At 40.1% G+C, this 277,618-nt stretch overlaps 14 protein-coding genes and 1 long non-coding RNA gene across 34 annotated transcripts; 2 read left to right on the top strand and 13 right to left on the bottom strand.

Moving 5' to 3' along the window:
* The first annotated feature begins 3,562 nt into the window (after positions 1-3,562).
* cabp2a (calcium binding protein 2a) lies at positions 3,563-31,757 on the top strand. 4 transcript variants are annotated; one of them, XM_026169905.1, is made up of 7 exons: positions 3,563-5,568; positions 5,899-6,081; positions 27,080-27,110; positions 28,303-28,437; positions 29,471-29,580; positions 30,475-30,622; positions 30,827-31,757. In XM_026169905.1, exons 1-7 carry the CDS (start codon positions 5,509-5,511, stop codon positions 30,850-30,852), a joined length of 693 nt encoding a protein of 230 aa, XP_026025690.1. In that variant the 5' UTR covers positions 3,563-5,508; the 3' UTR covers positions 30,853-31,757. The 4 variants fall into 4 exon arrangements, with proteins under 4 accessions (XP_026025690.1, XP_026025691.1, XP_026025689.1 ...); XM_026169904.1 differs by lacking the exons at positions 3,563-5,568; positions 5,899-6,081 and adding exons at positions 22,182-23,151; positions 23,382-23,603; XM_026169906.1 differs by lacking the exons at positions 3,563-5,568; positions 5,899-6,081 and adding an exon at positions 16,890-17,243.
* LOC113023663 (uncharacterized) lies at positions 7,752-8,684 on the bottom strand. The gene is made up of 2 exons (XR_003272601.1): positions 8,241-8,684; positions 7,752-8,137 (listed from the first exon to the last, which is right to left on the bottom strand). It is a non-coding gene; the product is annotated as an uncharacterized LOC113023663 (long non-coding RNA).
* On the bottom strand, positions 31,526-45,876 carry LOC113023660 (up-regulator of cell proliferation-like). Of its 6 annotated transcripts, none has more exons than XM_026169897.1 (18): positions 45,803-45,876; positions 45,132-45,189; positions 43,473-43,585; positions 43,279-43,362; positions 41,705-41,788; positions 41,527-41,619; positions 40,967-41,050; positions 40,768-40,860; positions 40,383-40,457; positions 39,956-40,018; positions 39,729-39,851; positions 39,301-39,366; positions 38,865-38,990; positions 38,488-38,779; positions 38,365-38,410; positions 37,345-37,614; positions 36,991-37,257; positions 31,526-34,249 (listed from the first exon to the last, which is right to left on the bottom strand). In XM_026169897.1, the coding sequence occupies exons 3-18, from the start codon at positions 43,499-43,501 to the stop codon at positions 31,779-31,781; spliced, it is 4,266 nt and encodes a 1,421-aa protein (XP_026025682.1). In that variant the 5' UTR covers positions 43,502-43,585; positions 45,132-45,189; positions 45,803-45,876; the 3' UTR covers positions 31,526-31,778. The 6 variants fall into 6 exon arrangements, with proteins under 6 accessions (XP_026025682.1, XP_026025684.1, XP_026025687.1 ...); XM_026169899.1 differs by lacking the exon at positions 45,803-45,876 and adding an exon at positions 45,388-45,580; XM_026169902.1 differs by lacking the exon at positions 38,865-38,990.
* Positions 45,877-51,802: 5,926 nt separating this feature from the next.
* Positions 51,803-56,082, bottom strand: LOC113023205 (C-type lectin domain family 4 member M-like). Its single transcript, XM_026169230.1, has 7 exons — positions 56,019-56,082; positions 55,710-55,838; positions 54,975-55,073; positions 54,077-54,871; positions 53,848-53,990; positions 52,612-52,721; positions 51,803-52,508 (listed from the first exon to the last, which is right to left on the bottom strand). The coding sequence occupies exons 2-7, from the start codon at positions 55,804-55,806 to the stop codon at positions 52,370-52,372; spliced, it is 1,383 nt and encodes a 460-aa protein (XP_026025015.1). The 5' UTR covers positions 55,807-55,838; positions 56,019-56,082; the 3' UTR covers positions 51,803-52,369.
* Positions 56,083-58,796: 2,714 nt separating this feature from the next.
* On the bottom strand, positions 58,797-61,982 carry LOC113023389 (N-acetylaspartate synthetase-like). Its single transcript, XM_026169395.1, is given in 5 exon segments — positions 58,797-58,823; positions 58,825-59,195; positions 61,133-61,297; positions 61,620-61,812; positions 61,971-61,982. Coding segments are annotated over 5 exon segments (768 nt in total).
* A 19,608-nt stretch (positions 61,983-81,590) lies between these two features.
* On the bottom strand, positions 81,591-85,196 carry rtn4rl2a (reticulon 4 receptor-like 2 a). The gene is given in 5 exon segments (XM_026169893.1): positions 81,591-83,581; positions 83,759-83,992; positions 84,116-84,342; positions 84,931-85,038; positions 85,041-85,196. Coding segments are annotated over 5 exon segments (1,578 nt in total). The 5' UTR covers positions 85,189-85,196; the 3' UTR covers positions 81,591-82,720.
* cryba1l2 (crystallin, beta A1, like 2) lies at positions 84,367-146,872 on the top strand. 3 transcript variants are annotated; one of them, XR_003272600.1, is made up of 7 exons: positions 138,205-138,325; positions 138,556-138,632; positions 138,724-138,842; positions 143,492-143,633; positions 143,855-143,997; positions 146,223-146,425; positions 146,580-146,872. XR_003272600.1 is itself a non-coding variant. In XM_026169896.1 (6 exons), exons 2-6 carry the CDS (start codon positions 138,558-138,560, stop codon positions 146,368-146,370), a joined length of 627 nt encoding a protein of 208 aa, XP_026025681.1. In that variant the 5' UTR covers positions 84,367-84,444; positions 138,556-138,557; the 3' UTR covers positions 146,371-146,872. The 3 variants fall into 3 exon arrangements, 2 of the variants coding, with proteins under 2 accessions (XP_026025681.1, XP_026025680.1); XM_026169896.1 differs by lacking the exon at positions 138,205-138,325 and adding an exon at positions 84,367-84,444 and having other exon boundaries at positions 146,223-146,872; XM_026169895.1 differs by having other exon boundaries at positions 146,223-146,872.
* crybb1l2 (crystallin, beta B1, like 2) lies at positions 128,925-133,335 on the bottom strand. The gene is made up of 6 exons (XM_026169894.1): positions 133,161-133,335; positions 132,285-132,385; positions 131,756-131,874; positions 131,145-131,277; positions 130,892-131,034; positions 128,925-129,693 (listed from the first exon to the last, which is right to left on the bottom strand). The coding sequence occupies exons 1-6, from the start codon at positions 133,333-133,335 to the stop codon at positions 129,522-129,524; spliced, it is 843 nt and encodes a 280-aa protein (XP_026025679.1). The 3' UTR covers positions 128,925-129,521.
* Positions 146,873-148,017: 1,145 nt separating the features above from the next.
* Positions 148,018-162,385, bottom strand: unc93b1 (unc-93 homolog B1, TLR signaling regulator). The gene is made up of 13 exons (XM_026169892.1): positions 162,192-162,385; positions 159,697-159,813; positions 159,400-159,541; positions 159,139-159,292; positions 158,894-159,055; positions 157,308-157,437; positions 157,117-157,213; positions 155,402-155,526; positions 153,966-154,148; positions 153,523-153,796; positions 153,321-153,442; positions 153,110-153,232; positions 148,018-150,418 (listed from the first exon to the last, which is right to left on the bottom strand). Exons 2-13 carry the CDS (start codon positions 159,811-159,813, stop codon positions 150,173-150,175), a joined length of 1,875 nt encoding a protein of 624 aa, XP_026025677.1. The 5' UTR covers positions 162,192-162,385; the 3' UTR covers positions 148,018-150,172.
* Positions 162,386-163,854: 1,469 nt separating this feature from the next.
* On the bottom strand, positions 163,855-167,575 carry timm10 (translocase of inner mitochondrial membrane 10 homolog (yeast)). Its single transcript, XM_026169228.1, has 2 exons — positions 167,336-167,575; positions 163,855-164,966 (listed from the first exon to the last, which is right to left on the bottom strand). Exons 1-2 carry the CDS (start codon positions 167,404-167,406, stop codon positions 164,771-164,773), a joined length of 267 nt encoding a protein of 88 aa, XP_026025013.1. The 5' UTR covers positions 167,407-167,575; the 3' UTR covers positions 163,855-164,770.
* A 954-nt stretch (positions 167,576-168,529) lies between these two features.
* Positions 168,530-185,023, bottom strand: LOC113023654 (uncharacterized). Of its 3 annotated transcripts, XM_026169891.1 has the most exons (9): positions 184,837-185,023; positions 184,371-184,589; positions 180,892-181,010; positions 179,862-180,793; positions 179,587-179,679; positions 173,708-174,173; positions 170,774-172,552; positions 169,358-169,435; positions 169,210-169,276 (listed from the first exon to the last, which is right to left on the bottom strand). In XM_026169891.1, the coding sequence occupies exons 2-8, from the start codon at positions 184,412-184,414 to the stop codon at positions 169,398-169,400; spliced, it is 3,471 nt and encodes a 1,156-aa protein (XP_026025676.1). In that variant the 5' UTR covers positions 184,415-184,589; positions 184,837-185,023; the 3' UTR covers positions 169,210-169,276; positions 169,358-169,397. The 3 variants fall into 3 exon arrangements, with proteins under 3 accessions (XP_026025674.1, XP_026025675.1, XP_026025676.1); XM_026169889.1 differs by lacking the exon at positions 169,358-169,435 and having other exon boundaries at positions 168,530-169,276; XM_026169890.1 differs by lacking the exons at positions 169,358-169,435; positions 184,837-185,023 and adding an exon at positions 183,945-184,118 and having other exon boundaries at positions 168,530-169,276; positions 184,371-184,413.
* Positions 185,024-185,260: 237 nt separating this feature from the next.
* On the bottom strand, positions 185,261-218,656 carry ctnnd1 (catenin (cadherin-associated protein), delta 1). 6 transcript variants are annotated; one of them, XM_026169882.1, is made up of 23 exons: positions 218,544-218,656; positions 209,591-209,738; positions 204,859-204,933; positions 204,642-204,767; positions 204,129-204,418; positions 203,926-204,016; positions 203,454-203,644; positions 203,124-203,376; positions 202,298-202,369; positions 200,153-200,303; positions 198,328-198,529; positions 195,132-195,249; positions 194,834-194,990; positions 194,046-194,063; positions 193,661-193,726; positions 192,126-192,253; positions 190,453-190,603; positions 190,116-190,311; positions 189,797-189,981; positions 188,987-189,034; positions 188,596-188,678; positions 187,779-187,833; positions 185,261-187,323 (listed from the first exon to the last, which is right to left on the bottom strand). In XM_026169882.1, exons 2-23 carry the CDS (start codon positions 209,729-209,731, stop codon positions 187,265-187,267), a joined length of 2,856 nt encoding a protein of 951 aa, XP_026025667.1. In that variant the 5' UTR covers positions 209,732-209,738; positions 218,544-218,656; the 3' UTR covers positions 185,261-187,264. The 6 variants fall into 6 exon arrangements, with proteins under 6 accessions (XP_026025667.1, XP_026025668.1, XP_026025671.1 ...); XM_026169883.1 differs by lacking the exon at positions 194,046-194,063; XM_026169886.1 differs by lacking the exon at positions 209,591-209,738.
* Positions 218,657-235,756: 17,100 nt separating this feature from the next.
* Positions 235,757-236,880, bottom strand: LOC113023387 (uncharacterized). Its single transcript, XM_026169394.1, has 4 exons — positions 236,827-236,880; positions 236,475-236,640; positions 236,030-236,377; positions 235,757-235,919 (listed from the first exon to the last, which is right to left on the bottom strand). The coding sequence occupies exons 1-4, from the start codon at positions 236,878-236,880 to the stop codon at positions 235,777-235,779; spliced, it is 711 nt and encodes a 236-aa protein (XP_026025179.1). The 3' UTR covers positions 235,757-235,776.
* Positions 236,881-238,939: 2,059 nt separating this feature from the next.
* On the bottom strand, positions 238,940-253,926 carry card14 (caspase recruitment domain family, member 14). 3 transcript variants are annotated; one of them, XM_026169880.1, is made up of 20 exons: positions 252,764-253,926; positions 252,363-252,500; positions 251,952-252,277; positions 249,626-249,781; positions 249,407-249,526; positions 248,988-249,113; positions 246,676-246,825; positions 246,469-246,588; positions 245,406-245,506; positions 244,893-244,948; positions 244,414-244,474; positions 243,750-243,966; positions 243,551-243,677; positions 241,883-242,123; positions 241,708-241,771; positions 241,415-241,601; positions 241,158-241,322; positions 240,604-240,722; positions 240,215-240,330; positions 238,940-239,584 (listed from the first exon to the last, which is right to left on the bottom strand). In XM_026169880.1, the coding sequence occupies exons 1-20, from the start codon at positions 252,975-252,977 to the stop codon at positions 239,377-239,379; spliced, it is 3,012 nt and encodes a 1,003-aa protein (XP_026025665.1). In that variant the 5' UTR covers positions 252,978-253,926; the 3' UTR covers positions 238,940-239,376. The 3 variants fall into 3 exon arrangements, with proteins under 3 accessions (XP_026025665.1, XP_026025666.1, XP_026025664.1); XM_026169881.1 differs by having other exon boundaries at positions 241,481-241,601; XM_026169879.1 differs by having other exon boundaries at positions 241,481-241,601; positions 243,551-243,966.
* Positions 253,927-260,666: 6,740 nt separating this feature from the next.
* On the bottom strand, positions 260,667-276,466 carry ccdc40 (coiled-coil domain 40 molecular ruler complex subunit). The gene is made up of 19 exons (XM_026169878.1): positions 276,403-276,466; positions 274,681-274,820; positions 274,190-274,283; positions 273,958-274,073; positions 273,697-273,780; positions 272,734-272,953; positions 271,952-272,109; positions 271,718-271,840; positions 269,618-269,739; positions 269,109-269,352; positions 268,825-269,007; positions 267,981-268,226; positions 265,637-265,850; positions 265,365-265,534; positions 265,189-265,280; positions 264,621-264,735; positions 261,913-262,101; positions 261,672-261,830; positions 260,667-261,275 (listed from the first exon to the last, which is right to left on the bottom strand). The coding sequence occupies exons 2-19, from the start codon at positions 274,807-274,809 to the stop codon at positions 261,036-261,038; spliced, it is 2,898 nt and encodes a 965-aa protein (XP_026025663.1). The 5' UTR covers positions 274,810-274,820; positions 276,403-276,466; the 3' UTR covers positions 260,667-261,035.
* Positions 276,467-277,618: the final 1,152 nt, after the last annotated feature.

Genomic DNA, 277,618 nt, shown 5'->3' with positions numbered 1-277,618 from the left:
GCTGAACTGATCGATTCTGGCTCCATTCTGTTTTTTCTTGTATTCTGCTGGAATCAATGTGCATGATTCACAGTTTATACAGCTTCTCGATTCATTCTTTCTCTTAATCGAGCTGTTTTAGCAGCACCCCCTTTAAGCCTCTGTAACGCGTGGTTGAGCAGTGAAGGCAGAAATGAAGGACCTTTAAAAGAGTTCAGCAGTTCAAGCGTCTTTTTAACTGTCCCTTTCCCATTACAACAGTGGATTAGTGCAGCAGATTAACAGTGCAGGTCAATTTGGCCAAAACTAAGAAAATGACTTAAAGTAGATTGGAAAAAAAATGTAATTGGGAATCTCTAGCAATGAAGATGAAAGTCTCACAAATATATTAACTAAGAAAACAGATTTGTATCATGCATCAATTCAGTTGTGCCTTTGGCAGTACAGTCGCTGTGGCTTGCTTAAAACAGTTTCCTGAAATAAATGGATTCTTAAGAAAAGATGTCGATAGGAAGGAGATCCTCCCATAGGAAGAAATAACATTTTTTTCCACTATCCCAAGTGAATTATGTAACTAATCGAAAACCTGATTTCAAATGTAGCCCTGGCTATATAAGTAGCTCATTATTTCAATTTGTTCATTAATATTGATAGTTAATTGCAAATGTTTAATGTGTTCAAGAATGTATACCTGCAAAGTATGTGATGTGTGTCAGTTAAATGCACAACCTTTTTATTTGTATTTTGAGGTTTATGTCATTATTTTTGATATGGTATTGATATGTACTACAGCTCCAGTGAACCCTGAAGTAGTCTCAGGTAGAGGGGTGGGAGTAAGTGGGGAGCCGTGTGCACTCTGCAGGAAGCGAGAGAGACGAGAGCTGAACAGTGTCGAGTGAACGCAGAGTTCTTAGAAGGGCGACAGACGCATTTTCGGGTTGACGGATAGTTAACTGGAGTCGAGAACTGTTGTACCCTTCTGTGAGGTAAATGTGGATTTTGTCTGACACTTGTATCCAATGTTATTGTGTAAAACGGATTAGCGCTAACACAGCCGCTAGCACAACTGCTAACATAGTTGCTAGCGTAGCCTAGCATATTCGCTAAGCTCTTGTTCTGCTCTGTTTTTATTTATTAAGCTAATGCTAAGATTGAATGTTATCACATGTGAACTGGCATTTAGTGGAGTTGTGTGATTCAGTAGGAGGAGACGGACGTCTTGCTGGTGTGTCAGAGAGGTCCCTTCTGCTGGTGTGCTGAAGTTATGTGTTCACGTGGGAGCACGTGGAAAGGACGACTGTGAGTGCTGCTGCCGCGGCCTGCTGGTAGCCGTGACCCAGTTTCCCCGCTATCCCCTTGAACTGCCTGGAGGTGTGAGTACTGTTGTTTGCACGTGCTTTTTATTTGTACTGCTTGGCAACAAGTGAAGCGACCATATTGTTTTAGGTCCCAACGCACCCTAGCCACGACTCAGGCCTGCAACGAGGGGTTTGCTAGCAGAAAGACTGTAGCACTTGAGGTGTGTGTGTGTGTTTGGTGAGAGTGCGTGTGGGCCCACAATATTATTTGATTATTTTGTTTCTGTTGAGGTAGATACCTTATCATTGTTTAACAAACTTTATTGATTTTACTTATTTTCTTTGTGTTGTTAATTCAGCATTCACTAAAGTGGAGTTAACTTTATAATTGACCTGCTTGTGTGTGATTTATTTCCATATAGTGTAGTTTTATTGCATATTTAATACCATAAGCATTAAAAAGGGAGTATCAATAGGAAAGTAACAACAGGAACCCAGGGCCCCTCTCAATAGAACGTGGGACGGGTGTTACACAAATATTTTGAAAACTCCCCGTCCTTCATGTCAATTTTGGCTGATTACACAGGAATCCATGGGTGACCAGAAAAGGAATTCAAAATGTTGCACAATGGTTTAGTTGTTCATGAGTCAAACCAAAGGAAGTCAGCAAAAGTAGTTATTTAGAGTGGCGTGGAGCCTGAGCTTATGGCTTACAGGGATAATACATATTTATGACAACTTCATTATTGCAAACTCTCATGTTTAGCATGAGAATTCAGCAGTGAAACAGTAAATGCCACTAAACAAAAACACAAGGAAGGAATTACATGAAGACATAATTTGCGGTGCATTCAGAAATATACTCTGTTGTGGCTTCTGCTATCTTTTATCTTTTATGGTGTGGTCTGCTGGGGCGGCAGCATCTCTGCTGGGGACAGGAAGAGACTGAACAGGGTGATCCGAAGGGCCAGCTCTGTTCTAGGATGCCCTCTGGACCCAGTGGAGGTGGTGAGTGACAGGAGAACGGCGGCTAAGCTGTCATCCCTGTTGGACAACATCTCCCACCCCATGCAGCAGACTGTGACAGCACTGAGCAGCTCCTTCAGTGGGAGACTGCGGCACCCACGGTGTGGGACGGAGAGATTTCGCAGGTCTTTCCTCCCCACTGCTGTCAGACTCCATAATAAAGACTTTAACTGATCAAGCACACACATCCATACATATGCAATAATACTAAGTGCAATAATCCTTTCTGTCATCGTTGTATTTTTACTCAGTTGTATATAGTATTTGTATTTGTATTCTATTTTTATCTTATTGTATATTTATTTTATTTTATTCTACTGTATATAGTATTTTATTCTATTCTGTACAGTTGTGTACTGTATTTATTCTTATTGTATTCTAATTTTTGCCTCATAACTTTTGCACTGTCCACTTCCTGCTGTGACAAAACAAATTTCCCACGTGTGGGACTAATAAAGGTTATCTTATCTTATCTTATTCAGAAAGCACACATCAAAGTCACAAATATCTTATTTCTTTGTTCCCCAGTGCTCAGGACTTTCTATTTTATAGATATTTTAACAATACCACTGCTTAAAATTTAAAAGACCCAGGTACATCAAAGTGCTTCACAGATGAGCTACATTTGCAGGGTTACAATAATAAAGGAGCAAAGAAAATACAGTTATCATTACAGATGGTGGCGTGGCACAAGCGCAAACCGGGGAAAAGTTAAAATCTAATTTGTTTAGAAGGCTGGAAATGGATTCTGGGATATTGCATTTCATCATTTCGAGCTGATTGAAGACCAAAACAGCCAATCAGATTTTTTTGCATCCAAGTCTGGGATTGGTTGGTTTTGTTTCACAATTATAACGGTGTACAGAAAGAGTTGAATGCGCACGGGCAGAAATGTTGAGAGCGCAAGCAACACGTTGCAAGCAAGCGCAAATGTAAAAACTGAGCGAGAGGGGCTGCTATTGTGTGTGTGTATGGATAATAGCAAACACTGAAATACATCTTTTGCACGCAGCAAATAATTTTGTTCACTCAAATTTAGCTTTTCTTCGCTCAAAATAAATTTCTCCTCAAAATACAACACTTGCACCTGCAGATTTTTTTTTACGTGCACTCAGAATAGTGGCACAAAAATAACGCCATAGAATTTAAGCGTGCACATGACTCATAATAATAATAATGGGTTGCATTTATATAGTGCGTTTTTGGGACTGCTTTACAATACCACTATTCATTCACTCTCACATTCATACACTGGTGAAGGCAAGCTACAGTTGTAGCCACAGCTGCCCTGGGGCAGACTGACTCAACAGTTAAGTTATCAGTTTGCAATTCTCCCAGGCACAGAGACAAGAGGAGTTAGGCTACACGGTAAATCACAAACTTAACTAAAAATGCCCCACAAGTAGCAACATGAAACTAATTTTTGTTTCACTTTTTCTACATATGTGAAGCCCAATTCCAATTTGATTAATGTGAGCAAAAGGGCCACATGCTTTGGTATATGTCTAACAGCATTATGGTCACAGATATTTTTATAAAATATTACATTTAGTCTGTTTAATCCATGTGCAGTTATTTTGATAGTACCAAAAACGTTCAGCCAAATGGAGCATATGCCACACAACTAACATAACTTTATTTTACCAATTTCAGTGTAAGTTCTCTCCCATTGTGTCCATCATTGTTAATATGTGTTTTGCAAATGTTTCGTCCTTGCTCCATTTCAAAAACAACACCAAATATTGAAACAGATGAATGGAATTCAGCCTCAATGAACATTTTCCAACTGTTTCTAAAAATGTCTTCTCGAAAACAACTTTATATTTTAAACCACATAATGGTTTAAATGATAAATTACTGTAATTATGCAGAATGAAACATGTTGATAGTAGTTTGGCTTGGACGGAGACGGAAGTAGAGTGTTCTTCATAGATCCTTACAGTAACTGTGCTTCATCTTAATTTCTTCTAACCGCACCAGTTGGATTTTTCTCCTTTCCCACCCCGCTTTGTCATCTTTTTGGCTTCTCTTATGGGAAAACTGTAATTGCAGTTTCTAAATCATTTACTATTATCATTCCTGCCCCAACAAAGCTAGTAATTTGCTTTTTTATACACCCAGTAAGTGAAACATGGAAACATTATTTACAGAGATGTATTGCAGCATTAATCTGATAAATGTCTTAACCTTTTTAAAATAAGACAGACAGACAGACAGATAGATAGATAGATCCCCCTACTGTAAATCTATACTGTACAGAGATATAGATGGGTTGCAGGATATGAAAGAAAACAACCTTCTTCTTCTTTTTTAATCAGCATTTTTCGTGTCTACATGTTGGGTCTTTTTCTGTTGATCCCTCCTCTGTTTTTCTTTGAAATCCTTTTGGATTCTCTTGTGGAATCATGTCGTTTTCTTTCCCTGAAACTATTCCTGCCCCACCTATTTTAGGAATGGTTCAGTTCTAAGGGAGTCCTTCCCTCTAGATCTATGTCTGCATCTTCACATTTTGGTCTCAGAGCCAAAATTTTAAGAGACTTCTTACTATCATTCTGTACACTGTTTTGCGAGATACATTTCTATATTGGGAATATAGTAAACAATGGGAAGCAGTATTAGGTCCAGAGGATTGAGGACAAGCCTACATCAACATCGGAAGAGACGAGATCAGAGTGAGAGTGAGCAAATAAATACGGGATTACTGGAGATGTCACAAACACAGACAGGAAATGGTGTCAGGCTCAAAAAAGATCTATGTTAACCACTGTCATTGACACACTTATAAACATCTCAATATTTTGATACCTGCTTGTTAATTGGTCAGTTTCTACATAAACTGGAAAGAGACATTTAAAAATATATTTATTTACATTTTGGGAAGACTTCTGCTTATAATAATCTGTGCCTTGATGGGCTTTTCTGGAGAATTTAGCACATGTGTGACACAGAAGTATTTACAGGGGAACAACTACGAGCAAAGGATAGTAGAAACACACCGATTGAAAAGTGAGTGAGGGATGTAGATACTGTACAGGAGGAGTGAAAGATAGAGAGAGTAAAACTGAGGGATGAGAGAAGGAGGAGCGATAGCAGCAGGAGATATGCCTCAGATTATCAACCGGTGTCAGATGCTCTGGGGACAGATAAAGAGGAGGAGCGTGACACAGAGAGAAAGAGGACGTCTCTTTGAAGCAGGACTGTAAAAATGACTGATGTGAAAAATTCATCATCTGTGGAGTTGCCAGAGGGGAAGTTAATGAAGAAGGTCAGTGCATGTAGATGCAAAAATATGCAAACTCCTGTCAATGATGCTCTTAAACATCCCACGTGGTTTAACTTCTGAGGTCTGGCTGGTACTAATTTATTTTTTAAGTTAATGCCACAATGCTTAACGCTCATAATGTTACAAACCAAATGGAGTTTTATGCACTTAAACACAACATTATCACAGAAGACGCTTATATTTGTCAGAAACTAAACCATCAATGATCAACAGCTACATTTTTATTAATTTTGTGAGAGCCAACTTTTCTGAGTTGGTACATCATAAACTGTGTATTGAACGCTTATGATTTGTTTGTGCTCTCTTCTCCAGGGTTCAATCAAGAAGAAAATTGAATCATTCAGGAGATGGAGTTCAGCTAGCATCAAGAGACCACCAAAGCCCAAGGCCAAGACTTTGAGTCTGTCCTCCCCAGTGGGAGACCCAGATGACATCTGGCTGGAAGAAGGTGACAAGAGGAAGCTACGCCCTATTGTTGACTCTGTCTTTGGACAGGTAGGTGACTGAACTGGGAACTATGTAAAGCCAAGATATATAATTAGACTGTCATTTTTAAGGGTTCTTTTTTTTTTAAGGGTGTGTCTTTCCTTATAAGGCATGGGATGTTACAATATCATATTGCTATATGTATAAATCATATATAGCAGCACCCTTTTTGAAAAATGGCTCACAAATATAGTGTTAAAACGTTATATATCCATATCTCTTTAACTATTTAGATTACGTTTAGATCTGTTGTGCAGTAGCGTGAGGTGTTTGTTTGCAGTAGTGAAAATTGTGCGCATAACATTTTTGCAACAGAGTATATTTTGACTGGTTACACATTAGTAAGAACCAGCCTGTATTATTAAAGAAGGATTATTTAAATTTAGATCAGCAGAACACTTGGAGGAAACACACATTCCTTGAGGATTGGAAGGGTAATAAACCTGCCAGGGCAAGCTTTAATTCAGACATAGTGTGAAACAGATGAAAAAGATAAAAATGTACCTAAAAAGTGTGTATTTGTTAGTGGCAGCCTTGTGAACTTGTTTTGCAGTCTTTAATAAGTAGTCAGCGTAGTTAGTAATCTGTCCCATAGTAAAAATTTCTGTGTGTATAAGCCAAGACTTCAGTTTCATGTATAATTTCTTGCCATGTACTTTTTTTCTGTTCTCACTGGTTTGATCCAGATATTTTTGGTGTATTTTAATGTGTTGCAATAGCAAATCTTCCACATTGTTTTTGGCAGTTATGGCTTCCAGTTTCATCCACTTCCTGTTTATGTTTGTGGTGTTACTGAAGAAAAGACAAAAGCTTGTTATTTATATTCTCATATATATAAAATATTTCTTTTGCCTGTGTAGCTTCTTTTAGACACCAAAACTATTTGGCAGAAACAGCTGGAACCAGTGCATATGGAGCCAGTTTTCCCATCAATAATAATAATAATAGTAATAATAATAATAATAATAATAATAGTAGTAGTAATAATAATAATAATAATACACTTCCTGGGAAGGTTTCAAAAAACCTCCACGGATTATAATGGAAAGATTAGAGTTGACCTTGTTTAGAGGTGTCCTGACAACAGGTTTGCTTTTTTGTTGTATATGGGAGAAATGTAAAAGCATCACAGGAATTTCTTTTACCTTAAAAAATAAATCCCTGATGATGACTAACTGTACCCTTGTGTACCCTGTACCCTTTTAACATGAAAGGCAAACACTGCCTTACGGTAGTTCAAGCAATCAAATGTGTTTAAATTTAAACAAAATAACAGTTCTGAGGCACAAATGATAATCCTGCTTTGTGCCTTCCTTTGTTAAATAGCAAACCTTTTAGGTTTATTAGTTATTGGGGATGTTGAGTGGCATTTTAATTAGAAAAAGAGAATGGCAGAAATAGCTATACCAATTGCAACACAGTTTTGATCAGTGGTCAAAAGGTCACCTGGGATTAGAGTCATAAACTAACAATCATTAAATGTTCTTTAAAGCCATCTGAAAAGAAAACTAGGCTGTGTTTTGACATGTTTTTATATTTCCCCTTTTTTTCTTAGTTTCATCTCCAGTTCTCATTATTCAGATGAGTCATCCATATGTAGCCGCTAAACTGGTGGAACTAAATCTTCACCACCACGCCCACGAGTGAGTGGGTCAGCGCTCAGAGCACAGAAATTTAGCTGGCTTCAAACACACCATTTATTTTCAGGATAAAACACAGTCAGAACCCCAAATACAAGCTAAAATCCCCGTATACAATAAAAATAGTGTTTACAACCCGCTAAAAACCCTGCCGGCAGGAATGATTAAACGCTAAAAACACAAAGCTAAATGAATGTTTTTCCCTATACTAAAAACTCCCCCCCAGGGTCCTAATTCTCCCAGTCCAGCAACACACGGGCAAATTCTCCTGAGCTGAGAGAGACAGGAGAGGAACTCCTCTTCCGGGATGTGGACTCTCGCCAGCAGAAGACCAGGGAGGAGGCTCCTATCTCCACCTGACTGTGCGCAATCGTGCAGTCCAGCTACTCTCCACCTCCGCGCACGGCCTCCCTCGTAGCTCCGCCCTGAAACAACAGACACGGGCCAGCAACGTTGTCAGCGCAGCCGCTGTTACCCTTCCCCGGCAAAGCTACTCCTAGCGCCCAACAGTGGGAAAGCGATACTCACAGATGCAGGCAGAGGCGTACCCCTGCCCTACTGTGGATTTCACGCGTCGCCTCCCACGGTCGCTATTCTGTCCGTCGGGACTGGATCGCCGGATTGTGCTGGCCGATCGCCGAATGTCTCGTGGCGCCCCACAGTCAGGCCAGAGGTCCTTCTTCTCATATGCTGGCTTGCACACGTTTTGTTTTCCAGCTCTCCACTTTTCGTGTGTCTCTCTCTTTTTTGTCTTTGCGCTCACTATCTCCCTTAAGTCAGTTTGGTGGCTGATAGGCCACCTCGGGGAACGCCCCCACCTCACAGGTGCCTACAATTGTCCGCTTAATCCACAGTGGAATAATAAAAAACATATTGTTCAATCAACACTTTAAATATGGAGATAAAATCATGCAATAGGAATATCAATAAACAAACATGCAATATCACTATTACAATAAAATCATGCAAATAAAATCGACACCCTGTACCAACACAGTCTGATCCAAAACAAGATATAAAAACACAATTTTCCACTGTGTGACATCCCCCCACATTTTACCTGTGACAGTCCCTGTCACCCTAGTCAAGTGACCTGTAACGGGCGGGTGGCTGACCAAAATTAGGCCTTGTCGAGCGGCGCACCTCTGACAACTCTCCCGGCTGCTGGGCTGGGGCGCTGGGCACAAAACCATAAAATGGAGGCTCAACTAGCACCTCTCCCTCAACGCTGACTTCCTGCCCCTCTGAGTGGTAGTCTGCTGCAGGGGTAACGCACAACTTTAGTGCATTCCGATGGAGGACCTTCTCCCCCCCCCCTTTCTCCAGATGCACCCTATATACTACACCTGTCTTGCCAACTTCTTCCACTACCACATACGGCTCTGAGCTCCAACCTGGGTGCAACTTGCCTCGTCCCTGCCTATTCCTGTCCCTTATCCAAACTCTCTCGCCTGGCACCAACGGCAGGGCCCGCGCACTTCGGTCATAAGCCCTCTTGTTTTGGGTGGCTGCTGCCCTCATCTTCTTCTTAGCCATCTCATAGGCAAAGGATAGTTTCTGGTGATGGTCCTTAACCCACCCTCCCAGGTTGTGGCATGGAGAATCCCGCTCAACACCTAGGTTCAAATCCACTGGCTGCCTCAAATGCCGCCCAAACATCAGGTACGACGGCGCATACCCTGTGGCACTATGGACAGTATTATTATATGCTTGTAAGAGCTCTGGGAGATATTCTGGCCACCTCTGTTGTCTCTCTGACTCTAGGGACCGAAGCATGTGCAGCAATGTCTGGTTCATCCTCTCAACCCCACCATTTCCAGCCGGATGGTATGGGGTGGTCTTGCTTTTTGTAATGCCATAGCACTTACACAGCTGGTACATCAGGGCAGACTCAAAACTACCACCTCTATCTGAGTGTAGCCTGGTCGGGCCGTGTGAAAAGATCAGTCATAACCAGAATATTCTGGTACCTGTCTGTGGGCCTCCCCAATGTAAGAAAGTCCAGGGCCACAACCTCAAGGGGATAGGACACAATAACGGGATGCAAAGGGGCTCTAGGCCTATTTCTATCTCGTAGGCCACACGCAGCACACCCTAGCTGGAATTCGCGCACCTCCTCTTCCATGCTGGGCCAATAAAAGAAGCGACGTATCCTGGACAGTGTCTTTTCCACTCCCGCATGTGCCGCTGCCTCGTGATACTTCTCCCACACCTCCCTGTGTCTCTCTGCAGGACATAGGATCTGAAGGTACATTTCGTTAGTGTTAGGGTCCCTTACCTCTCTGCACAGCATATCCTCGCAAACCTGCAGCCTTCTCCATTGCTGTAATAACTTCTGTACAGGGCTAGGTAGGGATCTCCTCGTTGGTGCATCAGGGGGGATTCCCTGTTCCACATACTCCCTCAGGATGCGCAGATCCATGTCCTTTTCTTGAGCCTCTTTCCAGTCATTCACCTGCGGCACCAGCCCCTGTGGATCCCGACGTGGAGCACTCGTGGTGTTTATGTAAGCTGTTTGACAGTCTGTGGGAAACCTAGAGAGAGCATCAGCATTAGCATTCTCTTTTCCAGCCCTGTACTTAACCTCGAAGTCAAAGGATGCCAGCTGTGCCACCCAGCGTTGCTCTGTTGCCCCAAGTCTAGCATTCTGTAAGTGGGCCACAGGATTGTTGTCGGTATACACGACAAACTTGGCACCTGTCAAGTAATCCTTGAACTTCTCAGTAATGGCCCATTTTAGAGCTAAAAGTTCCAGTTTGAAGGAACTATAGTTTTTGTCATTTTGTTCGGTGGGGTGTAGGCTCCTGCTGGCATATGCAATCACCCGTTCCTTGCCATCTTGCACCTGAGCTAACACAGCACCTAAGCCTTGATTGCTGGCATCAGTATAAAGTGCAAAGGGCTCCAGGAAATCTGCATAAGCCAAAATAGGGGGCTCGGTCAGAGCACATTTCAAGCTGTCAAAGGCTTCCTGACATTCAGCAGACCACTGGACCGGCATGCTTGACCTGCTAGAAATTCCCACGAGCAGAGCATTTAAAGGTCTAGCCAACCTAGCAAACCCTGGGACAAATCGCCTGTAATAACCTGCCAGGCCAAGGAAAGCTCTGACCTGACGGGTGGTCGAGGGAACAGGCCAGTTCTGGACAGCTTGGATTTTCTCAGGGTCCGGTCTTACCCCTTGTTGGTCGACAAGATGCCCCAGGAACTTCACCTGACGGTGGAACAGCTTACATTTGTCCAGCCTCAGCTTCAGACCATGTTGCCACAGCTTCTGCAGGACATTCTCCAATTGCTGTAGATGAGTAGAGAAGTCAGGTGAGTAGATTATTATATCATCCAGATATACCAAAACAGATTCAGAAAGGTGACTACTTAGGCACTGCTGCATCAGGCGCTGGAAGGTGGCAGGGGCATTACAGAGTCCAAAAGGCATGCGATCAAACTCAAACAAACCCAGAGGAGTGGTAAATGCAGTTTTCTCCCGATCCTTAGGATCCATTTCCACTTGCCAGTATCCACTGGCAAGATCCAGTGTGGAAAACCACTCAGCTCTGGTCAGACATGTTAAAGTCTCTTCAATTCGGGGGAGCGGGAATGCATCTTTATGAGTTACTGCGTTTAATTTTCTGTAGTCTACACAAAATCGCCAACTGCCGTCCTTTTTCCTCACCAACACAATGGGGGCTGCCCAGGGACTGCTACTCTCCCGAATGACACCTTTTTTCAGCATACCTGCTAAAAGTATCTTAATCTCTTTGTACATCAGTGGTGGTAAAGTGCGATGTTTTTGTTTAATGGGTGGTGTATCACCTGTGTGGATCTGGTGTTGGACCAAATCAGTTCTTCCGTAATCCTCCTCGTTCACAGCAAACACCTTTCGCCACTTCTGCAGCAGGGTCTGGAGCTCGGCCTTCTGCTGGGGGGTCAAGTCTATGCGGTTAAGCAGTTGACTCACCTCCTCTTCAGGGATCGCAGGCTCTTCGGGCCCAGCTGCTTCAACTACGCCCACCTCGATCACACCATCGGATCCCATTGTCAGGCTAAGATCACTGTACATCTCCACGTCCGACTCCTCCACCTGGTACAACTGGCCCATTTTCTGGTAGCGTCCTATAGTCACTTCGTATGGATTAGGGTTACAGACCCGGATAGGGAGCCTCCCTCCTTTGACTACTGACAGGGTTCGGGCTACCCCCCAGGGTCCAGCATCAGGTAAGGCCTCCACTAGTGCCAAGCGTTCTGTCCCACCCTTACCTTTACACGTCCGGCCCCAGACCATCACTTCACAGTTCGGGGGCACCTTGACTCCTCTGCGGCTAGCAGGTCGAACATAGCCTAGAAAGCCATCAGTCTTGGTGGTAGCAGTCTGTTGACAGACGGCAAACGCCTCTTTCCATGCTCTGCTGGACTTCAGCTTTTGAGGATGAAAAGCAGACTTGCCTTCGGCAAAAACATCATCCCAGCATGCACTAATAACATTCATACCAATAATTAAAGGGTGCGTGGAACAGTCATTTCTCACAACCACAACCCCTTTTCCTAGTATCTCCACCCCTTCTACCTCAAAATCCAAGACCGCATAGCCTGAGTATGGTATCTCAAGTCCATTGGCTGCCTTTAAGGCGAACAACAGGGGTGTGTCAGTTTTATTCACTTCAGGGAAATGGAGATCCATTACCTGCTGTTGCACTAGTGTAACCTGAGAGCCTGTGTCTAATAATCCCGTCATCTTAACCCCTCCCATACACACCTCAATGAGTGGACATTCTCCCACAAAAGCTGTACTGGCCCCCTGATTGTTTGAATAGTCCCTTGTCCCCACCGCTTGGGCCTCGGCAGCGGGGTTTATTAGTTTAAAGGTGGTTGTTGGTCTAGTGTGCTCTGACAGAATCTGGCAATATGCCCAACTTGATTACAACGATGGCAAATGGGTTCTCCCTCTCGGGTCCAGTTATTAGCATATCCAGAACGCTTTGGCTTAAACCTTGATTTATTAAAAGCTGAGAGAATCTAGATATGCGAATATTTTCCTAATCTGGTCTCTATCTTTTTCTTCTAACACGCTTACTTGACGCTTTGCCTCACCGCTTAAAGCCCCAATTAAAATTTCTACTTTCCGGGCCTCAGCTATTTCTTGAGCGTTCAATAAACCTTGTATTTGTTCTTTCCAATCTCCATATGAAACATCTGCTTCAGGACCCTTATATTTTGGTACCCAAGGGGCACCCGGATACACCGGCATCATCATCTCTATATCTGCACTCCTGGTGCGGAACACTGCTCCCCAAGCTTGTAACCTGTCAACAAACGCCAAAATTATGTAGCCGCTAAACTGGTGGAACTAAATCTTCACCACCACGTCTATACATACAAGCAGAAAGGGGAGTGAGTGGGTCAGCGCTCAGAGCACAGAAATTTAGCTGGCTTCAAACACACCATTTATTTTCAGGATAAAACACAGTCAGAACCCCAAATACAAGCTAAAATCCCCATATACAATAAAAATAGTGTTTACAACCCGCTAAAAACCCTGCCGGCAGGAATGATTAAACGCTAAAAACACAAAGCTAAATGAATGTTTTTCCCTATACTAAAAACTCCCCCCCAGGGTCCTAATTCTCCCAGTCCAGCAACACACGGGCAAATTCTCCTGAGCTGAAAGAGACAGGAGAGGAACTCCTCTTCCGGGATGTGGACTCTCGCCAGCAGAAGACCAGGGAGGAGGCTCCCATCTCCACCTGACTGTGCGCAATCGTGCAGTCCAGCTACTCTCCACCTCTGCGCACGGCCTCCCTCGTAGCTCCGCCCTGAAATAACAGACACAGGCCAGCAACGTTGTCAGCGCAGCCGCTGTCACCCTTCCCCGGCAAAGCTACTCCTAGCGCCCAACAGTGGGAAAGCGATACTCACAGATGCAGGCAGAGGCGTACCCCTGCCCTACTGTGGATTTCACGCGTCGCCTCCCACGGTCGCTATTCTGTCCGTCGGGACTGGATCGCCGGGTTGTGCTGGCCGATCGCCGAATGTCTCGTGGCGCCCCACAGTCAGGCCAGAGGTCCTTCTTCTCATATGCTGGCTTGCACACGTTTTGTTTTCCAGCTCTCCACTTTTCGTGTGTCTCTCTCTTTTTTGTCTTTGCGCTCACTATCTCCCTTAAGTCAGTTTGGTGGCTGATAGGCCACCTCGGGGAACACCCCCACCTCACAGGTGCCTACAATTGTCCGCTTAATCCACAGTGGAATAATAAAAAACATATTGTTCAATCAACACTTTAAATATGGAGATAAAATCATGCAATAGGAATATCAATAAACAAACATGCAATATCACTATTACAATAAAATCATGCAAATAAAATCGACACCCTGTACCAACACAGTCTGATCCAAAACAAGATATAAAAACACAATTTTCCACTGTGTGACACATACACTGAGCAACAGACTGACTGAATAATGAATTACTGGATGTCTGGGTCTGGGATAAAGGCTTGAGAGTGAATGATAGTTGAATGTAATAAAGGAAGAAAGAAGAGACCTATTGCAACATAAAGCGAGATTAGAGCTAGAAGGAAGGAACTAAACTTTGAGCAGACAGATGTAGTTTAGTCCAACATCAGTGCTAAAAATGTCACGTCTGGCGAAGCAGACGTCATGGCATGAGGAGAGCTACATGTATGTGTTCCAGCTATGTGGGGATGCAGGGGGTGTTGGGCTTGTTCAAGTGGACAAGAAAATGCAGAACTCAACAGTGATTGGCAAAAACAATGTGGACCCAAATGCAGGCACGGTGGCGAGGGCAAATAATAACAAAAGGAGAGCCTTTATTTTGGCGGTGAAAAAAATACAAAGAAACACTAACACGACTGGAGGTACAGAGAAACTAACAAAAAAACGAAACTGGGAAAAGCTAAGAATAACAAATGACCTGAAGATGGCGAGTTAAGGCAAGGAACGAGGCAAGGAAAAAGGGCAAGGATACCTCAGTAGGTAGAGTGGTGGCCCCATGATCGTAAGGTCGGGGGTTTGATTCCCCTGAACAGCTACCCTGAGGTACCCCTGAGCAAGGTATCGTCCCTACACACTGCTCCCTGGGCGCCCAATGGCTGCCCACTGCTTCACTGGGTTAAATGCAGAGAGGAATTTCCCCACACGGATCAATAAAGTATACGTTATTATTGAAATAAAGAGGCGGACAGATCGACCAGGGACCGAAGGAAACACGATATATATACACACAGAAGGTAATGAGGGAATGGGAAACAGGAGGGTAATCAGACGGAGAAAGCAAAGCAGAAAACACTGACATAGGACAAGGACTATCAAAATAAGACAGGAAAACCCAGAACAGGCATGGAAACACAGACCAAGGAGACAGCTGACCAGGAAGACAGATGACTAAACGTATAGACAGAACAAAACCTATACTAGAGACACGACACACTTACACGGAAGGCCAGGGAACAAGCCTAAGAACCAGGAATCACAAAGACACTGACTGAGGAGATACATTGTGCACATATTCAGGGATTATTTATTTACTTCTGTTTATAAATGCGTTTAAAAGTTGGAATGTTTTTTTAACTGTATAAGGTGTACTTAATTACAGAAAAACAGCAAATAATTATAATTATATTGAGAGCTTTATTTGAGTGAGGAATTGAAAGAAGTTAATCAACAACTCATTTCATATGTAGGCAAAATCCAAATATCATGCACATGTCACATACATCCACCACATGAAACCATAGAAAGAAAAAAAATTATTTCAATAAATCCTAAAATTTATCCTCTAACTGAAATGTTAGCAGATGCCAGTGATTAGCTGGCCTTCTTTTTAAACTAATATATTCTAGCAAACAAGATTCCACACCTCACTTGCATGAAGGCATAACTGAACAGCAAGGAAACACTGTATAACAGTACATCCCATTGTTTACCCAGTATGTGTGAATAGCCGTTTTATAGGGTCTAATTTACACCACTCCACACATTTCTGGTAATTAGTATTAGTAACTTAGTATTCAGTGGCTTTGAAAAATATTGTATTATCTCACTTCTGAATGATCAAACACATTGGCTATATTTGAAAGATGAAAGACGAAATGCTACAGCTGCAGCTTTACGTCATAATATCACGAAACAGTAAAAACTACACCTTTATTTCTGATATATGTTAAAAATCACACACAGTTTTCTGAACTGGTCAACATTTTTAACAAAGCAACGAGGACATTGGTATAATAACCAGCACAGCTTTAGAAAAATGCTTTATAAGTGGGTTAACTGTTGTTCTATTTCCACTGGGGCAAAGCAGCAACAGTTGTTCACTGTTCAAAAAACAAAAACAATCCAACAAACACATATTCCGACATTACTGCGACTTTCTGACCCTTATTTTTGTTTGTAAGAGAAGTCTTTGATTTAATTTAACAGGACAGCCACATTTATCTTCTAGGTCACATGAAAATGCAGAAATAATATCTGGACAGGTGCAAAAGGCATTATCCTCCTTTTGGGAGTGGGGAAGTGGGCGAGAATGAGAGCAGAGAATGTGGGACAATCCAGACAGCCATATGTGGTCGCAGCCTGTAAAATGATGTCAGGTTAAATGGGAATCCTTTACTGACTATACCAGCATGTTATATTCCTCCTGTCAGCACAGTGCTGCTGCAATTTTGGACTTAGTTCAGGTTTGATTAGCGTGTCTATCAACCTTTTAAACAGAAAGCATGAGATTTTGATGAATGTGTGCTTAAGCATCACTAAGCCAATTCACCGTACATTCCATAAAAGAGCCAAGCTCACGTGGTGATCATCATTTAGTTATTCCTGGTAACATTGATCCAGCATACTTAATTCTTCAAAGCCACAAAAGGCAAGCCAGAGCCAGTTATAAATAATCTGATCACAGGCTAGTGGAGACATGTACTGAAGCTGTTAATTATAGCAAAAAGAAGGGGGGGGGGGGGGGGGGGAAGGAACGAAGTTCTGTTAAAACTCTTACATGACATCTCAGTTTAAAGTATGTCATGAAAATCAAAGTGAACGACAAAAAAACAAAAGTGGGTAGCAATAAAAAACAGCCAACGTATGTTCTTTTCAGTTGTAGCAACCTGCAGCAATCTCTCTGTTTTACTGTTACTGTTTTTTTGCTCCCAGTTCAATTCAATTCCATTTTATTTATATAGTGCCAGATCCCAACAACACTTGCCTAAGAATGACTTCATACTGTAAAGTATTGTATTGTAAATAATACAATAATGTACCAAATGCATAAAATAACCCAGTACTCAGATGACCCCTATAATCAAGCACTTTCTTACAAGAGAAACTGAGGGGTTAGACTGGATAATGATAATGGCCAGAAACAGGTGAGAACACAGCTGGGATAAATCTAACTAATGAAACAGAGGAAGTAGAATAAAAAAATGCTGCACACAGACAGATGATTAACACAAAAAAACAGGTAAAAGGCATGGAAACTGACAAAGGCTCCATAACTGAAAACACCGGGTCAACAACCCAGGTACTCTGACAACAACCAAAGAAATTATTAGGTCATAAATGTCATTAAAATTCTCTCTCCTTTCAAAGTAAATAAGAATAAAACGCTACTATTATTGCACCACTTTAAGGGTGATAAAGGTGGAATTTGCCCTCTAAGACACAGGCAGCATATCTCAGGTAAAATGAGTTAATTATGATATTTTGTCATATCACAGGTCACACTGTGGTTTCAGTTGTATTCTTATCACACTTTTACCTCCCCATGTGTTTTGCTAATATAAGACATATTAGATAGTATTATTCTATCCTGACTGAATCAGTAATACGAGAGTATACTCTAAAGAAACATGATGATCATGCACTAGTTTCTCCACTTGAATTGTTCTTTGTTTTATCAGTGCACAAGTCGCAACCACTTCCTCCCACAAACATTTTTTTCTGTCATTTAATCTTGTTTAAACAGACAAGACTCAGAGACGATGTAACTTTATGCTCAAGCTGCTGTGATAACTGATCCAAATTCTGGTCTGAAGAACTGACATATTCATATTCGTCTACAGATTGATCTGGCTAAAATGATAAATCACTGTCAGAGGTCAGGCCCATGGAGCCACATGTGTCTCGTTCTACTTTTTTTTTCTCCACTATGTTCCCAAGCTAGTGTCTGCTAGGCGCAGTGTATGTTTTATAGTCAGTTACTGGGTTTGTGACTGACTTTTAGTGGTAAGCAGGAAGTCTAGAGTGAATTATAAGTAAAAATGTGGCTTGTAAAACCAATAAAATAAGATGGAGACAAAAAGGCTCACAATTTGTTGCAGCCACACTTACATTAAAGTACATTGATGCAGTTAGTTAAGTTGACTTCATAAGTATTATTTTGTACCTAGAGAACACGGTTTGGATTCCTTATTGCATAATGGTATTTGTCTCTACAATTACGCTTTGAAATGTAATAGAATGGGAAGTGCTAATACTCAAAACAGAGCGTGAGTTCTTCTAGTTTAATAATTGTCTCCATTGTTGTGTTGTCGCAGATATATATTTTCACGCATTAATATGTTTGCTGTGAGCTATGTTTGTGTTACAGCTCAGTCTTATCTTTGTTCAACAGGGTTAAGCTCAATTTAGCTTAACTTCAGCCACAACTCAAGAGATTATCGCACATTGAAGGTCAAAGGTATGAAAAGAAACAGAAACAGAAAAGAATAGAAAAAACCAAATGAAGAAAGGACTCTTAATGTTTCCATTAAAGATGGGACATCAAACATGCTTAGTGTACTATACATATTCCCAGTCTTTAATTCAGTGAAAAACTTGTAAGAAGTGCAGAATGCTAGAATGGGTTGATGACACCGATGTTGTTCAGGCTGCAGCTTATTTATGTAAGAAAGACTTCAAAACGGTTTTAGCAATTTTTCTTTAGCTTTTTGTTTATTTGTTTGTTTGTTTTGTGATAAACTTGTGTGTCTGCACATTTTAAATTGGAAAGCACCCTTTTTTGCTCATCTGACCTTACTATGAGATCTTTTTTGTGTGTGTGTGTCATTGTGCAAAAAGTGGGCATGCAAATACACATAGACATCCCCCATCTCAAATGGCAAAATGTTTGACCTGACCCACCCTAAAGCTGTTTGCATAGCATGCAAAATCCTGGGTTTTGGAATCTGTCCATCATGCTGTTTACAGCCCAGCACTGGATTTTCAGTTGGCCTGTCTTCCATCCTTGTCTTTCAGGCATCTGGTATGCTTGCAGTTGTCGAGGGATGGCACATGAATTCTCACCCAGCTGCTTTGTTTGGGGTTTTGTGGCTGAAAGGCTTTGTGCTCACACCAAGCTGCTGATGAAGGCATGGTGGAAACGCTTCTTTTTTGTTGTTGTTTGGAGAGCAAAAGAACCTCTGTTCTGTATTCTGGGTGCTTTTCAATACCACTTGAACTCATTGGTCTAGTTCATCTAAAGTAATCTGTGCATGACTACCTAAGAGGCAGCACAAGCACAAAGCTTCAAAGAAATAGCAGGAAAATCTCACCAATTTTTTGGCATGCCAACAAACAAGCTAGCATTTCTGCCTTGTGGCCTTCATCAGAGCATGAAACAAAACTGAAGGTTGTAACATTTACAGTAATCTGACATTGTTTCTGATCTCATGTGACGACCTTCATACATTTTAAAACAGAGCAGAGTGAATACAGCCGGGGTTAAAGTTTTCTATACTATGTCACAACCCGGCTCATAGAAAGTGACAATTAAGAGGGAGACCACACACAGGCTTTTAAAGGCTGTAAGACATATTTAATGAAAATAAGGTAAAGCAACTTAAAGACAATTTAAAGGACATAACAGCTATAACTGAAACTTCCAAATGAACAAGATGGGTGCCAGACGGCGAGAGACAGAGCCAAAGCCAGCCTGCTGGTTCAGTCAAGGTGTCTTTATATACACTGGGACTGGTGTTGCATCACTAATTGGGTCAGCTCCACCTACCTGCAAGAAACGGGTAAAAGAAAAAGCAAAACACAAGGCCAGCCCACTGGCCGTCACAACTATTACATTTCATTTATATACTTATTCAGAGAAGATCTGAGCTAAAATCATTAGTCAGCCCAGCAGGTGTCATTGTGTTTAGTGATGAGATCCAACATCTATTTATTTGATAAAATTCCCTGGCAGAAATAGCAGAAAGAATTACATGTTCAAGTCCAGTGAACAGCAGGAGGAGCAGCAGGAGAGCCATGATTGGCTTCATAGTTGTGTTTGGCTAAGACAGACTCTATGTGCCCAGTTCTGTAACTCTTGTTTGAATATTCTACTTAACATCTAAAGTGTTGTTACACTCACTGCATTTTCCACATCTGAAGTTTCCTTTCGTGTATGTTTTGGTTTGATAGGCTGAAAAGTGTGTTTACAATTATCTCTGATTGTTCAAGCACTTCAAAATCACAGTGATTCCACTTAGTCATCACTCAGATTTTAAGATGTGTCAGTATTAGTAATGTCTCTGAGTTTCTTGTGACAGCAGTTAAATTAAGTGGAGAAAATTATTCTTTCCAGTTGATATTTTAGGTGTAAGCAGTTCAGATTTTAAAACATTATTGTAGGCAGTGCTGATTATTGATCGATGATACGCTATTTCATTAAATCTTGATTTCATCTGATTGCCATGCTTTAGAATATTGGGAGGTAGACTACAGGAATCACTTTGGGAAATATTTGAAAATTGAAATTAAAACAGTTTCATTTGGACTGCAAGCATAAAGACTCTCAGTGTCAGTGTTGGTTTTGTATGATTTTTCAAGCAATTTAGTCCATCTTTGTCTCTTTAAAGAAATGAGGTGTTGATGGTACAATATCTTTTAGAAAAAACTTCAGTAGAGGTTCAGTAATAGATTTTATACCAGAGACAATAGTTCTTGATTAGGAATTGTACTGTTGCACTTTGGGTGTATTGCACTAAGAGGAATTCAATCTCTTGTGTAGCTCGTGAGAGCTACGCTAGCATGCATGAAGAGACTTTTAATTTAACTTTTGATTTCATTCACTGGATTATTTTTTAGCTCTTTATAGCACTCTCTATGCTCACTATCCCACTGCTTCTTTTGATACAATGTAGCTTTTTTTTTTCTTTTACTAATATGATGGATTTGGGTCCTCCATAGTTAGGGATGATACTGGCATCTAGTGGTAGTGCATATGTATTACCGTTAAGCGTGTGTTAATCCCACTATTTTCAACAACCAAGCTTTGCTGCACTCTACTGGCAATACTGAGGCAATGCAGAGTGTTGTCTAGGAATACATTTTACATAATAGGCATATTAAAAATTGCTGAAACTATGTCTTGTAAAAAAAAAAAAAAGCTTTACAAACTGCTTTATAACAAGTAACTGTGGAGTAATTTGTGAACCCAGAAGAGATTACCAGCATCAAAAACATGGGATTTTGAGAAAAAGATAACTAGGTTAAACTCAGGAAACAGATGGAAGAAAATGGGTGGTCTAATGACCAGATACATGGGAAAGTAGATAGACACAAAAAATGTGTTGGTTCTCCTGAACTGACCACAGAGGATTAAGGCTGCAAGCGATGAGCCTTCATCAAACTGCGTAAATCTCTGGCACACATATTACACCCAATACACATGTATATAAAAAATGCAGTATATATAACAACAGTGCTTCACATCTGGGATTTGGTTTCAACAAAGAACAGTAGATGAATTGGACTGGACAAAATAATCAAACAATGATCCTAAGAAAACAAGTACCAGTATTTTTATTTCTAGAGGGAAAGGAATAAGCGTTGATGGTTTTAGAACGTAATTGTAAGGGAAACAATTAAAAAGCTGTGGTGAAGAGAATCATCTTTAAAAGCACAGATATAACAAGATAGTTTCTTAAACATATTCCTCATACCAAAAAAAAAAAAGCTTTTCAATTGTGCCACAAGACTGAAGCGAGACTCCATCAAGATTAATAACACTGGCCCCATCTTTGGTGCCATCTGGTGGCTTTAGAGAACTTTATTTATATAACTTCTACTTAATCAGGGTTGAGATCAAAGTCAAGAATATAAACAGACAAGCAGCAAAATCACAGACACCAATGAGCAGAAGGCAGGTGATGGTGAAGACTTACATTCAGAGACAGATGCTGCAGGTGAGCATCTGCACCACATCAATGCTCCCACCGCTTCACGAGCAACACAGTTATGATTATCAGTATAATCAGCAATTTCATAAAGCTATAATTATTTTTAGTAGCACTAGTAGTAGTTGTTGTGGTAGTGTCTATACTAAGTCAGAAGTTTACATCATACAGTTGCAATCACTGGTTTTATTATACACCCCTGCAATTTTACTTTCTAAAATGTTTTCGCATGCACTGTTATGTGCCTCTCTTTTCACTTTTCTCTTTCCCAGCGTGTCTCCATGTGTTTTAATTTTTTTAATCGCCTTTTTTTTTGTCTCACAGTGACTAGTTGTGTAAAATAAATATTCAACTTCTATTTCTTCTACTTGCAGCCCCATGCTCTCGTAGCCTGTCAGCATAGTTCTTTTCTTCTAATCTGAACTGCTGGGGATTAAACAGACAGCCAACTCTTCATCCATAATTCTACCACCCCCTCCCTCCCTCTCTCTCTATCTCTCTCTCTTTCTGACTTAGAGACATACACACACACACACACAAAGCTTTGCCAGACTAGTCATTTGGAAACCATAAGCATGATGTTTGTTTGAGAGAGAGGGGTAGGTGGGTGGGATGGATTAGATTAAGTTGGTCCAAATTCAAGGGATCACTTGTAGCAAAAGGGGGTTACAGATAAAGGGAAAAACAGAGCGCATGCCCGTGTCTGTGTGTGATAGAGAGAGACAGAGAGGGATAGAAAGGGAGAGAGAAAATGGTCGAGTCATGCAATCAGAGCCAGAGTCTGGCGCAGCGGGTTGTTTCAGCTCAGATATGACCCAACTCTCCCACCCCAACCCGTCAATCTCCATCACTCTGCCCCGATTCCATAATATCACCGTAAACATTTCAAATCTCATCATGGCAGCCGCCAACAACCCATAGGAGTTTAGGACTGAATGTGGCATCATATACACACCACTGGACCAATAGGATCTGGGACTGAAGCACATGCACTGAGAGGAGTCGCTTTTTGTAGTAGAGGTGCAAGTGGAAACATTTGCCCTCCTCCTTCCTGGGCGATAAAAGGCGTTGCCACCTAGGATGCATTGGATCTAGTATGGATTTTGGAGTTTCATGTGACGTTTGAACAGAGAAGGGTGAGAAAGAGGAAAAGAGGAGGATAAACTTTGGAGAAGTGTGAGGACCAGCAAGGAGGGAAGGGAGGGGGGAAGACAGGGAGAAGAGGGCAGGGTGATGGGAAACACCAACCAGACTTCTAAAAAGAACAGTAAAAAGAAGAAGGTAAGGAAACATTTTGTTGTTCTTGGATAACTAAAACTAGGATTTCATAGCAATTTCCTATTTCATCTCTACTTGACACAAGAGACGTTTCAAATTTGCTTTTATTTGAAATATACAAAATAAATAAATCTATTGAAAATATCTGTAACAGTACAAAAAATGGCAAATTTGCCAAAATTTTGATAATAGCTTTATGTGTTTCATAATCCGATTGGTTCCTCTCCTCTAAGGTAATGTCACCCATAGAACAAAGTGGTACCCCGTTGGCTGCTGCCATGCTGGGGGGACTGGGTGATGCAGGGGAGATGGACACAGAGGATGAGGAGGAAGGAGGGAACGAGCGTGAGTTTGATGAACCCCTGTGCGCTCTGGTTAAGAACTGCAACATGCTGCATAACATAGTGGGGCCTGCATGTATCTTCCTCAGACAGGGCTTCGCCCAAAGTCAGCTTGTATGTATTTACCCACACTACAAACACACACCACACAAACATACAGAACTGCCAGAATTGTCATTGCCAAAGTCTCCCATAAATCCTTTCATCCATCCATTTCCAAAGTGCCATCCAAAGGAAGGTTAAGGTGAAGCTGAGGTCATCGTCACGGCTCCTCTGCCCTTCATCTCCACCAACCACGAAATCAAACTGTGACTGCATCCACTTACCCTATATTCACTAACATCATATCTATAGAAATGTTTTAAAATGTTCTGAGGGCCTCTTACTTACAAACTTATATGTATTCTACTATTTTGAGTAAAGTTATTGTACACTGAAATTACTTTTTACACAAATAGCCAAAGTAAATTGAATAAAAACATGTGAGAAAGGACATGTTTTGGTCATTCTCATGTCAGTTGAGCTTAGTGAGATAGACATCTAAACATCAAAGGCTGTGACTACCCATGAAAAAAACCACTTCATATTATAATTAAAAGATGATAATCACTAAGCCTCGAACTAAAACTAACAAAAAACAAAAAATTAGCAAATAATTAAAATGAAATAAGAAATAAAAACTGTTGAAACGTATAAAACTACGTTTTTTTCACAGCTATAAAAGAAGGATAATGATAACGAGACCTGATACGTGACACAAAAATTTGTCCAGATTCAGGTACCTTTATAGTCTTGGAGTCTTCTATGCGCACCTCTTATTACAAATTAATGTCATACATGGGGAAAGTGGAAATGACACAGACAAGGAACTAGTTTAAAAGCGCTCCTAGAACAGTGGTGTATGATCAGAGGTGATACTGGATGCCATTTGAAGTGAAAATGGGCAAGAAGTGTAAAAGTATGAAAAAAGAGTATCCAGAATGTGGTTATGTAAATACTATTTTCTTTGCTGTATTGGTCGTAAGGTGAATGCGAGTTTCTGTGAGAATGCTAAAATCTGTCTCTCTGTGTTAGCCGTATAACAGACCGCGGTGTACCCCTCCTCTCACCCTAAAAAATCTTTTTGGGTGTGTGATTTGAAATAGTCTATTGATATATTTAACTACAGCCTTGCAGAGTCACTGTCTCGTTTATCAACTGATTGACAACCGCAGTTTAAATTTGCAGTTTACATTAGCATGTCTTTCACAGCAAGCAGTATATGATAACAATTGAACAAATGGCTATGTCTAATGTGAAAGTGGTCCCTTGCAGTTCCACACTCAGTCTCTGCAGTTCGCTTAAGATTTATAAGACGTTTTAGCTGATTGCTTTGCTTTTATGACACGCAAGTTGCACCAGCTGCAGTGGACAGCTGTTTCCAGAGGAAATACACTGATAAACCTTCTGTACACCACTTTCACAGCACCAGCAAGGAAGTGCTTAATGAATATAGTGAGGCGTTTAGCAGCTAAAAAGCTAGGTAATTTTCCTCAGGAGTTTGGACTATGTCTTGATCCAGCCTCACTCATTTCATATGCCACATTTTCAGCCACAGCAGGCAACCATCAAGTGCATGTAGTGGAGCATTCAGCAGACAAACAGCTTGATATTTCAGTCAGACACCAAAAAACAAGCTAAAAGAAGAGTGAACATTAGTCTTTCAGAAACATTACTCCATACTGTGTGATTAAAAAAAAAAAGTTTGTTAATACTGAAGTCCATTACAGTCACTGTGTTACACACTTGATCTCTGACCTCTTAAACGCTTTCTGTAGTTCATTTTCTCAATTGCACAGCTACAATTGCAACGTAATGTTCATTTTATACATTTTAGTCCTAATTAAGGTATAATACACAAATAAGCAGGGTGTGTTTTAGGGCAGGCCTACCTTGGGGTTGACAAATCACTAACATAAGAGTGTACAGTGTCTGTGTTTCCATAATCAGATCAATGTCGTTCATCATCTCTGGGTTCAAAAATCCAAAATACAACTTCACAAAACATGACTTCATATTTTGTCTTAATTTTTATATACATTTTTTTTTAGCAGTATTAGCAATGCTATCTGTAAGTTTAACTACCATCATAGTTATATTTCAAAGTGGCCAGGTCAATTCTCTTGCATATGAATGAATGAATGAATAGATAAATATGAAATCTCGTTATTAACTTTAGATAGGGACTGTTGACACTGATAAAACTGAGTTCTATAACATGTGCTTAATCTTGTAAACGGGTTTATTTCAACCCAAACCATAACTTGAACCCCAATCAAGGTTTTTTTTTTTTGTTTGTTTGTTGTTTTGGCTAAACCTAAGCAAACGAGGACTGAAAGCAAAACTTGTCTCACATAAGATTTAAACCTAAATCTCGTGGCATTTTCATCCTGTTGTGTCGTGCTACATGCCTTCCTTCACAAACTTTTATTGTTGCTCAGTTTCTGCAGTCTTCTAAAGTCACGATTTAGCAGTAGTAACTGTTGTAGATTGGTAATGGACCACAAAAAAACAAAGGTAGGAGAAAACCGTTGCCTTTGTCTGTGGATAAATCTGTCGCAAATTTTAGCAAAAGGTACGACAAAAAAAAAAAAAAAAAAAGTGGTACACGTTTTTCTGTTCAGCCTGTGCAGGTGTGTTAATGTTCGTTTAATCAAAAGCCAGCTGGACTGCAGATGCAGATAAGAAAAAAAAATTGCTGGCAGATAGAGAAATGAAAAACCGATAAGCCTTCATGATTTGTAATACAATTTACCGCTGTAATCTCCCTGCCACTGTTCGCTCTCCTGCATCCTCTAATCCAGGGCTGTATTATTCCTGCTGATGATGTCACAATCTCGAAGAACACATCACGTACAAATTTATCCTGGTGTCACCTTGCATTCCTTTAGCCAATTCAACAACAACCGTAAATGGTGTTTTATGTTGAATCAGAATCAGACTATTTTATTAATCACTAAAGAAATTATGCATGTGTTTGTTACTGCATTAATTTTTAGTTTAAGTCATAACTCACTCTTATTTCTATGATTTCATTTTCACTTTATTTTTTAAAGTGGCAATTCAATATTTCACCAGTTTACTCAGCATATGATGTAATTCGTTTTTCTTTCTTTCTTATAACTTTGTGACATGCTGCATGTTTGGAAGGTAGATCTTTTAGGTGGTATGTCATTATGAATCTGCTGTTAGTACATTGTATTTCAAAAGCTTGTTGTGGAGCATATGCACAGCAGACTTTCTCCAACAGAAGGGGCAGAATGAGACTGGACATGAATGCTGCTGGGTAGCAGCAGTTTTCAACTAAAAAGGCTATTAGGGTCAGTCAGATCAAAAACCCAATAATCCTCTAATAGAATCTCTGGCTGAGCAGATGAACATAGAACAAACAAAATGTTTCACAGGATTGAGAGGAGTGGAGGAGTAAAAGCACAAGAAGCAAAAATGTTTCCAGCATTTTGTGTGACTGAAATAGAGCAGATTCAAAGTATAACTTGTCTGACTATTCATTTCTCTTTATGTATGCCCTTTCTTCTTCCACACCACCGCAGGACAGAGATCTACGACCAGAAGAGATGGAAGGTACAGATTCTTAATCCAGATTCTTAATCCTCACCTTGTCTCTCAGTCTATTCATTCCACTCTGTTCTTTTTCATCTACCTTCCTTTCAAACCTTCTGTTTAACTGTGAACATTTTTTTTTTAATTTCCCTGTCTTGCATTGAAATGTGTAAGAACAAAGTGAAGGATTATCTTTCACAGGGAGGAATAATCCTTCACAATTTAACTTCCACTCATACATCGCTTCTATTCCTCAGTAGTGGCTCACAATTTAACAGCGTACATGCACATGAAAATGTCATTTCTATTTTAAATATAGATTCTATGACTTTGGTTTAGTGTAGTAGAAACTTGATATATTTCTTCTGCAATGATTTAATGGTGACAGGGGGATCTGTGTCACCATCTGTTCAGGTTCAGGTTAATTTTATTTGGACAAGTTTGGATATGGACTGCAATCATCCATGTCACACTATTCACAAACAACAGGCAGCAGAGTGCAAAGTACTCAGTGTTATAATGTTGTAAGAAGATTGAAGAAGAAAGAAAAAAGAAAGGCTCCATATAAATAATGAGATGAAAGTTTAAAAGCTCATTCAAAACATTAATGCCTCATAAGAAAGTGATGCAAAAATAAAAAGTTTGCAAATGAAATAGAAAGTCCCAGGAGCAATTTAAAAATATAATTTTTCACAATCCTTGCAGCTTCAGTTTCTGTTTTTACATTTTTATTGATATAATGATGAACGACCATAAGTATTTCATAAGTTTTAAAGAATTTTATTGGGGGCAAAAATATCATATTTATGCAAAAAAAAATATTGAATATTTACAGTGCACGGTGTTGCCAAAAAACTGTGATCATCTTCAAGCACTGATAAGACAGAAATCAGTTATTTGGTCCAAAGATTGTATCCAGCATGTCACAGAAAACAGAGAAGTCCGTGAAACATTATTGAAAAATAATTTTTTTACTATGTCATACTAACAACAAGTCAAAAATAGTTCAAATAAAAACTAAAGCAATTTGGAAGTATTAAAAAAAGCACTCTCAGACAGATACCCCATCCCCATCACAATGTACACTCACTGATCCAGGGCAGCTGAGACTGAAACTGTGTCTTGTTTTCTCAAGAAAGCAAATGTACTCTGTCATACTTTTGCCCAACGGCAAATATTTCGCATAATCTGTATTGATGTGTTCTACTTGCAGAGTTGCGTGAGGCCTTCAGAGAATTTGACAAAGATAAGGACGGCTTCATCAGCTGTAAGGACCTGGGCGAGTGCATGAGGACTATGGGATACATGCCAACAGAGATGGAACTTATCGAACTCAGCCAGCAAATCTGTGAGTCCTGAACACAGACAGATAATTCTGTAATTCCCTAAAATCTTTCACTCGGAAGACCAGTGAAGGAGCACCAGGATAAAGCAGAACTGCAAAGCAGTTGATGTCCAAAATGTCTGTTTATCCTTTCTTCACCTGTAAATCTGTTAAGTCTGATGAACTGCCAAAATTTTCTCCTTACATTAACTAGCAATGATTTAATTAATTTCTTTACAAATAACTTTTTAACTATTGGAGAAAAAAATATTCACTAGTACTGTCATTAAGTACAGCATCTCTGTTAAATGCTGATATGAGTAAACTTCATATCAGCAATGCGTCAATGTGTCTTCTAGACCCTACAAAACTGCTCAAAGACATTTTACCATGAATTAAAACATAAATCTTACATCATTTCACATTTATAACCTTATTTATTTCCAAAATTCCTGAAAGCTGTCAAGTAGTTAAATGAGCTTTTGAAAATGTTTCTTTGAAGAGTTACAGTCAGGATTTAGAGTGCATCATAGCACAGAAATAGTGTAGTGAATTATATGAATGATGAATCATCTTCTTAGGAACTGTCCTGCAGTGGTTTGAATCACTGCAGTATAGTTTGTGCATGTAAATGGCGAGTCTTCCTCACATGCAAATGTTAATCACAGTTCCACAGGGTTCTGTGCTAGGACCATAACTTTTTACATTATAGATGCTTCCCTTACAGTATTATTATAAAACACTCCATTTTCATTCCTATGCAGATGACACGCAGTTTTAATTAACCATAAAGCCAGATGATACAAATAAACTAGTTAAATTATAGACATGTCCTAAACACAGCTAATGGCTGCAGTGGACAGTTTTCATTGCATATTTTCACATCACTGCAAATATGCTCTTATTATGACTTCTGTTTATAACATATTGACGTGGGTCTGCTAAGCTCTGTCTTATATGCATGCACAATTAACTCCGTACCACTGGATCTTCAGTAAATAATCCAATTTGTTATTTACTTGTATATACTATGCATGCATATTTATCTTTCTTCTAGGTGGTGGCAGAGTGGATTTTGAGGATTTTGTGGAACTGATGGGCCCCAAAATGCTTGCAGAGACTGCAGACATGATTGGGGTTAAAGAGTTACGGGACGCCTTCAAAGAGGTCTGCAATTTTATTTTAGCAAAACAGAAAACCATATCCAGGCTTAAACTAGGGTTTAGAAATGAATGCGGTCCAGAATTTTTTCTCCTAATGTATGCTATTTAAGGTGCAACAAATGACTGAGGTCCATACCTCAGTCATGCTAAAGTTGGGCATACACTGTGCGATTTTTTTTTTTCCTTTTAATTATTCTTCAAAAAATTATTTAATCAGCTCCTGCTCAAACTGTACGATTGAATCGCAGGGGTGAGAAGTTTGTAGGTGACGATGCACACTGTGCGTCCATAACATGAAGCTTATAACACAAAATCTGTCTCTCGCTCTCCCTCTCTCTCCCTCTCTCTCTTTAACTGACACAGACACACACACCACCATCAACTTTGTTAAATTGCTAATGAAAAACATCGACTAGCAATGAGCAGAAATGTCCATCCAACTCTTTTCACGGTTGGTCCAGTCATGATAATTTTGTGAGGCCACATCGAAAAGGCTCAGATGAGCTTGCCAAAGTTCTACACGCTGCACTGCCATGCTACTCCGTTTCTGTTTGCGCATGCATAGTGTGAGAGGCTGCGTTGACACCCTCATGAGGGCCGACAGGATTTCAAACAGGTTTGATTTTCTTGCGACTATACGATTGATGATTGGGAGCTGGTCGTGAGGTGTTAATCCCTTCTCGTTACCATGTATACTACACGATGCACGACACAGGAGAAACTCGGGCCGATCCCCAAAACGACTGAAAAATCTGCTCAAAATGGGCCAAAAATCGCACAGTGTATGCCCAGCTTAACCTGAGTAGGCCTTCCCTCAAACTGACACTCCAAAATGTTTTTGTTTTGCTTTTTTTAAATGCTTATTTTCCTTTTAAAGTCCTTCCATTCTGCTTTCTAGTTTGACTCTGATGGCGATGGTCAGATCAGCCTTGGAGAGCTGAGGGAAGCCATGAAGAAGCTAATGGGTGAGCAGCTCAACCACCGCGAGATTGATGAGATCCTGCGAGATGTTGACCTCAACGGGGATGGACAGGTGGACTTTGAAGGTGATACAATTTATCTCTTAGTTAAGATCGGTGGTAGTGGTGTGTTTGTGTGTGTGTGTGTGTGTGTGTGGGGGGGGGGGGGGGGGGGGGCTAATACAATTGGGGATGATATAATCTTTTTAAAGATTTTTAAGATGACTGTGGATGACTGTGGGAGTGCCCTTTTCCCAACAAACAATGCAAATATATTCTCTCTTTCCACAGAGTTTGTGAGAATGATGTCTCGTTGATTCTTCAGTAAACCTCACACTACTGCACTAAACACAACACTGGCCAGACTACAGACTGTTAATGTTTTTCTCACATGTACAAAGACATCTTGGTGTTTTTTCAGTTACGTGCAAAACCTCTTATAAAAATCCCTTAAATGTGTTACTGTTGTATAAATCTAATATGTATCATGTGTGTAACGAGAGATGAGAGTGATATTTCAGCGGGAATAGACCAAACCTATGGTGTCTTTAAAAGTTTATATTCATATGAATTTGCATAAGAATTGCATTTAAAAGCCTGAAAAAATAAGATCCTGTTTGCACTGACTAGATACTGTGAAACTTCAATTATAAGATGTATTTTCTGTTTCTTTATTGTATTTTTAATTTGGGTGAATTGGTCACTAACTATGCAGTTTAGTATCTACAAGTTTGTTGAAACATTAATATGAATGTAAAAATGTATTTTCTGAATTTCAATATTTTAATGCCACTTATAGAATCTTCATCTTAAACTTGAATGTGTTAACTGTGAAATATCTAATACACATAGAAAACATGAATGCTTTGTTATGAGTTACAATATTTATTATACAGAGTAGCATCTGAAACAATATTTTTAATATCTTTTTGATACCTGTTTCAGAACAATTACTAGTAATTTGTGTCTAACACACAGTGAATATCAGTTTCATATCCTTGCACCATTTTTCCTCTTGGTGAAATTTAACTGACAACCTGCCTCATAGTACATGGTTATTTTATGTAAGCATACACAGTATGCATATATACCTCTTTGATGTTTCATTTGTACAGCGTTTAATGACTCAGAAAACACATTGTAAATAACAAAAATGAGTGAACAATATTGAAAATAAATACTTTTTTGTGGTCAGATAGCTTATGGCCATATACTAAGTCCATATCAGTTTCATGTATTTTCTTTACACAGTCTTCCAGAATTGCTCTACCTTCCCGATGAATTGAATTAGATCCCCTCGTTCCGGGCACTTTTGGAGGTCATTTATTAGAACCTTTTTCAAAGTATAGACAGTTGCACTGAAGCCAACATTGACAGGAGCCATTGGTGGAGTCCCATCCCACACTGGAGGAATGTACCAGCTCCAATTGTTTAGATCAAACTTGATCACATCTGAGAGCTTATTGATGTTGGCCTTCTTCATTTTAACATCTTTTCCGAACATTTCATTGAGCTGTTCCATCAGCTCTTTACTTCTCTTCAGCTGCTCCAAAGCAGGCATGTCATACATGTTTGTATGTACAAAATGACAAACTGGCTTCTTCTTGCTAACACCCTTCAGCCTTGCAAAAGCATGACACACCATTTCCCAGAGGTCTTTCTCTCTGGAGCTGTCGTTGGAAATACTGACAACTACAACATCACTGAGTGCCACTGCAAGGCTCGCAACTTCTTTGTCACGTTCATGGCTGTGATCATCACGAACCATCCGATGTGGCTTCAGGCCCTCTGTATCAATGAGCATGATGCAGTCACAGCCCAGCTCTTTCCTTATGTCTTTACTGACACTGATCAGCTGTATGAATGCCCCTCTGGTGCATGTACCCACGTTGACGGCAAACCTGACCCCAAACATGGTGTTGAGCAAAGTTGATTTACCTGAATTTTCAGCTCCAATGACTGTGATGACCTTAAGCTTGCTACTGGAATTCATGATGTTATGCAATTCAGTAAGTACCTGGCTGATCCATTTTATTGGGATGTTTGCTGCATCTCCATCAACAAGCTCAAGAGGGAAACCATCAAGCATCATCTGAGCACACTGTCCAGGAAGTTGTTCGATGTTTTTTCTCTGACGACTGTATTCTGGCAGGCAACTCACATTATTATACAGCTGCCCACACTCTCTGACAAAGTGGACTACTCTTAAAGAGCAAGCTGAAATTTGGTTGTCAGTTTCCACAATTTCTTTTGTTTCCTCGAGAGATTTCTGCCTAAGCTCTTTGTATCGATCCTGGAGAGCTGACAGTTGATGCCTGGACAGGTTATCCAGTTCCATTTCCAGCCATTTGAGAAAATGGTAGCGTTGAACCTCTGAGGTTGTCATCCCATGGTGGAAGCATTCCACTGCAGTTGTCATCTCAAAACTTTGCTGCTTGTTCCTCAGCTCTTTCTCTTTTTCTTTTATGGACTCGCAGTAATTGCCAGGGTTATTGTTTCCAACTTTACGTAGCCTCCAGCACTCAGTTTCCACCCATGAAATTGCTTTCCAGATGTTTCCCTGATAAGGCAGTTGCTTGTCTTTGAATTCAGAGATGTTAGTTACCTTTGCAGTGATTTTACTCGCATTCTCCCAAGCAGTCTGGCATTCATCCCTATCCTCATCAACGAGAATCTGACAACAGTGAGCTGTGTAAGCCAAATCTGCCAATGACACTTTTTTGGTTTGGGGGCTTACTAGCATTTTAGAGACTGATTCCTGGAGTGCCTTTAGTAGTTCTGTATCAGTCTTTTTAATCTGACTAATATCAGTCATCTTTAATCTTGGGTTCACAGTCAGTTGTTTGAGTCTATAGCTTTTTCCCTGTGTGCTGCTTATCAAAAAGATATTTGCTTCCACATGTTTTCCTTCCAGATGCTTGAAGTAATTCGTTTCTGATTCATCACAGTAGATGTAAACAGCTGCAGATGCCTGACAGAGGAATGCAAATTGTCTTTCAGAAGTCTTGATATCTCCTCTCATATTGGTAAAAGCCAATGGTTCTGTGAATTTATCTATCTTCCTGTTCCCACACGGGAGGTACCAGCTGATTTCCACCAGTCCATCTGAAATTCTTCTGGGAACATCACAACATGCCATGATACGGTGACAAAATGTGTGATGAATCTGCTGATTGTTGCACAGCAACTTGTTCAACATCTGAGATTTGGACAAAGATGTTTTTCCCAGCCTGACAAACGATACCAAAGGAATATCAGACAGCACAAGTCTTTCATCAAAGTATGACTTTAGGAACGCCTGCTGAGAGGGTCTGAAAGTTCGGACAATGTCGCGCATAGACCACAGCATCATTGTGATTTCTCTTGTTTCAGAGTTTGGAAGCAAGAGCGGGACAGCAAACTGACAGAGTGACATTTTCAGGACCAAGTCCTGCTGAAGAGCACTGTCTGAACAAAGGAACAGTGCAGTTACCAAGTCCAAAAGATTGATAGCATTGCACTTGTCCCCATCTTGAGACACACATGTGGCACTTCTAGCATTTGTATTCAGCAACATGAGTTGCTTTAAAAAGGCCTCAGGAACTGCCCTTGCAGATTTTGGTTTCCTCTGTGATCGATCATACTGATTAATCTCCAGGACAGTGCTAAGTGTGAGCTTGGTGTCATACTGGTCTTCCAGTCCAATCTTTGACAACACCTGCCTTAGACTTGGCTCTGTGAATTAACAAAAGAAACTAGTAAGTGTACTAGGTCATTTTTACTGATTATGATGCATTTATTCTAGTGCTGTCAGCGCCATAACCGCATTAACATGGCAAATCTCAGTTAGCGAGTTATTGTGGATCACTCCATGCGTGGGGCTTCACGGCGTAAACGTGTTAGCACATTTAGCTTATTAACGCCGCCTTAATGTGGTTATGGCATTAACGCCATTTTAACAAGATTAACGCTGACAGCACTAATTTATTTTTCACAACCGAGCATCAGGATACCCACAGAGGACGCATGATAACATACTAAGATAGTGACTGGATCATGGTAAAGCTTTAGTGTGAAGGGCTGGTAACCAACACAAAACATATATAATTCACAACTGCCTTACATCAACCTCAAGTCAAGCTAAAACCTGGCAATTTAATGGCATTTATTTTAAATTTAAAACAAGTGAAGCAGAATGTCTTAATAACAAAACATGACAGTCTAAGGCCATCTGCCTCCCTCACATATTCTTTCTTCCTTCTGCTAACGTTCATTTTCCTTTCTGAAGTGCATACCTTCACCTCTCCAGGTTCTCTTCACCTGCTCCCTTGTCTCACTACAGACCACACTGTTGTCTGCAAACATTGTAGTCCACAGAGACCCCTGCCTGACCTCATCTGTCAGTCTGTCCATCACCACTGAAAACCCCAATCGCAGCACCACTTTTAACCAATGTTGGGGAGTAATGGAATACATGTACCGGCGTTAACAATTTAAAATACAAAATATGAGTAACTGTATTCCGTTACCGTTTAAAGAGGTGGTATTCAGAATACAGTTACTTTGCTGAAATAAAGGGATTACATGATGGTCTTTTCCTGTTTCATATGTTACGCGGTCCCCTCTCTGTTTCCGGTGGAAACCCAAACAAAACACGCATTAAGAGGCTCTAATGCCTGTGTCTCAATTAGGGCTGCCACAAACGATTATTTTGATAGTCGACTAGTCACCGATTTTTTTTGCGATTAGTCGACTAATCAGATCATCATCCATTGGACTTAAAACGTACAGCTTATTGCACCAGCAGCATCTGGTCTTATATAACTATCATTAGCTTACAGCTTTAAGTGTTTAAGGTATGTGCTAACTAAAAATAAAGACAAGATGATAGTTTGTTAAATTTTAATGAAGTTTGCAGAATGTTTCGGTAAAGTTTAATAAACTCCTTGCTATCTAAAATATAACAGGACACCGGAGTAAATTCTCCAGCATCTCACACTTCTGATAATCAGCTGTCTGCTTGACGTTTATTCAGCTGTGTAAAAACTATAACTTTAATCTCAGCCAAACCGATTTACTCAGGAACAAATAAAATACTGAAAAAAGCCAAACAATAACATTTTTAAGTTATCTACGGTAAGTGACTTATATATCATGTTTAACCTGAGTAGCGAAAGACGGCGGTGGGTTTGAAAACGATTTGCCAGGAGTCCGGTGTTCTCACGGCTCTAGTGAGCCTCGCCCCCGGCTAGCTATCGAGCTAGTGGGTAACAGACGTCTCCGAAAACGTCAGAGCGCTTTTGAAAATATGTGGTGTCCTGATAAACTGAGCAGATATTTGAGGTTTACACAGCTACATTCTCGCCTGAAAATATGTTAAACGTTTATTTTGTGACCCAGAAAGAATAATAAGAGTAACATTAAAACTAACTAGCTGCCACCATTGTTGGAAACTGCGCTGGGCCGCGCTATGAATTCTGGAACACAGCTTCTTCTTCGGGGTTTAACGGCAGCTGGCATCCTTGTACATGCAGTGCTGCCATCTTCTGTTTCAGTCCGTTATTACACTCTTAAATCCTACTACTTATTCCTGCGTCTTTTGTGATCTTACAAAGCTTCAAACGACACGTCGACTATTAAATCAGTCGTCGACGATTTTAATAGTCGACGTAATCGTGACTAGTCGACTAATCGTGGCAGCCCTAGTCTCAATCTCGTGGCCCATGTCGCCTCTACTTGCAGCCTGCATAATGACCTGTTTTATATACGCACGGAAAAGTTTTCTATACGAGATTGCTGCAAAAAGTGCAGCCTTACCTAATGTCCACCTACTGTTACTCATTTTATATTAAGATTTAAAAATCTAGTTGGTGTTGGTATGACAAGTATCCTTCAGTAATAGTAATAAATCACACAGCAATAGTACATTCATGTAGTTGTAAAAAGCTTGTTACAAAATATATTTGGGGGCATGTATTCTGTAATCTGTAGTGGAATACATTTTAAAAGTAACCTTCCTAACACTGCTTTTAACTCATCTCTCACTCTTACCGCACACCTCACCACTGTCTCTGCTGTCCTCATCTCCTGCACCACCCTCACATACACATAGTTCCTCTCTTGACACCCTGTCATATACTTTCTCTAGATCCACAAAGACACAGTGAAGCTCCTTCCAGCCTTCTCTATACTTCTTCATCAACACAAACATAGCATGAAGCCACACTGCCGCTCGCTGATCATCACCTCTCTTCTTAATCTAGCTTTAGCATTTCTTTCCCATAGATTCATGGTATCATTCATCACCTTTATTCTTCTGTAGTAAAATTGTTCTTGAAAATTGGTACCAGTAAAGTATATCTGTACATGTAATGTGAGAAAATAAATGCTAGCAGTTGTAATTCTTCAAATATGTCTATATAGTTGACATTAAAAAAAATAATAATTAAAAAGCAAGTGCTTTAACATCATCTCACCTGTGCGTGTGCAGATAGAAATTGGCTCGCTGCACCTATCATTCACCACTGTTGAGACAGAGATGGTGTACTTTGTGTCTGGTTCTAAATCAGAGACTTTTTTGCAGTAATCATGGGTGTGTATCACCAGAGGCTCTTTTCCTGGACTTTCAACAGCTATGAGAAATTGTTGAGGAATTCCCTCCATTTTTTCTCCATCCATCCATTTCAAGGTCAGAGATGTAGCATCGGAGTGCTCTTTTGTTAAATGTCGAGGGGGTGACACAACTGCAAGAGAGCAGTGATTATGTTTAATCCAATTAAAATATGAACAGTGAAGCAAATCTAAAAATGATGTGGATTTTCAGATTTTACCTGTGAAAACAGTTGCAGTGACCCATTCGCTTAAATTGCCATCTTCATCTTCTGTGGCCACGCTGAAGAAATACTGTTGTCCAAGTTCAAGGTTGCTTATTTCTATTTTATGAAAATTTTTGATGACTAAGCGACCTTCCACCTTCTGCAAAGAGCTCCACATGATCCTGAAGCTTTTGGGTCCTTCTAGTCCCTTTGGGTTTCCCCAGCTGAGGACCACCGAGTTTGGCTTCACTGACGGGAACTGAATCCTACCAGGAGGGGGCACCACTGGAAAATGTAATGTAAAATAAGAAAACATTTTCTTTCCGCTGTACTCATTTACCTAACGATAAAAAAAGATAAATATTTGAATTCATTTGATTCCAACATTATCATGACTTTAAAATTCAACTGATGTAGCAAAACACAATTTTTAAATATGGTTAAAAATAATAATTTCTTGTCTTAAAACCACAGAATGACTCAATAATTTAGTCATTATAAGTTATAATTGATAATGAATCTGTTAATACCTGAAAAACATGTTTTACACTTCAAAGTCTGTCTAATTAATTGGCTTTGGAGAAGCATAAATCTCTGAAGATAGTGCCAACAGCACACTTTTAACTTTGACCTTTTAACTTTGACCATTTTAGATGTTTCTATTTCTTTATTGGTCTGCTGTGGCATGGTAGCAGTGCGCTCAACTTCAAATCTAAGGTAATGACACACACTGGTGATTGTACTTCTGAGTATTTACAGATGGCAATATAAATGCATTTCAGGTATAAGCTGTCAGCAGTCCATCCATATATATTCATCAACGAAGGTCATTACTTTCTGTTTTCTGCTTTGAAACTGAACTTTCCGAACAAAATTTGATAGTCTTTTTCCCTGTATTAATTTCATATAAATTATATGAAAAGAGGAAAGTGTCAAAACTTCATTAAATGGTGAATCTCTCCATTGATTTCTTATTGTAGCCACAGATCATTGTTACTTAGATGCCATAGTGAATCATTATATAGTGTCAGTCACCTTTGTGTGGCATTTCATAGTCCTCGGGTTCTTCATCATCAGACAACTGTAATTAAATAGCGATTGTAAGAAAAATGCAGCACATCAGCGATGATTTCGATATCACCCTTTCACTTGACTCACGGCCTGTTGTGTCCTCCATGCCCTGTGCTCAGTGATGTCATGTCCCCTGTGTTTCCCCTCTGCACAAATGCTGCAAATAGACATCTGATCAGTCCTGCAGAAGAAATCCAGAGACTTTTCATAATGAAGACACCGTTTTCTCTCGACTTCACTGCACACATCTATGAGCTTATGTCTATTCAGGGCATCCACTTTGTAGTGTTGCCGGCCATCCTTCTCACAGAAGGAAACGTTGCAGGTCAGGCAGGTCTTCACAGCAGCAATTTTGCTACAAATGTCACAGATCACCTGTCTGTTTTCAAACAGAAAAGTAAAAGGTTGATTAGTAGTGGCATTGCCTTCTTTATCAATGAACTGAAATTCAGCAGTTATCTTACATATTATCATATATAACAGTCTCAACGTCAGAGTCGAAATCCCCTGATCCACTTGTTTTAGATGATGAGTAACCCGATGTAGATGACTTTGTGGATTCTGCTCTCTCTAGATCATCCTGGTGACGACTGAAAGGCAAAGGGGGGGGGGGGGGGTATTCCAACCATCTCAAAATTTTGTAATATGAGCAGGAAGAATTCAATGGAGGTATGTTGTTTTACTATCTAAAGTCTCTGACTTTAGGTCTGCATGACAATGCAACACTGGATCTACTTTCTACAGTTTATATACTGTGCATGTAGCTAAGCTGGAGACGACAGGGAAGGCGCCCTATTCACATGTGTTCCCTAGTTTGGGGGTATCCCAGACACCAATAAAAAGTCTGTAAGCAGTATCAGCAAATCATATTTAAACTGCTGGGGATAAAGTCTGGCGTACGTTTTGTTGTCCTCAAAAGTTGATTCTGTCTCTTGTTCAAAATAGTCCCAGTGTGGAGTCTCCAATCTGAAAGAATAATGACATCATTTGTTAAGCTACTTCTTATCATGGATTCACAATTATGAACAAGGTAAGCAAGACTTTCAAGCTTAAACACATTGAAGTACCAAGCTTGGTTACCAAGATGGCTTTACTCAACAACTGAGGGTTGGATCTTTTTTATGCTTTCCAATGTCAAAATTAAATTTATGCATGAGCAGATTGAGCTGGATACTCCTAGCTTTAGCAAACATACGTGTCAGTTGTTCTTAATTGGGTGGAATTTTCAGTTAACGTTTTGGTGGCTACTCAAACCTGATTTTAACAACAACCTGCTTTAAAGGGTTCAAAAAGCTTAAAATAAAACTCGCCAGATTTGAGTGTCTTACTGATTTTGGGGTTGGTCATCAATGGAAGTCCTCTTCAGCAAACATGGAGAAAATTTAGCCTCCTCAATGATATTAGATGTCTTCACTGGATATACAGCAGCTGTAGGCCCCATTAAGTTTAACCTGAAAAATCATTGCAAAGAGCAAATGTTATGCATGTATTTAGTTAATTCAACAGACATGCTGTATGGCATACTGTCTACTATATTTCAATGTTTAAAACATACTTGGGAAGACTCTCAACACCACTCATATGTCCACCCCAATATTTTGGCATTCCATATACTTTTCTGAAAGACAACAATAAGACTAGGACGTTCAAGCTTTATTTGGCCATTTTATTAGTAAAAATGCAAGGATAAAAGTTTACATTTCACCCATTCCAGCTAGACACAGTTAACTTTAATAAAATTGTCACTAATGAAGGTTTAACCACGGAAAGAAATTTTATTAAAATCTGGTATATATTACTGTTTTACTGTAAAACTAATTCAACAAGCTTTCTATAGGGCTTCTGTACTGCAAATTAAAAAAATAAATAAAAAAAGAACTAGAATCTTGCAGGTATGGGAACCATAACGTCAGACATTTGAGTCTAAAATCCACCATCAAAGTTAAAAAATAATAGAAGAATCGTGAGTAAATCTGCCTTACTGATCTTTCCTAAAATGGAGAGGTACATCTTTGGAAGAACTCTCTGATGCACAGACAGACCTCGCTGTTTCCTGACTGAGAAAAAAAAAAAAAATTGCATTTCTTTTAAACAGATGACAAAAAAATAAAAATACTCAGCAGATTTTGTCCATTTTAAAAAAAATCCAACAAAACTAACAACATCACTGAGTTTACATTTAAAGTTAGATTAGGTATCCTTTAGAATATCAGGCATACCAGTCTAAAATCCATCACTCATAAATTAATAAATACTACTACTACTATTACTACTAATACTAATCAGCAGCAGCAGCAGAACCATAAAAGAAGAAATAAGAGAGAAAATTCACTATCAAAGATGAAAAAATAATAAAATCTGTCTTACAGATGTTTCTTGAAATGGAGAGGTACATCTTTGGAAGAGCTCACTGACTGACAGTCAGATTGGTGTTGATTTTTAGACCATTGTGTCTTTTTACTGTGTAGAAAAAAGGATTTAATGAGAAACAAAAACAACCTTTAAATTGTGTTTTTTAAAGAATAGGGAGGTTTATCAGGGTAGGGTGCTCAAAGGTAGATCTTACAGATGTTTCTTGAAATGGAGAGGTACGTCTTTGGAGCCACTCTGTGATGCACAGACAGAGTGTGCAGACCCCGGTGTTTTCTCACTGAGAAAAAAAGTAACAATAAATTGTATGTCTTTTAAACAGCTGAGACATCTAAGGGAAGATAATACCATTTTTGAATCTCTAACAAAACTAACAACATCACAGAGCTTACATTAAAAACTACATGAGGCATCCTTTAAAATATCAGGCATGCCAGTATAAATCCACTATCAATGCTAAAAAATCAATATAAATAAAATAATTAAGTCATACTAGTACTACTACTAGTTATAACAGTAATAATAGAGGACGGACGGACGGACGGACGGACGGACGGACGGACGGACAACAATGGAAAATGCACAACATGAGGAAAGACGAGGAGAAAAAAAAGAACTCCCCCCAGACTGAGCTCCAACAGGGAGATCAGTTTGAGAACTGAAAAAAAAACACCTCAGCACATAGCACATGAACCATCACATCTCACAACATAGAAGACACAGACAAAGATGAAAAAATAATAAAATCTGTCTTACAGATGTTTCTTGAAATGGAGAGGTACATCTTTGGAAGAGCTCACTGACTGACAGTCAGATTGGTGTTCATTTTTAGACCATTGTGTCTTTTCACTATGTAGAAAGAAGGATTCAGTGAGAAAAAAAACATCCTTTAAAATGTGCTTGCTACAGTAGGGTGCTCAAAGGTAGATCTTACAGATGTTTCTTGAAATGGAGAGGTACGTCTTTGGAGGAACTCTGTGAGGCACAGACAGAGTGTGCAGAGCCCGGTGTTTTCTCACTGAGAAAACATCACAAAATCCATGAATGTAAAAAATTTAATTAATGATTCCATGATATGATAACACACAAATCTCTCCACACATGGGCTTACTTGATATGTGTATTACATGTAAATGGAAGTTAATGAGTCTTTATCAAAGCTCTCAGTTGAACTGACAAAGCAGAGTACAGTTCCTTAAACTGCATCATACTTAAATGAGATGCTGAGATCTTACCTGAGGAATGCATATTGGTAGGCAGGATGTGTCTACCTACTATTTTGAGTCTTTTTGCTAAGACAAGCTAAATGGCTGTCGCATTTAACATGAGGTTAGCAATCTTTTCGTCTTCCTTAAACTACTTTTTTAATGTGTAAGTGAGCATGTTACTGTTTAATTTTGAAACTCTGTACCAAAACAGTCACAGGACTTTGGCCTTGGTGTCTTCAGTCCGAGTTTATGAAACCTTGGCTTCCTTTTCACAAACTGCAGGTGTTTTGAATATTGTCAGGTTCAGTGTCCTCTAACATTGTTATCAGTGGCAGCAATATTACTGTACTACTGTAGTTGGCCCTTCCTGCACCTTCTGGTTTGCTAAGGGGGCCATAAATCCTGATAACAGCATCATGGAGCATGTTTTGTTTCAAAATACATTTGCAAGGTTTATGCCTGGTGTCCAGTTATTTTCACTGCCTGACTGGGTCTTATCAGTCTCTGCCCATCCCTTGCCACATCTCTATCACATGAATCTTTTCCTGTAAGGAAACGAAGACATTAGTCTTGACTGGAGATTATTATATAACAGATGTAACCTTACTAAAGTCTATGACAGAATTTTTTTCTGGAGTTTTTTCTGGAGTTAATGTCTCTGCTTTATCATGCTGCATGGAGGCATGACTAGTGTGTGTTCCTTCACGGGCGAATTGTATGGATGGAAAACGATTCTGGAAAGAGATCATTTTCATTTTTACATCAAACCATGTCAGTGTGAATGTCACCGGAAAACTGAAATAGCAGAAGAGTACAGATTTGTAAGTTATAGCATAAATCATTTGCTGGACCTTCACCCAGGAGACTTGGCTTCATAATCGAATGTGGACTCGTTTTGTGTTTTTTCATCTTCTTTTTCTTTCTGTTTTGTTTTGGGGGGGTTCTTGCTTTGCATTACATTTCTCAGACAACACCTGTGTTTTCATGCCTGGATGGGTTTATTAAACCACTTTGCCGTTATGCTGGGCTGGAGGACACCTGAAAAGATTTTATGTGCACTCATTCACTACCTTGAGGTGTCAAAATAATCAAATTTTCTATTGACCATTCATCTGAAGCATAATCATCGGAGTAGCAAGCACAGACTTAAGGTATGTAATGGGTTACTAAGGTTTGAAACAGATTGTTAAATACAGCACTAACAACTTGCAGCCTTTTCCAGTAAGTCACCATGTAATTGACATATCTCTATATTTTTTCAGTAGCGCTGTCATTTGAAAGATTTGAAAGATCTTCTCACCTTTTGCTCTTGTCGCTAGAGCCAGACGATATTCCTGTCAATTCTTTATCACAGAATTTAGACACAAGGCTCTTCACTCTGACCCTTAAAAGTATCAAAACAGTATTCTGTAAATCTGCTTCATTATTTGTCCTTGAAGAGCAAATCTTGCTTAGTAGATTTTGAGAACAAAAAGTTCAAAAAAGGATCCATACCTTGCATCATCGTTCTCCAAAGACTCCATATTTTTTTCTGATTTTCTGATTAAACCTTACACCATCCTCCTTTGGACAATACTGCTACTGGGCCATAGACGATGAGTACCAACCTGCAGATGTAATTAAAAACCACATATCAAGTGTCAAATCCTAAAATGATACTGAGTCATCTAATAAACATATGGTTGTGTTCTGATTTCAGTGCATAATGTTAGACACACTGGGGTAAATTTCACAATTTCAGAGGTTATAAGAACTGAAAAAAGTTGTAAACAGCTGTAAATTATGTTGCCCACAATGCCTTTAACTTTAAAGTTTAATGTGATTCCAAAAGGATACAGGAAAATTAAAGCTATTTCTTATATTTTGTAAACTTTGTAATATATAATAACTGTTACTGTTATTTTCTTGGCACAACTGTAACCACATAATTTCCTTAGGGATTAACAAAGTATTCAGATTCTGGTTCTGTTTAATTTATAAGACCTAGTAATTTGTCATTATAATAATAAAGTACTGATTTTAAACAAAAGTTTTACAATGTTTTTTAAAATGTTGATTCTAATAACTACTGTCACTTTCAAATTCAGAGGAAAAATAGGTCATGGTATAAATCTGGACTCACTACTACAAGACAGAAAATATTAACCCTCTGAGGTCCATGTGTCATCAGTAACAGGACCAGCCCTAATCCTAACTGAAGCCCTATAATAATATATCATTTCTGTTTTTATTAACTTGTTCTCTTAAGTCTTAACAATCAGAGAGCAAATAAAATTATTAGTCTAACTGACAGGCATCAAAAACTGTTAACTGTTTTAAACCAGAAAAGTCAGTTTGCCTTTCTTAGAAATATAGCATCATCAAGTATGATTCTCAGCATTTAGAGGGTTAGAAAGAGTTAATCACAATTTTGAAGAAGAAGGGTTTGGTAGGTATGCAAAGAGTGATGAATTAGAGTCAAGGTTAAAAAGAAGAAAAAGCAGGACAAAAGAAACCCCTTGATAATAATTTGTGTGGCCCATGAAGGAAAGACGAACCATTTACAGTTGATGTTAACAGTAAAAATCAGCACATAATTATGACCAAAATTTATTTTTGAAGTCACCATAACAGACCAAACTTTCCTGAACTTAGCAAATATAGATAGTTTCAGTTAATGGTACGTAACTAATTTGACTGTAAACTAGCAAGCGTACCAAAGTGGCAGTTACCAACAAAAAACACCATTCTCTCAATAAAACATTAGAAACATTATACTTGTGTTTGTGCCAGATTCTTAATTAGGCACTTTTTTAATAGCACTTTGAAAATCCTTGCACTCGAGTAAATTTAAACTTCTACTTAGAAAGGCTCACGGAAAATCTATATATCACGAAAGGCAGAAGTGAAATATTACATGATAACATGTGTAGCTACTTGGACAGTCCTTTCAGGTCAGGAAACTATATCAGCCATTGTAGACCTTTTTTGAATGTCGCCTGCACTGTCAGACTATTATTTCAAAACAAGAGCAATTTGATGTAGAATAAAAAGTATATACCTGAAACACATCTGCATTTACATTCATCATCAACTGTCCACTTTGACAATGATAAACCTACTCTAAAGTGTTTTTCACTTATTTGACTTGTATGTGGAATTAAAATGACTTACCTGAGAGAGTCTCCTTGAGATCCAGTTCTTAGACAAACCCAGACTCCACTGTAGTGAGCTGGAGGTGAGAGAGTTAAAAAGGAGGAGTCTGAATTGCACAGTATGACTTACACAATATGACAGTATAAAATGACTGACAAAGTTACTGGACTCTCATTCTCATATATTTAATAATTAACCTGTTCACATGCTAGCATGCTATGTGGTTTGGATTTATGATTAGTTATGACCTTGTGTCAAAAAAACGTATTCATACTTCTGTGAATGTGCCCTCTTGCAAACTGCATTTCAGCAGACTTTGAAGGAAAAAAAATTAAACAGGCTCATAAAAGTTTTATTTTAGTAATCCAACCACAACTAAGTTGTAGGTCTTAAAAACACAGATTACAGCTATGTTCAAGGATTCATTAGGTGAATGATCCTGTACAAGGAGTGTGACAAAGTGGGTGAGAAGACCATTTGTCTACATTCTTAGTTAACATTCTTGTTTTGATTTAACCATATTTCACATGTAATCTGCAATAGGCAAACATCTACTATCCCGGGTTTGTTTATGTTCTGCACTTTTACAGATTATATAATATAACATCTTGGTTTAAATCAATTCATGCAAGTTTGTTAAGTTAACATGTTATTTATTTCAACTGTTAATTTGTATTGTTTGAACTTACCTTTACCTACCTGTCTTCCAGAAGCAAAAGGAGGAAATGTAGTTCTACTTCCTGCTTTATACCTTCTGGGTTCATCTGAGGTCACAGGAAGAGACCAAGGGCAGGAGGGGAAGAATTCTTATAATTTAATAAAGTTGATTTTAAAGGGTTTATAAAGAAATAGATTTAATGTTGTGATATGTATTGATTACACCAGAGTTTATGTTGCCAGTCAAGAGGAGTAGTAGAGGATGAATATAATCATGTTCATCTCACCTACCTACTGAATGGAATAGTCCAGAGGAGAAAGTGTTTGATTAAGGGGACTATTTAAGCAGACGAACTCAGGTGTTTCAGAAGAAGGGTTCAGGTCAGTGTAGCTGTGTGCAGTTTGACCTTAATTTCCGTTGATTTAAGTTCAGTTATGTTTATTTGAATTGAGTTTATTATAGAGTTGAGTTTCTTATTTGTTTCTTTGTAAATATTCTTGGGCCACAGAATGGTGAATAAATCACTTGCTACACTGGACAGCATCAGTCTCCTGCACTTCTTTGACCGCTTAAGTCGAGTCCTACCACTAGTGATGGCCAAATGAAGCTTTCCGAAGCACTGAAGCTTGTATTGAAAAACGGTTCATTACTCGAAGCTTTTCAACACAGTCCTCTCCGGTGACATCTGGTGGTGAAAATTTTGAAGAGCAGCTTGAATCTGCAAAATAAAACGGACTGCTCAATTATCACTGCTCACTCAAGAGTGGAGTTCTCTCTGATATTGGGCCACCGTTCCGTTGCTTTGAACATGTAATTGGTTTTGTTTTCTCGATTGGGGGGCTGAAAAAAATGTAATGCGTATTTGCGTAATACATTTTGATCAATAAACTTTCCCTATTTAAACATGCACTATGGTGGCCTTTCTTTGCTCATAACTCCTTGATGTTGGTAAATACAATAAGTGAGCAATATATACATTATACATATGATAACACACAGCACATTATGGAGTATGCCCCTGCTGTGAAGTCCTGCCTCCATCTACTTGTCGTTTAATCACTGGACAGCTGGACAGGTTCATACAAAATATTAGATTAGGCCAATTGTCCTATACATATTTTTGACCTAGGGGTGGGATTGATTGTGAACTGGAAAGGGAAAATGCTTAGGAAGCTGAGGGCTGCATCGTCACTGATTTGTAGAATCACCTAATGTGAGTAACAGGTTATAGTGAGAATGACGTCATATAACAGTTTTTTGTTGAAAGCAGAAAAAACTAGAGACCAGAAGGAGTCAGAGCTAAAAACTCCTCCCGTTATATTTTCTCATTGAATGCAGAGAGGAGCTTTTTATTGAGATATTTTAATCTACAGCACAGCATGCCGCTCTCTCTCTCTCCTGATATGAGTGAATGAAGCTCACCCACCAATCTCTGTTTCTTTCATCTATGTGACAGTCATTCAATCATTCGAATACTATATTTACATATTATTTATATATCTATATATGATATTCATTTAATTACACTTTTGATTTCAGCGTTTAAATAATTGGATAGTAATAATATAATATCTTATAATGTATTATCATATATAATAATTGGATATTATTCTTCATAATCCACAGTGAAAATAATAATGAGAGCGAGGGCATTCTTTTCTTTTGCACATGCATATGTAATGAATAGATATAGTAGTATCGAAAACATTCATTCAGTAGTTACCCATCCAAATCACTCTCGCTGATAAAAAAATAAATAAATAAATGTGAATCATTGCACCTGGCAATAACTAGAAGCAGCAGATACGCCACCTGCTGAAACTGCAGGAGTCACAACAAAACCTTGTTTAATCATGGTCACGTGACCTGGGTGTTTTGAACAGCGCTGTAGAGCAGCGTTTCGAAACATCGAAACTTCGTTGGAGTACCCAGAGAGAACCCACACAAACACAGGGGGAAAATGCAAAGTCCACAGAGACAGAAAGACCCCGGCCTGATGGTGGAATTGAACTCAGAACAATCTTGCTGTGAGGCAATAGTGCTAACCAAGTGCTTTGCGCCTTTTTTATTTAATTAATGTAAATGGTAAAATGGTAAATGGCCTGTATTTGTATAGCGCTTTTCTTTAATGTACGCATATTTAAACATCAATTTTATTATCTGAGACCACTAATGAATATACTTCCATCCATCCATCCATCCATCTTCATCCGCTTTATCCGGAGCCGGGTCGCGGGGGCAGCAGCCTAAGCAAAGAGGCCCAGACCTCCCTCTCCCCAGCCACCTCCTCCAGCTTATCCGGGGGAATACCAAGGCGTTCCCAGGCCAGCCGAGAGATATAATCTCTCCAGCGTGTCCTGGGTCTGCCCCGGGGCCTCCTCCCGGTGGGACATGCCTGGAACACCTCACCCAGGAGGCGCCCAGGGGGCATCCTTGTCAGATGCCCGAACCACCTCAGCTGGCTCCTTTCGATGTGGAGCAGCAGCTGCTCTACTCTGAGCCCCTCCCGGATGGCCGAACTTCTCACCCTATCTCTAAGGGAGAGGCCAGCCACCCTTCGGAGGAAGCTCATTTCTGCCGCTTGTATCCGCGATCTTGTTCTTTCGGTCACTACCCACAGCTCGTGGCCATAGGTGAGGGTAGGGACGTAGATCGACCGGTAAATTGAGAGCTTCGCTTTTACACTCAGCTCCCTCTTCACCACGACGGACCGGTGCAGCGTCCGCATTACTGCAGCTGCAGCCCCAATCCGTCTGTCGTTCGCGAGTGATGAATATACTTGTGTTATGCAATATGTGTGAAGCACTTAATCACAATTAATAGTACACTCTTAACAATTTTAGTGAAAAGTTTCATTTCTCAAAACTTGTATATGAATTTATGAATGTCTCATTCTCTGTTGTCCCATTTTGTCCCCTATTTAATAACAGCACTGCAGATGTAAGGACTCTGTTTTTTGTAGAACCTGATAACGTATGCTATCCCATCATGACTGAGATCACCAGAAGCTTGTGTGATGGCAGCTATGTTATTCCTTAGTTGTGTGAACATTCTGCTTAGCCTCCCATCATGTCCTTTTAAAAGGGTAGGAAACACTGGGATTAAATTAAATCATGACCATCCACTAACGATGAACTTATAATCAGTCCCACACATGTTCATATGCATAAGACTGATAATAACTGATAAAGACTATTCACAGGGGTGTTGACATTCAAAACAGGTGGTCTGGGGTTCGAGCTATTATTCCAGCTCTTAAATGGTAAACGGCCTGTATTTGTATAGCACTTTACTTGGTCCCTAAGGACCCCAAAGCACTTTACACATTCAGTCATCCACGCATTCACACACACACTGGTGATGGCAAGCTACATTGTATCCACAGCCACCCTGGGGCGCACTGACAGAGGCGAGGCTGACGGACACTGGCGCCACCGGGCCCTCTGACCATCACCAACAGGTGAAGTGTCTCGCCCAGGGACACAACGACCGAGACTGTCGGAGCCGGGGCTCGAACCGGCAACCTTCAACAAGACGAACTGCCAACTCTTGAGCCACGATCACCCTATCGCTCTTATTCCCTATTAAAAACCTTACATTTTGTTTGAATTTTCCTGCCTCCTGCATTATGGGTCCATTAATGCACACTCCACAGAGCTATATTGTGACTGATGTTGCTTTTAGCTCAGTAAGCAAAGCATGATGTGTTGCTCTTCTGAATGCGTGGTCACTTTTGGTCAGTCTGACTGTGCTTTATGTGCACCCTAATTCAGTTTCCACAGATTGTTTAGAGGTCCATGTGCAGCCTTGTTAGTAACCTTTAGCATAGCCATGACTTGACACTGTGAAAGAGCCTCTTGTCTTTGTATAGCATTTTGAGTTTGACACTTTAACTCAGTGTCAGTGTTTCCCACTGTCCCAGTGTTTCATAGTAATCAGTGTTCTGGAAACTTGAAGGGCAGATGTATTTGTAATAGCTGGCTGCAAGATCTTTTATTTGGACAAGCTTCAGATATTATGATCAAATCTACCTGAGTATCACCTGAGTTTTACTAAAGGAACAGAAGTCAAGTAAATCAAACCTATAGTTTGCTGGATGTGAAACACTGCATATCTCCTTTATTCTACATTTGAAAATGTGTCTAAATCCTCAAACTGTTTGATTATTTCCAGGTTTATATACAAACATGACAGGTACTTACACTTAAAAGATATTGCAATGAGGCTTTCCGGGTGTATTACAGAGGTTATAACCCAGAATACCAATGATATTATGTGTTTGATATTGTAAACAAGTGCAGTAAATGAATGTGAGGTGGAGACTTTGTATTGGAGCTCTGGGAGGGTTGGTGTCAGTCTACACAGAGCTGCTCCCACACAGCAGCATGGCCAAACTAAGAACTCACCACCTACTTGTACGAGTAGGTGGAGAAGTAGAGATAGACAGACAGATGGATGAAACAGACACACATAGAGAGACTGTGTGTGTCTCTCACACTTTCACTGTGCATAACAGAAAATCCTAATGGGGTCCTTCAAACCCATGTTGGACAAGCATCCGGACCAACATGGGATATGTCAAGAGAACACTTTTTAGGAAAATAACAACCAAAGAAGTCATGCACATGTCACAATTTTATATAAATTTACATTGTTAAAATTATAACTACACTCTCCAATTTTTTGGTATTTTAACAAATGTCTATAGCACGACATGTATAGATAGATATGCTGTTACACAGACAGCCTGCCTGTCAACCCCAGAATAATTGTCAGAAATTTAGTCACAGAACAGATGGAGCTCAACTGTTGAGGAGCACAGCCACATGTAGGATGTAAAAACACCTGTGAATAAATGCCAACTAACAAGATAGTGGGAAAAGCAACAGTTATGTTGGTGAGGCTGTGTAAGTGTGAGTTTAAGTGTGATTGTTGGGGTTTTCTCCAGGATATTGTTGGGTATTTACCTTGCAGTGTAATGTCCTTTGAGGCAACTGTCGTTGTGATTTGGCCTAAATTGAACTGAACATTTACAGAGACTGTAACTGAACTCAGCTGTAAAACTAGCAGATTCAAAATACACCAAATCAAAGCAGCAGGTTGAGAATTTATTTGGTCAAACTTTAAAATGCTCCTTTAAGAGTTCCAGAAAACTAGGTGTGTAGCACTCTGTGACAAGTAAACTGATCCTGATAAAGATAAGCAGAAGTGAACGGATAGGTGGATAAACCATTAAATCACTTTTAAAAAGTAAAGAGTAAAGATAAGCTATATCTACACTATATAGAACCTGAGAGCAAACTCCTGCCTGGAGTAGCCTGGAGAGAAATGAGTAGGATCTCTTGTGTGGGACTGCAAGGCCAAATGGTAGAAGAAATTCAGGCAGAAATGTAACAGACCCATCCTCTTGTAACAACATTTTATTTCTTAGTGATGTAGAAGCGTATCCTCTGATGGGCTCAAAGAACAAAAACTTTGTGGAGCACATGTATTAGCATTCACTAGTGCCAGAAAGGACTGTTGACATGGGAAAAAAAGAGGGAGAAGGTACTTGAACCAACATGGGCTAATATGGTTGCAAAATTCTACTAAAAGTTTTCAGAATGAAAAATATAATGCAGACAAAGCTGACGGGAATGTGTTGGTTGTACCTCCCTCTAGTGGACTGTTATTGTTAAACACTGAAATAGTCTGAGCTGTCACACCACTGCTTCCCTTTTTTCCCTACTTTAACACATTCATTCCTGAAACTGACTGTTATCCTACCCTAATGTTTATAGCTTTGATTCTGTCAATTCCACTACATTGGTGAAACAGGAAACCACTGTGAGCACAGAGGTTTCAGCACATGTCACCCTTGACTATACTCTTGCTTAAACACAGTGTAACATATGAAACAGGCAGTTGTATGTAAAAACACATGTCAAAAACTACAAGGTCATAACAAGTCTTTGAATATAATTTCTGTAAAAAGTAGTGCAGGCTGTGTTATTTAATTTGCTTGGATTAATATCTAAATGAAAGAGCAAGATAAAAATTTTATTTCTTTTATTTTATTGTAATAATGAGAGTGAAGAACTGAATGGTGGTTAATTAATATATCCATAATTACACAGCATTTAATTTGGTACCATTTTCCTAGTTACAAAAAATCACTGATAAGCAAGTACAGCATAATTAAGTGATAATAACATAACTGATTATAACAGTACAAGGCTTTGTAAAGGCTTTCGTTAATCATTGTACTAAATGGTCATGATAGTAAATTAATTTCATGCAAACTGGCATATGGGTAAGTTACATGTGTCAAATTAATTGTACCTTCAAAAATATCTGTTGGCAAGTGACAGATACTGTGTCACCATCAGAGTCAGGAATAAGATGATAAACAGTATACGCAGATATTTTTGGAGTTACTTTTGGGTCACTCATTCAACAAGCTACATCAATCTGTATTTGCTCCAGCAAATAACATTTGGATAAATTGGTGAGTTGTAAAACATACTATTATAATCCTTAATGTGTTTCTATGCTTACATTACATGATGTTCATTGGTAACAGACAGTATCACCTAACGCATTCCAAAGTTCTGGAAAACTACATCTCACAGATCCAGTTTTGTTCAATATTACAGTTCTCATCATTCCAATCACCGACGCCTGATGCGCGGTGCCAAAACTCCACACAGTCTTGGTTTCTCCCATCATAGCTGTTGGGCTGGCCTTTACCCCAAAACCTACAAGAGATGGGAAATATCAAAGTCAGAATAAAAATGTCCTTGGATAAGCAGAACTTTACAAAAAAAACAAAAAACAAAAGATATATATTAAATTTCCTACGTTAAGGTCACTGGAGTTCCATCCACCCATTTCCACTGCCCCTCTACTCCTTCATCAGTCAGTCCGATCCAGACTTCTTTGTCACTGCTATACAAGCCATTGATGAAGGTCTATTAAGAACGAGACATGCAAGTTACAGAAAATGTTTGTCATACAAAAGGATCAATTTAATTCAATTTTATTTATACAGCACCAAATCAAAACAAACAAGGTGCTTTATATTGTAAGGTATACCCTACAATAATACATACAGAGAAAAACCAAACAATCATATGACCCCCTATGACCCAGCACCCCGGCAACATTGGGAAGGAAAAGCTCCCTTTTAACAGGGAGGGGCAGCTTTCTGCCATGACCGGTTGGGGTGAGGGAAGGAAGATGGGATAAAAGACATGCCGTTGAAGAGAGCCAGACATTAATAACAAGTATGATTCAGTGCAGAGAGGTATATTAACACATAGTGAGTGAGAAAGGTAACTGAAGATTATCTGTATTTGTTTCTAATTTATCTATATTTGTCTCCCTATTGTTTTCTCTTGTTCTTAACCGATTGTGAAGCACTTTGGTCAACTCTGTTGTTTTTAAATCTGCTATACAAATGCATTTTGAATTGAACTGAATTGAAGAAGAAATACTCAATGCATAATGGGAATCCCCCAGCAGCCTACACCTATTGCAGCATAGGGAGGATTCAGGGTCACCTGATCCAGCACTAACTATATGCTTTAGCAAAAAGGAAAGTTTTAAGGCTAATCTTAAAAGTAGAGATAGTGTCTGTCTCCTGAATCAAAACTGGAAGCTGGTTCCATAAATGGGAAGATTGCAGATCAGACAGCACCAATCAGTAGTTTTATACGAAGAATGGATAATAACATCTTCAAAGTTAGTGACCTGTTGGTAATACATAGGAGAGAAAAAACTAATAAGCATTGGTGATGAAAGAGTGAGCTAGTAGACTTTGAATATTGTTATAATATCTGTATTAGCAAAGCTTTCTGTTTTTTAAGGTAACATTTTTACGAGTATGTCATTTATGTCATTATGATTATGTTATTGTGTTAGTTTTATGAAAATAAAAAAATGACTTAATAAAAAAACTTTCAGGAGTTGAAATTCATAGCATGCATTGTCAGTTGATGTACTGGTGAAAATGGGGAGGAAAAAAATGAGTTCAACTTTAAGAAAAGAAAATTACCTCAAATACTATATATGGAGAGAAGACAAATGTAAACAAACCATTTCTTCTTTGCTTTTTATTATTGCCAGGTCTGCTCCTCTGTTCTGGCAGTCAGTTCTGCTCCTTTCCCACGTTTTTTTGCTAACTGATGTGAAGTAGCAGCTGTACTCAAACTTCTTCCAGCCAGTGGGGCATTTCTTCTCTGTAATTTACATTTTTTGTTGATCAATAACCAAACACTGGAGCAAAAGTAAAGAGATGTTTGATAGCTGTTTTCTTTTTGCTTACCTTGCATTGTTGCATTCAGTCTGTTAATTTCCTCCAACAGCTTTACTCTCTCAGCAGTCAGGTTTTCATTATTCACCTTCAGCAGGTCTCTTTCTGATGTTACATTCTGAAAATTGCTTTGAAGAGCGTTTTTTTCCTTAACCAATGAGTCATAATTAGCCCGCAGGACATTTTCTGCTTTTTTGATTACATTGTAGGTAGACTGAAGATGCTCAAGTTGTACAGTCAGATTTTGGTGACCTTTTGCTAACTTGTCCTTCTCAGTTGTAGAGAAGTTGTAGTTATCTTGCAGATTTTCCACTGTCTTAATCAAGTCGTTGTAACGATTCAGCAGCTGCTCTCTTGATCCGGTTACATTGTTGAATTTGTTCTGTAAGTTGTTCCTCTCTTTGGTCACAGAGTTAAAACTGGTCTGCAAGTCATTTCTTTGCTTGAGGACTGAATCATATTGTTTTTGTAGCAAGTCTTTGCCTGTAGTCAAGGCATCATTGTTCAACTGCAGCTGGTTTTTAAGAGTTTCTAGCTTTTCAAAATTTTGGTTCAAAGCAGCGTTACTGTCCTTTAACTGGGCTTGGCTTTGTGTAAGCTGCTGTTTTTCCTCCATCAGTAAATTGTAATTGGTCTGCAACCGTTCTCTGCTTGTAGATAAGGAGTTGTAATTTTCCTGTAAGCGATCATAGCGTATCATCGTATCCTGTTTCTCTTTTTGCACAGCTTTTATGTTTTGCTGCAGGTCCTGATTCTGCATAGTCATGGCTTTTGAGCTATTCTGATAGTCTCGTTCCACATTTTGATCTGTTGGAGAGGAGTCATGACAGAGGTGAGGACAATCAATTTATTTCACCTTGATATAAGGAAATGTTAATACTTAACAGACAGAACAAAAAGGTAGACTCACAGTGGATGCTTTGACCTATGACACCAGCCAAAAGGAGTAAACACAGCAACCCCAGGCACACTGTGGCAAGCTTGAAAGGACTGGTTCTTACTATATAAACTGAATGACGGATGGCAAAGGAGAAGGAGAAACTATAAGTTGGTGAAGCATGTTAAGGAAGTTGTGGTTTTAGAGGGTGGTATTGCAAAATTACACTTTAAAAAACATTCATCTTGCATAAACATGGTTAATTCCTCTTTCAAAATGTACCTAATTCAAATATTTTTAATAAAGCAACTTCAACCATATGTGCTTTATACAATGACTGTTAATGGAATAAATAATATTATGTTCGCTGCAGCCTCAAAAGTGTTCTGTTTGACTTTAAATACAATATATTCACATGAATGCTGTTATTTTGATAAAAGGACATATTTAAGTTAAATATTCATCTAGGTGCATTTTGGTTCCACCAGTTCCTTGTGCAAATAATAAAGAGATGAGACTGCATGGTGATGTTGTGCAGGTACTAGCCAAATGGTTGATTTTTCTATAAAACTACTGCTTAGCACTATCGTTACCAAAAAAAAGCACACCTTCAGCCACAGGAAGGTTACCATTTCCCAATTGCTCCATGTAGATTAAAATTTTCCATCGGAGCCAAGCATAAAAGTTGAGAGCAGAGCAATGTTATGTATTTGTGATTTCCTTTAAAAAAAAAAAAAAGACAGGAAATTTAAAATCAAGGTTCATTACCTGTAGAGTGAAATTTGCTGCCTTCTTCAAAAATCTGCTTGTAGGCAATTTTAGTGTCATCAATGCCATGTGTGGATGCATGGTACTCGACACTCATCCTTGCATCTGCCTTAAAAGCTGGAGTCCAATCTGTGAAATCAAAAATGTTTTATGTGAAATAGTTTTCACTATAATAAATCCCCTCCCTTTCAAACTATTTACACTGAGGTGTTGATTGCTTTTAAAATAATATAAGGTTAATGATAGATAATCAAATATATATATGCCTAAACTTTAATGAATGCAAAATATAATTGAAATAATCCTTACCTCCCCTTGCAGATCAAACAAAACAAAATCAATGGACGAGCTGGAAATAGAATGATGAGCTTTTTCAGTTTGAAGAGTTTAAAATCTAATCTACTTCCTTTTTTTTTTTTTGCTTATAGGGCAAACTTTGGGGGTATTTTAGGAGGTGGAGCAAGAGCATACCTCTTTCCTGAGTGAGTCAGCTAGAAATGATGGGAAATCAAAAGATAATCTAAACATATGTGATGAATTTTAACAGTGCATTGCACAGAACACAAGGCAATTATGATAAACTTAATATTATAGTGTTTCTGATTTAATACCCACCAATAAACTCTCCAAATATTTTCCACCATAGAAAAGTTTTGATCCTGGCTGTCTGAGTAGGAATTTCGCAACATGAACCGCCTGCTCTTATGAATAGATATGCGGAACCGTAGATTTCACAAAAACTTAAAAATGCTGAGATTGAAGTTTCAATGTGAAGATATTATGCAAAAGTCTAAGTCAGATATGTTGTTCAAGTTTTATAATAAGATCTCTTTGTAGAAAAAAAAAATAAGTAGGCTAAATACGTGCCAACTTCTACATTGTCGATTCATTCTCTTAACCACTTTTCTATGTGGGGTTGTGGGGCCACTGGAGGTGATCCCACAAGTTGCAGGTTGAGAGACGAGGTCCAAAATGTGTGTATTTTGACATATGAAAGGAAGGCAGATAGAACACATAGGCTCCACATAACTATGAGGTTCAAACCCAGAACCATGTTGCTCTAAAGCAGCAGGGCTATTTTACCACCATACTGTGTGCTGAATACTGAGTTGTAATATAAAATTGTCAAGAGAAGAAAGGAAAATGCCATAGAGCTGCATTTTACTGCGATAACAGATTAACTGTTAGATACCTGTGTGATGCTATGAATAATACCTACTGCTGAAAAGCTGTGTTGTGTATGATTACTGTTTATCCTTTTCTTAGGTCAGCTCGATTTGCAATACAATGTGAAGCCAAAAATTATACATCTTTCAAAATAAAATTACTGATTTTAATCATTTTATGCTCAGTGGTTCTCTAACTATTGTTTCCATCTTTGACTGTTCATGAAGAAGTGATACTACAGCCTTTGCTTTTAGGTGGACCCTGCAACGAGTTTCTGCCGAGCAAGTGAAGTGATAAAAAAAAAAAAGTGAGAAAAGCAGAAAGAGTGCAGAAAGTGTGGGTTTGACAGATACACCCTTTTATTATCTCATCCAAGCAGATGTTATAAATCAAATACAATGTCAAAAATAGCCACAGAGTATAATAGAACATGGCCAACCCACAGAGTATGCACAAAGAGTGTGGTTTGAATTGGAGTGCTGCGGTACCGTTACATTTACACACATATTGTGATAAATGTACAAATAAAATATAATGAATTTCAAACCAATAAATAACTATAGCCAGATACACATCAAACTATGTTTACTTGTTATCCAGTAGCCAGTATCAAATAAACAAAAAGCTCATTTGGATTCCATCAAACACTCACATTATTACACACCCCTAAACTCTGTCCTTTAACCTCAGTGCCTTCTCAACTGCCTGGCAGCCAAGCAGATGGCTGGAAAATCAGTTCTCAAGTTGCTCATATAACTGAAATTATTTTAAAATTAAAATAACAAGCATACTGTCATTCGGTCTGCACCAGATTATAATAGGTTCTTTTTTTTCTTCATGACAATAAGACCTTTCAGTTTCAGGAAAGCTGTTTTTTGGTGTTACCCTGACAACAGACAAATAAGCAACAACAAAAACATGGGGAGGTAACAGCAGCCATATAGTACTAAGTCAGTAAACACTATGACAATAATAATAATAATTTTTACTGAGTTCTTTACAACAAGGCACAAATTGGTCCATCACAAGATCCAGTACAGTTAAAAAAATAACACAGTTTAACACATGAAGTAGAAAGTAGAGAGAAAAGCAACAAAAGGAGAACCATAAAAATGAAGTGAAATGAGAACGGCTCTCTGATAAAAGTGTGTCTGTTACAGTCTCAGGTTTGTTTATGTTTCTGAGTTTTGGGTTCTTATTATGTTGAATTTTGGTTCCGGTGGTCATTGTTATTCTTTTATAACTTTGAGTTTTTTGTGTTAAGTTTTTTTATTTCGGTTATATCTTTAGTTTTCCTGTCTGTGTTCATTCTGTCTCATTTTGTCTTTATGGATTTTTCTTCATTATTTCTCTTTTTTTTTTTGGAAATTAATTTTCTTTTTATCTCTTTTTACTTTTACTTTTTGGGCCCTGTACTACAAAATTACTTTACAATACTCGGGGTATTGTTCTGTTATCAATCAGGCTAAGTGGTAAGATGAAGCTGGTCATCAACTCATTAATAAAGCCCAGCATTTTTCCAAGCTAGCTACAAGCATATTCACATGAAAGGGGTGGCATTGCCAGCGCCTGACCAGTCACAACTATGAATAAGTTCACTGGCAGCAGAGCAGCTGAATTTCCAAAGTAAAACTATAATATTAGAAAAAAAATATGTAGAGATTAAATATAGACTAAAAACAACACAGCTGCTGTAGACAAATTAGTCAAGTATGTGTGTGGGAGGAAAAACTGTGTTCAGTAGTTTGCTGTGTGAATGTTTGCACTTTACCTTCGTCAATAAGACCAGAAAAGATTTACTATATTATTAAAGTTTAGCCTATTTTAAGGCAGAAAGGAAAGCCGGCAAATATGGTGACTATGCAAGTTAACAGACCTATCAGTCTCAAAAATTCCCTTCATTTTTAGTCACCTGCGCATTCACTGTAGTTGGTGTCCATTTGAGAGAGATGTTTTGCACATCAATTCTATAGTGATGGTGGAGTACTCTGTAGAAAATTTGTTCAAGTAAAGACTATCGTCCTCCTGGTGTGGCATACCCGTTGGTGACCCCCACACAGCAGAAACCCAGGCGCTGGTAAAGGCGGTGTGCTGCCGGTGCATATGCTGTGGTCCCAAGGATAACTGAAGAATATCCATAATGAGCAGCAAACTCCAGAACTTTCCTTACCAGCACAACACCAACCCCACATTTCCGATATCTTTGGTCAACAGACATTCTCTGCAGGACAACAGAACCTCCTGATTCATTTTACTGGCCAACTGCTGCTACAGTGCCCACCACTTTGCCTTCTAGCACTGCTACCGAAAAACAGGAGCCTGGGGCAAGCAGACAATAAACAGAACTCAGCCTATTGCTTCAAATATTGGAAAAAACAAAATTTTGGCATAATATTGAATGCTGACCACATGAAGGTTAAAAGGGCTCTCTCAGAAGTTAAGAGAAAAATAGTTGTGTATACATTAGGTGCACTTGTTCAACTGCATATTAACACAAATATCATAATCAGCCAATTACACAGGAGCAACTCAGTGCAGTGCAAAGCAACATCCTGAAATTTAAAGTGAACATTAAAATGGAGCAGAGAATGCAGTACCAGACAAACTGGTTGTAATACTTCAGAACCTGATTGCACTGCCATCGCTAAGGTTTCAAGGTTTCTAAGATATGAATAAAAAAAAAAAAGAACATTTGAACACTGCTAGCATAATGGACATGGTTTTGACGGCGGTCCCATACAAACAAAAAACAGATGATGAAGGATCACCAAATATGCTTCCAAACCAACTTCATTCTGAGCCAAATACTAGAAAATATGATGAAGCATATCTTGCCTTTGGCTTCACCTGCACAATGGTGGTGCAAAGTAGGTATCCCCAGCAGAGTTTGTTTCCCCTGAGTCGACATGTAAAATAATTACAACATAAAGATGGTTTGTTTTTCTGTTCTTGAAGGCTACGTCCACACGTACATCACATAAATGTAATTTTAAAAAATTACATTTTTTCAAAACCGATGATGATGTTGGCGTCAGGATATGTTTGTGAGAGTGTCTGTGTTGAATGTAGAAGCCACGTCCGAACTTAACTCTGACACATCTGTCTTTCTAAATGGAGGAACAATAACTGCGTGGGTATATGTAAGCGTGTAAAAAACTGCAGCTAGTAAGATTAACAGCAACAGTATTTTGTCTATATCTGCCATTGTAGAAATTCACCTCACATAAACAATAACGTGGTGCACAGCATGAAGTCAAAAAAGGTGCACACCTTTGACATTCCGTGACTAAATCAACTTTTTCCTCATCCACACATAAACGTAAAAACTGACTTTTTGAAAATCTCCACCCTGACAGTTTTTAAAAATCTCTGTTTTCAGTGATCTGAAACGCCATTTCCATGTGGACAAAAGGCACGAACGCATAAAATAATCTGCATTTTCAAAAAAAGAAATACTTGCGTAGGTGTAGACATAGTGTAAAAGAGTTAATAGTTTATTTTATTGCTACCTGTAAATTATTGCAGTTTACCTTTATTTGTGTAATTGTTTACAAAAAGTTTGAGGTGGGAAATAAACTGCAGTGGAGTTTGACATTAAAATATGGGTGTATGTGGTTGGAGGATGTGTTTGTACTGTGCCTTGGAGGGGGGGGGGGGGGGGCGAAGATTTTCTTGTAAAACAAAGGGGGGACTAGTAAAAAAATGGTTGGGAACCACTGATCCAAGTAAAATGAACTGCTTGCACAATCTAAGCATTCTTCCTAATAAGTAATGTTCATTTTGAAAGAAAAGTGATGTTGAAAGTTGCCATAGACAGTGGTTTGTGGTTTTCACTTACCGCATTCAGTAAAGACATTTGGGCAATAGCCTTTTGTGGCTCATTTGAATGAACAGAGTAACCCTTCAGCACTATTTGAATCTGAAAATTTTACAAGCTGATGACTCTGCAGTCATGAGTTTGACATCAAAGTTTTGCAATGCAGAACAGTCAGAAAAAGAAAAAAAGAAAAAAAAACATGGCACCACTGATAAAAGGAAATGATGAGCAACAGCTTTGATATTGTGTTTTCCGGGACAGGAGGTCAACTATGTGGATGTAAGTAACACCAAAATTGTATCTGTAATATTTCTAAATGTGTGTTTCAAACCACTTCAAGCAAGGGACCATGCATTACAAACAGAAACTGCGAAAAGTCTTTTGTATTATGGCAAAACAGAACCTGGCAGTTTCTGGTTTCCGCGTAAATGTTATGTACCTTGTGGCTTCATGTAGAACTTCTCAATGTTCCCCATGTCTGTGTTCATAGCTCGCCTGAGGTAACCATGGATGACACGTCTGCTGCAGAAGTAGCGCAAACACATCACACTTGCTGGGAGGACTCCTATCACCCACCAACATTTGGTGATGACAAGAGATATAACTGCCAGGGGAAAGATATCCCGTGATGCTTAAATGTAAATAAATTATAAAGTTCATAAAGAACAACACAAAAAGCACAAATTTCAATTCATTCAGACATTCGGACATTAAAACTGAGTCTAGTAGAACTAAAAGAACAAAAGGTTTTAGTAGCAGACAAGTAGCTTTTACAGAACAGGTGGTTGGTCTTTGTTCAGGCACGGAGGTTCTTGGTATATCTGGAATTAGAATCTTACACAATGTTCAAATTACAAAAACAGAAAAATAGAGAACAATTTACCTTAAAAGATTGTTTGTTTCAGACATTAGATGGGTGATCTTACCTGTCATAGCAGCATAAAGCCAGAGACTCTCAGGGTGATGTCTTAATCCTCTGAAGGCAGTGTCTGGCACCATCTCCATCAGCCCTTCATAAAAAATTTGCTGCACTACTAGATTGTCATCTGGTTCAAATTTGCATACTAATGGAATGTATTCATTTTGCTCTTTCAGTCCATTGCTTTGTTTTTTGTAACACTTTTTTTAGTGTTTTTTTCTCCATATCACACTTGATGACACCAGCAGAGAATCTGAGTGTGTAAAATAAGAAGCTGAGGGCCAACAGGAAGACCTTTCAGCAACAGTGTTTTCTCATGTGAGCTCCTTAGACCACGATGACCTGAATGACTGAGAACCTTCACAGACATTTCATACTGCACACAATGTTTATTTATTCGTGACTTCTTTTAACTTGACCACTCTCTTTATTTTTTTATCATATTTTTTAAACTCACATTGCTTTTGTTTTTTTATGGTTTTTAGTTCTTTGAATGCATTTTTTCAAATGCTGAGGAATTTGTTTTTGTCTCATCAAACACATTTTGTTTTAATGTTAAAATTTGGCAAACAAAACTTCCCAAAACACTTTCCCCAGTCAGTTATGTCCCCATGTCTGTTTGAAGCATTAAGCTTGCATGTCCTTCTCCTCGTCTCCATATCTGTGTGTTTCCTGTTTTCCTTTGACAGTCCCGCGTCCTGTGTTTAGTGTATTCCCTTTTGCTTCCTCCCGGTCTCATTTTGTCAGATTAGTCGAAGCTGTGTTTCCCTCCTGTGTCTAATTCCCTTGTTATGCTTTCTGTATTTAAGCCCTGTGTTTTCCTTTGCCATTGTCACATCATCCCACATTGTTGTGTTTTGTGTGGTCCTGGTTTCTTGTTTCTAACTTTTGTATTTAGTAATCTTGCTAAAGTGCAGTAAAGCTGCCTCCTTCAGTTTAACCCTTTGTGTTTGGGCCGTCTTCCTGCCTGCCACAGCACCTGTACATGACAATGTCATGAAAATGTTTGTTTGACTGCTGAAGTCTCACTTCAGGTGCCTTTAAATGACTTGGTCATCACTTTGCAACACTGTGTACCACAGCAGTAAGAAAAATACTGCACCCACTCAACCTGGATAGCTACTAGGTGAGCTCACTGTAAAATAGGGGAGCAGTGCATGTGTTTGTGGTAAATAGAAGACTGGAACTATGACAGGTAAAATGGTCAGGTAATGGAAACCAACATGGTTTTAAACCAAACTGTCATTTAAATTCTAAGTTATCTGGCAAAAAATGAATTACCTTTTGTGCACAGTTCCAACAACTGCTTCACTTCCTCACTGTGCATAAAATCTCAAACCCAAAGAGCAAATTGCTCAAAATTACAATGCAAATGATTGCAACAGGATTAAAATTATTTGAGCACAATAAAGAATATACACAATCCCCAACTGTTTATATGTTGGCTTAAGGCTTAAACATGAGCCACAAAATTCCCTGCTTATTCATGAGCACTACAAAGGATGTCGCTAATGTAGTGTAATCACTTTAAGAAATGTTCCGCTGTATTAAAATAGAATACGACAGTGGCAGCAGAAGGCAAGAGGCTGAGAGGAAGCAGGGAAGCTGGTGCGGAGTGACTCACTAGTCCGAGAATTCTGGAAAGATCTGTTGAGATTAAAAAGAATCGTCGTACATCCGAAAGGACCAAACATGCCAAATGTGACATGAGGGTCGGATCAGTTAGATGCTATATTTAACAGTGATGACGTTTTTCAGTTGTGATGCATACAAAATGATACTGATGCAAATCCTGGGGGAAGGCTGGAATGGAAAACCACTACAAGGGCACGAGGGAAGCAAATGGAAGAACTGTGCTTGGATCACAGCGAGAAACTATCCTTCAGATAAGCTCATTGCAGAAAAGTCTGCAGACACTTTCTGTCTCTTTTAGATGCAAATGAGCAGCAATGCTGTCTGCTTGGAAAAAAATGCCTCACCACATCTTTCATACACAGGTGAATGTGACTGCTTCACAGTCTAGGAAGTCTAGGAAGGAGATACACTGAACAAAAAGCTCAGTAATGTCAAATTTCAATTCAGTAAGAACACAGTGAGTGTGGGGGTGTTTTTGTATTTGTAATTCTATGTTACTAAGCTACATTTTTATCCTCTGTGGTTTTTCGGTATACATACTATGAGCACATGTTGCCTCCCACTCTCAAGTACTCACTTTCTTCTGAAATCAATACTATCCTCGTTGTCTAGCTCTATTTAACCCTCTTTATTCTGCAGCACTATTGCATAAATGCAACACATTAAAACGCTGTTGTTATTGTGCTTACTACAGTAAAAAAATATAACTTGTATATTAGCTGTGTTCGATAGCTAAAATTTTCATTCATTGCAGAGTTAAATAAGAGAATTGAAACCATTCTCTTTTCCACGTATAGTGTTGTGGAGTAAATAGGCTGTTAACTTAGCTTAAGCTTAGCTTAAAACTATCATGGTTCCCCAGTCTCCTGTGCGTCTCACATATTTCTATCAGTCTTTTCTTCTGTGTGTGTATGCAATAAACACACCTTCTGTTGCAGGACCGGGCCTTCCCTCTGTTCCCACCTCAGCTGTTGACACACCTGGTCTGATGAACTCACCTGTTGGTAATCTGTGATGGATCAGGCTGCTATGTAAGCTGGAGGTTTCCTTTCATTTGATGCTGGATCACTGAAGTGGAAGGAGTTGCAAGAGTTGCAGAAGGTCTGGCTCTGTTTGAAAGCGTGAAATCACAGTAGGTTGTTTTTGCAGTGGTTTTGAGATGTACTGAGAAGCAAGTTCAACATAATCAGTACACTTTACTAGTGCTGGGTTGGAAACATTTTTGCCTTCAGTACTGCCCTAATTCTTCATGGCATAGATTCAACAAAATGCTGGAAACACTGATTTGATGGTATCACACAACTTCTGCAGATTTATCAGCTGCACATTTATAACATGAATCTCATCCAATTGCAGTTGGAAACCACCAACTGCCATGTCCTATTTCATGTCCTATTTCATGAAAATACTAAATAATTACCTCAGCTGCTGTTTGTAGATCCATTGCATCAGTCCCTTCGATCTTTCCTCCAAATGTTTATGTAGAATAAAATACATTTTCTGATGAAAAACCCCTAACCTCAGTATTTTGTTGTACTTTGAGTTTTAGGACCTCAGAAAGCCAGCTACAAAATCCAGGCTGATACGATGACAAATCTACAAACTAAGCTAAAGATAAACCCTACTTTCCCCCACTTGCTGTAGTTTTGGATTATATAATATGATGACATTCTCCATCGTGTTAACAGCTAAATATTACGTCCTACACATTTAGAAATATTACTGATAAAATTTACTTGATACTTAGTACATGTAGAGAACCACCTGTCCTGGAAAACAATTAATCAAATCCTTTTTAAAGGACTATAACAGAGAAGGGATGAAATCTCCAGTCAAATTCTTCAGATGATTTTCAGTTGCTTTTATCAATCATGGCATGTTTTTCAGACTGTTTAACGTTGTAAAACATTGATTTCAAACTTCTGACTGCAGAGCTTTTGCATGCCACCTTTTTTATACTCTTTCTCTGCCCTGTGTTCAAATTCAGAGGTAATATGCTTTAAAAATAAATAAATAAAAACTGTTAAAATATTCATTCAGTTTTTCTGATGAGGAATCAGACCTCTAGGCATTTTGGCCTGTTTTAGGCCCTTAAACAACTTGAATTTTTTTTTTTTTGTTTAAAGATCACGTTTTCAGTTCAAAACAAAACAAACCACCTTATCACCATAAGCTGGAAGACAAACTTCTCCCATCTGCAGCAGTTACCACAGTTACAATGAGAACTATTTCAGATGTTGATTCAGTCCTGACAGGTTACCTTGTGCATTCAAATGAGCCACCAAAGCAAGTTGCCTAAGCGTCATCATTGTGTACTGTATGACAAGTCAAAGCCACAAGCAATCATCCTAGAGCAGGCAGACATATTTCAGCATTCCTCTTCTCTGCAAATGAACCTCACCTATCATGAAGAACACTCAGTGTGTGCAAGCTGTTGAACTTAATGTATTTTGGTTAGTACTAACTTGCAAACTATCCTCAATTAGGTACACCTTGGTCCTGTCAGTTCTGACCACTTTTTGACTTTAGAACCACCTTAATTCTTTATGGCATATATTTAATAGGGTGCTGGAAATACTCCTCAGATGTTTCAGTATATAATCATGTAGCTGCTTGATGCAATTGCTGCCGATTTGTCTGCTGTGCATCCATGATGTGAATCTCTTGTTCCACCATATCCCAAATCTGCTCTGTTGGATTGAGACCTGGTGACTATGGAAGCCATTTGAGTACAGTGAACTCATTGCCATGTTTGAGAAAGCAGTCTGAGGTGATTTGAGGTTTGTGACATGTCATGTTATCCTGCTAGAAGCAGCCAGTAAAGAATTGGAACACTGTCGGACTGACATGGTCTGTAACAACACGTGGTAAGGCCATGGCATTAAATTAGTACTAAGAGGTTCAAAATGTGCCAAGAAAATGTCCCTCAAACCTTTACAGCCCCACCACCAGCCTAAACAACTAATAGAAAGCAGGATGGAGATTGTCTTTGCTGACAGGCACCCAGTGTGGTCTTAGCTGATGTAGCTCATCTGCCTTAAAGATTCAATGTTTTGTGCTTTTGTACTGAGTGGTTACTTAAGTTCCTGGTACCTTATTAGCTTAAAACCATTCTCTTCTGACTTCAACATCTTCACTCAGAAACCTCCTCCTTTTTGGATATTTTCTCTTTTATTTGGAACATTCAATGTAAAAGCTAGAGATCATCCCATATGGAAAAGAAATAGGAAAAACTTATAAAAGACTTGTATCAACTTTAGTTTGCTTCATATAATGAATCATATAAGGCTTATATGATTTACTCATGAAAGTGGCCACTTTCTCATTACTTTCATATACTGTTTTAGTAAGTATCCAAAACATACAAGTTCCATTTATATAATTTTTCAAGGGATCTTATATCTGTTTTCACTCTTGTATGCTTTTCATGTTTCACACAAGACAGATACAAACCTTATAAGATTTATATATATCTTTTCCATATGGGATTGTAAAGGAGAATCCCAGTAGATTAGCACTTTCTGAAATACTCTGACCAGTCACAACACCTTTATAGTCACCTGCCATCCTGATTGTGAAGTTCCATTTGAATTTGAATAGGTCAACCATGTCTGTTTGTCTAAATAGCCTAAATAGCTAGCGTGGGATTGGATGGATTCTTCCAGATGCATCTTTATAGTGTTTAATGCACATTTAACCTTAATCTTTTTACTCCACCACTGATGGTGTTAAAGGTTCTGTCAGAGAAAGAAAAATCGCTTGCAGCCTGCACAAAAATTTAAGGAGGGGATAAACTCATCAATGTCCAAATTTCCTCATTGTTGCTAATCAAGAAAAAGGCAAATGGTAACCCTGACTGTATGATTACTCCAATTATCAGTCATGTGTCAAAATATCCTTGGGCAGGGTACTGAACCACAAATTGCCCTAGATGCATTCACTAAACTGTGCGTGAATGTTGGAGAAAAGTCCTTGGGTATAGATAAAAGCACTGTACGTATGCACGTGGTTGGGTGAATGAGATTTGTAGTAGAAAGTGATCTGAGTGCTCAAAATTGAGCAGAAAGGTGCTATATTACTACTAGTCCATTTAATAGATGAGGTCATTGTAGCCTTTCTCCTGATGTGTTGTTTCAAGATGCAACCAAAATATTTCAGTCTAAACTTTAGTCGGTTAACAGTTTCTGAAATGACCAGTCACATCACCTTTAGAGTCACTTAAATCACTTTTCGTCTCGATTCTGAAGCTCTGCTGGAAATTGAATATCGTTGTCTTGAGCATTTCTGCTTGTCTAAATGGACTGAACTGGTGGCATGATGGACTGAACTGGTGGCATGTGACTGGCTAATTAGGTATTTGCATAATATAGGATATATAATATATTAAAGGAGAAGTATAGTAGGTGTAACTAATAAAGTGTCTGGTGGATGTGTTCCTGTTTCTGGCTTCACTTACCCTAACATCAAAATAGTCAACGACACAAATGTAAATACAGTTTCTGCAAAAGTATTCGGCCCCCTTGAACTTTCCCACATTTTGTCACATTACAGCCACAAACATGAATCAATTTTATTAATTTCCACGTTAAAGACCAACACAAAGTGGTGTACACGTGAGAAGTGGAACGAAAATCATACATGATTCCAAACATTTTTTACAAATAAATAACTGAAAAGTGGGGTGTGCGTAATTATTCAGCCCCCTTTGGTCTGAGTGCAGTCAGTTGCCCATAGACATTGCCTGATGAGTGTTAATGACTAAATAGAGTGCACCTGTGTGTAATCTAATGTCAGTACAAATACAGCTGCTCTGTGACGGCCTCAGAGGTTGTCTAAGAGAATACTGGGAGCGACAACACCATGAAGTCCAAAGAACACACCAGACAGGTCAGGGATAAAGTTATCGAGAAATTTAAAACAGGCTTAGGCTACAAAAAGATTTCCCAAGCCTTGAACATCCCGCGGAGCACTGTTCAAGCGATCATTCAGAAATGGAAGGAGTATGGCACAACTGTAAACTTACCAAGACAACGCCATCCACCTAAACTCACAGGCCGAACAAGGAGAGCGCTGATCAGAAATGCAACCAAGAGGCCCATGATGACTCTGGACGAGCTGCAGAGATCTATAGCTCAGGTGGGGGAATCTGTCCATAGGACAACTATTAGTCATGCACTGCACAAAGTTGGCCTTTATGGAAGAGTGGCAAGAAGAAAGCCATTGTTAACAGAGAGGGACACAGCAAACATGTGGAAGAAGGTGCTCTGGTCAGATGAGACCAAAATGCAAAACGCCATGTGTGGCGGAAAACTAATACTGCACATCACTCTGAACACACCATCCCCACTGTCAAATATGGTGGTGGCAGCATCATGCTCTGGGGGTGCTTCTCTTCAGCAGGGACAGGAAGCTGGTCAGAGTTGATGGGAAGACAGATGGAGCCAAATACAGGGCAATCTTGGAAGAAAACCTGTTGAAGTCTGCAAAAGACTTGAAACTGGGGCGGAGGTTCACCTTCCAGCAGGACAACGACCCTAAACATAAAGCCAGGGCAACAATGGAATGGCGCCTGTTACAGTTGTCTTAGGGCGAGATGCAGGGTACAATGTGCTTAATTTTACTTTCCCCTGTGGCACCATTATGTTCATCGGTGTCAGTTGTGTATCCAGGAGTTTCCAATTCCATCATTACTTTTGTGTGTATTAAAGTCCTCTGTCACTTACTGTTCTGTGTTGGGTTGTTTGTTTCCAGGTCACATCACGTCATAGTTTTCTCTTCTACTCTTCAGGTTCATGTTCGGTTTATTTCATAGTTTCATTATCGCATGTTCCTGTTCAGTTTTATGTTCTAGTCTATTGTCATTGTTTCCATAGTTAGTCATAGTTGTTTCCCAGTTTAGGTTTCAGTTTAGCTTCACCCTTGTTTCAACTCGCTGTGCTTTTCTGTTTTATTTTGTTTCTCTTCAGCCTAAAAAAACTGCTCACGTTTTGTTACACCGTAGTTAGTTTCTCCCGTGTCTACTTTTGAGTCTATTCCTCAAACACACTGGCTGCTAAGCCGTGACAGCCGGAGTACCTGGAAACACATAAACACGGGGAGAATATTCACGGAAAGACCCCCGGCCTGATGGTGGAATTGAACTCAGGGACTTCTTGCTGTGAGGCAACAGTGCTAGCCACTGTGCTGCCCAAAACAAACTGTGGCCAAACAAACATGGATAAATTTACAAAGCAACTTTTACAAATAAAAAGCAAATTATATTTTATATAGCATAAGAGTCCCATTAGTGTGTGTATGTGCGTGTTTGTCTGTATACATCAGTGTCGTATAGTTAAAAAGTCTTCTCAGTGGTCAGTAAGTCTGAAAAGGAGCTACAGTGCATTTAAAGCCAGTAAGTTAAAGATGGAATTGAGATCCATCAGCATCAGGGCCATCATTACGCCATGTACACACCTGACTAAGGCAATGCAATGTTGCCTATTTATGTATTGCTTGCTAGATGGATTCTTCTAGATTCATTAAAACAAATTTACCATTAATCTTATTGCTCCACCACTGATGGTGTTAAAGGGTCTGAGCAGAAAAAGAAAATTTGCTTGCAGCCTGAAAAACAATTTGAGGGGATAAACTCATCAACGTCCAAAATTCCACCATAATCAGATAAAACCAAATGGTAACACAGACTGTATGATTACTTCAGTTTTCCACATTCAGTGCTTTTATAGTTGGAAACAGGAGCATATCCTATAAATCATTTAAATAGAGGCGGCTAAGGTTCAGACAGTTGGTGGATTTATCCCTGGCTGCTTCAGTCTATAGTGTCATCCTTGGGCAGGGTACTGAACCACAAGTTGCCCTAGATGCATTCACTAAAGTGCGTGTGAATGGTGGAGAAAAGTGCTTATGTATAGATAAAAGCACTGTATGTATGTGCATAATTAGGTGAATGAGATTTGTAGTAGAAAGTGCTCTGAGTGCTCAAAATTGAGCAGAAAGGTGCTATATTAGTACTAGTCCATTTAATAGATGAGGTCATTGCAGCCTTTCTCCTGATGCGCTGGTCCAAGATGCAACCATAATATTTCAGTGTAAACTTTAACTGACATAAGTGCTATGCTATCTGGAATTCAGAGAGTTTCCTGTCAGTTATTCATGCATCATCTTTCGGTGCTTGCCAGAAGAATATTTGCTGCTTTTGATCATCTGTGTCTATTGATTTCTGGGCCAGACTGACTGAAGATTTCTCAGAGCTGAGAGAGTTTCCTGTCAGCTATAATGTCATATAAGCCTATGATTGATTTGCCACACTTTGATCATCCATATCTGGTGATCCCCCGAGACACTTTTTTTTATTTTTTCTTGTTTGTTTATCCTGGTGTTGTGGTGACATATGTGATAGCTCATTTTTAGGAGAATTTAGCTTGTGACTCAGTCAAATCTAAAGACACCCACTGCTAAAGCCGTTATAGGACACACATTTTGTTTATGCTGAAAAATGTTGAACCTTGCCAAATGAGTATATTCTTAAAACCATCCCACAGAGGATGTAAATACTTCCCTAATTTAAATGACTAAGCAAGCCCATACCTGAGGAAGAGCACAGTGAGGAAAGTGTCAAAAAGTGTATAAACTCAAGGGCCAGAAACACCGCTTCTTGAGAAGAGCAGCAGTTTTCTCACTTGAACTCCAGAGAAACAAATGTCCTTGTTATGTTTGTTAGTGAGTGATGCCCTGAGTTAAATCAAGCTGTTCAGTTTGTGCTGTGTGGGCTAAATCTTGGAGGCTTCTGTCCTGGTCCGTCATTTTCTCGTTCCCCCACCATGCCTGCAGTCAGTTTGTGTTCGCTGCTGCTTCTCCTGATTCTTGGAGAGCATTAGTCACCCTCGATCAGTCTACAGAGCAGTGAGAAAAAAGAGATTAAGTGAAATGGTTTCATTTTTTTTTAATTTAGCATGCTGAATTACAGTAAAATAGTACAGTGTCTTCTGTTCCAGGGGCTTCTTTAATGTTGTGCTGTTTGGATCCACAAACAGAGTGACGCTGTGCTGTGACCCAGTAATGGCAAACAGATCTGAATCTTAGGTTTCGAGTGGATATTTGCATTCAAAACCGAATGCAACTCATGTAGGGTGACTTGAATTTGGATGAGATGTACTTAAATTTCATCATCTGATCATTTTTTCTGAACTGTCTCCCCACTAACAGGGCATCTTGAAAAGAGAGCCATCATAGAGTCAGGGGAGATGCCACATTGTTTAAATCCACAGATAACAAAGTGCAATCAGGAGGTTTTCAAAGTCAAATGACGATACAACAAGAACTACTTAAGAGGCATACCAGCTCTCTTAAGCAACGAGCAGGTGGTGTCTTTAGAACATGCTAAGATCCGTGATTTTTATGTATACTATTATATTAACAACTCATATATTTGATTTTATATGACATAACAATGCAGATTTTCTTTTTCTTAAAAATACTTAAGATCAAAGTGAACTGTTAAGGATTCACTGTATCACAGCAAACTGGTTAGATTCATCCTGTTTGCTTTAATTAACTTTAAGTCCTTGACTGATTCCTCTTGTGGAAAAAATCATTAACTGAACACACAATTTTTTCAAAGGTTTGGAGATATTTTGTGCTATTTTCTATTTTATTCTGATTTGTCCAAATATGAAAATTAAAATAGCTGATTGGCTACTCTTTACAAGCTATATTATTTTTCACCGATGTATTTCAATTCAAGTGCCTAGCTACGTTGGCTACTGTACAACAAATAGGTTTAAGTCAGCCAAGAGATCAAAAACGTAAAATGTACATCAGACCATGTTCGCTTAGAAAAACATTTTTTGTACACACTATATTTTTATACTTACACTTAACAATAAATCAAGAATAAAAAAGGATTAAACAATTAACAAAACAATTTAACATTTAGTGTTTTGCTCCTAAGTCACCTCAAAAACTCTGGTAGTTGTTTATCTCTGTGTTTGTCTATCCACAAACACACACTACATACTCTCACCTCAGTCGCCAGTATGCTACTTGTCCCTGTCTATTTTCTGGAGGAGGCTGTAAACCCTGGTGAAAGGATTCTAATGGGGGTCAGCGTGTCAGTGAAGCTTATTTCTGTCCAGTGACAGTGTTGCTGATTTGAGCTGTTGAAGAAATTTTCTGTCAGTAAGCGTGGTTGTTTTGGCCACTGTTGGCTGGCATTATTGCAACTTTCTTTGAAGTCACTCTAACATTGTTGAAAATGTTAGAGTGACTTCAAATGTTACAAAACTCACATTTAATGTAAAAATGTAATGAACCTGTTTTTAGTCTTCCTTCTTTTTTTAAGGGCACTCGAGCCTAATATTAGCTGGCATAATGTTAGCTTATAATCAGTTGTTGTCTAGCCTGCTAGCTGTCAGCTGTCCAAAGACAGTATGGTTACATATCTACTCTTCTGAAACATGTTTGCGCATGTTTTTTGTGAACTTCAGTTCAGGAGATGAGGCTTGAAGTGAGGACTAACACGATGAGTTGGAAATGAAGGAGGAGTGAGAAGGCAGATTAAGATGAGGAGAAGAAAGGCGCAATGAGAAAGAGGTGATGAAAATATACATGTACAAATTTTAAATAGTCATATATGAGATTTGAAAAATAAACTAATAAGGTGTTTTATGTTTGTGGCCAGTCTCTAGTTACATACATAAAACATAATTAGGCAGAATGACAATGTCCATCTCAGCCAATGTATTCAAGATACCGGGACAACATGTCGCCTTCCACAACCCGGCACCTGCTCCTGTGTTTTTAGCATTATATTATGTTGTTGTTGTTGTTGTTGTCTCAATTTTTAAAAAAAAAAAGTTTCCTAAATATACTTAAGTTCAGATCTAGGTGTTGTGTTGTGACATGAAGAAACATTAATACTAAAGACTGACTACAATCATTTTATAATTACTTTGGCTTTAGATCGGTGACATAATTTCAATTCAGTTAAATTCCTTTTATTTGTTTAGCACGAAATCCCGAAAACAGTCACCTCAAGGTACTTTATATTGTATGTTAAAGACTCTACAATAATACAGAGAAACCCCAATAACCATACAACGCCACATTACCAGACGCTTTGGCGACAGTGGGAGGGAAAACTCCAGCAGAGCCATCTGCTGGGCGGGGCGGCCATCTGCTGTGACCGGTTGGGAGACGTGTTGTTGTTTTTTAAAGGTTTGGTAGTTTAGAAAGCTGATAGAGCAGGTCATCTATGAATCAGATGGTTGGTGGTTCCATTTCTGGCTGCTCCAGTCTGTATGCCAAGGTATGCTTGGGCAAGATACTGAACCCAAAGTTGCTCTTCGATGCATCCATCAGGATGTGAATGTGTATGAATGTTCGATAAAAGCACTTAGAGCATGTTTTTATAAATGTGTGTGAATGGAGTGTGCTGTACAAATGACTTTGAGTGTAAAGTAGAATAGAAAAGTGCTATTTAAGATCAATAAAGCACAAGTATGAGCAAATATATGTAAATGAGTGAGACGTTCCTGGTCAAAGATGTGAAGAAGACAGTTTGTTTAAAAGAGCTTCACATGTCCTCTGCAAAGATGAAGTAACCTGCCAGATGGATGACCATCTGAGCTGCACTCGTGAATCAGGCCTTTGTGGCAGAGTAGTAGACTGAAACCACTCTGAGAACAATGCTTATGACAGCCCACTTGGTGGTTTCCAAATTGCATCTAGAGGACTAAGAAATGATTATCTGGTGTATTGAGACAAAAATTTTCTCCTTGGGAAGAACTCCAAGGACTGCAAATGGTTGGCAAATCCAAGCATTGCTCATCGCCTACTAATACGGTCCCAATAGTAAAGCATGATGGCGGCAGCATCATGCTGTGGGGATGCCCCTAAGTGATAGAAACTGAGAAACTGATGGAAGGATGGTGAAAATCAGAAACAAAGTGATCACTGAGAAATGCCTGATTGAGAGCGTACAAAGCCAGAGATATTTGAAGGAGAATTACTGGTCAGTAGTCCACTAAATGTCCTCTAAATCCACCAGTCCTACCAGTAACCTCAAATTAGTGATACATAAGCACAGGCTAAAGAATAAAACAATACAAACTTATTTACAACATGTTACTGTCATGACACCTGGAAGCTGCCCTTCAAGAATTGTATTTAAAGATTTATACATACTGTAATAAACTAACCAGTACTTTCTCTAACTTTTCACAAATTGTGGATACCCTGGATGTTTTCAGTGTTTACTACACAGGTTTTGTAAAGCATTGAACATATTTGCATAATAGAATTCTGTGTGCTGGAAATAACTGGATGACTTCAAGTTGTTAATATTCAGGCTGAAAAATATGTTTACAACCCACTTTCAAGTATGAAGTGTCGTTAAGCACAATTACAGTGCAAGAAAGATGACTACAAATGACTGCTGACTGAGGCAACACCTCAGTGACACAGCAAGTCATCGGCGGTAGAACAGAACAGAACGTACTGGTGGATGACAGAGGAGAAGAAAAGAGGAGGGAGGAGTTGGCAAGAGAAAGAAAAGAGGTGGGAAGATGTTGAAATGAACACAAAGTTTTATTTGGTGCTCCGGGATGCAAACGTGAAGCTCCATGTGAGTCCAGAAAACGTGGACTAGAGGAAAAACACGAAGCAAGGGTTGGTTAAAACATGTGATGTTGTTATTCTGCGACAGTTATAATCGGTGAAGCACAGTGGAGAATTAGGACACGGAGAAGTGGAAACTGTGGGTAGGAGGACTAATTTATTGGTGCTGTATCATGATTCTGTGTGATAGAGAGATCAGACATGGCCACCCCCTACTTTCTGGAAATATTCTCTGAGCCTTTTTGAGCCTGTTTATTAACACTGGCCAAAAGATTTCCCTGTGGGGCAAACCATGGCTATGAAATAGTTGCATATGTGGAGTACAGCTGCAAACCCACTTTTGGAGGAAATGTTGAATCAATTAACCATTTCTAAAGAGGAGTTGTCTCTTATCTCATTTTATAAGCAAGCAGCCTGCTCATCCTTCCCCCAGTACCCTCCTACATTTTGCAAAAATTAAATCTCACATTAGAGACTTTTGTAGTGTTTAAATCTGTGCTCCCCTCTGTGGTTTAAAATGGGGCACAGACATTTAGCATGCATGCTTCAGTCAAGTTTTATCAGCAGCTGAGTGAGTGGTAAATGGACTGCATTAATAAGTCTCTTTCCTGTCTTTTCAACCACTCAAAGCACACTACAATGCAAGCTTCAGTCTCTATTAACACATCAGGGTTACTTTTAGGGCTCAACATTGTGCCCAATGAAACTTCAACATCCAGACTGGAGGAGCTGAGGGTTGACAGCTGACCTCAGCTATGACCCTGAGGTACAATAGAGTCTAAGGTGTAGTATAGGTAATAATGTGACTAATGATATTAAGGCTCATATTCCTTCCATGGAATTGATAAAAAGCTTCTTTATTGGTTAATCATCCTAATCTTTTGTTTTACCACAGATTTCAAAATTATGATATCAACTGTTAGCTTTTGTTGTAATTTCTGCTGTTAGATATTACAAAATGTCATCTTTACAGTTGATTTTAATATTATATTGACATGTTACATGTAGGATGCATTTACTGTTAACACATCGGCAGCGGTACTACTGTAGTTTGCCTGTATTTTATTAATATTTTGCTATAAAAGAGGATTTTTAAACAAATTGTCAAGAAAGAAGCCAAACCAGGATCTTTATACAATATTTCAAAGTTTGTTCTTTTTACAAATAATGTGAAATACACGAGAAATAATGTCATTTACCATATTTGGAAGGAAAAAGCATTCATAAAACTGTAGGCCTCAGGAAAATACTGCTAAAGACAGAATAAGCACTTACAGCAACCTTTAAAGTAACTGTTGTAACTCAAACGTTACGTTTTTTGGCATTCTAGGACACAAAATAGATTCCTGGGTCTATATTCTCTGACATAATCGTGCATGTCTGTTTGTAACAGATGGCATAATTTGATTGAGTCAGAATTTATCACAGTTACCGAGTTCACCAGGTTCAGCATTGGGTGATAATGACAGGGAGAACTTTACAGTGGCAAAGTAAAACAAGTAGAAAAGGTTGGATAAACATGTCAGAGGACATGATGTAGTAAACATATAGCTTCCTTCCTTCTATGCCCCTCATCTCTCCGTGCGTTTGTTTCTCCTGTCATATTCTATTTTCAGTCCATTGTTTTTTCTCTCCCTTTCTTTCCCACCTCCTCGTCTCGCTCTTTCATCTCACTTTAAATGACAAACAGACCGATGATGTTAGAACAATCTGGGACATCTGTATGTGATTTCATCCATCTGTTTCCTGTGTGTTTTAGCTTCTTCATCTTTGCTTATTTGGTATATACTCAGCGCTCTGCATGGACTCTTTTTCAATCTATACATAAACATCTTTGTGAACAGGCAAATTTTAGTTTAAATTCAAAATTTTCAGGGGGATCAAGATGACAGCAGAGATCCTGACGTACTTGTCACCTCAGAAACACCAAAATACACACTGAAATGCAAATGTTTATGCCATGGAAAGATTATTTTGGGGCCACCTGGCTGGGGAAGCAGGGTGAGTCTGCATGTAGGTGTCAGTGTGTAGTATGCATGTGTGTGTGTGGGCATGCATGTGCGTGGATCCCGCTTGTGTGATGCGATGAGAAACGTCTGTCTCCCAGTGGGTCTCTCTTAAGGCGTACTAGCAACGCCAAATGCTGCCAACGGGGGTGCATTCGCACGTGTGTGTGTGCTTGCACACTTAAGCCTTCCAAATGTTCTCGCTGAAAAGAGATCCAAGTACATGACTCAAACGTCACACCTCTTCTGCTGCTAGCTTTCCGTCTCCCTCTCTTTTACACAAATCCTCATTTTCATCTCATTCTGTTAACAGCGAGCGGTGTTTTTTAACTTCATATTGGCGTCAGTGACTTTTCACTTTTTCCCGAGTGCACACATGATATGAGTAAGAGTGTGCTAACTTTTTATCTGCACAGAAGATGCTGTCTATATTGTCTGACATAACCATGCATATCTGTTTGTAATAGATGGAATGATTTGATTTATTTAAATGAATAGCATCAAGCATCAAATACTACCATTTCCATAAAGTTTAATACATGTGCTGTACTGCTGTTTTTAATGGGCTTACCTTGTGCATAATGCATGCATAACTCTTAACCTTTCCATGTTTTATATGAATTAAGTCAATGAAAATAAAAACTGGCCTCATGGCTGTACAATGGATCAAAAAGCTTTTCTCTCTCAGCTTGTTATAGCAAGCAACTTTTGTTGTCGTCTCTTTGATATGCAAGATATTTCTATTCGTACCGGCCGTAAAAAGGGACAAAAGAAATAATGAACAGTTATGTACAGTGAGATGTTTTTGCAGAAACTGACAAAAAATACTTTGAAGGATCAAAAGAAAGCATCAAACATAAATGTAAAGTAATTTAGAAAATGACAGTGATAGAGCGAATTCAGCTATCAGCCAAACACAAATACCTACAAATGAGAGGTTGAAAGGGTCACATTTCTATTTATCTCTATGAAAAAGGAAAAACCATGTATCAGGCAAGGTTCTTGGTTCAAATAGGAAGCAAAGTACAGAAATATGAGAAGAGCAACAGACATGACGTCAAGCGCGCTTTACAGAAAGAGATGTGTGAAAGCAGGAACACAAAGACCTCATGTCAAGATGTGAAAAGATCTTCGATTTGTTGCACAGGAATCTGAGAGGTGGTGTAAATTCAGCTGCTCAGCATAAAGTCGAAAGACGTGCAAATTGCGTATGCACGTGAGAAGGTGTGTGTGTGTGTGTGTGTGTGTGTGTGTGTGAGCGTGAGAGAGAGGGAAAGAGAGGGATGAGGCCCAGCAGGTGGAAATAAGTGTGACAAAGTAGTGACGCACTTGAACAAGTGCAGAGAAACGAGCTTCCTCCTCGTTTCTGAGCTGCTCCCTCACTTCTCTTCAATAACTCTGTAGTCATTAATATTCATCTATTCAACATACTGTAGCTTATACAGATACATTCATGCCCTGCCTCCCCACTCTACTCGCTGTGGCTCTGATTTTGTCTGATCTGATGGTTGAGTGACATGGACGTCATGCAATCAAACCCACACAGTTTAAATGGACTCTACGACGAAGTGCGTCATAGAATTTTTCTGCCAAACAAAAGCTTGGAGACCAATAGGAATGTGACGGATGAGCTGTCTGATGTGCTTGTTTCATCCTTATATAGGCATGACAAGCTGTGATTCCACGGAGCGAGCTCTGTGCCACAGAGAGTGGTGTGTGTGCAGCAGGAGTCTGTGACTTTTGCATGTAGCAGCTTTGTGTTTGCACAGATTGAAGTCTGCCACACACATGCTGTTGGACAATGTGAAAAGATTAGGAATTCGTTCCCATATTTGCATCAAAGCAATGAAACTATTTAAACCACTGTTTGTTTTTTGTTTGTTTGTTTGTTTGTTTGTTTGTTTGTTTTTATTAAAGATGTTTGCAATCTCTACTAAATCATCTATAGTTAAACTAAAACTCCCACCTGCCAAGTAGTTAGGTAATTACCCTGCCAGCTTGATAACTCTGTGCACGGTCCATTATTGCCGCATTCTACTAAAAAAACAAATGCTTCTCATTGATTTGTATAAATTATGATTTAATTTACTTCCAGAGCAACTGGAAGGGATCTCAAAGCACAAAGTTTTTTGGAAACAAGAATTTTGTGTGGGTACATCTTAGTTTATATACAGACTTCATTTCTCAGATACTCCCCAAAACACCTTTTTTTCCTCCCACTTTTCTCACTTATATCCAGATTTAAAGATATCCCCAGCCTGATGAAAGAGTTTAGTAATGTCCACCTCTCAGATCACTGAAATTTCTTGTATTTTCTACAATTTCCTATTCTCTCTGGATTCAACCAGTAGATATGCTACATGCAAAGAGTCCTGTGTGGCTACTTAGACCAGAGAAGTTTTGGGCACAGTGTTTCACTCTCTCTAAAATGGATCATTTATGGTCACCAGAGGATGAATCATAATTACTTTGATGATCTGCTGATGTATGACATCAATAAATGCTTTAGGATTTATTATTTCTTCAAAACCAGACTGTGCAGTTTAGATCTAATAAATCTGGTATGACAAGATTTGTCATACCAGATGTATGGAAAAGGTTAAATGAAAATAGGCACATCACTGTAATACACATCATATACTTTGCTGTAACCTGTCAGCTCGATTATCATCATTTCACTTTCCATGTTTTTGCTCTGCTTTTATTTTCCACCTTTTCTTTGGTCATAAAAGTGTCACAGTGGTAACTTTGAGCATGTATCACAGGATGTCTGTTGTAGCATTAAAGTATGGTGTTGGTTATCTTTCCTCTGAGTGGGTGCAAAATCAATTAGTCCAGCTGTATCCAACATAAGTCAGATTTTCACTCAGATTGAATCTGAGGCTTCAAATGACCGAGTATAATGGATTTCGTTACACTTAAAGTGCAACTTCCTCCCAGACATTTTGATCAGAGGAGAGTGTTTGAGTGTTGTAATAAAGTTTTGATGATATGCAACGTTTCCTTTAATATCAGTTGTTTATTGAAAAATGTTCCAAAGTTTTTACTTTTCTCTTTTTCCTTTTTTTGGCAAAAATAACCCTGTGGCCATAAACAGTGCTTATGATCATTATATTTTGATTACTATCATTTTTGGTGTCTCTTTTTGATTATGTGATCTTACTGCAAGAGCAGGTGCTCCTTTTGAGGCAGGTTGAACCTTAAACAGTGAATAGTTTAACTCTCCTCACTGTTCTCACCCCCACATTGCCTGTTCTCTTTCTCTGTTGAGTAGTTGCACCGTTAAGAAAGCTGGATAACTGCCTGGAGGACTTACACAATGGCAACTGTGTCTGTGTGTCCACGTGATTTTGTGTGTGCGTGCATGCTTGCATGCATATGTGTGTGTGCAGTTTGATTGCTTTGGGTGTTTGACTGGACAGTTGCCTAGATATAGAATGAAACACCCACACATTCTTAGAAAATGCTTTGTTAAAACAAGTATGAATTTATTCTTTCTTTATGGTGCATCTTTGAAGAACATCTTTTCTTTTCTTTTACAGTAAAAATAAATACCAAATAAGCAGATTTTCATATAGTATCATTTCTTTTTCAGATACAAAACATAGAACATGCAGACAGAAAAACAAACAAAAATTGGAAATGGTATAACTGGCACTTTGGTCATCTGACAGTGACCTCACTGTCATGGCCACTGAAGAGCACCCGGGCTCAGTTTGACCTCCTCCGTTAGACTGTGAAAGAGACTAAAAAGCTGACAAAGATGACACTGAATATTTTCCAAAGTCATTCCTAATGGGGAACTCAGTTGGCAAAAAAACAGAAAATCTCAAAGAGGAACTAGTTTTCTGTAACCCTTGCAAGGCCAGCTGGTTTGTACGTGGCTCACTACCTCCTACTCTTTCACTCCTACTACATCTTTGCCTTGCCCTACTCACCACCGTCACAGCCAGACATCACCTCCTTTCATCCTGTCTTTACCCTCGAGATCAAGAAAGCTTTAGGATAACAGTGAGTAATTTAAATGACTCTTAGGAAAAAGAGTAGCTGTGCATGAGTACACCTACACTATCTTTCCCTTTTTTCCAAGTCCTTACAGTAAATTGTTTTCAAGAAGAAGCAATTAAGAAACCCTCCTGATGGATATCTCAAATTTTCATGTATAAGGTAACTTCCTGCTGTTTCTTTTGTTTTTCCCTTCTTGTGCTGCTCCATCAGAGCATTTCTCCAGTCTGCTGCCTCAGCACATTTTTCCTGTTTCACCTCATATCATTTCCATTAGTCTTTCTGCATGTCAGTCTTTGAGCCTAAATTTAACTCTAATTTCTGTCTCTCTCCAGACTCTCTCATTGCTCTCTTGGTGTATTTACAAATCAGCCAGTTTGCGCTTTGTCTGTCCATTTGGCATCGCCTGTTGATGAATCACAAAAGTGAGAAACCTACTGACGTACTTGCCTTTTGCAGTGTTGCCTACTTGTGAATCCATTCATCCCCATTTATGCACACACACAGATGCCTGTTAAGTCAGAGCTTTCCATGTGGCCAAGTGATCAGTCCTTTCAGTCCAGTGTAGTCACCACACTTCAGATGAACTGAGACAATTTGTGCACTTTTGATCCCACATTTGTTTTATGATGGTGCATGAAGTGCACCTCAGAATTCCTTCAGTTAAAATATATTCCGCAAAAACTGCCCCAAAGAAAGGAATGATTCAAGAAATATTCAATATATCTTTTTTTATCAAGATCTTCATCTGCATCCAAGTCAACAATCATCACACATTATATCAATATGTCACAGAAAGACATCCAAAAAAACAAAATCTCTGGCTTCCTGACAGGAAGCATTCATTCCCTGTGGTTGTCGCAAAACAACACTATATATACAGAAAATGGTGAACGGTATGAGTATAATGGATGGAACAACTACTGATGAGTAGATTTATTATTTGTCGCCTGCAAATTGCTGCTTCTACCGCCAGCACTGTCCTCTGTTCTGTCTCGCTGTTTTTCTGCTTCTTTTCTTATTGCTGCCTGAACACTCCCATCTCCACCCACATCTTCTTCTTTCTAAAGCTGTTTCCTTTGAAATCTCCTCCCCTCCTCTCACTGCCATTTTGTCTCCCTTCCCTCTTCTATGACGTCCGTGCATCTCTCTCTCGTTCCTTTTGCTCCCTCTCAGCCTCACAGTTTTGTTTCCCTTTCTCCTCTCTCGCTCTAAGGCCCTCAACTTCATTTTGCGCCTGGTGCTCTGTCCTGTAGAAGCACAAGCCTTCACAGTTTTTCTGGATCAAGATGAACATGATTGTGATGAACCACAGATATTAGTTTGAACACTCACAGTACACATAACTATTTACATGACACTTTAAGTGGTTACAGTATTTTCATTACTGTGCACTGATTCTAACAGTAATTGTAGCATTTGCAGCAACCAGTTAATTGGATGCACTAAAAGCACTAGTAGTTTTAAATAAGTTGAGGTGACAGAATTGACAACATCATTCACAGCTGCTATCAAATTGCGTTTGTACTAGAGATGGACTCAGCCCTCGTAGCCCTGATTACAGGGCATCATAACATGACATCATACAGGTAAGGCAGAGAAAGCCATACCTGCAGAGCATTGTAGATAAATATATACCTTAGCTGAAGAACTCTTAGCAGCCCTGAAAAGTGTTAAGCCCTGTAGTTGGTAGATTTCAAATCTAACCGTCCCCCCATCTCCCTTGCTGTGCCTTGAGGATTTGCTTACAGCAAAGCGGGCAAAGGGGGTGTAGAAAGTCTAACAGGGATCCTCACAGCCTTTAAAACAGGCTGGAAGGGTAGGGGTGTGGTACTAAGAGTCAGATTCAGCCGAATAGCAGGTGGAGGTTGAGGCAGAGGGTGAAAACAGAAAGGGCTAGTAGTAAAAGAAAAGAGGGTGAGGAGGATCTGGGAGAGGAGGAAGATGGAGGCAGGTCGAACTCAGGTGGACATTCAAGCTCAAAGCACCGCAGGGTGACACCTGAGTCCTCATTGCCATAGTTTGCCCAGTACTCTTCTTGCTCGAGTTTGGGCAGCGCCAGCTCATCCTCTCCCAGCTCATACTTGACTGCTGAGGTGATTGTTGATGGGCCCTTTCCGTACAAACCGGCCTTTACAGTCTCTGAGGCTTTCTCGAAGACACCTTTAGTGGATGACTGGGGCTTGTTCTTGTGGAACCACCAGCGGGTCTTGGTGCTGAAGGTGGTGGTGGTGGAGCCGGCAATGGAGCCAGGGTCAGGCAAAGGGCAGAGGGCGAAGTCCATCTCACGAAGGAAGCGGAGATCCTGGCCACGACGGGTGGAAGGGGAGGAGCAGATGACTTCAGATGAGGAGACACGGGCCTCACGGAACCACTCCCACAGGGCACGGGCCTCACAGCCACAAGACCAGGGGTTGGCATTGAGGCGGAGGAACTCGATGCCCTGGGTGTCCCTCAGAGTCTGGCTGGGCAACTCAGCCAGAGTGTTATTGAAGAGGAAGAGCATTGTCAGGCGGCCAAGGTCACGGAAGGCCCGGCGGTTCACCTGTCTGATGCGGTTGTCGTGGAGGAGAAGGCGATCGAGGTTGACCAGGCCGCGGAACACGTTCTCTGAAAGGGTACGGATACGGTTGCCATGCAGGAACAGCTGACTCAGGTTGATGAGGTCAGAAAAGATGTCATCCTGCAGGAAGTGAAGATTATTCTCCTGCAAATTAGAGAAAAAATGGGGTTTAGGCTGAGAAAATCAGACACAGTGAGTGTGATTGGTAATATTGATAACACGTGTGATGCTGCATGTGAAGGCACATGTGTGGGTGGATGCATGTGTTTCTATGTGTCAGAGTTATCTGTATGCATGTGCATGGCTTTCCAGCGCCCCTACCTGCAGATAAAGGAACTGCAGACTGTAAAGCTTGTGGAAGATGTCATGGGGCAGGGCAGTGAGCCGGCAGCGGTGCATGTGGAGGCTCTGGAGCTTCTCAAGGCCACGGAAGGCTCCCCCCTCCAACCTGTGGAGGTTAGGGTTATCCCCCAGGTCCAACTCCTCCAAGTCCCTCAGCTCACTAAAGGCCCCTGCCTCAATCCACGTGATGTTGTTGGAAAACAGCCACAGAACCTGAGGGGAGAAAACGTATTTATGAAATACATTTTTGATTATATTTTTCATTATTTTTAAACTTTCAGTGTGGAAAAGCAACAACTTCACACTGTAGATGCTGCTTTCTTCATTCTTTCTTACCTGAGTTCCGAAGCCAAAAGAGCCAACTCTAAGCTCCGTGATCCTGTTGTTCTGGAGAAACACGCGCTGCGACTCGTACGGCACTCCGACAGGAACAGCGGTGAAGTTCTGCGCCTGGCAGCTCACAGTCATCGGCGTCGGATAGCACACACACAGGTGCGGACATGCCGATGCCGGACTTGGCTTACCAAGGACTAGCCACACCACCAGCCAGAGGGAGAGACCGCCTAGAAAGAGCGGGGACAGAGCAAAGGAAGTGAGTGGGAGCTGTCCATGGTGCGATAATCATCCATTACCATTCAACGAAACATCATGCAGAGTGCATAACGGTAAATATCTGCCTTCATTTTTAGATAAGAAAATTATTTAATTGTTTTTGGCGATTATGGCTTGCATCAACTCATATTTTCTCTTAGGTTTCATGTACAGAAACCTTATCTGTCGCAGTAAATTAAGTTTACACCTTGGCACTACACTTACGCCGACCATTACGCACAGCGTAATCGGAAAGGAATTTAATCAAATCATAGCAACGATTTCTCTGAGTCAAAGAAAAAGCTCTTAACACACTTTTACATCCAATTTAGCTCGAATAAATCACCAAACAGACAGAGAGCTGACAGACTTTCATTTCAATTTTGTATCATCCATCCATATATCAATTTTGGATGTTCTGTTTCATATAAGTCAAAGTACTTCACACATTCTTATATTTTAAAAAACTTTAAAGTGTTCGAGTTCTAAAGCAAAGCAGCATTAACTGTCATTTGAATCCAATGGGTATCCAAAACCAAAGAAGATAGAGAGAAACTTACTTTTGCAGCTGCGCATGATGGAGCATCGTCGGCTCCGAGAAAAAGTAGAGGTTTCCATCCTGAACCAAAGCCCAAAGCGAGTTAGCCTAAGACCGCGAAGTAAAGCCTGCTATCTCCGCTGATGCCCTGGTTCCCGAGTCGGAGCGACTGAGAGTGTGCCGGTTGATGGCTACCAGTGTCCCATATATACTCAAGCACCTTGTCATTGCCTACGGCAGTAGGCACCGTGGAATCTCCTACGTCACTGATCGGGGTCATGAATGAGTGAGGGCGGTAAGAAACGGAAAGGGGAGGGGCCGGCCGTAGGGGATTCTCTTGGAGAGTTTGCTCGCGCGTAAAGGCTGGTTGGAGACGTGCGCTCAGACTCTGTGAGAGGAGGAGACTTTGCGACGCACATTGGGAAAAGAGGGAGGGAGTGCTAAAGAGTGAATGTAGAAGCAGTGTAGGGAGGGGTGAATGAGCTAAGGCACGGTGCCCGGTAATGATGACTGAGTTGTGGAGGAGCGGAGGACGGGTAGGAGAAGAGCGCATAGCTTGTTTCCTGGCTGACGCTTATTATGGTCTGCTTCCGGCGCGCAGCAGCCAGACAGAAAGATACAGAAAAAGACTTAGATGGTCCTGTCTTAGGAAAGAAGGATGCCCCCGAATCATGATTCAACCATAAGGGAGAGCTCGGTGCCAGAAGAGAGTCACTCAAAACAACAGTGATTGAATAGTGGCCTGTTTGGTGTGGAGGTTAATTACGACATACTCCAGTCATACTGTTGGTAGATTAATTATAGCTCCTGACATAATTTGATGATGAAGATATCAAATGGCAGTCATTAGCTAAACGAGATAGAAGTGGACATATGGAAGTGAGGTTTCATTTACTATTTAAGGACATTTGGGCGTGTTAAAGAAAATCGGAGATATGAAGATGAGGATGAGGGTTATCAAACATAATTCCTCTCTCCTCTAATGTCTTTCTTCTTGTTTTTCTACCTTTTTATTGCAGTAGTTGAAATATTGTTAATTAGGTTAATAATGAAGGGGTGATTTGCTTTTAATGAATCCAAAAGGGAAAAAGACAGTAAAACACAACAGATGCCTTGATATTCATGCCACTTGAAAACTGTTTTACTGTCTGTCTGTGCCTCAAGCTGTCATTGCTTGTGTTCAACCACCAGCTGTAAGATAGCAAGATAGCATCAGATGTAACAGTGTCACCATGTGATAAATTATGCTCTCATTTGACTTTTATTTGATCACATTAAGTTTTAAACATGCAGTCCACCATCTGAAGGAGTGTACTGGGTATGCAATCAAGGACAAAAGTCTTTTGTAGTCTTTCAGCCTTTTTAGATAAACTACCCTGTGATGGACTGGCAACCCAGGGTATGCCTTGCAGATAGCCCCCATGCATTATCTGGTTTGGACAATCAGTTAAACAAACTGTTTGCTGTTTTGTGCAATTTTAACCATAATATGACATTAAGCAAGTATATTTCATAAGTAAGCAAACCTTTTTTGGGGGGGGGGGGGGCATTCCCCACCTAGAATCCAGCCCAAACCTCGGTTTTTATCCAGCAATAACAATACAAAAGAATCCGAGTTTCATTTCAGCAATAAGGGTCAGCACAACATCTTTGATCTATATATCCTAACATGCATCTTACATGTAACTGAGTTTCACTCCTGCTGTGGCTCAATTTCCCACCAGTGAGTCCAGCTCCACTATTTGAAACACTGGCCTAAGGGGACAGACATGCCACCAGGTATTGCATCTGCAGTCAGTAGGACAGAAGTGATTGCAAAATGATTTTTATTGGAAATTTTCTGCTCATCTGTTGAAGACTTGCATTCAGGTCTCTTCAGACTGATGAATGTGTTTTGCTGTCTACCTTCTCGAGATGACTCAGTTTTGCTTTATTTAATTATGAATTCGATTGACATGCAAGAGTTGAATAAAGCTGCATAAAAATCTATGGATAAACTGTTACAGTGTGTTTTTGGCGAGTACTTTGTTAATGTGGCATTACGCAAGCAACACTTTCAAAATACAGGAAAATAACCTTCACACTAACAATAACTGTGAAATTGCATCATTCAACCCGCACTAGAGTGGATCAGAGTTGACCTTGAAGAATAATTTCAGCTTTTCTTTGTGTGTCTGACATTAAAAATAAATGTAGACCGCTGCTCAGACCGAGAGATGTGAGAATGTAGACAACAGAAGCATACCCATTCATAGAAACACACAGGCGGCTCAACAGATGAGCGTATGAGTGAGGAAAGAGTCACACATTTGGGCGTGTGCACGGGTGCATACATAAGCGAATACACACACAGTTTGTAACTGCCATTCTACACAAAGCCAACTGAGCCGCAGGCACGATAAACAAATGAGTAATTGAGGGGATCCAATACACGGTGTGTGCTGTTATTCCTTCACACCTCCTGCTCTGTCCTTAACTGGACTTGTGGACACGCAAGCTTCAGTAGCCGCTGGTCATCCACGACCAGCACCTCATTGGCTTCCCCTTTCCACACACCCACGCCGCCAGCTGTGGTAGTGTGTCTGTCTGTGACTGTCTGTACTTGCGTGTTAGCATGCTTGCCTGTTGAGGCAAACTTTGTCTAAATGCCACCGCCGTGTGTCAGTCAGTCAGTGTTGTGCCAGTCACCCACACAGCAGGTTCGCAGTACTGTGTAGGCACGGTTTCGGTGTGTGATGATAATCGCTACGTCGTGTTTGTGTAATCCCCACACAAAAAACAAATCGAGGCTTCCCCAGCCTGCTCCCACTCCAGCACATCTCCTAACCCGTCTATCTGTCCATTTACCTTTCTGTCTTTCTATATCAGTCCTACATCGCTTTATCCAATCTATGCTGGGCTTTCATCCACCATTAGTAACGAACAGAGGCGTGCGTCACTGCACCTGCTGCACTCTAAAATAAACTGATTTCACTGTCAGCCAATCAAAATGGGCCTCTTGTACTCTCGTCTGCAGGTGTGCCTGCGCAATTCTGTCCCGTGTGACTTGACACTGATAGCAGGTTGCAGTGGATGCCAGTGAGTGTAATGGGATACTGTAGTAAAGGTGTGTCTGTTGCCAAGGTAACAACACATCCCTCTCTTCTCACACCTTATTTGGAAAATATTAAAAATGGGTTATAGCTTCCTGGTATTGGATTTTAGCCCCATTGTGAACAGTTCACTTAAACACTCTCGATTAGCTGTTCTTTCTTTAGAGTTGCTGATATAATGAAGTTCAGTAAAGGTGGACGACTTCTGCTTGCTCATTCCTTCCACGAAACTTAATCACAGAACTATTATTGCATGTACAACTTGTAGACTCAGTGTATTTGTGTCCCATAGGCCCAGAGTAATGAGAAGAAACGAGAAAGACAGGAGGATGTGACCACATGCCTTGCGGTGGTTGTGTTGGATGAGTAAAATATCTAATGAGTGAAATAAAATGATTCAAAGACACAGACAGCACATAGACAGTGCAGTGTCACGCACACAAACAGGAAAAACAAAAGGAGCCCCGGACATGTACTTCTTGAAGGTGACTCAACATGTCATATTGTTTTGAAGCAAATTAATACATTGCTCACTGGCACGGTCCGTCTATCTTCCACACGCGTTTACAGAGGCACCAGCATTTTTCAGCGTCTGTCCAATTGTCACAGACAAAAACGCTCGTGCTGTTCTCCCTCATCTTGCTCGCCTCCCCTTTCCTGCATCCCTTCGCTCTTTGTCTTCCAGTACTCCCTCCCTTCTTCTTTATTTTTTATTTTTTTGCCAGTGTCTTTCATTTGTTTGGTATCTTGGCGTCACCACTTCCGCTTAACCATATACTCCGACTGTCTTTCCACACACTGGCACACACTCTGCAGCACAATGGTTACTGGTGTGGCATTTAATTAGTTCCTTCTACTTATAAGGCAAGTAGTTTTTTGAGTTTCAGAAATATAAGACAGCCCTTCAGGGAGCACGTCATCACTATTGTTATTTGATTTTAGCCTCTTTTTTTCAAAGTTGACTCCGTTGTTCTTCAATAATAAGATAAGTCAGTGTAGAATAATGAGATGTCTTCCTTTTACAAGAAAAGCTTGCTCACAAATTTTTTAATGAATGTAGATAAATCAGTAGAGAATAATGAACTTGCTACAAAGTAATTAATTCCACTTGATATCATTATTCTCACAGGGTAATTAAATTATAGCTGAATTTGGTTTGTCATTTTTCTTAGTCCCCTCTCAAATAAACATTCATAAGCCTACCAGTCTTTTTGATCTTTGAGTTGTATATAAAAAGCTTTGTTTATTCTTCTTCATATTAAGCCTGTGAAAACAGTGGTCTAATGTTTTCTGGAAGGAGAGAATACCCATATTAATGGCAGCACTACCTGATTTCAGTCTGAGTTTTAAAACCTATATTATTATTATAATACAGCAACGTTTTACTGCTCATTTAAAAATACAGAATGAGCCATTGTTTAGTGTGACTAAAGAAAATGAACAAAGTCATAACATATTGCCTACTGTTGTGTACTCCAGCACCCTCAGTAAGCAGCCAGTATGCACAAATCAAGACTTTCCATGTTAGTTTTTTCTGTAGTTTTTGGTTATCATCTACTTTAGATACGCTAGCTGATTATTTAAGATCATCCCCAACATTAACATGTAAAATAATAACAGTGATAAAATGTTAAAAATCATGTTCATTTAAAATTTGAGGAGCTATGCTAAAGATATCCCGCAGAGGTTTCTTACAGAAAAATGCATTTATTCATCATTTCTTAAGAAAATGCAATCTGTGTCTTTGAGGTACAGTTCACTGCATACAGCTGTTGTGGTTCATCGTTTATGTTCCTTGCTTACTGCTTTGATATCATTCAGCTGCTAACATCTTTAAGTTGCATGTAATTTGATCTAACATTTAAAAAAAATTGCGTTTCTGTGTTTTCAGTGCCTGCCTGATGCAAATAAAAGAAAATCGCTTGAACAAGAATTGTTCCATCACACTAGTCAAAAACTTCACTTTTCACCATCCATCCACTTTTTTGACCACTGCTTAATCAGGTCAGGGTCACAGGAGGGCTGAGGGTTATTCCATCTATTCTATATTAGGAGCTCCGTGATGGATTGGCGTCTGGCGAGACTCTGTCTGTATTGTGATTTTGTGGACCTACACTAAAGTATCAACATAAACTCTTCAACAACCTGGGTTCATGCAGTAAATCCAGCTAAACACTGTTGGTTGTCCAGTTATGTTGTTAGTTGCAGGTGTGTCTTTATGTTTCTAAGGTCACACATTGTAATTGTTTGTAATTAATCATTTTAGTCACAAAGGTTAAGACATAGTGTGTATAATATAAACAGGGGCCACGCGACTCGTTGGCACACTGTGGCAGATGGCTGGCCCTCCTTGAGCCTGGTTCTGCTGAAGGTTTCTGTCATTAAAAGGGAGTTTTTCCTTCCCACTGTCGCCAGGTCGTTGCTCATAGGGGTTTGTCTGATTGTTGGGGTTTTCTCTCTATTGTTGTACAGTCTTTACATTGCATATAAAGTGCCCTGAGGTGACTGTTGTTGTCATTTGGCTTTACATGACTTGAACTGAATTGAATTTTATTAAACTGAAATAGGCTAAGTCCCTTTGCATTGCACTAAAATTTATTAAATCAATGTAACTAAAATTGACTGAATTCACATGAAATAAAAATAAATTAAATCAAATCAAGTTAAATTAAAATAATGCTGTCCCAATACCAGTGCTGAGTTACGTAGATAGGATTGGAGTCGCTCTGCTTTTTTGGTCAATACAGCTTCCTTTCCTCATCTTTCATCAAGAGAACAATTGTATAACTCTCAGCCATACATGTTTGCATGCATTCAGATCAATGTTTTCTACTCCTCCTCCTCCTCCTCCTCCTCCTCTTCCTCCTCCTCCTCCATCATCCCTCTCTCACTCACTCGCTCACTCACTCCATTTCTCTTCAGAGCTAATCTGCTCAGTGTCCACTCACTGCTTCCTGTTGGTATTACAAAAAACATGAAAGCATTTTCCTGACAATATCTCTCCCTCTATTGATCTACAATCATGTGAAAAAGAAACTACACCCTTTTTTTCAGTTTTAAGGTTTTACATATCAGAACATAAACAAATCATTACATTTATTCTAAAGCTATTTAAATATTACCCCAGATTAACAACAACACTTGACATATTACATCATGTCATTATTTATGATTATTTGATTATCAGCTAAGCTGGCCACCTCCACCTCTGTAAATGCAGAAGTTTTGACAGTTTTCTTGGAGCTATAAAACAATATCTGTTAACACAATGCCAAAGAGGAATGACATCAGCAATTATCTTAGAGAAATAATTGTTGCTGCCCATCAATGTGGGAAGGGTTTAAAGCTATTTCCGAACAATCTGATGCTGATGGTGATAAATATTATTTTAGAGTGGAAAGCATTCAAAACAGCTGTCAGTAGAGGACATCTCAGCAAAATCACCCCATGGTCAGACCATGCAATGAAACTGAAAAGAATCAAATTCAGTTCAATTTATTTATATATAGTGCCAAATCACCAAAATAGTTACTTTATATTGTAAGGTAAAGACCCTACAAAGAGCTGCATCTCAGACACTACAGGCCTCAGATAGGATTTTAATTGTTAATGTTCACGAAAGGGCAATAAGAAGAAGACTGAACAAGTATGGCTTGTTTGGAAAGGTTGCCAGAGAAAGACATTTCCTTCCATCCATCCATTCTCTTCCACTTATTCTTATCAGAGTCACAGGGGCACTGGAGCCAGCTACCATAGGACAAAAGGCAGAGTTCACCCTGGACAGGTGGCCAGTCTGTTGCAACCATTTACACAAACATCCAAACCTATGGGCAGTTTAGAATGATCAGTTAACCAGAATCAACCCAGCTGAAAGCTGTATGGAACCTTAAGAAAGCTGTATATAAACAAATGCTTGCAAACTTCAATGAACTGAAGCAATGTTGTCAAGAAATGTGGGGTAAAATTCCTACGTAATGTAACAGACTAATAATTTCTTGCAGGAAAAACATTGTGTCAAGTTATTGCTGCTGGTGGTAACAAGCTGCTGAATAATGGAATCTACCAAGTTTTTCACACACTGCTTCTTCCTTGCATTAAATGAATAATGGCATGCTGTATGTCATGTTTTGTTGCTCATATGAAGTTGCTTTTGTCAAAATTTAAGACTTGCTAAGAATAGATGATGATTTTATTGTCTCCTGATACTTAAAACTTTTGAACTGAAAGAGGGTACGCTTTCTTTTTCATGTCTATACAGTGGGGCAAAAAAGTATTTAGTCAGCCACCGATTGTGCAAGTTCCCCCACTTAAAATGATGACAGAGGTCAGTAATTTGCACCAGAGGTACACTTCAACTGTGAGAGACAGAATGTGAAAAAAAAATCCATGAATTCACATGGTAGGATTTGTAAAGAATTTATTCGTAAATTAGGGTGGAAAATAAGTATTTGGTCACCTCAAACAAGGAAAATCTCTGGCTCTCACAGACCTGTAACGTCTTCTGTAAGAAGCTTTTCTGTCCCCCACTCGTTACCTGTATGAATGGCACCTGTTTGAACTCATCATCTGTATAAAAGACACCTGTCCACAGCCTCAAACAGTCAGACTCCAAACTCCGCCATGGCCAAGACCAAAGAGCTTTCGAAGGACACCAGGAAAAGTATTGTAGACCTGGACCAGACTGGGAAGAGTGAATCTACAATAGGCAAGCAGCTTGGTGTGAAAAATCAACTGTGGGAGCAATCATCAGAAAATGGAAGACATACAAGACCACTGATAATCTCCCTCGATCTGGGGCTCCACGCAAGATCTCATCCCGTGGGGTCAAAATGATCATGAGAACGGTGAGCAAAGATCCCAGAACCACACGGGGGGACCTGGTGAATGACCTGCAGAGAGCTGGGACCAAAGTAACAAAGGTCACCATCAGTAACACACTACAACGGCAGGGAATCAAATCCCGCAGTGCTGAAGCCAGTGCATGTCCAGGCCCGTCTGAAGTTTGCCAGAGAGCACATGGATGATACAGCAGAGGATTGGGAGAATGTCATGTGGTCAGATGAAACCAAAGTAGAACTTTTTGGTATAAACTCAACTCGTCGTGTTTGGAGGAAGAAGAATACTGAGTTGCATCCCAAGAACACCATACCTACTGTGAAGCATGGGGGTGGAAACATCATGCTATGGGGCTGTTTTTCTGCCAAGGGGACAGGACGACTGATCCGTGTTAAGGACAGAATGAATGGGGCCATGTATCGTGAGATTTTGAGCCAAAACCTCCTTCCATCAGTGAGAACTTTGAAGATGAAACGAGGCTGGGTCTTCCAACATGACAATGATCCAAAACACACCGCCTGGGCAACAAAGGAGTGGCTCCGTAAGAAGCATTTGAAAGTCCTGGAGTGGCCTAGCCAGTCTCCAGACCTCAATTCAATTCAATTCAATTCAATTCAATTTTATTTATATAGCGCCAAATCACAACAAAAGTCGCCTCAAGGCGCTTCATAGATACAGAGAAAAACCCAACAATCATATGACCCCCTATGAGCAAGCACTTTGGCGACAGTGGGAAGGAAAAACTCCCTTTTAACAGGAAGAAACCTCCGGCAGAACCAGGCTCAGGGAGGGGCGGCCATCTGCTGCGACCGGTTGGGGTGAGAGAAGGAAGACAGGATAAAGACATGCTGTGGAAGAGAGACAGAGGTTAATAACAGATATGATTCAATGCAGAGAGGTCTATTAATACATAGTGAGTGAGAAAGGTGACTGGAAAGGAAAAACTCAATGCATCATGGGAATCCCCCGGCAGCCTACATCTATTGCAGCATAACAAAGGGAGGATTCAGGGTCACCTGGTCCAGCCCTAACTATATGCTTTAGAAAAAAGGAAAGTTTTAAGCCTAATCTTAAAAGTAGAGATAGTGTCTGTCTCCCGAATCCAAACTGGAAGCTGGTTCCACAGAAGAGGGGCCTGAAAACTGAAGGCTCTGCCTCCCATTCTACTTTTAAATACTCTAGGAACAACAAGTAGGCCTGCAGAGCGAGAGCGGAGCGCTCTAATAGGGTGATATGGTACTACAAGGTCATTAAGATAAGATGGGGCCTGATTATTTAAGACCTTGTATGTGAGGAGCAGGATTTTGAATTCAATTCTGGATTTAACAGGAAGCCAATGAAGGGAAGCCAAAACAGGAGAAATATGCTCTCTCTTTCTAGTCCCTGTCAGGACTCTTGCTGCAGCATTTTGGATTAGCTGAAGGCTTTTCAGTGAGTTTTTTGGACATCCTGATAATAATGAATTACAGTAGTCCAGCCTGGAAGTAATAAATGCATGAACTAGTTTTTCAGCGTCACTCTGAGACAGGATTGTGACAAAGTGGGTGAGAAGACCATTTGTCTACATTCTTAGTTAACATTCTTGTTTGATTTAACCATATTTCACATGTAATCTGCAATAGGCAAACATCTACTATCCCGGGTTTGTTTATGTTCTGCACTTTTACAGATTATATAATATAACGTCTTGGTTTAAATCAATTCATGCAAGTTTGTTAAGTTAACATGTTATTTATTTCAACTGTTAATTTGTATTGTTTGAACTTACCTTTACCTACCTGTCTTCCAGAAGCAAAAGGAGGAAATGTAGTTCTACTTCCTGCTTTATACCTTCTGGGTTCATCTGAGGTCACAGGAAGAGACCAAGGGCAGGAGGGGAAGAATTCTTATAATTTAATAAAGTTGATTTTAAAGGGTTTATAAAGAAATAGATTTAATGTTGTGATATGTATTGATTACACCAGAGTTTATGTTGCCAGTCAAGAGGAGTAGTAGAGGATGAATATAATCATGTTCATCTCACCTACCTACTGAATGGAATAGTCCAGAGGAGAAAGTGTTTGATTAAGGGGACTATTTAAGCAGACGAACTCAGGTGTTTCAGAAGAAGGGTTCAGGTCAGTGTAGCTGTGTGCAGTTTGACCTTAATTTCCGTTGATTTAAGTTCAGTTATGTTTATTTGAATTGAGTTTATTATAGAGTTGAGTTTCTTATTTGTTTCTTTGTAAATATTCTTGGGCCACAGAATGGTGAATAAATCACTTGCTACACTGGACAGCATCAGTCTCCTGCACTTCTTTGACCGCTTAAGTCGAGTCCTACCACATTTGGTGGCAGCAGCAGTGGGATTCCAGGCCAATTAAGGAGTGGAGAAGATGTCTACCCGAGCAAAGAGAGGGCATGTTCCAGAATGTGAAGCAGATGATTTACAAGATGGCAGCGACCAACAAGGGGCAATAAGTGGCCATATTTCTGGACAAGAGAATGTGGCTGAATTGTCCAAACTTTTGCAAACTCTGATGCAACAGCAGGCTGAACGCGATGCTAAACTGGAGCAAGAGCACAAGCGCCAGGATGATAGATGGAGGCAAATCCGGCATCAGTTTGCCCAGCTTCAACAGCAGATGCAGCATGGCAATCTAGAGCATCAGTTACTTGAAGTACAAGCATCTACATCGGCTTCTTCGAGAGCACCTACTCCAGAACCATCTGCCAGCACACAAGAATCAAATAGGCTTGACTTGGAGCCGGCACATCAACGCAGTGAGGCACAGCTTTCAACACTGGTGAGACATTCAGGCTGGAAGGGGCCAAAAATGCAACCTTACAATGAAGGTGAGGACATTGAACATTATTTAATCACCTTTGAAAGAATTGCTCATGCTTGCCAGTGGCCGCGAGATGAGTGGGCTCTTCACCTAGCACCACTGCTAGCTGGTAAAGCACGTTCCGCTTATGTAGCCATGGATATTGATGACACTATGGACTATGCAAAAGTAAAGTGTGCTGTCTTGCAGAAGTATGAAATAAGTGTTGACACCTATCGGATGAGGTTTCGTTCTAGTACCTTTGGAGCAGAGGAAACACCAAGGGAGCTGCAGGTCCGCCTAAAGGAGTTGTACATCAAGTGGATGAATCCTGAAACAAAGACAAGGGATCAAATCGGAGACGCCATCATCATGGAACAGTTTCTCAAGGTTTTGAATCCTGATCTTCGGACGTGGGTTAAGGAACGTAACCCAAAGACTTCCAAGGAAGCAGCAGAACTGGCTGAAGCTTTCTTAGCAGCTCGTCGACCATCAAAAGACTTCACACCAGTTAAGTCAAATTCCAACGTGCCATTCAACAAGTTAGGTGGTGGCCCTGACTTGAAAGTTAAGCACACAAGACAGAACTGGTATAACTCAGATCCTGCCAGATCTGAGACAAAAAATAAAACCAATAAAGCATGTCATTTGTGTGGTCAGATAGGTCATCTTAAAGCTCAGTGTACAAAGATGTCTGTTAGTAAAAATTACATGTGTTCTGCTAGACAAACTGAAGTCAGTGAGAATCACAAAAATGAAATTGAATGTCAGCAACGTGAGCCATCAATTGGGGTATTTGTTGAAGACAAACCCTGTGTAGCTCTGTTAGATTCAGGAAGTAATCGCTCTCTGGTTAGACAAGACAGTCTTCCCAGGGATGTGATCTTTTCAGGAGCAACAGTGGATGTGTGCTGTATTCATGGTGATAAGGTATCATACCCAGTTGCTGAAGTTGCAATTGAAGTAGAAGGCCAGTGTTACACTCTTTCAGTGGGAGTGCTGCAAACGCTGCCTTATCAAGTGGTGTTGGGCCGTGATCTCCCAATACTCACAGAGCTAATAGCCAAGCATCCCTGTCAGACTGAAACCGTTGAAAGTTTGTTAGTGGTCACAAGGTCAAAAGCTAAGGAGCTACAGGTTAATGCTTTGGGTTGGGATGAATTACCTTTTGCAAATGAGGATGCCCCATTGGACGAGTCTAGCACTCGTTCTAAACCAAAAAAGAGCAAGAGACAGAGAAGACATGAAAAGGTGAAGGGAACAAGAGTAGCTGAACACATTTTAGATCCTTTAAAGACTGAGTCTTTCCCCAGTGCTAGTCAGGTTGCTAGGCTTCAGAAAGAGGATCTAACACTTAAACCATTGTTCTCTAAATGTGTTCCAGAGTCAACTACAGTTGAGGGAAGGCAGGAAGTGTTTGTGGTTAAGGGAGATTTGTTGCATCGCCGTAGCAAGATTGGTGACCAGTTGGTGATCCCCCAGAGTTTGAGATCTACCATTTTGAAAATGAGTCATTCCATTCCCTGGGCAGGACATTTGGGACAATCTAAAACATTTTCTAGAATGATTCCCAGATTTTACTGGCCCCAACAGTTCAGTGATACGGTACAATACTGTAAAGCTTGCCCACAGTGCCAGTTAACAGCTCCAGGCAGGAAAGCAGATAGAGCTCCGCTTATCAGTATGCCCATCATTGATACACCCTTTTCACGCATTGCCATGGACATTGTTGGCCCACTAGAACAGAGTAAAGCAGGTCATAAGTACATACTTGTAGTTTGTGACTATGCCACAAAATATCCTGAAGCCTTCCCCCTGAAGAAAATAAAGGCTCGTCAGATTGTTAACTGCCTGATTCAGTTGTTTTCCAGAGTAGGTATCCCAAAAGAAATCATCACAGATCAGGGGACCAATTTCACTTCTAAGATGCTTAAAGAAGTATATAGTTTGTTAGGGATCCAGGGTGTCAAGACCAGTCCTTATCACCCACAGACTGATGGCCTTGTGGAGCGATTTAACAAGACCTTAAAATCAATGCTCAGGAAATTTGTGAATGAAACAGGGTCAGATTGGGACCAATGGCTCCCATTTTTGTTATTTGCCTACCGAGAGGTTCCACAAAGTTCTACTGGGTTTTCACCATTCCAGCTACTTTATGGGCATCCTGTCAGAGGTCCAATGGATGTTCTGAAAGAAGCTTGGGAGGGTTCGATGTCAGAGCAGAGGTTTAGTGAACTCTCACATGTCCTCAAAATGAGAGACAAGCTAGAACATTTCCAAGAACTTGCTAATAACAACCTGGCCCATGCGCAACAGCGGCAAAAACAAAGATATGATAAAGTGTCAAGAAGAAGAGTCTTCCGTGAGGGACAGAAAGTTCTTCTACTTTTGCCAACTTCTGAGAGCAGTCTTCTTGCAAAGTGGCAGGGGCCATATGAAATCACAAAGAAGACAGGCCCAGTCACATATGAGCTTCATTTACCAAACCGTCGAAAGAATCATCAAGTGTTCCACGTCAATCTTTTGAAAGAGTGGACTGACCAGCCACAGGACTCAACATCCATGTGGGCACGTACAGTTGTGGATGAGGAAGAGCCTCAGGAGCAGTACTTCCCTTCTTCAGCTGTCAAAACTGTGTTTCCAGATTTAAACCATTTGCCTTTGGAAAGACGTCAGGAGGTGCAATCACTTATGACCAAAGAACTTTTCAGTCTAAAGCCAGGTCGTACACACCTCATTGAACACAAAATCACTTTGCATTCTCCAGACCAACGGCCAATTAGAGATACCACTTGCCGTATCCCAGCTAAGCTATTGCCTGAGTTGAAAAGTGAGCTGGAGGAGATGCTGGCTGCAGGAATCATTGAGCCATCGCACAGTGAGTGGTGTAGTCCTGTTGTGCTTGTACCAAAGAAAGATGATCCTAAGCTTAGATTTTGTGTAAACTTTTCAAAGTTAAATTCTGTGTCTGCTTTTGATCCTTATCCAATGCCGAGGGTTGATGAACTAATTGATCGTTTGGGAAATGCTAAATTTCTGACTACCCTTGACCTCTGTAAAGGTTATTGGCAGGTTCCCTTGACAGATTCATCTAAGGACTTAACAACATTCAGAGTGCCGAGTGGACTGTTTAGATTCACAGTGATGCCCTTTGGTTTGCATGGAGCACCAGCTACATTCCAAAGGTTGGTGGATCGAGTGTTGAAGGGTGCAGAACAATATGCAGCTGCCTACATTGATGACATTGTTGTTTATAGTGGTACATGGGAAGATCATCTGAAACATCTTGCTGATGTGTTTCGACGTATCGCAAATGCTGGACTTGTCATAAATGCCAAGAAATGTCACATCGCCAAGCCCGAGGTGCAGTACCTGGGTTATGTAATAGGGGGTGGAGGCATTCGCCCTCAGGTTGGAAAAGTGGATGCAGTTGCTGCAGCACTCTTGCCAAACACAAAGAAAAGGTTGAGATCATTTTTGGGATTAGTAGGTTGGTATCGTCGACTAATTCCAAATTTTTCCTCAAGAGCAGCTTTATTGACTGACATGACAAGAAAATCTAGTCCTACAAGGATCAGGTGGACGAAAGATGCTGAGGATGCATTTAATGATTTGAAAGACTGTTTGTGTCAGAAACCTGTTTTGCAGTGTCCAGATTTTAACCTTCCATTCACAGTACAAACAGATGCCTCTGAGGTGGGTCTGGGAGCTGTTTTACTGCAAGGAGAGGAAGGGCAGCAGTTGCCTGTCCAGTACATCAGTCGAAAACTTTTTCCAAGGGAAATGAGGTATTCGACCATTGAAAAGGAGGCATTGGCGATTAAATGGGCTCTAGACACCTTGCGATATTATCTTGTTGGGAAAGAGTTTGTTCTTGAGACTGATCATCGTGCTTTGCAATGGATTCATAATATGAAAGACACTAATGCCAGGATAACAAGATGGTATTTATCTCTCCAGCCTTTTCGTTTCCAGGTCCAGTATAGACCTGGACATAAGAATGTCATTGCTGATTTCCTGTCCCGTGACTCAGAGGAGTAACGGTCTTAAGGGGGGGGGAGTGTGACAAAGTGGGTGAGAAGACCATTTGTCTACATTCTTAGTTAACATTCTTGTTTGATTTAACCATATTTCACATGTAATCTGCAATAGGCAAACATCTACTATCCCGGGTTTGTTTATGTTCTGCACTTTTACAGATTATATAATATAACGTCTTGGTTTAAATCAATTCATGCAAGTTTGTTAAGTTAACATGTTATTTATTTCAACTGTTAATTTGTATTGTTTGAACTTACCTTTACCTACCTGTCTTCCAGAAGCAAAAGGAGGAAATGTAGTTCTACTTCCTGCTTTATACCTTCTGGGTTCATCTGAGGTCACAGGAAGAGACCAAGGGCAGGAGGGGAAGAATTCTTATAATTTAATAAAGTTGATTTTAAAGGGTTTATAAAGAAATAGATTTAATGTTGTGATATGTATTGATTACACCAGAGTTTATGTTGCCAGTCAAGAGGAGTAGTAGAGGATGAATATAATCATGTTCATCTCACCTACCTACTGAATGGAATAGTCCAGAGGAGAAAGTGTTTGATTAAGGGGACTATTTAAGCAGACGAACTCAGGTGTTTCAGAAGAAGGGTTCAGGTCAGTGTAGCTGTGTGCAGTTTGACCTTAATTTCCGTTGATTTAAGTTCAGTTATGTTTATTTGAATTGAGTTTATTATAGAGTTGAGTTTCTTATTTGTTTCTTTGTAAATATTCTTGGGCCACAGAATGGTGAATAAATCACTTGCTACACTGGACAGCATCAGTCTCCTGCACTTCTTTGACCGCTTAAGTCGAGTCCTACCACAAGGATATTTCTAATTTTAGAGATGTTGCGCAAATGGAAGAAAGCAGTCTTACATATTTGTTTAATATGTGCGTTGAAGGACATGTCCTGGTCAAAAATGACTCCAAGGTTCCTCACCGCGTTACTGGAGGCCAAGGTAATGCCATCCAGAGTAAGAATCTGATTAGATACCATATTTCTAAGATTTTCAGGGCCGAGTACAACCCCATAGAAAATCTGTGGCGGGAGTTGAAAGTCCGTGTTGCTCGGCGACAGCCCCAAAACATCACTGCTCTCGAGAAGATCTGCATGGAGGAATGGGCCAAAATACCAGCTACTGTGTGTGCAAACCTGGTAAAGACCTATAGTAAGCGTTTGACCTCTGTTATTGCCAACAAAGGTTATGTTACAAAGTATTGAGTTGTATTTTTGTTATTGACCAAATACTTATTTTCCACCCTGATTTACGAATAAATTCTTTACAAATCCTACCATGTGGATTCATGGATTTTTTTTTTCACATTCTGTCTCTCACAGTTGAAGTGTACCTCTGGTGCAAATTACTGACCTCTGTCATCATTTTAAGTGGGGGAACTTGCACAATCGGTGGCTGACTAAATACTTTTTTGCCCCACTGTATCTATCATTTCCTCATTTTATAATGTAGCTAATTTAATATTACTAATATATGTTATTATATTTTAAAATTAAACATGACAGCATTCCTCAAAGCATGCTTGAGATTGCACTTTATTAACATTTTTATGACTAAGTTTATAATTTAGGAAGCCTTGTACACATGACACTATCCTTGATGTGCTGATAACTCATTCATCTCTGCATTTCATTTTATTCAGTCACATTTGCAATTTTGTATAGTTTTAGGTTGCCACCTTTTTAGGTGGCTGCTGCGTTTCCTGACACCAGCGTTATTTAATCTGCTATGATAGCAAACGCAAGCCCTTAATGACTCAGCTGAAACAGAAGAGTAGCACTCCCTTGGACTCACTCTGTGTAATTATATTGTGTTATAGTATAACATGAAGTGCTGATGAATGATCTGTACAATGCAGTCTTTCCCTCTTATAATCAGAGAGGACCACAGCTGGACTTCAGCAGCCTTAGATAGTGTTCAAACAGATTTAAGTTTTCTTCATAGACTTTCAATAGTCCAGGTTCTTGGCATTAAGGGATTGAGTGAAAATGTTTACAGTAGTATGGATGGAAAGGGGCTGGGTAAAACTATGTTTCTATATAAATGTATATCATGTTATGTTTCAATATTAAGGCTTTGTTAAAGTTTTATACATGAAAACTAGACCAATCAGCCACAACAGTACAATCACAGACATGTGAAACAGATAACACTGCTGGTATTGTTGCTGCTGCGAAACCTTGAGTCCTGGCATTCATGCTTATGGTGTCTTAACAAGTTCCACCCACATAAAATTGGAGCAGAATAAGCTTAAACAGCATCATAGTAATGGTCCTCTTCATCATGACAGTACACCTCATTGCAATAGCTGAAGGCAGCTTAAGCAACATGGGAAAAAGTCCAGATTGTTCACCCAAATTCCAGACTTATCATTGCCTAGTCTTTTCAACCATTGTTTGGACTCCAATGGAAAAAGGCCTTTCCAAGGAGGTCTTCCTCTTGCAAGCATTTAAACCCAAAGTATTCAAACCAACACTGTGTCACCAATGTCGAGACCTGGACAGTACCTCTTACAAAGGGTATCTGCAAAATCTAAGACAGGAAGTTTTAATGTTGTGGCTGATGGTACATAATCAAAAGGTAAAGATTAAAGTATTATCTTTAAGTAAATCCTTGACAAAATGCATATTTAGCAGATTCCAAACAGTTCTGCTGGAAGTGAAACTATTACAGTATTAAAGCCACTTGGCAGCCGCAGCACTACCACCTGCACCTCATCTTCGTCTTTTTAGTGTCAGCAGTAAAAATAAATGTTCATTTTGCATGTAGTTCTATAAAAAAAAGCACCTTGGGAAGCTCGATAAACAAGAGACGCAATTTGTTATGCTGAGTTTACAAAAACCTGCAGCCACTCCTCAGATAGCAACATAATCATTCATTTGGAGTCTCTCACCACCTGGCAAATATAAGTCCAATTTACACTATTGTTTGGCTCCGTTTTTAATTTTTACCAACTCCCAAAGAAAATGACTCTTTAGCTGCTCCACCAGCTGTCCTCCAGCTTGTTCCTAAATGAGCAGGGAGTGTATAGTTGGGTTTTGATGGAGATGATGCTCATTGCCAGCTCCATATTTATTCTTGGATTCTAGTCCAAGAATAAAATATGTAAGAGTAGCGCTGCTTGCTTCACAAGTTTAATTAAATTGTATTTAACTTATTTTTGGCATCCATGAAGCTCCTCCAGTATTTTCATTGACTGAAAAAAGGTGTTTTCAATGTTTAACCTTCAATTACACCCTCGCTTTAACCCAACTTTGTTCTGGCTGGCTCATCCTCACAAAAATAGTTTGAACAGCAGGTGTGTGGGGTGAGTGTCTTATGGCTAAAGAAGTATACCCCCTCATATAGAAAACACAGACATAGTACAGAAAACACAAAACTGCCTGAGCATTTGTCTCACAGGGATTACTTATACATACAGTGGCATCATTACTTAAAACTATGGCCATATTTAATATAAATTTCAACCCTTCTAAGAATATATCATTACCAGTGCTGGGTGTAACGAGTTCCAAAGTAATGCATTATTGTAATCTCATAACATTTTTCAGTAAATGTACTGTACTAAATTCAGTAATCGCATTACAGTTACAATTATGTTGCTGTTTGTGTTACAAGACCCACTGTGAATTACAGGCAGATAGAAAAGAAAAAACTTTTTTCCCCACACACGTGTGCTATAATATTGGTGCGGTCTGCAGCTTTTGGAATATGAACACTGGCTTTACTTTTATTGCATGAAAGGGCAACAGTGCAGTAGTAAAGTGCAAACTGTGTCCAGCACAGAAACATTTGCATCATAGTCAAAAGCAGCATCAGCTCTTTGCAAGCATCTGCACAGACAGCATGCTAACACAAAGCTAGCCAAGAACTGATAGCCAGGATAAAGCTAATTGTATACTGATCCCAGCCCAGCAGCCAGAGTCTGATCTTCAACAGGTAACAAAGGCACTTACGAGCAGCACTGTGGCCTCCTTTTTTCCATTTCATTCACTTTGCTTTATGCTGTTTGTTGTTGTTTTTGTTGTTGTTGTTGTTGGGGGGGTCAAACATAAGCACTAAAAGAAGCGTGTATGTGTATGACCTGTGGACTGTAGTGTGAGGTTTAAATAGTTTCTGATAATTGTGTGACAATCCATTTCATGTCTTGTTATGAAGTAACACAAATGTAATGTAACAAGAAGTGTAACAGATAACTTTTTCCAGCTAAATTAATGACTCCAACCCTGTGTATGACAAAAAGGCAAAGAATAATAGGTCCCCTTTAAATGCTTTTCACTGAAAACAGCTGCCTACTGTAGCCAAAAAATGCCACTATAAGATGAAAATAGTGAAGTTGTGCAGCATACAGTCCACCTATGATATATGGTTACCAAATAACAATGTGTTACAATTTCCAAGAATTTAAAACAGTAATTGATAATCCCATCGATGTCTGGCCTTTTAAAATGCCAAACATAAGGTTGAACCCATAGTACAATATAAAAAGATGGATGTAGCCACCTTGATGCTGGCTGATGATATTCTGTTGCGTTAAGCTGAGTATTTTGGCCATCTCCATCTTTATGTTTTGAAACTGGGTGGGAAAAGTGAGGAGTGCACGTGACTGAAAAACTATTCATGTTCATATGGTAGCAAACCTCTCTTAGGTAAACCCTGCATTTATGTTTCTTCTGAGTAGTAATTGGCACTAATATTATACAAAATGAACATTATGTAAGATATGTTTATTCCTGTGGTTCTTTCTGGAACCAGAAGAGTTGCTGCCTGCTGGGTACAAGAAAGAAAAATAAAGATCTATCAATTTTCTTAAAACACGGGATCGTCACAGGAGTAAGACAGAGAGGCAGCTAACAATTCAGACTCACATCCACAGCCAGATTAAAATCAATGATTGATCTAAAAAGTCCTAAGACTCTTAGAGGAAACAGGAACCCACTTGGTGTAGGGTGACAGCTCTAACTACAGCTTCAACTGCCACCCTTATATATAATATACAGTACACATAAAAAACACTTCTGTTTAAAGAAAGCCAGCTCACACAGAGCGTCTGGGTCTTGGAAGGAATCCCTGCAGAAAATCTATGGCACAGCTTGCATGTGGTGACCCATAAACACTCCACTCTCCTTTTTTCTTTTAAAGCGTGCTTAATCTTCAGGGAGCAGGTGAATGTTAATATGGTTGATTAGGATTTTGCACAAAGAACAGATAGTAATCAGCTGAGGCAGATTTTCTGTGTCCAGTAAAAAGCTATTTTGTTTCACTTTTGTCTGATCTGTATCAGTGTTTAATTTGCTTCACTGTCCCCTCTTGCCTCCATCTGTCCCTGACGTCTGTTTGATTGAATTCACTGAAGCTTTGCTGGCATCATTATAGTCCTGCCGATGGTAGAACTTCTGAGAGTCACAGTTTTATTCTGTTCTCACATTTCTCCCACTTGCCTGACGTCATTGTTTCTTCCAGATATTACCTGTGATTATTTCACCTGTGTTTTTGTGTCTGCCTACGTCTGCACATACATTTTCTTATTAACACTTCTCTCCAGGTGTTAAATCTTCTGGTCTTGTGAAAATGTTTTCACTCCTACTTCAGGATGTTGTGTCTGTTTCAGTTACATTGAAATAAGGCAGCCTTTAATAACTGCTCTCCTGTAATAGTAGTGCCAAATCAAATCTGCGTGGATCAAATCTGTAGTAATGACATTAGGAGGAAAGTAAATTGTAATGTTTTCAAACAGTAGCTTTATAAATTAATATGAGACTGCATTAATGGATGCACTCAAGAATGTAGGAATGTAACCTCTAACAAGGCTGTGAATCTGAGAAAATCTACCAAGGGTTGGATCAGACCAGTTCCAAAAAAATCTTTCACCAGCAAACAGGAAATGGGAAACTCAGACAAGCCACAGCAGCATGACAGGATAAACCAACAGACAATTAACCTCAATCCATATGTGAGGAGCAAGTAGGCTGACGTCAGTGATGTGACGCACAGAGACCAATGTGAATCTCTCAAATCCCAGCAGCTACCCATTGGAGGTCAAAATGAAAAAAATAAGTCAACGAGATGAGTATCAGAATAATGGATTCTTAGCAGAAGTTATTCAGACTACAGTGAAATATTCAGAAGATGAAATCTTTCCACATTTGATGTGTGAACCAGATTCTGACTAATCAGGAAATTTTCTTGTTACTGAGCATCAGGAAATATTAATTACCCCCATTTTCCATCATCTATTTTACACCAGCAATTTCAAATGATAATGTGGCTGAAAAGTAATCCTTTTCGTCAGTGTGTGCCCCCATTCGACGGGTAATGGTGAAGAGGTTGATGAAAAACAAGCAGTGTGAGAGAGGGCGGCAGAACGTTCGGTTCAACAGTGAGAGAAGGAAGGAACAAAATTTTCAGTCCTGTAAAACGACAGAAAATAACGACAGGACCCCCCACTGCCGTACCAATCCTGATGTTGGAGCTGATAGAAGGGCTGAAAGGCAAGGGGAGAGATTAACATGAGATGAAAGAACGTGGAAGATAAATCACTGAATAAGAGTAGTGACGTTAAAACTGAGAAGGGGGTGATTTTGACATCGTGGGAAAATATAAGTGACAAATAAAAGAGAGACTCAGGAAATAGCCACTACCACCAAGAGGAGCCAAGACAGTGTGTGAGAATAGAGCTCCTCCTTATTGAACTTGTGCATAAGCTGCACTGCAAATATTCCTCCGGAAATGCATTATGGTCATGTGGCATGTGCTGGAAGCACTCAGGGTGCTTCTAGTGAACTTTTAACATTAATCTTTAAAGCAAAGGTCATAATAGTACATGAAACTTTGTTACTATACTTAAGTAGAATTTTCAGGTGTCTGTACTTTACTTAAGTAGTTATTTTTCTGACACAGTTTACATCTGTACTTTCTACTCCTTGCATTTTCAAAATGGGCTCGTTACTTTTGGTTTGACACCTAAACAGCAATCCTGTTTGCGTGTCAATCCCATAAAAAGAGATGAAAGAGGAAAAACTGTGTGCACACTGTGTGGCAATGGGGGTGTAAAAGTGGGCACAACTTTATTATCTGGCACAACATCGGAACAACTGCAGGTGTCCATAAGTTGCAGTTTGTCACACAGTGTGTTGCTATAACTAAAGGTCCAGCTGCTGTATTTCACAGAAAGAGATAATTTCACTCGGAGATGGAGAAAGATAAGAAACACAGGACAGGAGGGGAAGAAGAGAGGTTAGATTTAAAGGTAAGGACTGCTCAGGGCTGTTTCATAAACTGTCTGTACATGTGAGATTATGTTTTCTCATATTATGAAACCTGCTGCAAAACAAACTGAGGTAGACTGAGTTATTTAAAGGTTGCATGAAAAATCCTCTGCAGGTTAGTTTACTGTACTGTGATGGATTTAAAGTAAAGAACAGTCTGTGACTGGTGCACAGTGGCCATGGTTTCATGGTCAAAGTAAGGTACAGAAAGGGTAGCAGAGATGATTTTGAATTTAAGCTGATGATCACTGAATTTCACCTTCATACAAACTTTATACCATCAAGAAAAAAGACAGCATAAACAGTATAGAGGATTGAAATCAGCCAGCCCAACTCATGAAACATCTGGTTGAATTCAGGTGTGTACGTCCACAAAGAGCAGCAGGTCAGATGATCACAGCATGTACACTAAGACAATCTACCAGAGTGCTCAATAGAAGTTGAGCCATTACAACTCATTTAGGGTTCCTCACCTGCCGAGTCCCACTTTTAAGTCACCCTCTACAGTGTAGGTTACAGAAAATAGAGCTATTTTTTTAATTTTCCTTCTTTTTCTCCGCTCATGTTCTATTTAACTGATTCAAGCTCAGGGCATTTATTAGAATTCAAATTTAGACTGAAGTTTGTATTTCTATCTATTCATATTATTTTATTATTAATATTATACAGCACACGGTTCAGTTAGCTTTGCATAAAAATAGATGGTAGAAATTTTAAGTACATTTCAGAGCCTATAACTTTTCACTTTTATTTGAGTAAAGAAGTTGGAATATTGGAGTAAATAGTAAATAAGTAAATAAATATTTTTTAACACTAGTATCTGTACTTCCACTCCTGCTAGTTACCATCATATTCATAATTTCATTGGAAAAAGAGAAAGCTCTTTGTACAAACAGCTAACACTGCATTTAAAGGGATAATAATCAACATTTGGCAGCAGCACTCCAGTCCTCACACTGATGATGTGGGGTTCACACATCCTCCAACACTGACCAACAGGAGCTGATGTCTGTAGGATTATTAGCCGCTAAATTTAGTAAGCTAACAAACAGTGTGTGGCTCCCTATAACTCCTCTGCTTAGCAGTCTGTCCATGAACACACACACACACACATCAACACATTTTAAATCCAGCCCCAGTTCCAGAAAAGTTGGGCTGAATGCAATGATTTGCAGATCTCATAACCCCATATTTTTATATCTTATAAACACGAAATAAGAAAAGGTTTAAATGCTTAACCTGAGACCCGTGTTGGTCAAGTTACTTAAAAAAAGTAATCAGTAAGAAATTACTGATTACCTCCCCAAAAAAGTAATCCCGTTACTTTACTGATTACTTATTTTCAACAGTAATTAATTACTTAGTTACTTAGTTACTTAGTTACTTTTTAAAAACACAATTTACAACCTGAACAGGTGATAAAGCGATAGATCTTTCAGCCCAATTCTACTTTTTCTGCATAATCCATCATACAAAACGTAATCAAACAGAAAAGTCTCTTTTTAAAACTTGTTTTATTAGTTTTAATCTTTTAACTTTATGCATCAAGCAAAAATGCAACATTCTCTGACTGGAAGAAATTTGTTTAACATTTAAACCTATTTTCTGCACATTCCAGCACATAAAATAAAATATTTTTGTCTGTTTACACTCACTCTTTCAAATAGATGCAAGTGAAACACAGCAGAAAATAAATAAAGTCAAAGACTCAGCGGTCCTGTTGTTCTATTTTCACCTGTAAAGCAGGACTGCGGTAGGCGGAGGTTTACCCTGGTGCAGGTGTGCCGCAGCGGTCAGTTGAAGAATCCGCGAGTTTCTCTGTGAATTTCCCATTACGTCGTTGCGCACTCGGTGCTTGTTTAGGGTTTTTTTTTTCGCTGTAAAAATACGTTTTCTTCCCACGCAGTGAACAGTGGACGCTAATGTTTTTGTCACTTTTTATGGAATCAAACTCAAAGTAAGGTCAGTACTTCCACGTTTTAAACGCTGCACGCTCATACTCTCTCCCGCACTCGATATATGATTCATTGTTGATCTGCACACAGCTGTTGCCACGAATGTTGCACTCGCTTACATCACTGTCATGAGACACTCTCTCAAGAAAATCACGGTTTTAGTAACACAGTAACGCAGCGTGCTTATGTGAAAGTAACAGTAATCTAATTACCGCTTTTGCAATAGTAATCCCTTACTTTACTCATTACTCGAAAAAAAGTAATCTGATTACAGTAACGCGTTGCTGCCCATCTCTTCCTGAGACAACAATATGATGATAGCAACACTTCATGGAAAAGTTGGGCTGCGGCCATAGAGAGGAGTATCAGCCATCACACTCTTCCACTACAAAGCCACACTGTTTTAATTGATGCATTGTGCACTTTAGTAATGTCTTGCTGAAATCTGCAAGGCCTTTTCCGAGAAAAATGTAATCTAGATGGGATCATATTTTCCTGAAACCTGTAACATTGATGGCGCATTTCCAGATATGCAAGCTGCCAGTTTATTAGGCACTAATGAGGCACCCTCATCCCATCAGACATGCAGCCTTTTGAACTGAGTATTAATAACAAGTCCCCCTCCTCTTCAATCTAGAGCAGGGGTGGGCAACTCCAGGCCTCGAGGGCCGGTGTCCTGCAGGTTTTAGATCTGTCCTTGATCCAACACAGCTGATTCAAATGTCTAAATGACCTCCTCAACATGTCTTGCAGTTCTCCAGAGGCCTGGTAATGAATTAATTATTGGATTCAGGTGTGCTGACCCAGAGTGATATCTAAAACCTGCAGGATACCGGGCCTCAAGGCCTGGAATTGCCCACCCCTGGTCTAGAGGATGTAGTATAGGAATTTCAGAATTTCTAATTCATTGGTATTTCTGGATCATGTTTATATGTCTTATTTACATACAGCTTATTCTTTGCATGAGAGATTTTAAACTTTGTGTATGGCATGGTGAACTGCGTTCAGAGACAGTGATTTCTGGGAGTGTTCCTGAGCCCATGCAATGATTTCCATTACAGATTCCATTACAGTGCCCTTCTAAAAATCACAAGCTGATTTTTGTGCTGATTTTTGGCCTTGTCCCTTGTGCACAGAGATTTCTTCAGATTTTCTGAATCTTTTGGTGATATTATGTACTGTAAATGAGGATGTATAATTCTTTACTATTTTACATTCATTATTACATACCTTATTCTGAAATAGTTCCACAATTAGTGGAAATATTTTCTTGCAGATTGGTGAACCTTGGCATATCTTTCCTTCGGATAAACTGCATCTCTAATCTTTTTATACTCAGTCATTTTACTAACCTGTTGCCAGTAAAGTTGTGAATAAAATATGGCTTTGTGAGATTTATATATATATGTCAGATGTCAGATGTCTATTCATATTAATGTACAGAATTCACCTGCTTGCTGCTACTACTGCATATTCACCCATTGTATATACTCTATATATATATATATATATATATATATATATATATATATATAAAGTTCTTCCTCTACCCCCCCCCATTTTTGCACATGTCGAGGAGCGTGTAAGGCTACATTTCACTGTGTGTTATACTTGTATAACTATGCATGTGACAAATAAAGAACCTTGAACCTTATATATTATTATGCTTATTATACTCATGAAACTGGCCACTTTCATGAGTAATCACATATAAGTTTTTACTATTTCTTTTCCGTATGGGATTGTTCGAGTGCAGTGGAGCCTCCAAACACTAACTGGCACTGCAACTGTTGAACAACTTTAACTATCCAATAGCCCAGCTTCTGTCTCTTACAGCACTGTCATCTGAACTTGTTCATTACTTAGACTGATCGTAGTTTAGTTTGCCCTTGTGTTTAGAAGTGCTTGTGGGTGTGAATGAGTGAATGAGGCATGTTGTATACAGCGCTTTGAGTACTCCGGGAGAGTAGAAAAGCGCTATCAATCAGAATCAGTCCATTTATCATTTTACCACCAACATAAACATTGATATTCATCTGGCAGCATAATGTAAAGGCTGGATAAAATGACAGTCTCCACATCACCTGTTGGTTCAAACCAACATGTCAGTATTCTTATGAAGTACAATCCAGAAGTTCTACAGTTCTCCCTAATAAAAATCCAATATCATACCCAAACAGAATTTGCCTTCAACATTGCCACGTTGTGTACCGATGTAATACATCTGTCTTTTTGCTCACTACTTACACGTGTGTCAACATGGGCTTGAAACTTGACAGATCAAACTGGTGCAATATAACCCAAAACAACTTTTAAAGTGTTAGAGTGTAAAGTTTTCAGGCCTGAAGGCAGTGCATCAGGTCAGAACTGCAAACAGAAAGTTGTCCCTAATGATCAGACTGAGTTTCACTGTAACATCCTGGGGCATCTGATGAAGAACATTCAGAACAAACAGTCTGAACTCTGGTGCATGCCATTATGCCACTGTAGATCAGAGAAGCCAAATGCAAATTGTTCCAGACGGGACTTTGAGGGAGCGATGTAAAACAAGCAGCAGTTGGAAGCAGTTCTGCACTGTACGAGGTAAGAACCTTAAAGGGGATTTCAGATAAATTTAATTACGTTTTTTTTTTTTTAATCCAGAACTTTATGACTGTACCTCTTAGATAAGGCAAAGAGGGAGCTGTCAGATTGTGTCAAATGGTTTGCATTAACTGCAGATTTCTTTGGTAATATCCACCACTAATGCACAAAACCGCAAAATGGGAAAGTAATTTGCATTAACAACATGTATAGATCCAAAGGTTCTATGCATTTTTCCAGCATTGCACACTAGTAAAGGAAGTCGGGGGATGGGAGGGATGTTTTTATTGGGGTTTGTCATGGTTGGCTGTGTGGCAGGCGGGCAAGCAGGAGTGGTGGATCCAAAATGCAGGACTCAGACACAGAAGTTCAACTTAAAGCGCAGCTTTAATGCTGGAAAACCACTGGAAACAAACCACTGGAAACAAACCACTGGAAACAAACCACTGGAAACAAACCACTGGAAACAAACCACTGGAAACAAACCACTGGAAACAAACCACTGGAAACAAACCACTGGAAACAAACCACTGGAAACAAACCACTGGAAACACAGAGGCAAAACACACACAGCTTGTTGAGGGTACGACGCAACACTGACTCAGAGAAACACAGGGACTAAATACACTGGGAAGTAACGAGGAGAATGAGACACAGAAGGAGAGCACAGCTGGGGGAAATTAGAACTGACGAGACAAGCAAAGCAGGACACATTCACATAAGACACGGACCTACAAAGTAAAACAGGAAGGATCACACAGAGACGCGAACTTGACACAGTGGAGACAGCAACTAAGAAAAACAGAGACATAAACCATAAGGCAGAGGACTCTAAGAACCGAGAGACACAGAGGGGAAATCAAACATGCAGACACAGACTTACACAGAACAGAGGGGACATAGAGAAACATGAAGGGCAAGGGATCGAAACTAGAAACTCACACCAAGTACAATAATACAAAAATCACAAAGAACTAAAACGCTGGGTCAGGAGACCCAGGACCCTGACAGGGTTGATTTAAAAACCTGCAACCATGACAAAAAAATCCTGATTCATTACGTGAACAAAGCTAAGAACCAAACAATGAAAAAAAGAAGTCTAGCGAGACTAAACCTCTGCCTGTGTTTATCAATTACAGCATCAAGTTGATAATTTATTAATCACTGTTTTTTAAGTTAGTAGTTCTAAATATTTCTGGATAGAGCCACACAAAGCCAGTTTTGTAAAAATATGGCACGTTATGCATGTTTGAAATATAAAATATTGTAACCATAACTGTTCAGCTTAACCTAGAAGATCATAAAATAACTTCGATTTAAATCTTATTTAATCATTAACCTTTAACCCTAAACCTAAGTGACTAGCAACTTTACTTTGAGTGTGACTCAAACTAAACAAAAACTATACAAGTTTCTTCTTTTATATTTAGAGAGCAGACACCACACACGACGTAAGTCCTCCCATCACTCGGGACCCACATGCTTTCATTCAGATCTTTAATAACCTCAAGCAGACAGGATTCAAGCCCTGTTTAAGCCTGTTTCTGTGCCACCACAGTTGCAGATAATGGCCTTCAGAACAAATATATGAACAATTGATGGATGGGGTGGGTTTTTTTAGTTCTATCCTGCAGGCTGGTGCTTCTAAGGCCAGTCCTCCCTCTCTTCCTTCTCTCGCCTCCTCTCCCCTCCATATCCCTAACCCTAGTCATCAGCCCCCTCACCTCTCTTTTTGCATCCGTCTGTTCCCCTTTCATCTGTTATTTTTAACACTCAGCCATGCCTCATGCGTGACGCAGATGGGCGCGTAATGCGGACACAGTAAACTGAAGAAGGAAAAGGCCTTCGCTGGAGGCATAGAGACTGAGAGAGAGAGACAGAGAGAGTGAGGGAGAGAGAGAGAGAGAGACAAGGGAGGGAGAAAGGTGGGAGAAAGACTGAGCTAAAGACCACTGGAGGCAGATAGGTGGTGAGATATATTAGAGAGAGAGGCAGAAACGCTGTCAAGAATCATTTTACGCATATCGCACAGCTAAACAGGTAGATTTCCCAGAACATGTCAGACATGAGTGAAATACCGCGTCAACAAACTAGAAAACATAATCAACGCTGCATTATTCCCACTTCTTCCCTCTCCTTCACTACCAGATCTTCCTGAAAGCTTAACACACCCACTTGTTTGTCTGAGCAAAAAGAAGAGGAGTTACATATCAATCTTGCATCACTCAACAGTCAGCCTGAGACTTTTCATAGAGGCACTGAATGAGCATCAGCACCACATGACGCACACCAACTGTCAGGCTTGAGTATCTATGCGCTTGCACGTGTCCGCTTATGCGTGTGAGAAGTAGTGCAAATATGTGAATGGTTCATTTGAGTGGCTGCATACAGATCTAGACATCTAGAAAGTAGCTCCACAGAATCATACAGCAGACCAAAGAAAGTTTTACTTCTCCATATGCTCTGCCACCTCACCTCTCCACCCTCCAGTTTATAATAATGAGGTAACATTACTCATAATTGGACAATGAGGCTAAAATCATCAGTAGACTCCTACTCGACATACGTGTTCAAGCTGTTTCCACACTTATACATCACAACTTCTGCACGTAACAATGGCTGCATCCAGACTGTGATTACTAAGGCTGTATGTAGGACTTAATTATTAAAATAGTAAAATTAGTACAGATGACGCATTCTGTTGCAAACAAAATTTTGTATTATAGCAGCTAACAATGCAAAGAATCCTCCAAATGATTATTTTATTTTATCTGCCTGCAAATCTGAAGGGAAAAGCAGTAAACAGTTACTGTGCAGTGAGTGGGAAGCAAAGGTAATTATTTCATACTTAAGTACAGAGGATCAAATGAGACAGAAATTTGCTTGAAAAAGTTGGAGAATACATAACTCCATCCACTTTTTTCTCCCTATTTAGTTTAGGGTCACAAAGGACCAGCGGCCAATCCATGCCATCACAGGGCCAGTGGCGGGGTACGCTCTGGACAGGCTGCCAGTCAAATGCAAGGCTAACACAGAGAGGCAGGCAACATTCACAGTCATGTTCAAGCACAAGCCAGGGGAGAACATGCAAACTCCACACAAAATCGCCCCAGCAGGCCACTATTTCTGAAGCCACAATCTTCCTGCTTTGAGCCAACAGTGCTAATCACTGCCCTGTGTTCAGAATATACAAATATAAAATAAACAAATGCATAAAATTATAAATACAAAATACAAAAGATAAATATATATTATGTGGATATAAAACACACAGGATGCTGAAAATACAGAGAAAGCTGATGATCAGACATGTGTCGGTTCAGGTGGGGGTGCCAGTGGGGGGTTGTCAGTCAGACTTCACTTATCTAATTTCAGGTATTCCTCTCAGGATTCTTCACACATTGGAGGGTCAGGGCAGCCTGAGAGGTGGAATCTGGGACCAAATCCAAAAGCACTCGCTGCTGCTCCTGTAACTTATTACTGTGTGCAGAGAGCATCCCTAAGAAGCATGCAATCATTTTTATCCAGTTAGAGCTTTGCTCGTGGCTTCATCATAGTTTAGTAAGGAAAATAAGCCCCTGCAGTCGCGTTTGGTTTTGAAATTGTTAATGAACATTGTGTTTGTTTGTTTTTGTTTTTGTTTTGTTTTATTTTATGTTTTTATTTTTATTTTGCACATTAGAACAAAGTAAATCCCCAAATGTTGATTCTGTTCACCTAGACATAGCATTTTGTCATGACAGTTTGCATATTAATGATCAAGGAACTGACTTCACAGCCCGTTGTTTATTCAGTGTGCTAGTTTCAGTCATTGTGCAAATGTACTGTTTATAAGGCTGGGAAAACCTGCAGTCAGCTGAGACTGAATAAATTACATGGATGAGTGATGAAATCTTTCTCCCACTGAAAACATCACATCCAGATGAACAGAATCAACTTTTTGGGAGGTTCAGCGTTCTCGGGGAAAGACACGACAAACTGTTGTGGGTTTCTTTCTTCCTCTAATGTGTCTTACTGTTTTTTATTCATTTCTTATTGCATTTATTTATTTATTACCTCAAGTTAATTTAGCATCCTCATAGGCCTCCAAAGTGAAGAAACTACTGTACATTCTCACTTGTGTAAATGAAACTTAATTACTCTTTCAATCTCAGTCTGATCTTGACTACAGTTGAAATCTAATAATAACTATCCTTTCACCAACTCTTGAGACCTTGTGTGAACAAATTCATTCTTTTGACTTCAGCAGGTGCAGTTGTAAATTCCATTGTTTGTCACCTCCAGTTACAGGTACGCTAGAGTCAGAAAATAGATTTAGTCATGTTAATCCACCGCTCAGTTCTTGTGTTCCTGTAAATTGTGACAATTGTCTTGCAGCATGTTTCAGTGGCCTGGATATTAAATTGCCAGCTGTAGAATGTGTCTGAAGTCCTTGAAGAGGAAACTCTCTATGGTTGTTGTTGCTTTGTGAATGTAGCATGTAGCATGACATCACTCACAGCACTGTAGCAATCCTGGAGAGAAGGTCACTGGAAGAAATGGTATCAGTCATAGATAATCCAGACTACACACTGCACCGTTTACTGAACATGTAGAAGAAAACTTTCACACACTTTCTCAGTTCCACTGGCACAAGGACAATATGGGAAATGTTTATTGTTTAAATTGCCTACTTATTTTTTCTTGTGATGATTTTATTAAATATGTTTCTCTATTTAATTGTGTTCCTATCTTTTGGGTAATTTTTGCCTTATTGAGCCACTTGGTCTTTTCATCCACCCATTTTCTCCAGTGTATCCAAATCAGAATTATAGTGCAAACGTCAGGTACGCTGCAGACAGGTCAACAATCCTTCACAAGACTAAAGATACAGAGATGCAACTTATTGTCATTTTAGAATCACTAGTTAACCTAGATAGGATGCACTATATTTTATTTTAACAAGATATATTCTAATTTATTTAAGTAACTTTGTTCTAGGCTATTGTAGCACTTGATTTCACATCTCATCTTTTCTAATCTTATATGGTAGCACTTCTGGGTCTGGGCTATTTTTATATTGTTAGAGAAGACTATCAAAGAAAAACTATATTTATCCCTGTAGTGAAGAATATTTTTGAACCCTTGGCTTGTGTCTAAGCCCTACCTTGCAGGTCACACCCAAATTAGTTTTTTCCAGGAAATGTCTCATTTGTCAATGAGATTATTGCTGAGCAGCAGTGGAAGCTGTCTTTTAAATAGCTGTTTTTGACACACTGCTCTGCTTTGCTAGCTTTATCAGTTAAATCTGATTTCCACAGGGCATAGAGGGTGTCTCTATGCCCTGTGGGGCATACGGTAATCAGACCCAGTGGGTCAAAGTGTTCGTTTGTGTTAGATGATGTGAGACAAGGTTGCTTGCACTCAGAGGAAGATTTCAATTTTGATATATGTAACATAAAGAACAAACATGAATAATTGGTTCAGCTGTTATTTAGGATGCTTTTGTTGCTCCTAATTTAGGATGGATTTTAATATGCAGGCATCCATTCATGTGGATGCCTTCATGCGGCTCATCTTTTTGAGCCACATGAGACACATGTTGCAGCCCGTGTATCATGACTTCGTAATTTTCCACACTGGAAACAGCTTTGGCAGCAAAACATTAACCTGCACTTATGATAACAGCAAGTCCTTGATTTCTGGATAAAACAAAGGCTTTAGAAACTAATCTATCCTACAGAGCTGATTTTTAAAACTAGAGTCAGTTCAAAGACACAGATAAAGTTGACCTGTTCATGTTTGTGAGGACTGGCCATGCAATGGAGGCTTGAATAAAAGCCCTTAAAGTAGTTCACCAATACAGTCTTTTTTCTGATTTAGATATTACAGAAGTGGATTATCAACCCTACTGTGGCCTAACCCTGCTATAGATGAGGTGCTGAATCACTTTTAACCCCTATCCTGCGCACAGTCAGGGAAAATGAGTTACTAACCTAGTGTCCAGTTGAGGTATTGAATACCTAAACAGCGCTGGTTTGTTTGTGCCATTCCCCATGCTAATGTTGTGGTTCAGTTGCTGCAGGGATACTCAACCAGAAGTCTGATTATGAGCCCATTTCCAGTTCAGAAGCTGTGTAAAATGTAAATTTAAAAGAAAATGCATTGATTTTCAGATCCCATAAACCCATATTTATCCACGGTAAAACACAGAAAACATGTCAAATGTTAAAATGAAGAAAATGGACATTTTTGGGTACATACATCACAAATAATCTGTAAATGTCTTGGAAGACAGGGATGACAGGAAAGTTGTCTCATTCGTGTCTGATATATGATGCTCACCTGTCATATGTTTTGAGTTGATGAAAGTTCCAGTTCATCATGCGACTCTTATAATAATGTAATAGATGCCTTATGCAGTTTAACATATTTGCAGATGCAGTTCATTGCAGATATTTGCTTCTGAGAAAGTCTGCCTCTCTGAGATGCTCATTTTTATACCCAGTCATGTTACTGAACTGTTGCCACCCACTCAAGCGAAATTATTACTACCAATTATTAAAAAATTCCTTTAGCTGTTTACTTTTAGTACCACTTATTTTTCACTTTCCTGATGCCAGTTCCAAACTCAAAGGTCCAGGTGTGCCTTTGACTTTTGTGAGAACCATACATTGTTACTCCAGTTTACAACTACAGAGAAGATTACAAACATTTACTATATCAGGACTTTGCACATTTTATTTATTATGTATTTATTATTTTTATTCATTAACAAAAAATCCTTAAGGAATGTTTCACAAGGCTTCCAGTTTGTTTGCACAGTTACAAGGCTGAGGCAGTAATTAAAGCATAACTCATGAAAACCCCTAACTGATGCTGTGGAGGTTAACAGCTCTCAGCCCGAGTGTTTCCTCTGCTGAGAGACGTTGCTGAATGCTAACCTGGTGCCAAGCAAACTAAAGATGCAATTGGACACCAATCCTCCCTTTGGAGAGAAACTTGGCAAAACACTGATCCAAACCAAAAGCAGCACCAGAGTTTTTTTGGATTGTGTGAAATTGTCTAATAAAGCAAATGAGGAAAGGTTAGCAGAGTGGGAACACATTCAGGTGTAAAGCTAAGTCAAAACACTGCAAATAGGAAAGGTGGCATGTCAGGTGTCAGGTTTGAAAGTTACTGGCATATTGCATATACATTTGCTAACATTTTATGCAGAAGAAATTACCCAAAGCAACCAGAAAGCTCTGCTATTCTGAGATCTGTTGCCCTATGAGGTTTGAACAATGTAGATTGCTCAGCTCCTTGCATTCCTTTTAGCATGAGTCATCCTATTCACACCACAGTCCCATTCAGGTTTAAGCAGATGAGAAGTTATACATGTAGTTATTCTCCATGAGACCAAAGGAACGACTCTTACAGGGCGAGATGTTCCACCTCCTGAGGTCATGGGCATGAATTTGTTTATATAAGGTCTTGAGAGTAGGTGTATTTATTTATACTTTATACTATCTTTTGGTTGCACGGATTCATTTTGTAGCTTATGTTATTATATGCACTTTAAGGTCGATACCTACGTGACCCTATTCTTATAGAAGAAATGTGATGAGGAACATTCTTGGCTATCAAAGTGTGAGCACCAGTGTTGGGACTAATGCGTTATTAAGTAACGCATTAGTCCCAACACTGGTGAGCACACATCTTATATTCTACATCAGCTTCTAATGATTTATTCCTTCTTCTTAATTCTTTTTCTTCTTCGTGTTTTGGCTGCTCCCCTTTTAGAGGGTTGCAGCAGTGGATCATCAGCCTCCATCTCACCCTATGCCTAGCATCCTCTTCCGTCACACCAAACCTTTTGCGTGTCTTTAGCTCATAATGAATTTGCCAATGCTTACTGATGCGAGTGATAAGATAAGATAAGATAACCTTTATTAGTACCACACGTGGGAAATTTGTGAAGGACTACCTGTGCAAGCAGCCAGCCAGGCAGTCAACATTAAATCCCAATACGGAGTAAAAGTGGAGCTTTACAAACGGATTGTGGGAAAGATTTGCTGAACATGAGTGTATCTGTGTGTGCATGTTAATCCTTTGCTCTCTTTCACTCTTCCCATTATTTAGCAGCATTGTACCTCAAGGAGTCATTAAGCTCTCATAAGCCTTCCCATAATCCGCTGCTGAGACAGTCCCAATTCACAGAGTGACATCAGAAGCAGGGCTAGAAATAAGAGTAGCCTCGTGTGTGTGTGTGTGTGTGTGTGTGTGTGTGTGTGTGTGTGTGTGTGTAAGACAGAGAGAGGAAGCGAAAGTGTGAGAGTGTGTTAGAGTGTGTGCGTGCATGTTTGTGTGTGTGAGGTCCAGCTTGCGCTCTGGTCTACTCACACGTGAAGGCCCACATGTGTGTGTTAACTTGTGTGTCTGTGCATGTGAGTGCGTGCGTGTCAGTCTGACGTCAATACTCCTCCGATCCATATTTAACTGCATAGTGAGGAATGCTCACAGCACCTTGTAGGTGTCTTTTCTCAGTGTATTTATAGAATGAACTAAACTGGGTGCCAGTGTGACAGGTGAAGTGTGCCTTTCCCTCCATTTTGAATGCTTGAGGACGGCTGAGCTAAAACAAGAGTGTTTATTTCTGGAATGGGTCTGCAAGGAAATGTGTTCTGGTAAAAATGGGTATGACTCTTTTTTACATAGAAGTTTGAGTGAATGTTAAAAATATGAGGAAAGTGCATCATCACTTATTAAAATAACTCTATGAAGCCATTTAGCCACTGCAAGAAAAAACTCATCCATCAGATGAGGATTCACACTTGTCTCCAGTCTTTCATGTTCCCAGGAAAAACAATTTTTCTCAACATTAAACCAAAACGACTCAAAGAGAGCTTATTTATTGAGCTCATTGGATGTGTCTTTACGTGGAGATATATTCACTTTCAGTCAGCTGGAAAACTTCTTCCCATTGCTTTTGCTATTTTTGTTGCTTTTTCCACCTACATGTTAGTGTGGTGATGACTTTGTGCTACATTCATTCATTCTGAGAATTCTCCATTGATTGCACAATATGCATTCATATAATAACATATGATATAATAATTCCTGATGGCCGCTTCAGGAGAGAACTTTATAAAAACAAATGTAATAATGGTAAATGTATATTTTAGAATAACTAGTTCCAAAAATGACTATAAACATAAATTTTTCTCAATGTTTCTTTTAACAAGCAAACCTGCATTTGCAGCATTAGTAAATGTCCAACCTAACCTGCTCCACAGAATGTTAGGTTCAAGATGACATGTACAGAATCACTGCTTACTAATGGATTAGTTCTCAGGGGGAAACCATGTTAGAAGATCCCTCAAACCTTAGTGTGTGGTTAGTAATAAGGTCTACAGTTTTGATAGACTAAAGGTTTAGAAGATATAAGTACTTGCAATCAACTGGTAAACGTGAATGTGCTCATAGCCAACACCGTGGATTGACTAATCAAATAGATGACCACTTTCACTTGACAGCTTAATCCATTTGTGGGGCTAAGGGATGAGTGAAGACAGATAAGGAAAAGACATCCTGATGTCTCTTTGTTATTCATGCCCCAGAGGTCCTTATTTGTAATTGCTTTTTAATCTGCATTATATTAAATTCAGGGAAAGTAAAGCAGCTTTAGGTGCTACTAATGGAGTAACAAAGCAATTAGTTTTTTAATCAGGCACTTAAGGCAAAAAGGAAAGCATCAACTACCAGGTGGGCAGGGCTTGGCAGAGTCGACCATGTCAGTGAGTAGTATTTTCACATAAAGGTATCTGTCCCTAACGTAAGGAAAGGTCATTTGGAAGAACTGAACATATTTTATTGTCATACAGAATATGATCAATCATCTATTTGGTGATCAGACTCTAATGAACCAACATAGCAGGAGTCCCAGCAGTTATAGAAATTAGGACAGGACCCTTTGGAGTCTTGCTAATGGTGGTGAAGATGAAAATGGAGGCTTGAATCAGGCTTTGAATGACCAGGGTGAGGCAGAGCTGGGGAGAAGGCAGGTTGCACTAATAAGAGTCTGAAAGGCAGAATGATAGAAGAGCACTATTATTTATTTGGAATCACCCAGTGGTGAGCTAAAATATTTTATAATCGATTAAACTTGTTAAGTCATGTTGTTTCCCAGGGAGTAAAAACTGGGGACTTTACTGGAGCAATTTTCCTTCTCTGTTGCAATGTTTGTCTTTGTATTTTGATTTGTGAGCTTTATTTCTCTAGAGCATGCACATGCTATAGCATTGTTTACAATTAGTATGTTGTCAGGTGGTTGCTAGGCAACACAATGACTTCTTAACATCATGCCTAAAGCAGTTTTGTGTTTGTAAACTAGTTATTAAGTTAGGTTCAAACTGATATGAATCTTTTATAAAGAGTTGACTACACATGGATCAGTTTTGCCCATTGGTAGGTTTTCTTTTAGTTAATATGTTGAAATATCATATCTGATACATATAATAACCTTACACATATCAGATTATGAAAGGAGAATCTTGTGGCTGCCATAAAATCTGGTTTATAAAAGTTAGAAAGCTTTTTTTAAAAATGTGTTTGATAATATTGACACATAAAATTCAGTCCATCTTTCTAAAAAGAAAGATTTGGGCTATGAATTTCTTCACCCATAGTTCCTGTACAGTCCAGATTGTCCACTCATTAAACTTATTCAGCTTTTCAAACTTTTTTTTAATGCATTGGCTGCATTTTAAAAAAAAATTTATACTTTATGCCTTTGTATTAAGGATAAAAAGAGGGTATAAGATAAAAAATTATCTCAAAAGCATTAATTCTGGATAGCAAGGATCAATTTCTTTGAAGCTTTATATGAACTTAGTTATTGTTTTTGTATATTTCATTTCTAAAGTTGGTTTAAAAGTTAGTTGTCCTTGATTAATGTGATTAATGTGTTAAGAATTGCATATTTAAATGTATTTCAAATAAACTGGTACACTGAAGCATGTTGTTGTACAGACTTAACGATTGTGGCTCAAGAGTTTGCAGTTCGTCTTATAACCGGAAGGTTGCCGGTTCGAGCCCTGGCTCAGACAGTCTCGGTCATTGTGTCCTTGGGCAAGACACTTCACCTACCGCCTACTGGTGATGGCCAGAGGGGCCGATGGCGCGATATGGCAGCCTCGCTTCTGTCAGTCTGCGCTACAACTGTAGCTTGCCATCACCAGTGTGTGAATGTGAGAGTGAATGAATAGTGGAATTGTAAAGCACTTTGGGTGAAAAGCACTATATAAATGCAAACCATTCTTATTTTTAACATTTCCCGTTTCTTAATAATAAAGATTATGTTTTAAGGCAGATGCCAGGAAGCCGAAGTGCTGCAGAGTTATTTTGATCTCTCACAGAAAGCTTTGCACATTGAAAATGATGTCAAAATATGTATTTACAGCCACTCTGCAGTTCCGAGAAAAAGAAGTGGAAAAAATGACAACCTTGGTGGGCCTATGTATGAAAAAGGAAAAACTTTGAGTGTTATTTAAAAAAAGAAAACATGATGTTATTGTTAGTGTCTTCGCTAAGATGTGACTTTCAGTATTTTAGAAAACATTTTAATTGAGAACTGATGTGTAGCTGTGAGTCAAATCCCTGAAAAAAAATCCAAAACATTAAAAACTCTGGTTTTACAAATTAATATATTCAATTAAGGCCACTAAGGCCAGGGTATGAGTCTACCCACTAACAGTTGTTTTTTTAGTTAGCAGTTGCAGCCGTTTTACATTTTAATTATTGCAAATATTGCAAATATTCTTCTAGTAAATTCATTAATAATACTGAAAATGTCTGAAATATGGAGAGCATTTAAGGACTCATTCTTTAAAATATAAACAATCTCAGTCATCTTTCAGAAAACGACTTACTGTGTCGTTAGTTTTAGTTTCACTGTCTTTGATATTGTGACCTTGTTTCGTCTCTTTATGTTTTGAATCTAGCAAGAATGAATAACAGCAGCTCCCACTTCAGAAGGCTTTGTTGTTGCAACTAGGATGAAAAACTCAGAAATGAGTAAATTCTTCCAACTCTGACCCAGAATCAGTCAGTGATGACATTTGAAATGCAAAAATGTATGAATTATTAACGAGCGTCTGCAACCCACAACCCTTTAAAATTTAACCTCAGGGATTCTAATTTAAGTTCAGGGACTGAACATGTCTTAATACTTCATTCAGAGTTACTCTAAATCCCTCTCCAATAAACACACACTGTTTATGTATATGATATTTTAATCAGTGCTCCAGATCATTTCAGCAAAAATGATTACCTAAAGTGATTAGTCAGTAAACAAAAAACATTTCATGGCCAAATAAGTACAAATAAAAATGCAAATATGAAAAAAGGATATAATTATTAAACATACAAGATTAATAAAGCTGAAAGTGTGACGAAATAAGCTAAATGGTTTGTAATGACAAACATAAATTAGGGTGCTTTTAAAAGAGGTTCTAACAGATGAAGCATAAAGAAATGGAAGCAGTTTTTCCAAGCTCAGTCCACACTTACAGTGATTGCCAGTCAGTACATTGAGTCTGATATGGCCTGGAGCACCAGCCTAGCACAGAGGTGATGTAAAAAGGCATCTTTGCCACGAGACCTTTGAAGATGAACAGAAACATATCCCTCTGACGACTTTCAGGCACATAAACGAGAAAGATCGACTTGCAGAACTGGGGGAACCTATATAGATGACAGCCGGAAGGAGCGTGTTTGGAGGCATAGTCCCGCTCCTGAAATTCCGAAACATAATCTCCACTTGTTAACTGCAGGAATTCAGAGATGCACATAATCAACTTTAAAAACTTTTCAATGATAGAACACGAGACAAGTCTGATGATGATCAAACTTTGATCAAATGATCAAAATTTAAACTACAAATTAGTTAAACTTTGCTCAGATTAGTTTGTACTGTGTGTCTCAAAGATAAACCTACTGAAACTTTCGTCTTGCACATCTGCCTTGTCATCCAGTCTTCATGGCCAGGCTGATATTTGGGAGGCACCAAAAATCAAAGCAGCCCTGTCCCACACTTTAAGCTTTACTGCCATCCACATACATGAGAACAAATGCACTCACCTGCCAGCTGTTACGAGGAAGAAACAACGTGTGTAAACCTGCTTTTAATCCTGTTTAACATAATAATCTATGGGGACTGATTCACTTTTCAAGTGGTCTTTAGAGGAACTCCAGCCTTTGGCACTTCTGCTCTGCCTTTATTTTTGAACCCCGGAGGTTGCCAGTTGGCTTAGCTCAGACATATTTCGACAGTGATTTCGTGGGCCTGCTAAAGAGGGCATTCCTGTCCACTCTTTGACTGCATCCTATCATTGTTGGTTCAGCCCTCACTTTTGAAATGAAAGCCATGTTATGAATGATATGAAACAGCAAACACTGACTCATTGTGCAGCGCTGCAAAGCATATGCAGCCCTGCACAACAACTGATATAGTCACCTGGGAATGAAACACTGAACCTGACTTGGGCGCTTAACCTAAAATTCACATTTGCAGTTTTAAAGAAAGCAGACACATAAGCATTTGCACAACAAAAAATCCTTGTATATGTTTAATAATAGACAAATCAAACATACAAGACACGACGCCCCAGCCAGACGATTGTCTGACACTTAATCAACCATAAGTGAAAACTGAAGGCCTCAAAGAGTAGGATTGCAGGTGCATCACGCTGGATTTCATCAGAATGTGCAGGTGTTTGAACTTTAAGGACTTCTTGCATGTTTTATGATCATACAACTAGACAGCATTATTTTGACTGCAAAGAAAGGTGAATGGAAACTGTCTCTCTTTTCAACAAGGTAGTGCTGAAGGAGAGAAAAAGAACCCCAATACTATAAATAAGCTTCAAATTACTTCAAAATTCCATTGTGCTATATTAGCTATTGTCTTTTTAGATTGTGTCATTAGTGTCAATAATCAAATTTTGGTGTCTAATAGAAAGTAGAACAATGATCAATGGGCTGGATGTGGTGAAAACTAATGGAGGGAGATATTTCTGTACGATATCTATCATTTCTGGGTTAATAGTGATTGAATAATAGCCTAACGCTGTATACTGAAAGCTGCCTTATTATATTTGCATGATTTCAAACACTCAGCAATACAAAAGCCCTCTTCTATAAAATTGATGTCATTGATGATTCCCTTGATAAACCGCAAAGCATCGATATCGTGTGCAGATTACATCATGAATGATGGAGTTTGGTATCATGAATATTTCATAAGCTTGAGGGGAAGAAGAAAGCATTGCATAATTTATCACATATGGAAAAGGATGTGCTAAAATGCAGTCATATCTGTCTTTGGTGCTGACGTTGGCACAGCTGGCCATTAATGATCTCTTTGGTGAGAAAGACCTAAAGTGCTGCTGTAAACAGAGTGCTGCGGTGGCACAGATTTTGATTTTCTTTTATAGAATAACAAATTGGTCCAAATTGCTTTCCATCAGTACAAATTAAATCTGCATCTTTGGAGCAGGCATTATGCCGGGTGAATACACAGTGGGTGGACTGGGGATAGAAACTGTAAATTGCCTCTAGATGTTCTCTAAAGTAACAGATTTATTGGGATGCTGTATTCTTTGAGTTACTTGGAGTTTATGGAATCAAGAAAAGTTGATTTTCTGAGAAAGGCAGACTCTTTGGTGTGGTGTTTAATAACAGAGCCATCAGCCACAGCATTAAAGTCTCACCCAGTTTTGTGAATGTCTCCCCCGTGATGCCAAAATAGCTCTGATCCATGGGAAGATGGACACAGGGCATTCGTTTCCTCCTGTGGTTTGCAGTGGTCGGGTGCTGGCAGTGTATCGTTTAAGTCTCATGTGCTGTAATGTCACCTGTTTTTCTAGTTTTCTAGTTCAGGATTTTAAAAAGGTGAGTCTGTGGGGAATTTTAACGAATAGCTTTTAAATGGTAAATGGCCTGTATTTATATAGCGCTTTACTAGTCCCTAAGGACCCCAAAGTCATCCACCCATTCACGCACACATTCATACACTGGTGATGGCAAGCTACATTGTAGCCACAGCCACCCTGGGGCGCACTGACAGAGGTGAGGCTGCCAGACACTGGCGCCACCGGGCCCTCTGACCACCACCAGTAGGCAACGGGTGAAGTGTCTTGCCCAAGGACACAACGACCGAGACTGTCCAAGCCGGGGCTCGAACCGGCAACCTTCCGATTACAAGGCGACCTCCCAACTCTTGAGCCACGACCGCCCCATTTAACATTTATTAAGTCCAAGATACTAAATATGTTTAACATTCTAGTTTGCAAGTCACACAAGTGAGCTGTTGAACTTTACAGCGTGCATGAACATTGTTTTAAATAAGTTAGAAGAGGATTTTTTTAATGTTCGGTCCTCTCTCAATGATGTTATGAATACGCAAATGTATCTGTTTTAAATATATTTGCGAATGTTTCTTACGTCATGGAGAGAGCAGCACAGGTTCAACTATCCACGTTACACTTCAGAAAGTTGGTAACTGGGGCAGGATCGACTTCCAATCCCTTGAATGACTCCTGCTCGCATATACTTGTCTTATTATAGGGGAGCTCCGAAAAACTTTCTACTTCCAGCAAATTAATCTGAAAACAGCTTTCATCTGTCAAACTGTGCAGATGCACCACTCTGCACAGTGAAAGCTAAAAATCAAAAAGAAGCACAGAACCGTGTTTCTGATCCGCAACCAAGTTTTTTAGCTCTTAAAATATGAAGGGATTCTTTAATATTGATACGTTGATAACCCTCTCTTGCCAACTCAGATCTAAAGTTTATTTTCCTGTTTTGTTATTTTCCCTCTCAGCTGCATGATCAAACACTTCTGGAGATCTGAGATCAGGTTGTATGTGATGTACAAATGCAGCAACCACCATTTTTTGAAGTTTGTCTTACAACTAGTTATCTAGTTGTCTTTTATGTGGATTGTGTACACCTGATCTCATTTCCTCCCAGTTGTCTAATCCCCATTAGCCCGCAGTGTGTGAGTATATAAAGCAGTCTAATTAAATAGCTTGATTTTTGTTAAATCCTGCATCCCTCCCGATTCCAAACTTGGCTCTTTTTCCTTTAGCCATGTGACAAAAATATACCTCAGGTTTCAAATGACAACAAATTAAACTCCGTCAATTGCCAACATTTCATACTGGCATCACAAAGGTTTCTGAAACAAAGTGGTAATGAAGCTAAAATCTCTGTACATCTGATTCCAATAACCTCTGTAAAGGTTATTCAAAGATTTAGGTGTGCTGGACCAGCAGTTATGTCAAATATAGATGGAAGAACTGAATCACTCAAGAGTCCATCTGGCCATGCTGGATGATGTGTAGAAAGTGAAGAAAGAGAATGACAATTTATTTAGACTTAGTGTGCTGAAAATCACGGTGGACTGTTTTTCCTCTTCTTTCCTTATACGATGGAGCAGATTTCCTTAAAATGATAATATCCCGGGTTCACATCTCTGACTTTGATCACAGAACTTCCACCAACTTGTTCTTCAAACTTTTTGTTTACAAAGGACAACAAGTCAGAACCAACTTTTCTTAAAGAAATAGATGAGCTGCTTTCAGGCACAGAAGAACCGAGAGGCTGCACCAGTGCACATGTGAACAGAATAGTGATTATTTTGAACTGTGAGTGATATAGAGCTACTCTAGCAGAGTCAAAGAGTAAAAACATGTTGATGGACATGACGGATCCATTTTAAGATGAGTCAGATTGTTCTGAAGAAATCTCAGGCAGTATATTTAAATGTGCAGTCAATTAAATGTGGACGTTTTCATAATAGGCTGTATTATGATATTATTAGGCTCATGGACTAAAATTAGTTAGACTCCCTGGACTAACTATTTCTGAAAACCAGCTTTAATTGGCATGCGTACATCCCTTGGGCCACTCGAGGCTAAGAGAAACGAGTCACAATAGCAACAGTAAAGCTGTGTTTAAACCAGATAAAATTAACTTGGTGTGCTTATTACACGCTGAGTTCCCTTGTTATACACACGAGTGGCAAATGCAAATGCACAGGACTTATTTTGGAAACACTCTAATGTATTACAAGTTAGCTGATACTTATTGAGTCTCCCTGTTGTTCTTTTGTGGCTCTTTAGCCATTGAATCCAGCACAGTGTTCATCAGCTATGATAAATAGTTCCATGATAGCCATGAGAGTGCTTTAAGGCTCCACAGAGTTGTAGACAATGACTGACTCAGCTGATTCTGCTGTGGGGTGTTGCTCCCTCTGTAGACGGCGAAAAAATATTGATTGTAGCAGCTTTAATTTGAGGATCTGTTTTTACTAAATATAACAGGGTCTCATGCTGGGTTCAGTTTTTTTGTGCATTTGCTAAATATATATAAAAGTCTGTTGAATAAAATGTCATTCCAAGTAAAGCAGGTAGTGAGATGATTTATTGGGGTTTAAGGCTGGTGTGGTAGCAGGATCTGAGCAAAGAGCAGTCACCGCCATTTGTCTCTGTGGTTGTTTTCTTCTGTCTCAGTGCCCCGTTCACACAAACAAACAGAAATCTACGCTGGTACCCCTTCAGTCAGGCTCTGACAGGTCGAGCGAGCGCTGACGTTGGTGAGATGTGGAATAATATATGTGAGGGGAGAGAGGGAGGGAGGGGAGGAGAGAGAGGAGAGTGGGGAGCCAGAGGCTGACAGATGGAGACAGCGAGAGAGGAAGAACAAAAATGGAGAGAGCATTTATTATGAGAAGCAGTCTCTGTGGTTATCGTAATTATCTCCTCCTAAACTTTGAATAACTTTTCATTGGCCGCTAAATCACAACTATAAATAACAACCTAATGTACTCCCCCCATCCTGCACTCAAACCGTCAAGAGATTTAAGGACAGGGGAAACATTATTACACCCTCTCCCTCCTCCTCTCCTTCTTTGCTCTTCCTCCTCCACCTCCATCTCTGTGCCCGCCTTCGGTCTCCGCCTCTCCTCCAGTCCCTCTCTTCCTCGCCCTCGGTGGGTTTCACTTGGAGGACATGGTGTAGCAGCCGTGTGGGTGCCACTGCATGTCACGAATGCGCCTAATGGACTGCATCTGGGGGCAGCGGGCACCAAACTCATTGAAATGCCTGTAATCACCCTTCTCCAGCAGAAACTGGCTGCCACGGTAGCCGGGGAACTGGTAACCCACCCAACTGAGGAGAGAAAAAGGGAGAAGAGAGGCAAGGATAGGGAATAATAGAGAGGGATTACAAGGTTGGACAGCAACTGTTCAGCAGAGAAAATGTGAGGCAGCAAAAAAGCATGAGGTGAAACAGAAACAGCAGACAAGTGAGAAACATGATGAAAGATGCTAGAAGGACACATGCTAATAATTTAGAGAGAGTAAACATCGAACAAATGATGTCATCGATCTGTTTATCATGCTTCTAGGTGTTAAAGCACAGACTCGTCTGCCTTCCAGCTGCCTGTTTGGAGACTGCGGGTAGCAGTCCAAATAAAGTAATCACAGCAGATAAAACAACAGTGTACGCTGGCTGCCACGCCTCTGGGAGCGCAGACAGAGACATGGAGCTGCTGACGTTCGTGACACCCTCATGTAGCTGCTGATGAAAAAGCCTCTATTCCTGAGCACATTACCAGACAGAGTGCTGTTTCTGTCAGTTTAAGAATGACGCCACCGATGTAGAAATGGTAAAAGGAGCTGGACTTTTTTTGACGCAGCTGTTGCAAAAGCAGAGTGTGGTGTTTGTGGTCAGTGCTGCTGAAAAATGCATGATTTATCAACCAGAAGGCTGGAAAAGGTAGCAGAGTTACAGCTTCACAGTCAGCCTTAAAGAAAAAGCAGGTCTTCTAGATTTCTGTTTCACAAGGCTGATAGCACTCATATTTGGGGCTTGAAACAGTTCAAGTCTTGGTCTTTCACACTTGCAAAAAACACCCCCAGACTGTTAAGGTTCGCCAATTAAGATGTTATACATTGCTTATTGAATTCTAAAAGAATAGGAAGTGTAAAAACTTCATGAAAGCTGAGTTTTATGGGGTGCTTTGCTAGCTTGTTACCTCGTTGACAGCAAGCTTGTTGAAGCTGCTGCACCCAAATCAGGCCCACAACTACAAACTCTTGTTTTATACCAATGTTTCATGGTTTTGTTGGAATCACATAGCATATAGCAAGTTAATTTGTGAGCTTTGCATGTGCTGTTAAGCTGACTATTACTTTCAAAAAAGATCCAGGTTAGCTTAAGCCCTGTTTCCAGTCTTTATGCAAAGTTAAGCTAGCTGGATGTTGGCTTTAGCCTCATATTTAGCACACTACAGAGTGGTATTATTCTACTCATTTAACTCTTTGGAAAAATGCAATAAGATGTTGTAATTTCACAAACTACTCACGTTCCACAGCTGACCATGATGCTGCCCACCCTGTCAGTGAAACCATAGGAAAACAGGCTGGGAACGTCATCATCCATGATTTCCATCTTGCGGCCCTTGAATTCTCCAACCTCATACAGGCATATCTTGTGCTTCTCGGGATCCTGCGAGGTGGCGGGCATGAGGAAGGAGGAAAAGAGAATAAGGATGTAAAGAAGGCAAATAAAAGTAGAGCAAACTTCCACCAGTTGAGTGGCTGGAACATAGGACTCACCATGCGGACAGGCCTGAAGGACAGCAGGTAGTCATTCTTCTGGCAGTTGCTCCAAGAGTCCCAGCGGGGGTACTCGCCCTTCTCCAAGATGAACATTTCTCCACAGAAGTTCATCTGCTCAAAACCCACGAAGCTGAGGACGGGGAAAAGGAGAGGAAGGAGAGTGATCATTGAACGTCCCTCAAGAAGAGTCAGCTCACTGATTACACTCAAATGAATGAGCTGACTCCTCTTGAGGAGTGTGCAGCTTGTAAAAATCTTATAGCATCTTGGCCTCTGCTGCTTTGATTTTTAAATGTGTCCCTTGTTGCACTACTCCTTATCTCCTTGCTTATATTTTCTTTTATTAACTGACATACTTCCATCACTTGTGCTTTGTGTGCTTTATTATGTTAGCAGCCAAAGTTCTCTGCATTGCTGTACTCTCTGCAAAATCACTCGGGATAAAAGCATCAGCATAATGCCAAATGCAAAGTGGGGAAATGTCACATAATGGTGGAGTGTAGCTGTTAAATCACCTGCTCTTCTCTTAGAGGAGTGTGGGTGCTGCTGGGTACCACACTAGTACATGTGGGTGTATACGTCTCACAGCACGCAATCGGAATACTTACGGCCCACAGTCGACACGCAGGGAGCGCACCTTGTCCATGCCCAAGTCACACACGTTCATGCACTCGCCGTTGATCTCAATACAGCGGCCCTGGAAATTCTCCTGGTCGTAAACCCACATCTGAACGATTGCAGTGGGGAGCAAAGAAAATAGGAGTGGAGGTCACTGAGGTAGGTTCAGATTCAAGGGAAGATATATGAAGCAGGAAGTGTGACATGGGGAGATAAAGATGAAGTGCCAATGTTTTTATGACAGCTACCTCCACAGTGATTTAACACACTGGGGGTTTTTTCTGTCAGTTATAGTTGTCAGCCACCCCCTCAAAGAGCTATAAGAACCAGCAGGTCGCGCTAACAGACGTCCGCTCACAAGGTAAACTGTTACAGTGGTGTGAGGCCAGCTGCTTCCCACTGTGTGAAAAATACTGTATGCTGTATTTGTGATGTTTAATCATCTGTTTTACGTGTGTGTGTGTGTGTGTGTGTGTGTGTGTGTGTGTGTGTGTGTGTGTGTGTGTGTGTATACTGTACCTTGTAAGATGTTAAGCCCATCTCAGACGTCTTGGTCTGAGCTGCTTTCCCATCAGTCTGGGAAGCAGACTTGGATTTCTCTCCTCCAGCAGACATGACGACTGGGATAAAAAAAGAAGCTGTTATAGCTCTAGTTTGACTTTTACTGTCACACTAAGAGGTTGTAAAAAAATCTTTACTTAAGAATAGGGTCTAATGATTTGTTATTCAGTAAACAAGACCTTTAGCTTTCACATGTTCATCTGATCCTGATTGAAGTTGAATTAGGAATGACCAAAAATAGCAAAAATGAGGGTCGTTCTTTACAGACTCTTTTCTTTATACATTCGTTATTTTTACCTTCCTGTTAGAAAAAATGAATGCCCTCAGCTCAGAAGGTTCAAAGATTCATACATCCTGAGTCATTTCTGTACAGTTTCTAAGCATGCTGCATTTACAAAGCTGGCACATGTGTGTTAAAGTAATCGGCATTAAAAGAACCAATCAGAAAATGTCCCAAAAACCTTTACACAACTAAGATCTACTTCAGAACAAAAGCTAAAAAAAAACACTCATCAAAAGCAGATTTTAGTAGGTTGAAGCTTTTCTTGGCTCTGAATCTGAAATGTTGCACTTTCAATGCTGCATTTGTGAAACCAGCTTGATTCCCAGATCCCCATTGGAATTTAAAATGTAAACATTAGTTTCTAAACTCCAGTGCTTTTTTCTGAATATGCCCAAGTGCATTTACTGACAGCTGCTGGCTGCGTACAAAAGAAAAATCACATTTTTGCCAACATTTGACTTCAGTTATAATTAGCTTCCTAGCTTGTCCTCTGGGTTAGTGAAAAGTTTCTATCTTTCTGTTCTGTTCTGTATGTTTGTCCACTGTCTTACCTGTGGCTGTGTGTGCGTAAAGGAGTAGACTCAGGCCTGAGACTGGTGGTCTGTGTGAGAGTGCGCGGGGCCCCTCGTCGCTTTTATATGCTGGCGCCCAGAGAGAGGGGATTATAGACACAGAAACAAACTCGCTGAGCTCACAGCCCCCACAGAATAGAAATACCCCCATCATCAAAGAGAGAGAGACGGGCAGAAAGAGAGACAGAGCATATGGTTGAAATAATATGAGGAAGAAAATATGACAAACTCAGATATATCAACATATGGTCGACCTCAGATGACTTAACCGCATCTGGAGTTATAATCAGGATTGACTTTTGTTTTAGCCAAATGCTAAAACAAGCAAATTTTTAGAATTGTGAATTTCAAATGAAATCAAATACATTTTTGTGTAAATTTTTTTTTCTTGTCGTCAGTGATCTGCTACATTTTGATAGGTTAACAAAAGACAAAGTAACCTTATAAAAGCTTGCTCATTGTATGAACTCGTGCACTGAGTGAAAGAAATGACAGTCCAGCTGGAGTAATGTGAGATAATGCACTTTTCTACGCCCTTACAGTTTCAGTGTAATGACAGCCAAGCTGACCAGGTTCACATTAATGAGCCTATTGCAAAATCATTCCCTCCTGTTCCCTTCAGTGCTATAAAAAAAGAGGCGCTGGGAAAAACAATAACAGGAAAAACAATAAGCTGTGAGAAGCAATAACGGTCCAGTGCCTGCACCTCAGGGTGAGCAAAGAGGTTCAAGGTTTGCATGGACAATAATCTGATTCTGTCTCTGTTCATCTCAGTAGGAGAAGGCTTTTATATCAAAGCTTTGCCTTTTTTCCCTGTATGGGTCAGTAAAATATTACAGTGAGTGTTAGCTGGAAAATGTAAAAAGTGTTTGAGATGTTTATTTCAAAGCACTCACAAGAGAACAAGCAAAACAGTCGTAGTTGTAGCATTCGAGGTCGCGTGTTGTGCTTCATCAAGGCTTCAGATGACGACAGGAGGGAAATATGAGGTGCAGCTGAGTGCTACATGAGATTGTGAGCATTCAGGTAAAACCATTCATGTCTTCAATTCAATGTTCAGACTTATTAATTTTGAAACTTGAATTTGCTCAAATCATTATGCTCAATTAAGCATCATTGAAAGGTCAGTGGAGGAAGTGATGCAGGAGTGAATCAGACCCAGTGAAGTGGCTGAGGACTGCAGAGAATCTCTTGAAGGAGAAAAACAAGGGAAGCAGGAAACAGCACAATAATACACATGAAAATGGATTTAGCAAAGCCGTGGAGGGTCAGCACTTTTACCTCTTTGCTGTTAGCTGGTTCTGGGTTTAAACTGATTGGGGTATTGCTTGTAGGTGTCTTCCCACACTCCAAAGACATGTCGGAGACAGATGGACAGAAAACAATTTCTATAAGCAAAAGTGAAAATAAATGATAGGTCTGGGTGGCGCAGTGGTTAGCAATGTCACCTGAACCAGCCGGAGTCTTTCTGTGTGATGTTTGCATGTTCTCGCTGCACCTTTATAGGTTCTCTCTGGGTGCTACAGGTTCCTCCTAGAGTCTAAAGACATGCATGTTACATTAACTGGCGATTATATTTCACTATAGGTGTGACTGTGAGTGTTATCTGTGTCTCTGAGTTGCTCCTGTGATGGACTGGTGACCTGTCTTTACCTCGCCTTCCCACAGCTGGGAACACATTTAATCTAACCACCTGTTATGCGTCTGTTCCTTAAGCTAAAGATGCAGATTCATTTGTTTTGTTTCTGTTCTGGTTAGAGAAAGCTTTAATGTTTTCTGAACAAAGTTGTACACTCTGTTGTATGATATTTCCTTTTTTAACTTCCTGCATAAAATACCCTTCATAACCTAGATCAAGATTCTTCAAGAATCTTTATTTTATTATATTTAAACCCATAAGATGGTTCATGTAATCCAATAGTCCAATGCATTGTTTTTGTAAATAGATAAACTATTTCCAGCTGTTCTGAAATTATTTGAAAATTTTGTTCTGATGACCAGTTTTTCTTTTAGCATAATAAACTTATTTTAGATAACACAGTGTGCTGTTGGAACACAGAAGTGATGGCTGCTGAAAATATACCTGTGTATGTTTCATTAAATTTAAGTTACAAGCTATGATTATTGATTCCATTAATTATTATTTACAAACCTTCTGAATAGTGACATATTATAATAGATGAAAGCAAACTGACTTCTTTCAAAAACAGAGCCATGTCCAACTGGCTGTAAACATGTAAGCAGTTGTGTATATAATAAAATTCCCGTTACATTTTAAAGCAGGAAATTAATGCATTTTTCAGCATAAATCTCTTTGTAACAACCTAACACAACTTCAAATACTATGCAGAATTATGGAAGAGGCAGTCTTTATACAATATAAAGTCAGATCATATATGCAAGGCATGTGTACTAACATGTTTTAGTAGATCTGGCATCGAATAATGAAATAGCCAACAAAACTGTGACATTTTCCATGTGCTTTGATAAAAGATCCTCTTCAAAGAGCCCATTGATTGATATGTGGAGCACAGTGGATGCATCTCCACAAATGTGAAATACTCTGAATAATGGCTGAATACTGGTTTGATTGGTTTTTCTTACTTGGGGAAAAATATGCTAGATTAGCTTTGCCTTTAATGACATTGTATGCTTTACTTTTCATACATAGGCTTGTTTTTATATCCCGTGTTTAACAAAGACAGCCCATTTTGCTAAATGACTCAAATCCAGTTTCATCCCCTTCACCGGGAGCTTTTACAACAATTTCTACAATGACTGAAAAACCATCTACTGAACCCTCTATGTGTCTATTTTTCATCATATAATTTGTGAAGCTGACATTTACAGCACAGCACTAAAAAACTTCTCATATGTGTATCAGTGAAATGAAAGGTTAGTTAATTATAGTTGTGAGTCAACTTAGTTTGTATAGTTATTTCTATAATTTCACTATTGCCAAATATACCTCATAGGTCTTTACAGTGTGTACAGCAGACAACACCATCGGTCCTTGTTGCCTAAAACATGAAACCTAAACATATTTGTGTTTCAGATGGGTATATATATATATATATATATATATATATATATATATATATATATAGATATATATATATATTAGAAGAGAAAAGACGGTGGAGGCAATGCTATGCCGTGGCCACATATGGCTGCTAGTTGAAGTGGGCCGCTGGTGTTTATTGACGTTGACAGAAGTAGTAGGATGAATTCTGAAGTGTACAGGGGTGATCAGACAGTGCAAATTGATATTGAAAAGTGCAAGATTGTCACTTGATCTCAGCCCAATAAAACGTGCTTTTCAGTCACTGAAGACAAAACTGAAGGGCAGAGAAGCCCACAACACAGCAGCAACTGAGGGCAGCTGTGGCCTGGCAGAGCATCTCACTGGAGGACACGCAAAATTTTGTGATCTAGATGGGTTTTAAATGTCAGGTAGTCGCTGACTGCCTGACATTTAATTAAAAAGAATAATTACATTTAAAATATTTTTGTCCAATTAGTTTTGAGCCTCTGAAAATACGACTATTAAATATTTAATGTGATACTTTTGTAAAACCCCTTCTGCTAACAGTAACAACTATCAGATTTCATGGGTTTTTTCCCCCAAAGATCTGCTTAATGCTTTCTCCCTCCGACACCCAAATGAAACCTCTGTCCAGCCTCATTCATGTCTTTCATGTAAAACAGCAGATCGAAGCACTTTGTCCAAGACAAGTTTCTTCTGGACAAATCCACACAGTGTGAGTACATTTTTTTAGAGCACAGCAGGATAAAAGCTGGGAGTCGTGACTTAGCCACTTAGCCACTGCCTTTTCATGTGTGTGTTTTGTGTGTGTTTGCCTGTGTGATGTTAAACATGTTAAGGAGAATTTGAGGCTCTGTTGATGAAATGTCAAGCAGCAAGGGGCTGACCGAAGGAGGTTCAAAACAACTGAAGGGTCAAAATGATCTGTCAAAGGCTCGCAGTGATGTCAAAACCACTTTCCTTGTATTTTTTCACAACTTTTACGCTTTCTTTTATAGAATCTATATAACATGCATTATTAATTAACAGTTATCAATAACGTATTGAATTTAATTATTCGGTCCCAATTTCCTCCACTTTTGGAAGCCACCATTTAAACAGACTCCCCGGATGACTCTCCAAATCCTCCTCATTCTCTGCCTATAGCCCCGGCCATTGTTGCTCTATACGATGGCACTGCTGACCTATACGAATAGACTAAAAACAGCCACGCATTCATCGCCCGCATCTCTGTGACTGCGCTCTATATGATCTGCTGAGTCGACAGGCCCCATAGGGTTACAAAGAGAGAGAGAGAGAAAGAGAGAGGGAGGTAAGGGGGTGGGCGTGTGGGGGACATGGAACGCGAGCAATGAGCCCGTGCGTAAATTCGCAGTTGCGCGTGCACAAACCGTTTTTACGCACGACGCCAGGAGCGATCATTTTCTCACCTGCGGCAATTTTCCCACACTTACCGGATGTTTTCCTCAAGCTACCTTCAAAATAAATGTTGAGGGGGCTCCACATATTAGGCGTCGATATGATTAATATACAAAATACACTCAATATTTGCGAAGTGATTATTTTATTTATCTTCTGTAAGCAAAATTTACTAATCTCAGAACTTAAAGCTTATGACTTCAGAATGCTTGCTGCTGATGCTGTGAAAGTGATTCAGTAAGTTGTAAATTTGTTTGAATCAGAATAAACAAGCAGGAATAAAAACAACACTAACTTGAGGACTTAAAAATGTAATTGAATATGTCGGCAAGTTAGCTTCTCTGTGACAAGCTGATAGAAGATAATATAATATATATATATATATATATATATATATATATATATATATATATATATATATATATATATATATTCTAAGAGTATAAAGAGCTAGTGTTGTACTTTAATTTTGAAGAATTTAGCCGGAAGACATCGGTCATGTTCCTGTCCTACTTCAAACACTCACCGCTTTCACGTCATTGGAAAAGAAGGGCGCACGCGCACACTAACGAGCATGAGCATCCCGCGTGAACGCCAGTATAAAAAAGAACCTCCAGGTTCAGACCAAAGTCTATGCAAACGGCATTTAGATTGTGAGGAGTGTCAGCAGCGCATCCAGGTAAGATGACCCGGAAATTTCCTGCTTCAAAACTTTCCCACGGGGTGGTTTAATTGATTAAACGGGCCTGATTGGTCCTATTGCAGATATGAGAAGGTGGAGGTTAAATTTATACAGAAAGAAATCTCAAACAGAAACTGTTGCTGTGATTTTAAAAACTACTCCAGACATGCTGCATTTTAATGCCTGTACATATTCTCATTCATGCTCTTTATCTCTCTTTACTCTAGAAATGAATAGAGTCGTTAGAGCCCACATGACCTCACCTATGATGTTCCCTAGAATGGACACTGCTCCTTTCTTTAAGGTGAATTCACACACTTTTTATTTGCACTCATAAATGTAAAGTGTAAACATGCCCAGCTTCACCCATTCTCCGTGTCTCCCCCCGTGCGCAGGTGACTGTGTTTGAGCAGGAGCATTTCCAGGGCAAGTGTCTGGAGTTCACTTCTGAGTGCTGCAACATCCACAACTGTGGTATGGACAACATCCGCTCCATCCGAGTGGAGAGTGGAGCGTGAGTCACACAGCCTGTACGCCTGCAAGTCTCTGTGGACAGCTGACTGTGTGTGTGTGTGTGTGTGTGTGTGTGTGTGTGTGTGTGTGTGTGTGTGTGTGTGTGAGTGTGTGTTTATGTAATTGTGTCTCTGTGATACAAGGGTAGAGAATGAGGCACCCACTACCAAACATGCCACCACGAAGGCCACTGCATCCTACATGTAGGGTTCACACACCAAGGCAGTAATGGGGGGTGAAAAGGAGTATTTTATTTTAAAGACATTCAAATTGCTTTCACCATTTCTGGCTTTAAAGGCTGTTATACATTCCTCATCATTTATTCTTTAAGGCCACATGAGTGGTTTTATTTTTATAGCTTGCTGTGCACCTTTTTTTAATTGCTTGTATGTGAAGGTCAGTGTCAGGATCTCTCAGATAAAGATGATGCTTTTAGAAAGAACTATCTGTTTAGAGTAGCTTTAAAAAATGATATCCATTATGTACTACCAGTGCTGTTATAATAACCTTTCGTGAAGCTTTACTGGACTGGAAACACTTTGTGCTACTCAGATATTTCAATTTCTTAATGAGTTTAGATATTTTAGAGCAGGGATGTCAAACATAAGCCCTGGGGGCCCTAATCAACCCAGCAAGGACGAGTCCACTGGACAGCTTTGTGAAGGACTGTGCAGATTTTAAACTTTTTACTGTATTTTCATAGGTTTTACAGCTTCTTCTATTCATAAAGACCTCCTCTGTTGTCCTTCGTACTACAAAGTAGTGAATTAACAGGCAATAAACTATTATCTACTGTAAAACTTCATTAAAAGTGTGAATTAATAAAAACTTTATGTTTTATAAATATGGGGCAGTCTAGTTAATGAGCTACCAGAACTTTTACAGTAATTTTACACATTGATTATGGAAGAACTGAGACGTACTGTTGGAATTGCAATTTTATTTCTTTAATTCTACATTAGTTCATCTCAGGGATTAAATATTTAGTTCAGTGTCCTTCACTAGTCCGGCCCACTTCAGATCAAAGTGTATGTAAAACAAGTTTGACATCCCTGTCGTAGAGTTTGGAGTTATCCGTGGTGAGAAGTAAGTTGAGTACCTGCTTTGAAGTACTTGAGCAGAGTATTTCTATTTATGTGAGTTTATATTTCTACTCCTTTTGGTATCAAAATATCGTGCTAATTTTCAGCAACAAATAGATGAACGTGCTGACTACCCAACCATCATAAACCATTAAATAACCAAGTACAGAAGTTGTAAAGGAATCGTCTATTTAAGAGACAAAAATCTGAATTACATTTTTAAATTATCCTCTTGCCTGTGATGCTCCGTGTGTATGTACATGATTTTTCTTTTAATTATAATGAAATGAGTTGCTTGCTTTGTCCAAAGCTCCAGAAAATGCACTGGACTGTTCTCCGGACAGGAGCAATGGGCCCTTCCAGAAATCATGACCCAAACACAAACAAAACAAAAGCCACAAGCAATTTTGTTCTGAAAGATTTTATGTAGGACATATTTCTTTCATTCACCAGCCAAGAGTGGGTGCAGCTAGCTAACATTAACACAGCTGAAGGGGGACACCCTCCTTTCACACTGTCAGGTTAGAGACTCTTTCTTCTGCGCTGTGAGGTTAGCGGTGGAAGTGGACAGACAAGAAAACTGTTCACAACAAGGTTTGTGGATATTTTGGGCTTTTTTTTAAGACTTCATTTGATTTTTGGGTGAACTGTTCACTTATAATTGTGATTAATAACTTTTTCCCCCTCCATCTGGAGAAAAGAGTGATGTATTTCAAATCTTTCAAATTCCTTGTAGCTGTTTTTCGTCTTACCTAGCTCTCACTTTCTGACTTTTTAGTTCACTAGCTAACTGCTAACAGGTGTTTTTAAAGCCTTTATTGCAAAAGAAAATCTTGATAGTTAAGCACAAATGTACATTTGCAACATGTTGTTGAATACTGGGCTAAACTTTGCTGTAAAGTTCTGAAAAGCTGAGCAGAGCCACACATTCAATCAGTAGCTCCTGCTGTTTTATCATTAAAAGGACTGCTCCACTTTTCATTTTCCACTTTAAAGGACACTTTACAGGTTTAAATAGTTTTACACTGTCATGATACATTTATCTTAGGTTTAAACTCAGCCAGCCCAGGAGTAATCAGTAGCCCTCACCATCCTGACTCGTGGATTCAAATATTATGTTCTTGGTTGAGCATGAACGTGTGTGACATTTCCGTCATTTGCAGATTTGTTTGTGTTTATGTAAAACATAACAAGAAGCTCATTTTGATCATATATTCTTAAGGACTTTAATGTGACCCACATATTTGTTCCTAAAATGTATAGAAATGTGTCAGTTTTATCAGTGTCAGAAATGTGTCAGAAAGTTTTATCAGACTCACAACTTGAACTGTGAGGCTCAAGTTGTGATTCCTAAAGGAAAGTGTAGTCCCTTCCTCTGTAAATAATGCAGCTGTCTGCTGGTGATGTCTCACAGGATCAGAAAGTCTTTGGACTTCTCTTAATTTAGGAGCAGAGCACTAGATGTAACGCTCTGGGACATTTATGCATGTATTTATTCTTAACGCTGAGTGTAAGAGCAAACTTGTGTCTGACGCACTTAGGACCAAATCGTTGCTGCTTGTATCTTCATACGTAACCGCCCAGGCCTTAGTCATGGTGTGTAAAGCCTGCCAGAGTAGTGATTCTCCAAACACATGCTGCTTTCGCCAGTTCTATCTTATCAGTGGAAAAACACACTGAAAAGTAAAAGATGGTGAGCTCTGCTTTTCACTAACAGCGCAGTGTCAGCTATTTGTACTCCCTTCCTCTGTGCAAATGTGTTACTATTTTGTGGGAACAAAAGTGGGGACTTAAAACTATATACCAGTTTTTAAATTGCGTTGATAGGCCACGTAAAACCAGAGTCATGATAAAAAAAAATATACGCAATGTTTTTTCCTGAATACTATCACTATGTTTACTGCAGGAAGAAACACTAAAACTGCGTTTTCTAAGGAAAGCACCCAGAAGCACTCTCTGCTTGCGAACAAAAACAAAGAAACCCTTTCCTATTGATGGAAAATTTACCATGTCGACCAATCAGAAAATGATTCTATTAATTCAAGTCACATGCACAATAGTCCCCGTTGGTCACTTTTATCAAAAGGCACAGACTATTGAAAAATGGGCAATGTGACAGCGCCTCAAAAAACTCTCTCAGTTGGCCTGGGGAGGGTCAAGTAAAGTTCACTTAAGTGTTTCTATCAAAAATACTCCTCAAAAATTTTTTGGCAGTTTTATTGTGTGGACACAACTCAGATTTTGGTTGCAATTTTTATCTAAGACTAATTTAATTACAAATAGATACTTTTTAAAAACATTGTGTTGCAGTGGTGCAGTAAGCACAGAAAAGAACTTTATCTGCCTGAGCTGGAGGCGGCAGAGCTGAAGATGCTTAGATTTTTGTTGGGAGTGACCAGGAGGGACAGGATCTGAAATGAATATAACCGAGGATGTAGAGAGCCAAGGCTGAGGCCATGTTGGCATGTGCAGAGGAGGGCTAGAGGATATACTGGACAAAGGATGTTAAAAATGGAACTGCCAGGCAGGAGAAACGAGGAAGACCACAGAGAAAGTTTGTAGATGTATTGAAGGAGGACATATGGGGTCGGTGTAACAGAAGAGGATGCTAGGTTCAGGGGGAGACGGAGGCAGATGATCCGCTGTCCCTAGCATCCTCTAAAAGGAATAGCTGAAAGAAGAAGATTGTAGAGTAGTGATCCAAATTTTTAGACTATTTAAAATGAACTACAGGAGAGTAAAAATACCATCAAACATTGTAGCTTGATTACTTCCCCTTTTATCTGTGTTGATATACATTCTTTCAGATACATTTACACAACATTATCTGAACACTGGGGGGGAAAGTTGAGCTGAAACTTCTTTTAGTTTGTTGATACATTTTTTATGAAGTATTGATTTGGGTACAAAATCCCATTTCAGAGCAGGTAGGAAAAAACACTGACAGCTGTTTGGTCAATAAAAAAAACAGAAGTTGCAGTGCATTGTGTTACGTTCTCTCCATTGTCTTTAAAAAATGTATGTTAGTCAGACTCAAGACAGGCAGTCTTTTATTCACAACTTTTTCTTTCTCAGACATCATTTGGTGGGGAAAAAACACTTTCAGGATTGTTTTTCACTTTTTGGTCCTTTGTCTTGTAGGAATAGGATGACATGTGGGACTGCACAACAATTTTATCCCTGGTGTTTTTGAAGTTCAAACATATCAAACATTCAGATCTCTCTGAATTAGTACGTATTAACGCATTCTTGCTCCACATTAAGTCTTGTTAATGGCTGAAAACTCATTGTGGGAAAGTTACATAAGATGATGGCTGACCTGTTGGTTGTAAATATGAGTTCGAGAATTCTGTTTTTAATTTTGCGTGTGTGCAAAAAAACAGAAAAAAAAATCCAAAATAGGACATTCACAGCTTACGACATGATGCATCAGCACTCATGAGGCTGACGAGCAGGCCCTCTCATCCTGTCTGATGTCACTTGTCTGATTTATGTTCAGACTAATTTCAAACTGTGCTGATTACCATTTTTGCTCTGATATTTTTACCTCTGCCACTCTTTTTTCCAGCTGGGTGGGTTTTGAGCACCATGATTTCCAAGGCCAGCAGTTCATCCTGGAGAGGGGCGAGTACCCCAACTGGGAAGCCTACAGCGGCTCTCTGTCCTACCACACTGAACGCTTCATGTCATTCCGCCCCATCTACTGTGCTGTGAGTAGCAGCAGAGGGAGGAAAGGGTTGGGGGATACAAAAATGAAAGGGTACAAAATAAGCGGGAGTGAGAGAGATGATGATAGTGAGTGACAGAAGGTGCAGTGAGCCACACAGCGGGTGACTGAGACAGCTCAAAAATAGAAATCAGACAGCTCACAGCTAAATCTGTGCTCCCTCTGCGCTAACATTAGTCTGTTTCTTTTTCTCTATTTCCAAAGTCTCACCACAGCAGCCGTATGATGATCTTTGAGAGGGAAAACTTCATGGGGCGTTGCACCGAGCTGTGTGACGACTACCCCTCCCTGGAGGCCATGGGCTGGTTCATGCCCGAGGTGGGCTCCATGCATGTGCAGTGTGGCGCGTAAGTTAGACACGTTCCTCCTTAATTCTTCAAGTTTAAGTAAAAGCCAACATGAGTGGCTTCAAAGATGCTTGCTCTCCAAGTGCTTGCACATTGGGGATCATTGGGCATCTCTTCATAATGTTTCCATTACAATATAAAATACTTTGGGGAGTAAATAAAACTGATTTGAAAGCAGCTGCATAGATAGAGGAGAACAAAATCCATTAAGAACTGAGACTAAAGACACACCCTGATTTACATGCTCAAGTCACTTTCACACTCCTGAAACGTCTAGAGTCGTTCTTTCTTACATGACTTTTCTTGTGTGGTATTTTCTCTCAACTCGAAAGGCTCAATTTGTTTTGATGAGGAAGTTTTGAGGTATGCAGGAGGTAGGTCACATGATCCACCATGTCACCAGATTATCTGCTAAACTCTCAAATGGGCCTGACTGTACATTATATCTTTAATTTGTGCCTCCTCGTCTCGTCTCCACCTTCTGACTGTGACCTAGAAATGATCTGAGATGTCAGTACTGAAAATTGTGTCAGTTACTAAAATGCACCGGAGAGGAGAGAGAGGAGGCTGCAGGTCTTACAAAGACCAAGTGTTTTTACCTCGGATTTTTTTTAAAAAGAATATTTTGTTTTAATAGGTTGTTTCAGTGATTTAAGGTGGTCAGCTATGTGACCAAAGCTTCTGTCCTTCAACTTTTCTGTGTAATTTAAAAAACAAAGTTTTCTTTTGATAGAGTAGATCACAGTTACATCTGAGATCATGAACTACAGCACTATTCCAATTGTAGCTAATAAATTCATGATCGTGTTGTGTCACATCATGTTGAATTGACATTACTTTAAAATAAGCCCCAATTGCAAATATGTCTTAAATGCATGTGTGAAAAAGGGCTTCACTGTCAACATTCCGAGCAAGACTTTATTCCCTTCCAGGAGACATATTTTTATTTTAAAATACACGCTTAGTGCTCTACATTTCACACATGAGCTTCAACAAAAGGTTGAGAGAATAAAACTGAGGCTCTGTTCCAAGTTATCTTTTTGAAACGTGGATCGCAGAGCAGGAGATGCTTTGCGTCAGCAGTGCTGTCAGTGATGTTTAGGTGAAGATGCTCGCCGATGCACACTCTGTGCAGTGTATTAGGGAGTTAACAGTGCAACAACTCAGAAGAGAGGAGACTGTAGAGTAAATATATAATCCAAGCTTAGATCGTACAGTAGCCGGAAGTCAGTCAACAAAGCAACAAACGGGCAAAAACAAAGAAGAAAAAGTGAGAAATACTAGCTGCAGAACGCTGCAAAGTCTGAGTGCGCAGAAGTAAGTAATTAGCTGATGAGAAGCAGGTTCGACTAGGTAAACACAGATGATGCTAATGTGGGCGGGGCAGATCATTACAAATGTGGAGGAAGTAAAACTTTCTGAACACAAAAATATCCCTAACCGCGACGGGCAGGTGATAAACTCTCTAGCATCTGGTCTGATTGTGTCAAACATTTGCGCTGTCACGTGTATGTATGGCATGTGACGTATAGAAAGGTTCAGAGAGCTACTTTCATCTTTATTTTGTGTTTTTTAGCAGCTTTAAAAGGATGACACAGTTATTTTTAACACAGTTAACAGAGACGGTCGTGTGAATCAGGCAACTGCTTTGGCCAACTGGGAAATATCTCAGCCTGTAGCGTGACATTCAGTCTTTTCTAGATGTCCATGTTTCCCCTGGGGTGAAGTGCAATATCTTTTTATTATCCTCTTCAGCCTGGCCTCTGCTCTTTTCTTTATGACTGAATGTCTGCAAAATAAAAAAACATTTTAATGAGCATGCTAAAATATGAAGGGTCTACACGGTCTGCTTATCAGGGTAGCGGCTCGTGTGCCGATGTGACAACCTCTCACATTTCTGGTGTGTCCTGTCATATCAACTGCCGGACTTTGGTGTTATTTATTATGAGTGTCACAGCCTCAAAGAGCAGCTAACATGACATATTTTTGTTTACACATTTCCACTGAATTCGTCATGACACATTTGTTATTTACGACAATTTTTCACCAAAACAAGCCCTCAAATAAAATTGGCATACGGTTATGTGCCTGTCACAGATTTGTTGACTAATCACTAAAATCATATAGTTGTGCAGTAATATCAAAGATATGTTTGCATTCATTTAGTCATCCACATAGTGACTGTTCTTAATGAATCTCCTCCTCCTGCCTCTGCGTTTCCACAGCTTTGTGTGCTATGAGTACCCCGGCTACAGAGGCCAGCAGTACATCATGGAGTGTGAGAGGCACAGCGGAGATTACCAGCACTGGAGGAACTGGGGCTCTCACTGTCAGACTCCAAAGATCCAGTCCATCAGACGCATCAGGCACTGAGAGGCGGCAGATCAGGACAGCAGCAGCAGAACAACCTGGGCTCTGGCTAACACCTGTGTGTTCAAATTTAGGGGCCCAAATCATTAACCTACAGTTCTGTGACACAAACCATTAGTGATGTAGCAGCTACCTCTTTATTCCAGCACGTGTATTTGTTGCTCTCAAAAATGAAGTGTGTTGTTTTCCATCCATCCGTTTACACAATACAGGCTCACGGGACGGTTGGAGCCTATCCCAGCTTACATGCGACAAGAGGCTGGGTACACAGAAAGACAAACATTCAGCTAACTTCACAAATATGTCTTTGGATCACGGTACAAACCAGAGAACCTGAAGAAAACCTCATAGGCACAGGGAAAACATGCACACTCCATGCAGAAGGGACCCAGCCGGGCGGTGGATTCAACCCCTGGACTACCTGCTCCACTGCTACCACTATGCCAGCTACGGTTTTCTTTTGGTACATGTAAAATAAAGATCAGAGTGAGAATGTGTGATGTTATTCCTGTGTTGTGTGTGAATGCAAGACAGTGTTCGGTGTCGAATCAGCTGATCTCCAAAGTGAGCGAGGTGACAGGACAGTAACAAAAGTCAGTGAATAATAATGACTTGATCACATACTAGACTGTGCAAAACTATTAAGGTGTCAGTCGTACCTGAGCTGAAGAATCAGCTCTACGTGTGTGCACGCCTACAAAGTGTACCAAGTGTACCTCGTGGCGCAGTAGCTCATCCAGATCAAGGGCCACTAAAATTCACAGGTTATTGTAACGTGTGAAGTACAGAAAGAAAGTGGTACGATTTCTTATTTGTTTTCACTCATGCACAAACAAAAAAAAAAATCCAATCCACTGAGAAGTCAAAGAGGTCCACAAACAGCCATATTTGTCATATTACTGTTGTTACAATAGAAGCGCCAGAAAGGCCCCAACCACACCTCCCTCATGTGGGAGTCAGCTAATGGAACCAGTCCCTCCATGATCACAAACACTAAGCTCAATATCATCACAAAATAACAGGATAAAAGTGTTACACGGCATGTGTGGCAGTGAGATTTCAAGCTATTGCATCATTTTGTATTTTTAATATTTTTTATTATTTTATATTTGGAGTTCAATATGAAGAATCGTATGTTATGGCCCAGGTTCATGAACACTCCTAACCTAACTCAAGACATAATTTTGCCATAAATAAACCTAATTACAAGATTTGTGTATAGATGGTACAGAGGCACATACAAACACTTATATGAACATTATAATCCAGACAAATACTCTAGGATGAGTAGTGATACTAGTGCCCAGTCAACAAATAAACTTAAGATGACAATTGTGTTTAGGTTTGATTCAATTCTGCCCAATACTGTAGGAGGAGCAGTGATTTTGTGAACTGTGAACAGACTGACAAGTGATAAATACCTCGTGTGGCACTGAAGTAGCCTATTATTTATAAAAAAAAATATGCTGTGTGACAATAATTGCAAGCCAATTTACTTCAGTCTTGCTGTTCCTTGTACTGGTTACACTCTGGTTGCATTTTCAGGTTTCCATGGCAATGACTAGCTGTCACCACTACCTTAATATAAAGTCAGTGACTTTGACAACACACCACCCACTTGTCAGACGTAAACATCACAGTCAACAATAGTTTGATTCAGCACATCTTTTTACTTAAAACTGCATGTTTATACTGGAGAAAAGCACAAAATACATTCTCAGGGTCAGAAATTACATAAACTGAACAACATCAGCACGGCGATAATGCAGCTAAGCCCTCTAAAACACTTGCAATACCATATAAAGTTGAATTAAATGTTATACATCCACCGTAGGATGTTGATTACATTCCTTCCTCCTACAGTTGGTTAAAATAGAAATCTGTACATAAAAACAGAGTAAAACAAAAGACATTTAAGTAAAAGAGGCACAGTAAGAAGAAGTTTTGGTATATATACACAGCAAAGGCTGCACAGTGATGTGCAGAATTCCCTCACGTTTACAAGGCAAATAGCTGACTTGATGCAGGTGAAATTTATGATGGTGAAGTTACAGCAAGTGTTTCTGCATGCCATGACGGCAAACCAGCCATAGATTGAATAACAGTTTAACTTAGACGTAAGTTTCCAGTCCAGAGGAACCGCAGTGCCTTAAACTCGTATTCTTTCTTATGGCCAGCAGAGGGTGACTCCTCTGGCTCCAAAGTATTGTCCAATATATTAACATTTGAAAGAAATTGACTGTAATGCTCACTCCATTTGTGACCACAGCAAACACTTTCAAGCATGATGATCCGTTTTTAAAAATACTTAAACTAAAATAGACTGAGTAAGCTTTAGGGTATGGAGACATTGTGTCAAGTCCCTACTTTACGACCATAGTGTTTCTTTGTCAGATCTACCTCTTGCTTGTTACATCACGATTTCTTTTTTTCTTTTTTTTTCAGAAAACATAAAAACATGATAATGCCTATGATTATAATATTGAGTTCAGGGCTCTAAAGGGGACTCCACTAACAAAGGATGTCTTCAAGGCACTCACATCCATCTTTTAAATAGCCTACACTTTAACATCTTTGGGAGTTTAGCCGTCATTAGAAATAATCATTCAGCACAGAAAAGCAGTTACTGCATGAGCAAAGAGGTTTCTATGTTAGACCCTTTGATACTATATTGAAATGATACTGTATGTATATGCAGGTTCAAAAAGCATATTTGGCCCTTTACTGTTTTGACATGTACAAAACACTAAGTTATGTATGAGTGTTTCTTCATCTAATGTCCCTTTGAGAATGGAATTAGTGGGTTTGCATTTGTAGCACTTTATTTTAGAGTGCATGAACCTCATCTGGACTTAGCATCGTCTTCGGCTAATCGGCAACTTCTAGCAATTATTAGCAGAGCAGAGTTCACAGACACAATGCTAATGTACTCTCAGCTTTAACATGCACTGTGCAACTAGTGTCTGGAATGCCCACCGTATCACCTGCTACAAACCAAGATGGAGCAAGTAATGTTGCAGGGCTACATGCTAATGTTAGCATATAGCTCGTGTGGCTGTAGTCCTTTCAGTTTGTTTGTTTCTGAATATTATTTTAGATTTCTAAAATCTATACCTTACTGGGATTAGTCAGAAAAGACTGAACTACGCACATGCTGAATGCTGCACTTCATCAAACATATATTCAAGCTCATCTTCTGCATCTCACAGCAGACAGCTTCTGACAATGCCTTGTGTGATTCCAGATTCTCTGACTAATGTGCAAACACTATTAAATGAAATACTGAAATTATAAGGAATTAAAACAACAAATATGGGGCTTTTTTATGTTGCTTACAAGAGGCAGGCTTGTTTTTCTATCAAAACACGCTTCACCTTGTGATTAAACTCAGAAAATCAATTCCTTCATTTTGTCGCTTGCTTTCAACTCTTTCTATGCAGATTTTTTTTCAATAATAAACAACAAATTCTGATGAAGAAGAAGCACAAAAGCAAGTGAAATGCTCTCTGCACTTATCATTTGGTTAGCCAGTCTACATAGAAAGAAAAAGGACTCAATTTTTTGGTTTTATCCAGAATATGCTGATGTGTTATAACAATATAGCCGTTAAAGCTGGTGTACTTTTCTTATTGATGATTGTAATTTCACTTAAGCAGTTACCTATAGCTTTCCTTCAAAGTTAGAAAACTATAAACTATCGGGCTTTTTCTTAATTTTTATATTTTCCACTGAAAAACAAAAATTTACAGAAATATTAATGAATAAAAGAGCGTCCAGTGCTATTTTAACTCTTCCTCTCCTCTTCTCATATCTCTCCGTCCCTCTCGTTCACACGGGCGTCGTCCTGTCCACGGCCCTCGGCTCCTCTTCTCCTGGCTCTGGGTGAGTTAGCTCCCTGATACCAACCCTCTTGGTCCCTTTCCTCCCCGTCCAAATTTTGCACTACATCACAGTCGTCTTCCTCCCTCTCATCTTCTCTGTCGTCCTCCTCGCTCCTCTCCGAGTCGGACTCATCGGAGTTGTCCTCTTCCAGGTAGCGGTAACCTTTGACCTGAGGACAAAAAGAATTAGTTGAATTAGTTGCTCTGATGTCAAAACCCGTTTCTAGCTTAGTATGCAGTAGCATTTTTCACAATAAAATGCACTGATCCTTGGATTACCTTCTTCCAGAAGAAGGACAAATCAGTTTTTAGCAATTCTAATCTAACCACATAACAAAACGCTATATTCTACTTATATAAAACGCTTATGTAAGCAGACAATCTCTCAACAGCCTGTTCTATCTACTTCTTTTGGTCTGCCATCACTCAGAAACCTCAAAATAAAACTTCCATTTACTTTAATGTAAAACAAATAAGATCCTTCAAAGCTTGATTGAAGCGCCTTTTTATATTTTTGCGTGAAAGGCTAAAATCTAAAATCAACAGAGAAGGAGTCAGCAAAATAAATCAGACTGAATCCACAAAAATGCCATCTCAAGGATTTTCTGTGTGCAAATACTTGTTTCTGATAGGTCACTGTTATACACAGCAAAATCCATGCATAGAATATAATACAAATATAACAACAACCATGTGTATTCAGTGACTTCGCACATGTTTAAATAGTGGCACGGACTTGATAGACATGTAATATTATTTTCAGACATTGTCCTAAAGGACACCTTCATGGGTAATACTGCTCATACATTTGCAGATAACTGTAAACTATGTTTGAAAAACTAATTTGCCTTTGGTGTGAGTTTTTTTTCTACAAAAGATAATGAAGGAAAAAAAGGGAAAAATAATGAGCTTATATCTACTCATTCCTCTTCAAAGAAAAAGTTTTTACAGACTGCATGGGGGAGTTTTTGGCATGCCCCAAAGTAATTTCAGCCAGAGCATAAGAAAAATAATCAGCTGCCTCTTAATTAGGGTTTCATTTTTGTCAGATGATCAGAAATACAGGAATATGCATGGATGTCTGTCAACTACGGTAACATGCACTAATTGCCTGTATTGTCTGCTTACAAACACAGCCACCTCCCAAAGGCCCACAGAGACCTTTATGATATGTTCAGTTCCATATCACAGAAAGACTCTGATTGTTGTTGAAATCTAAAGAAATGATGACAGCTCGTGCAGAAAATGCGTCACTTCTCAGTTTGTGGTGTAGTTGATAAACAACACTGTATTTAATCTTCTTTAAACAGACTATTTTTTGCCTGCTGCCTTATTGCAAAACCAAAAATTCAGATCAATCAGAATATTTTTATTCTGATTTATGTATAATATCTAAGTATATCTTAAATCTAAACTAATATATCTTAAAGCCACTATAATATGTCCACAGAAAAGTCGACATACTCGACTCCACTCACGTTGATGAGATGACGAAGGAACATGAGAAGTTGGAGTAAGGTAGCAAAATGAGATCCTCGCTGCGTAGCTTCAGTTTACAGTCAATTAAATGTGAATTAAACATGAAGTTGGTCACAGCTGCATAATAAATTGCTACAGCTGTATTTTATTACGTGAGGTTTAACAGTGCTCAGAACGTTTCATATTTAGGGACACTTTTAATTAAATTGATAACATGGCACAATGTGACAAGATTTTGAATTATCTTTTAACCACACACACAGAATCTATGACAAGCAGAGAGTCTGGTGAAATTAAATGACTGAAACAACATATGAATACAAGGTTTTAAAGAGTGCCCCTGTGGCCATGGTTTGCATATTCCAGCTGCGTGCCGGTGCCTGTTTTATAAATTGACAGTGAAAACACTTCACGTGTGCATCTTCAATTATAGCCTCTGCCCTTCAGGTGGATTTTAGGAATTGAGGCATCCTCCAGCGTGATGTACTGAGACCGATTTCAAGGGGACAAGGAGGCGGATGGAGGACAGAGGAGATGAAATTAGAGAAATGAGAAAAGCATGCCACACCTGAGTGCAGCAGCTGATCAGCATTCTGCTCATTAATGAAACTGCACTTCAATCCAGCACTACTAAACCACTCCTTACTGGCCACTGTGATCTGTGTTTTCGGGATGAGCTCAGTAAAATTCAAAACGTGACCTAGGGTAACCTAGGGTAACTTCTCTGTCTTGTTATGTTTGAGTAATTTTGCCTGTAAGAATGTGGAAGCTTGGTAGGGGTTCTCTGCCATGTTCTAAACTGTTTTCCTGTGTTTGTGAGTAGCAGCAGAGCCTAATTAGTTTATAGTCTTCAATGTTTTTATGTTTTTAACACAGAGCTCCGATTTCTTTTTTTCTTTTTTCATGGTTTTGGTGGCGGTGTTGGAGCAGAGGTCCAGGGGTCAAACCTTGGAGACCCTGAAGTCTAGCTTCCTCCTTATTTTATTCCCCTTTTTCCTTCTTTAATTATATAACTTGTTGACGTATAATGATTTATAGCAGAGGAGAGGCCTGTCCATTAGTTCTGACTTAAAGTTTTCTAGTGCCCACTATTCATGTTACACCTTGTGTCACCTTATACTTCAGGTAAAGACTATAACACACTGTGTGCGCAAAGAAACCTCTCAAGGTTCCCACTGAGTTTATCATGTCCCCAGCGCCCTGCATGCTCTAATCAGGTTTTTTTTTTTTCGGAGAGAAAACATGTCGGACAAACTCTCCTGCTGTGTGGAACGTGACAAAACAACTTTGATTTTCCTGAAAACATGCAGAGATCATGTTTGAAAAGGGCTCATTACAAAGACCAGATTCATGTATTGATCCTCGATGGACTGACTAGTTACCTTGTGTCGTGGCCGAGGGATGCGAGGCAGTCTGAATGGCACTCTCTTGGCCAGGCGACGCTCCATCACCCAATAGCAACAGCAAGCCAGCAACAAAGTGACTAGTAGTATGGAAAGTTTTGCCTTAAAGGAAAGTGAAGAAAAAAATAGGTTAGACTAGGAACAAAAAAATGAAGGGAAAAACTAACGACATAAACACCGAGTCACATACCCTCATAGGAAGACCATACCAAAGGTAGACTATAAAGATGGCGATTGCCTGCCACCAGTGATAGATGGTGTAGACAAAGTCCAGGCGTTCCTTTTCTTCAGCGTACAGCATTCCGAGTAGGGCTGGAACACACAGAGGAACTCATGTTGTCACGTGTCATAGCTGAAGACATGCAAACACAGAGACCATGGATGATACTCACTGCTGACGCCTGTCTTGTTCAGGGCGGTGCCGAGTCCCCATAGCGCAGAGATCACTAGTAAAGGGCCCTCATACTTGAGGCGATTCGGCTCTGGAGAAAATGCCATGAGAACCACCACAAGTACTCCATGCACAAAAGCACCACTGATGAGACACACCCAGCGTGGAAGCCGTAAGAGGGAAAGGCTAAGGGAGGAAAAGATGGAGGCGGAGAGGCCGTAGACGACGATGAGAAGCCACAGTTTATTTAGACCCAAAGCACATACACCGTAAGACTGTTGAGAAAGAAGGGGGGGGAGACACATTCTTTCAACATTTTATGACCGGATTCACAACTCTGCTTTCTCTCATGACATCCTTAAATCCTACATCCTTACATCTGTATTTCCGTTTCTCTTTAACAAACTTAAACTACTGTACAGACAATCTGCATGAGTTTAGTACCAGGGTGAATCCAGAGATGGCAAACAGTGTCTCGAATCCACTGTAGATGAAGAAGGGGCAGAGCAGCCGCAGGCGGTAGTCCCTCAGGTGTTTGAAAGGCAGCTGAAAGATGTTTCCCCAGCCTATACTGCGAAGGTCGATCTCTTCTGTTGGGCGGTAGGCGGCCCCACACAGCCCGAGGAACTGTGAGTAGCAGCACACAGAGATCACTTTATTCAGAATCATTTTCAATGGAGCTTGTGCTTCAGTTTGTTTTTGTCCCATGGTGAGGTTTTAAAAAATGTCTAAGAATAGAACAAACACAACAGATGCCTGAGAGCAACATTAGCTCTTAAACTAGCAGCTGGTACCCAGTTGGTACAGACTAAAGCCAGTGAAAAAGTGTTTTAGCATCTATTAGCTTGTTTTAGTTTACAGTCTCATCACTTTCATCGTTTCCAGCAATTCCTCGAACAAATTGTAAGCCAAATGGATGCTAGCTTCCCAGCAAGAATCCCAATTCACTGACTTTAAATACCAGAGGTCTGAGGTGTTTTCCAGTGCTTTGTTCATATCTTGCAAGTAGCCACAAGAACGGTTATAAAACGTCTGATTGGATCACCCTACATGGTATAATGTGAGCCTAACAATAATAGAATACTGTAAAACAACTAATATAGAACTTTCAAGCACATAAATTACAGCTAATGAATGTCGTAATCAACTCTGTTACAAGACCACCACAGACCTTATCTTTGGGGATGCCTGGAGTTGCGGAGCTCTGCTGCTTCTCTGTTTACGCTTTATAGTTTGCAGCTTTAGCTTTACAGTAGCTCTCCTGTGATTTCTTTTATAACATCAATCTGAACGACTTGTTTATTGAATATTTATAGCTTCTTGTGGGTTACACATGCTAACTGTGAGAGAGGTTCTCAGCTGCACACAACATGCCATATTTTAGACATCAATACAGGTTTGAAAAAGGCTTAATTGTTTTCCTTTCTTTATAAAGATTTGATATTATCTAAGGATTAATTTCTCTTCTCTGTAAATCCAAACATTCTTAAGAAAACTTTGCAAGTCTTTTATCACATGTAATTCCATCTGAAATGGTTTCCTCAGAGCATTTTTACATTTATCTTTTAATGAGAAAGTGATGTACACAGGGATTTATAAGAATAAGATTACCGTTTCAGCTCGGTGTTAATTCCATCAGAGCATTTTTGGGTACCCAATTCAATTTTCTCTCAGTAATTTGCTCTTTGTTTTGGTTTTATATGCTTGTCTAGTGACTACTTAATGCTGATGTTTTATTGTTGTTTTGCAAGAACGTCACAACAGGAAACAGCGACACAGATTATACAAAGCCTGTCTAGATAATTAGAAAACAAACACCTAAACAAACTGAATGACCTCGAGTCTACGTGTTTATGTGCCTGTGTAGGAAGAGAACTTACAATGATCATGGAGAGGAAGGCGAAGCCCATGAGCACGCTCTCCGCTTTAATGAGCAGCATGGAGCTTGGCAGTTTTTTCAGCACGGTGTTGTTGAAGCCGGGGATCAATCCGGTGACTTTAGCACCTGGTTTAGGGACAGGAAAGAAATTAGAAAATAACTGATGTCAGCCAAACAGCCTGTGTTAATCCTACAGACTGTTAAAGTGTCTGTCTGTACATTTAAGCAACAAACTGTACTTTACAGATTTTTATTGCAGCCGTACTTTATAAAATTACAAAAATGCTTTAAAAGTCTCTGAGTGGATGAAAGGCAGATAGGAATGCTGATTTAATAAAACCTAACAGAGCTGCAGACTGAAGAAAACAAAGTTCTTTATGCAGTTGTGATGTAAATCGAAGAGGTCAGCTACAGTCATGTGATCCTCTACCTCAGGTCTGTTTCCTCCTACTGTTAAAATGTGTGTTTTTTAGCCAGTAAACCTACTTCCACTTAATGAAAACATCTGAATGGGGAAACTGTGACACAGCCTGTCAGTTGGTGATGTTTCTCTTTAAGTTTCATTTTGAATAATACCAATGTTACCAACTATTTTTATTTTTTACCACCTGTTTAGTTTTGCACTGCTGATTTTAAAAAAGCAGCTGTGATCATGGTGCTTAACTAGTACTGAAAGTACTGTGCAAAAATCTTAGAGGCATGCAGCAATTTATTGAACCTGCAAAAACAGCTTGAACAGTTCTAGCCTGTAGGCTTTTTGAAGGACATTCAAAGCTCTACTTTGGCTGTTTCTGCCTTTTGTTCATTTCTCTGTCAACATGATCCCCACTGCTTTAATAATGTTGAGGTTCAGGCTCTGGGGAGACCAACCCATGATGTGTTTTTCTATCCAGTTTTTTTTCTGCACTGGCAGTGCAGGGATCATTGACATGTGGAATAATTAGGTTGAATCATTACATCACTAGCAGTCTTTGTAGATAAGATTGAGTACTGAACATCAGATTTCAAATTTGCGCTGAAAGTTGAAAATACAAATTGACATTTTATTGCTTTTTGAAATTCACAAATCCAGCAGACACAGAACAATGTGTGGATATTTCAACCTGTTTCCAGCACCTGGTGAGATAACGAGCCTCCAGGTTTAGCTGTGGTTTGGTCTCTGAGAGAAGTGTGTGGCTCTTTTACAAGCCTCTTGCTAATTTTACTTTTAGTACTTGGATTAAACCAGGTAACAAAGTGGCTGTGTCAGCTTTTTCTTTTCTTTCTTTTTTTAATAATTACGTTCTGCCTAGTCAATATTAACACTCGGGCAACAAAGTGTTTGTCTATGATTACTCTGAATCCTCCAAACACTCCACAAGGCACTAGGGGAACTAATAAAGAGTAAGACGGGAAGACTGATGGACTTCCTTGTGTGTTTTTACAAAATAAAAAGCAGGGATGGGAGTTAAAATCTCTAAAATATAATTTATTATAAATAGAAAAAGTTACATGAATTAACTGGTTTTAAATGACAGCCTCACAATTAACAGGATAGATTGTTTTCTTTTTTTGGAATGATGATGGATTTAGTTGAAAAGTTGATAAACATTCCTATTTCCCATACTCTTCCTCTTAATATTAACATGGAAGTAAATTTAACTTTTATTGTCCCGAGCTTATTATGGTGTATCTGTACTGAGTCGCTACTGGAAGTGAGGAGGCAAGTTTCTTTACCGCAGTGTTTCACTTGGGCGAGGACGTGGGAGTTATCATGGAGGTAAACGCTGTTGAGGACGAAGGCCATGGGGAACTCGGCGAAGACAAAACTCAGCTGATGCAGAAGAAAAGAAAAAGGTTTGCCCATTTGTCCAGCAAACAGTATGATATTAATAACATCATTAATGAGGGAAAGCTGAAAGACTCACATTGAAAATGATGTTAAAGACCGACTGGAAGACGATGATATAGCTGTGGCACGCTCCCTTTGGGAGCTTCTTCTGCTCCTGCACGTGCTCCTCCTTATAGTTGACGCATTCATAGTACTGCTGTGCCATCCTGCGCATATGTGAGAGTGTTTATGGTGTTAGAAAACAAATTTAGAGGCATTTATTTTGTACTTATCTTCAATTAATCACACGAGCCCCTTGTCTCTGTGTATGAAGTGTTTAAATTGATCAAAACCACATAGGCTGTCTCTGTTTCACACTAACAACTACGCTTTGCCCTATAAATGCTCTATATTCAGGAGGTGTAAAGAACCCGAGAACAAGCTTTACATTCACATTTCCTCTTTTAGGATTTAGCGACTTCATAAAAGGCAAAAACACATCAGAGCATTAAAAAAAAAGTATTCTGCCAGCAGCATTTATAATAAAAAGAAAGATCAATACAAACTGAACAGGCGGTGACAGAAAAAAAGATCTCAGCTTGTAGTCAGCGCAGCACGGCTCAAAGGAAATACAACAAAGAGCCCGGTAAATTGTTCTTTCAGTCTGCCGTTGATTAAACTGATACAAGGTTTTGTTACATCTGTTGATGAAAAGACATTTTAAATAATGCTCACTCGATGATGCTTTCTGAGAGCTTTGTTGTGCCGGAGGGACACGTGAAGTAGGGACAGGTATTCAGTGTCTTCATAAAGCAGCAGCTCTTATCATCCACATGAAACATGTAAACATTAGACCTTACATCTAGCAGAAATATGGAGCATTGCTCGATTAGCTACTAGGAAAATTGTGCCAGGCTCTAAAACTCCAGGAGTCCCATTTTTGCTTGAAGAGCTACAATAGCAAAATGTTCTTTACAGAGCTCTACTACTGCCTACACTTGAGATCTTCTTCTGTCGCTCTGTTAAATCCTGTAGCTACTCATGATAAACACTTAGTTTCAAGTAATGATGTCTGCATATAAACAAACAATTCCTGTGAGCCAAAAGTGTTTAGGGCTTCAGACTGCTCTAAACACTTTTACTGTAGTCTTGGCTGTTTGATGTCACTGTGGCACATGGATCTGGCTGTGACCACAGAGGCCTCCATTTGCTGTTCAAACCTTCTGCTCATGAGCAACTCAGACAAAAGCTGGGATAGAGACTAGAGAGAGGAGCTGAAACGGCGTGTTTCTCACAGAGGATGAACTGAAGAGCCGCACTAAAGCCTTTTTATAAGGTATTGTTTGTTTGTTTTTTCAAGATTTCAATCGTCCTCTCTCATCTAAAAGTCTGCTGACAAAGCCCACTACACCACTGTATTGTGCCTCCCATGGAGACTTTCTTGCTCTTTCTGCTAGTTTGTTTTACCTGATCGGCCCGTGATTGGCTCGCTTTTAAAAGAATGAATGAGGCAAGAGGAACAGCCGCTTTCTACTTCCTTCACTGGAATAGAATATTCTGAAAGGTTACTATAGTTTTAGGGGATTTTTTGTTTGTTTGTTTTTTATTTCTATAAATCTTAAGACGCAGCAAGGGTTAAGGAAGCACTTCCACCCACCCAAACTTCTACTTCTTCTTTCTCACCGTGTGATATAATTTCCCAAGGAGGCCCACAGGGGCACAATGGCCACACCGATGGCCACAGCCGATGGAACGAGGGTGTAGTAACGCTCCCAATAATTTGTAGAGACGAAGAGAGCGTAGATCCCCGAAGCCAGGAACATCATCCACTTGGTACCTAGAAACCTGGATGTGAGACAGGGTGTTTAAAGGAAGAGCAGGAACATTTATATAAAGACATGTTTTAAAACTTGGGTTTATGTTGCTACCTGATGAGGAGAGGCGTGTACAGGAGGCCTATGATCGGTGTGACATTAATCCCCATCAGCATCTTCTGGTCGATGTCCTGCAGGCCGAGGTTGCTGTACTTTACCTCACGGTAGGTCGTATCATAGTGGAGGATCAACTGCATCTGCAGGAGGCCTGTTGCACACATGTACAGGTACAGTAAATGTTCACGAGTATTCAAGATACCCTGTCTGTGTGTGCCTGTTTGCCAGTTTCAGCACCCCATCTTCAGGGAAACTCACCCATGTACACACTGTACACAATCATGGCTCCAATACTGGCTGCAACAACATTCTTGATGATTCCCAGCCTCTTCCTTCGATAGTATTTCTTCTCCTCCTCCTCCTCGTTGTAATCTGCCTGTGGGCCCAAAAACTCCTCCATCTAAAGAAAGAAGGACAAAAAGTTATGCAACACTTAAGCAGAGGCAGAGACGTGTTTATCAAATTAAAATCGGATTGTTCTGATCCGTAGTACACCAAAACTGATAACCAGAGAAGCTGGATTTATGAAGGTTCTCTGAAATCAGCTGAGCTCACCTGGCCCTGCACGTTGTCTTCGTGGTCCACATTGAGCATTTCGTTCACGTTGCCATTTGGAGGCACAACAAACTGATCATCATGAGGGATCAAAGCTTCATCGCCAGTTGCCTCCATCTGGTGACCAGAAGAAGCAGCACGCTATATTAATACTTCACTGCACCTTCTGCCATCATCGAAAACAATCGGCCACCTGCAGCCACCGTGGTTTTCAAGCTGCTGCACATGAACGAAACTCTAATTATAGATGCTTAAAGTTTTCAGAATCAAATTAACTGCAGACGTAAATATCATTAGTGTAATTACTATAATGTTGTATCAAACACACCTGACTCCAAATCACTTTAGATGCATTTTCAGATTTATTTTTAAGTATTTTGTTCATTTATTTTTGTTTTGAGTACTCTGAGACAAAACATAACTGGCTAATTTTAGCACATGTATTTATAGCTTTAAAACTGAACACGTTATAAAGTGAGATTGTGTTAAAATTCACAAAAATGCATACAGAAGCAGCATTACAGAAGCCATACTTCCTCTTAATTGTTTCTCAACACAACGTGCCAAAACGTTTTAAAGCTTGAAAAGCTATTTTAATACAAATATTAAGAAATCATAGAATAGGGGGTGGCAGTTATATAGAGGATATGTTCAGATAAGGGACTACTCACATTCACATCAGGATATGATATTTTCATTTATTTTAAAAACTAGCTGAATGAGTACTTTAACACGCGACTGTTTAACTTATTTTATCCAAGTTTTTATTTCAAGTGAAATTATTATACGTAAAAGTCCAACAAAATATTCACATTTAATGAAACATAAAAAAGACGAGCAGTGTGTGCTGTTGTTTAAAGAAATTCAGTTTCAGTTGTGTGTCCAGAGCAGTATGGCAGGTTGACCTTCCCGTGCACCGTGAGCTGCACGTTTATTACGCGTGCCGATCACGGTGCAGCTACAAAAGTCCAAAACCTTCACATGTGTTTTTGGAGCTAAACGACTGCAGCGTTTCTAAACAACTAAAACTAACTAAAACTTGCAACTCTTCTTACATTTGTATGCCTCTGTAATAATACTGGAATCACCACAAGCTGCAGTGCATTTTATAAAAAGCTGGTGACATTTATGACATCACTGCATTTTTTCCGCTTGTAAAGCCGTCCACTGTTCTATGCTGGACCTTTTGAACCAGTTCTGGTGTTGTGCCAACGACTGATTTCCAATGTTTCCAATGTGTTTTGATGTCTAATGTCTTTACGTATGTTGGCAGACTTTGGTGAACAGGATTCACACAGAGGTTATATATGAAATTAAGAAATGGCCTGTTTTGCAAGTATCTTTATGAGTCTGCATTATTGTACCTACATCATAACCAACTCGGTCTTTTTGGCCACTGTGCTTTTTTGTTGTTTTGTATAGATTCCTCTGGACTGTACATCTCTGCTGTTTACTCTTACTATTTATATCCTCCTGCATAGTTCGTGTGGAGTACCCATAATTTAATTGTGCATGTACAGTGAGGATTAAAGTCCTGTTTTATTGAACTCTCTTTATACAACTGTTATGTTAAATTGTTGCAGTTTCTGCTGCCCTCTTGGCCAGATCACTTTTTAAAAGAACATGTTTCCTTTCAGTGAGGCTTTTCAACCGAATAAATAAAGGATATAAAAAAGTCGCTTTGACAGCAGCTTCTACATTGTGACAGGAATGTTGTTTGTAGCTCAAAATAACTTGATGTCATTCATGAGGGATACATTTGACATATGTTTCACATATTAAAGGCCAACAAGTCAGTAACAGAAGTTTAAATACATGCAATCACTTTGTGGCCTCGCTCAGTCCCTGTGTTTAAGTTGTTAAGTGATAAAGTTTTCTGTTTTTGAATTAAAAACCTGCCGAATCAGTGGTGAGTACCATACTTGGTGATTCAAACCCCCAACAAGAGAAAATGAACTTGCATAGGATACAAGAAGTGTTCCTTTGTTTCTTTTAAATTGTATTTACATCACATTCCTTTGCATAATTAATATTATTCTTACTATTATAGGTTACCATTCACAGTTCATGGACTCCCCCTTCTCCTGTAATAATTACTGAAGTGTCTTTTGTTTCTTTTATGACTTTTTATGACCAGATTTATAAACTGCATTTTTATAAAAGCAGATGTGATCCATCAAAACACCTTTATCGACAGAAAAGCGTGTCTGTCTTAACAAACCAGCCTCATTCACAAGCCTTTTGTTTGCCTGACTTCTCTTTTCCTTCCCAGTATGGAAACTATGAAAGTTAAAGCCGTGCGGGATGGTGTAACTGCGTTTAACCCCTTATTTCAGATTTCTTTGACAGCGTCATATTATGACCCTTGTTATTACTTTCATGACAGTTTGCATCCGGGTCTTGTTGACGTTTCAGCGTTTCAAAGTTATTAGTCAAACCCACGTTCATAAAACAATCACCACCGTGTTTTGCCATCTACCCTGAAATTCACTTACCGTGTCAGTGGAGCGGGGCTGAAGCAGAATGAAGACGGGGACAGAGACACACGGACATCCCCGCCCCTGTGTCCCTTTCAGACCCTGTTGTCGTTACTTCTCCTTTCTTATATTAGGTGCAGTATAAATAAAAAGTTTCGTGGAGGAAACGAAAGTTAGCTATCTTCACTTCCTCACTTGTGCCTGCTTCTCTTAAAGCCACAGACGCGCTTTTAGGAAACACGCCCCCTTCACGCTCTATGTGTGTGTGTGTGTGTGTGTGTGTGTGTGTGTGTGTGTGTGTGTGTGTGTGTGTGTGTGTGTGTATACATGTTTAGACGTCTTTGTGAGGACTTATGAGGGACAAAATGTTCGTCCCCACGAGTTGAAGGCATTTTTGAGGCTCAAAATGTGAGTTTAGGGTTAGAGTTACAATTAGTTTATGGTTAGGTTTAGGCTTATGATTAGGATTAGACATTCATTTTTGATGGTTAGGGTTAGGGTAAGCGGCTTGGGAAAGCATTATGTCAATGGGATGTCCCCACGAGGATAGCAAACCAGACATGTGTGTGTGTGTCGGAACTTTTAAAGAATTATTAATAATTATTAAGCGCGGTATCACGGGCTGTGGATGGAGGGGGCATGGGATATATAAAATTAATACCGAAGCAAACCGCTTGAAATCCACCGGTTATTATAATTCCGTCTCAGTTGCGCAGTTTGCAGTTCTGTTATAACATCACACGTGTTGTTCTGTTGAGCGGTGGGAGCAACAATGTCTCACACTTGCTCGGTTTGGTTGATTCAGAGCGACCCACCAGATGGCTTTGCAGAGTGCGAGAGCTGCAGTGAACTCATTAATTATACATTTAATAAAAAATAACACGCATTGCTGTTCCTGCTCTGGTGACGTCATGCTGGTACACAGGAGTAAAAATGCACAAACTTTACTTATTCTAGAGAAAGATCTTTAGATCCAGACACTGCCTGCATTATGGATAGAAAGCTGAAAGCCGGTTTCAGTTGCTGCTTGTTTGTGGCTCTCTCTGCCTTCAGTAACTGAAAAGCATGCTCTATTGGTCACAAATAAACACTAGTGGCACGGTTCCACTGCCAGCCATACATTCTCAAACTATAACACTGTCTCTACCATGTCTGACAGATGGTGCCGTGTTTGAGATCTTAAGGTGTCTCTCCTTCGACGCTCAGGTTTTCACTTGTCCATAATGACTTTTAGTTTTAGCCAAGCAGGATCTTTGACATGCTTTTTTGCAAAGTTTAATCTAGCCTTCTTCTTCTTGTGTAACCAGTGGTTTGCTTCATGTTTTAAACCCTCTATATCTGCATCTCTTGATTGTAGATATGGTTAATCAGCCTCCCTCCTTGAGCGCGGTCGTCCCTGGCCTGAAGTTGTAAAGCAGTTTTTCTTAAACCAGGAAAGAGTTCTGTGATCATGTTTCAGAATTCTTCACAGAAAATTTCATATCAACAAAACTTTTAGAACCTTTTTTTTTCAAAATGTAGAAAAACACTATGTTGTATCTGTAATAATCACTCGAGATTTCATTGTATTTCATCTTATAGTTACTGTATATTCATTCACACACTCTGCACGAGAGTGAAGTCGAACCATACCACAAACCTCGTGTGAGGGCCAGAATAAATACTTCCAACACTCATGAAGCTAGGCTACACGATGACAGCGCTTTATTAGAGTTAACAGCACACTGTGCAGCTTCTCTGCAGTGCAGATGAAAAGCTGTGTCACTGTGGTTTAAACATGAAGAAAAAGAGACACGCACACTAAAACATGGTCCACTGACACACAGCACAACACAGTCTACACAAGCATGACAAAATGAGCAAAGTTCAGGCATTGTTTTTTTTTGTTTTTATCTGAGCTGTTAAAGACAAAGAACCAACCAGGGTCAAAAGAGTAAACTATGAATAGTACAAAAAAGACATTTTGGCTCAGCCCATAATGAATTCTGTGCATGCCCTGACCCATGATTCGCTGTTTCTGAGGTGTTGCACAGGACTGACATGTCTGCATGACAGACAACTGTAAATAAACTAGTTCCACGGGTTGAACTGCAGCTTTGCAAAGAGTCTATATTTACTTTCAGTGCCTTCCAAAACCAAACAAGAAAAATCTGACCCCAGTTCAAAGGGTGAATTGAGATAAAGATTAAAGTTGAATCATTCTTTGCATTTGTCTGGACCTGTCACATGTAACCAGGTTTCTAGCTTTCTAGCTTTCTGGTGTTACGCATCAGAGGCCTTTCTCCTTTTCAGTCAGATTTTCAAGTGACTTCGAGAGTCCAGGCTCAACGTACAGAAAGTGGAAAAGATCCAGAGTGTCTGGTCCACTGTGAGTAGTTTCAACATGTCCTTATGCTGCTGATCCACCAAGTTTCTGAGGAAGAGGCAGTTTCTCTCAGCGGGCCCTCGACAGCATTAACTCCACACTTTTTTTTTTTTTATTTCCCACCCTTTAATTAAAATACAAGTCTCTCATTGTTTGAAGCCACACATGCTAACCCCATCCCCATGACCTTTTGATCCCACATCATTCTCCATTTTGTTTTCTTCATCCACGTCTATCCGCTCCCCACAGCCGCCTTCCTCATCATTTCCTCGTCCTGGACTGAGAGCTCCGTCAGCTTGCGTCCTAGCCGCTCGTGAAGGTCCAGATATTTGGCCACGCAGCGGTCCAGGCAGACCGACTCACCCTTGGTCAGCTCTGCCTCCTTATAATGTGGCGGTACGCACTTCCTGTGGCAGGCATTAGTCATTCTGAGAGGAAAGGAAGGAAACAGTCAAGATTCTTCAGTATTAAGAGTGATGATAAAAATACATTTTTAAAACATAACAAACGTGTTACTACATGATATATTCACGCATAAGCACCTTATTGTGGGGTCCCCATTATGACTTGCTTACAACAGTCACTTAGTAAAACAGAACAGCGCCATCTGCTGGAGTTATTTTGTGAACCTAAAGTTGGCTCTGAATACTCTCCTTTTAAAATTCATAGTTTCATATGACCTGATATAATAGTTATTTAATTTCATAAAGATGTTAAATTAACCAACTTTTAGGTCAAGAAAAGGTGCATTTAAGAAGAGTATTTAGAATTTCTGCAAATAAAATGTATTCTGGCTCATGTCACAGCAGAAATGTGCTTCCCGGTGTTGACACAGATCCTTCATCAGAGCAGGGAGAGACACAGATTCAGTTTAATTATATACTTCAAAGAAGAACTAGCAAAAAGTTAAATGGCAACTAATTACTTCCTTTGTCCTCAAAGTCTTCACAGGGATAAGCCCCGAGGACAGAATTTCATACATCCTTGCCCAACAAACACCACATGACCACCGACGGACATTAAACCCAGTTCCTCTTCACTGCAGGAGATTCACAAAGAGACCAAACTCAAAACACATGAAAGTCATCAATCTCTCATTTCATGTTGCTGAATGAGTCTATCCAACAGCACTTCATCTAGCCAAATGTCTTTTAATACAACACCATGCTCATCAGAAGAAGCCTTAAGTTCCTTCTGCAGGTCACCATCACCGTTTGCCTTAGGAGACACAGTGATGGTGACCTGATAAATCACATTTCAGTGGATTATTTCTTTAACCCGATTAAAATTATTGGTTAGGTTCTTCACATCCAGCCCCAGGATTCAAAAAACTGCAACAAGGCAGACGATAAGCCACGAACGCCTCTAACTGCCTGAAAGGCCCAGTTACTGTCACTGTTCTGGTGAACTACAAGAAACAGTTAAACTGTTAAAAACAGGCATTTTACACTATGTACTTCTAAAAGTACTGCCAGCATTGGGATACCAATAAAATCCCCTAAATCTGAAACATCAACTTACTGACGTGTCAAAATGCTTCCTGTCAAAAGATACTAAACATAACAAACAAACATGACATGCCTCGCCTACCACCAGACCCAACTAAACAGAACAGCCCATCTGACAACGTCCAACAACTGTGTGACGCCATCACGTCAATACAGACCAAAATCTCTGAGGAATGTTTCCACCATTTTTTTTTTATATCTATGCTAAAGGCAAAAGGGGAATTATCACGTATGAGCAAGCACTAATCAGGTGGCCAGTAACATATCTTTAATGGCTCTAAGATGTTGCCAGGTATCATATGAATGTAGAGAACTAGTTAACTAGAATTTGATAGAATTATTGCTCACTTCCATCCACAAAATGTAAACAAACATTAGTATTTGGTTTATGGAGTGATGTCAATAACTGGGCGCCATCAAATTACTGCAGAAGAAAATCCCAGTAAGCTGATAGAGAGCCAAGAGCCAATCAAACCTCAGTCAAAAAAGTAAAGCAAGCAAACTGCTTGTTTCTTGATCTGAATGGTTGAACAAACCCATAACTCATTGCTCATGTATATTTATTCGTCTCTTTCAAGCCAAAAACACCTGCATAAAAGTACATAAACTATTTTCTTTGGCAACTGACTGAATCTGACTCAGTGGATTTTAACTGCAAGACTTTATTAAAAGCACATGAATGTATAATTTGTGCAAGGTCATGAAAGGATAAATATTAACCAGGCTCGTCTTTTCTTCATTCAGAGATGCAGGTCTGTGCTGCTTCTTCCAAGTATAAAAATACTTGTGATCAAAACCACTTAACTTAATATGAATGAATGTACTCTTACACAAGTGACGGCATTTAAGTAGATTACTGTGTTATGACACAAGGACACATCTTTATATTATGAGAAAAAGCCGTACTGTGCTTATACTGTAAAATTGTGACATGTGAAGTAAATTCAGTGAGTTAAGCACTAAACTCAGGCCTTTAAATTTTAGTCACTATAGCTCTTTTTAAAATAAATGCTATCCCACACTGGATTTAACCCTTGCCAGCCTTTAGTAGAAGCCACCCTTTGCCTTAAACATGCCGGCTGGTGGGCCTTTATAATAATGAGCTTCACTAGCAGGACACTTGCTCGCATTAACGATGAGCTGTACAGGCTCAGCTTCACTAAACAGTAATTATCTTTGCACATTATTCTGGCACACTGTAAATACATGTAAGTTTGACACATAAAAGCCGCGACACTTCACAGCAGACTGCTGTGGCTAGCTGAGAGGTTAGCTTGTTTGGGCTTTACCGGTTGTACATGTCAGCCATCATCTCCACCTCCAGCTCCGCCGCCAGCTGCTGCGCCTTCACAGGATCCATGGCTCCGCTTCAGTTCTGCTCACACCGGGTCTCGAACCACAAACACGCCGTCCCGCTGAGCCTCTCCTCCGGACAGCAAGCAAGGAGCAGTACCCGCTGCTTCTGTAACCTTCAAACCTGCACGAAAACACGTGTGTGCCGTTTCCCTCACACACTTCCGGTGACAATAAAGTTGGATTCAAAAAGCAGAAAGCGGAGGGAGCAGGAAGCGCGCCCTCTACAGGTGTGTGTGTGTGTGTGTGTGTGTATTTCTATTTGTCCAAAGTAAGATAAGAGCCTCACAGGGAAGTGAAGGACAAAAAACCTGCTCAAGTTCAAACTGAACATCAGAATGAGGAAGAAAGTTGGTTTGTTCTGTATTTCTGAAACTTCTGTCTCCATTTATTTATTCATGCTATTTGTATTTTATCTATTAGTACATATTAACCGGCATATGTGTGTGGACACCAGAGAAAGAATTTCATTGTACAGAGAAATGCTTTTCTTTGTACACATGACAATAAATGCTTTGAATCTTCTGAGATGTTCCAATGCAGAGAGATCAGAAAAAGATCAAATGTCCAGTGAGCACCAGCTCTCTGGGTAAAAATTAATTGTAGATGGCAGAGGACAAAGGAAAATGGGCAGACTGCTGCAAGCTGATGAGCAGGCAACAGTAACTCAACTAACCACCCGATGCTTGGTTTTGGGGTTGAAAAAAAACTGCTTCGTAATTGGACGTCTCGGTTTCTTCTGCAGTATTTGGATGGTTCTGGTGTAAACATAAAAGCATAGATTTACCTTGCTTTGTGTGTCAAGTCCATCCCTTTATGACCACAGTGTACAAATCTTCATATGTCTGCTTCCAGCAAGACACTCAAAGGACCTCCATAGATACCAGAGCTCAATCCAAAGTATTGCATTATAAATGTGTAGCTCATAAATCTGGGGAGCAAACCAGCTGTAACATGTGATGCTGTCATGTCAATATGGACCAAAATGGAAAAGGAATATTTCCAGCACTTTGTTAAATCTATGCCAATTAGAATTCAAGCAAAATGTAACTAATAATGTGGCCAGTGAGTGTATATTCTGTAGTGCCCTCTTGTGTTCAGCTATGGTGCTTTTTAAAGAAAGCAAGCGGTCACATGAAAACGTTTAATAAACCATAATTATATTATGTACTGATGTACATAAAACAGTTTTACAAATATAGACTTAAAACAACAGAGCTTTTCCACAATGGAAACATACAGAGGGACATCACTGAAGGCCACTCAAGTGCCTTTTCCTCTATTCATCAGACAATTTCGCTGAAAATGTAAAATTTATAAAATTGACAAAAGAAACTTTTTCTTTAGAATATTATTAAAGGAAATGAAACATCTTTTTGAACCGTATACAGAAGGAACTAAACGAAAACCCAAAGCGGTGAAAACATGAAGTGAAGAATGTAAAAATGAATCTTTAAACGCAACTTCATGTGACATGTGAACATAAACAACCAGAACAGAGACAGCATTAGAGTGAGAGCCGACCACTGGACGGGGTAGAAAATACACACGTACATGACGTTACTCTGCCTCGTCTCCAGTCACGTCAATCTCATTCACATCATCTTCCTCATCTTCATTCGGAGTCATGTCTATGTTGTTGAGGAACCCCTCACACTCTCTGGTCTGAGATGCTTTTTCTGGGGAGCAAACCAGAACATCCACCTCTTCTTCTTCCTCCTCCTCCTCCTCTTTTCCCTTTTTGTCTGTACTGGTTATCTTCGCGGTCAAGGGCTGCAACATGAAGTCCCATGCTGTGTTTTCTTCAGGCAGGAGGGTGTCACTGTGAGAGGAGCAGTCATCATTGAGGAATGGAGACCCCGTTGTATCAGATTTCCCTGTGCCACAGAAGGAGACTGTGAGGGTAGCAGGAGCATGTGCGTGCATGTTTGTGTGCAAGCAGAAAGAGGCATACTCACACTTTCCGATGATAAATAACTGATCAATAGTCAGCTGCCTCTATAGCCAGCAGTGAGCTTTTGACGTTAGTGTCTCATCTGCAAACACCGTCAGCAAATAAAACACAAGATCAGCTGCCTTTCAAGTGATTCTGTTCTTGTTCTGCTCTGCAGCCCTCGAGAGCTCAGCGCACCAGCATGGACCAGCATCATCTCAATCGAGTGGCCACTGAGCTCACAGTGCATCTCCAGACCAAACAAGAACTTTAATCACCAGCTGAAGTCAAAGACAGTAGAGCAGAAGTCCATCCACCTAGGCCAGGGGTGTGGAACTCCAGGCCTCAGGTTTTAGATGTGTCCTTGATCCATCACAGCTGATTTAAATGGCTAAATTACCTCCTTAACATCTCTTTACGTTCTCCAGAGGCCTGGAAATGAACTAATCATTTGATTCAGGTGCGTTGACCCAGAGCGATATCTAAAACCTGCAGGACACCTGCCCGTGAGGCCTGGAGTTGGACGGTGACCGCCACAAGAGCAACCTGGTCAGGCTGCCACCTAGTCTTGGTCCTCCACAGGAAGGAGCAGGGTTAGGTGGTTAGTTTGAAAATAACAGCTAGTAGATGACAGGAACCTTCACAGCCAAATGGAAAGAAAGCTTTATGGCATGCTTTAAATGCTCGAGTGCCATCCCACTGTTGTGACATAACTGAGGACATAAAAAAGGAAGAAACTAAATAGCAAAAGCAAACATGGACACATGCCTACAGAGAGAATTTTACAGTGTTTCCTACACAAAACACTGAATTCTCCTTCCAAGGTAGATTTTTTTTTAATGTAGTAGATCCACTGAGAAATGAAGGTGCCGTCCAACCAGACTGCAGGACAAACAGCACTTAAGTACATGTTGATCATGCACTGGATTGTGCAACAGCACGTTTAAAAAAAAATGGCCGTATTGAAGCTGATGTCTGAACAGATACTGAAATTCTGAGCAGACTTAAAAAGACAAAAAATATTAAAATGTAAATTTGCTCTATTGCAAGGTTTAACCTGAAATGATATTCAGTTTTTTTTATTAGTTTTTTCTCTTTTTTTATGTCTAAATCTGCATCTACTTTAAGAAAAGTTTTTTGGTCTCTTGAAGTGAAACTATGCGGCTTTGCGTCAGCCCACATGGGGGCGACACAAACACCGTGCCTTAGCTCCAACGTGACAGTTTATGGTCTGTGTTTTTACAGTTTACTCCCATCTGCAAGAGACAAATGGCCTGAAGCCACAGCACACTATGCCAACCCATCCTCGGAGGTGCCTGTGTGATTGGCATAGAGCAGAAAAATCAATACTACCAATGTAATCATTCATTCTGAATAACAACCTTCAAAACAAAATCCAATTAATTTACCATGGCAACAGAAACAGCAAAATTCAAAGTACCTTCATAAGGACTTCCCAGTGGTCGCTCTCTCTCCGGTGTCACCTTGGCTTCATCTTCTTCCACAACGTCTAAGGACACTGGGTGGTCTTCATCACCATCCAAACTCCTCTTCTCGCTCATACGACTGTTTGTCTCTGCAGACGGGCTCAAAAGAAGATTGGGATTTTTATCAACTGCGATGTTTGAACCTTTGTGATGTTCTTCAGAGTTTGTCCCGTCTTTAATGTCCACTCCTTTCTCCAATATGCCATCTGTGCCTGTTGCAGGCTCATGTGTTTCCTGGGTCTGTTTGGACTTCATTCTTCGTGCTTGTTGCCATTTAATAAGCTTCTGAATGTCCTTCAGAGTGACCACGTGCCGCTGATTCACTGTCCCGGGTTTTACGTTACAGTCATTATTGGTTTCTTCAGCCTTTTCAGTGTGCTCGACACTCGCAGTCTTCTTCACTGCGCTGACCTCCACCTCGCTCTCATTCCTCCTCCGTTTCCTGCACGTCCTCTCCATTTTTTTCTCCTCCTGCTCCTTTGGCAAGTCCCTGTCGACCTGCGCATTGTCGACATTTTCATTGTTTTCAACAACGGCAGGAACACTTTGTGTAGAGTCCTCTACAGGTCTTATTTTTCGGGGTCTACCACGTTTCCTTTTCGCGAGCGAGACGCCATCCTGACTCACAAGCTGAGCTCTGCTGACGACAGGCTTGAAAATGCAAGGCGTTTCAGGTGGGGTTGTGTTATTTGCTGCCTCTTGAGATTTTTTTATAAAGCCCCTGGTCCTGATCCGAGACGGCTTGGTGCCAAAGGGTTTTTCTTCCCCAATGTCAATGACGGGCAACATTTTGCTGGGTTTCCCTGGAAGTCCAGATGGTGCATTTGAAGACCTGATAGCCACTTCTCTTTCCTTCAATAGCACATTGTTACTTGACAAACTCACTGAACAATTCTTTGTTCCATCACTGACTTTTAAATCTTTGTACGCAGAACAAGAACCGGTGGAGTCTTGTTGATCATTTGTGCGCCTTCTCTTCCTCCCGTCTCCTGTAGAGTCATCATGTCTATATTTGAAACTCTCCTTCAGCCTCCTGGAGTACGATTTTACTTCTGCTGCTGATTTTTTTCCTCTCTTTTTCAAGCTATTCCCTTTGCAACCTTCTGCACTGGTTCCTCTATTTGTTAAATGCAAATCCTTCTCCTGCTGCTCTTGCTTTGACTGGCAGCTGTGATCTGGATCTGGTGATGGAGATGTACTTTTATGACCTGTGCAAATGATGCTGCTAAAGGGAAACTGCAGTGAACCAGCGTTGTCCGAGAGCCAGGGTCTCCTACGTAAGGATGGCTGCTGCTGGACATCGTGTTCAGGGTTTGCTGAGTTGTTGAGTAGAGGCTGACCTTTAGCTGCAGATGAACTTGGGTCTAATGGGGAGAGACGCTGAGGAAGCCGCAAGTCATCCATGCAAGGTGAGGAAAAAGTGGGTTTAGACTGTGTCCCATCTCCATTTGGCAGAGGCAAAAACTCGAGACTCTGTTGATCATCTTGTGAGGATGGTGGCTGAAATGCTGGGTAATGGAGTTTCTGGCCTCTGGTGGAGAAAGCTGAAGACAGGGCTGAGCCTGTGGTTGTTTCCGGATACAGAGAATTTTGACTTTTGAATGGGGGCAAACCCTGGCAGCTCAATCCATCGATTTGCCATAAAGATCTGACAGCTGGGTTGCACTGGGGAGTCGGCTGCTGCTGCTGGATCAACTTGGGCTGGTTTGGAGCTGCAAAGCAACAATGGATACCTAACGAGCAAGCGGAAGGATGACTATCAATTCATCTTAAATACGTGAATTGTAAGCCCTGTATTTTTATAGACATTTTCTGTGACAATCAAAAAATCCAATTAAAAGTACCAATTAATAAGCTCCTAAAAACTGAGGAGGAAGGGCAGCAGGACGGGTAGCAGTGAGAGCACTTGAACTGAGACTTAAGTCAGGTTCAACTCAGTCTGCTTCTGTAATAACATGTAATGTGCTTTAAAAAAAAAAAAGAAAGAAAAAGGTCCTACTGTGTTACTCTCTGAAAATACACCTCTGCCTTTTTAAAATCAGTATAAAAAGGACAGAAGTCTAAAACAGTCGTCTACAAACTGCTCAGCCTCAGCTGTCCCTCCTACTCACATCCAGATCAAATCTGAGCATCTTCAACTGTGCAACATCCAGCTCCTGCACTTTTTTGCCCATCTCCAAACCACAAACCTGCTTTACTCCCAGTACCTCTACTATTTGCAGATTCACTGTTACACCTGTCTCCCTCTCATTCATACACATGTATTCTTTTTTTGCTTCTACTTATTTATTTATTTTTATTTCTCTTCTGTCCAGGCTCTCTTCCACCTGCTCTCAGTTAATTCTTCAAATTCATTTTCTTTGCAGAAACACTGAAGTTTAATCCAAGGAACGAAGAACTGTTTGAGGTTTTAGACAAAACAAGGTATAAAAAATAATAAAGACAAACTGTAAGGCTTTACATGTTGTTAAAATGTAACTAAACAAACACAAAAATCACCAATAAATGTTAAATGCTGAACAGTAAACTTCAGTACATTCGCAGTGAGGGGTGGTCAGGATTTTTGAGTCCTTATTCTAAAATTGATCAATGTCTTGTCTCAAAAAACAAACAAACAAACAAACAATCAACCCCAATACTGTTAAGATGTAATACACTACTGCATGCAGAAGGTGGCAGTAATGGACCTAAAAACTGTTTGCTAGCCACAAACAATAACAGGCCAGTAATGAGACCCTGGAGCCTGTGGAGCAGTGAGGAGAGATGCTAAGGAGTCTTTAACAAAAGAATAAAAATACAGAAAACAAAAAAAACTTACTACGGGTCTGTACAACTATTTCATAATGTGATATTAAAAATATGTGTGTATTTACAAAGAAAGCTTCTACCTGTCTCCACTGATGTCTGGTTGCTTTGCGACTCCAAATCCTGAAAGAAAGCAACCTCTGCTGCACTGGCAACAGGATCCATCCGACCCTGGGCTGCGTCACCCTGCGAAACTGGGACTCGGCAAACATTGTGGCTCGACTCCAACTTCTTACAGTTACTCTCCAAGTTGGGCAGGATGTTCAGGCTCATCATGACGTCCTCTAACAGCTTCTCTATCTGCTCGTCACACTCGTCCGCAGAGCCCTGCGGCTGAGGCGCCGGCGCTGATTCAAGCTCAGTGTCGGGGTTTGAGGTGAAGCTGCTGCTGGAGAAAGACTGGGATTCAGAGGTGGTGCTGTGGTGTTGCTCTGGTTGTGTGGGAGAGCTGGTTACAGCAGGTGGAAGGTTCTGGATCTCTGGTTTCTGAACAGGGCATGGGGGGACAGGGGAGGGAGGAGGCTCGAGTTCCTCAGCATCTGTCTGTGGCTTTTTGAAAGATGAATAAGAAACCATTAAAACCATTACAAAATATCACCTTTCATTCAAACTTTAAAACAAAGGTGAATTCATCTGTCTGCAGATAAACTGGACTAACAAACTATTTTATTGAGGTGCTTCTCTGAAAATGAGTCCCCAACAGTTGCCTCTAAGTGCTTTATAATGTAGGCGAGGTAATAATAATACAGAGAAAACAACGACGGTTGAAACGTGATTGTCGGATTAGGGGCGACGGGACAAAGACTTTATTTTACCACTGAAATCTAAGTTTCATATCAAAGTTTGGATTTTCATTCCTCCAGTTGAAGTTATTTGATGAGAGCTGGAAAGGAAGACTGAAACCAGCTAAAATATTTAACACTCACTTCTCTGATCACCACAGTTTGAATAAAAAACGACTTCACTGTTTGCAGCACTCACAGGAAACAAGTGAAGAAAAAGAAATTAACTGGTGATCATGTCATTTTATAAACACTTTTTTCCAATTCCTGTTTTTCATATTCACATTAAACAATTGACAAATTTCTCAACACGTAAATAAAAACAGATACTGCTTTACCATCAAGACATCAGAGATTCTTGTGGTAATCTTTTACCCTTTACCAGGTAAAAGGATGGCAAAGTTTCCACAGAGCAAATATGTCTGCTGTGCTGCTGATCTCAGGGGGAGAACATGATGAAACGCACCTTCTTTCTGGTCGAGCCTGAGGCAACAGCCGAGCTAAACCTGCCCAGCTAAGGTTTTACACCACATTTACATCATACCGCTGCTGCTTACTTCTCACAGAGCACGGAGTGAGACTTTAACGTCTCACCAAACCATCGGCCGGGCCACGTGCACCTCCTCCTCCTCTTCTTCAGCCTACTCTATTCTGCAGAAATGCACCTTCCCTCCTGCGGTCTCTATTCTTGTTGACAAATGGATATTTCTTGTTTCTTGCTTACCAGCGTGAGCTTAAGTTATATAAATGTTTAGTTGTCATGCTTTCATAGGTAATATTTCAAAACATTGCAAAACATCTGGCATCAAAAATAAGCCCCAATGCCAAGCAACAGTCTTCAAGCACATTTCAAAGTATAACAGGTATGATTACTCGTTTCTCAGGTCTCCAGCTGCCTGAGTCTATAACACAGTATAAACAAAGATTAAGAAGAAGAAGCTGGTTATTGTAAGGTTTTGAAAGGGCATCCTATTTTTTAATCAAAATAAAAGTTTTTATCACAGGGAATTCTTCCACTTCATGTTTCTTGATGTTCACTCGATTATGCCGTCTGTCAGACTCAGAACTGGGAATTTAAGTGATACTGAAATGTACTTTCCTAAATACTTCAAATCTCCCACTAGCTCATGACAAACCTCATGACACTGTCACACGTGTAAAGCCTGAAACCATAAAAAAAAAAATCCATCCATCCGCTTCTTCTCATCCTTTTCAGGGGCGCTGGAGCCTATCCCAGCTGTCATAGGGCGAGAGGCGGGGTACACCCTGGGCAGGTCGCCAGTCTGTCGCAGGGCCAACACACAGGGACAGACAACCATTCGCGCTCACATTCACTTGCACATTCACACCTATGGGCAATTTGGATTATCTAATTAACCTATCCCCACAAGCCATAAAAAATTGCCAGAAAATTAAAAACAAAACAAAACATTTTTTAAGCGTTTAGTGTAGCTTCAAAAAATGTACCGTACTTTCTGGACTATAAGCCGCTACTTTTTCCCTTAGGTTTTGAGCCATGAGGCTTATACAAAGGTGCAGCTATTCTGTGGATTTTTCTTCCACCACTAGGGGGACTCTAACCAGAATTAGAATAAAAAACAAGATAGATTGATGAAAAATCAATGCAAAGAAGAATACACTACTTTTTCTTTAGCAGATAGAACACCATCCATCCATCCATTTTAATCCGCTTTGTCCGGGGCCGGGTCGCGGGGGCAGCAGCCTAAACAAAGAGGCCCAGACCTCCCTCTCCCCAGCCACCTCCTCCAGCTTATCCGGGGGAATACCAAGGCGTTCCCAGGCCAGCCGAGAGATATAATCTCTCCAGCGTGTCCTGGGTCTGCCCCGGGGCCTCCTCCCGGTGGGACATGCCTGGAACACCTCACCCAGGAGGCGCCCAGGGGGCATCCTTGTCAGATGCCCGAACCACCTCAGCTGGCTCCTTTCGATGTGGAGCAGCAGCTGCTCTACTCTGAGCCCCTCCCGGATGGCCGAACTTCTCACCCTATCTCTAAGGGAGAGGCCAGCCACCCTTCGGAGGAAGCTCATTTCTGCCGCTTGTATCCGCGATCTTGTTCTTTCGGTCACTACCCACAGCTCGTGGCCATAGGTGAGGGTAGGGACGTAGATCGACCGGTAAATTGAGAGCCTCGCTTTTACACTCAGCTCCCTCTTCACCACGACGGACCGGTGCAGCGTCTGCATTACTGCAGCTGCAGCCCCAATCCGTCTGTCGATCTCCGGCTCCCTTCTCCCATCACTCGCGAACAAGACCCCGAGATACTTGAACTCCTCCACTTGGGGCAGGAACTCATCCCCAACCCAGAGTGGGCACTCCACCCTTTTCCGGCTGAGAACCATGGCCTCAGCGTGTTCAGATAGAACACGCACAACAAATTACCAACTGGTAATTATTTTTAAATCCTCGCCCCTTCATCATGGAAACCACACGAAGAAGTTCGTATGATGCAAGTTTTAAGTTGAAGGCCATCGATCTTGCTATCCAGGAGGGAAACCGCGCTGCTGCACGCAAGCTTAGCGTCAATGAGTCTATGGTGAGACGTTGGAGGCGACAGCGGGAAGAGCTCATGCAATGCCAAAAGTCGAGAAAAGCTTTCAGAGGACATAAAAGCAGGTGGCCTGAACTTGAAAATGTCCTGGAGGAATGGGTGAACACACAGAGAGCAGGTGGCCGAGGTGTATCCACTGTACAGATCCGACTGAAAGCCGAAACAATCACCCGCGAAATGAATATTAAAGATTTCAAAGGTAGGCCGTCATGGTGTTTCAGATTTATGAAACTTAAAAACCACGGACCACTCTCTGTCAGCAACTCCCCCCTGATTATCAGGAAAAAGTTGAAAACTTCCACAAATTCGTTGAAAAAAAGATACAAGAAAACTCCATCGGACCAGACGACATAATCAATATGGATGAAGTACCTTTAACATTTGATCTGCCTCTGACCAGGACCGTTAACAAGACAGGTGCATCATCCGTGTTGTTGAAAACAACAGGCCATGAGAGGACGCACTTCACCTGCGTTCTGGCATGCACGGCATCCGGACAAAAACTTCCACCAGTGGTGATTTTTAAGCGCATAACTATGCCGAAAGAACAACTCCCGAAAAGGCATAGTGGTCAAAGTTAACACCAAAGGGTGGATGATAGAAGGTCTAATGAAGGAATGGTTAACGGAGTGCTATGGGAAGCGCCCGGGAGGATTTTTTCACCGGAAAAAAGCACTGCTTGTTTTGGATAGCATGAGGGCCCATATCACAGATTCTGTGAAAGCAGCGATCAAGAAAACAAACTCCATTCCAGCTGTGATTCCTGGAGGTACAACAAAGTTTTTGCAGCCACTTGACATCAGTGTAAATTGGGCATTTAAAGCTGCACTACGGGTTGAGCGGGAGACTTGGATGACAAGCGGTGAAAAGTCATTCACAAAAACTGGCCGCATGCGAAAAGCATCCTTTTCTGATGTCTGTCAGTGGATCCTAACAGCGTGGAGTGCTGTGAAAGAATCCACCATCACCAATGGGTTCCGAAAGGCTGGACTGCTGCGCGAAGAGAGCGGCGCACCTTCAGAGCCAACTTCACCGGAGGATGACAGTGACACGGAGAGCGAGACTGATGGAGACAGATGTGATGAAGCTCTTCTGAGCCTGTTCAACTCCGACACTGAAGAAGACGACTTCATGGGTTTCAGCGAAGATGATTAAAGTGACTTGTGGTTTCAAATACAGGAAAAACGGAGGTAAATAAATACTGTTCCGTTTTAATCAGCAAAGTTGCTGCCGTGTTAAAAGGCATTGTTCGGAAAGAATCTGTTCAGGTACATACTTGTACATTTGCAGTACAAGATTGTTCTGTACATGCAGTAAATATCTATTTTTTCATCATAGATATCTGCGGCTTGTATATCTTTTTTTTTTTTTTTTTAAATAGAGCTGATGCGGCTTATATACAGGTGCGCTCTATTGTCCAGAAAGTATGGTAATTAAATATTAAGTTATTTTGCAATTTATTCCTTAACCCAGGGTCCAGGGTATAATTGGCCGTTTTTGACTACTTTTTGATTTTACCTCTATATTTCACCTTTAAAATATGTTTTTCTTGCCTTTTTTGGTATCATTATTTTCAGCACAACCTCAAATATCTGAAATTTGAGTTATTTTTTCATTTTGGTATACTATATTAGCACAGTTGATCTAAATTCAGACAAAAAATTCAAAATCCGAGTAGAAAAAAGTTATATTTTTTACTGTAAAACCCACAAACATGTTTAACGAATAATTTTCATAACTTGAAATGCAAATAGAAATTGTACATTTCTAAAAATTATGCACAAGTTTTGCAAACAACAAAGTTATATGGTACCATTTACCTAAAAATGCAGCCAAGGCCTCAGGCGTTTTTTATATAACCATTTAAATCTATTTACAGAACAATCAGGTGTTCTGCATCAAATAAGAAGGCACACAAATTATTTGTGCCAGTCCAAAAAAATGTAGTTTGTGTTCAGTATAAGACAGAGGAGAACAGCACAGGCCTAAACCCTGCAGGTCTGACAGCAGGAGGTGCATCAGTCCAGTTTTCCATGTGGGAACAGCGTTTACACTGAAATCTGCCTTTGACGGCTTTTTTAGAGCAAATATGAAATTCAGCGGTCTAACTGACACACAATACAAGACAATAACTACACAACAAACTAACTACAGCCTCCAAACACGCTAAACGTCACTAATGTCTCACATATGAAAACTCGCTCACTCTCTCTGTCTTTCGCTCGCCCGCTTTCCACTCGCGGGTGTCACTCCACTCATCAGTTTTTTGATTGGCTGACATGGTAAACTCTAACACCAATAGGGAAGGGATGTTCGCAAAGGGAGAGTGTTTGCTAGCGCTGTCTGTAGAAAACGCTGTTTTTACCGTTCTTCACACTGTAAACGCCACTGTTTTGTTCAGAAAAAAACATCGCGTGTATTTTTTATCATAACTCTGGTTTTACGTGGCCCATCGACACAATTCAAAAACTGGTATATAGTGAAGTTCGCACTTTCGACCCAAGTTGAAATGGGGACTCTGACCTGCCGCATCTTGTAGCTGTGTCGTCTTAAATTGGTCATGTGATTTTGATGCGCCGCCGCGTCCGGCGACCCCAGAGGGTTAAATACCTGAGTCGGTGATGTCAGGATGGACGTCTCATTTGGGCTTTGTACCGTCACCACCTCCCACATCTCTCCTGTCGTTCTTCTCCTCAGCTTCACCTGCACACACATAAGACAAATACAGTTCTGACAAAAACACACAAAGTGAGAAAGGTGTCCAACACATGTGGTGTGACATATAACAAACTAATCCAGAGACAACGAACATACATGATGCCTACACTCAATCCATGAAACGGAACTCCTGCTCACAACACGAAAAGAATACAATTTCTTTTCACCTTGATGGATATCTGTGCGTCTTCCATCATCTCCTTCATCTTGGTTAGATCTTTCACCGCTGCGCTGCATGGTGAAGGACTCTTTTCACTCGAGTTTTCTTTTTCGTTCATCTCATCTCTGCAGACCTGTCGTGGCTGCTCTGCATTTACGCTCTCAGCTGCCGTGCCGTTTGATTTTCCATCCTCCAATCCTGCCCTTTCTCTGGACAACCAGGTGATGCTGTCCCCAGACTCAGATGACTCTTGGTAACAGTCGCCCTGAGCTTCCGAGGAACTGGAATCATTACGGATGGTAGGAAAAGGCACAGTGTCAATGGAAAAAGATGAAGTGGATGTGGGATTCGTTACACTGTCACAAGTTTGGCCAAATGTAGACTCTGCATCACTGGCAACGGCGGGGCGAGGGGTGAGATGTGGAACAGTGATACAAACATCCGGGCTTTGAGCTACAGAGGAGGCAGGCTCCGGATTTCCAAAATCCACTGAATTTTCAGCAATGGTTGCTGTCTGTGTGCCAACAGACACACTGATTGTCTTTCTGACTGGTGAATTTTCCTCTCCCGTGCCCGTCACCTCAGCCTCAACATGTGTCTCCTGTATTTTTAGGCTTCCCCGTCTCTCTCTGCAATTCCCAAGACTCTGCCTCCTTTCCTGGACTTCTTTCGGCCCTCCACCCTTCTGTCCTTGTACAAGGTCTGTGATTCCAAACTGGTGGGCTGCAGCCAGCACATCACTCTTCTCATTGTTTCCTTTTACCTCCAGCACACCAGAGTAAAGCAGACCAACCAGCTTGAGCAGAGTCTGGGCCTTCACGGTCTGGAGCTGGAGCTGACGCTTCTGTCCAGATGGAGGTGAGGGGGAGGCTGAAAGCTTCTGAGACAAGTACGGGCTGAGAGCTGCAAGGATGCAGCTGTGGGTTGGGATTGAGATACCTTTACATAAAGAATAAGTCAGGAGAGAATGACTCAATTGTGCATTTTGTACATTGTCTTACATCACAAAGAACTTTGTAATTTTCCTTCTTTCTCACCCTCAGTTTGGAGCAGGGTGTCACAGAACTGGGCACTGTTCTGTTGTCTCTGCAGCCCCCCGAGAAGCTGCAGCTCATAACCAGGCCACAGGTACCTCTGCATGTCCACATGAGCACTTCTGTTTGAAGTACAAACAGAAGCCGTCTTGAAGCAAAATCAAACAGGCACAAGAGCATTCGCAGGCAGAGGGAGTTTGCAATTCACATCCAAAGATACGTTTTTAATTTAAAAAAAGTAATATGGTTAACATTCCAGGGCATGTGTGTGCAAAATTTATGTTTCCCTGCACAACATCAGAGGCAGAAGAAAGACATGGAGAAGAATCCTTAAGTGAGAATTCTGTAACAGCAAACACGGTGGCTGAAGCCCAACCTTCAGATAGAAAAAAGCATTTCAAAGTCTTATTTTTTTTAAGCGTTTTAAATCAGATTTAACAGGTGATTGTAAATGTGCAGCTTTTATTCTTTGGTTACCACTCAGATAATGATAACGATTAGATAGTCCTTCAAAGTAACTGCCCAAATAAGGGACTACAAGGATTTTTATCTCTGTCAAATGAACATGTGCCTGCATGACTTCCTGACTTATCTGACTGTGTGTGTGCTTGTCTTCATCTTCTCATCTGGAAGCTCATAAACCAGCTGCCATTTGGAATTTGTCTCAGACCTTTATGAGTCATTTCATTGAGCTTACGAAATGTCACAACATTTATTTATATGCAGACACGCACATTCCAAAGATTCTCAGTGAGACCCAAACCACTTTGCCACAATTTGATCCGAATGAATGCGGCCATCTTGGAATATGTCCATGCCATCAGGGAAGAAAAAAAATCCATGGCTGGAAAAAGCTGCTCATTCAGTAAATTCAGGTAGCTGACCTCATTCAACAATGCTGAACCTAGATATGAGCAACTAAACCAACCACAAGACTGCCCCCATGGGCTCGTGTTGGTGCATCAATTTATCTGTATCCCTCAGTATGACGTGCTAATCATTCTTAAGCAGGATAAATCTGGGCTCAGACCATCTTTAAGCACCTAAGCAAACTGAAGTCTTCTTTCCACCCTTACAGCCTCATTGAGAAGTGGTTTTCTTAGGGCTATGATAGCATTTAGTGCCAGTGTCTTGAGTTTGCTACAATGTAAGATAAGGAAATGCCATGACTCTGTTTTTTTGGAGATTTCTTCCTGTTAAAAGGGAGTTTTTCCTTTCCACTATTGCCAAGTGCTTGCTCATAGATGGTTTTCTGATTGTTGTTGGTTTTCTCTGTATTATCGTAGGGTTGTTCTGTTACAATATAAAGCACTTCGACAAGACTGTTGCTGTGATTTGGTGTTATATAAATTAAATTGAAGTTTTTACAAACTAAATATTTCAGTAATCTCCGATCAGGATCATTCAAGATTTTGTCCATTTCTCCATCAAAGATGATGGTTCACCACAACTCTTACAGATTTCAATAATGCAATAATACACTGGGCAGTTATTAACCCAGTTTTCCGTCATTTTAGGAATCTCCTGAGTTTTTCCCCTGCTCAGGCCAATAATGTCACCCTTCTAAAATAGAGTAAGATCTTTTCCACAACCCCCAGGATACGTCTCCAGACATATCCTGGGGGTTAAATAACCTGCTGCCAGCTAAAACATTAAATCACTGTGATAATTATTTAGTGGAATGGGTGGACAATAGTCACAACCTATTTCTTTGGGTGGTGGCTACTTTTTTTTTCCAGCTTGGCTATACCATATGGTTCATTAAAGGGCATGTGAATTTAATTTCAGCAAAAACTGGGACACAAAAACTGCTTGTATAGAAACCTTGTTCTTCTTTCGGCTACAATTTTAAGGAGGTCGCCACAAATCATCTGCCTCCAAACAAATCTGGTAAACACTTAAATAGCTTAAATAACGGGGGGGGGGGGGGGGGGGCTCACTATCCTGTTGAATAAGAGCACAGTCATAAGGTAGTCAGTATTAGCCGACATGGAAAACGTTGTATAGAAATTACCAGTCAAATTAAATTAAAAATTGCTTTTAAAGTTTGGCTGATTTGCACAAAAATGAATTATTTGACCAACTTTGCTTAGAATGGCAGGAAACAGATCTTTTGATGATGATTTAAAAAAACCCCAAATCAGATTCATGGTAGGGTATTCCTTTGAAAGTACCAAAATATTCCAATTGCTATTTTTTTTTTTTTTGCTTTTATTATTGTATTATTGCTTTTATTGTAATTTAAGATACAATTTCGAGCTTTTCTGAATATATGGACGCTAGATAATGGTTTCATTTATTTTCTATTAATCTGAATAATACAGTTTATTTATACCTTTTATCTTTTGAGTTGAAGAGCTTTTTCCCCTAAAATCGAAATGAACATTTCTGAGTAAACTGCTCAATTGCTGCATTCATGGTTTGGGGGAAAGCCTCACTTTTGACCTCTTCTTATAATTTAATGCAGGTTTAAATTCTTGGTACAACTTGAGATCCTTAATTTAAGTACTAGGTACACCTCTAGATACCCGTTTCCTTCTGACAGTGTAATGAGTCACGGCTAGTTTCCTGTGTGCGGTGTGTACAGAGGTGGTCTCTCTGGCAGGATCACAGCTAACACCGACTCTGGGAGCATGTGGACCACGTGGAGGAGCCCTACAAATTAATTAGCATTAGTGAACTTCACTATCGGCTTGTTACCAATCAGACAACATTTTTATTTGTTTGTCTGTTTCATTTATTCCATTAATCGCAATTTTCTAGACACCTAAGCCGACTTTTTTTTTTTTTTAAACAAAATGCGTTGGTTAATCGTCGCTGTCTAGACTTATCCTAGCTAGCTTAAGAGGTAGCTACATGTTAGCACAAAAATGCAAAAAACCAAAACGCCCTTCATTTCGCATAAAATTTTGCCACTTTATTCATAGACTACAACTTAATAATCCTTCCATTCCTTAGAATGAAGGTTTAATCGGCTTAACCTTATTAAGATGGCTAATTCTGGAGTGATTTCCGACACTGTGGCTAATGTAGGTTAGCTTTAAAGTTACACTTACCAAAATCTTCCTGTAGCAGGAGCAGAGGGTTCATGGAGGATTATGTTTATTTTACCCACTGGAGTTAAAGCCAGAAATTAAAGTCGCACAGCCATATGCAACACATCGACGCCCATCACGAGTTTTTGCATCCGAGATGGTGTTGCAACGTGATAGCGACACCTACTGACCGCCCTGTGAAATGACACCGAGCGCTGAGTTATTAGTAAGTTTGGTGTCAGCTCAGAGTGGATTCACTTTTAGTTTCATTGGTTTAAAATTTTTAGTTCCAATTTGTTTTGTGATAGTGAAAAAATAAATTTATGAATTAAATATGCAAGCTGAAAATCTTTACTGACATATGTGTAGTTTGTTGATAACAAAACGGCGTTAAACAGAATCAGCGGAAACCAAAATGTGTATATATAAGAGGGAGAGTCCTTTTACTTGTGTTTGTGTTCCTGTTCCTTCTTCCTGATGTCGGCATCCATTGGTCATCACCATAACTATCACAACTACGGTCTTCTCCTTGTCAGCCACCACTATGTGTGGTTGGTTGGCCAGTAGCAGATTCTCTGTCTGGAACTTGAAGTCTCACAGGACCAGTCCTGTTGTTCCCAACCACCTTAAAGGTTAAAGGTTGTCGTCGTGGTTATTCTGCCAATGCTTTACAGCAGAAGGTGAAAAAACATTTCAAGTCACAAAATATGCAGCATTATGTCGAATATGGCAAATACTACCACCAAAAAAAGCAAACGCAACAAAAAAACAAAACAAAAACAATTTTGGATTAAAAACAAAAAAGAAAAGAAATAAAATGATGGATGTTTCCCCTCAGACGCCAAAGGTTTTGTAGATGAAACAGCAGCAGAAACATGTACAAAGGAGACTACATGAGTAAAGGGAGACCTACATAAGGAATAATGCTGGCTGTAATGTATGCTCTTTAAGTTTATGCAGTGAGGGCGTCAGGAATGTTGCTTTCAAATGGAATTTATCCTTCACATTATAAATGGCTCAGAATTAGTGTCCCAATTTTAATTGGCTGGAATTTGGTCACCTGACTTGCAGCCATGTGGAAATCCTACAGTGTCACTAAAAGTCTGGACCATTTCCTTCTCATGCTTAAAATTACTGCTACTTAATTTCCTCAATATGTTTTTAAAAGTAGAAAATACTTTTTTTTGTAGTCTAGTTTTTATTACCCCCACTTTCAACTATAATAACCACAAGTAAATGATACTGAGTGACTACAAAAATCATAAACATCTCCTTGTTCCCATTTAAAAATAAATAAATAAATAAATAGAATCTGAAAAAAAGAAAACACGGGCACCGAGAAATAATTTTCTTTTTTATTAAAAACATTATTGCTAGTTACATAATTCATTCATAAATGAGAATGTGCAACTTTAAGAGCCAAGGCAAAGAGATTACATTAGTCAACAATCTGGTTTTTTCCTTCCCATTAGTGTATCTGATGATGGCGTTGGAGGATTTCTGTTCAGCTAACTTGGTTTTGCTTTCAATTAAGACAAACTGTTTTCAATCAAACAAAAAAAGAAAAAGAAAAAAAAAAGATTGCATATGCATTCACCCAGAGCACCCAAAACAATTGAACCCAAATCAATATATATATAAAAAATAATAATACATAAAACCATTAAAATTAACAAATATTCTCTTGTATATATAGTTTAAATGTGCTTTTACTTTTTTCTTGATTTTATCTAATAGATTCTGGTCTATGCCTCTCTTTCTAACACTAGCCCTCGCTCGCTATCATTTTCATCTTTCAGTCAGTCCAATCTTGAAGACAGCTCGTTAATTTGAGAAAAGGAGGCTGTCATATTTCAACTGGCATGAAAAAAGGAGGTTAAAAAAAGAAAAGAAAAATCACACTTTACAACCCCGTAGTGCTTCTTTTAATCATCCACGCAGTAAGTATCTACATCTCACTCGGCACTAAGAATAAGCATTCCTCTTCAGAACAAACATCGTACTAAAGAAATGTGGGCAAAAAAAAAAAAAAAAACAGACAGCACTGTGTCGATCTGTAGTCTTAAAGCCAGGCAGGTTATGGATTTGTGAAGCAGTGAGTTATACAGAACTCAAGAGTTTAATTTAAAAAAAGAAAAAAAAAAAAGAAATATCCAATAACATACAAGATCGCATATTCTTGCAGAATAAAAACTTCTGAGTTCTATATACAGTACTCCCAAATTGTACACTGCTGTGAAAAAACAAAACAAAAAAAAACAACAACTTGACCAGTTACCCAGGTCACGCTGGACACACCCATGAGACCCATCCTGAATAAGCGAGGCACTCCAGTTAGCCCACGATTAAAGACAATCTTGCATATGTACACATTCATAAGATTATGGACCTGCAGATAAGGAAATGCGCCCACCGGATCCTTGAGATATCCACTAAGAATTACCAAGAAAAAGGGGGGTGCATTTAACAGAAAGATCACTTTAGAAATTGCCGTCTGTTCCAACAAGGAGGAGGAGGAGAATCATTCGTCTGCTTTATTTCTGGCTGTATAACTAACCTTGTACAGTTGTGGATCATCACAATCAAATGCAGAAAAAAGCAGCACGCCCGTGCATCTTTGGGCTGTCACCAACACAAGATGCCAACAGAACAAAGCGGATGACAAGTTTTCAGTGTGGCTGCTGGAGAAAAGTCTGAGTGTGCCATGTTGCGCGTTAGCAGTGGCAGTCACAGCAGTAGCAGTGTCATTTGGCACGCGTACGTAACTAAAAGTACACAGCAAAGCGAGTAGAGGAACAACCGCTACCAAAACAGAAGCAGAAGCTGTACACATATCTAATTAGACAGATAAATACAAGATCCCAGCGGTAGGAAATTACTCATATTTTGTAGTGTGTGACCATTAAGGAAAGAGAGAGAGAGAGAGAAAACCTTGATTTCTTCAAAACAGAGTGTGTTAGCCATTTATGGAAAATCTCACCATAAAGTGTCCTGATATGATTCCAACAGTTCCTTTTTAATTTGTTTAATTAGTCTTTGCTCTGACCTCCGAGAAAATACCAAAGAAGCCACAGTCTCAAAGAAAGAGAGCATTAGTGTTGTCCAAGCAAGCTGTAGTGCTGATGGAGTGGTTTTGGAGTCAAGTGGTCGTAGTGTCACATCCGGCTGTCAACAGGGAATGCAGAGCATCGTCAGTTTTCCATATGGTTTCATTCGAGTGTTTGAACTGCAATGGAGGAATGTAACAGAGAGAGAGGGAAGAAGAGAAGCTGCAAGAGAGTGAGTGTAAGGGATGAAGTTTAGTCATGTCGGTAGTGTAGCGGTAGTCCCCCATTGTCAGTTCAGCAAGGGCAGTAAGTGGGAGGAGGCTGTCGTCTTGTGATGCACACAATCAGTTTTTCTGCAAGAGAAGAAGAGGTACAAGTGTGTGAACGGATCACATGGAGCGGCTAAGGGCGAGGCAGCCATGCCTGGGTGGAAAGAATCACACTTTTAAAGAAAAATTTATTATTTAAAAAATACAATACAGTGAGTAAAAACGTTACTTAACATTGGACAAAACGAAAAATTACAAACTGTGCAAAGCAGAGGTAACAAAAAAATATGTGTATATAAGATCCAAGGAACCACAAAAAATAAAGATTTGACACTTTTCACCAGCAGGGGGAGCAAAACAGTCTAAAAATAGTAAAATGGAAGCTCATTAAAAATCCAAATCACAATTAGAAACACACAAATATTCACAAATCTTACTACAAAACTAATATTAGGCCATGCGGTGAGTTGTGAGAGCAGCCAGTGGGACACACATACCATGCGGTGACATGCAGTGTGACACAGTGGGTGTAGCCTAACCATCGTAAGAATCCATTAGAGGCAAGGAGGCCTGCCTCTCCCCATACATCCCTCCCTGGGAGAGAGAGAGAAAAAGAAAGAGGAGAGAAGGACAGATAAAGATGAGGAGAGATAAGAGTCCAAAGGAGTGGGTGAATAAAGAGGGTTTAGTGTGAAAATCCAAAGAGGAGGTGAGTAGACACAGAAGGGGGAAAAGTGGAGGGAGTTCAGGATGACGAAAGACAGAAGAGTTGCGACATGTTAGTGCAATGTTAGGTCCTGTTTTAAGGTTGGAAAAAAGGGACAAGGGTGAGAAATAACGCACAAGATAAAGATCAACTCCTGTGCTGTACCGAGACATGCATCAACATGCTGCCTGTGGGTGTGTGTGAGAACATGTCCATTCACACGGTAACTTTCTGGGAAACCAGTGTGTGAAATTAACACCATTAATAGTTTTTGCCCTTTACATTCATTGAACAACAACTTTAGCAGCTTGTGAGAGCGCAGACTGAACTCAGATGGCGCCTAAAGTCAGGTGAAGCACTGCAGCTATAGCACAGCTCGGTGATTTTGGCTTCTCGGATCAGCAATCCTCAACCCCAAAATATTCCATTTATAATCAAAAACAACAACAACAAGGTGTGAACTGGCTAGATAACTTTAAAAATTAAGTGAGCATTACGTTACATTGGGGTCAGGAGAGAGATGTAGCAAAGAGCAAAGTGCATGTTAGGAGTGAGGCAGTAAATTCTCAGTAAAGGTGCAGACATGCGGGCTTATGTCTCTAGGCAAAGGTGTGAGGAGTGTCAGTGTGTGTCATGAGGTTGGCCGATACCTGATCTAAATCTTTGTCAGTAGGTCCGAGTGTGTTATCCAGAGTGTTCCTTCTCCCCGTCTGGTCCAGTGTGGAGTAGGCATCTGAAGAGGAGAAGCACGTGTTTAATTGGTACTTCCGATAAATACACAAAGGGCGTAGAATATGGAGCTGGCAGGAAAGAGAAAAAGAAGAAGACCGCAGAGGAGATTTATGATGTAGTGAAGGAAGACATGCAGTGGGTTAGTGTGACAGAGGAGGATCCTAGGGACAGAGGCAGATGGTCCGCTGTGCTGACTCAAAGGCAGCAGCTGGAAGTCAGTGATGACTTGATGCCAATGAAAGCAAAGGCATGTCGGACAGCTCTTCTGTCAGTTGTATCTGTTTGTGTGTTTTGTGTTTGCACACTTGCCTGGTCCCATGTCATTCATTGGAATCATTTCCCGGTCACTTTTGCCACCTGTGTGTCAGAGAAATATTAAAACAGTCAGAAATACATGTATTGCTCTGTAATTCTAAAGAATTAAGTCGAGACAAATACATTTTTTAATGCAACCAAAGTGCTCAACAGGTAAAAAATAAATAAATAAATAAACAACTAAATAAATCACCACAACTAAAACAAAAGTAAAAGCAAATGTCCACATTCAGTCTACTTTGAAATTCAAAGAATGAAACGGTTTTTAAATCAGTACTAAAAATGTCCTGTGTTGACATTTCAACAAAAATTGCCACACACTTCCGGAGGCCCGGTCCCTTCTATACCTTAAACCTGACCTCAGTACTCAGGGAGGAATCAGGCAGGTCCCACACACACAGTAAAAAACAAAAACATGCAAAAATCACTTAGAATACTGACTGGGAGGCAGTGCAGATCAAATATGCTTTCACTATTCTTGAAAATTCCCCATGTGGCAAAGCTGTAAATGTAATGAATCGAAAGTTGGCTGAGATGAGTAACTCCATATCAGCAAACAGCCCGTTATCATTCTGCACAATCAACTTCCGAGTTGCATTCATGCAGAGGAATCATTCAGACTCAAGTTTAGAGAGATCTAAGACGGAAATTATGTGAAACTCTGAATAGATACTTAAAAGGCCAATTTGAATAACAACTGACACCACTACATAATTTATTTTATAAAAACAAGAAGACTGGTAACAATCATTACACTGAAACCTTTTAAGCAAAGTGGCGGCTATTTTGACTCCTACCACTGACCTTTGTCTATAAGCGGCAGAGTGCTTTCCTCATATCCGTTGGGTTTGTTGGTGGGAGGGTTTAAGTTGACCATGAAATCTGTCTTCTTCCAGCCATCCTTTTCCAAAGTGCGCCGCAGGTCCTTGTAGCCCCAAACTGTCTGCAGCACTAGGCCAGCTCCACGCACCTCCCGATCTGAACGATTACTAAAGACGAGAGGGACAGAGAGGGAGAAAGGTGCAATTTATGAAAATAACCCGTTATAGCAATTTCAAGATGCTCTAAAACGTGGACAGAAAAAAATTATCCAAATGATCTGTATCCATCTGTCACTGCGTACCCATCCTTGTTGATGAGCACCAGTCTCTCGATGCCATTAGCAGCCCTGAGAGTCTTGGCTGCTTCCACACTGGAGCCCAGCACCTCATGGAGCGTGCTCAGTATAGACACCACTGTCTCTTCTGACACTGCTCGCACTGGCTGACTCTGACCAGCACCAGGCAGGTTATTTACCAGGTTAGGCACCGCATGTTTACCTGACAACACAGGGAAGATTAAGATTGCAGCATACTTACAACTGCTAACACTGGTATGTAATAAAGCTGGGGATTTTTTTTTAAACTCTGGTTAAAACCTTTTTACTGAAGCTCAGTTAGACAAAGAGTTAAATGTGTCACCTAGTAGCTCTTTGTTTCGTCCATCAATGGCCAGGTTGCGAAGGGCTCCGGACATGGCTCGGACTACGCGGTCGTTGTTATGAGCCAGCTGCTCAGTCATCATGGATAAACCTTTCTCCCTGCGCACCAAGGCACGGATGCATCTGCCATACTACAGACACACAAAGTGCTTTTATTGATTTAGAAGACCATCTTAGCGACCATTGCTGCTAAATCTCGTGCTTGGTTTTTAACAGACTTTTCACTCAGTGGGTTACCGTTACCTGTCAAACGCTACTTACACAGGGTAAAATAAGTATTGGATACATCACCAATTTTCTAAGTAAATATATTTCTAAAGCTGTCACTGATATGAAATTATCACCAGATGTTGATAACAACACATCCACTCCACACATGCAAAGAAGTCAAAGATAGATGTTCGTGAACACACCGACTGAAATTCATTTAATACTTGCTACAAAAGTGGTTGGTGATGACCGCTTCGAGATGTCTCCTGTGGGGAGAAACTAGTTGCAGGTGTGATTTTGCGCCAGTCTTCCACACAAGCGGTCTTTCGAAATCTAAGCTTTAGTTCTTTCTAAAGGTTTTTAGTTAGATTCAGGTCAGGCGATTGGCTGGGCCATTCTAGCAGCGTTATTTTTCCTTCTCTGAAACCAACCATGAGTTTCCTTGGCTGTGTTTGGGAATATTGTGTTGCTGAAACGCCCCCCCCCCTCGTTTCATCTTCATCATCCTGGTAGATGGCAGCAGATTTTCATAAAGAATATCTCAGTTTCCATCGATCCTTTCTTCAATCATATGAAGCGTGCCAGTACCATTTGCTGAAAAACAGCCCCATACCATGTTGTTCCCACCTCCAAACTTCACTGCTGTTGTGGTGTTTTTGGGATGAGTTGCGGTGCCTTTTGACCTCTAAACATGGTGTTTATTATGGTACCAAAAGAGTTCCATTTTAGTCGCATCTGACCAGACTATATTTTCCAAGTATTTCACAGGCTTCTCTAAATGCTGTCCACTTCTGTATTATGGCTCCATTACTGATAGATTTCAGGCGTGTCATGATGTTCCACACCTCCCTTTCTTCAGGAGTTCAATACCTTTTCCCTCTGTCATTTCTAATTATTGCACATAATAATTTAGGGACACCTACGGTTTGATTTTTTGCATGTGTGGACTGGATGAGTTGTTACCATCCAGTGAGTTGTTGCTTTTGATGTAAGAGAACTAGCAGCTCGGAGACCCTCTCAAATAACTGAGTTTATCACCCTCTCTCTAAAGCTGAACCCAACCTTCAGAGGAAGCTTGTTTCTGCTGCTTTGACCTGTAGCTCTAGGCCATATGTAAGCATAGGAATGTAGATCAACCAGTAAACCAATACTTCAGCTCTTTAGGTGGAGTGTTGACTAAACAAATACCACTGTGATTTTTCTCATGTGCACAAAGTCAAAATAATTGTGTGTTACATTACAGATAACCTCTAAGAACAGACAAATCTAATACAAATCCTCACATAGAGTGTTCACTAATGTTCCTGAAATAACCTTTGATTGCAATGACTAATGTTAAAACAGCACCATTTATTCAGACTTCCCAATCTGGTTTATTTACTTAGCACATAAAGTTCTGGTACTGTAAAATCGAAAAAGATCAGTATAGATGGTAGTTCTTACAGTCCAGTGTCCAGCGCACAGGTTCTGAATAGCTCCAGCTGAAGCTTCCAACACTGTGGCGTTTTGGGACTCCTTCACCAGAGACATGTAGATGCGAACCACCTCCGGCTGATACAAGAGCTCATAGCCTACAGGAAACAGGCAGAGAGTGGACACGTGTGTGATGGGAACATTGATAATGTAACAGGTCCTTCATAAAGAAATAATCTTTCAGGAGTATAAAATACAGACATATTAATTATTGAACAATATGTGCAGGGATATGTTAAGTAGTAATTCTTGAAAATCAAACAGGATAAGTGTTCCTGAATGCGGTATCAAGATTGAGTGATATCTATTCTTTATCCAAGTACACAGACAGTTTTCTTTATGCCACCCTCCAGATAAGAACACAGCAAACGTCTATACTATCATCAAGCCGATAGGCACTCTGTAAGGGCTTCAGTAGAGACAAAACAAATGGTGCCCAACTGTCTGCTCATTAAGCTCCAAAAGCCTTGGACAGAAGATCTTCCTCCAAATATTAACTCTTAAAACAGCAGAGACGATTGACGGAGAAGCAGAAGACTCACCAGCGCAGGAGGAGCCTGACCACTATCACACCTACATTTGTCATAGTATAATAAATCTTCCTTTACATCAAACCCTGCGATAGAGAGAACGTCTCTGTTGTGGTGTCCTGAAAGCCTCTTAAAGCACAGCGAGTCCAATCAGAGAAAAGGGCAGAGATCCCGTGTGTGTCTGTCTGTGAGATTGTTTCCACATGAATGCAAACAACATCCACTACTCCTAATCTCCCATGAAGAAGTGCACAACAACAACAGCTCATTCCAGAAGCACGTTATGATGACGTATGAAGTCGAAAACGACAAGAGAGGCAGAAATCTGCAAAACTTTCAAAAAGCAAAGGCTGTAACTCATTTCCTTTACTGTCCACATCCACTTCCTGTCTTTCTTTTAGCGCTCACATTGGTTGCCCTTACATGACCCCTCTGCTCAACAGGACATCATCTCATGAGTATTCATGGTCCAGATTTAGATTTTTGTCCTGTAGATTATTCTAAGCTGTATTGCAATAACGGTCGTGTGTCACAAAATTCTGTTTCCAAATTCTAATTACAGAAAGTATACTATAATCAATGCATCACCAATTGCTGATGCATTATTGCCATTTGCAATCAAAAAGCGAGGTACAGCTTACATCAAACTGCGCGTGCAGTAGCAAAGCCAGAGCAAACTACATTTTCAGAAGTCCGAGCGCTTTATCAGTTGACAACATATTTGGTGTCAAAATACAAAACCAAAAAAACCCCCACCAAGTTTACCTGGCATTTGTAACAAATAAGAGATATCTCAGGTGTACTATGACATCCTCTCTACATGTCTGCCTGTGAATGGAGCTGTGGCAAACAGTCATCTAAAGGTGGATTACGTCTGAATGAGAGACCGCTGTCACCACAACACGTTCAGTGTTTTGAACCCCCTTTCTATAAAGGCTTAATTCAATAAAAGTTGTTCATAGAGCCTTTGCTTACCTTGAGCAGGTGAGGTCCTTTTTGGAATGTCTATTGTATCATCAGCTGTATCCTCATCTTTCCTTCCTGGAAGCAACATTAAACATTAACATCAACAAAAATGCCAAAACAATCTGCTGTTGACACCGAGTGTGATGGCTGTTTCAGACTGACACATGCGCTGTTAGTACATGTGTTCTGATTTGGTTAGACACGTGCTCGTCAGGGCAAACATGAAGATTTAAAAACTACAGTGCACTTTCTACAAGTGTTCCGCTATTAAGAAATAGGCCATGTTAGTGCTAGTAAAACATTTCTGTTATCTAAGCCATGATCCTACTGCACCCACTCCAAGACAAAAGTACAAAGCAGAAGTAAAGTGCATAGCCAGGTAAAGAAAGCTTACCTTTGGAAAACCACTCATCTGCAGCCAGGCCGAAGGAGGATGTAGGGCAGGGAGGGGAAAGAGAAGAGCAGCAGAACAGGAGGAAGAGAGAGCATTTAAGTAAAAAGGAAAGCAGCCGTAATTGAGTCACTCAGTAAACACCTGTTTACACCCCAAAAGCAGCACTGCCACCACACAGAATCAGCATGTGACATGCCATGTATGAAGGCCAGATAAAGCAAATGCAGGGAAACGCCCAAACCAAACAATTTCATATTCACATAAAATTGTACATCAAATGTATTAATAACGTACAAGTGTAGAGTAGCTACAAACACATAATAACTACCTGCAGCAGTCTGAGTTTAGTTGTGCCCTACCACCTCACCACTCACTCTTATATCATCAGTCACTATCTTCTAAAAATAAAGAGTCAAATCAGAAATAAAGGGAAAAAAATAAAACTAAAAAACTAAACATTTGACATATTTATACCAGCATTAACACATGGTTGTTGCAAATGACTTTGTAATACAAAGCCAGCAAATTGTAGTGGGGGCTGTAGTCTGACAAAAACAAATCAATACTCTCGGTGAAACACAAACAGAGCAGCTGAAGAGAGGATAAGATTTCTCTAAGGGGGGGAGGGGTTAACATTCCTGTGCTGATGACTGGCTTTGTTTGTGTAATGTGTTTGTCTAAGATTGTGTGTATGTGCAAGTATCAGCTCAGTGAGATGATGTGACCTCACCAAATGCTCTCGATACTGAATGAAAACTACGCTATCTCTGTCTGTCTAAGGCACACACCTTTGCTCTTGCGGGAACCGAAGCAACTGCCCTTATTGCTGGAGTAGGCGGGGCCTTGGTGGTTTGGTGTGGCCTCCAGGTAGCGCTCAGGGTTGGGGATTTCACGGTGCACTTGGTAGGACAGGTTCCTCAGCAGACACACACAGTTCTCTGTCAACTGCAGAGATGGAGAGAAAGTTAAGAATCAAAACGCCGCCTTTCTCATTGTAAATTCACAGGTAAATGTTACTGAACACACAAAAGCAACAAGGATCAAACAAAGGTGTCAAAGGATTTAATCAATCAGAAATCCACATACCTTGTTGTCCACATCTTTACAGTCAATCTGGGACTTGACAATGTACATGAGCGAGTCGACCAATCCCGTGCACTCCCTGAGCTTCCTCCTCGCCTCACTTCGCTCTGAACTCACATTTCTTTAATCGAGAGGAAAGTTAAAAAGAGGAGAAAGAAGAACGCAGATTAGAAGAGGTTAAAGGGGAGCGGAAGGAGTCTGCTATAGTGACTACAAAAGGATTCCAGCACATAATGCCCGAGCACACCCCCATTAAGTTTGAATGAAACTCCTGTTAAATGTACTAGTTTACAAAGAGAGTACAGTTTGACAAGATCGAGTTACATCTCTGGGCCAATTTTCTCAACTGCTCTCTGACTCAGCCGCACTTAAAAGATTCAAGAGAGCTGGAAAACTGAGTGTCGTGGCCTTTTGTCTTTTATGTTTCCCGTCGGCAGACACACCCTTTCACATAATACCAGGACACATTCTCTTTCACTGCACAGGGCACTCATCTGACTTCACTACATAGTTTGAGAAGTTTATTTACATGCTGCGGTAGGCACACATTTAAAATAAAAAATGCTGACCGAATCAAATCAGGACAGCGGCAGGAAAAAGAAAAAGAGTGTCCCGGTTTTCAAAAAACAACGCTTGAAATTTGCTAAACTTATTTCAAACAAATGGAAAAAAGCAAGACAATATCTATTTACATATGTAAATAAAATAGTGTTTGACCCTAATCCTCTTCACTAACCTTAGCTATAAAAGAAGCCACATAAGCAGACATTAAACATGTGTGCCACTGTTCACGATATGCCTGCATGACTTCTGGAGCCATAAAAGTTTAACTCTGCCTTCCATCTGTCGTTTACAGTTCGACAGTGAAGTGACACGAAATCATAAAGTGAAACTAAAGGTTAGGTTTACAGTCACAGAGATGAATATTTTCAGGAAAATCTATTAAGTATTAAAACTTAAAGAGGAATTTCCTGAGTAAATATAGTCATTAAATACTCTGCAGAAAACAAGTTCTCTGTCAAAGATCTCCTACAAGTCTTGAATTGGAAAAAAAAAAAAATAGCTTTAAACAGAAATGACACACTCATCGTTTCAATGACCCATATGTAGATAGTGGCTACCACATGCCCAAAACTGGCTATAATTTATACTATAATTAAGGCACTCATATTGCTGTGTGTATACATATCCATTAAGGCAAAACAAACTGCACTCATAATGACCTTAAATTAACCACTAAACCCAGCAGTGCAACTGAAGCTTCACTGACACAAAATCTCTGCACAACACTCCCCGTCTATTTGGCAACAATGAAGAGAGCGTTCTTGTTTGTATGAATATTGTTAAGTGGAATTAGAAATGGACAAAAGCTTGTAGGAGCTTGGCATTCCCACTCCGTGTGAGCTCTACTCTTCAACTGGTCTGAACAACGTGAGCTGAGAAATTGCAGAGTTTGGCTGCAGGAAGGCCAATTACAACGTGCTACAATTGTCTGGGTCAAAAGGCGTAGTGACCCAGCACTAACTATGTCACAAACATGCTAGTACAACCGCCCAATTTTTAAGAGATTGTTTAGCTCTGGCATCTCCTGCGTAATGTCAGGCTGAAATTTTGAATTTATTCATTTAAAAGGGACAGTGCGGTTTAACATAGTTCAAGTGCAAGACATGAAACTGATGTACCGCACATAGGTTTATAGCTGCTGCTAATTTTCAACAATTGTCTCTTGTTGGGCTTACAATCTAAATAGATACATTTTACAATAAAACATACATTTTCATAAAACCATATTACATCATGAATACAATTACAATTAATAGACAATAATTTAAAATAAAATTAAAATCATTAGTTAAAATGACTACAGCTTTGATTTCCCTTTAACCACACTTTAACCTTCAGTGTAAAGGATCTAATGTCTGTAATCAATTTGATATCGGTTGGAAGTGTGTTCCACAGGTGGCAAGCCTTTATAGAAAAAGCTGACTGACCGAATGTAGACCTGCGATATAATATCTTGCAGTTGCCGTTCACCTTACTCCTAGTAATACGATTACTATCTTGTCTCTGGATGTATCTATTGAGACACTCTGGGGCCACCCTATTTATACATTTAAAAACTAATTTAAGAAAACACAGATGATTAAAACTCTTAAAACTAAGTAGATTATATTTCTTTAAAATGTGACAGCGATGCCACCGAACAGATTTTTTTTATCCATTATTTTTAAAGATTGGTTATATAAGGATACCACAGGCTGAATTGTAGATGGTGCTGCTTGGGTCCAAACTGTCATACAATATGAAAAATGAGAAAATATCATAGAATGCATAAATAACTGAGCTGCTGAAGTGGGTATATAGTGCCAAGTTAACTTAAAACAATTCAGATGCTGTCCAGACCATTTCTGTAAATACTGAACTTTCTAAATCCTCAAGATAAGATGCGTTTCCACACCTGCAAGTAACCCTTTTATAATTAGACTTATGGCTGAGGGAAATCACAGATAACAGAGACAGGCCTGAACATACTGTTTATACTAGAAAAGTCAATGCCCCACTGTCCTCTGCTTGCCCCCCTCCCAGTAATCTCTGAAATTCCCTTCCTGTCACCCCACCCTCCCCTCCTGATAGCTCAGTTACTGGGCAATTTTTCTTTTCTTTGATATATAACTGACATTTAACCCAGAAGTGTTTATATGTACTAGTAATTAGAGTAAGAGTCTTTAACATGAAAAATATCTTTGATGCATCACTCCAATATACTCACTTTTTTAAGTCTGAATTTTTGAATCTGCTTGGAGTTTTTGTTCCTTCTACAGAAAAGATTGTTTTAATTAAAACATGCTTCTCCTACACATGTATGTATTTACACATAGCATCTTATAAAGACCAAGTAAATAGAGCTCTGATTTTTTTTTTTTTTAAAGAAAAAAAGTTTTGAGTTTAATCTGACTGAAGACATTTGTCTTCAGTATTTTTTTTTTTATTATGACTCTACCATCATTCTCCATCTTCACTATGCCTACTCCATGATGCATTTCCTGCTCTTCTGCTCTGTTAGCTCATCATTGCTTCCATCCTCCCTCACACATCCCACTGCTCTGTCAGTCTGTTGACCTGGCAACTTTCCACTTTCTTTTCCCAGCTACATATCTTGCTTCTCTAATGTTGCTTCCATCCTTCCTTTGCTCCATACCTCAGGCAGCCTGCTGTGTTGGTGAGGGCAGTCTCCCATTCAAGATGTCTGGGCTTGCAGTTTTCCTCCCCACCACCTGCTCCGTTGCTCCCTCGCTCCCAGCCTGAATGGGGAACCATCACCTCGTCGGAGAGGGCGTGCAATGCATGGTCCACAATCTCCATTTTCACAGAATCATGAGACGACAAGTTCCACAGCGTTCCTTCAGGGGAGAAGAAGAAAAAAGATGTTTGTTTTTTTTAAAACAAAAAAAAAAAAAAAAAAAAAAAAACCCAAACCAGACGAGAAGATTCAGTGAGAATTTTGCACTTTTCCTGCAACTGATATCACTGAGAAATTCTTAAAACTTTGTAAATATTGTTTTCTAATAAAGCACAAATATATTATTACTATAATGGACTGAGCCTTTGTGTGGTGGCTACACATGCAAGTGTGACTGGTCCCAAAGGAACGAGGAAGAGTCTGTGCTGCCTGACTCAACTGAAATGATTGGAATCACCCAATGACTGATTTTTGCACATTAGCATAACAGTTGTCATCAATATTGGAGTACTGTAACACCTCGGTGTGTGACAGAAAATAAGAAAATATGCAATACACCCACTTTATTTCCACACAAGTTTACATACATCCTACAGTCAGTTCAGGGTTTTTCTTGGCTCAAGCAGGCCTTTGTGGGGTGACTACGCTGGCTTACTCAAAAGAAATGTAAGTGTTTTTCTTTTACATCATAAAAAGTTGAGTTTAAGCCTGAGTAAATTAAACATTAAAAACACTGGTTAAAGATTTATCACAGCCTTCGTAACATTTTCTTTGGGGGAGGGCCAATGTTATCCATGAGTGCCAACATTTTTTATATGCAGGATATACCCTGTGGACTATATTTTGATCATCATTAAGTCTTCTTGTGTTTTAAAACTTAAAAGTACTGAAGGTTTCTGCAAACTCAGGAATCCTATAGCAAATGAATAAACCGAGCCCTTCCAAAAAATATTTTAAAAACGCTGGGCTGGCTAATAAGTAAGCAGGAGCTACATTATTTCTTTTTGGCACAATGCCAACTTGATGTGGCTTTTGATCCCTCTTAGGTTCAAGACATTGGCTGTCCAAGGTTCATTTGCTTTACTTTTGGTTGCATCACTCCCTCCCTTTTTCTGCCTCCTGCAACAGAAGACTTTTTCCCCCCCCCCGATAGTTTTTCCATATTTAGCTACCAGGAGTTTCCATGGAAAACAAAAGCCCTACCGACTTACTATTTTGGTTGTGCAATGTGGAGATTTGGTCCCAGAGGCAGACAGAGCTGCACTGTGAAAGCGAAGCTAACATCATTGTCACATTAAACCTTGGCAGTGTCATCAATTCTACAGCCATAACATTATGAAATAAATGTTGATTGCACAATGAAAAGCAACAATGTAGCCTATTGCCCATTTAAAATGCACAGTTTAAATAAGGTTGTATGACAGTTCTATGTATTAGTACAAACGTTAAATAGACAATCTGTTTTAAATCCTGACCTGACAAAATTTCTCTTTCCTTTGTGTACATTTTATATTAAAGTTTATCTTGGTGTAGGATTGTGGAGCTTTTGCAGGGAGCTGCATGGTTCTTGGTGGGATTGCTGCCAGTTGGCTAAATTACTTCTGTTGGGTTGCAAAGTCATGTCCAATAGCTGTCCAACTGGTGGCAATTGTCAGCTTTATCTAGTATGAAAAAGCTAAATTGGCACACATTAACTAAATTAATAATAGCCACCTTAACAAAAGTAAACAACCACACTGAACAAGACTGAAAACAGAGCCCAGGATCTCTATGCACCGTGTACCTGTGATAACGTCTGTCAGATCCTGGTCATGAGTCTTCCTCAGCAGCCTGATCAGAGCCGGGACGCCATCGCAGTTCTTGATGGCAATCTTATTGTCTTGATCTTTGCCATATGAGATGTTCTTTAGTGCGCCACAGGCTGCGTAGTGAACCTGTAACATACACAAGCACAGCTTAATGGGCCATCAGCCACGATGGAGTGGTACTTGAAGGCATCGATTTCAAATGCATGGAGAGTGCTAGCAAGAAACAGTCATGACCTCGAAACTGTACTACACGCATTAAATAGGTCTTGGCAGAGCTCCTCATACGAGTAATTACTACAATTAGTGGTAAATTAGCAGGCTGCATTTTGTACACATTTACACATTAAAGAAATGTTAAAGGGGAGCTATTATGCTCATTTCAAGACTCATAGTTTTGTTCTTGGTCTCCACTGGCGTAGCTTTTCATAATGCACAGTTTAATTAATTATATATAAGGAAACTTTTTTTTTTTTTTCTTTTCATCCAGTTGCTCAATTTTACTGGATCCTTATATATTAATATTTTTCAGAGTTAGGGAAAAACAAACAAACAACCAAAAACCTATACATGCTGCCGGTGTTCTGGGAATCCATCCTACCTCACAAAGTAGGGTAGGATCGGGTAGGAAACAACTACCCATTGTTTCTGCATACGCTGCGCATGCAGACAACACAAAACCCAAATTTACTTCATTTTTAAAGCCATTGTGAATATTTGTTATGGTTAGGGTTAGTCAGAAGTCACCATCACATTATCATACGGGTAGGACGATTTGCCAAAGTAGGACAGTTTCTCAGAACACCGGTATTACAACAACAGAAGGTGTGGCTGATGTATTTAGCCTTAAGTAAAAAATATAAGGTATGTCTAAAGCTGCTAAAGTAATAGATGGTAGCAAACTAAGCTAACAGTTTATCTGCATAAAGACTATTTGTAACTGCGTTATATTTCCATTTCTAAATGTGTTTCTATTGTGGTTGAAATGCAAACAGCCTCTTAATTTCACTTTAATGTGGCTACAATTCTTTCTGACAACAAGAAAGCATCATCATTGGGGATGACCACAAGCTAGCTTGTGGGATGCTAGCTTGTCCAAGAGAAGTAGCCTAAATTTCAAACTTGGCATCTTTAATTTGAGCAACCACCTTTATCACAGTACATATTTGGTTAGAATATCAGATATTTACAACATGGTAATTATGGCCCACGAATATACAATACTTCAATAATAGTATTTATTAGTGCCATTATACCTCAACTATTACTTTGTTTTGTGCATTTTGTCTGTATTAAAACTTGTATGTATTATATAATAATAAATGTATGGCTAATAATGTGAAAACCTACAGAAAAAGAAGAATTGCACAATGGTTTGCAACATTAGAACATTTGTATCTGATTTATAATCAATGGTGGTGAACTCTGGTGTTTATGACAGAAAAAAATAAAAATGAAAAATGCAATACTTCCACTTTATTTCCACTAAGTTAACAAACGTCCTAGAATTTTTTCTCCGCTGTTGCTTTGAAAGTTGTAATAGTCTGCATTCCTGGACCATTTTTTCATTCTATTATACTTAATGTGGACTCGTTTTTCCATACACACAAACTTATTGGATGGACTCTTTAAAACCACTTTCAAATGTTTAGAAGATGCATTTGCAGTGTGACCCATTTCCTCAGTCAGCAAGTTATCGCGCACACACACACACCAGACTTCAAACCTGTCACTGGCCACGGAGCACGAAATGTGAAATTAAGATGCTTCTTTGCCTCGGGACTGGAATGCATGATGTGGTTTCCTTGGTAGTGCCCTTACAAACATCAGCAAAATTTTGCCACAACTAGACCGAAATGAAAGGGAACTGGAGAAAAACCACTGAATGTTTCGGCCAAAACCGGATTTAGAACAAATGTCGCCCTCCAGGATTTGAAGTCCAATACATGCAGCTTGTTTATAGCTCACATTCATTCGGTATTACAGGTAAATCTACAGTTCACCTTGTCCTCACAGTTTAAAATACACTTCATCCCTTAAGCTTCGCTTTTAGCCCAATCATAACAACCTTCCAGAACAGCAAAGAGCGAACAGAAAGCCTTGGAGAAAAACAACAAACTGACCTCTCTGTGTGGGTTGTCGAGCATAGAAACCAGTGCTGGAATGCCTTTCAGACGACGCACATCGGACTTCACCTGCAAATCAAAAGGAGGGATACAGTGTGAATGGGCATTTGTTATATTATTAAATAGAAACCATGCAAAACAATTATTAAATCAAGAATGAATAGACAAGCAAGGGCCCAAAACAAGGATACAGAGTAACAAGTGAGAAACACTGAAAATCATTGAAAAGACAATAAAAACCTCAAGTATTTTAATCTGTGAGGGAATTTCCCATCAACATTGAGGGGAAAAAGCATGCACACAAAATACAAAACAAAATACTTCTTAAGCCCTTGAAACAATCAAAAATGGCTCTGTCAGCTCGTGCTATTTTACAAGTTATTATCTCTGATTTTGCCGTTGCTTATATTTATAAAGCTTAGTGACATGCTCAAAGTTTAGCTCTGGTCTGTTCTATTTGTTTTAATTCACGTCTCAATCATTCCTGCACTGTGCAAACTACCACGAATTAAAATTAAGTGAGGGAAAAAACATTTTAGTTAGAAATAGAAATAAAAACGACACTTTTATAAAAGATGAAAACCAGCTGAAAAGATATCATGTGCTTACAAGATGTGCTTTCAACATGACTTAAAGTCCACTACTTAAAAATCAGCCCTGTACATATCCAGCTGACATTATAATGAGAAAAATTAAACATTAAATCTAGTGAAAAAAATAATATATAAACATATAAAACCTTACAAACTTTATAACGGTGAAAAAAAAAAAAAGAAAAAAAAAAAAAAAAAGAGAGAGCTTGCATTGTTTTCGGATCCTTTACCTTATCATTCTTAAAGGTGAGATGCTGCAGATAAGCAGCTGCGTTGCTCCTGACGGGATCCAGCCTATAGTTGAGCATGGCGATGACCTCAGGCAACTCTGGCTGACGCCAGCCACCGGGGCCAGAGCCTTTCCTTAGAGTGCTGTCCAATGAAGCCATGCTCCCTCTTTCACCCTGAGCCAGTGGCGCACCACCACCCCAGTAGTAATCTCCTGCACCGCTCATGTCACCATCCAAGAGGCCCTCATAGCTCCTGAGAGGAAAAAGGAAGAGATCGGTAAAGGCTGACACTAAAATATATTATGGAAAATCAAAGATCACACAACTTACCCAGTCCTGCGAGGCGGAGCACGAGGGTAAGCATGGGGGTTGCGGGGCACAGTGCTGTAATGCATTGGAGGTGCCATGCCATAGTCGGGCTCATCAAAGCCCATACTGCGTTGGTCATCCTCCAGACCGTATGGCTCTGGAACAAACCTTGGAATGGAGGAAAGCTCCATACCACTTCCCATAGGCCCAACCTACACAGAGACAAAGACTGTGATCCAAAAACAACTGAAACTATGGCTGCACTCTAAAATACATTTTCAGTGGCTTGTGTCTGAGCTTGGAAACTCAGACATACACATTATGATAACAGTACAATTAATTGGTGGGAAGGGAGTGTTGGAGACAGTTTGAATTCCTTCTTATGTTCTCGCTGTCTCGCCAGAAAAATGTGTCGTGTGTAAAATTCCCGCAAAGTAAAATTCTGCCAAGAGAAAAGTGCCAGAGTAAATTGGGCAATGATTGCTTAACACACCTGTGGCTGAGCAGCATAGGGGTCCAACTGGTTCCTGCTGGGGGCTCTGTAGTTGGGATCTAGAGTCCTATACCCATCTGGATGAACCGGTCTGGAAAGGAGGAGGAGGTTGACAATGAGACAAAACATTATCATGGAAAAGTTTAAAAACAATCTGCATGCCTTGAAGCCTAGATAAACAGGAATTTCATTGAACATGTTACCTGTAGCGATCATCCATGTGAGCTCCCCTGTTGAGGCTTGTATAGACCTCAGATGGAGGTCCAGCGCGGTAGTCGTCATAAGGTCCCACTGGAGGTCCGTAGTGGTAGTTTCGGGGCACAGTTTGAGTGGGGTAGTCCATTGGCACAGCAACTCCAGGGCCCTGCCTGTAGACTCGGTCCGCAGGTGTAGTGTATCCACCTGTCACGGAGCCTCCACCATCCATTGACAGTGTGTCTGACACAGAAGGGATGACTGTGCGTGTGGTGGTAGTCTTTACTACTTTCTTTACCTTAAAAGGGGATGACAAGACAGTAAAGAGATGAGATATCAACGCTGACTAATTACAAGTATGAACTTTTCTGCTTTACAGAGATAGCATCCAAAGCAAACCTTGCAATAAACCAGAACAAAAACAAGAATGAACCAGTTTGGCCAGAATGCCACTCTTCCCCTTGTGTTACAGCTGGAAACTCCTTCGCAAGAAGTGACTACTATTAGCATCTAGCTCTTACTGTGGTTTCTGTACGCTTCGTTGTCCCATCTTCACTGGTCTCCACAGACACAATAGGTGGCATCTGCTGGGGTTGTTCCTCCACCGTGAATGTCTCCTGCACCACCTGACCAGGCTCCATCCTGAACTGCATACATTTGGATACATTTCAGAGTAAGATACAAATGTAGGTTACACACTCAGTAACCTTGGATCAACACTATCTGAAAGGTGCTTACGTGATGTGTCCCGTTGATGTAACCCTCGTTCAATGTCAGCCTTTCTATGTCTGCATCACAAGGAATGCGGCCGTTCTGTAGAAATAGAGGAAGAAGAAAAAAGTACACATGACATGGCCCAACACACAAACTAAATGAAAGAGTATGTAGCCATGAGCAAATATGGACAACAGTACTGACAGAGCAGGTTTTCCACATATATTGAGCAATGTGCAATACATATATACATGCTTCCAAGTTTTAAAAAAAGAATAAACAAACAAAAGCGAAAGAGTCGCAACCATCGCCAACTTTCATTTTAACTTATACCATCAATCGAGATCAAATAAAGTCATAGAAGGCTTAACTCTAATACCTATTTTCACTTAAAAAAAAAAAAAAAGTGTGTAATTTTTATATATATATTGAAAGCCTCTGGGCTATAGAAACACAGAGCAGCGATAAGAACTAGAACAGACTACAGTTCTCTTCTGCTGTCACTGCTCTTTATTAGCCTGGGACTGAGAAGCGTCCCACTGAAGGCAGGCAGGCAGGCATGCATATATATACATATACATATACATATACATATACATATATATATATACATATATATATATACATACATATATACATATATACATATATACATATATATATACATATATATATACATATATACATATATATATATACATATATATATACATATATACATATATACATATATACATATATACATATATATATATATATATATATATATATATATATATATATATATATATAAATAAAAACACCCAGCACGCCCCTGCGGGCGGTTTATCCTTCAAGCTCGGGTCCTCTACCAGAGGCCTGGGAGCTTGAGGGTCCTGCGCAGTATCTTAGCTGTTCCCAGGACTGCGCTCTTCTGGACAGAGATCTCCGATGTTGTTCCCGGGATCTGCTGGAGCCACTCGCCTAGCTTGGGAGTCACCGCACCTAGTGCTCCGATTACCACGGGGACCACCGTTACCTTCACCCTCCACATCCTCTCGAGCTCTTCTCTGAGCCCTTGGTATTTCTCCAGCTTCTCGTGTTCCTTCTTCCTGATATTGCTGTCATTCGGAACCGCTACATCGATCACTACGGCCGTCTTCTTCTGTTTGTCTACCACCACTATGTCCGGTTGGTTAGCCACCACCATTTTGTCCGTCTGTATCTGGAAGTCCCACAGGATCTTAGCTCGGTCATTCTCCACCACCCTTGGGGGCATCTCCCATTTTGACCTCGGGACTTCCAGGTTATACTCGGCACAGATGTTCCTGTACACTATGCCGGCCACTTGGTTATGGCGTTCCATGTATGCCTTGCCTGCTGGCATCTTGCACCCTGCTGTTATGTGCTGGATTGTCTCTGGGGCATCTTTACACAGCCTGCACCTGGGGTCTTGCCTGGTGTGATAGACCCCAGCCTCTATGGATCTTGTGCTCAGAGCTTGTTCTTGTGCTGCCATGATTAGTGCCTCTGTGCTGTCTTTCAGTCCAGCTTTGTCCAGCCACTGGTAGGATTTCTGGATATCAGCCACCTCCTCTATCTGCCGGTGGTACATACCGTGCAGGGGCCTGTCCTTCCATGATGGTTCCTCGTCTCCCTCCTCTTTCTTGGGTTTCTGCTGCCTGAGGTATTCACTGAGCACTCGGTCAGTTGGGGCCATCTTCCCAATGTATTCTTGGATGTTCGTTGTCTCATCCTGGACTGTGGTGCTGACACTCACCAGTCCCCGGCCCCCTTCCTTCCGCTTAGCGTACAGCCTCAGGGTGCTGGATTTGGGGTAAAACCCTCCATGCATGGTAAGGAGCTTTCTTGTCTTTATGTCAGTGGCTTATATATATATATATATATATATATATATATATATATATATATATATATATATATATATGTGTGTGTGTGTGTGTGTGTGTGTGTGTGTGTGTGTGTGTGTGTGTGTGTGTGTGTGTGTGTGTGTGTGTGTAGGTGATGGTAGAGAGAATAGGTGAAGAAAGCTAGACTTGTAGAACTCAGACTTCCTCATGCAAGTCACCACCATCTACATTGCCTGTCCAGGAGTGGCAATGGGTGTGGTGTACTTTCTATTCCAGCCACAGATGGAGCCCTGTCTCTGTTACTACAGCAGGTAGTCACTACAAGGACACAACCAGGAGGGTAATTGCTCAACTCTGATTTAGAAATATGCGTCATACTGATAGAAAAGCCGTAGTCTCAAATTTACACAAGAAAAGATGTGAACACCATGCTGAAAAATGTGCTGGTTAGAGGTGCAATAAAACTGCAGCCAAGCTCTTACAGGCAACACGTAGATAAGCAAAACAGCCTTGTGATGAAGGCTCAGACAGAGAGAAGATCAGAAAGTACCGAGCAGAGGCGAGCGTGTGGGAACTTGTCAGTAAAGACTGAGGTTGTAGTGCGCTGCCTTGAGAAAGTGGCAGAGGCATGTTGAAAGCCTCTGGGCTATAGAAACACAGAGCAGCGATAAGAACTAGAACAGACTACAGTTCTCTTCTGCTGTCACTGCTCTTTATTAGCCTGGGACTGAGAAGCGTCCCACTGAAGGCATGCCACACATGCTACAGTGACAAAAGACAGAAGGAAAATAAGGAAGAGACCAAGTTTAATTGGTATGTTGCAAAGGCCTCCTCAGGGCCAAAAAGTGTGAGCAAGGACACACCTGCTCTTTCAGGCATGCTAAAGGCTGTACAATCAGAAAGCGAAAGAATGAGTGAGCGTAGGCATCTGTGAGGTAAACTCAGAGCATGAAGTCACTCTGAAACAGGTAACTGACTCAAGGTGTGTGAGTGCATCATTCTCGGAAATCAACAGTTTTACAGAGAATTTCTGACTCAAAGTCTGACTGCGGCCCAGGCAGGGCATTGGTCTCATATGAAATCTGCTGGTTGTTACTGCAAAGGTGAAGTCTTGTTTCTGGCATAACAAAATGAAATATTCATTTAAACAGAAAACACATCTGCATACTAAGTAAGACATATTTTTTGGTACAGGAAGCGTTCTGCTCTCTTTATTTTTGAGCAGAGTCTGGGTGCATGCAGGTAAACAGGGGTTTTCCTGGATCACAATAAGCTTCTGTATAAGCATGATTAGCCCGTCTACTTTTAAGGAAAAAGGTCAAAGTTACCTGAAGTGAGAAAATAAATAATTTTCCTGTTATTTTGGACCATTTATTTTTAGTTTGAGTAAAGTAGACCTCAGATAGTTTAAAGAAAAATCTCATCCTGGTAATTTTCCTTTGGTGGAACCCAAAACTTCTTTGGAGGGACAGCAGAGTATTTTAATATTCAGAAAAAATGCTCTAAACTGCAGGTTTTAGATATCACCCAGAATCAAATGACTAGTTCATTACCAGGCCTCTGAATAACTTCAAGACACGTTGAGGTCATTTTGCCATTTAAATCAGCTGTGTTGAATCAAGGACACCTCTAAAACCTGCGGGACACCGGCCCTTCAGGCCTGGAGTTGGACACGTAAAGGCTAATGGACTAGCTAAAACACAATCTTGAAAGCAAAGGCTGTTGTCAGTTTAGCTTGCATTTGCAAACATTAACTGATAACTGATATCCACAGGCTACTCTGGAAATCCCCTCTCTTACAAATTTCCACTGTTCTCTAAAGGCTAAATAAGCACACTATCCAATTTTTATATTTATATGTCTTTCTATTAGAAACCCAGAATGGGCTTCTAATAGAAAAATCTGGTCCGGGCTTTGCTGCTTAGGCTGCTGCCCCCATGACCTGCCCCCGGATAAGCAGAAGATGGATGGATGTTTTTCTATTTTTTTTTTTTTTTTTTTAAATATAAATCAGAACAACAGAGAGATGCCTTTATATTGTAAGGTAAAGGCCCTAGAGTAATACAGAGAAAACCCCTACAATCACTTGGCCCCCTATGAGCAAATGCTTTGGCGACAGTTTGAAGGAAAAACTCCCTTTTAACAGGAAGAAGCCTCTGGCAACTCTGGAAACAAGTTGCAGTTATTTTGTAAAACATTGCAACAACTTATAATTTGTATTTATTTTTTTCTTTTATCTTCCCCCTGAGATGTCTGATAGATGTAATAATGCATTAGTCTCACTGGCATAGTTACTTTGGCCAATAATGGGATGAACAATATTTAAAATGATTACGCAAGCTGTTAAAAAAAAAATAGTGGATTTATAAAGATGTTTTTGTTTGTTTGTCTTCTCAGACTTTAATTGTAATTCAACCCAAAATAAATCAAGAAAAAAAACAAAGACAAAATATCAAATAAGACTGTTCTGCATGCAAACACATTGGGTTTGTAAGGTGGATGGAAGGATATGATGATGAGGATGATTAGACTTATGCTGAATGAGGAATGGGTGGTTTACTGAGGAAATGGAGAACAGGACAGATGGATGATAGGAGGAAATGTGTGAGTAAAAACTGCGAGGAGAAACAGCAGGTGTAAAATACCCCCTCGGAAGACTTTACTGAAAGGTGTCTTCGCTTGACTTAGCTTAAGTTCGAAAACTCAAGCAGAATTCAAGCAGTTATCAAGAGTCCAGTTAGATTAAACCCAGAGAGGAGGTATGTTTAACCCCAGTCCACACAGAGAGGATGGGGGTGACCGTGAGGATGAAACTCGCTCGGATTACAGATGAATCCAAGGGGTGTTTCGATGGAAAACAATGCGTGAGGGATGGTGGTGGTAGGGCGGGGTTTGTTTGGTGTTACCTGCATGTTGGGGAGGGGGCGGGGCAAGGTGCCAGCACACGACCTCCGCTCCTCCTCCAGAGCTCGGCTCAGCATCTCAAACTGCCTCTCCTGCTCCCGCACCGAGGCCAGCAGGGAGGCCGTACTCGCACACTGCTCCATTCACACGCTGAGAGCAGAGCACAGGACAGGAAAGGATAGGACAGAGTCAACACCAGAGAGCAAGATGAGATACAACCAACACCAGGATTTAACAAAGAACAGACAGAATCACCCAAGTACAAAACATATAAAAAGAAGAGCTGGCACAGTGTGCCTGGAAAGTGCTAATGAAGTTGATATTTAGAGGCTAAAAAGCAGCTGGAGCTGACGCAGGGAGGCAAAGCGAGGCGAGATCAACGAGGGAACAGGAGCGAGAAAACGTGATTAGGTTAGAGCATGTGTGAGAAATGCTGCAAGGATGAGCAGTAAAAAGAAAGCATATTTATTTCATTAAAAAAAGATTATTCAATTCAAACTCAAGGTGGAACCAGCAAAGCAGCCATGGATGAAAGCTCCCATCACCTTTTTTTTTTTTTTTTTTTTTCCTTTTTCCCCTCCATCTACTCCTGTGCTGGGTTAAAAATAATAAGCGCGATGCATGATGAGAGAGAGAATTACAGCGTGTTTTCAGCTGCAGCGTGTGGAGCTTGTTAGCACTTCCTCACTCCAAAAATGCAGATGAAGTGAGAAAGGAAGAGGGAGATGAGTGCGAGAGCAGAGAGAGGAGATATCATGAGACAAGAGTCATGCCAGCAAGTTAAACTAAATTTAAAAAGCCTGAGGTGTTTAAAACTCTCAGGGTGTGACCTCCACAGCAAGGAGATGACAGAAAGTCCTGCATCCCTGACGAGGGAAAAAGTCAACATGTGTGAAAGCACTGTTCAATACTGCCATGACAATGATGAATACATGCAAATTACCTAGACAAGTCCTCTGTATTTAACCTCATTAATTTACCTGTTAAATTATTGTATGGATTGTGGGACAAGACCCTGCCACTTTTCCAATTCTGACTGACCACCTTTGTGTCTATTACACAGTTACTCTAAAGGGAGTCTGGGCTAATATTGCTATAGGAAAGCAAACTATGCTTTGCCAGTTTGCTGATGTGTTAAACAAGGGGGGCTCCAAATCGTTTTAGTTAATGCCCCACATGCAGCTTTACCAGTAAAACAATGATTTCATAACAAACAATTTAAAATAGCAACCCTCAAAGGGCATGTATACTCTAAAAGGTTATTAAAAAGCTGAAACTGTAAGCCCAAGTGTAACACACCCGCCTCTCCACTTACTTGTAACTAAAATAAAGCATCATCTTTGCTAAAATATGTCTCATTTAAAGCGTGAGTCGTAAAAAAGAAAGAAAGAGAGATGACATGACAATATATTGAGACATGAAAAACACTTTTTACAACAGTAAGTGTGATTTTAAAATCATCTAATTTTTTCCACATTCATTGCATCTGCCCTCATTACATGTGCATTTACAGTGGAAAGGCATAAAAACCCTCACTCCGAAGTAACCACTCCAATGCAGGTATTTGCTACTCTTACCAAAGACATCCTGAAGGAAGTCCTAAAGGGATGCTTCCCATACACAAATTACCTAATAAAAAACTGCCTTTAGTTCTTGCTCGAGTCTCTAGCTCAGTTTAAGATGTTTGCTTCTTTAGTGCTATTGATTCACTATCCTGCTTCATTAAAAAAAAAAAAAAAAAAAAGTTCCAATGTTAAAGTCTATTTCTGCCACAATCTGATTAATAGTCACACTATAAGAATCTCAGAGAAACACAAGCTTGAATGGCTTTCAGACTTTAAATGTAAATAATCTTTTTAACTAGAACTTCCTGCTGCTCCTACTGTGCTTTTAACTTTGCAACCATGGTGGGTTTACCAGTTACTTGAATATAAATAATATTGTCTGACAAAGTAAAGATGAAACCTGCAACATGCTCATACAATTCAAAATAACCAACAGATTTATATAAAACTTTTACTTATGTAAGCAATAAATCCTGAGCAACAGAGAAAAGTGCTAGCAAAGAAAAAAGCTGTAGCTGCAAAGGAAAGTAAGTACAAAACTTGTTGGGGGGTTTTTAAACATAAACTTGGATTTTATGAAGGAAATGCATCATGAAAAACCACAGATGACCTAAGCCTAAATTACAGAGGCAAGATAAAAAGGAAAGGTCCTTCTAGCCCAAATTAGGACAATGACAAAGTCCTTTTTCTGAGACGCTGACCCTCAGCAGGGACACTGGTGAGGAAGGAATGAGGAATTTAGGAGATGATTGCTTCAGCAGTGTCTGCCTAATAACGAGATGACAGGAGTGTGGCTCTTCTCCAACCCAGAGCAAAAACTGTTTTGTACCTCAAAGTTCACTGAGTCATGTAGATCAAATCTGCTCTCCATCCAAATATACAAGACGCTTGGAGCAAACAAAGACTCCAGTCAAAAGCCCGAGCGCACACTTACACCAGCACAAGTGTGTGTTCACATCTGTGTGAGGGCGAGTGTGTGAGTGTATGTGGGTCAGAGACTAAATAAAGGTGGCAAGTGAGTCCGGCTGACACCGCTTTTATCCTTGAATACTCAAACAGATACGCAGCTGCTTTAGGCAAATTTAATGCTGTTTAATTTTGTTCCCTGGAAAAGTAAATAGACACATTTCTGAACAAACGCATATGAGCCGCACAAAAAAAACACATGCACACACACACGTCCTGCCATTGTCATACATTCCACAGTAAGATTTAGCGTGTCATATCCTGTCTCAGCTGTTGGAAGCTGTCCTAAAAAGGGAGCCCTTCATTCTTTCTTTTGTGCGCTCTCATCTGTCTTCGACAACAATGTTTTCCCCCCCAGACAAACATTTAAATCTTGGAAACGGAGCATAGGCACTGTTTTTTTTCTACAACCCAATCAGGGCGTCCGGGGCTCACAAACTAACAGATGTTTTAGTGTCAGAGTTTCTGCCAGAGGTACCTGATACATTTACCTGGTACATTAGTTTACTTCACAGTTTTTTATCCCAACTGTTCAATGTTCCTCAAAATAAATTTAGATGTTTAAACCTTAGAAATACAAAGGAAATCAAGTCGACTTGTTTGAAAGTAAGAGAACAGTCAACACTAAGCGACATTAAACATCTGCCATACATGCATTGTGCATATAGTCAAGACCCATTCCAAACGTTCTGATTATCATACTTTAACCTGTGCGTAAGACTGTAAACTAATGTGATATTGTGTGTGCAGTGTGTGACACAAAGTGCTAGCACCAGAACCCTTCCTTGCAGGTTAACATAACGTGCATCAACGATGCTCCAGTCGAGTTGTTTTCTTCTCAGTCTACTCTCATTCAGCCTAAATACAAGTGTCCATTTTCTAAATTTCTAGAAACCCACAACCAAGCTTCTGTCCTCAGTTCTACTTTCCACCTTGCTTCTTTACAACTTTGTATCACAGAGAGACAGGTGTGCAACGTCTTAGAACTTCGTACATTGATAAAATAAGCAAATAATTAATTTAACAAACTGGTATTTCTAGTGCTAACCAAGCAGCAACATTCAACCACTAATGGTAACAGGAGACTAGGCGAGCCAACGGGCATGGAAAATATTGATGGTAATGCTGTATGGTCTCGAGGGTAACAACATCCTTGTCAGAAAGCCATTTCTGTTTCTCTAAGCCTCAACAGTTTTAGTGTAGGGATCTTTTTGCACCACTCCGCTGAACTTTATAGATGAGCTGTGGTTCACCTCATATATCAGCTTTTAGAATCTGAATTTGCCTCATATCTTACTTTTCCCTAGAGGCAATAATAACAAGAGCTGTGTTAGCCCTGTGACAGCCTGGCAACCTGGTCAGGGTGTGTCCTGCTGTTCACCCTATGACAGCAGCAATAGGCTCCAGCACTCCTGAACCAGGAAAGTGAAAGAAAATGGATAAATGAATGGATGGTTAAAGGCCTCATCATGTGATCATAATTTGATCTGAACCATAACGAACGGAAAGTTGCTGTTGTCCCTCGGTGGGACTGTAAAATGGTACAACACACCACTGTGGTTGCTACATCCTCCTTCCTGATGTTTATTTTCAGGGAGCAGTCTGTCATGTCTTACAGACACAAAAAAGCGTCATATTATATATTATTACTATGTACTTGCCTAAACTCTGACAATTATCTGAACCCGGCATTACAGAAAATGGAAATCAACTAACATCACAAAAAAACCAGATAACGCCATGGTTTAGGATGTTCTTTGAGGCTTTGTCAAAAACATCTACACTTTTTGTTAGCACTGATGAAGATTGAGCTTCAGTGTAATGGACTTTCAGATGCACACGGCCTCTACAGCCATGAGAGCCACACCACTAACATTCTTGTGGCAGGAAGTAGTTCCTTCTTAAAGTTTAATGGCTTTTGCCACTTAAAGTCTGGCCATTATGCTTTTGTAATCTACTGTAAGGCCATTAGCAGCAACGCTAAATTGTATCTGCTAATGGGATAGACTTGGAATTACACTGCTAAACCACTTACTACTCAGCCAGAGCTACCACACAACACTCACACACGCGCGCACACAGTTTGTGTCCACTACTCACTGCAAACTTGCTAACAGTTTGTTAGTCTGGAGAATTGCCTTATTATCATATGCTATCACGGCTATTTGAGGGAGTTAGTCACTGGTGGTTGTGGCAGGCTGAAATACACCCTGTCCCTGTCTATGCGCGCACACACAGCTGAGGTGAAACTTTGGTAAAATGCTGTTGTGGCTTGGCCAAATGCTCTGCTGACTCAGCCTCATTTGAATGGTCACTCAGAGATTTGGCCCGTGTGTGTTAGTTTAGTTTTTCCTTTTTTTGTGTAGCCTTGGCTCACATCCAGCTACTACCACCTTTCCCATCAAAGTAAAACCATGTACCACCCCCTCTCCACACACACACACACACACACACGCGTATACACAGCCCACCATGTGGTGTACAGCGTGGGCACGCTGTGGAGAGCACACATTCACACACACCCCCACACACTTTGCAGGGACCACCACAAGGCCAGCTGCCCAATCTGCACAATACCAGTGTACTATTCTTGGTGAGAAGGAAACGTGCAGCCCCATTTGAGCGGAGGGCCATTTAACTGCAGCTCGAGTCTAAAAATGAGCAAATAAGTTCAAATATGTGGACGTGAAGCTGGAGCTAGGACTACAGATATGATACCACCAGTTCTTGGGAGTTATTGGCCTTGCCCCAAAAGAAAAAAACAAAAACTCAGTACTGACTTTTTTGGCAGGTGGGGTTTCATTTAATCACGCATAAAATAATATTTTGTTTACCAAATGGCTAAAAATGACAGGAAAAAGCACAGACGTCTGTTAAATCGGGTAACAGACTCTTTGTGTTAACTACATGCAGACCAACTGCGGTTGCATGTGTAGCTGCCCTTCAAAGACTCATTTTGAACCAGGAAAAACCCTGATACTGATAGGATGCCATTAGTCACTGTAATACATTTTTGTTGTACTGCTTAGTCTCAAAAGCAGCATTACTTTAATAACTACATATCACTTACCTCTACTTATAATATAAGGTGGTATCAACAAATACAATATTTATTTTTGTCATATTTGTTATTCATTAAGTCAAAGTCAAGAAATTTTCTAACAACTCCAAGAACGCACTTTGAGTCCAACACATTAACTTTATATCATATAAAACAGATGGAGGAGTGACCTCTACCTGCTTGGTTTAATACAAAGCCAGTAGAGGTCAGTTAATTAATTAGTAATTAACTGAACAACAACATACTCTACAACTAGTGCAGCCTGCATGCCAATTCCAGAAAAGACAAGAAACCCGTGGAAAAAAATACTTTAAACTTCTTTTAGCTCTAGTTTATGTCACAGAACAGAATCATTTCCATCTGCGTTAGCTCGTCTTTCCATCTCACCAAAGCTGACTAAACCTTCCTGAAATTAATAAATAGAGCTGGTAACTAGAAAAGAAACCAAATCAATCAATCAAAAGGCCACTCTCTGAACAAACTGAGGCTGCTCGATTATGGCAAAAGTCCTAAGTACAGCAATTTTCATTGATACTGGCATTTAACACAATTACTCAGAGACCTTAGAGTGATTTATTAAACTTAAAAAAGAACGCACTTTCCTTTTTAATTAAGTGACTATCCCTGAACTTTAATTAGAACTGGAATAAAAAAAAAAAAAAACGACATAAATAAATAACTGAACTGAAATAAACCTGCCACAGAGGAGTGGCAAAAGTACAGAAGAGAGAGATGTGCTGAAGGGCAAAACAGAACTTCTTTTGTCTTGTTTAATTAATCTGTGGAATCCAAAATGGGATGGAAATTAAATTCAACAACAAACATTTATAAATTAAATTAGATTTTATCATGAGTCAACTAAATGTCATCAACTCATATTCTGCTGTGTGCTCTGTGATAGTGCTAGATTTAATTAAGCCTCTGGATACCCCGACATATCGAGCTTTTTGAATCCAGAAAAGACATTTGCCCATCTCAAGTGGCCGATATTTATCTGTTGTGTCGCATTACTTCACATTGGCTAAAGGTTCAAATGTTAACAATTGAGAATTTTTGTTTCTCTCACAAAAACAGGGGTGGGAAAGATTACAAAGATACAAAACTGTCAGCCAAATGCTGTTAAAGAGTTGTACCGTTAGGACCACAATTTTCCAATCAGTGCATCCCTGAACCTACCTGTAAAGGTTGCTCAAGATTCACCCACATAATTTTAGCTTTAATCAATATCACTACCAGAAAACACAGAAATCATGCATGGGGCAAAATATTCCCTCTTAACTGCTTCACTAAAAAATGGTCACACAAACTAAAATCCAATATTCAGCCATTGGTAAAGATTTGCCACAAGTGAACCGCAAACAAGCACGCAATCACTTCTAAATTGCTGTCATGAGGTTCATAAACGTGCAAACCAAACTCAACCTTTCCAAGAAAATAACCACCAGCACAGAGGGAGGGTGCTGTACGGCTGTTTTGCTTCACAGCTTCATACCCTGTACACTCTGATTTAACCCATTATCACACATCTCCCATGCACACCCAGCTGAAGTTTAAATAAAAACAGACTGCAGGTGTGACTGCTGGAAATAGACTGAGGAAGAGAGACATGTGGGGAGACATGGAGGAGGAGCAAATATAAGAAAACCCCAGCTTGTGTGTGTGTGTGTGTGTCAGTCAAAGGGACACACCCATGGTATTTCTCTGAAAGCCCGTCATTACAGAGACTCACAAATGATAGCCCTGGCTAAAACAACTGGCTGAGCAGCAAGACTTCAGCCTCCACAGACAACATGGTTAGGAGCAAGAGAAGTGCCCAACTTCAGATTTTACTTTTTTCCTGTCCCTCATTTCTAAATCTTTCGGAGAAGGCAAATCACAGCAAACAACTTGTTCAAACTTGTCCACAATCTCCTCCATCTCTGCCCCAACAAACTCAAACAGATATGCCCGCAGGGTATGAACAGGAATATGTCAGGCATGTCCAATCAGCTGACTGTATCAAACTAAATCAACAATCCAGTTACTTTAGATCAACTCTGAAAACACTAACTTATGCTGGTCTGTGTGATATTAATGTTTTTCTTAACATCACAACGAAGCCACATGAAGCAAACTGAAAGCTCAAAGCTCACTCTAAACAGGGACACACACACCTGCTCCCTCTGGCAATTTACTGTTTTACCTCTGTAAATAAGTTGTAAAACAGTAAATTGAGAAGACGTCTATGTTGTAAGCGTCTGCACAAGGGGCAGAATAACTAAGGAACCAGCACACCTTCCCGCCTGCCTTTCCAGCCAGCCACCTTACCACACCCCGTCCAGACCTACACAACAGGTTCTTGCTTTTGTCCTTGGCTGCCGTTGATCCGCCACCACAACAACCAGCACCACAAATCCCGTCTCTCTCCTCCTCTACCTGGCAAACCACATCAAAAGACAGCTGCAGAAACAATAAACAGTGACTAAAATGAACGAAATTAAAAGCACAAGCACACACCGTAGGCGCTGGAACACCTGGAAGCGCCAAGAGTCCACCGAGAATGGGCGTTTCAGGTGTAACATAATAGGAAATTGATAAGCCGAGATTGGACTTTGACTCCACTAAAAGCTACGATGCGGTCAGCCAGGTGCCTGGCCACTTCCTTGTTCTCTCTCACCTGCTCTGGATAGCCCCCTAGCTAGCTCGGGGAAAAACGGCAATACGAAGCTGTTCATTAAAACCTCGCCGTTTTCGTAAACAGAAGATTCGACGTGTAATGTAATAGCACTGCACACCTTCCAGCTCACCAAAACCACAAACCATTCAAACCACAAAGTCCCGTGTTTACGGAGTGCATAGTACGTTTATACCCTTGCCTCTCCAGTTCAAACCTTCATGTTATGAGTTTTCTTAAACTTTCCCCGAGCCTCACTCTACAAGAGTTATTCATCAAGCCAGTGCTAACGTAATTAGCTTCTACTGCGCCTCACTAGCCTGCTAGCGCGGTGTCTACAACAATCAAGTTCACTAAGAAAAACAAAACCTGCCTTCAACAAATCCTAAACACTTGCATCGAGCAAAAGGTAAAACAAAACAAAATAAAATAAAATAAACACCATAAGGCAAACCATTACCGATCCTGGAGACTGTTAGGTTTGTTTTGCAAAGTCCATAAGTATTTGAGATGGGAGATTCAGGCCTAGCCTAGCTTAGCCTCTGCCGCTGTCGCCGCTGCTGCGCTGACACGATCCAAATATCAGAAAGAGTTGGGATGAAACAACAAAAAACACCTCTACGTTATCGAAGGTACGCCCTAAAAGAGAGCACACGAACTGAGCGCCGCGGAGCGAGAGCACTCAACATAAAAAAGGGGAAAACACCCACCTATACAGTCTCCTGTCTGCCTGGCTTTGGCTTGTTGTTCACTTGTCTCAGCTCTTCCTCCTCTGCTGGGGGGAGAGGTGGGGGCGAGCTCCCGAGAAAAAGAGAGCAGCATCGAGGAGAACAGACAACAGCAGGATAGCTTCATGTAATAGACACAAAAAAACGGTGTAGTAATATTTGTTGACAGTATGTCTGACTCCAAATCAATACTAATGATTTATTTTATTCATGTAATAATATAAAAAAGCTTCTGTTTGTCTCCATTAAATTTGCTCTCTTCCATTATAAAGGAACAAAAAAATGAATTTCCATGGGAACTCGCTCCAGCAGGTGAACTTTCAATCAATCTGTCAACTTTCAATCTGTGGAAATTTTTGGAGGATAAAATTCTATGATATTTTATCCTCCAAAACTGCAGGTGACATTTTTGGAGATCTCCTGTTGCCCTCATGTGGTCATAATGTTATAGTGCTGAACTTTATTTACTCTTAGGTCCCTAAATATTTGGAAGATTTTTGTAATTTTTCCCCTTTAATTACATTTCCCTTATACTTGAAGGGGTTTAACAAAACGATTGCGTTAACTTCTTAGGAATTAGCGATTTTTTTACGCATTCACAAGATTTTCAGAAACCTTCACCTCCAGCCTTGACGTTTCCACTTTTATGAGACTTTTATGAAATACTTATGGTGTTAATTTGGAAATCCTAGATCAGATCTTTCTTGAGTTGTTGTGCTCACAAAATATTCAGAAAGCTTTACCTCTGAACTTGACAGATTCAACCTCATCTGAGATTCTTAGTTGACGCACCTCTGGTATCAGCGTAAAACTCTACATTGCCTTGTTGTGTTCACAAAGCTGGGTGACCACGGTACCCATCTGGCTGGCAGGGTGATGGCAGTATCCCATCAACTTTTCAGGCCTGAAAAAAAAACAAAATAAACCTTTAGAAAAGGTAAAGCTGCTACATCATCATACTCATCCTACTTTGCAAGAAAACAGTGCCTGTAAAGTGATGGGGGGAAAAGGACGTAGGTATTTTAAATTCACTAAATTTATTTATTTATTTCTAAGTTATGTTTGCATTTGACCTCAGTACATAAGTATTTGTGGGTCTTTCTGGTTCAGAGCACCACAGGGGACCCACAGTGCAAAACACATGCCGGCAATCAAGCTCCTTTTTTTTTTTTAAGTGAGCCAATTCATTTACAGCTTTTAAGATTTTAGTCAAATGATAGATATTAGTTCATAATGAAAACATGTGCAGTCATACATTTCTGCAACACCACAAATCATTTTCAGCTTGTTTTTTTTTCCTTCTCTCAGATCTGTAATGTACAATATTGAAATGTCCTTCTAAATGCAACAATTAATGCAACAAAAGATCAAATCTGTCTTAATGTTTGAATCTTACAGTATGTAATACTGATTTAGATAAATATTAAGCATAAATGGCAAACATTCAAAAATGTCCAGAGTTAGTGACAGTATGTAAATTCGATCCGCTGATTATTCGGGATCTAATGGTAAATGATATTCTGTGTTCTTCTGCCCACACAGGTCAGCTGTAAGACCGTTTTCAGATTTACGAAGTGGAATAGTTTAATACTTTTTGTTTAATACTTGTGTTTTTTCCTTTGCAGCATCCCAGCATCCCTTTATCAGTACTGAAAATATAGTGAAACAGTGAAACAGTGAAACTGGCCATATGGAACAATGGTTATAGGTTTTCCAGTTTTTTGAGCGAATGAAGACCTCCCTACAGGGGCATTCACATTACACTACCGTAACTAAATAACTGAAAAGTTCCTGATTTTTCACTATTGATTATAGAAATTTGCTTATTTGTTTTTTATAAATTTTCTACAAAAAAGGACTTTTTCTGTGAGTTCAGTTTTATAATTACAGGACAGTCTATTGAATATTTACTGAATATTTACTGTAATTTTACACATTTATTTCTTACAGTTTAAACCCAAACAGTCATGGTGACAAATTTCTTATTCTGTAGAAAGTCTGACTTACTGCTCTTCTGTTACTTATATTTAGATATCTCAGGAATTAAATGCGTAGTTAAGAAAGCAGAGTTGCGCTGGTCCGGCCCACTCAGGATCAAAGTGGGCTCCATGAGTCCCGTGATATAAAATGAGTTTGACTTTCTTGTTCTACAGGGTTCGGTGTTCCTTTGTGTCAGATATCATGTCGGAATTTAAATTTAATCTGCAATCACACAACCTGTCATGCACAATAAAAAAAAACCTGGGCAAAAACAGGAATACAGGAGTAAAAGTTAGACTGAGTTGTTTGCAAGCAGAGCAGTGAAAACAGTCATTTCCAGACTGGGCTTCACTGCTTGGCTAAAGCAGTAAATATGATCTTATGAAACTTATGAAACTTTAGTAGCAGAATTTTCGTTTAATTTTTCAACTTTATACAATCATTTCTATATTTGTTCTTTCATTTCTTCCTTTCGTCCACTAGGTGGCAGTACCACATCAAAATAACTCAAAAATAAATCCTTGGAGCGCCACCTGCCCTGTTCCGGTTTCCTCCCACAGTCCAACGTCATCCTTCAGGGTTCACTGGCGATTTTTCACCCGCGGTGTGAATGTGAGAGTGGAATAAGAGGTTGTGTGTCTGTGCTGCTCCTGTGCTGAACTGGCATATGAGTGGGTCCCAGTGTCAGAGCAGGAGACCTGTCACCCTAGGAAAACTTTTTCAGAATTACATTCCAAAAACATGTGATGAAACATAGTCTGGAATCTGGAGCACATGTTCTCCTCACATCCCAAAGCTTAGTCTTTAAAAGAACGGGTTAAAGAAAACGACGGCAAACAAAGCATAGTTCACACGTATTTTTCTAAATTTCATTTCCTAAATGAATTTCCTAAATTTCCATGATAATAAACTTGTTGGATTAACATCTGGTTTGTTGTCCATGTTTCCATTAGATCAATAAATAATACAAGTTTATAGGCAGACACCAAATTCTCACATTTGAATGTATAAATGCTGTGTGTCTCTGCTTGAAAAGGCTTTCAGTTGATTAATGAATGTGACCAATGAACATTTAAATACACTGCTCACTAAAGAGAGTGATATTATACCCCTCTCGTCAAAAAAAGTGACAGGTTGCTTCCGGAGCTCATTAATTATTCATGAGCTCCGGAAGTCCGGAAGTAGGAAGTAATTAAATTATCCCCTAATTAAATTAGCCCCTAATTAAATTACCTCCGGAAGTCCGGAAGTAGGAAGTAATTAAATAATAAAAATATGATATTCATAAAAATATGATATTCATAAAAATATGATATTCATAAAAATATGATATTCATAAAAATATAATTGATTATTTAGAAAGTTTCTTATATATCAAAATAGCATTCTTTTATTTCTTTAAGCAATTAAAAAATTTATTTATTTTTTTATGCTCAAAAAACGCCATCTGGTGGTGGGTCAGTGTGTGCGCGCGCCCACGCGCGCCCGAGGCTGTGTGTCTGGGCGCGCGGGGGCGCGCCCGTGTCTCCGGACCGTGCTCTCTCGGGCTCCGTGCTCATGTGTTTAAAAATGTATTAAACCATATTAAAATTGTTTAGTTAAACTTGTGCTTTTGTAACGTTCAGTATGGCCACAAACACATGCTGCATGCCTTGGGGGAAAACTTTATTTCGATTTATATGCATTTGTAGATTTAGAATAAAACTCATACTCAGAAAAAACAACTCGCGATCCCCGCAGCCCCCTTAACCTAATCCTTAGATACATAAGCAGGGAAAACTCCTTAAAAAACCCTCCGCTATTTCTCCAAAACCCTACAATAACTTGTTAGGGTACCCCCTCTATTCCCAAAACCTTATATTCGATAACAGGGAAAATCCTGAAAAAATCCTTAGTCTTTTTTCTCAAATTCAGCGCCCCGCGGCTCCCTTCATGCTCAGCCAAACAAAGCCAAAACTCCTTTTAAAAATTTCTCCGCGATTTCTCCAAAACCCCTAGAATAACTTGTTAGCTACCCCTCTATTCCCAAAAAAAAAGCGCTATAATCCAAAAACATTGGGAAAGCTCCTTACTCTTTTTTCTTCAAAAACTTGCCTCTTGCTAGCTACCTCTAAAATTCTACGCAGAGTCTAAGTTCTACCTCGCTCTTAATCGCACCGATCCCGCAACAGCTTCCAGAGCACAATTTTTTCCTGCTTGTTCGCTCCCCGCTCTGCTCCCGAATGCGCTGCTTACCTCGTTTGAAAATTCCCCCCTGAGACCAACTCCGCCTCACTGCGCCCCGCTGCCAATCACATAACCCTTGCACCGCTCCCTTCGCACCCCGGTTAGCCAATCCGCTCCAGGCTCGATTTACCTTCTCAGCCATAGGTTAATTCACTTACTGGCATTCAGGATAAATAATCTAACATTTCAGCTTAAATTTAACTGTTTTTTTCTCTCTCAGAATAAACAAGCAAGCTTTCTCTTTTTTCTCAAAGAAGCATGGCCGTGAGACCTACCGACCTAACGGTGCTTTCTCAAACTCCTGTAAACTGCTACAGAGCTTCCGCCACGGCGTCTGAACTCAGAAGACTACATCTCTGCAGAGTGCAGCCAACAGCAGCGGCCAACCGTTTGGAGCAAAGATTCAGCCTCAACAATGGCAGGTTTTGGGGTTATGCCTTCAGCCTACCACAGAGTGAAATCTTTTTCTATCAGCTCAAAGCCGGTGAAAGTTTTGGACCGTTAACACCGCGAATCGCTTTTACTAGCTCTGACTGGGCGGTTATTACACTCATTACCACCCCTGAAATAGAGAGAAGCCTGCGGGAAACCAGCTCTCAGCAACCGCGAACCAGAGACCAGCAAACACAGACGCATCGGGTTTTCAAACAGGAAGACTCATTCCCTCCATTCACCCAAGAACACAAACGACTCCGGAATGAAAACACGGTGACCAAAACCGTCACATACACCCAGTGGGAGACCAAGAGCACTCCATTTTGCAGATGGGTATGTAGAGTTAGTCGACAAACATGCGAGCAAGCTTGCACAGATGATTTTGTGATCGACCTTACAAACTCCCAGTCCGGGGTTTTCAGCACATTGCTTCGGATTCCGACTCAGCACTGGCTCAACATGATGGCTGAGAACAATGCGACAATATTAAACCTGTTCAAAATGAGTAAAAGTACAACTGAGTTGGTGATGGTTGGAAATAACCCGCCACGGTCAACATACCCCCACCCCCACTTCCGGCCCCCCCTTACCCCGCCTTCTCCTACCCCTAGCCCTTAAAAACCGCAATCGCTCTCTCATCCGCTACTTAAAACAACCATGACTAACCACAGCTTTGGACCCCTCGGCTCTCTATCTCCATCATCCCTCCGACCATCAGCTGCTTCTACACCACCACCCAGCCCGCCAATGGATCTCGCTACACCGCCACCCAGCCCGCCAATCGACCTGGCTACACCGCCACCCACTCCGCCAATCGATCTGGCTACTCCGCCATCCAGTCCGTTGTTCGAGAGCCCGCATCAGGCCTCAGCGTCTCCGGCCGCTATGCCTCCACCCCCGCCCTCATCACCGCAAGGCTGGAACTCGCCCAGCCATCCACAACTAGCGGCTCTCGGGTGGCAATCACCGGAGCAGAGCCCCTCAAGCACCGCAATCTCCGGTGCATCGCTGTGGGCCTTGGGCGACCCTGTGTGCCGGGCTCTTTTCCGAGAGTCTGAAGACAACGAGCCTTCGCCCGCGGACATCGATGAGGCCGCGACTCTACTCCCTACTGCTGTTTTTGAACTTATAAAATTGACTGTAAAATACCTCGTTAACTCCTTGCTCCAGAAACACAGACAAGATGTCTGTCAAGGATGTGAGGTGTCACATCCCTCACAAAGACGACATTCATGTCTTTTCCCACTGGAAAAATATTACTTTTTCAAGTACTATGATGAACTCAGCAGAAGATTATGGAATGGACATTTCACCAACACATTATTACAAATTTTGCGGTTAGAGGGTTTTTCACCACCAGCGGCTCAAGTCAGAGGTGTGGCCCAAGCATATCTCTTTGAACTCCGAGAGGCCAGTGATATAGAGACCGCACTGTTAGAAATTGAGTCAAGCGTTACAGAAGTTACCCGGACCACAATTGATAAAGTACTATATGACAAATACTCCCTTTGGCTCCCCTAGTAATCGTTTTTTCTTCTCTCCCTTTTACCATTTATTTTTCTTAACATGTTTTTTATTTTTCTTATTTTTACTTTTAAATGTTTTTCTCTGTTAGTTTTTAGAACTTTTCTTGTTCATGTTTATTGTTTTGTTCATTACATCAGATTAAATAGTTTGTTGAAAACCATTACCTGAAATAAAACTTTTTTGGAAAAGCATTGCAACAATCAATCTTGTTATTTGTTTCGCACCCATTCAAATCTATTGCTTCCATGACATCAGATTAAATAGTTTGTGGAAAACCGTTACATCAAATAAAACTTTTTTGGAAAAGCGTTGTAGTAAATCAAACTAATTATTTTTTCACTAGAAAAGAAACAAACTATAATGTTATTAATTATATCAAATAAAAAATATATTTGCAAACTCGTTACATGACATAAAACTAGCCGCTCATAATGAAATAAAACCATAGTTAAACATAACTTGAAAGATCACACATGGCAGAGCAGAATCTATTGAAACGTGCATATTATGACCCAGCTCACCCTGGTAGCTTTTGCGGTGTGGAAAAATTGATTAAAAGCATACAGGATGAAACTGGTACAAAGATTAACGCGCAAACAGCACAGAAATTCCTCTCTGGACAAGACGCTTACACCTTACACCGAGCTGCACGCCTGCGCTTTCCGAGAAACCGTGTGTTTGTCCCCAGACCTCTTAATCAATACCAAGCAGACCTTTGTGATATGAGAGCGTTAGCCGAGCATAATGATGGCTATCAATATTTACTTACAGTTATAGATGTTTTCTCTAAAAAAGCTTATGCAAGAATCTTGAAAAACAAAACAGGCGTTCAAGTCACTAAAGCATTTGAATCTGTCTTGAAACATGGCCAAATCCCACAAAAACTCCAAACAGATAGCGGTAAGGAATTTTTTAATTCCAGTTTTCAATCTTTAATGAAAAAGTATGGTATAAATCATTTTGCTACAGGGAGCGATCTAAAAGCATCAGTTTGTGAAAGGTTTAATAGAACTCTTAAAAGTAAAATGTATAGATATTTCACTGCTGCAAATACACGTAGATATATCGATGTCTTACAAGATTTATTAGACAGCTATAACAGTAGTTACCATCGTTCCATAAAAATGACCCCGAATCAAGTAAATTCAGACAACACAGCCTTAGTATTTCAAAACCTGTATGGCACCTCTTCTCGCTGTAGAAAAAACCCCATGAAATTTAAAAAAGGTGATCATGTTAGGCTCTCTAAAGTCAGAGGTGTGTTTGATAAGCGGTATGAGCAAACATTCACAAGCGAAGTGTTTACTATTGACCAATGCATACCTAGAGATCCTCCCGTTTATAAAATCAAAGATTATGACGGGGAAGAAATTATCGGTAGTTTTTATGAGCATGAGCTGCAGAAAATCACTCTTGTCAAGGGTAAGCTCTATCACATAGAGAAAATTCTCTCAAAACGTAAACAGAGGGGACAGGTTTATTTCCTGGTCAAATGGAGGAGCTGGCCTGAGAAATTTAATAGCTGGGTTAAAGCCAGTGAGCTTAAAACCATCGCATAACAAACTTCGGACCACACACGCACCTTGGTAACCTTGGTAACGGGTTAGCAATGACTGTCAGGTCGCAGGGTTTTTACGTCACGCTTCCATCAAATGCAAGTTTGAATGTATTTAAAACTAACACCAGTAGCTGTTTCCGTGTGGATCTCGCCCAGCATCTCAATCTCGATGGGTCATGGGAGGTTGCTCTCACTGAAATTTCATATCCCTATACATGGCTTAATCTCCCGAATGATAAGGCTTATTTTGAATATAGGAGAAAGGGTGATGCTGACCCTGACAACGTAGTTAAAACCAAAATACGCGCCGGGTTTTATGATCATGCTGAAACTTTGAGAGCTGAGATTGAGGCCTGCCTGAGGCGTATCGGCTGTGATATTTATCTAAAATATCATCCCATTGTTAAAAAGTTTGAATTCACAGCTGGGGGAATATATCAACTAAGGTTTTTTCCGCCTCTCGCATATATGCTTGGTGTACCAGCAGGTGTATGGCAACGATTTGAGCGCAAATTTGCACCATATCCTGCAGATATAAAGGCTGGCTGTTATCATCTATTCTGTTATTCTGATATAGCAGCCTTACAGCTCGTGGGTGATAGCTACTCCCCACTACTGCGTACTGTGAAAATAGAGGGCAATTACGGAGATATCGTGACCCTATCTTTTAACAAACCAGACTATATTCCAGTTGCACGAAGACAAATTGAAAATATCCATATTGAAATCAAAACCGATCAGAACGAGCCTGTAAACTTTACCTACGGTAAAACGATAGTAAAGCTACATTTCCGTCCTGTCAAGGATCTTGCATAACTCAAAACAACAACAACAACAACAAAAAAAAAATGGATAATAATAGATTTATAGGGTATTATCAAACGCAGGCTGGTAACGGTCTGCCCGGATTTTCAGGTGCGCCTGTAATTTACGGGCGCGGAATAGCGTCTATTTTCTCTAAATTGTTTAGATTTGTAACCCCGTTCATAAAGAGGGGTGTGAGCATCGCAAAGCCTCACCTCAAATCTGCTGTCAAAGGTTTTGCTTCTGATATTGTCACCTCATCACTCTCAAATTTAACTCGGTCGAACACACCAGAACAGCAAGAGGGTTCGGGGCTGACCCTAATTTCCCGCAGACCCTTGAAGCGACCCCCTGGTCAGAGGTTGAGAGGGTTTAAAAAGCGCAGGAAAACGGTGAAAAAGAGACAGAGTGGGAAAACCGTGGGACGGAGAGGACGCAAGACTGATATATTCTAAACACAACATCAACTAAGAAGCAATCAGCAATGTCTTTACTTCACGAGAGATCAAACGAATGCACCTTGAGTGAGTTAGATATTTTTACAGCCCCACTCACTCAGATGTCTATCGAGGACAAATGTTATTCAGAAATTCTACCAGTAACAGCGCTCACAGATCGGGGACCTCTGGAATTTTATGTCCCCGGAAATGGCTTGCATTACTTAGATCTGAATGATACACTGCTCAGTTTAAGAATGAAAATAACAAACCATGATGGTAGCGATATTGCAGCAGACGCTAATGTTGGAATTATAAATTACCCTTTAAACACCATCTTCAGTCAGTGTGACGTCACATTGGGCGACAGACTGATTTCACAAGCGAGTTCGACACATGCATATAGAGCCATAATTGAAACATATTTAAATTACTCAGAAGAAACTCTGAAAACTCAATTTAGTGCAGGTCTGTTTTACAAAGATACTGCTGGCTCACACGACTCCCATGTTATCAATAACGGCCCGAATAGGGGCTTAGTCCGGAGGGCAGTTTACAGTGAACGCTCGCGAGAGTTCCATGTGATCGGTCCGCTACATTCAGACATATTTTTCTGCGAAAAACTCTTATTAAATAATGTGGATCTACGGATTAAACTCACAAGAGCCAACGATGCTTTCACCCTCATGGCGCCTCAAAATGCCAATTACCATCTCAATATTGTTGGGGCATCATTGTTCGTAAGGAAAGTCACGGTCTCCCCCGCTGTCCGTGTTGGCCATGCGTCCGCTCTCATGCAAGCGAATGCATTGTATCCCATCTCCCGGATTAATGTAAAAACATTTTCAATACCCGAGAACTCGCGGATATCACATCATGAGAATCTGTTTCTGGGCTCACTTCCCCGTTACCTAGTCATAGGCATGGTTAACCATGAGGCTTTTACAGGTCGATATGATTTATGCCCTTTCAATTTCCAACACAATAATCTAGAGTTTTTGGCTCTGTGTCATGAGAGTAAGCAAATACCAGCCAAAGCGTTTCAACCCAATTTTGCTGAAAATCAGTCCGTAAGAGAGTTTTACAGCCTGTACACTGCTACCGGGAGAAACCTGAAAGATTTGTCCTTGTGCATTGACAGACAGGAGTTTGAACAAGGATATACATTGTTTGTTTTCAATATGAATCCTTCAGATGACAATCAGGCCTTGTCACCTGTGATAAATGGGAACTTGAGACTTGAAATGCGCTTCAGAGTGCCCCTGCCTCACACAACGACACTGATCGTTTATGCTTGTTATGATTCCATTCTCGAGATCAATTCCAAAAGACAAGTTTTGGTTGATTATTACTAAGGTTTCACTTTTTTTTATTGAATCATGAACAATCACGAATTGGAAAGTATTATGAGACTGTTAGTGGGCGATAGTTTTTTTGGAGTATATGCAGAAGATGAATTATTAACATTACTCAAACGCTCGTTTAAAAGGCCTACATATATGATCATAAATACAGATCCTAGGAACAAACCTGGAACTCACTGGCTGGCTATTTCTTTAGATCAAGACGGAGGTGCAAGTTTTTACGATTCATTTGGATTCCCACCAGATTATCCTTTTTACCCGAAAAGTATTGTAACATTTTTGAAAAAACATGCTAAACGAGTATCTTTTCATCAAAGACAGCTACAAGCCACAATCTCCACTGTATGTGGTCAACACTGCATATTTTTTCTGGCTAACAAATCGCGTGGAAAGAGTTATGAGGATGTACTTGCTTTATATAGCTCTGACCAAATCAAAAATGATAGCATGGTCTCGTGTTTTGTAAAACGATTTATCAGATGTGTATTAATATGTAAGGCTAGCAATTTTAATCAAACTTCGTGTTCTCTGAAAGCTTTTAATGATTGTCATTTGTGTTAAAAATATTTCAATAAAACTATCAAACGTTTTCTTTCGGAAAAAAGTGGTGTATTTGTGCTTTTTTGTTATATAAAAACATGAGAAACAATTAACTTTTAAAAACAATAAGGTTTTATTTTTTGGTTTTTGATTACATCAGAAATACACCCAAGACGGCGTGATGCTCTTGCTTTTCTTCTTCTTCTTCTTTTTCTTAACAATAACATCATCCTCAGATGATGTGTGGTATTCTCCTGTTTCTCCTTTTAACGCTGCTATTTCTCTTCTAGCTGATAAGTTTCCAATAGTTGATAGGGGTATTTTTACATCCGCCAACATTCTCGCGAGAGAGCTCCAGCCTATGGGTTTCACACTTGCACGGGGACTTGCTAAAAATTTCATCAGGTCCAGCATTTGACTACCTACTATGGGCTTTTCTCTGTGCATCAATTCACCCTCCTCACTCCAGCCGATGTGACCTTTTGATGCTAATATTCTACGCATTAGATATTCAGTGTTTCTCTTTGAACGTGGATTTATGTGGGTTAAAACATCGTGTAAAACCTTATTCACACTTCCCGTCTTTCCCCCCTCTGCGCTTTCTTCCACATGATATTCATCGGATCTCTCACTATCACCCCCTTTATGCTCTCTGGGCAGTCTCAGTGTTATATTTCTGCTTTCATCTGATTTCTGTCTCTCAAGCACCAGATACCTTTGTAAAAGCATATTATACTTTTTAATTTTCTCATCTGGTGCTAGACCTTGAGTCTCCAGTACTTGTCTCATTTCACTATCCAGATCATCCTCTGCCTTCTCTCTGATATTCACTCGAGAAGCATTTGCATGTGTTTCATTTAAGCGTTTGATCTGCTCAGGTGAGATCAGATACATTTTCTGCATCTTTATTTGCGAATGGCCCCGATTGCCAGGTCAGCAACAATGGGTAGAACCGTTGTGAGCAAAGGTAACAGAAAACCCCCCTTTTGAGTGATTAATTTTCTTTTCTTTCTAACACCCTCTCGTCTGCTGGCCATCTGTCTGATTTTCTCTCTATACCGTCTCAACTTCTTATGCTGACAATCTGTGACTGGAATATTTCCTTTTAAAAGATTCATACAAATCTCACAAACAGACTGAATAAAATCGGGCGAGCACTGTTGTAAAATAACCTTACGGATTTTAGGGGAACTTGTCGATAGTGTTTTCAGTAAAGCTAAGTTTCTTCTCAATCTTACAGACATTGTTTCTATTATTTTTTCCTGGGCAAGAAAACACACAGCTTTTCAGAGGGTAGTATCCCTGTTCTCAGTCTTAGTTGCTCTGGACAGGTGGGGGTTAAATCTATCAATAAATATCCATGTGGCTCTCTTGTAGCTTCTTCAAAACTTTCCAAAAAGTATTGCACACGTCCTGGGTATATTTGTCTAGCTAGTGTATTAACTTGTAATTTATCACGAGGGTTTTTAAACAACACCATATAAGTACTGTTCAGACTGATCGTCCTGCTGTGTTTACCTTGCAAAAACACGTTCTGGCTCAAAATCATCACACTCATATTTTTATGGTGTCTGTATTGAGTGAAAATCCGGACCACTTCCGGATGATTAGCTGCTTGAAAAATAACATCGTCCAGTACAATGAGATGACTTTGGTGTGAGGGAAACAAGGTCTCATCTTGAAATGATTCAGGAATGCCCTCGATGAATTTAATGTTTTTATTTTTCTCTTGAAGCTCAGAATACAGAGGTTGAAAGGATGTATAAACCCACACAACATTGTCAATAAGCTTGTTCAAAACATGTACACAGTTTTCCAATACAGATTTCACAAAAAAGGTCTTTCCAGAGCCACTTGGCCCGACAACCATACAGGAAAATGGCACATGAAGTCTGGGGTCAAACTCGATTAAAGCAGGCTGAAACATTTTTTAAAAAACAAACAAAAACAAATAACAAAAAATCAATAACCAAAGGGTAAAGTCAGACCTCCTGGCAGCAATCTACGCTTGTCATAAACAACACGGAATTTTTTGGGAAATGATGAATTTTGTAGTGAAAAGGCTGATTTATTACGAACGATACTGTGCTGAGGGGCCTCAAGTGTAGACCCTCCTTCACAGTTATCAATGTAATTGTCAACAAGAGTCTTTACAGATTCAAAGTTGACCTTCTCGCAGACATCATGTGTTTGTGTGATTCCTTTTGCTTTCAAAACAACTTTACCTTTTCTGGTCATGTAACCATAACTCTTAGGTCCTGCTGCAACAAACTCTGTAATGAAATCATCCTGGTCTAACTCATTTGTTAGCTCGCCTAAATACCTGCCTGTTTCTAGTTCAGATTGATTTTCTTTAGTGAGATACACTACGCTATCAGTGTCATAGTAAATAGCTCTTTCCTGCAGCTGATCCAAGTAACTGTAGAGTTTCATACGCCCATATGAAGTAGTGAAGGCCGCAATGAAGATGTTATCTGTGGAATTTGGGAGCGGAGTGCAGAGGTCACCATAACACCATTGAATAAGAGCCACATCATCACTGACAAAAGAGAAATAGCTCACTTTGTATTTTGGAGAGAACATGAGGTTAAAGAATTCCTCTGGGTCACTCACCAGTTTGCTCTGTGTGAGATTATTTCTCTGACCAAATTTTCCCCAAAAAGAGTTTAAACAAAGTTTGGCCATTTGTCTTTTAGCAGGGTTTAGTTTTATGTTTTCAGGGTCTAAAGTTATTCCTTGCTTAGCCTGGTAGTCTTTAATGTAAAGCTGTTTAGCCTCCTCAGTTACAGCATCTGATGGGTAGCCTGAAGCTTCTTGTTTTTTGCGCAGGAAATGATGTACATAGTCTGTGAATATTGTGTTACTCTGTCTCTCAAAGTGCCATACCTCTGTGATTCGACCTATTTCATAACCCTTTTCTAATGCGAGGTTAAACTCGGGAGTGGTCCACACCCCTCTCAGTGCTCTATCCTCGTTACTATGGTTACACACGCCTTGTTGGTTGTTCATTTCAGCGCAAGTGCGACAGAGAGTAAAGAGAAGTTTTCCTGATTTTGTTTTAAATGGTAAGACCGGAAAATAGAGCCGTCGTGGTGGGTAAACGGCAGCTTTGATAAACCCAAAGTAGTTTTTAGGGTGCTGAAAATTTCGAAAGATTATTTGAGGATGACCTAAGGGGTAACTACATGTACTATTTACATATGGATACAGGGAGGTCACGTCGACATAGTTGATTTTCTCACGGGGGCCGGCACTACAGCGAAGTTGTGCTGGGCTTGTACGGCCTCCAAAGAGGGCATGGCGGGGGTTCAAAGGCTCTGGTGGATCATAACGTTTGAGAAAGCTGATTACACTCTCATCACTACGTTTTAACTCGGTCCACTCATGCTCCCAGATTATAACAAGAGAGACATTATGCTCAGCTCTCAATCTAGCGAGCCTGTCTTGAGTGGCGCTGTTTAACTCTGCAAAAGAGGAACCTACCAAGGGGTTAACATCGGACTGATTGGAAAAACACTTAATACACCCATGGAAGTAGCAGCCCAAAAATTCCCACACGTATGTTTTACCATTATTTTCGGAATATCCATCTACATAATAACTACCGAGCTGTTTTTCTCCTTGATTGAGCGCATGTCTGATAAAAACACCTTGCGTAAACGAGAGATATTCGAGCCATTGAAATGAGGATGAGGAAAATGATTTCACCTGATTATGGTAATTTAAAGGACAGGGCAGGGCCAGAGAATTGGCAGGCATGAAGTTTGTCAAATACGTTTTAAGACAAGCGCTTGCAAGCGTGTTGCGACTGAAAGGATCTACTCCTGTCTCTTCAATAAACCCGTTTCTAAACAATGCGCAACCCCGAGCTAGAATTTCAACATCATTTTTACAGTATAACAGCGCCTGTTTCATGAAATTGAAGGGGCCAGAGCTGACTGAATCATACCATTTGTAAAATTCCTCTCTGCCTTTTGATGTCATGCGCTCGAGACTAAATGCGGAAGGGGGAGGGTACGGTCCAACATAAGTTAGGTTTTGTTTGGAGCTGAAAGAATGAGGAAAAAAACCTTTAACACTATCTGAAAATCCCAGCGCTTTCGGGATAGCTGACAATGGCATAGGTAGGAAGCATGACGAGTCTATATAACGTTGATTAAAGTCTGGGTCTGTAAAGCTGATCACTTTGGAACCTTGCATTATCAAGTTTGGTTTTAATCCTCGCCTAACTAACCCGCGAAGGATAATGTACGCATCGAAACCCTTTGCATTATGAGCGATAAAGATTGAGCCCTTGAAGAGGGGGCGTCTAAAATGAGTAAGAAAGTTTTCAACGCAATGCTCACCCTGAGAGCTCCAAGATTTACCATCTGATGTTTTTGTACACACCAGAAAAGGGCTGTGCTCACCGTGTTCGTTAACAAAAGTTTCAAAATCATAAAAAATCAACTTGTTATTATGTTTTGTTTCGCGTTGTAAAACCTGCATATAGCACTGATGTGTTTGATGATCACTAGAGATTTCCTGACGACAGATTTGGCATTTTCTCTTTTGGCATTTGTGAGGTTTTTCATATGCTGCTAAGTAATATAGCCTTGAGCACTTGATACATTTCCTGTAGAGGTCACAGTTGCTGGCAGACCTTTCACGCCTCTCAACGAGTTTTTTATGGCTCTCAAAACAATAACGAGATCTACAGGTGCGATTACAATCGGTACATACAATAGGGGAGAGGAAATGCTCGTTACAGTCAGGCTGCATACAGACTGAGCAACGAGCAGGGCAGAAATGGGATAACACATGGTTAAAGCCTATGTAACAATGAGTACACAAATACGCTGTGCCCAAAAATCCTTTAAGATTTTTGATAGCGTAGTAATGATTGTCAAATAAAAATAAACACAAGGTTTTTGCGCTATTCACTGTACTAGTCTGAAATTTACAAAGGGTGCGATCATGCTCGTTACGGTAAAATACTATAATTTTACATCCTAGTAACCTTTCAAATGTAATTATTTGATTAAACCCAACAGGCGTTTGATCATTTAGACCAGCTTTTTGTTGAATTTCTCTAGCTAATGTTTGTGCTTGATAGTCATTAAAATCGGGTTGCAGAAGGTGGGCAACACTTGTAGCAAAACACAACTTATTCGAGGGGTTATGGACCACGTATAAAAACCGTCTTTTCTTTTTCACAATTTCGCTGTCGAGTATGTGTTTAAGCAATCTTTTCCCACTGCCATTTGGGGGTGTAACAATCTGAGCTACAACCTCCAACGAGCCATCACACATTACTGACCAGTTTGACTGTACCGCTCTCAAGAATAAATTTTCAAATTCAGATAAATCATGATTATCACGTAAAATCACTGAAACATTATTTTGTAACTGTTGGCCTATCAATTCTAACTGGATATAATCACCTGGACGTGCGTGAGAGAAAACCCTGTTTAATATTTCACGTGCACTAGACATTACGCCTTGATAATAATGCGCATAGTCGGGTATATCGTTTGGAGGAGGAAAATTCAAAATTTCTCTAATTTCAACGTTATTAAATTTATTTCTAACAACTATAGAGGGTTGTGCTGAATTACTGGCGCAACTCTGGTCTGGATTACCCCCTTGTTGAAAGGAGTGATCATGGTTTACTGGGTTAAGTGGCTCGTTCGCAGAGACAATGTCTGCGGGAGAGCTGAGTGATTGATGAGGATTAGAGTCATTGAAAGTGGTTGACAGCTGTACCGGGGGGCTGCGGCTGAGCGGTTCGTTGGGACACGCATTTTCTGGGGAAAAGACTAGCGAATGCTGGCTTTGAGAATCAATGAAACGATTTTGATTTAGCCTGTTTATTTGACTCAATAACTCTGGCGGTATTTGAACCTCATTTTGTATTTGGGCCAAAGCTTCTAAAGCTCTATTAATTGCTAAAAACGGATCAGAAGAGGAGATGTTTTGTGTCAGACTCATTTGTGAATGAACCGCGTCTGACTCTGTTTGGATCTCATCATGATCCAATCCCAAACTCAAAGAAATATTTTGAAAGGCACTTTCATTGGGTGCTAATCGGGCAAGAGCTAAATTAAGCAATTCTAAAGGATCATTATTATTGATCACCTCAGGTTGCTCACTGTTTTGTGAATATGTAATCTGAGAATGGTGTATATTTTCATTTAACCTAGCTAACGCTGTTTCTAAAGCAAGAAACGGGTCTGTAATATCTTGTTCCTGGTTATCCATTTTATTTTATTATTATTGTTTAACAGGAATATATTAAAAGAAAAAACCACAAAAGAAAGTATGTTTGAAAAGCAAAATAAAAAAAAATATCAAAAACAAAGTTTTTATAAGATGAGCTGAACTAATTCAGCGAACAGAGATACCGCACGAAGAGCGATTGACGCCAGCTGCCTTCGGGTGCGTGTTCGCGTTGTCCTCCTTGTCCTTGCGATCCTGCGGGTCCTGCTACTCCTCCTTCTGAGACGCCCTGAGAATTTGAGGGTAAGATACAAACAGTTAGTAAAGTTAAATAGAAAAGGGTTAGTTTTTAATTTAAAAAAGAAATGACAAAAAAAGCGAGAACCTAGAGAGACTGACCGTGATTGGGTCTCAAAGGCAGGCGCGGTGCATTTCGTGTGTCTGATGGCGGAGAATTAGAAGCGTTTCTGGGGCTCCGATCGGCCGGAGCATCGGGAGTGAGCTCAGAGAGCAAATCTTGGCTGTCCCCGGCGGCCAGGCGCAGGTTTTTCCCAGAGGGTTGCGGGAGAGAACAAGCTCCGACGGGGATGGAACTGGGGCCAGATGAAGCAGGGCGATCTAGCGTAGAGAGCAAATGCTGTCTGTCCCGTGTGGAGAGACGAATATTCTTTCCTGTGGATCGCACAAGCACTGGTGGTGAAGAATTCGGGGAACTCGTACCAATAAAGGTGTCCAAGTCAGAGATATCTAGAAAGTTTGATAAAAATGAAAAAAGAGGGTTAATGTTTTGTTTTTCTTGTACAATTAGCTGTTAAGAAGGGGAACAAGAATGAACCAAACCTACCAATTCGATCGAGATACTCAAAAAAAGAGGAGTTGAGCAGGTTTATCTCAGAGTCTGAAAAGAAATAACATCGAGTATTTACAAACGGGGAAAAAACAGTAAAAATATAAACATTATATGAACAAGAGTGAGAAAAATGAGGTACCTGATGAGGCCATGATCGCTGCTATAGTTTAACTTACAAACGCACTTTTTAGCTCTGAGTGTTAGAGGGGAGCTTATATATGTTTTAAAAAGTGTATTCCAAGTGTTACAGAGCCTATTTGCATGGCTTTTTTGAAGATGAAAGGATTGACAGAATGGTAAAAAGGAAAATGCAAAAATGTAGTTAGAGAGGAAGATTAACACTTACCGAGTGATATGCACATAGGGCACGCGAAAGGTAGTTGTTGATCCCTGGTTTCATGGCTGTTGAGCTCGCAAGCAGTGTGAGCGGCGCCAGTTGTTGATACGTCTGAAGTCAGATCTCTTCTGGGAGCTCGGGGTAGTCTTAACATCAGCGGGAGAGCGAGTAATCGAGCCTGGAGCGGATTGGCTAACCGGGGTGCGAAGGGAGCGGTGCAAGGGTTATGTGATTGGCAGCGGGGCGCAGTGAGGCGGAGTTGGTCTCAGGGGGGAATTTTCAAACGAGGTAAGCAGCGCATTCGGGAGCAGAGCGGGGAGCGAACAAGCAGGAAAAAATTGTGCTCTGGAAGCTGTTGCGGGATCGGTGCGATTAAGAGCGAGGTAGAACTTAGACTCTGCGTAGAATTTTAGAGGTAGCTAGCAAGAGGCAAGTTTTTGAAGAAAAAAGAGTAAGGAGCTTTCCCAATGTTTTTGGATTATAGCGCTTTTTTTTTGGGAATAGAGGGGTAGCTAACAAGTTATTCTAGGGGTTTTGGAGAAATCGCGGAGAAATTTTTAAAAGGAGTTTTGGCTTTGTTTGGCTGAGCATGAAGGGAGCCGCGGGGCGCTGAATTTGAGAAAAAAGACTAAGGATTTTTTCAGGATTTTCCCTGTTATCGAATATAAGGTTTTGGGAATAGAGGGGGTACCCTAACAAGTTATTGTAGGGTTTTGGAGAAATAGCGGAGGGTTTTTTAAGGAGTTTTCCCTGCTTATGTATCTAAGGATTAGGTTAAGGGGGCTGCGGGGATCGCGAGTTGTTTTTTCTGAGTATGAGTTTTATTCTAAATCTACAAATGCATATAAATCGAAATAAAGTTTTCCCCCAAGGCATGCAGCATGTGTTTGTGGCCATACTGAACGTTACAAAAGCACAAGTTTAACTAAACAATTTTAATATGGTTTAATACATTTTTAAACACATGAGCACGGAGCCCGAGAGAGCACGGTCCGGAGACACGGGCGCGCCCCCGCGCGCCCAGACACACAGCCTCGGGCGCGCGTGGGCGCGCGCACACACTGACCCACCACCAGATGGCGTTTTTTGAGCATAAAAAAATAAATAAATTTTTTAATTGCTTAAAGAAATAAAAGAATGCTATTTTGATATATAAGAAACTTTCTAAATAATCAATTATATTTTTATGAATATCATATTTTTATGAATATCATATTTTTATGAATATCATATTTTTATGAATATCATATTTTTATTATTTAATTACTTCCTACTTCCGGACTTCCGGAGGTAATTTAATTAGGGGCTAATTTAATTAGGGGATAATTTAATTACTTCCTACTTCCGGACTTCCGGAGCTAATTTAATTAGGGGCTAATTTAATTAGGGGATAATTTAATTACTTCCTACTTCCGGACTTCCGGAGCTCATTAATTATTCATGAGCTCCGGAAGCAACCTGTCACTTTTTTTGACGAGAGGGGTATAATATCACTCTCTCACTAATAATAACAAAAATCATACTATAATTATTCTAGTGCGTCTATACATGTTTATATGTTCCCCTCCTCTTAGACAAGTGGACCAATCTGGATGAAAATTTCTGAGAGTTTCTGTGACAAACAGTGTGGCTGGCACCAGTGAGGGGCTTTAGGGACGGATACAAGGAATAAGACTTCTTTACATCTGCTCCACAGAAACGTATTACTGTGCAAAAGTTTCTTCTTGTGTTTTTCCTTCCTTTTTTCGATATTTGCAGGAGGATTTATTTTGCGCTGATATTCTCTGAAGATCCACACCCTGGAGAGATTTTTCTTCACTTCCTCTACAAGTCAGCAATGTCTTTTGATATTGTTTAGATTTACTGCTAACACAGGTAATACACTGCTCAAAAAATTAAAGGAACAGGCTGTTTGTGACAAGCTAAACCAATCACATGATGCTCTGCAGCTGTGCTTAATTTCAAAAAAACAAACAAAACACCTGTAATAGTGCCCGGCGTGCGCTGTCTCGACAAACAACATTCACTTATCTGTACTTACAGCACTTCATTTCACACTCGCACCAAAGAATGCACCATCTCCAATGAAATCTCACTTTGAAACTCCACGTGACACAACAGCTCAGATTATTATTATTTTATTCTAAATCAAGGGTGTGACTTACAAAACACAGCATGTAAGCAAGAAAACATAGAAAATGAAAAATTATCTACATTTTGTACAGATGCAGTAAATGCAAGCGTGTGTTTCATGACAAAACCTGTGTCTTTAGAGGACACTACACATGTTTGTTTTAAACAAATAAGTCAAAAAAAGGAGGCAGCGTAAAACACGTTTCTCAGTAAGTAATGCAGCTACATGCACACTAAACGGTCCTCCAGTTACTCATAAAGTATCACAGATACATACTCGTGTTTACAAAAAGTTTTCTTGTAAAGCTTATTTATCCATTTAATATTAATGTGTTTTTTCATGATCCAGTAAACAAAAAGCCCTTAAAGAAATTTCCATTATTTACATAAATGCTCTGAGTTTTTCTTCTGTTGCCTTTTCTTGCCCTACCACAGGTCAGGCTCCACCCACACAATCTTCTTTTGCTCCTCCCAGATGATGGTGCGCAGGCTGGTCAGCAGGGAGGTCTGGTCACACCAGGATTCTGGATCCACGCTGTGATACAGACACGGCAGCTTGTCCAGCAGCGGCTCCTCGCTCCTCGAACACGCCAGCAGCTGCTCCTCTGTCTGACTGTGACGGTGCAGCTTTGACCTAACGTAAAAGTTAGATAAATAAACTATAACCTCCTGCTTTTATGAACTTTTGTATTAACATGAAGTAATATCAACACATTTCTTTACACTTATTTATTTTTCTAAAAGTCGCTCACATAGAATAGGAAGGAAATGTTTTTGCTTTAGACTTGCTGATATTGTTTGTACATACAGTTGAAGTAACTGATCTGTAAGTATGGAAGAATGTGTTTACTTAGTAGGCATAATTGCACAACTGGCCTGGGCTCTTTATTCAACAATAAAAAAAATCTGGAGCTCAGTGGTTGAGCAGCTGATCCCTGATTTCCTGTCTCTGCTATTGCTGCACTAATAAAGGTGAGATTAGTTAAAAAAGGAATTTTCCCATTAAACTCTATACATGAATACATCAGTCCCTTTTGTATTTTGTTTTACTTGTCTGAAAATATGAAGTTAAATTACAACTCTAAGATATTTGTGAATGAATCTGTGTGCCATGGAGTCTAACTGGAAAAACAAGGAAGGTTTTCTGGGAAAAATGTTGACTCATTATTTTTGCCCAGCATTCTCTCGCTGCTTACAATCGGAAGAAAAATGTAATATCAGAAGCATGAGGTGGCATTGCGTGAGATGAAGAAGACGAATCTACCTCAGTTTACGTGCGCTACGTGCAGACTGGCCAATGAAGATGATAATGGGGAAGATCTCAGAGCGCTGCAGCCGGCGCACGCAGTCGAGGCCTAAAGGCAGCACGCAGTGGATGCCCTGCAGGTTATGAAGAAATAAATAAAATTAGCTTAAGTGTGATTTAAGCGCAGTGCTGTTACATGAAATACATTTTAAAGAATCTCTGGCACTGTGATAAAGTAAAATACTGGTTTAAACCTGATGATGGTGCTAAAGTCATCAGATAACCAAAATGTAAGTTTTACAACATAAATCTCATTCATATTTGTACAAAAGTTGCGGCTCAACTGGCCATCATCTGTTTAGCATTGCACACAGTTTGTTGACCACAGCTTCCTTCTTTGCTCTGACCTTCTTCATGACCTTCTCGACACTCTGCAGGGTGTAGCAGCGGCTCCCACCCTGCTCAACCTCCTCCAGGATCTCAGACCTCTGGAGCTGGGCTGCATGCTCACTGGAGCTCAGCACCTCTGAAGCAGAGAGGAAAGAGATTATAACACACAAGATAATGCTGTGTATTATTGGAAACACACATTAAATGATTTCGTTTGGTGTAGCCTGTTATTTCCTCTAAATATTCTACGCCTATGTTGCTGTAATGATGGTAAAGATTTACACTTTATGGCTGCTGTCCTCCTTTTATTGATATTTATTTCCTTCCTGGTTTACAGTAACACACAAACTCCATTGTACAGTATGAGACCAGTTATTTACTATGCTTCCATTACAGCATGAAATCGTAAATAGAGTGGGAGGTGTATGAGCAATCTCGCCCATAAAACATGAGTCAGCTCAGGAAACCGTGTCCCTCCCGCTTATCTAACAATTTGTCTTCAGCTGTTTATTCTGTAGCCGAGATTCACATAAGATTTCATGTCAGCTTATATCGACAGAGCATTTCTTACCAGGCTCACAGAGCTGAAAGCCCTGCCAGCTGGCCAGCTTCTTGTCCAGGATGCGTCCCAGCACCGAGGGCAGCAGCAGGACAGGCCTGCAGACAGGCGGATAGCGTGGCGTCACCAGGGTGTAGGGCATGAGAGTTACACAACTTTTGGGTGCAGATGTTGCATCTGCAGTGGAAAGAATAGACAGTGCAAATGTTTATATCTCACTAATATTTCCATAGATCTCTTTTTTAAGTGCAGTTAAAGCTGAGATTCACTGGCTGTTTGTAGAATATGAGGCCCCGAGTAATTCTGCTGTTTTGTGACCACTGGGGTTACTGTACTTGATTCTGCACTCGCGCTCTTCTCCTCCTCCACGCTGACCCACAGTGGGTTCCTGCCCTGGCGCCCAGTGCTGACAATCCTCACAGTCTTCTGTGTATTCTGGGTCATCACACGCTCACCCTGACGAAGCAGAAGAATATTCCCAGGAGTTAATTAGGGGAAAGATGTAACTTGTGAAAAAAACTAAACAAAGCAACAAAAACCCAGTGCTTTAGTTTATTCTTACCTTTTCAGACTTCTTTGCTTCAAAGCTCATATCCTCAATAGCTCGAATCAGAAGCCGCTGTGCCCTGTGACATCAAGAAATCAGTGAGTAGTGATCTGACTCCATTCTCGAATAATCTGAAGAGCGCACAGTTGCCTTTTGTGAACCTGAACTTTTCATTCATCAGTGCACCAACCTGTAATAATTGGGAACAGTTCCGCTCTGGAGGTCCAGCTGCTGACACGGGTGAACGTGACTGGCGTGCCACGAGTCCTCGGTGCCGGCGGGCCGCGTGTTCGTCACATGCAGGATGTCGTTACAGGACACAGCCAGGGTTCCTCCGGGGCCGGCAGGGAGGGACATGTTGACACGTACGTAGAAGGAGTCTCCTGATGATGTCTCACTGCTCTGCAGCTGTTGCAGCAGCGCCTCGTAGTCTGAGCAGACAGAAGAGGACGTTAAACCACTGGACTGACACTCTGCAGTACACACCATGTGGATGATATTCAGAACTGATGTCAGTTGCTGTACATGCTCTACATTTCATCCCAGAACTAACATAATGTCAAGTTTAAAGAACAATATACTTTCATGGTAACTGTACTTTATTACCTCCTGTGCTTAATCCTCACACCCAACATAAGCACAAGCCTTACCTGTAAAGATGCGTTTATAAAATTCACAGATAAAAACTAAACCTATACTAGACCTTATTTTATCAGATCCCTTTCAAAGCTCGTCCCGTTTTGATCACTTACACCTGTGTGTCTGTGATGAGGGCTGGAGCTTCTCCAGAGTAGCAAAAACAGCACTCCTTCAAACTGAACTTCCTTGAACACTCTGCTCTCCTCGCGAGCAATGATCCACGCAATAAAAATTAAGATTTTACTCGATAGTTTGAGGGTCATGGTGAAAATGCAGAAGTGGTCAGAAGTGGACTGCCAGGGTGCAGTCACTAAGTAGCATCCAAGCCAGAGCGGGCCAGATGTGCACAAGAAGACGGGGAAATCAAATCAGGTGTGGTTTCTGAATACATGAGAACATAAAAAATCTGCTGAGAACATTTAAAAGACCAGTTTGTGATGCAACGCGTGAAGGAGAGGGAATAGCAAACAAACAATCATTTTATTATGTCAACCATGCAGGCCCTGCTTTTTTATTATGTTCTGTCTTCGGATACGTGCCAAAAAATGTGGTTTACTTTTTCAAAATGACAGGTTTCAGAGCTGAATTCTTTGCTTGACGCAAAACAAAAACACCCTCATGAATGCAGCATGTTCACCATATCCAGTTTCTACTTCCTCATGTCAGGCATCCTTTTAATGTCAACCAAAGCTGCCTCCTTCCTGAAGTCAGCTGTAACCATAAAGTCTTATTTCACGGCTACGCGTGTAAAACAAACACAAAGTATAATACAGTACTGCCAATACTCTTACATGTTTATGGGCATTTTTACAGCTTCAGTAAGTTTAGATAATAGTGTGGAAGAAAAAAATAACATAGAACAATTTGGCTTCAAGACTGCAGACAAGTCATAGAGCGAGATCTAACATCTCCACTAAAACGGCATATAAGTGATTCAAGATGAGACTAAAACTTCATTTAGGCTTTGCGGGAAATTTACTTCCTAACTTGCGTAGCAACTGGAAACTCTTTTTATCCCTATACCGCAGCCTTTAAGTGGTTGTGGTATGCGCTGACCCGACATGTAGTCACATTTCTCAGGAGGCACGCCAAGCTACATAGAAGGCTGCGATGCAGGGTTACAGTAAAATGGTGTTCCGGTTATGGTGCAAGTTATATGGAAATCTGACGCAATTCGTGTGTAAGTTCTCGATGAATCAGTACAAGAAATATGACGTACCATCTTGCCTGGGGCGGAGGGAGAGATGACAGATGCCTGCAACCTGGCCAAGAGCCCACATGGCTTCCTCTAAAGTGGAATCTTCCAGCACCATCCTCAGAGCCTTCTGATTCTTCTCGTACTTCACCTGCAGACCAACAGCGTTTTCACAACAGGTGATAAGGAGAAAAACTGCTTTTACGCACACATTTGCACCTACCTCCACTATCTGAGCCCCGGGGCTGATGCCAACATTGTGAGCTGCGCTGCCTTCAGTCACCTGATGCACAAACACTCCCGTCTTATTGCCCCCCACTACTGCCAGCTGGCTGAGGAGCGCCTCACCCTGGAAGGAGATGCTGAGAACTCTGCCACTGACACGGATCGCTTTTGGACGAGAACGCATCAGGAAGGGAGGGACTGAGGATCTTGACAGGCTGACGATGAAAAATTAGGGAAGTTATTCAAGCTATTTAGCAAATATTGATCACTAATAATTACAAATAATTCCTGCACACTGGGATTAGTAGAAAGTGGACCTGCTCTCCTGGACTGATTTTGCTACAGCAGTGCACACTAACAATATCCGGTTATTTGTAGAGCACTTTTTTTTTTTTATACATGGACATATGATCCCAAGTTACTAAGTGTAAGAAGTAAGTGTGGAAGAATGTGATCTGAGACACTGAGGAGGTTTTTTATTGTGGTGTAAAATTCTCAACTGTTGAAGAGTTGTTTTCACTTCACCAGCTAGTGATCAACAATGTCCTGTATGCCCTGTGATTAATAGCCTGCATTAGATTTATGATTGGCCTTAAAAGTGTCCATACCCTTTGGGCAGAGTAGAATCTAATTCTATTTAAAAATTCGTGTCACTGTCTCACCTGTGAGAGCTGGACCTCCTACGAGAGGAAAGCCCGAATGTCTGCATGCTCTTGTTCACCACTGGACAAAAGAGAGAATGTTTAATGATTGGACATCACGGTTGTTTCCCAGGAAATAATGTGTTGGGGTTAATGTGTCACTCTACGTTGGCAAAGATACAACAGGGGACAAAAGCAAATGAAACTCCCCTCAAACAACAGCTATAAGGTAAAGAATGTACTACAATAATAGAGAGAAAACACCAGTGATCAGATGATCCCCTATGAGAAATATGGAGAATAGAGAAAGCACTTGGTGACAGTGGGAAAGAAAAACTCCTTTGTAACAGGAAGAAAAATCTGGCAGAACTAGGCTCAGGAACGGGCAGCTATCTGCCGTTCCAGTTGTGGGTGAGAGCAAGAAGGAAAGAAGGTCTCGTTCTGATATCTCTGCACACATATACAGTAATTTAAAGAAGAATAATGCTTTCAATACACACCGCTGGGGAGCAACACAAAGTCGTCCAATAGACTGTCAGTCTCTGCTGCCTCTGAGCTACAAGAAAAAAAATACAGACAAGTGCCCTTATCAGATCCAACAAATATGGATGCACACAACAATGACGGTATGCATTTTACACTGAGTTTACTTCGCAAAGAAGCGTGTGATAAATGGAGATAATGTCTACAGACTGGTTTGGTGGGTTGCTATGACAACAGCAAGACACTGTGACAAGTATATAAAGTCTACTCAATTTGTGATTTCAATAGAACTTCTGTGGCTCCTCAACAAACTTGTGTTCTTTAATTAGCTCTCGATTGCACTTTCTTTCTTTTTGTGTTGTAAATCAATAATCAACCTGAAACTGTGCCATGATATGAACACAGAAAGGAATGCAGAGTTCAGCAACACTGCTCATTCATCTGTTCTGGTGAAATGTTTCCCAAAATCTCATAATGTCAGTAAGAAATTATGAGATTTTGATATGCACTTCTAGGAAACACAGGCATACCTGCTCTCTGCATACAGAATTTCCTTCCTTCGGCGGAGAGAGTCTGGACTGGGAGGCTCAGCGTTTCGGGACCGCATGCTACACGTAGCACCATCTTCACACTACACACACAAGCCAATATACACGGCCAACACAGACACAGAACATAAAATCATGACTGCAGGAAAAGCGACAGTATGTCACAAGTGTGTAGTTTGAATGAGAAAGCAGGAACATACCACTCTGTGCACTGCGGTTAACTGATATGTCAGGGTTTTTCATTATTAATCTCAAGAGCAGTGCTATCAGGCTTTGATCACACATGATGGTATTTGAACTCTGGTGGTTGTCACTAGTGACTGGTTTTGTCTCCATCTCACCTTTTTTTCCCACTGATAATGTGCCAGCACCCAATTTAATATTGGTTGCATGCAGTTGAACGCCATAAATAAATAACTTTTTACTCATGGCGAAGAGTTGCCACTATAAAACTGTTGGGTGCATTGTTGGAAGCACTAACAGAGACTGGTAGGTGCATCCTACAGATTTTGTCCATTTTAGAAATGAATCTAACCACCCTCTGCTGGCAGTGAGTGGAAGAAAAGAGGGATTTGTGTTGATGTGCTCAGGTGTGGTTCTTTAGTCACTCTTACTGTTTGCCTGACCGGCCACACCTACTCTTTGTCTATTCAGCTTGGCAGCTGTAGATTTCATCCATTACTCACTGCATTACTGAGTCTACCAAAGTGGCCACAGTGTTCATCAGGCCGCTAGACAAGAAGCCCTAGTTTCTCTTGTTGCTTTTTGTCTGCACTGTTTTCTTTGTGCCTGAGATGACTCCTTAGAATCATTCCAGGCTACAAAGCAAAAACTCCTCAGCCACTCCACACGTCAGCCAGCCACAGCCTTGCCTCCACCTCATCTAACTTCTACGAGTTGACCCTAATCCTCGTGACTGTATTAACTCTATTCTTTGAAACTGGAGAGCTGTACAAAAACATCAGATTTAAAATACGTGATTATATTATTACATGTGGGGAAAAATTAACAGAGCATTTCACAGCTATTTCACACACTCACACACCTCTGAACTGCAGGAAACCATTGAAGGATTAATTGCATCCATGCGGCAGAGTCTGCGTCGAGATGATACGGGGCATTCATCACTGCTGGAACTCAGACTATCCCAGCCGCCCTCCGTCTCCTTAGGGTAGACATGAAATTAGTCAGTAATAGCATTTTCCTCTAAGTGTTGTGCATACGTGAGCATGTGTGTGTTTAAAAAATTTACTTCGGAGCTCTGGTGCAGTTCTGTAGAGCTGCACTTGGTCTGTAAGCTGAACACCTTCTCCTGTAGCTCCACCAGCTGGCACCGCAGGGTGTCCTTCTCAGCCAGGACATGTGCGATCATGGCCTGGGCCTCATCCCTGGACTGATAAGCCTAGAAGCACATGAATGATTAATAATAATAATAATGGATTGCATTTATATAGCGCTTTTCAAGGCACCCAAAGCGCTGATTGACAGTTATTTAAAACCGTTTAGCTGACTGTGCATGAAACTACTTTGATTCTTAGTCAGACACACAGACCCAGCTGAGCCAAGTTTAGGCCTCTGTTTGCTGAGATACAAAAGTACATACTGGCTTGGATACAAGCATGTGGTATGCAGTCGATTGTCAAAGCGGCGCCAACAGCAGACAACGATCTATTTTTCAGCACCTTTCAGCAAACACACCTCTGGAACAATACTCGATGGAAGCTTAAAAATAGAAGTACTGTGTTTCCAAGTCATTGTGAGTAATACATCACTCACTTGAAAAACCTCATATAGATATAAATACCAAAACACAACACTTAGAAATGTTCTTTATGACATCAAGTTGATCGGTTTTAAATGAATGATTAATATAATTATATTAAATTATTTATAGTTTTTAATGAAATATACGGTATAATTCAATTTAATTCAATTTTATTTATACAGCACCAAATCAGAACAACAGTTGCCTCAAGGCGCTTTATATTGTAAGATAGACCCTACAATAATACATACAGAGGAAAACCTAACAATCAAATGACCCCCTATGAGCAAGCACTTTGGCGACAGTGGGAAGGAAAAACTCCCTTTTAACAGGAAGAAACTTCCAGCAGAACCAGGCTCAGGGAGGGGCGGGGCCATCTGCTGCGACCGGTTAGGGTGAGAGAAGGAAGACAGGATAAAAGACATGCTGTGGAAAGCATCTCTGTGGTGTTCCAATGGCACACTGAGTTACTAATTGATTATTAGGAAAGCTATTGTCCAATTATGTTTTAAATCACCACCAGAAAACAGGAAGTGAAACAGGAAGTGGGAGACTTTAAGGCACAACCGGGCGAGACAAGAGTATCAGAAGCTCTAGTTTGGGAAACAGCTTTGTTAAATAGTTAATGCGTCAGTTATATTTTTCAGGTGTGTAAGATATACTTTGATCACGCTCTGATAATTTACATGAAAAAAAAGTTCTTATGTTTTGGCATTTTCAGACAGTATTCAAAAACTGGGGAAAAAAGGGAGAAAAATCAGTGATTTAAAGAGTTTCCATCTGGGCTAACCTGAACATAGAGACTTTTAATGTGATAAACCTGCATTTGGTGACAGAGTTTCTTACTGAAACACTGAAATGGACATCTGTATGCCTAACATGATTCTCCAAGGAAATACTCGTAGGAATAGGAGCATTTTTTTATCCTCTTTGCTTGAGAATACTTGAGATACTTGTTATTAAAACTCAGAGGAAATGTTGTGCGCAGCGTCAGATAAATACAAATATACATATACATGTAGAAAACAAAGCACAGTGAGGTAAAGTAAGTATTTTTTGTCATTAGTTGATTGTCTTTTAATTTTTTTAAACAATTTCAAATTACACTAGATTAAAGTTTTTCTTTAAACAACAAGCAAAGCCAAACTATAAGCAGTGTAAGTCTGAATATGTTATGCCTACAGAAGTAGTTATATAATTGAAGGTACTGTCTTGATCTTAATTATTCTGTGCTGTGGAACTCCAACACCTGCATTCCTCGAGCTTGTGTGTGCGTCACACCATCCGCTCGAGACTTGTCTAACAAATCAAATTCCTCTGCTTCAGTGAAGCAGTTAAATGCTGTTAAATGCAATCTGACAGTTTTTAGGGTGTGGTAGAATTTTTTAATTCATTGTTTTCAGAGGAAAGGGTTCAAGTTAATGACAGCTGATGTAAAATGACTTTAAAGTGGATCATTTCTTCATGATGTTTTCATGTGAAGGTAAGAACATGTTAGAAAAAAACAGAATACCGCTCCTTTAAAAGAAAGGTATTATTTAAAACAGAGAGGCGCGTACACTGTGTCCTTTATCAAAGACACATAAACACACACCTACGCACACAACAGACAAGTACAGAAGAACGGCGTATTATCTGACACTTAAAGCACTGAAACAACGCAACAATGAACCAGAGCAAAACCGATGCTCTCCGTAAAAGTAAAGTCTAAAACAGAAAAATGCAGCTTGAAAATGTTAATTAATTTGTTTATCAAATTCAGGAAAGATTGATTAGAGGCACCGTCGTCAATTCCTTACCTGGTCTCTCTCGGCCTGGAGAGCTTTCATCTGGTTCTGGATCACAGCGCTCTTCTGCTGGTGCATTTTGCAGTCCAGAGTCAGCTGTTGCACCTGGAGGCTCAGAGACTCGTTCTGATCCAAGAGCTGACAAGTACACGCATATTTTGCCAATTTAGCTTCAATTTTAAGTCTATGTTACATTAGAAAGTCAATTATTATATAAAGAAGTATGTGGTATTCATGGTTTCATGGTTTATTTATATTAGTGTTAGGTAACAATAACTCTCCAAGTAGCAGCTGAATACTTTTGCCCATCATGGTGCTGAGTGGGAGTCTGAAAAGCTCACTTTCCATCAGAGATAACTGGTTGAATTTGTGTGACATTTCCTGATCTGGTTACTGTAACCACTGAAGGAAAAAAACCAAAACAAACACACCTTTTTTTTGTCTCTGAGCAACTGTTCGTTCTCCTCCCTGTATGATCGGAGCTGCTCTGCTAGCTCCACCTGACTGTCTATGGCCTCTGCCAGGTCTTGAGCCAGGATGTCCTGACGAGCCTGATGCAACAGGAGCAGCAAATAAGATCTCACCTTCTAAAGAATATGAGTGAAAAAAATGGTCTATATTAAAAAACAAAAAAGAACAATTGCGCTCACGGGGTCTAGTTTTTCTGCCTTCGCCAGCTGGCAGCGCAGGCTCCTGACTTCATCTTGCAGCTGTGGTGACTCAGGACAAACAGACTTGAGTGACCGCTGCCTCTGGAATTCATTCTCTGCTTGGGCATTTTGTAGCTCAGTCTGCAGCTGATACACCTGCCACCACACAAGACAAACAAGACTTGAGACACTGTACATCTAATTAGGTGTTTTATGTTTTTTTATAGTCTGTGGTAAGAAACAAAGAGTGTAAATCAGTAAATCTGAGACACTGGAGACAATTCAATTAAATTCAGGAATTAGATGACCCCCATTCCCAGATGAGCAAGCACTTGGTGGCAGTGGGAAGCAACCAGGTTCAGAGTTTACTAGAAACAAAACAAGGAGAGAGAGAAGCAGTGAAGGGAAAAGAAAAGCTCAGGGCATTATAAGAAGCCCACAGCAGCCTGAGACTACAGCAGCAGAACTAAGGGAAGGTTCACAGTCGTCTGATCCAGTGCTAACTACAAGCTTTTTGAAAAATGAATGTGTTAGGCCTAATCTTAAAGGTAGAGAAATCCAAATTTGGAACTTGATTCGCAGGAGAGAGGCCAGGCTTTGCCTCCTATTCTACTTTTAAATACCCTCGGCTTGACTATGTGAGGACAAGGATTTTAGATTCAATGATAGAGATGCTAGTAAAGGAGAAATATATTCAATTCATCAAATGACTTTGACCAGCTGGAAAACAACAGAGGTGAAATGACTTTGACAAAACAGTTCTGATGATCTGAAGTCAGTTCTGATATGCTTGCATGATTGAAGTAAACAGGACTCTTTTCACCAAGTTCTCTGTTACCCATCAGCTCAATTCAGTTTAATTCAATGTTATTTATCCAAATCAAAACAACAGTCTCCTCAAGGTGCTTTATATTGTAAGGTAGACCCTACAATAATACTGTGGAATACACCAGGCACAGACACACGCACACACAGGTATGTACTGCCAACTTCCACATTTATTGAAGCTTTGAGTTTTGAGTTTTGACAGCTGACTCAGTCGTACAGTCTGACAGCTCACGAGCCCAGCTGATCTCTCCTCTGGCCGCCCCTCCCCGTCTCACTATAAAAACAGCGGAGGGAAACCATCATCAGTACATAAACACCATCAGCTGTTCTTACCGGCCTCGCAGCGCCGCCCTGTTGAGCCTTCTGCTGCACTCCTCCCCTGCAGCTGCGCCCGGGGCCACGCCTCCGCCACAAATACATACAGAGAAAAACCCAACTATCAAATTATCCCCTACAAGCAAGCACTTTGGCGACAGTGGAAAGGAAAAACTCCCTTTTGACAGGAAGAAACCTGCGGTAGAACCAGGCTCAGGGAGGGGCGGGGCGTTGTTTTTTTAAACAAAAGTCTTTTCAAACATGAATATCTACTGTCATAAAAAAAGTTCTCTCACCCAACTAAACAATGTTTCTGGGAAATATAATAGAAATAACAATTTTGTTATTTAGAAAAAAAGACTTTTATGACCACATTCAAAATGACCTTTCATCATGCCTACGTACTGTCTCACACAAAAACAGCAGCAATTTAGCGCTATACTTCTCCAAGATTTGGAGACTTGTGGGAGGAATAACTGCAGATACTGAAGTAGCTTTACAACACCTCATATGTGCAGTTTAGAGCTTTTGCTGTGCCTTTAGAGGAAACCAGTGAAAAGTCTTTTGCAATATCCTTTTGTTTTGAATCTGTAGAGGTCAAATCTGAAGATTAAAAGTTTAAAGAAAAAAAAAGATAAATGCATTCATGACAGTGTAACCAAATGCAGCATATAAGAACTGTGGAGCCTGCTTGTTATCTTTGCTTGAGGATAAATATGGCAGCCCTTTCTGCAGGGAGGACAGAAGGACTTTGATTTTGAGTGGATGGGTCAATCATTAGAGTACAATTTAAAAAAGGAAAGTGTGACATGTTACAGAAGGAAAGATCCTGAACACTTCCCACTTTTGCCTTTCATTTGTTCTGCCTGGTAACTTAAACCCCATAGCTCCTGTATATAGCAAAGACTTTTTGCTAAATACCTATCTCAGATTACTTGTGAGGTGTCACTTGAGTCTGAGTCTCAAGCGGGAGAACATTTACCACAGCAAAATACACAACTTTTTTTCAGGCTGTGAACACAAAACAAAAAAAGCATCCCTTGGCACTGTCTAATCCTTTCAAGCTTTAATTTCACTTCTTTAACATCAGCCTTTTGAGGATTTTCCCCAGGGATGACAGCTTTGAGACTCAGACAGAAGGTCTCCTGCAGTGAACAAACAGACTCTAATGACATCCGCTGACCTGAAGGTTTAGCTCGTGGAGCCGCCCGTTCACAGCTGATTTCTCCTCGATTGCTGCTGTGTAGCGAATATACAAGTCACACTTCTCATCCTTCAGCTTGGTGACTTCACGTTGCAAAGAGCACAAGTGTCTCTGGATCCGTTCGTTGTCGGTGCGCAGGGTTCTGGACTTCATCTCCTGCTCCATCATCTGACTGATGTCTGCCTCCAGAGAGGCGCAGTGTGCTCTCAATTTGCTGGCCTCGTTACGGGCCTCCTGCAGCTCTTTCTGCATCCCTGTGACGGCTCTGACCAGATACTCAGTCAGCTCTGAGTATTTTATCAGGCCTGAAAGAGAGTGCAAGGATTGCAGTCAGCAGAACAAAGAGAACAAACACATCCATAAGACATACTAAGCCTTTGAGCCACTCACCACTGAATCTTGAGGGCTCAGTGCTGGGTTTGCGTCCAGTCACCTGGGTGTAGAGTGCTGGGTAGTGAATCATTAAGCTCTCCAGCAAGGCCATACCACCATTCTTTCCCTGGGTTCTCAGCAGATCCAGCATGTGGCCTAGAAATAGTAGATTACAATGAGACTTCCAAATTAACCTTTGAGTTAATGTCATCAAGCAACAGCAGCGATGCAAATAATCACAATTCTAAATCTGAAGAATTTTGTTTTTACAGATACACCTAAACTCTGTCAGTGTGACATGATGATTTTATATGTTGCTGCTACACTTTTCTAAGTGGTTAACTCAGCAGTCTACTGTATCATCTCATGGACAGAGTTTCAACTGACTTTAAAATCCATGAAAACAATGAAAATCTCACTCGTTCTCATGCAGCGGTTTGTGAGGTTGTGGCAGGAAAGGATCTCGTCCTCGTCCATCTCACTGAGAACCCTGGCCTGCCTCAGGTACGGGATCAAGATGCACGGCCGCACTCCTAGCGAGATCCGATGGCGGTTGTCATTAATCAGCTCCCACAGCTCCTCCTCACCCATCCCTTTCAGGTCTAAATCCTCGGGGACACATTCCTCCGCCATGCTGGGTCTACTGAGTGTGTTTTAAAGCGTAATGATGTTGGCTGCCACAAAGATGACAGCTCTCAGTGGAGCAGGTGGACTGAGTACACACCTTTTGCAGCCAGAGCAGCGGACTGACTCTAAAAGGAAAAAACTGTTCTATAAACGTGTCAGGCATTTTCCACGCCCTGTGGGTGTTTATGTCCAAGTGCTGGCGTGTGGGCGTGCAGGAAAACCTGAAAGACAAGCTCTCAAGGATTCGACTCACAGGCTGATGCAAACTGAGTTAAAAGACACAAAACACCCACACACATAGTCACTAACACCCACACAAACACACACTCAAAAACAATCAGTCAGTAAAGCCATGATTAATGCCCATCTCTTATATTTACCCTCTGGGTGTTAGTAATGTTTGTTTACCCTGAACAGCTAGCTCGGTGTGTACTCGCGCCACACACAGGAGCCCCTCTCTCTGTTAATGAGTGAGGCAGAGATTTGTTTACTGAAGAGCGCCTATGGCACTGATGAACAGAGCCTATCGCTTACAGAGAAACGCTGGATGCCATTTGAGCTCACCTTAATAATTTCTAATCACATAAAAGCAAACACACACCACACACACCGCAGTGCTGACAGGAGCAAACACTAAGCGGCAAAGTGCAAAGTCCTGTGTTAAAGAAGGAAATAAGCTCAGCTGTGGTCATCACAAGGATAATGCCTTCCTCGTAATAATAGCTAGCTTACAGTTCTTGTGTGTGAACTTACTGTCAGCTGTATTGTAAACTGTCTATGCAAACAATTGGAAGACATCAGGGCAATCTACTGTATATATATACAAGCATTAAGACAATGGAGGATGTCATAACCAGTGAACTCACCAGGTTCAAACAGGATAAATGGGCATGTAGGCGTTTTCTAAGAATGTATTTTAACTGCAAAAGACATTAGATTTAAAAAAAAAAATTATAACAACAGCTGAAACATAATGTCAGCTTAGAAAGGGACCGACAAACATCTGCCAGTAAACTGTATTTTTTTTAAATTTATTATTAGTCCTTTATTTATCCAGGTAAAAATCTCACTGAGATTAAAAATCTCATTTCCAAGCGAGACCTGGCATCATGGCAACAAAAGTCAAAATACATGTACTACCTAAGTATATAACATTTAAAACAAATACAATATCCCGTATGAACATGTGAATACAATAACAGATCAATTGAGAGCGACATCAAAAACAGTCACACTGAGTAAAAGAGTTATTCTCTCATTCCTTTAAGATGAACGTAATCTCTAATTGATGTAACCAATTCGGATAATTTTAGTTCCTTCTGCAGATTATTCCAGGAAGCAGGGGCAGCGTATTTAAAAGCTTTCCCCCCAGTCCTTTTCTGATTTTTGGGACAATCAATTGTATGAAATTGTGAGAATGAAGGCTGTGGTTGGTTGTGGTTTTTACACATGTAAATACATAAATAAGACCAACCAATGGGAGAGTCTGCAAATATGCATAGATGGACATTTAGCAGCAGCATACAAAGAACGATGATGTACACGATTTCTATAGCCAGTAATAAAACGTAAAGCACAATGGTAGACAGTATCCAACCTCTTTAGGTAGTGGGCAGGTGCATTCATAAAAAGCAGGTCACCATAATCCAATAAAGGTAAAAAAACTTGCACGAAGCAAGTGTTTTCTCACTTGGAAGGAGAAACAGGATTGATTTCTAAAAAAGTAACTTAATTTTAGTTTTAACTTCGACACAAGCCTTTGAATGTGAGTTTTAAATGACAAATTCTGATCTATAATGATCCCTAGATCATTATAGTTTTAATCTTAGGAGACATAGCGAACAAGTCTTTGCCATTTGAGAATAACATGAGCTTGGTTTTCCCTTGATTTAACCAGATGCAATTTTAAACGGCAAAAGTCTTCTTATTGTGAGCGAGAAATAAGTGTGTCGCAGATGTCCAGTCCACAAGTTCACTACCCCTTGACAAGACAGTTAACAAAATATCCTCTTGCCTGTCTTTCTGCAAAACTCAAAAGCCCTGCTCTCTACAGTACACGATCCAGTGCTCAGTAACCCAACCGGCTTCTGTCAACAATGCACAGTTTGTTTATCTCACACATCACGTAACACCATGGGGACGGCTCAATATTAGGAATTTCCCCTTAGAAGATGCATAATAATATACAAGACAAACAAAAGTATAATAAAAGAAGATGTGGAGGAAAAAAACCTCTGTCCAACTCCCACATTTTGAACTGTAAGAAGGAAAAGAAAAAAATGGGCTATGTGGTTGTCCATAAAGACCATTTGTAATTTTGAAACTAATCATTAATAAAGTGGGATGCAAAAGTTTGGGCAATCTTGTTAATAGTCATTATTTTCCTGTATAAATCGTTGGTTGTTACAACGTTGTACTTGTTCCTCTGCACGAATGCCTTAGTGGATTTTGAGCAGTGTTTTGGGTCGTTGTCTTGTTGAAAGATCCAGCCCCGGTGCAGCTTCAGCTTTGTCACTGATTCCTGGACATTGGGTTCCAGAATCTGCTGATACTGAGTGGAATCCATGTGTACCTCAACTTTGACAAGATTCCCAGTCCCAGCACTGGCCACACAGCCCCACAGCATGATGGAACCACCACCATATTTTACTGTAGGTAGCAGGTGTTTTTCTTGGAATGCTGTGTTCTTTTTCCTCCATGCATAACGCCCCTTGTTATGCTCAAATAGCTCAATTTTAGTTTCATCAGTCCACAGCACCTTATTCCAGAATGAAGCTGGCTTGTCCAAATGTGCTTTAGCAAACCTCAAGCGGCTCTGTTTGTGCTGTGGGTGGAAAAGGCTTCCTCTGCATCACTCTCGCATGCAGCATCTCCTTGTGTAAAGTGCGCCAAACGATGGTTGAACGATGCACAGTGACTCCATCTGCTGCAAGATGATGTTGTAGGTCTTTGGTGCTGGTCTGTGGGTTGACTGACTGTTCTCACCAGTCGTCGCTTCTGTCTATCCGAGATTTCTTGGTCTGCCACTTCGAGCCTTAACTTGAACTGAGCCTGTGGTCTTCCATTTTCTCAACATGTTCCTAACTGTGGAAACAGATGGCTTAAATTTCTGAGACAGCTTTCTGTATCCTTCCCCTAAACAATCTTTGTCTTCAGCTCATTTGAGAGTTGTTTTGAGACCCCCATGTTGCTACTCTTCAGAGATAATTAAAAGAGGAGAGAAACTTACAATTGACACCATTAAATACTCTTCCACATTATTGGATTCACCTGTGTATGTAGGTCAGGGGTCACTGAGCTTACCAAGCCAATTTGAGTTCCAATAATTAGTTCTAAAGGTTTTGGAATCAATAAAATGACAACAGTGCCCAAATTTATGCACCTGCCTGATTTTGTTTAAACAATTATTGCACACTTTCTGTAAATCCAATAAACTTCATTTCACTTCTTTTTCATGGTGTTTTGATGTTTATCTATTATTGTAGGGTCTTTACATAAAATTGAATTGATTTGGTGGTATACAAATAAAACTGAATTGAATTCAGCTGAGTGATTATGGGTGTTAATTTTACATTAACTCTAATTTTAGACCAATAAAAAATTGATAGTCCTTGATGTGTGTCAGTCAGAATCATTATTGTATTTGTTCCCTGATTCGCAAGAGAACAATCTGAAAGAAGCGGTATTCTGATTCCCTGGGATAGAGTTAAGGTTAGAGTTGGGATTGGGGTTAATAACTATACACATTAACAGTAAAAGCTCAACAAGTAATTGCAGTTTACATATTAACAACGGTTTTCTGGAGAAAAAGAAGTTCCAGTGAGGTTTGCAAGTGTGATGAGCAGTAGCTATGCAGCACTATCTTTCTATGTCTGTGAAGGTTCTCAGTCATCCAGGTCATCGTAGTCAAAGGAGCTTGCAAAGAAAAGCGTCTGGACTTCTTTAAGTTGCTTGAAAACATTGCAGCTAACTGTTGGCACACACTGGCTGCTGAAATGTGACAATCATGAAAATATCTTTGATCAGTGGCATCAATCCAATCAGTCTGGTGTTACCAACGTGAAAGTTTCCATAAATAGTAATCATCAAAATATGATCTTTTTATACATTTTGAAAATTTTGCATAATACTTGGAAAAGTTGTATCAAACTGGATGCATGTGCATGTGGATGTTTGCATGTTCTGTGCTTTAGGTCATTCATTGCCCGTCAGGTTGTGGCATGTGGATAAATAATGCCCCATCTCTTCCTCCTGGAAGTATTTTTAGAGGTGATTTGCCTTTTTGAAATCCAGAGTTACAGAAATGACCTTCAAATTAAGCTTCCTCATTTCAGTTCTTCACTTTTTTTTGCCATGAATATTTTGTGTTCTTTCTTTGTCTTGATTTGTGGTCTTTGAGGTTGTTCTTTGTTAGGACTGGTCTCTGATTTTGTTTTATTTTAGGTTTTTTTTTTTACCTTTGACAGTAGAGAGATAATCTACCAAACACTCCAATCAGGGTTGGTAACAGTTATAGTACACCGAATGTAATCTGGTCCTTAGCACGCCTTAAAATTCGGCAAATGCAACCTCAGATGAAGTATACACCATGAAATATCACACCGTGATGCAGAAGCAGGCCTGTGAAAAACTAATCATACTCTACTGCTTCTATAAGAATTAAGGATTAGTAGCAGGCCGGAGCTATTAATAAAATTGACATGATGGACTGATCATTATTAATGTGAACTGTTAGGTGTTAAAGTTAATGACAGTACAATTAGAGCTAGAATGATCAAGTAAAGACTGTCTGGAAAGGTTGCCAGGAGAAAGCCTCTTCTCAAAATACATAGCAGCATGGCTTGGGTTTGCAAAGTTGCATTTGAAAAAACCACAAGACTTCTGAAACAATGTCCTTTGGACAGACCAAAACCAAGTGGAATAATGCACAGAATCACATTTGCCAGAAACTAAACACAGCATATCAGAACAAACACCTTATATACCAACCGTCAGGGCTCATGATATGGGCTTTTTCTGCAGCCATAAGACCTGAGCGCTTTGCAGACACTGAAGTCCTCTGTATACTCAAACCCATGCTGAAGTTTTTATACTGTGTATAACCCTCAGTTTTAACTTGATTTACAAAGTCTGAGTGCCACAAAGTAAAAGCACATCATTGCACAGCAGTGGTTTGTATTATGGCTCGATACAAAGCTCAGTTTTTCCGTGACTAATAATAGTGACCATGGTAATTTTTCTGAAATAAATCTATTATTGTGATGAAAATCTGAACAGGTCCAATCTGCATTTCTAAAGAAAACTAGCATGTTTAGAAATGCTATGTTGAAAATGTCTTGCTCTATTAAAAAAGCACTTAGGAAAGATTCGACAAAAATGTTATTGGGGGGCGTGCTAGTAATTTTGTCCTCATTGGTAGCTCAGTACGTAAAGTGGCAAAATAAAATGAAGCTGCCAGAAGATAAAACAGAATAAAATAAATTTCTGCATTAAAACCTAAATAACAAAACTGCTTGAAATTGTCATGAGGAGACTCGTGTACTTGCTTTAAACATTCATGGATAAAATCACCACTTATACTGCAGGTCATGTAAAAGCTTTCTCCCTTTTAGTTTAGCTAGTGTCATTTGGGTGTGTCTGAGCGGACACATCATTTACAAGGAAATTGAATTCTCTGTATCAGCTGCATGTTTTGCTAAGCCTGTGCTATAACAGTGTGATGGTGAAATACTATAAGGTTTTCCATGTGCTTTGCAAGAGTCTGCTATTTGAGCAGCAGGTTTCACAGCATTGCAACATTACAAGGCTGGTGCTAACCTGACTTTAGGTTCTTTTCTCTGCTCTGTCACTCCAGATGGTACGTGACAGTTCTGTCCCTACTACGGTTTTGTGCCATCTTCAACTGATCTTTGACATCAACTGATAAGGAATGAGAAAAAAAACAAAGCATGTGTACTACTGACAATAGAAAACCAAAATAAGCTTGCGTCATGTCGCACCAAGTACTGATAATATAGCGTTTTGTGTACTTTAGGGCATGTGTACCGTGTAAAGTGGCACGTTTTCCATTTGATCAACACATTACCACGGCAGTATGAAAAATATTATATAAAAAGGTGTGACTGTGGAATATCAGGCTATTTTAAAATAAATATTTTTAAGTGAAATCCAATCTAATAGTTATGCAATGTTTTATGATACATAGTGTTTAGTTATAAAGCACTTTTTTAAAAAACACAATTTTGACAAAGTGCTATACAAATCACCAAAACACTACACAAAAAATCAGCAACAACAACAGTGATAAAAATACTACTGTAAATAAAAGCTAAGAGTACACCACTCTCATTCGGATTTAAAAGCCAAAGAATAAAAAAGAGTTTTAAGATATATTTTAAAAAGAGGTAACAAGGGGGCTGGGCAGGAGATCATTCCACAATTTGCGAGTGAAAAGGCTCGATCACTGGTTTTTCAGAATTGTGTTAAAGATTCCACTTTACCGTCGCTGAAAGCATTAACGTGGCTGCCTTAGCCTGATGAAGTTGACTGCTACAACAAAATGCAAGAATTTCTTCCAGGACTGAGCTGAACAAAGGCAGTTCACTCCCTGGTGATGAGTGTACTTTTACTGTTTCTTGGTTTTGAGTTACTGAACACTGTTTGAAGTATATAACATTTTTATAATTTCTCCAGTATGAAAGCAAGCAGAACTGAAGAATGAAAAAAAAAAATACACAACAGAGATTTATATATTCAGATTAATATTATTATGTAATGTGGAACACATGTTTGACAAAATATCTGCAAAACTGTAAATGTAAAGTTAAAGGTTTAATGAAGAAGAGAAGGAAATGAGCTAAATACAACTGTTATGACACAGTGAACGGAAGCTGTTTCCAAGGTTGCTCAATCAGAATTCTTTGTGGGTTTTAGAGGTCAAAGACTTCAGAAATAGTTAGAAATCCTCGATCCATCAATTTCAACAATAGAAGATGAAACTATGAATACAGGAAACAACAGAGAGCTATTACTGTAAGTCTATAAGTGATGTAAGATTGCTTTCAAACCAGTTTGTCTGTAATCAAAAGTTTAGATTTGTGACCAGGACAGCCTGGAGAACAATACTGAAGTCTACTTAAAAGAAATCTCATCTAAGAGAGTTCAAGCTGAGCTGAAGAATAAAACTGGTCACACCAAATATTGTGTTTCAACAACATCAGAACTCTATAAACTTTGACTTTGCCTTATATACTTAGATTTACTTATGTATCTTTTAACAATATACCTGCACCTATTTTTCATAGCAAAACATAAAGAACTAATTGGTGGCTTTAAGATATTTGCACATTACTGTATATTTGTGACACACTGGTGAATGCTAATGTTAAACATGGCTGAGGATGGTGTATGTAAAACTAATCACTGCCAGGCTTCAGTTTTTGTGTGTGAGTAGATATCTCCAATATGGAAGTTTGTGAGCATAGACACTTCATTCATCTGCTGTTCAAACCTTCTGTTTGTAAGTTACTGCTGTACGATGCTGCAAATGTTGCCAATACCAATGCAGACACTTTGAACCTATAAAGGCAGCTTATGTAGGGCAGAGCAGTGTGTCATGGATTATCAGATGAATCGTCATCAATTTGTAAATTCAGGACATATTTTAATGATCACCAAAGTACTGTGATTTTTACTTTCCACAATAATTAGTTAATACAACAAAAAACATCTTTTTGATTTTCAGGTATTTTGTAACTGGCTTTTTGGAGACCCGGAATTTAAATGTGCCAGTCTAAAAAGCCCTTGGGGTCAACTTTAACACAATTCAGTGGGCCACATAATTAACTTTGAGATTAGAAACTTCATTACCTTTTATTTCTTAAATTTTTTCACAAACAACATTTCAATGCATCAACGAAACCACACATCAATGTGAACAAGTTGTCATCCTTCCCTGGCTGTTACTTATCTAAGCTTTCCCTTTTTTCACTCACATGTCATTCCTGTGCATTGTCCTTCCAGCGCGCACTGTCACGTCATCTTTTCCTGACTTTGGGATGTTTCCTATTCCACAGCCTGTGCATGTTCAGACAGTGCTCGTGACAGCCTGCGGAGCGCCCCCTGATGTTGGGGGAACTCCTCACATACGCGGTGCAAGATGGTGCTGATGGCATGCAAGCGGTCCGTCTGCCTCTGCAGGGCGGCTTCCACGGATTCGGGGGTGGACAGTGCTCGATAGCTGCCTTCACACACTGTACGCAACCTCTTGGCCCGACTCTGCAGAGCCACTAGGTGTCCTAGGTTCTAGAGAGAGGGAGCGATAATGACAGAGTAATGACATATTAATCAAACAATGAGTAGTTATATTTTATTCCTGATAGGTCGGATAAGTGTGAGTATTTTCCAAGAGTGGAAACTGTGATGAGCAAGTTCTGTGTACGTGACCCAAAAAAAAACAAGTTAAACATTCTCACCACACCTTCATTAAGTTGTGCAATGGTAACAGTTTCACTTCCCATTAGACATTTGTATTGACACATACCGGGTATCATTGTTCCTTTAACAATGAAGAGTGCATCGGATTAGAAGCCAATGAAAAGTGGATCACACCCTCACTGTACATGCAACCCAGTGCAATTCAGAAGACTAACAATTTTAAAGTACAATCACATATTCACATTCACAGTCTGTGACCCTTACCCTTTCTTTGGTATCCTGAAGATTAACAAAGTCAGAGTCGAGGATGTAACTGGTGCTGCACAGTTCTGTGAGATGAGTCTTCCTCTGTGTGATCCTGTCTCTCAAACTCTCCTTCTGTTTTTGTAGCTCCCCAGTCACCTGCTCATACTCTACCACTTGCTGAAGACAAATCCTGCATGTAAGATAAATGCTCAACCTGCTCCAAGCACAAATGAATTAATGTTCCGTCAGTCTCTTTTACCTTGTGTGCTTCCCGGATCTTGCGCTGTAGGCCCTGTATAGAGAGGCTCAGGTCACCCTGTGTAGCCTGTTTGAGGGAGTTCCTCATCATGGCCTCCTTGCGCAAGACGATGGTTTCCCTTCTCGCCACTGTTGCTTCGCTTTCCCTCAGCAGGCATTCCCGTTGCCTCATTAGCTGGCTGAGTCGCACCTGCACAGACACAAACACACTTTGGGTAGAATTCACAAACATTAATCACCCTAAGAGCAAATTGTTATCCAGCATTCTTACAACTTAGTTTTACGACTTTCAAGACAATTTTAAAAATATCTATAAATCTAAACCAAAGAGTAAAACAGTGAAATGTGGATTATTAAATATTAAGTCTCTCTCCTCCAAGTCTCTGTTAGTACATGACTTAATAATTGATCAACAAATCGATTTACTCTGCCTTACAGAAACCTGGTTGCAGCAGGATGATTATGTTAGTTTTAATGAATCAGCACCCCTGAGTCATTCTAACTACCAGAAATCTCGAAGCACAGGCCGAGGGGGCGGTGTGGCAGCAATTTATCACAACAGCCTATTAATCAACGAAAGACCTAGACAGACTTTTAATTCATTTGAAAGCCTGATGCTTTCAAATGAATTAGGACCAATTCTGTTTACATTATACATGCTTCCCCTAGGCAGTATCATTAGAAGACATAGCATACATTTTTACTGCTATTCAGATGACACCCAGCTCTATCTGTCCATGAAGCCAGATAACACACACCAATTAGTTAAGACCTGGATGGGCGCACATATTAAACAAATATGTAAGAATGCTTTCTTCCATTTGCGCAACATCTCTAAAGTTAGAAATATCCTGTCTCAGATTGACGCTGAAAAACTAGTTCATGCATTTATTACTTCTAGGCTGGACTACTGCAATTCATTATTATCAGAAGTCCTAAAAACTCGCTGAAAAGCCTTCCGCTAATCCAAAATGCTGCAGCAAGAGTACTGACAGGGACAAGAAAGAGTGAGCATATTTATCCTGTATTGGCTTCCCTTCATTGGCTTCCTGTTAAATCCAGAATTGAATTCGTTGTTTGTTGGGTTTTTCTCTGTATCTAGTATTGTACGATCTACTGTACAATATAAAGCGCCTTGAGGCGACTGTTGTTGTGATTTGGCGCTATATAAGTAAAATTGAATTGAATTGAAGTCCAAATCAAGCATCAGAATGGGAAAGAAATGTGATTTAAATGACTTTGAACACAACAGTGAGTTCACTACCCTCAAACAGCATCTACAGATTTAATCTAAAAGAGCACTTTTGGGTTGTGGTAGAACGGGATCATAGATGTGCAGCTGGCAAATCTGCAGCACCTGTGTGATCCTATCATGTTGATGTGAACCAAAGACTCTGACAAATGTTTCTAGATTCAAAAAATTGAAGCAGTTCTGAAGGCAAAAAGGAGCAATACAATCAAAAATATTTGTATTTGTTGGGTCTATTAAAAATATTTGAACAAATCTGCCTCCTAATGTGATCCCAGTGTTAGTCCTTTCAAAACTGAGTTTGCACTGAGTTAAAGTGTCTATACTTTAATTTTGCAGTTATACGTTGTATGCATCAGTAGTTCATAATGAGAAAGCAAATGAGCCATAAGATCTAACACATTTACAAAAAGCTTCAATAAGATGTATTTTTGCGGCTTTCATATTTTCCGTCACCTTGTCTCTTACAAGCAGGCACTGATTTATATTCTGAATATAATCTGAATATATCAGTATTATGTGCTGTAATCAGACACCAAGCTGACAGATTTATCTGCTTCTATAGAGAAAATAACATGACTGTGAGTTTGGAAGAGCTTGAGATAATTTTTTCCCCGAGGAGGTACGAGAAATAAAAAGACTGAGCTGTTAGTTTTCACATCCAATTGGACCTGGAGCCCTTTTTTGTCTCAGATACCTTTTTTTGATGGAAACTCCTTATATATAAAATTACCCTTGCTTAGAGGTTTAACAGCCTTGAAACTATGACTGATAAAAGTGTCCACAATATAGTTCAATCTTCCTTTACAGTGATACCCATGTTGAGCAGTTAATGCTTAATTAGATCCTGCTGATGAAATCATTTTAATGTTAAAGATTGTTCAGGTAATGAGTAAACTGGAAACGAATAAGACTATGTTTACTATTCATTCATTATTCATTTCTGATCATATAATTGAGCTTTTAATATTTATTCCATCTAAAGAAGAACTGAGACTGAATTGTGGGTTAGGAGAATCGTTACACCACTACTGATGCTGTAAAGTCATATCCACATGTTGTTTCTATTCTTTAAGTTGTAAATTGGAAAATTTGCTGAACTTCATGCCTGATACATGAACCTTTGAGGCTTTTTCCCTTGAAAACTAAAAAAACATTGCACAATACATTTGTAAGCAATAAATTATAAAAAAAAAATTGCTGGATGCAAATTAAAACTTATATTAGCAAACTTATATTTATTTAATAAAATAAATTGTCAAAAGGTTCAATAAACAGTGAATTTTCCCAAAAAATTAATTCAAGGGTCAAAGTGATCGAATGCATTTCAAATAAAGCATATCCCACTCTTATGTGTTTATGCATTGTACATAAACAGCACATTTGCACATGGCAGGCTAAGGCTAAAATGTAGATGGCAAATCAGCCTTATAGTCTGTCTGTAATCGTACTGTGTTTACCTCCATACGATGTATTTCAGCTTTCATTGTGTGGCTTTCTCCCTGCCCCACATCCATAGCTGAACGCATCTCTTTTACAAGCTGTGTCTTCTTCTCCCACAGCATGATTTGCCGCCTGTATGCCACACGTGCCAAAGAAAAAGAGAAAATACACACACATGCAGAACAAAGTACACTATTCCATTAAAAATCAAAGTGTTTCTCTGAGTATGTGATTCTTCCGGAAATAACTCTGCATATTTAATGAAGCCCTGCAAAATTTTACCTTCATACTATGAATATGTTTCGAGTTAGAGGCATTTGAGTTACATGGAGCTGGGTTGAAATTTAAAAGATTAGTCGACTAGTCACGATTACGTCGACTATCAAAATCACCGACAACTAATTTAATAGTCAATGGGTTGTTTGAAGCTTTGTAAGATCCTGAAAGATGCATGAATAAGTAGTAGGACTTAAGAGTTGAGAGAGAGATTTAAGAGATTTAAGCAAATTAGCAAATCAACTCAATAATAAATAAATTGAATATGTTTAAGTCAGAAGAAACAAGGACAAAAAGAAAGTGACTGACTCAGCTTCCACCAGACTGTTGAGGAGCCTCTCCTTTTCCTCCTGCGTCTTCTCGACTTTCATCTGCATCTTAACGGCCTCCCTCTCTGCATCCTGGTCACATAATTTTACATAAAGTTATATATTAATATAAAACAGAAGAAAAGAATTTAAAATGACGAAACCCGCCTGTCATGCCTTAAGTCTGTGAATGAAATCTGTCTCCATCACGGCGTTTTCCTGCTGCAGAGCCTGGCTCAGTTGTCCTTTCTTGCTGAGCAGCATGTTGAGCTTCAGCTGATCACGCTTCAGCATCTTTGAGCTCTTCTCCAGCTCAGCCTCCTCACGGTGCTCTGATTCTATCTGACCTGAAAGGATTAGAGTTGGTGTGAGAATGAAGTGGAGATAGTAGCATAGTAGCATACAGGTTGTGACTTGGACGGAGTATGCAGCATGTGCGTCCTGCATACTCTCAAAGTAGAGTTTCGTCTGTTGCCATCCTGTGTACTCTGCCTGCAGTTTGAGCAGCTCCTTGCTGTTGGCTTCTATCATTTGGGTCAGTCCCATCAGAATCCCCTGTCGCTTCATCCAAAGCTGCTGGTCGCTCTTTATATTTGCTGCCAGCTCCTCAATCTGAGCTATTATCGACTGTATCTTGATGTGCAGAGGACCGAGGTCATCATGCTGCAAATGCAGGAAAAATAAATTAAAGCTGGCAGCCTCGTTTTTGAAAAGAATTCAAAATGACACTAAATTATTTTCATTCACTTTCTACTTTTAAAAGCATAATTGATCAATTGAGAAGTTTGAACTTGGCTCACGATTTCCTTCCATCCCAGATTTTAAAGGATGGGTTCGATGTTATTGGCACTGAAACCACAGCACAGAAACGGCATTGCTGAGGGTTTTCAATGATCTTCTAGAACATGTTATAGGCATCAAGGATTCTGCCCTTAATTGGTTAAAAAACTGATACATGCCTTTGTGACCTCCAGATTAGATTATTGTAACTCGCTCTACTCTGGACTCCAACTCGCTCACCTACAACGATTACAGCTCGTTCAGAATGCTGCGGCTCGTCTCGCAACCGGAACTAGAAAGTTTGCCTCTATTATTCCAGTGCTCTCTGACTTACACTGGCTGCTTATTAAATTTCGTATTGATTTTAAAGTTCTGCTGCTTACTTGCCTCACACTCCTCATCCTCCCTGGGAGAGTCTATGCCAGGGTGCTGGAGAGGAGAGTCTGTCCGTTAGTCGAACCTTGGATACAGGAGGAACAATGCGGTTTTCGTGCTGGTCGTGGAACAGCTCTTTATCCTCTCGAGAATACTTGAGGGTGCATGGGAGTTTGCCCAACCAGTCTGCATGTGTTTTGTGGACTTGGAGAAGGCATTCGACCACGTCCCTCGAGGGGTCCTGTGGGCGGTGTCTGGCCCATTGCTACGGGTCATTCAGTCCTTATACAACCGATGCAACAGCTTGGTCCGCATAGCTGGCAATAAGTCGGACTCGTTTCTGGTGGGTGATGGGCTCCACCAGGGCTGCCCTTTGTCACCGATTCTGTTCATAATTTTTATGGACAGAATTTCTAGGCATAGCCAAGTGCTGGAAGGCTTTCACTTGGGTGGTCTCAGGATTTCATCTCTGCTTTTTGCAGATGATGTGGTCCTGTTGGCTTCATCGGGTGATGGCCTCCAGCTCACCTTGGAATGGAGTGTGAGATCGACAGACAATTGGTGCAGCGGCTGAAGCGATACGCACGCTGTACCGGTCTGTTGTGGTGAAGAGAGAGCTGAGTGTAAAAGCAAAGCTCTCAATTTATCGGTTGATCTACGCCCCTACCCTCACAAGGTGAGGAGTAGTGACCGAAAGAACGAGATCGCGAATACAAGCGGCAGAAATGGGCTTCCTCCGAAGGGTGGCTGGCCTCTCCCTTAGAGATAGGGTGAGAAGTTCGGCATTTGAGAGGGGCTCAGAGTAGAGCCGCTGCTCCTCCACATCGAAAGGAGCCAGTTGAGGTGGTTCGGGCATCTGACAAGGATGCCTCCTGGGCGCCTCCTGGGTGAGGTTTTCCAGGCATGTCCCACGGGGAGGAGGTCCGGGGGCAGACCCAGGACACGCTGGAGATATTATATCTCTCGGCTGGCCTGGGAATGCCTTGGTGTTGGCCTTGGAGGGAGGTCTGGGTTTCTCTGCTTGGGCTGCTGCCCCCGTGACCCGGCTCCGGATAAGTGGAAGAAAATGGATGGATGCTTACTTTGAAATGCCTAAACAACCTTGCCCATGACTATCTCATCGACCTTCTCAGTCTCTATGCTCTCAGCCATTCTTTACGATCATCTGGTCAGTTACTTCTGGCCCAGCCCAGGCACCGTCTGAAGACTAGGAGTGATCGTGCTTTTGCCTCTGTAGCATCAAACCTCTGGAATAGTCTTCCTGCTAGCATTCATGCCTCTGACTCCATCCAATACTTTAAAGCATGCTTGAAAACTTACCTATTCAACCTGGCTTTTCCAACTCACTAATTCTCACCGCTCCTTAATTGCTGTATCGCTACTCATTTCTCTGGATAATCATGATTTCTCCCTATCTCTACTTACTAATGTGTTTGTTTGTTTCTCTGTTTTCTCTATTTGACCTTGTTTTAATCACTTACTGTTCAGTGCAATTATTTACCGTTATTCCTTACTGTGAAGCACTTTGGTGTACCCCCTGGTTTTCAATGTGCTATATATATAAAATTGCATTGTATTCTATTGTATTTATTTATGATCTTAGTAACAAGAAACCACAGCTTCCCCACAGCCACTCACCCCAGTGGTGGCCGCTATTTGAGAAATCTTCGTGTTGTATCCGATGATCGTTGACTGCTTCTGCTCGATGACTCTAACAGATGAAGTAAGCTTAGCCTCAATGGCTGTGATTAACTTGTTGTACTTTGTGATCTCCTGATCAAGGGCCTCCTGAGTCAGGGCCAGGCTGTCCACTCGCTGGCTGACCAGCTGGCTCTCCAGCTTCACCACCAACACCTCCTCCTCTGACTGCTTCAACTGGTACATCTAAAGGGGGGAAAGGAATGATGAGAAGCACATAAATCTAATATCTTCACATATTTGTTTTATTCTCTACACATTTTACAAAGAAAAAAAGCTAGGAATCAAAATGAAAAATGTAATCCTGTCACGTAAAAGCATGAACAAAAAATGTTAAAACTAGTAAAATAATAATACTGAAATTGAATAAAGCTAATTTGACAATATGAATAAATTGCATTCAAATCTCTATGGCTCTATAGTGTACATTAACCGTTATACATGTACTTATTTAACACCTGTTACTACTACTACTACTGTTACTAATCCTGTAGAGCTGTTGTTATTTGCATTATTCTGTCATTTCAAACCAAAAGACTTCATCAGTTGCTTGTGAATTCTCTCTCTTTCTTTATCTATAACGTGATACTGCTGGAGTGTGTCTTTCACTAAAACAAGCCCAAGCCAAAGACCTGGACAATATGTAGGGTATAGTGAATAACACTCTTATGATAATACTAGAGATATCAAAGAAAGGGGATTTAGTGTGAATGGTCTGAAGAGTGTTATCATAAGAGTGTTATGACAGTCTAAGCATTTTCAATACTTTCCTGCTTTTAGTTACCTTCTCTTTTTTGAGTCTGGATATCTTCTCAGTGAGCAGTTGGGAGTACTTGGCAGCGTTGTTGTGGAGGAGCTTATGCTGCATGGAGCTCATGATGTTGTTTTCCAGCTCCAGCCGTGCAGAACTCTCTTTCTCCAGCTGCTTACTCTGATCGTTCACTTGAGCCTGGAGTGACCCAAATTCCTGGAGAAATTAAGGGTGAGATTAAAAAAAGACAAAAACAAAATCAGGCAATGTAATGTTTCTAACCTTGTACCACGACTGCTCTCTGGCCAAACACTGACCTTTGAGAGTCTAGCGAGGGTTCGCTCTGTCTCCTGCAGAGTGAGGAGGAATGTGCTGTAGTGGGCCTGCAGGGCCTCTTGCTGAGCCTGCTTGTCACTGATGAGCTTTCTGGTAGTGGTGCAGTCCATTTGAGACCAATTCAGCTGCAGTGTCAGTATCTCATTTTGCTCCTGCTCTGCATTGATGGACTTCTTGTAGCCATCAATGTCCTTGTCCAGCAAGATCACCTGGTGCTTGGTTTCACTGAGAAGAACAGAAAAAAATGAATGGCTGCTCACTTTTTGTTCTGTGTTACTTTTGAATAAAAAATCAAATAAGGGTTAATATTATCATTGAGTGTTCTAAAAAAATTTTTTTTATAGACATCTGTCATTTTCTATAGACTATGTTTCTATGTTTAGAGCACTGTCATCATTTGTTACATGTACACTTGAAGCGCATTAGCACCTTTAACGTTTACTCAGTAGGACATGAATCAGAAACAGCTTCCCACATCCATCAGTCTCACCGGATGACTTCCTGCATCGCACCGAAGGCCTCGTCTCGTCTCCTCAACCCCATGAGGCAGCTGCTCCACTGCTGCAGCAGCTGTTTACGGGCCACCAACAGTGACTCCATCTCCATCTCAGCCTGCACAAAGATGTAAAAATGAATGACTGATGTTGTTTGACGACTGCCATAATCAGAGAATTCTTATTTCATTCATGAGTTAGTAAACTTAGACAAAAACATAACCTGTTTGTCTTTTTCTCTCATCCAAATATTTTTGTGTTGACTGTATCCATTTACATCATTAAATCAACTAGTAAGATACACCCACCAGCCACTTCATCAGTTACAGGTAGTTCAGGTTGGACAAACTTGCCTTCAAAACAGCCTTTTTTAAAATTGTGGCACAGATTCACAGATGCTCTGTTGGACGGAGATGTGGTGACTGCTGGCTATAGTGAACTCATTGTCATGGTCAAGAGTCCAGTTTGAGATGTTCTGAGTTTTGTGACATGGTTCAACATCCTGTTGGAAGTAGCCGTTAGAAGATGGGTAATATGTGGTTGTGGTCATAAAGGAATGAGCACCAACAAGAGTCAGGTAGGTGTGGTATTTCATCAGTGCTCAGTCGATACTGAAGGATCAAAGGTGTGCCAATAAAATATCCCCCACACCATTACACCAGCACCATCCTGAACAGCTGATACTGTGTGAATTGCCTCCACTTCCTGTTCTTATCTGAAGGGAGATTCACCCTTAGTGATTTTCTGCAGTTGTATCCCATCTGCTTCAAATTATGCATTCAGAGGTGCTCTTTCTGCATACTTTGGTTCTAGCAAGTGTTTATTTGGCTTACTGTTGTCTTCCTATCAGCTCAAAGAAGTCTGTGTCATGATCCTGGGTCTTATGACCCAGCGGTTTGAATTTTTGTGTTTTGTTATTTTGTATTATGGTTTGAGTCCACCTTGTTAGTTTAACGTTTTAGTCCCTAGGTTGTTATGTTTAGCTATTGGTTGTCAGATTTCCTTGTGTAATTGCTCCTACGTCTCCCTCTGTATATTTGTGTTTATATAATTCTGAGCTCCTGTGCGTTGTTTCCCCTCGTGTTTTGTCCCATGTTTCCCCTGCCCATGATGTCAGTCCTCTCTCTGTGCTCTCTCTCCCCTCCTGTCTGTGTCTCTGTGTTCTTCCTGTGTTACGTTTAAGGTCTGCACCTTGGGTTAGTATTTTCAGTTCCGTATCCTCCCTGTCTTGTTATGCGTAATTGTCCTCAGCTGTGCTCCCATATGTTCCCACCTCACTCATTACCTTCTGTATATTTATGTCAGAATCACCCTCTGTTCCATGTCGCATCGTCCCTCATAGCTGTGTGTGATTCTCGCTGTGTCTTCTTGTGCATATTATAATTAGTTTTTCCCAGTTTAGTTTCGTATTGTCGTATCGCCTGTTTCCCAGCAATAAAGCTGTGCTTTCGAGTTTACTCCCCGTGAGTTTGCATTTGGGTCGTCTCCTGCCTGCACACAGCCGAAACATGACAGTCTGGCCATTATCCTCTGATCTGTGGCATCAAACAATTTGTCTCAGACAACTGCTGCTCAAAGAATATTTTCTCCTGGTTGTGCAGTATATCAGCAGTTTAAAAAAAAGACTGTCTCATGTGCTCCAACAACCATGCCACGTTCAAGGTCACTTAAATCACCTTTAAGAGACCTGTTCTGATGCACAGTTTGAACTCCAGCAGGTTGTCTTGTCCATGTCTAGATACCTAAATGCAAGTACTTGAATGTGAATCCATATATCAAGGAAAATTTTCACTCAATCAATCACTGGATAAATGAACTGGGCTATTGTTTTAATGTTTTCAGTTTTACTAATCGATATAAAAGCAATATTCACATCAATGAAATATTTATTTGCTATGGGTAATATGAAAGTTGACACTTTTAATAGTGAAATCACCCAATACTAACTAGCACCTTATCTCACTAGCTCACTATTTTGCTTTTATGTCCAAAAAAAGGTCTGGTGGGCAACTAATTCTTGTTCAAGCTGCAGGGATAAAGTGCTCATCTCTTCATGTAAAGATGCAGCATATAACCTTTTACGGCACAGCAGTTACCTCTGAGAGAGCCTCTTTGGCTGTCTGTGTCTCCTCTGCATGAGCACTGGTTTTGGACTCATACATGGCTATCTGCTGCGTCAGCCTGTCCAACTCCTTTGTTAGTCGCTCCACATATAAATCCTGATGTAACAGATGAGTATTTTCGCTTAGTTAAAATTATGTTGATATACCAGATAGTGTATATATTGACAAATACAATCAAATCGTAATAATTTACATGTGAGTGTCTACCTGCTTTAATTTCTGGTCTTCTGCCTGGGTCTTCTCAGCTCTCGCTTTGCGTCTAGCGTTATTCATGGTTTTGACTTCAGAGCGCAGACCTTCACTGACTCCTTGGATGAAGATGAGATACTGTGTCATGCTGTCTAACTGCGCCTGTAGCTGGGACTCTGAGGGAGGACAGAGGAGAGAGCATAAACATAATGGCTCGAATCACAATTTCAGAAACATGAACAGATACAGATGTTGCCTTTCTGTTGCTCAAACAGTATTACATAGGCCCAACAAAGGCTGCTTTTAAAAGGGAAAGATTAAAAAATTATAAAATCTGTTTACATTTATTTTAACTTCTTAACTTGCGCCATTGAACTTTTAGGGTTTCACATCCATCAGATTCTCACTTATACTAACATAAAGCCAAATGCATAAAAAATAGTTGATCTTAAAGCTCCAGCTTTCTGGCTGAAACGTGTAAACCTAAGGGGTGAATATAAAGAAGTTGCATAAAGTGGAATCCTAATGTAATTGAATTTTACAGCATTTTATTTTATTTTACTGCAGGCTGAGTAACAATCATAAGTAGTACGAGTGAACTCACAGTGGAAAACAACCCCAAACAGAGAATGAAGCTTGATTCGGATGGAGGATAATAGTAGCAATAAAGTTCTCTTTAAAAAAAACCAACAACATAATTGTAATGTGGTCATTGGGACAGACATCAAGAGTCATATAAAATCAAAACTAATCCTGGATCAGCACAAAGACACAACCTCTAAATGACAGTCCAGGCTCACCATTGGCTCTGGCTTCGCAGACCTTTCTGGTCATGCTGGAATGTTGACTCTTTATCTCCTCCAGCTGGTTCAGAACCTGCTGGTGTTTGGTTTCGGCTTGTGTCTTGGTCTCATGGAGGTCATGCAGCCTGTTCTGCTGTCTGACCAGATGCTCCTGAATCCTGAAGACCTCCACACCTAATTCCTGATTGTGGCTAGCATCATCCTTCGCAACTGCATGCTGATGGAGGAGGAGAGCAGTTAGAAATCACAGAAAAATCAATAATTCTAGACGATAACCGACTTTATACATGCTTTTATGTTGGGTACTAAAATGGCTTTCCTTCATCCAGGACAAAGCCTGGTATAAAAGTACTGGTTCTACTTATTAGTGGTTGCCGGTTGGAACTGGAACTGAAAAAGATTTTATTGTATTTGTAACTTATTTCCAACATTGTAACCCTTTTGGGGACATTTTAAAAATAAATCTGTGACCTTCAAACATTAGTCATTATGTGAACATTATGTGAACCCATTATGTGAACATATTCAGATAATGAGGGGAACTCTTAAAATGTTTTATACAAAGTGCTTTAAATTTCAACTCATTACATATGAAATATACTGTACTATAAATCAATATTCGCTATATATACCATACATGACATTTAATATATTGTGTTTGTCATCATTACCCATTTGAGTGATGAAGGCCTCACACCTTAACCCTGCAACAAGTGTTTTTCTTGGAAAGGTAAACAGTTTGTGGGTGTTGCATCTTTCCTAAACACCTGTCGTATGTAATACAGAAGATGTGAAGTGTTCTGCAGTTGCCATACAGTTCTACACCACCATCTTCTGGGCATTTAAATAGAAAAGTTGCATTTGTTTGTATAGAAACTAGCTTGTTTGCTCCTGCATGTGTGAATCAGTGTATTAACTGAGCAAAGATGGAGAGAGTTTTTGGTCAGAGAAGTGGCCGACCTTTTCCCTCAGTGTATGGTTAATCCTCTCCAGCTGTTTTCTAAGCTGGATTGTCAGAGCAGCTTGTTGTCTTCTGACCACGGGCTGCCAACAGATTAAATATAGTATCAGTAACGTCCCAGTGGAAGACAAAGATATGTAGTATTAATGCTTCACATCCATCATAATTCAATTTTCTTTCTGATGAGCACTAAGACAAAAATCGATTCATTATTTAGTAAACACACTGGTCGTGTAAAGATTAAAGGTGAAGCTACAAACATGCTCAGGATCAAGAATGATCAACTCCTCTTCCTCATCTTCTGGCAGTGGCTCATGATCCTCCATCTCCTCCGATGTGTGTGAACGGTGAGCCATCTGAGCAATATCCTCTTGCACTGAAATACAGTGAAAGGCATCATTTAACCAAAAAATAAATAATCATGTAAAAAGGGTACATATTGCTATAGAATATATAGAAGTAAATCCCACAGAGGATTAATGTGGGACTTACTTAAATTTGTGGCCGCAGGGAAGTTTTCATCCACTACAGTGAGGTCATGGTAACGCTGGGCAGCAGGGCTCTCTGGCTGTGGCAGTGACTGAGCCTGTGAGTCCGGAGACAAACATGAAGCATGAATAGAGCTCCTTAATAGCTGCTGTGATTTAAACATTGAGAACTGTTAGACTGAAGATGTCAAACATGAACCTGCCCACCAAAGGGGCCAAACTGGCTGAGTGAGTGGTTTTGCAAAATGTAAATTTGCAAAGAAGGAGGACACACTTCTTTAAGAATGGATCCTGTCATGAGAGTCCAAACTGCTGATTCCATTTGAGCCAAATGACTAACACTACTGCAATATTTTGTGCATCCAACAGTTAAGACTGTGAGTGCAGCAGCACAGCACCTGACCAAACATCCAAACTGCATCAGTGTTCAATGACCTGTTGCTAAAATAGCAACAAAGTAAGGAAACAAAACCACAGCAGATACACATATCAAACCTCTTTGTAATGTGAGGCAGTCGCTCCAATGTCTTCTTCAGCGTCGTCACTTCCATGATGCAGGTTGGGATCTGTCTCATTTCGGGGGGAGCTTTCCTCCCTTCCATCATCATCTCCTCGGTTCTCCATTGGACCTAAAACTTCACATGAAGATTTATATTTTCTCCAGGTGACTAATATGTGTATTTGCCCCAAAGGTCAAAGGCTAATGGTGAGAGAGAGAGGGCTTTTGAGAAATTTTCTGACTTTTTTCTTAGCAATGCTGAAAATATAAGAGCAAATATTTTAACTTGTGGCGCTAATCCCTTTTTTATTAGTCAGCTATTGCCACGTTTGAAGATTCTGAACATGTTTTCTTTTCTCAGATGTCATATGACATGTTTCACTTCTATAACAGATGTCCTGCCTGCCATCTTGGGTTTTGATTTAATGGGCTGTGGTGTTCTCTCAATTATAAATGCAAAACTGCCAAACAGTAGTCCAGTCATTCTTAAAGAAACAAAATTTGGAAGTGGATGTCTGGAGTCTTTTGGCTAAACAATATCTATGAAATCTTTTAATCAGGTTTCAGGGTTTTTCCACAGTGTTAAATCTTCTCTCTTGAAACTGAAAAATTATATTCTAGTTGATACCTGTTCAGGTGGTTGTTCAGTTTTAGTTCTGCTGAACTTGAGTGCTGCTTTCGACACCCCATGACTTACACACTCATGACTTACTCTTTGAGGGCTGTGTTGGAGTCAAGTTTTGACTCTTAAATGGTTTAATCTAATATTAAACTCAGAAATTTCTAGTTAGCATTGGATAATACACTTCTGCACCAGCATTATCACATCTACAGGTACACAGGGGTTGAGTTTTTTCTATGTCCACGCTCCCTCATGGTCAAATTATTTGTCAAAATAGCATCAGTCTAGATTTTGCAGCCTATTTTACCTTTGAATCGTGGAAATGTTATATAAGACTGCTCAATGAGTTTTGGATATAAAAAATACAGTGTCCTACGGTTTCTTACACTTAAATGAGTGCAAAACAGAGGTCATATTGTTGTGTGTTGCCCTTCCACTAAGGTCCATATAGGTCTGCTTCCCTAACCTATGGAATCAGGGTGGGTCCTTCGTAATTAATAAATAATAATGATCAGAAACAATCATGATCTCTTTCAGTGCGCCCAAGGGCAGCTGTGGCTACAATGTAGCTTGCCATCACCAGTGTGTGTATGTGTGTGTGTGAATGGGTGGATGACTGAATGTAGTGTAAAGCGCTTTGGGGTCCTTAGGGACTAAGTAAAAGCGCTATACAAATACAGGCCATTTGCCGTTTTTCATTATACACAATGAAATTAAATTAGTAAATACATTGCACTCATTATTGATTTTTACAATTTCATGTGTTGACCAGAACTCACCTTATATATTCAAGTTTTTCTGAGCCTACTTAAAAATGAATAAAATATCAAGTGGAAATCTGAAGATTTCCGGGCTGGGCTTATGGGTAACAAATACCTTCCTTGTATTTAAAATTAGCTACGTTTCTGTATTCTTGCTAGCTTCGCGCTAAGTCCTCAACAATAGAGAGGGTTTGTGAGGATCACAGTATAATAACTGTCAACCTGACTTTGGCGCTTTAATAGTCAAAAGAACAATTTAGAGTTTGCGTACCAATACCATCGTACTATATCGTACCAATGATATAATTTAATTTTGCATTTAGGATACAACTTACCACGGTAGCGTTACGGGTACAGTCGATAAAGGTTACTAGGCAACCGTAAACTTCCGTAGCTGGCGTCTGCGCAGTCTCAGTCAGACATCAGTCGCTGTGGCGTTTTAACACACAGGTAGCACGTAGGATGTACGCGCTTATTTACGACCGCTTACAGAATAAAAGTCATTTCTAGGAGTTACTGACATGTTCAAAGCTAATTTCTTAATGCTGTGGTAACATTTTATCTCCAGCCAACAACTGTGAGAGGGCTGGAGGAGCCTGTAAGAGAGTAGACAAATATTTAGATGCAATTTATGGCCTCATTTTGGGCAGTGATCTTTGTTTTGATAATCACATAAATACGGTTTAAATACTGCTTTCTATCACTTAAAGGTTATATCTAGGACTATAAAATTCCTGTCTCAAACTGACTATGAGATGCATTCATCTCATTCATGGGTTTAAGTTGGTTATATTATTGCAGCACTCTATTTGAAGGACCAAATCATCAGCACAACATCTCTGGCTTATTCAAAATGCAGCAGGCAGAATCCGTACAGGTAGATGGAAATTTGACCTCATTAACTTAGTTTTGAAGTTACTTCACTGGCTCCCAGTGCTATATATACACATTCTTCTATTAGTTCACAAATCTCTCAATGGTTTGGCCACCCAGTATGTCTCTGACTTGCTGACTGTCAAAAACCCAGACTGGGTCTTTTAACTGTTCTCAGAATCAAATCTCAGTCTGTTGAGGGTGCTTTCAGTTTTCTGGAACAAGCAGCCTGCTGACTTGAGATCAAAAACAGACTCAAAACCTTTTTGTTCACACAGGTCAATAAGTGTTGTTGTTTTGCTTTGTTCTGTCTTTAATGCCTTCAGTTTCCGTACACATTCAGTCTCATGTATAAAATGTCTTGTATAAATAAAATTGCCAGAAGGAGAAAAGAAAGGAATAGGGAAGAAGTGTTCAGTGAATCAATTCCACTTCCTGTCAGTTATGATCATAACGAATTACAGTAGTCCAGCCTAGAAGTAATAAATGCATGAACTAGTTTTTCAGCATCACTCTAAAACAGAATATTTCTAAATTTAGTGATGCTGTGCAAATGGAAGAAAACAGTCCTACATATTTGTTTAATATGTGCATTGAAACATATCCGTTTCTTGATGGCAACAGTTATAAAACAGTATGTAAGGACTGGAAAAAGTTACATCACAACTAAAACTTCCA

This window comes from Astatotilapia calliptera, chromosome 6 (genome assembly GCF_900246225.1).
Source record: "Astatotilapia calliptera chromosome 6, fAstCal1.2, whole genome shotgun sequence".
Lineage (NCBI taxonomy): Eukaryota > Metazoa > Chordata > Actinopteri > Cichliformes > Cichlidae > Astatotilapia > Astatotilapia calliptera.
The sequence above is the reverse complement of the archived record's forward strand: the minus strand, read 5'-3'. Positions and strand labels throughout refer to the sequence as shown.

Coding starts and splice junctions, on each gene's coding strand:
- cryba1l2 (XM_026169896.1), top strand. CDS start 138,558: ATGAATAGAGTCGTTAGAGCCCACATGACCTCACCTATGATGTTCCCT. Junction 138,633..138,723: donor ACACTGCTCCTTTCTTTAAG/GTGAATTCACAC, acceptor CCCCGTGCGCAG/GTGACTGTGTTTGAGCAGGA. Junction 143,998..146,222: donor ATGCATGTGCAGTGTGGCGC/GTAAGTTAGACA, acceptor GCGTTTCCACAG/CTTTGTGTGCTATGAGTACC.
- LOC113023205 (XM_026169230.1), bottom strand. CDS start 55,806: ATGAGTGTCGAGTACCATGCATCCACACATGGCATTGATGACACTAAA. Junction 55,074..55,709: donor CAGCAAATTTCACTCTACAG/GTAATGAACCTT, acceptor TCCGTCATTCAG/TTTATATAGTAAGAACCAGT. Junction 53,991..54,076: donor ACTGAATGCAACAATGCAAG/GTAAGCAAAAAG, acceptor TGTAAATTACAG/AGAAGAAATGCCCCACTGGC.
- unc93b1 (XM_026169892.1), bottom strand. CDS start 159,813: ATGGAGGCAACTGGCGATGAAGCTTTGATCCCTCATGATGATCAGTTT. Junction 153,797..153,965: donor CCATCTCTGGATTCACCCTG/GTACTAAACTCA, acceptor CTTTCTCAACAG/TCTTACGGTGTATGTGCTTT. Junction 153,443..153,522: donor GAACAAGACAGGCGTCAGCA/GTGAGTATCATC, acceptor TGTGTGTTCCAG/CCCTACTCGGAATGCTGTAC.
- ccdc40 (XM_026169878.1), bottom strand. CDS start 274,809: ATGGAGAACCGAGGAGATGATGATGGAAGGGAGGAAAGCTCCCCCCGA. Junction 269,008..269,108: donor CCCTCGCTAGACTCTCAAAG/GTCAGTGTTTGG, acceptor TAATTTCTCCAG/GAATTTGGGTCACTCCAGGC. Junction 261,276..261,671: donor TTCAGGATACCAAAGAAAGG/GTAAGGGTCACA, acceptor CCCTCTCTCTAG/AACCTAGGACACCTAGTGGC.
- cabp2a (XM_026169904.1), top strand. CDS start 23,104: ATGGGAAACACCAACCAGACTTCTAAAAAGAACAGTAAAAAGAAGAAG. Junction 23,604..27,079: donor GCTTCGCCCAAAGTCAGCTT/GTATGTATTTAC, acceptor ACACCACCGCAG/GACAGAGATCTACGACCAGA. Junction 27,111..28,302: donor ACGACCAGAAGAGATGGAAG/GTACAGATTCTT, acceptor TTCTACTTGCAG/AGTTGCGTGAGGCCTTCAGA.
- card14 (XM_026169879.1), bottom strand. CDS start 252,977: ATGGCGGAGGAATGTGTCCCCGAGGATTTAGACCTGAAAGGGATGGGT. Junction 252,278..252,362: donor TGAGCCCTCAAGATTCAGTG/GTGAGTGGCTCA, acceptor ACTCTCTTTCAG/GCCTGATAAAATACTCAGAG. Junction 243,967..244,413: donor AGGAGGTCCAGCTCTCACAG/GTGAGACAGTGA, acceptor TTTCATCGTCAG/CCTGTCAAGATCCTCAGTCC.
- LOC113023387 (XM_026169394.1), bottom strand. CDS start 236,880: ATGAAACCAGGGATCAACAACTACCTTTCGCGTGCCCTATGTGCATAT. Junction 236,378..236,474: donor TGAGTATCTCGATCGAATTG/GTAGGTTTGGTT, acceptor CAAACTTTCTAG/ATATCTCTGACTTGGACACC. Junction 235,920..236,029: donor GCCTTTGAGACCCAATCACG/GTCAGTCTCTCT, acceptor TCAAATTCTCAG/GGCGTCTCAGAAGGAGGAGT.
- LOC113023654 (XM_026169889.1), bottom strand. CDS start 184,414: ATGGATGCCGACATCAGGAAGAAGGAACAGGAACACAAACACAA. Junction 179,680..179,861: donor ACGCACAGATATCCATCAAG/GTGAAAAGAAAT, acceptor ATGTGTGTGCAG/GTGAAGCTGAGGAGAAGAAC. Junction 169,277..170,773: donor ACTGGGAAGTCCTTATGAAG/GTACTTTGAATT, acceptor TCTGTGGCACAG/GGAAATCTGATACAACGGGG.
- LOC113023660 (XM_026169897.1), bottom strand. CDS start 43,501: ATGGAGTCTTTGGAGAACGATGATGCAAG. Junction 40,019..40,382: donor CTCCATTTTAGGAAAGATCA/GTAAGGCAGATT, acceptor GTTGTCTTTCAG/AAAAGTATATGGAATGCCAA. Junction 39,367..39,728: donor GATGACCAACCCCAAAATCA/GTAAGACACTCA, acceptor TTATTCTTTCAG/ATTGGAGACTCCACACTGGG.
- crybb1l2 (XM_026169894.1), bottom strand. CDS start 133,335: ATGATGGGGGTATTTCTATTCTGTGGGGGCTGTGAGCTCAGCGAGTTT. Junction 131,875..132,284: donor TGGGCTTAACATCTTACAAG/GTACAGTATACA, acceptor GCAATCGTTCAG/ATGTGGGTTTACGACCAGGA. Junction 129,694..130,891: donor ATCATGGTCAGCTGTGGAAC/GTGAGTAGTTTG, acceptor TTCTCTCCTCAG/TTGGGTGGGTTACCAGTTCC.
- ctnnd1 (XM_026169882.1), bottom strand. CDS start 209,731: ATGGAGCAGTGTGCGAGTACGGCCTCCCTGCTGGCCTCGGTGCGGGAG. Junction 203,377..203,453: donor GCTCCGCCTCGCAGGACTGG/GTAAGTTGTGTG, acceptor TTTTCCTCTCAG/GAGCTATGAGGGCCTCTTGG. Junction 192,254..193,660: donor AAGGACCTCACCTGCTCAAG/GTAAGCAAAGGC, acceptor TGTTTCCTGTAG/GCTATGAGCTCTTGTATCAG.
- timm10 (XM_026169228.1), bottom strand. CDS start 167,406: ATGGATCCTGTGAAGGCGCAGCAGCTGGCGGCGGAGCTGGAGGTGGAG. Junction 164,967..167,335: donor ATGGCTGACATGTACAACCG/GTAAAGCCCAAA, acceptor CTTTCCTCTCAG/AATGACTAATGCCTGCCACA.